The following is a 276,760-nucleotide window of genomic DNA, read 5'->3' on the forward strand; positions in this document are numbered from 1 at the left end:
TACCTAGAGTAATGCCTTCCAACCATGCATCTACGGGAGGCAATGTGGTTCCCAGGGGCATGCTGCAATGTCTCCAGGGGGGAGAGGCGCTGAGGCATTGGGTGGATAGAGGGTGGGGAAGCTGCTAAACATCCCACCGCACACCACACTGCACAGCCCCCACAGCAGAGTTTTCTGAAAACATCAGTAGTGCTGAGAAACCCTGGAAAAGTGTCCCTAAGTGTCCCTTCCTGCCCTGAAATTTCGGAGGACTTCTAGAGGGACTTTTGGTCTGGACATGGCTGGAGGACCAGTCCCCACCCTCACTGGGAGCCCTAGAGAAGAGTGGGCCAGAGCAGGGAGGGGGGTGGTATCTCTGCCTATAACCAGTGCCCCAGGTGAGTCTAATGAAAGCCATGTTAGCCCTAGCTGTTTTGGCCCAGTGGATAGAGCATGGGCCTGAGGACTGAAGGGTCCTGGGTTCGATTCTGCTCAAGGGCACATGCCTGGGTTGCGGCCCGAGGTGTGCAGGAGGCAGTCAGCCGATCAATGATTCTCTTTCATTGTTGATGTTTCTATCTCTCTCTCTCCCTCTCTCTTCCTCTCTGAAATCAATAAAAACATATTTTTTTTAGAAAAACAAGCAAACGGGTTAGAGCAGGGTTCCCAAGTCCCTGACCATCAGAATTCCCTGGAGGCTTTCTTAGCAAGGTTTGGGGTGGGGTCCAATAATCTGGGAGGTTTTTTGTTCAAGTTCCAAAGGTAATTGTAATGAAACCATCTTAAAAAGTTACATCAACTTTGGGGGGATATCTGTGGGAGTTACCTGGGCACTCATTCATTCATTTATTCATATACATGGTGCTAGGATTAAAGAGATGCCTAGACATAGATTTGATAAGAAAAGGGATCTATTAGCAATTTGTTAACAATTCATCTGCCTGTGACAAAAGCAGAACAAAATTCTTTGAGAGAACTGAGGAGGGAAGGACCCATTGTGCCTGAGAACTTCTTGGAGGAGGCTGACTTAATCCTCACTGGAGGCTATTTTTTCCTTTTTTTTTTTTTTTTTTTTAAATGAGAGGGGAAAGGAGGGAGGGAGGAAGGGGGACAGACAGAGAGAAACCTTGATGTGAGGGAGACACATCCATTAGTTGCCTCCCAAATGTGTCCTGACCTGGGCTGGGATTGAATCTGCAACCCAGGCATGTGCCCTTGAGAGAGAATTGAACCCAAGACCCTTTGGTGTAGAGGCCAATGCTCCAACCACTGAGCACACTGGCCGGGGCAAGGAAGAAGCTGACTTTTGAATTGGGTCTTAAAGGATGAAGATGAAGCAGCAGGGAGGAAATCCTGCATTCTTGACCGCAGACTCAGAAGGGGGGCCCTCGGCGGAGGATACACAGCAGGCCCAAAGGAGACTGGAGGAAACTCGCTCTCTCTTGACCCAACATTTGATGCAGCAGCATTATAGTTCCACTCTGTTTTCAAGCAAACCTGAAACTGGGCAATACAAGCAATATGAACAGTCTCCTTTGTCCAAAATTTGCAGGTTCTACTTTATATCTATTTCGATGAGAAAATCAGTCTTGAGTTTTGTGAGTCTGACTGAGGAGAAGTTTCAGGAATACACCTCTCACATAAAAACTGGCCTGCCGGGAATGGAGCACCTACGGCCTGCACTCACCTGTGCTCTGGGTTAGAGAGGCTCAGGCCCAGGCCACCCTGGAGGAGCTCACAGCCAGGTGCACATCCCCTGTCCCCTCCCTCCCTGTGGCAACCTTCCATCTGAGCCAGGCTGGTGGAAGGGCGCGCAGAGGAAGAGGCCCCGAGTCTAGCCGGGGCCAGACCAGGAGGGCAGTGGATTGCCCCGGGATCTACACCGGCATTTAAAAAACTTTTAAACATTTATTGATTTTATTTTGAGAAAGATCGACTTTGTTGTTCCACTCATTTATGCATTCATTGGTTGATTCTTGTAGGTGCCCTACCTGGGGATCGAACCCGAAACCTTGGCATACTGGGATGATGCGCTAACCAACTGAGCTACTGAGCCAGGGCTCTAGGCCTACGTTGTAAATGTTGTAATGTACCCCACGAATCACAGAAGGACGCCTCAAGAAGTCGAATTAAAGAGTCACGTTTATTGCAATCCGGGACTATGAGGGGGCATCTTGCTTTCCCGAATCTCATAGTGATAAGATGGTGGCAAAGCCAGACTTACATAGGCAAAGATCACAAAGGTATTGATTACATCTCATGGTTTGGAATGAGGAACCTGGTTTGCAAAAAAAACAGTTTACAGAAGCAGAAACAGCATGTTATCTAAATTAAAGTTTAGAGCCCTGGCCAGTTTGGCTCAGTGGATAGAGTGTCAGCCTGCGGACTGAAGGGTCCCAGGTTCGATTCTGGTCAAGGGCATGTACTTTGGTTGCGGGCACATTCCCAGTGGGGGGCGTGCAGGAGGCAGCTAATTGATGTTTCTCTCTCATCGATGTTTCTAACTCTCTATCCCTCTCCTTTCCTCTCTCCAAAAAATTAATAAAATATATTTTAAAAAATAATAATAATAAATAAATTACAGTTTTGGGTAAACACATTATCTAGAGCCCTTGGGTAACCTGGGTTAAACTTAGGCATGTTATCTAAACTACAGTTTTGGGTCTAGAGCCCTCTGACCTTGGGATAACGGTGCTGTCCTTCCCAGGTAAAGGAAAATGTGCTTTCTAAGACCAGTATGACCACAACCCATGGGATATTCACATTACAATCAATAAGGCATTTAGTTGATTGGGATGATTTATACAATTCAGAAAATCAAAGTAACTTTTCTATTGTTAAACAAAGCAAATGGGTACAGAAGCCAAACCGCAGGGTTAGAGTTAAACCACAGTTTCTACCTGAGATGGTTGCTACCGTACCTCATAAGGAGTTGCATTGAAGGGGCGTTGCAGTGGCCTGCGCTGGAGGCCACAGTTGCGCCTTCCCTTCCCACTGCACCGCAGCACCATGCTCTCATCCTCTGAGCGTGACTCTCGGTCCTGAACTCATCATAAATATTTACTGAGCTCCAAGTGTGCAGCGCTGGACCATATCTGAGAACAGATAGGCGAGAATCCCTGCCCTCTGGATCTTGCATTCTTGTAGGAGGAGACAAATCACAAGCAAAATAAACAGTCAATTTACACAGTGTAGCAGAGGATGCTTGGTGCACTGGAGGAAAATATAGCAGAGAAGGGGAATGCTGGGGTGTGTGTGGACACACATGCTTAGGTTAGAAGATGTTAAAAGGTCGTCGGGGAAGGTCTCACTGAGAATAGGACATTGGAGGCTTTCTTTGAAATCTCGCATTTACGTGTGTACGTTGCAGGAGTATTTTATTTTGCCAGCCAGATTATAACGCCCCAGGGGCAGAAACCGTCTCGATTATCTCTAGCATTACCCTCGGGGCCTAGCACAGAGTTGGGCCCCTTATGGGTATTCAAAAATGCTTCCTGAATGAATGCATGGAAAGGAAAAGAATACATTGACAGAAATGGAATGAATAAATGAAAAAGGATCCTGCCGTCCACTCATCTTGAGCAGGGCAGCTGGCCCAGATGTTATAGAATCTTTGCTGCCCTGACTCACCCAGGGACCCTACTTCTTGTGGCGGGAAGAAAAGGCTGTGACTTGGCAAGGGGAGAGCCTGGGAGGGGTGGGCATGGATCCGCTGGCAGGGAGGGTGAGGTGGGATGGGTGGAGTGAGGTGGGGCAGGGGGTGGAGAGGAGATGGAAGAGCTGGAAGAACAGGAGGGGAGAAAACAAAAGATCAATAAGAACAGTCGGGGGTGACAGCAGCCAGCCAGGGAGCGCTCCTCCCTTGATTAGAATTCATGAACTCCCCTCTTACATTAAGTCTTTATATGACACCTGGCCTTTAATGCAAAGCTGGCTGCGAACATTAAAAATTAAAAGCCGAAGGTAGGCTACATCCATCTCGGATGGCGCAGCTCCCCTCCTATCTGAGGTCTGCACAAAGCTATTACACATTGATAAATTATTTTGGGTAATAGCCGAGATATTACATTGTTTCTGAGTGAAGGTAAAATCTCTCCCTGACACGGGCATTTATCAGGAGTGCCTTCCACCTTATTTATTATGGGCCAGGTGAGCATGGGGCTGTGGCTGCTGGGGTGTGGGGTGCAGGGCTGGGCCTCTATCCCCTTCCCCACCCCCCCTCCTTCTCCAGTCACTCCCTTGATGGGCTTGTGACAAGTTAATTCTTAAGTAAAGATATGCAATTCCCTTACAAAGCGGGAGGGGCTCCTGGGGAAGAGGGAAGTTCGGTTATTGAGCAATTACAGACAGAGCCCCTGAACCCATCTGAGTCCCACCTGGTAGATCTGAACCCAGGTCTGTGCCCATCCCCAACCTGCGCACCTCACCTGGGATGAAATCCTCTCAGCTAGTGCCCACCTCCCTCTCGCCACCCCCCATGCCCTCCCCACCCGGTCCACAAGCTGGCAGCCAATCAGAATTGCTGAATGTTCTGCAAAGGGAGGAGGGTTTGGAGGTGTTTACCATGCTGGCTTCTCCCAGCACCACACACACACACACACACACACACACACACACACACACACCCCGAAAGCAGAGAGTCTAGGTTAGAAACTGCTTCGGAGTCCCAAGCCTCCTGCTCTGCTTCCCCCTCCCTGTCCAACCTCAACACCCTCCTGGAAACCAGTCAATAATGTCCTCTGTGCTGACAGTTCAAGGAAAAGACAGCCTTTGGAGCCTGGTTTTCTGAGTCTCTATTTTCTCAATTGTAGTAGGGACATCGTAACATACCGCCAGCCTCTAGGGGTCCCTGGAATAAAGGGTCACATCTGGGATGGCTGGGCATCTGTGTAGAGCCTCATGGGTGGGGGGTGTGAGGGTGTAGGCTGACTGACCCACATGCACGGATGCAATGCCACGGTATGCATGGGGGCAACGCCATGGGGAGGAACAGCCCAAGGGGCCACTTTGGCTTGGGGTTCTTGGGGGGCATTGCGCCACAACCCCTTTTGGAAGAAGCATTTCCTACAGAAATGTTTCCCGAGTGCCCTCTATTTTGTAGGCACTGTGCTAAGTGCAGACTGGATGTGAATGAACGTAACAGACCAGGTCCTGCTCCCCGGCTGCTCACATCTGGTGGAATTGGCCCTCGGTCCCTAGAGGAGAGAAGCAGATGCTGGATGGCTTTGTCCCCAGGGGTAGGCTAGCTCACTGACCTCCCATCCCTGGCTCTGTGCCAGCTCCAACTCCCATCCAGTTTGGCACAGAACCCGTGGTCAGTAACTGTCTTGGACTGGAGGGATGGCCGACTGGAGTGAGGAATATAGAGTCACAGGCGGACAGATGTGGTCTTTGAGTCTCACTGGACCCCAGGGATAGTCAGTCCTTCTTTCTCGCCAACAGAGGCTACCAGCTCAGCTCAGGGGACCTTCCCATCCCTGAGCCCCAGGCAGGCAAGAGGACCCGCAGCAAAGGGAAAGTGCCCATTGTGCCTGGATGTGAGCTGGGCACTGTCATCCTCCCCGCTGTCAGCAGAGCCAGAGTGACTGTGCGCTTCCTGGAATTTCTGCGTAAGGACCAGACATCCATGGGACCCACCGAACGGCAGGAAGAGGGAAGGTTATGGTATGAGGGGCTCACACTCGCTCTGGCCCAGCTTCCCTGGGCCTGCAGGACAGGCGGGTGCTGGGGGAGGCCTGGATGAAGTTTGTCATTGCAGTTGCACTCTGCAAGCCCATGGCACCTCTTCGTCTCCACCTCTCTGGCCAGCCCCCGTGAACTTGGACAGAACCATCTGACTGCCTCTAAGTCCTGTTTCAGCCTGCCTGCTGTCTTCCCAGGCATCTGGTTCCATTCTCTGCCAGTCAGGACCAGCCCCCCTCTCCCCTGCATCCAACCCAGCTCCCTGAAGCCCAGGAAGGACGCCTGGACGCTGACGATGGATGAGCTTGGGCATCTCCAAGAGGACAGGCACCTGTTTGGCCACGTTGAGAATTCAGTTGTGGGGCCAACCCAGCTCCTTCTTGGTGGCCATTTTCTTAAGGGGAGGAAGAAGCTCGCATCTAAAATCTCCACCTCTACTGAAGGCTGGCTGTTTTCTCTTCTTCCCCAGGAAGTTGAACAATCAACTTCGATGCCACCGGCTGGGCTGGGAGGCGTCGCCGTTTACTGCTGAGAGTGGGTCTACTCCACACGCGTGGGGGCGCAGAATAGAGGCTGACGCTCTAAAACATGGATTGTGTGAACCAGCGTGAAAGGAAAAGCCTTGTGAGATTAGTTCAATGGCAGAGCGATACGTAATAATAATAACAAGAACACAAGCAGCTAACACCACATATGCCAGGCACCGTGATAAGCACTTTGTGTTTAGTCTCCTTTAGTCTCCACAAACCCCCCAGGAAGTCTGTTACAGAGGCTCAGAGACATCAACCGTGAGGAGCAGAAATAGGATTTGACCCTGAAACTGACTCTAGACCACAGGCTCTTAACTGACCCATTGCAAAGCATCTTCCAGACTGGCCTCTCCACCTTCTTATTTCTTTTTTTTTTTTTTTTTTTTATTTTATTGATTTTTCACAGAGAAGAAGGGAGAGAGATAGTTAGAACCGTCGATGAGAGAGAAACATTGATCAGCCACCTCCTGCACATCTCCCACTGGGGATGTGCCCGCAACCCAGGTACATGCCCTTGACCGGAATCGAACCCGGGACCCTTCAGTCCGCAGGCCGACGCTCCATCCACTGAGCCAAACCGGTTTTGGCACACCTTCTTATTTCTACATGAGAAAAGCCGAGGCCCAGAATGGGAGCCCATTGCCGAGAATTCGTGGCAGAGCTGGAACTGGATTCTAAGTGTGCTAAGTCCAGACTCAAAGCTTTTCTCTACTGCACCACACTGTCCACTAGGAACAGGGCTCTCCCGTCCTCTCCCGGGCCCTCCAAGGCTGAGGGAGATCATAAAGGCAGAGAGGGAGTCAGAGTCGGGAGAGCTGGGGGTCAGCCATGACCAGACATTGCCAAACTAACCAACAGGCTTAGGCCTGCATCCCGGGGAGCTCTACGAAGCTAGTTTTAAAAGTGGAAGTCCGAGTGAGAAGCCAAAAGAGCAGCTGGGGGTACGGAGTATGCAGCTACCTGTGTCGGGATTCAAGAAATCCGTGAAGACGGCGGCCCTGGGATCTGGGGACACTGAAACAGGAGCCGGCAGAACCAGGCATCTGCTGAGGCAGGGAGCGTCCCAACAGCCTGAGACAGAGCCACCAAAGGGATGTGAGAAAGTGCCGGCAACAGGCAAAGGCAGAGAGATCTAGTGGCGAGAAGAAGGTGAGTGTCCTGATTACCAACAGGAGATAAAGCAGCAGCCAAGTGCAAGGGGTGGCAGGCAGCGACAGGAAGTGAAGAGCCCAGTCACTGTTGCATGACCAGCTGGGGTGTCTGCAGCAACCTGACCCTGACCCTGACCGAGAGCCACGCGGCTGGGGCCTGGCGGGCTTCTTGGGGAAAGAAAATGATGCCAACAGCATCTTAGAAGGTTTTATTCTGAGCCTCAGATAATTGTTTTCTCTTTGTTATTTTTACAAGTAACTGCTATAAACACTTAACTTGTTTTCGTCTTTTTTTTTTTTTTTGTAAGATTGTATTTTGGGAATGGAAATTTATGTTGAGACTAGACCACATGGGAACTTGACTTTTTGTGGGATGTATTTCTAGTCAAGAAACATTTTGTGAAAAATAATAAAAGGATGTAATTCTTGTATACCTACCTCCACCTGTGCCTAGAACATCTCCCCTTTCTGCACAATATCATTTTAGAATTTATTTCTTAAATGTTGGTAGAGGGGTACACAGTACCGGGCATTGATTATCTTGACTTTGCCTCTCCTTAGGGCATGCTAGGGTCCCCAAAGGCATTTCCATCTCCCAAGGGAGCGCTGCAGGCAGGCAGAAAAGGTGCTCTCTACCTCACACCTTTCAGGATGCATAGACCAGTCTAGTCTTCAAAGAGACTTCCCACATCAGATCCCAGGAATTGCAATCATTCAGGATGCATAAGCAGGCCGGTCTTGCATCTAAAGTCTAAGCTAATTCCGCACATTCCTAATCTTTGCAATATTTCAAGCTGCCGCACATTGGACGGGGCTATTTACAGTGAATGTGGCTGGGGGTAGGAGGGGAGAGAGGTAAAGAGGAGGGGTGATGAGTTCTTACAGACCCAGTGCCTCTGCACCCAGAACCTGGTAAGGGGCAGTGGTCAGAGGGAAACAGAGGGAGAGAAAGATATCAAGTGTAGTAATCAGAATGAAAAATGGAGCCGCAGTTACTTTAAACAAGAGCTAATTCATCACAAGAACGCGTGGATAAGTAGCTGAGTTTCAGGCGTTCAGTAAGTTCCCCGTTCTGCTCCAAAAATTATTCCACCCCTGTCTGCACGCTCCCATAAATCATCCCTTCTTCACATCAGCTCCGATTACCAATTACTCCTGCCTGTAACACGCTTTCCGTGCCCAACACCATCTGATGGGGCCCTGCCTTTTAATTTTACAAATGCCTTTTTTCTCCACGTTTGCTTCTTTCTCCTCCAGTCTCTCCCCTCCCCCAGCCTTTCATTCTCTCCCTCTTTTATTTGCATAAAGCCCCTCTGACTCCCCCAGACCTCTACCAACCTGGCCATCTGTAGTGGTCCCTGGGGAAGGGGAGGGAAAAGCCACCTGGGGTAGTGACCGCACCTGGAAGTGGACTTGCCCCAACAGGCATCCATTCCCAGCCTGCTTCTTGGTCTGCAGACCTGGATGGAGTTTGAGTCTAGAGTTCTGACAACCTGTTGGAAAGGGCTATTGATGGCTCTTGAGAGGAGAGCTTTGCGTTCCCTCCACCCCTTGCATGATGACAAGTCATTGCAAATACAGTCATGAGTGGCATAACAGTGTTCTGGTCAACAACGCACCTCATAGACCAGTGGTCGGCAAACCGCGGCTCGCGAGCCACATGCAGCTCTTTGGCCCCTTGAGTGTGGCTCTTCCACAAAATACCACGTGCAGGCACACACGTATAGTGTGATTGAAACTTCGTGGCCCATGCGCAGAAGTCAGTTTTCGGAAAGGAGATAGACAAAACAAGTATACAAGACGAGTGTGGATGGGAGAGTTAGAAGGGGTCGACCTCAGCGAATGTACCTCAATCAGATTGAGGACGTTTTTAGCAAAGGCCAGCTTAGGAGTACCCTAATTAAGTTAATAACAATGTACCTACCTATATAGTTTAAGTTTAAAAAATTTGGCTCTCAAAAGAAATTTCAATCGTTGTACTGTTGATATTTGGCTCTGTTGACTAATGAGTTTGCCGACCGCTGTCATAGAGGTTGTTGCTATATCACCCAGCCTAGGTGTGTAGTAGCTGTATGATGCTCGCTCAACAGCCAGATCGCCTAACGACACATATCCCAGTCGTTAAGCAGCAATGACTGTGTTTAGCGCAATATTTATTGGCCGCTGGCTGTGTTCGCTGCACAGAGGTGAGGGTCTCTGCAGGGTCTAAGAAGACCAGTGGTCGGCAAACCGCGGCTCGCGAGCCACATGTGGCTCTTTGGCCCCTTGAATGTGGCTCTTCCACAAAATACCACTTGCAGGAGCACGTACAGTGCAATTGAAACTTCGTGGCCCATGCGCAGAAGTCGGTTTTCGGAAAGGAGATAGACGAAACAAGTATATAAGACGAGTGTGGATGGGAGAGTTGGAAGGGGTCGACCTCAGCGAATGTACCTCAATCAGATTGAGGATGTTTTTAGCAAAGGCCAGCTTAGGAGTACCCTAATTAAGTTAATAACAATGTACCTACCTATATAGTTTAAGGTTAAAAAATTTGGCTCTCAAAAGAAATTTCAATCGTTGCCTTCCAGCCCAGCTTCTGCTCTGGACAGAATCGCCCAAAGCTGTGTGTCCCGAACTTCACTCATTACTGTATCACTTGCACAGTGTTTGCCACATGTGAGTGCTTATGGGTACTATCTTTTCCTTAAGTCAACTTCAAATTGGTTTACCTTTCAGAACTTAACTTTGTCCTAAGCAAAACTTCAGGAACTCGTGTGTTTGAAGTGATCGTTATATGCTTCCCAATGCCTGTGAGAATAAGGGCTGAGCTACTGTGCCAACGGACTTCATCGTATACCACGCAGCACCGAGGCTCGCCTAGCACACTTGGGCTAAAGCATCCTCTCTCCTGTACATTCAGAGACGTGGTGTGATGCTGACGTGGGACCACGGCACAGAAGTCAGAGAATATGGATCTCCGAGGACTTCACTGCCCATGCCAGCCCACCTCCTGAGACTGATTCCGGAGGTTTGGGACACAGCCCAGAAGTCAGGAGCTGGACTCTCGACCCTGCTTTGAGAAAGCCTGGTCTAGCCTGTGCCTCAAACCTAAGTTGCTTTATGACCTTAGGAAAATCGCCTATTTCTCTGTCTCTGAATTGTTTAAATGTTGCTACCTCATGGAGATCAGAGAAAGTTGAAACTTGATGAGCTAATTATGGGATGGATTTTAAAAGCCCTGTTCAAGTGGGTCTGGTTTGCTTCCTTTACCCTCTTTTTTTATTTTATTTTTTTAAAAATATATTTTAGTGATTTTTTACAGAGAGGAAGGGAGAAGGATAGAGAGTTAGAAACATTGATGAGAGAGAAACATCGATCAGCTGCCTCCTGCACACTCCCTACTGGGTATATGTCCGCAACCAAGGTACATGCCCTTGACCGGAATCAAACCTGGGACCCTTGAGTCCAAAAGCCAATGCTCTATCCACTGAGCCAAACCGGTTATGGCCTCTTTATTTTATTTTATAAATATATTTTTATTGATTTCAGAGGGGAAGGGAGAGGGAGAGAGAGAGAGATAGAAACATCAATGATGTGAATCATTGATTGGCTGCCTTCTGCACACCCCCTACTGGGGATCGAGCCCACAACCCCGGCATGTGCCCTTGACTAGAATCGAACCTGGGACCCTTCAGTCCACAGGCCAACTCTCTATCCACTGAGCCAAACCGGCTAGGGCTCCTTTACCCTCTTCGCAGGGACAGGAACTCCGTCCCACCTGCCAGTTGGCTTTTGCTTGCTGGCCTTGCATCACCATAAGCCATCTGTTTTGATCGGATTTGAAACTACAGATTCCTATAGGTTCGAAAACCCCCAAAGTGGGTTTCCAGCCAGTTTCATGATGGTCATTTAAATACAATTGTGTATGGGGTGTGGCTATATCAAAAGTCACCCAGAAGCCCAGGGTGGGGCAAGGGTGCTGCAGGCAGAGTATTTACGGAGCAACATTTACGGAGGTCCTTCCTGTCAGGCCCAGACCTGCACTTGCACAATCCTGAGAGTGAGGGCCTCCTTAAATGCTGCCCCTGCCCGTTCCTGTTTGCCTCCCTCCAGGCCTGGCTCTGTAGAAGCCAGTGTCATGTCTAAATCCTTGCAAGGCAGGGCGAAGTCAAGAGAAAGAACCAAAAGTTAACCGAACATCCAAGGGGGAAAGGTACTATACCAGGTGTGTCCACACACGTCAGATCCTCTAGTTTCACAGACGCCACAGTGGAGACATCATTAATTTCATTTTACACCCGAGGACGGCCAGGCCTAGCGAGGTTAGGGAACCTGCCCGACGAAAAGAAGGGAAGGAAGGGACTGGTCCATCTGGAATCTGAGCTCAGGACCACCCATGTTCTTTCTATGGAAGTGACTTTCTCTTTCTCAACGAGTGTTAGTTGAAATGGAATTGACTCCACCTCACAGATGAGGCCAGCAAGACCCAGAGCCCTCATGTTTTCTCTGCACTTACTAGTAGAAACCATGCATTGCCCAAAGGACTTCAGATCACTCGTATTCATGTAGAGCCCTCACTTCCATCCCCCCATCCAACATGGCCGGGGAGGCGTCCGCTCTGACACAGCAGAGAATGGCAGGCCTTCTTCTGGGGATCTTAGAAGCCAGTGGGGAGACAAAATGAGCTAGCGGTCACGAATGAGACTGAGGTAAGTAAAGAAAGGAGTGCCTCGTGTATAATCAAGGGGAGAGTCACTTATATCAGAACGTTTAGGCTAAAGAGGATTGCCAAAATTTCATAGAATTTAGCTCTGAACTTCCCTGGTAAATATGGCAACTACTTCTAATCAATAAAAAGCCCGCCCCCCCCTTAAAAAAAACAACACACAAATAAACTCTTAAACTCTAAACATAATTTGTTGCTGAGAATCTTTTTAAGAGAGGCCCTGACAGCAGCAGAGCCAAGAATAATATTATAGTAGTAACAATAAAAATAAGAGCTACCACCCTGGCCGGTGTGGCTCAGTTGGTTGGAGTGTCATCCTGTACATTGAAAGGTTCAGGCTCCATCCCCATCATGGCGCATACTGAAAGGCAACTGATAGATGCTTCCCTCACTTCTATGTTTCTCTCTCTCTCTCTCTCTCTCTCTCTCTCTCTCTCTCTCTCTCTCTCCCTCATCCTCCCCCATCCTCCCCCTCTCTTAAAATCAATAAACATCTCCTCTGGTGAGAATTAAAAATAATAATAGCTACCATTTACTAAGTAGGCACTTTCAAATGGTACTTAACCCAGTCCTCACAACGATGAGGCAAGTATTATTATAACCCTCCCTTTTCAGAGTGGAAAACCGAGACATCAGGCAACTTGGTCACAATCCCGCAGTCCAAAGGGCGGGTCTGATCGGGAGCAGATTTCCCTACGTGGCTTCCGCCCCTCGGCTGCTCCATCTATAAGACCACAGCTGCTGGCCACAGGGCGAAGTCACCTCTCACTACTGAAGGGACATTAAATAAGTGACACAGACGTTCAAGTTAATTAACTACCTTGCCCTCTGCCCTTTCATTTCATAATCGACCCTGTTGATCTGAGGCCAAATTTCCTAATGTTTCCTATTTTATTAAAGTCCTCTCTTCCTGCGTGAACAAGGGGTAGGGGTGGTGACACAGCGGAGAGAGACAGAGTATCTGGTGCCATCGGCATGATTGGGTGAGATGAGGGAGACTGTCTAGAGCAGAGGTTCTCAAAGTGTGGTCCAGCAGCAGCAGCTGGGACAGTGGTTCTCAACCTTCCTAATGCCGCGACCCTTTAATACAGTTCCTCATGTTGTGGTGACCCCCAACCATAGAATTATTTTCACTGCTACTTCATAACTGTAATTTTGCTACTGTTATGAGTCGTAATGTAAATATCTGATATGCAGGATGTATTTTCATTGTTACAAATGGAACATAATTAAAGCATAGTGATTAATCACAAAAACAATAGGTAATTATATATGTGTTTTCCGATGGTCTTAGGCAACCCCTGTGAAAGGGTCGTTCGACCCCCAAAGGGGTCACGACCCACAGGTTGAGAACCACTGAGCTGGGAGCTTATTATCTAACTAGAGGCCCAGTGCTCCGGTGGGGGTCCCCCAGCCTGGCTTGTGCTCTCTTGCAATCTGGGACCCCTTGGGGGATGTCAGACTGCTGCTTTGGGCCCGATTCCTGCAAGCCAGGCCAAGGGACCCCACCAGTGCATGAATCCATGTACTGAGCCTCTAGTATGCATATACTAGTAAGATCTTTGGTTAATCTCTTCCTGCCCTCCCCCCTCCCCTCTTCCCTCGGAGATTCATCAGGCTGTTCCATGTTTCCATGCCTGTGCATTGAGCATCTGCCCCTTGGTGGTCAGTGTGCATCATAGCTACCGGTCGAACAGTCCTATGGTCAAATGGTCCAATGGTCCAACGGTCACTTAGGATTTTATATGTATAGATAAGTAATTATCTAATAATGTAATGCTTGGGCCTCATCCCAGATCTACTGAATTGGAAACTGGGGTGGGCCCAGCAGTTTGAGTGATTCTGACACCCACCAAGCCTTGGGGACCATGGTTTAAGTCAGTAGTTTCTGAATATGGGTGCGCATTGTGTCACCTGGGAAGCTGTAAGAATGCCTGGGTCCTACCCAGAGAGATTCTGATTTGATGGGTCAGGAGACTGAGTCCTTCATACGAGACCACGTACTAGGGAAAGAGTCAGACCGCTGACATCTTCCCAGTGCTTAGTGGGAGGAGGGAGAGCAGCGAAATATTAGGTGACACTTGTCACACACTCTTTTGCCCCCTTCTGTCAATTCCCAGGTCTGATGTCTAAGCTCAGGCTCTCATCACTTCTTGAATGACTTGTTCAATAGCCTTTATAGGTATCATCTCCCTAGTTCACTGCAAGCCTGGATTTATTCTACCGGCTTTACATGTATTAACTCAATCCTTACAGTTTTCCTTGAGGCATAGGTACTGTTATTATGCCTATATTATAGATGAGGAAACTGAGGCACAGAGAGATTAAATAACTTGCCTAGGATTTCAGACCTGGGCAAAGCAGAGATTCAAATTAGACTGTCTAGCTTTGGAGCTTAATTTTTCTTTTTTTAAAGAAAGATATTTTTTTTAAATATATTTTTATTGATTTCAGGCAGGAAGGGAGAGGGGAGAGAGGTAGGAACATTAATTATGGGAGAGAATCATTGATTGGCTGCCTCCTGTACGCCCCCTACTGGGGATCGAGCCCACAACCTGGGCATGTGCCCTGACCAGGAACTGAACTGTGACCTCCTGGTCCATAGGTCGATGCTGAACCACTGAGCCACGCCAGCCGAGTGGAGCTTAATTTTTAACCACTCTACCAAACCTCCTTCAACCAGCCTTTCATTTTCACCACAGGCAACTTCCTGCAACATGCTTGGAATGGGGTATGGCAGTCACTGAGAGCTGTCCACCTGGCATCTAGTCTCCATTTCTTCCTGGCTTCACTTAGGACTGCAACTTATCCCATTAAAAATACCCATTTCCCCAGACTCCTTTGCAGCTAGAGTGACCTGTTTCTGAGTAACGAGAAATAAACTACAGGATAGGGCTCCAGGAAGACTGTCTGTACCTGAAAGACTTCCAACAAGAGTCAGCTGGCGGGTAATGTGGGGATAAGGACACATATGTAATAACTTAATAAAAAATTTAAAAAAGAAAAAAAAAGAGTCAGCTGGCACACGCCTTTACCCTTGCTTTCTCCTCCGTCTTTATGCCTGGAGCATGGAAGAGGACCATGTAATAGTATTCAGGTCTGTAACCATCCCCTCTTCAAACAGGCTCAATGCTATAAACAGAAAAGTTGCTCAGAAAATAATGAATTCCATGAAAACACCCCCAAAGCATAGTGTTTCCTGAGCGCATGCTATGTGCCAGGACCTAGTCGGCTTGCACCGTCTCGCTGAGTCCCACCAGGAGGTTTCAGCGTAGGCTCCATCATCGTCCTCCCACAGACGAGGAAACTGAGGCACAAAGAGTTGAAGTGACACCATGCCACTGAGCAGTGGTGCGGGCAGGACTTGAACCAGAGCCCACACATTTCCCCTGGCATCTACCTGCCTGTCAAGTGCCAACTCCAGTCCTGTCAGGTCAGGGATAAAGAAATACTAGCAAGAAAGGCAGATCCATTCCTGAATGGCTCGGTGAGTGAATTTAATCAGGGTCCTTAAGTGGCTGAGAAATGAACTACCTGTTAAAACCTAAGAAAAATAAAGTTAGGAAATGGGTGCAATTAGGAAGTCCTAATAAAAAACAGGTAAACGGTCACTTAGAAAAATTAAATGCCGGGGAGATACATAAATCAGGGGGGCCGGCCGCATCGAACTGAACGGTCTGGCCAGAATTAGCTAATGAACTTCAGGAACTCTTGACATCTACTTTCAAAAAGTGAGGGTGAACCGCGGGAGATGGCGTAGGGAGAATACAACAGCAACGTGGGACTAAACTTGAAAAACAGGAAGAAACCGATTCCAGCAATTTCCCCCCAGGGCAGCCACACGTTCCGTTTTGTAGGCAAGCCACAGAACAAATTTTATGATGAAAAATTTACGATAAATTTTACGAGTAGAAAATCCAGTAAGCAGCTGGAGGGCAACAGGGGCCTGAGCCATAAACCGAACTGGCAGGTTTACGCAGAAGTCATGCTGGGAAGCCGTCAGGCTTTTTTATTCTGACTAATTTGTAATATTAGTGGGAAGAGGGTCCACTGAAGATTTAGTGCTTTTTGATTTTCAGAAAAGCCTTTGATTCAGTGTCTCATGAAACCTGACTGGCAAAATTAATTTAAATGGGCATGGACAGGGACCATCCAGGGATGGGGCGCCGCTGCAAAGCTATAAACAAAGGTGTGATGAATGAGAGCCACAAACTGGAGGGGCGAGGGGGCGGGCCTGGGCCGCGGTGCTCAAGGGTGAATTGAGCGGAAGCGGGTGCCTGATCACACTGATGGGCTCCATGAAGGTGAGGCTAATGACTGATCAATTAAATCTGCATGTATAATGTAACCAGAGTGACACGGACAAGGGAGGGTAGGAAACCTGGGAGACATAAAAAGGACAGAATTACTCCCAGGGAGCAGTGTGCCCTGTGTGGCAGGTGCCTGAGAGCTGAAGAACCCAGGTCCACCTGGCAGGAGAAAGCTGAGTGCAGGTAAGTGTCTAGCAAAATCCTCCAGGGACAGGACATACACAGGTAGTCACAGCTGGAAGGGGGTGCAAGGAACAGAAAACCTGCCTTAAGCAAGGAAGCAACTTATCTCACATAGGGGCATTCCGGAGGTAGGGTTCACTTCAGGAACAGAATGACCAGGGGTGTGGCTTCACTGCTCTGCCATTTACTGGCTCCGCCCTCTCCCCCTTGTTAGCGTTGTCCTCTGGCTGGCTTTTTTCAAGACTGCAAGATGGATGTAATGGGATGAACGGTGGCTCCACAAAATATCCAGGCCCCGGGAACTGTGAATAGGATCTTATCTGGAAAAGGGGTCTTTCGATGTAATTAAGTTAAGGATCTTGAGATCACCCTGGACTGGCTCTGGGGGCCCTAAAGCCAATGACAAGCATCCTTACACGGATCGTAAGAGGAGACATAGAGGAGAAGGCCATGCGAAGACAGAGGCAGAGGTAGGAACCATGAGGCCTCAAGCCCAGGGGTCCCTGGAGCCCCCAGGAGCTGGAAGGAGCAGGGAAGGGTTCTCTCTCGAGCCTGCAGGGACAGCAGAGCCCTGACAACACCTTGTTGGACTGTGGGCCTCCACACTGTCAGAGAATAGATACCTGTTCTTTTAAGCGGCCCGTCTGTGGTGATGGGTTACCGAAGTCTCAGGAAACGGACACAGTGCCTGTTAGGGAGCTGCGTGCTTCCTTGCTCTCCAGCAGATCAGCTTTGCATGGCTCCCTGGTGAGAGTGAAGAAGTTGCTTTCCCATCAGCCCCAAGTGAGCCTCTCTTCACATCCCATTGGCTAACATTAGTCCAGCCTTCCCTGTCCCGGAACCAGTCCTGGGCAAGGCAGCTGAGACCATACTGCATGGCTTCCACTCATCACCTAGGTGACAACCACTGGCTACCTTCTAGGTCAGGGGTGGGGAACCTTTTTTCTATCAAGGGCCATTTGGATATTAATATCATCATTTGACGGCCATAAAAAATTATCAACTTAAAAATTAGCCTGCTCTATTTGGTCAAACATTTAATTACCTCGCCCCTAATACCTTGGCAGGGCCAGACCAAAGGATTTCTTGGGCCTTCTAGGCCCTGCAGGCTAGACATTCCCCAGCCCTGTTCTAGATAGTGGAGCCTTACAGCCTGGATCTCCTGGGAGGGTGAGCTGGGGCAGAGATGACCAGCCTCCATGATGAACATGAAACATGAGTGAGAAAGGACCCTTTCCTCTGTACCACTGCAGTCTGGGGCTGTATGTTACTGAGACCTACCTGACTAATACAGATGGGAAGATCATTGACGTCATTTGGAAGGACTGGCAGGATTTTGACAGGAAGATATAGTCCAGACAGGCCGAATGCATGAGCAGGAGATGCAGGGACAGTGTGTTCAGGGCAGTGGCTGCGAATGAGGAAACAAATGCTAAAAAAGAAGAGTAGGGTCCAGTCAGGGAGGGACAAAGGCTCCCCTGTACAGAATTGGGATGTAAGGAAGAGGAATACAGGTGACAAGATAAATTTAGAAAGCTCCTGCCTAAATCCAAGCAAGAATGATGAGGACCTGACCCAAAGAGGAACAATGAAAAGAATGACCGTAGTAGCAGTACTAGTAAGTGATAGTATAGCTACCCTTTATTAAAGCCTCATATGAGCCGGGGACTGTGCTGAGTGCTCTATCTTCATATCCTGTGGAAAGTAGAGTTAGGGCTAAGTCAGAAGGGCCAATGAAGGTCCAACACAGGTTAGCACCAAAAAGGCAGCCCAGTGCCCTGGCCTGGAGCACCTCTACTTTGCCTTCGTAGCACTCCCCTGCAAGCCCTGCCCTGCAGAGGAGAGTTGCCCTGAACTCTGCTGAGCATGTTCTCTAGGCTTGTGACCCACTGGGGAGGAGGTGGGCCTGGGGGACAGCAGGCCCATGGCTCCAGGATCACAATCCAGGGAGGTCAGCCCTGACCAGAGGTGATCATGAAGGGTATGCTTCTCTCTCAAGGGGGCTGAAGAGCCTGTCATGGTTTTGTGTACAGAGCCACCTTGAAGTGGCAGACCTGGTGAGATAGCATGGGAAGCTCCTAGGTGTCCTTCAGAGACCATTATTTCCATTGGGGTAGGAATGTATGGTTCCAATGAGAGGCACAAAGTTATAAGCCAGTGGTTCTCAACCTTGACTGGACATTAGAATCACCTGGGAGTCTTTTTAAAATCCTGATTACTGGGCCTCATCCTCCGGAAATTCTGTTTCTTTGTTACTAATGTTGTGGCCCCATCCCATAACAAAAAAACAGAATTTCCAGAGGATGAGGCCCAGAAATCAGGATTTTAAAAAGATTCCCAGGTGATTCTAATGTGCAGCCAAGGTTGAGCACCACTGTTATAAGCCAACTAAGGGCTTTATTGGTTCATGTTACTGAGAGGTCCATGAGTAGGTATGGCTTCAGGCTGCATTAGAGTCTGGGTGCTTTCGGGATGTCAGGAATCTAAGGATAACCTGATAAAACCAAAGGTGTCATCTGTGGGGCGCAGCTACAGTGTTTTGGACAGGTTCGAGCCTTGGACTGAGGAGACACAGTCCTCTCATTGCCACATGCAAGTCCCAGCTTGGAGGGCAGAGCCCTCCCAGCACAATTATAGCCAACAGCTATAGTTGTAAGCTTGAACCTGTGGTCCAAACACATGGCCCCCACGTGCCTGAGTGCTGTGAGTTTGATAGAGTTCAGGTGCATGTAGTTGAGTAGGCTTGAAACCCACGAGAATGTTGTAAACATCTTGATCAGACCCTTATTTTGCCTCGTGGCATCTGCTATAAAATAAAGACACGGCTTGTGGGTGCTGGTGCTGTCCATCAGAGGGTCAGCGTCCCACTGAGACCCAGCTTTCATTCTCTTATCTGTCTTTTCTAAGCCTTTCATCGCCCCCACTCAGGGTCACTGAACCAGGCTGAGCTGGCATGGCACATAAGGCGCCCTGGAGCTGAGTATGCCATGGCCGTGCCGGCTCGCCACAGTCATCCCTCCCAAAAGATTCATACTAATAAAGGATGATGCTAGAGCCAAACAAGTACACCACTAATGGTAGAGTTTCAGGCTCCACGAGAATTGTTCACAGGGGAGAGATTCTTGGGAATCACGGCAACCCAGTCACAAGGCAGGCAGGACAAATGTCTCACGGAGTCTCTAAAAGTGTCCACGTATTGATTTTGTAGTCACTTGATTGAGCATCTCTGCTCTATCTGTGCCCTCTTATAGCTGCACAAGGCAACGTTCCCACATGCCCCAGAAAACAGGGTCTTTCTTGGTAACGGCTGCACCTCTGGGCACTCATGGAAGAAAACTGTGCCCCACCCTCAAACCTAAACAGCCCGGTCAGTTCTCCAACGTTGGTATTCAGAGTACAGACCACCTCAGAGAAAAGAAACACCCCCTAGTCGTCTTGTGTGCCTGTGGGTGTTGTTGTGGAGATCAGTGAACGTGGCTCCATGGCCAGACTGTCTGAGCGTGAATCCTGGCTCAGGCGCTTCCCAAGTTTATGATCTCGTGCCTTTGCCTTTTTATCTGTAAAAAGCAGATAGCAGTACCTACCTCTTGGACTGTTTTGTGGATTAAATGAATGGAAACATACAAAGTGCTTAAAACTGGCACATGGGTATTCAGTAGATGCTAGCTATTTTGATTATTAATGAGTGAACATGTGAAAGTGTCCCCCAAAAGCATCATTAGACTAGAAGAGAGCTGCTATTCGCAGGAAGGGGGTCCCATGAGGGTTTCTTAAGACGTGAGTTGTTTTCATTCCTGCACCATCAACATCTCGTCAGTTGACTGCAATGAAAGATCATTTCATTGCAGTTTTCCTGTCCAGCTGTGGCTGAGAGACACAGGCTGTGGAGTGCATGTCTCGTGTAGAGAAGTTTTAGATCTGCTTAAATCTCACTGTTCAACGGAAAGAGGGTGGGCAGCCTCCTCTAGATCAGCTGGGTCATTAGGCAGAAAACAGGGCAACTGCTCCCTCACCTCCAAGAACTCAGTAAGAGGAAACGGCCCTGGGCGGAGGTCAGGACCTAGGTTAACAACTCGATCAGACACGTTTCCAGGTCTCCTCCCCTGAGAGTCTGGAAGATGAGCACGGAGGCCGCCTACCTGCCCAGGATTCAGCCGGTGACACTGCTGGGACTACCACCCTTCCTGACCCTACGCATCCTCCTGAATCCTGCTTGGCCTGTGTCCTTCCATGGCAGAAGAAGGATCTCACTGACCCTCATGAGGTAGGTACTATTTTATCTCTTTTCTAGAGTTAAAGAAGCGAAAGCACAAAGAGGTTGAGTAACTTGCCCGAGGTCACACAGCGATTAAGTAGACCAGTCGGGCTGCAAACCCAGGTCTGTTCACCGGATTCCAGAGCCTCTGCCCTGAACTACTGCTAACCACGGCCAAGGGAGATCATCAGTGGCTCCCTCTCGGCCTTCAGAGGTCTGTGCCAGAGCAGGCAGGACATGTGCAGCCTCATTGAGATGCCTAACTCTCGGCTCTTCTGATTCTGCCTTCCCATCGATTGCTGTGGCACACAGTGTCCTGGGAGAGCGGAGCTCCAAGGTTCCTGAGTTTTGTTAATGAGAGAAGAGACCTAGAGGTGGCTCAGAGCATTAGCAGTTGGTTGACCCAGAGATGGTGGTGATGCCATGGAGGAGGGAATCAAAGGCAGAACGGGGAGGCCGAGCAAGAGAAGCAAACTTCCCACCAATTCTCAGTTTGCCAAAGACAGGCTCTCGCTGTCTGGCAACTTCTTTCCCAGGTCCCCTTCCAGCCGCCCCAGCCCCCAGCCCCTGATCAGGATGCAGCATCACAATGGGCTGTTTTTAATCCTTGCTGGATCTCTTTTATTTTTTTCCTCCTTTGCTGGGCTTCCTGGGCTGTAATTTTTCCCTCTGTGTCATCCATCACAGACACAACGTGGCTTGTGCAAATTAAAATGCACCTCAGAATAATAAAAAAGGGGCCTTCCTCCCCCCCCCCCTTTCCTTCCCAGCAGCAACTCAACACAAAACATTCTTCTCTGGCCAAGAGCAGGAGCATTAACCCAGTGTGTGCCATCAGCAGGCCCATATCGTCCACAAAGCCACGTGTGCCCTGTGAGCAGGGCCGGGGCGGCTGGAGAATGGCAGAGAAATGAGCCTGGGCCTCTCGACTTGACCTTGTGCTGATCCGTGCCAGACACTGCTCATGCCTTGGCTCTTCAGTCCTCTCTGCACCCTCATGGGGCAGGCACTATTATTGTCTTCATTCTACAAATGCAGAACCTGAGTGGGGGGTAAGTGACTTGCCCAGCTAGTTGGTGCCTGAGCTGGGATTTGAACACGCTGTAACTTTAAAGTCTACCTTTGCTACTCAAAGTGTGGTGACGGACCAGTAGCATCATGGGCATCACCTGGGAGCTTGTTGGGCCGACAGAAGCAGAGCAAGATGCCCAGGTGATTCGTGTGCACATTAAAGTTTAAGAAACGCTGCTCTTAACCACCACCTATAGCACTCTCTCCTGCTCGCCAGTTTGGTGTCCCTACCCTGACCTGCCGAAAAGGGCCTTTTCTGGGGGTGGGTTAGGAGCTCCAGCAGACTCAGCTCAAGCATCTGCTTCATGAAGCCCCGCCCAGGAGGGTCTGACCAGGCCTTCTTGCCTGGGCCTATTTCTGTCACAGCCAGTGTGACAAATCAGTATAATTGCACTTATTTACCTATGTGCCTGCTTCACCTCTCCACAGCTCCTTAAGGCTGGAGTTGTGCCTTATTTTGTTCTGTCCCTGCAGTGCCAGTACAGTGCCTGGCACCTAACCAGAGGCTGAGACTGAGACACAATGTGCCTGTATCTAATGCTCCCCAAAACTAACTCTCTCTCTCTCTCTCTCTCTCTCTCTCTCTCTCTCCCTCTCCTTTTTCTAATTATGAAAGGTATATAGTAGTTCTCTGGGAAGATGGAATAGACATACATTTCCCTATTAATTCCACTAAGTATAACTAGAGACCCTGGATATTACATATGAAACATAATATATATATATATATATATATATATATATATATATATATATATATATATATATTAAAAAGGTGGAGAGAAGAAGGCAGGCCAAGTAGGAATGTCGAGACCCCCAACATGACATAACAATGAGTTCAGCATGTTTTCTTTTGGCTTTATCCCCCAGCCTTGAAGCTGAAGCAGTCAGCAACCTGTAAATATCAATAAGCACAGATTTGATTTGATTTGATTTTACATTATTAATCCTCACCCAAGGATATTTTTCCATTGATTTTTAGAGAGAGTGGAGGGAGAGAGACAGAGAGAGAGGAACATCGATGTGAGAGTGACACATCGATTGGTTGCTTCCCACACAGGCAACCGAGGCATGTGCCCCCCAACCGAAATCGAACCCAGGCCCCTTCAGTCCATGGGCCGACACTCTATCCACTGAACCAAACCAGCCAGGGCAATAAGCACAGATTTTAAAAATCCCAAAGTAATAGGGTTTTGACATATGAATTTGGGTGTGGGGGACACAAACATTCAGTCCATAACAGCAACTATATACCATCTATAAGAAATTCACTTACATACTGTAACAATATAGGGAGTTAGAAGTAAAAAGATGGAAAAAGTATGTTTTGCAAACACCAATCTGGAGAAAACAGAAGTGTCTATATTCATGTAAGATCAAGTAATTTCAAAGCAAAGTAAATTGCCAGATACAAAGAGATACATTACATCGTGATTAAAGGGTCAATCCATCAAGAAGACATAACAATCCTAAATGTGTATGCACCAAACAATAAAGCTGTAACGTATATAAAGCCAAGGCTGATGAAACTGAAAGGAGGAACAGGGAAATCCATAATTATGGTCGGAGACTTCAATGCCCCTCTCTCAATAATTAATAGAACTAAACAGAAAGCCAACAAGAATATAGAAGAACTCAACACCATAAACCAACAGAATATAATCAATATTTATGGAACACTCCACTCACAAAGCAGAATACACATTCTTTTCAAGTGCCTATGGAACAGATGCCAAGACAGATCATATCCCCGGCCATAAAATAAATCTCAACAAACTGAAAAGAGTTGGAAACATCCAGAGGGTGTGATCTGACAAAAGTGAAATCAAACTAAAAATCAATAACAGAAACAGAAAATCTCCAACTATTTGAAAACAAAATAATACATTTCTATATAACCCATGGGTCAAAGGAGAAAGTCTTAAGGGAAACAAAAATAAATGAAATTGGAAAAATGAAAGTAGAGCATATTAACATTTGTGGTTTATAGTTAAAGATATGTTGAAAGGGAAATCTGTAGCATTAAATGCTTATACTAGAAAAGAGGAAAAGTCTTAAAACAGTACTCTAAGTTCTCACCTCAAGATTTTAGAAAAATTAAATTAAAAGAAATGCAAAGCACATAGAAGAAATAAGAAATCAGTGAAATTAATAACAGAAAAAAATTTAAATCAATGGGAAAAATAGTTGGTTCTTTGAAAAATATCAATAAAATAGACAAATCTCTAGCAAGACTGACAAAGTAAAAAAGAGAAAATGCAAATTACCAATATCAGGTATGAAACAGGATAGGACTATAGATGCTGCAAATATCAAAAGAATACTAGTAAGAGAACATTACAAACAATCCTACATACAGAATTTGACAACGTAGATTAAATGAACCCATTCCTCAAAAAAAAAAAAAACACCAATTAACACAACTCACCCAATAAAAAATAAGTAATTTGAATAGCTCTATGTCTTTTGAGGAAATTAAATTTGTAACTTTAAAATTCCTCAAATGGAAATCTCCAGGCCCAAATAGTTTAATTGGAGAATTCCACCAAATGTTTAAGAAAGAACTAGCACCAATTCTATAGTAATCAAAACTATAGAATTGGCAGATGAATAGACATTTAGATCAATAGAACAGAATAATGACAAAACAAACAGAAATAGACCTCCCACAAATATGCCCAACCGTAATTCCCCATTGTTATGTAACCTAACATGTTCCAGGCTTCAAGGATTAGGACATGAATTACTATTCTGCCTACCACAAATATATCTAAAGAAAAAAAAAGTTTTAAAATAAGGGCAAGGAACATGGATATAAAGAACAACAAAAAGACGGAAATAAAACAAATGGAACATATAGAAATGGGAAACAATAAAGTCTCAATAGGAGGATTAAACAGAAAATTAGACACAACTGGAGAGAAAAATACTAATAATATGAAAAATGGATTAAAATATTTTCCAGAATTTAGTTCAGAGACAAATACATGGAAAATATGAAAGCGATGTTAAAGAAGCATGGTAGATAGAGTGAGATCTTTTTTAAAAAAGCCTAATTGGAGTCCCAAAAGAAGAAGAATAGAGAAGAACCAATATTTGAAGAGATTATTCCTTAGTATTTCCCAGAGTTGTTGATAGGCGTCAGTACTCATATCCTAAATGGCCAACAAACACCAAGTATAATAACTTAAAAGAAATTCACTCCAAATACATCACAGAAAAATGACAAAACATCAAAGAAAAAGAGAGTTTTAAAACAGCCCAAGAGAAAAGACAGATCACTTAAAAACCAATAGCAACAAAACCCTCCCAAAAAACAAAAGGGCAATTGGGTGATGGCTCACTTATCAATAGTAATAACAGAAACTAGAAGACAGTAATGGTATTATCTTAATTTGAATATGCCAGCCTCAAATCTATACCCAGCAAAAGTTATCTTTTAAGTTCTAAAGGTTAGTAATACATGAATAAAGACTGAGTTTAGCCTGGCTGGCATGGCTCAGTGGCTGAGCACCGACCTATGAAGCAGGAGGTCATGGTTCCATTCCTGGTCAGGGCACATGCCCAGGTTGTGGGCTTGATCCCCAGTAGGAGGTGTGCAGGAGGCAGCTGATCAATGATTCTCTCTCATCATTGATGTTTCTATATCTTTCTCTCTTTCCCTTCCTCTCTGAAAAAAAAAAAAAAATATATATATATATATTAGAGGCCTGGTGCACGACATTCATGCACTGCAGGGGGGGCTGTCCCTCAGCCTGGCCTGTGCCCTATCGCAGTCCAGGACCCCTCGGGGGATGTAAGCCGGCAGTCAGACATCCCCCAAGGGGTCCTTAGCACTGCCGTGGAGGTGGGAGAGGCTCCCGCCACAGCCACTGTGCTTGCCACCTGTGAGTCCAGCATCTAGCTGAATGGTGCCCCCCCCCCCATGGGAGTGCACTGACCACCAGGGAGCAGCTCCTGCATTGAACATCTGCCCACTGGTGGTCAGTGCACATCATAGCAACCATTCATTCCACCATTTGGTTGATTTGCATATTAGCCTTTTATTATATAGGATTCCTATTAATATTTTATTAAGTGCCTACTATATGCTAGGTACTCTATATGAACCATCACAGTCTGATGAGGTAAGTATGGTAATTCTAATTTTACATATAGAAAACTGAGGCTCAAAGAGGCTAAGAGACTTGTCCAGATCCTTCTGATCCCAGAGTTCCTGCTTTTCACCCTACACCAAGGAGATGCATCTTACAGATTGACAGTGGACTTTCTAGGATTCTTCTGTTTCAAAGCTAGATTCAGGATGGATATTTTGAACACAGAAGGCTACCTATTTGAGGAGAGGGAGTTTCACACTCCCAGGTCTCAAGAGTTTACCACTTCCACCCAGCAAATCTGGGTAAGACTGTGCAAACAAGAGGTCAGAGCTTGGGAGGAAGAGCTTTCTATGTGTGATGATGTCCATGTGATGCTGGGGGGGGGGGGGGGCGGTTGGTTCTGAGAAGTACAGTCAAGTTTTCTTCTTTTCTCTCCTAACCACCTTGCAGGTCCTATATTCTCTAGCTTGGACAGTCCTTCCATGGTAGTTATTATATCATTTACATTTCATGGTTGTCATGGAAACTAAGTGAGCAAATATCCAGCAGAGCTCCCCACAATGTGTGTACCCCATCGAGATTATCCTCTTCCTCTCTATCCTGTCCCATCCCCATTGGCAACATTTGATACCATGTTCTGCAACTGGCACTGAGAATCCAGTGACAAAATGGCAAGATGGGATGACCATCATGGTCATCATCCAGCCAGCATCTTCCAAGTTCCAAGTGGAAGGAATAAAATTAAGCAAAACAAACAAAAAACCATAAAGAAGCCAATGTGTAGCTTTTCTGCAGGAGTGGAGAAAAAGGAGGTGGGGGAAAGAGGGGAAGAGAAGTGGAAATCACCATTATTCTTAATCATTACATGGCGCATTAGAATAATATGACTATTCGGTGGCATTCTAATTAGGCGTAATGAAGAGTAATGGGTGTGAGACAAGGCCTGGAACATATATAGTTTTATATAATGTATGTACTTTCCCCCTGGCATGGAAGCATAGGACCCCATATCAGCACCCCAGGGCTTGGAGGCTAGAACAAGATGCAACCTGGGCCTGCTGGTGTCCAACCAGAACTCCTGACAGGTATGGTTGATAGGATTGGTATCTGGAGGATCAGGTTTACTCAGTGTATTAAAGAACAGATAGCCTTTGGCAGGTGAGGGGTGGGGACAGGCAGAGGGACATTCTGTGAGCTGTGACTGGTATGGACTCTTATTGTGGAAAGCAATCTGGGAGTTGCTGAGGTTATGTGACCCACCTGCTCAGGCTGGGAAGCATCATTCAGGTTACAGGTGTACCCATGCCTTGGCATGGGCCTGAGGAATCACTTGGTATGAAATGCAAAGGACATTGATGTATATGCCATGCTCTCAGGGGGATCCCCAGTTGCTCAGGAAGCAGGCAATGAAGCTCAACCAGGTCATTTCCTATTTATTAAAAATCTCCCCAGCTGGGAGGCAGCTTCACTGACAAGTAGATCTGTGTCATCTACAGTCACTTTCTGATCCTGGATTCAGGATTCTAACAGGAAATCATCAAGGTCATGAAGTGTAAGCACCAGACATTGGCCCTGAAGAAAAGGGGATTTTATTGGAGCCACAATGGAGAGGTTGCAGAATTAAGGAGGAGATGGACACTTCAGCACAGGAAGGGCAGGAGCCTGGGAAGCTAGGTCGTGGAACCACCGCAGGTCCCTTCCAGAGCTGCCATCCTGTAATTTGTCCCAGAGTCTGATTGGCCAAACTCAGACCCTGGCCCCTCCCCTCATTGAGGAGGGCAATATAATTGGAGCCTCACCCGGACCACGTGGAAAGGAAAGAGAGAAGAGGGGTGCTGTTATCCTAGAGAAAGGGATGGTAAGCTTGAGAGAACCAGGTGTCCACTACTGAGTGGCACAAGGAATAGCAGAATGAGAAAATGGGATGGTAACAGAGTTCATGTATTCCACCCAACAAGTTCGGGATTAGGAAATCAAGACCCAGAGAGGTTCATTAACTTGCTTGGGGTCCCTAGCTCTTCTGTGGCAAATTGGGGTCCCCAATCCAGACAGGGTCCCTGAGTCTCAGGCAGGGCTTCTTCCACCTCACAGCTATCCACGGGCAAAGGAAGACAATGTGCGCAGGTAAGTCTGTGGGATCTTCCCATCACCCCCCATTTGCTTATTCTTAGAGCATCTTTACTTTGGTATTTTATGGAACAGGATGAAGCTCCTAAAATAGTGGTTCTCAACCTGTGGGTCGCGATCCCTTTGGCAGTCGCCGAACAACCCTTTCACAGGTGCGCCTAAGACCATCCTGCATATCAGATATTTACATTATGATTCATAACAGTAGCAACATTACAGTTATGAAGCAGCAACGAAAAATAATTTTATGGTTGGGTCACCACATAAGGAACTGTATTTAAAGGGCAGAAGGTTGAGAACCACTGTCCTAAAAGAAGGTGGGGGGGGGGGGGGGTGGGAGGGGAATCCTCACAACACAAATGGGAGCCAACACCATCTGGCTGACCCCAGATATGAAAGGGACCTGAGGGTCACAGGAGGCCACTAGGAGGGGGACAGTGAGGAGAACAGCTGGCTCAGGTTGACTTGCCTCCCTCTCACCAACCCCGGGATACACATCTCCCCCCAGTCTCAGAAGACACCCCAGGGAAGATGGATTGGGCTGTTGACTCTGAGCAGAAGGGGACTGAGAGCACATGCCTCTTCTGAAAGCAAGGCACTGCCTGGCGCCCCATCTTGGAGTGTGCAGGCTTCATTGCTCTGACAGCATGAAGGATGCTTGGTTTTGTTCCCAGCACTGTTATCATTTATCATCCTCTTGTAGGAGTTGGCACCCTCCTGTTCCCCCTTCTTCTCACTCTCCCAACCTCCACCTCCTATCCAACTTCCCCATCCTGTCTGTCCTCCTGCCACTGAGGGGAGCCCTCTTGTATTTACCCCAGATGAAACTCTCCCACATTGGTTTCCAGCACCCCCAGAGACACCCCTATTGAATGACACATTTGCTGAGCAAGTCCTCAGCAGAGTAATGTGCTTGGGACTTTGGATGGTAAAACATAAGTAAGGCAAGTCCCTGACTTCAAGGACCTTGTATTCTAGCAAGGAAATAACTACAAAGTCCTAGCCAGCAAAACACTTGCTCAGAGAGCAAGGTAGGAGCAGCTCACGTTTGGAAAATCAGAGAAAGGCAGCGCTGATGGTCTTTGAAAGAACAGAGGCGGTTAGGTGTCGGATGATGGAAGATAGAAGGTTTGGATAAATAGTGAGTGGTGAGGGAGACAATGAGAACCTCAAATATCTTAGGTGGGGCGGGGGTGGGGAGGGGCCAAGAACACTAAGAAAGAGATGAAGTCATCGCTGGAAGAGAAGCCATCATATTTAAGCTGGTTTAAAGATGAAAAGAAGAGGAGCCAATGGGATGGGAAGGTTGAAGGTAGAAGAGAGAGGAAATACTTGCTGGACAAAGGCACTAAGGGGGCTGGTGAGGCAGTCAAGGCGGGGAAGGTCTGGCTGTGGAGGGAAGTCAGACATCTCATTTCAAGAACAAAGGAAAGGAAGAAATGGGTGACTATGGGGGCGAACTTGGTGATAAAAGGAGGCTGTGCTGGCTTCATCTTCTTAGTGAGTCAGGAGGTGAGGTCACCTGCTAAAGATTGGAATTGGCTTGGGACCTTAAGAATACTGGAATTTGGAATATCCATTGAGGACAAAATAAAGGTATAAATTAAAATATAAAATAAAATTTCTGAGACATAAAAGAGCTGTCTAACATGAAGGCCCTGCTGAGATTCAGTTTCACCCCAGGACCTTTGCCCATGTCAGTTCCTCTACTTGCAGGGTTAGCATTTTCTCATCTTTCAGAACTTGGCTTAAATGTCGCTTCTTCAGAGTGGCTCTCCCCAGAAATCCCAGCGACAGTAGGTTCCCTCTCCATTCCATGACTCTCCATCTCAGCTTCTTTATTCCTCACACTTCTAATTACTTTATTAGTTGCTTCCTTTAAAAAAAATATCTGTCTAGCCCAGCCAGTGTGGCTCAGTGGTTGGGTGTTGACCTATGAACCAGGAGTTCATGGTTCAATTCCTCGTCAGGGCACATGCCCAGGTTGTGAGCTTGACACTGGCACATGCAGGATGCAGCCAATCAATGATTCTGTCTTATCATTAATGTTTCTATCTCTCTCTCCCACTTCCTTCCTCTCTGAAATCAATAAAAATATATATTAAAAAATACTAATAAATAAAATAAAAAAATAAAATAAATCTGTCTAAACCAACTAATACGTAAGCTCCAGGGGACCAAAGACCACACCTGTCTTTTTTACTTTTTAAATTTTTATTTATTTTTTTCTTTAAAAAAAAATTGTTGAGAGTATTACAGATGTTCCCCTTTCCCTGCCCCAGTGCCCCCCTCCACCTAGTTCCCACCCCACCCCAGGCCTCCACCCCACTACTGTCTGTGTCCATAAGTAAGATCTTTGGTTAATCTCTTCCCCCTTCCCCCCCCCCCCCATCCCCTTCCCTCTGAGATTCATCAGTCTGTTTCATGTCTCCATGCCTCTGATTCTATTTTATTCACCAGTTTATTTTGTTCATTAGATTTTTATTTTGATTTTTAGATTCAATTGTTGATAGACATGTATTTGTTGCCATATTTTGTTCATATTTTTAATTTCTTCTTCTTCTCCTTCTCCTTCCCCTTCTTCTTCTTTTCTTCCCCTTCCCCTTCCCCTTCCCCTTCCCTTTCCCCTTCCCCTTCCCATTCCCCTTCCCCTTCCCCTTCCCCTTCCTCTTCTTAAAGAATACCCTTCAACATTTCATGTAATACTGGTTTGGTGCTGATGAACTCTTTTAGCTTTTTCTTTTTTGTGAAGCTCTTTATCTGACCCTCAATTCTAAATGAGAGCTTTTCTGGGTAGAGTAATCTTGGTTGTAGGTTTACTTTTCATCACTTTTCTTGCCACTCCCTTCTAGCCTGCATAGTTTCTGTTGAGAAATCAGCTGACAGTTGTATGGGTACTCCCTTGTAGGTAACGGACTGTTTTTCTCTTGCTGCTTTTAAGATTCTCTCTTTGTCTTTTGCTCTTGGAATTTTAATTATGATGTGTCTTGGTGTGGTCTTCTTTGGGTTCCTCTTGTTTGGGACTCTCTGTGCTTCCTGGATGTGTAAGTCTAGTTCTTTCACCAGGTAGGGGAAGTTTTCTGTCATTATTTCTTCAAATAGGTTTTCAATATTTTGCTGTCTTCACTTCCTTCTGGCACCCCCATAATTCAAATTTTGGTATGTTTGAAGTTATCCCAGAGGCTTCTTATGCTCCCTTCATGTTTTTTATTCTTTTTTCTTTTTGCTCTTCTGTTTGGGTGTTTTTTGCTTCCTCATATTCCAAATCGTTGATTTTGATTCTTGGAAACTTCTACTTTACTGTTGAATCTGTGAAATTATTCTTTATTTTAGTTAGTGTATGCTTAATTTCTGACTGGTCCTTTTTCATGTCTTTGACATTCTCACTAAGGTCCTTGAAAGTCTCACTAAGTCCCTTGAAGCTCTTATGAAGATCCTTGAGTAACTTAATAACCATGGTTTTGAACTCTGTATTGAGTAGTTTGCTTGGTTCCATTTCTTTCATTTGTGATACTTCTTTGACTCTGCATTTTGGCTGCTTCCCTGTGTTTGTTTCTATCTATTAGATAGAGCTCTATGTATCCTGGAATTAGTAGAGTAGCCTTGTGTAGTAGGTGTACAGTAGGGCCCCATGGCTCTGCCTCCTCAGTCACCTGAGCTGGGCACTCTAGGTGCACCCCTGTGTGGGCTGTGTGCACAGTCTTGTAGTTGAGCCTTGATTGCTGTTGGTATCTCTGGGAGGAATTGACCTCCAGGTCAACTGGCTGTAAGGACCAGCTGCAACTACAGTGGGAGAGCTGCTGTTCAGGAAACACCCTATGGAGCAGGACTTGCTTCAGTGGGGCTTTGGAACTCACTGAGTCTGCCTCTTGAGTGTGTTGCTTGTGTATGTGTAGAGGTAATCGGCTGTGGTCTGAAGCTCCCAGTGCACTGGCTGTAGGGCCTCCAAGGAGGTGCAGAGTCAGCCACTGCCTGGGGCACCCAGCAGGAGCTATTTGTATTGGGCTTGGAGGTGCCCAGGCAAGGCCCAGCTGTGAAGCAAGGAAGGCTGGTGCTAGTACGGGGTCTTGGGCCTTTTATTGATAGGTTTGTGGCACACTGACACCAGCTACAGCTTGTTTGAGAGATTTTAGCAAAGCCTGAAGCCTGAGCCAGGACAGGCCATTCATATAGAAAAGTAGCTGCAAAAAGGTTGGGTGGGGTTGCAAATTGGATGGGGTGGGGTCTCAGGGAATCTCCAGGGCAGAACAAACAGTATGAGCCACAGTGATATGGCTGCCAGTCAGCCCTATAACAGGGGAGGTTCCAGCACAGGAACAGTGACTCCTGCAAGCACCCCCATCCAGGAGAAAGCTGCCCTGAGCTCCTGCCCTGATGCCAGACAATCCAGTTCCTCCCCATATGTGTTTGGGTCCCCTAGAGACGCTGCCTGGCACTGGAGCTCAGAGGAAGCAGGACCTTATAAGTTCATGCACTGGCCCTTTAAAAGGAAAACCTGAGTCTCCAGCAGCCTTTGTGTCTCTCAGCCATGATCCCCGCTGGTTTTTATAGCCTGTAGTTTCTGGGACTTCTAGTCCCAGATCTGGGACCCTGGGTTGGGGGACTGGTATGGGGCTGGGACCGCTTGCTCCTCACAGGCATCCTCCACAGAGATGATCTCCCTCCTGATTATAAAAAACAGCACACATGGGTGTTGGGCCAGCCCAGTCCATGCCTCCACCCCTCCTACCAGTCTTTCTTCTTTACTTCTCTAGTTGTAGGACTTCCATTCAGCCAGCTTTCAGGCGATTCTGAATAATGGTTGTTCTGTATTTTAGTTTGTAATTCTTTAAAAAATATTTTATTTTATTTTATTGATTTCAGAAAGGAAGGGAAAGGGAGAGCTAGAAACATCAATGATGAGAGAGAATCATTGATCGGCTACCTCCTACATGCCCCCACTGGGATTGAGCCCACAACCCAGGCATATGCCCCCGACCAGAATCCAATCTGGGACCGAGGAAAGGCTGACACTCTATCCACCTAGCCAAACAGGCCAGGGAGTTGTAATTTTGATGTGGTTGTGGGAGGCCACAAGTACAGGCATTTACCTATGCTGCCATTTGGTTCTGCTCCACACCTGTCTTGTTTATAGCTGTATTCTATGACTAGCCATGTGTCAGACACATAGCAGTAACTCAACAGATACTGGACGAGTACAGGAATGAATTTTGAAGAATGTGTGTTTGTAGTGGAGCTAAGAGCCAGGCTGAGTAGTTTTCCCAGGTTAAGGATTACAGAGGCTAAGACTGAATTGGGAGTGGGAGAATTTATTGGTGGTGGAAGGTAGGGGGTGACCTGTGAAAGGTAAGGAAGGAAGCAAAATCGTGGCCCAGAGGCAAAGCTAGGATAGAGGTGGGGTGGGTAAACCTGAAAGGAAGGCAGAGGTGGGCTCAATCCACAACAAAGTGATTAGATGCAAAAAAAAAAAAAAAAAAGGAATGGACTGCCCAGAGTGTAAAATTACCAGATTTAGCAAATAAGATTACAGGACACCAGTTAACTTTGAATTTCAAATAAATAACAAATAACTCCATGCAATATTTGGCACATGCATATACTAATTATTCCTTGTTTATCTGATACTCAAATTTAACTGGGCATCTTGGATTTTATCTGGAAATCCTACTAGGATGTTAAGTTCTTGTCACTGAAGGTATACAGGTTGAGTCTGGAACACCACCCTGAGGGCTATGGTATGGTGACTGACTGAAGTATCAGATGGAGGGCTTCAGTTTAAGAGCCCCACCCCACCTCCAACCAGGCTTTTTTGTTGTTGTTTTTGTTAATCCTCACCTGAGGATTTTTTCCATTGGTTTTTAGAGAGTGGAAAGGAGAAGGAGATACAGAACAGAGGGAAACATCAATGTGAGAGAGGCACATTGAATGGTTACCTCCTGCACACACCCAAACCAGGGCCAAAGAACATGCAACCAAGGTATGTGCCCTTGACTGGAATCGAACCTGGGACCCTTTAGTCTGTGGGTTGATGCTCTATTCACTGAGCCAAACTGGCTAGGGCCCAACCAGGCTTTCAGTTTCCCACTTCCCTGGGGCAGAGGGTTCAGGCAAGGGGCATCCTGCCTGCTCCCCAGAAGGATTTAATTCACTGTCCTGAGCCAACAGCATGGGTTCCTTGTTTAGAGCTCTGTCCCTCAGTGGCCTGCAGCCGAATCCCAGAGCAGCTAGCCTGGGGGTGGTGGTGCCGGGAGCTGAGCTCAGCCCTACCTGGCACAGATGTGGACCCAACAACCCAACCCCCCAGGGCTGGGCTCCCTCCCCCACCCCCTTATCAAGCCCCTCTCCTGGGTGGCGAGCTGTCACCACCCAAGCGCTGTTCCCTTGGCCTGCCATCACACACACACTCGATTAGGGGGATCCGAGTGACTTACAGGGGCTGCTCTTCCCCGGGGTCGGCATTTGCATAGGGTGATGGATGCTGAGATGTCATCTAAACACATCTGCACTTTGCATTTTAAACAAAGCAATTTCCAGAGGAACCTGGGGGAGCTTTGTCTCCTTTCAGGAGCATTTCCTCAGAGTCAAATCCTCTCTCCTTTTGGCACTTCCCCCCACATCTGTGCCCATTCCTCTTCACTGGCCTCCTGCTCACTCCCCACCCCCACCCCACCACCATGGTAGGGACCCCAGTTCAGCCAGGGCCAGGCAGGGGCCAGCCCGCCCCTCCCCATGCTCACGCTGCAGGAGACCTTGGCTGGAGAGAAAGGTTAGCCAGAACCTGCCCCTGTGAGACATGGTTTGAGGGACACGGAAAACCTGCTTCAGACATCCCTGCCCCTCCCCTCCCCCGCCCCCGATACAAGCCAAGGGTCCCCTAGAGACATAGGATTCGCCCAAGCTCTGACCTCTGATGCCATAGAGCTGAGACTTTCCTCTTCATGAGTCTAAGAACCTGCCCCCAAGGGACCTCTAAGATGGTAATAAAAATGTCACCATAATATTGGCTTATAACGTGAGGCTGATGCTTTTTTCTCTCCAAAGACAAGTGGGAAGGAATGAGGTAGGCAGTCCCTGGAATTTGGTTCCCAGGAATGTGGTCTGAAGGCCAGGTGTGTCATCCCAGCTCAGTTACTTACAAGAGGCATGACTTGGGTTCAAGTCACTTCACCACCAAACCAGCCTAGCCAGCCCTAGCTTAGTGGATAGAGCATTGGCCTGCAAACGGAAGGATCCCAGGTCTGATTCTGGTCAAGGGCACATGCCTGGGTTGCAGGCTCCATCCCCAGTAGGGGGCATGCAGGAAGTCAATCTCTCTCATTATTGATGTTTCTGTTTCCCTCTCCCTTCCTCTCTGAAGTCAATAAAAATCCTATATAATCCTATATCATAAAAGGCTAATATGCAAATTTTCCCTCGAGTTCAACCCGGAGTTGGACGTGGGGCAGGGGGGTGGGGGGGCATGGCTGGCCAACCACCCATGGCCTCTCCCCGCAGCTGACCTGCCCAATTGGGCCGGCCAGACCCCACCTGTGCACAAATTTGTGCACCGGCCTCTAGTATATTTTAAAAAACAAAGCTGGCCTAGTGATATCCCCTCCAGAGGCCCCATTGCGATAGTGTGTGTCAACTGCACTCTCACATGCTGTCCGTGTTCCCTCCTCCTTCTGTGCAGCTGGAAATGTTGTGAGCTGCCCTGGATGACAACAAGCTGCCCCTGGGAGGGGTGAGGGCAGACGTCTGTGGCTGGGGTGGCACCTGGGAGGCCATGTGGTTCTTTGCCGTGGGAGTAGGGTGGGGAAAGGAATGGACATTGTTAAGTGCCTGCTATGTGTCTGGCCCTGCAGCTGGCTAGTCAGAACTGTGGCATGGCAGATAAGAGACTTTAATTGAATTCCTACAGATGTGGACTCTGTGACCTTAAGCAAGTTGATTAACCTTTCTGAGCTTTAGTCTTCCATAAAATGAAGGCAGTAGCATTTACATGAAACATACATTGTGAGGAATGAATGGGATAATGTGGGTAAAAGGTCTAGGGTGTAGCTAGCAGCCCATGGAGAGATCCTGGGTGTGGTCAGCTTCATTGTGCAGGTGGGGAGGAAGGCGTCTGGCCCTTGGCCCCACCACTGGTGAGGCCAGAGCAGGGGTTTCTGAGCCTCGGCCAGGCTGGATCCAAAGCTCGTGCCTCACCTTGGTAGCCCATCCACAGAGGACTGAAACTTGACCCACTGTGTCTAAGTGCGAGAGGCAGATCTGACCATGTCCCTCCCCTGCTTAAAGCTCTGCCAGGGTTTCCCACCTGTCCTAGGATAGGCAACCATGTCCTCCCCAAGGCTGACCAAACCCTGTGCCATCTGGCCTCTCTGCTTTCCAGCCTCCTTGTCCTCCCCTCCGCCACCAACCAGCCAGGCAGATGGTCTTCTTCCAGCTTCTCGAGCAAGCCCAGAGCACACCAGCCTCGCTCTCTCTCCCTCTCTATTCCTCAGGAGCTCTCTCTCTGCCTGAGATGCCGCCCCCAGCCTCACCTGGCCTCTCCCCTCCTCTAGGTCGCAGCCTCCACCTGCTTCCCCAGGATGGTTTCCTAGTACAACCTTCCCACCCCAAGGCCAGACTGGTTCCCTTTCCACACTCCCCTATGCTGCTGAAAGTCTCCTGTTTCAGATGCCCTCGTAAACTGCTATCTTCTCTGCTCAGCTGGGAGCCGCCACCAGGCCCCCCAATCTAGCCCCGTACCAGGTGATGAATGAGAGTCGAGAGGGACTGGTGTCAGGCAGGAAAACGAGGAATGAGGCACGTGAGCACACCCTGGGAAGAAAAGATCTGCTTTTCTGGGTGTTTTCTGAAATAAGACTCAACTGCCCGCCTTTGAGGCTAGAGGTGGGTGCGTCCTGGGTCTGTGAAACTATATACTGTCCTTTGCACAACAAAGTGTCAGGCCAGGTAAGGGACAGCTGTCTGGGAATCCAGGTGGTGGCTGTTCTTTGGGGGCAACGTGAATTTGCCACAGAGGCAAAATGAAATGTCTGAGGTGGTGAGATTTGCTCCACTACCCCCACCCCACACCCTTCACTAGAGAAAGATTTGTTTACTGGATCAGCTTCTGAATCTAGCTTGTGTGGAAAGATGGAAAGAAGAGAAGAGGCTGAGCTGATCTAGATCAGTGGTTGCCAACCTTTCGTACCTCACGGACCACCAGTTGGCAACCACTGACCTAGCTAACAAAGGGCTGAATCCGGCCGCCCACGGAGGCTGAGTTAGGGAGAGCTGGGGGCATGTGGAGATGCCCAAGGGGTTTTCAGGAGCAGCTGCTGCGAGGGAGAGAGGTTGTGAAGAAAGAGGTTTCTGATGAAGTTTGGCTGCGCATTAATAACTGAACATCCCACCGGTGATGTTGACAATGCTCAGGGTAAAGACTTGACCACTTTAGTTCTTTTGTGGTTTGCTGGACCGTTTCTTTGGATTGAGTGGCTAGGCAATGAACGTGGCCTCGCGGCTCTCGTAGGGGCCCGCATTGAGTGAGAGGCTTTGAACATGGGACCAGGGTGCAAGCGCAATCAGGTGGCCTCACCATTAACGCTGAAAGTCTACAAAGCAGTAGACCTGGATCAGACTTCTCCACTTGCAGCCCTGAGGTTGCTGCTGAACACACTTGACTGCCCAGAGAATTGAGGCTGAGCTGGTCCTCTCACAGCCTCTCCTGGCATCAGCCTGAGACCCAAGAGCTGTGCCGTCCAGGAAACAGCAGCCCAAAGATAAGGTGAAGAAATCTCCAATAGGCCGTTCCTTATTTATTAGATTCCAGATACACGGGACCAGGACTGGAGAATCCTAGGGGGTTGCATGTACAGGGGCGTCTTGGGGATAACACATACAGAGGAAATACCACAGGTGCTGATGCGATGAGGGATGCCATTTAAAAAATATATACATCTTAAGCCATTCCAGCCACATTAGCATTATTAGAAAATAAAATCATCTTTCCACATAGTGCTTTTCTTTGGTGCTGTCCCCTGGGCATGGGCCCCTCCGCTTGTCACAGGTTTGTCTCCACTTTCCCAGGCTCCCCCCTCCCCACCTCTCCCATCTGCACAGGGGGAGGGAAGAGTGGCCTGCGTGCAGATTCAGCTCCTCTGAGGCCTTGCCATGGCCTCCCAGCCCACACCCCACTCTGGCTTTGAGACCCTCCCCCTGGGAAAGAACTGGTTTCCTGTATGCATAACCTGGGGCCACCATCCAGGGTCACGCGTGATAAAACCAGCCAGAGGCTTCAGAAAGGGTGGGGACACAGGGACCAAACAAAACCCAGCCAGTACCACCTTCTCCATGGTTGGATTTTTCCACTTTATTTCTTATGTCGACCTGAATCATTAAAGTACAACTGAGAAGGGCCATGTCCGCTTTACAGGGTTCCCGGAACAGCAGGTTTGGGGTAAACTTGAATTCTGTCCTGTTTGGGGGGCTGGGTGTCCCTAACCTCTCCTCAACGCACCCCCCCCCCCCCTCTAAGGCAGGGCCACCCTCTTCCCAGGGAGGTCTCAGTGCTGCGAGGCTTCCCACCTAGAAGCTGGCCCCAAATGTTCTGGGAAGGCCCGTGGCTCCATCAGGTGCACGCAGGGCCGTCCCACTGAGCGGACTTCCGTTGCCCTAACAGTTAAACTGTTAAAAGCATCAGCAGCAGCACCTGACTGACACCCAGGGCCACCACCCCTCTCTGCTGGGAAGGGGCCTCGAGGGAGCTGCTCCGGGCACAGAACACTGCCCACTCCAAGCCAGTGGTGGTGCCCTTAGAGGCTTTTCCCAGGAGAGGACTGCAGGTGCCAGTGGGACACAAGCCCTGCCAGGCTGGCAGCGCGGTCGTCACGCTGGAGCAGGAAGTGATGCCCCATAGAGGTGGGAGCCCAGGTGAGGAGATGCACCCTCTGGCCTGCCTCCTCCAGCACTCGGCACAGTGAGGGGCACGTTCTCGCACCCGGAGTTCTCCAGTTCAGACCTCAGGGCACGGCCACTAACGGTTAAGTTAAACGTGGGCTTTGGTCCCCATTCCTTGATGCTGAGGTGTCTGTGTGTCCATCCAGACCAGGGACGGTGGGGACCCACACAGAGCTAGGGACGGAGTGTAATCCAATGCTGACTGTCTAGTGGCGGTGGCCTTGGGTTCCCCACAGCCACAGGGGAGGGGAGCACGTCCCTGGTCTGAGTCCCTGGGAACCCTTCACCTCTCCTTCAGGAGGGAGGACGGCAGCCAGCCCTCCTGCCTGGGAAACTGGTCCGTGTGGAGATGGAGGGGACCAGCAACCGCAGTTCCCGGTTTGCTTTAGAAAGACCACGAAGGTGTGGAAGAGGGCGCCTGGCCTCCTGGGGTCCTAGCGACGGGTGGGTGGGGTCTGCCTGCCTCTCCAGGTGACCGGAGGTTGGGTGTGGATTCCCCAGAAAAGTGTCCCAGGTGGGGCGGCTCTGATGCCTGCGTCACAAGGCAGTCACAAGGCCGGGACGGGCATCGTCCATCCTCGGGGCCCCTAAGCTGCCCTCAGCCACCTGTCACACCAGACGGGGCGGTCAGAGCCGTCCGCCCCCCTTGGCTACAACGGACTTTCGCGGCCACTCGGGGGGCAGGCTGTCCCCATTTTCCCGGACGGAGGGATGTCCCGGGACACGGACTTTCAGTGCTAAAACCAGGGACATCCTGGGCAAGCTGGGGTGCTTGGTCACCCCTCACAGCAGCGTGGGGCTGCGTGGTTCCGCCGGAGAGCTGGGCCCTCCCAGTGACCACACCTGCTTAGAGGGCGGCCGGAGCCACCTCCACCCCATGGCACCCATTCTCCCAGCCCTTTGGAATGCAGGGAGGGGTGTCCTGGGAGCCACTACCCCAGAACCAGGACAATCAGAGGCTGGTGACCTCCACTGAGCTCCCCGTCTTCAGGTTTCCCATCCTGCTTCTCTCTGCTTCGGGGTTTTCTGTGCTCAGCAAACATTGGTTTGGGCCTCTCTCCATCCTGCCCGGGTCCTACCAGGACTGCCAGCCTAGACTCGGGGTGCCCAGGGTGTCCTGGGACGGGGCCAGGGCCCTGCACATCCCCCACGTCCCACAGACCACCAGCTCTGGACTGCCCTGAAGGTTGACAGAGGGACGGTAAAGGCAAAGAGAAAGGGGGGCCTGGGAGCTCTTCTGTGAGCTAACACTGTTCCAGCCGTGGGCCCCACCTTGGCTGCTGAAGCAGGGTCTCAGTGAGCTCTGAGGTGGGGGCGGGGAGCAGCAGGGGGTTCCTGGGGGAGAAGAGATAGGCAGGTTCAGGGAGACAGGGCACCGAGGGCCCAGGAAAATGCATGAGTCTAGCAGCTGCTCTCCTGACAGTGAGTCCCTGCTGGGAGCTGGGTGTGTGCGGAGCTGAGGGGATGTGTGGAGGGAGGGGCCTGCTGGCCTGTGGAAGGTCTAGGGCCCCTTGAGGGACCTCTGGAACCCCAGAGTAGGCAGGGCCTCCCAGGACAAGCACCTGCCCTCTGAGAAAGGAACAGCTCCAGGTGGTACCCACGTGAGTGTGCCAGAGTCCTGGGTGCCAGCGCTGCCCACCAGGCCAGGGGTGGGGGAGGGTGGAAATGTCTGAGCTGCCTCTGGGTGGTTTGGTGGGGAGAGGGCCCCTCCTCAGTGGTCTCCAGTCTCAGCACTGCCCATGGAGGAGGAAAAACATACCAAAGAAAAAGCCAGTTACAGATGAGCCCCACGCCCTGCCCTCCCATCCCCGTTCCCCGCCCCCCAACACCAATGCCTCTGCACGCAGCCGGGAGGCACGTAGCCCCTTCTTCTGGGACTGCTCGTGGCCATGACACGGGCTTGCAGGTCGAGGCTGGTGGCTGAGGAGGTCTCTGCATCCGGCCGGCCGTTTGTCTGTCCACAGGCAGGAGTCCGTCCGAGTGCCGGGCCGTCAGACCTTGGCCTCCAGCATCTCCAGGAAGAGTTTGTGCATGGGCACCTTGCCCTGCAGTTTGACGCTGTAGAAGTGCTGCACGGCCTTGGCGGCCGTCTGCCGCAGCAGGGGCAGCGTCAGCAGCAGCTGGCCCGTCCTCCGCGGCTCCGCGTGGCGCTGGCTCAGCTCGTAGTCCTGCAGGGCCTCGTGCAGCAGGTCCTGCAGCTTCTGGACCGCCTCCAGGTCCTCAATGTACATGGAATCTGTGGGCACAAGGGAGAGCGTCAGGGGCCCTGGGTGGAGAGCGCCGCCATGGGCGGGGGGAGGGGGGGCACCGCAGGACCCTGGGCTCTGCTTTGGAGCCACCCAAGTCCTCATTTTAGGGAGAGGAAAACCAAGGCTCAGAGAGGCTGGGCTGCCAGTCGGAGGTCACAGAGGCCAATGGCAGAGCTAGGGTTGGGTCCAGCGAGAGATCCTATCTATGCAGGACATTTTGAGAGACAGAAGCGGAGACCCTGAAGGGCTTGAACCTGAACAGACCTATAACTGCCCTGAGGAGCCGGGGGGACTCTGGAGCCAGACTGGTGGCGGTGGCACCCTGTGTCCCTCACTTGCTACCTGTGTGACTTTAGGCAAGTTATTTAACTTCTCAGTGCCCCATTTTCTTCATTTGTGAAATGAGATAATAGCCATACCTACCTCAAGAGGTTAAATATGTTAATACAAGTCAAGGGTTTAAAACAGTACAAAGTAAGTGCCCAGCTAGTGGTATCACCATCACCACCACCACCACCACCACCACCATCATCATCATCGCTACCATCACACCATCATCACAGCCACCATCTCACAACCACCATCACCATCACCACCATTACAACCATCACCATCACCATCATCATGAACACCACCACCATCATCATCGCTACCATCACACCATCATCACAAGCGCCATCATTACCATCACCACCACCACCATCATCATCACTACCATCATCACAACCACCATCATCATCACCAGCACTACCACCATCATCATCATCACCACCACCACCACCATCATCACAACCACCATCATCACCACCACCACCATCACTATCATCACAACCACCACCACCATCATCACCTCTATCACCATCATTATCATTACCACCATCATCATAACCACTGCCATCAACACCACCACTACCATCACACCATCACCACTATTACCACTACCACCATCAGCACCATCACTTCTGCTGATGCTGATGCCAGACACTAGCTCAAGCCTTCAGTGCAATCGCTAACCTTACAAAATGCTGATTACAGAACACAGACATAGAAGAAGAGGCTAAGCTGTCGGGGTGCCCTGTGGCAGCGAACATGGTGGGTACTGAGAATCATGGCTGGACACATGAGGCACGGTGATGAAGGTAGCTGCTGGAAGGCGCCCTTGCAATCTAAAACCCTGGGGAATGTTTTGGTCTCAGGACATGAATTGGGGGTTCAAACAAAATTTACCTAAATCTCAGAGCAGGAGGTGCCTGCTGATAGTTGGGTTACAGTCAGGTCTGAGCTGAAGCAAAGGAAATCTAAAACCCATTCCCTGACCGCAGGGAAAATAACAGCCTTCTTCTGAGGTTCCTTCAAGACCCCGAGCTGCCACCCTGAACTGCAGCCCAGCGCCTGCCAAAGGTGGGAGGGGAAGGGAGCATGTGGATCAGTGAGCTTGAAGCTCTGAGGGGTATCCAGGAGGACTGGGCAAGTTTCCTGAACTACTCAAAGGAGCGGGGCAATTCCCTTGCATGTTGGGTTGGTTTGGATACCAGAATACCAAGGGCAGCTGCACCAGCCAGTGGACACCAATGACCACCCCTGGTCCACACTCAGCCTGTGCCTTCAAGGGCCCTGCCTCTTTCTCTTGGGAGGATAGCAGTAGGATGAGCTAGACAAGACTCTGGAGTCTTAGATGCTGCGTGGCTTTGGCCAAGTTACTTCGGCTCTCGGAGACCGTTTCCTGGTCTGTAAAATGGAGCACTTAAGAGTGCATACCTCACAGAGTGGTGCTGAGGGTTAAAGGAAATAGCACGTTACCAGGCACTTAGTGAGCACCTAGAGCAGTGATGGCGAACCTTTGGAGCTCGGCGTGTCAGCATTTTCAAAAACCCTAACTTAACTCTGGTGCCGTGCCACATATAGAAATGTTTTGATATTTGCAACCATAGTAAAACAAAGACTTATAGTTTTGATATTTATTTTATATATTTAAATGCCATTTAACAAAGAAAAATCAACCAAAAAAATGAGTTCGCGTGTCACCTCTGACACGGGTGTCATAGGTTCGCCATCACTGACCTAGTACATGATACTATTCTCACTATTAGAGGCCCAGTGCACAAGATTCGTGCACTCGAGGGGTTCCTCAACCAGGCCTGCACCCGCTTGCAGGCCATGAGCCCGCGTTGAGCGTCTGCCCCCTGGTGGTCAGTGTGCATCATAGTGACCTGTCGTTCTGGTTTTTCCGCTGTTCGGTCAATTTGCATGTTAGCCTTTTATTAGATAGGATGGTGAGGACCCAAACGGGATGAGTGCCCTAGCAGAGCTGGATGTTACTGGCCCCAGACCCAAGGCCCCGCCACACTTTCTGCTCCTTGATACCAAGGCGGTGAGGGCTCCTTTGCCAGTTGCAGAGGCAGCAGGGCTCCCTTCCTACTCGCCCAGCTGTTTACAGAGTGTGCACTTCAGATGCGCTAGGCCCTGTCGGCTGGGACCTGGCCATCCAGACCCTCTGCCTCTGCCAGCTTCCCCTCCCCTCCCCCACCTCCCCAAGGAGGCCAAAATTGGCAGCTGCCTTCGACCAAAAATGAAATAAAATAACATTGCAGGATTAATTTCTTTGCAATCCATCAGCACGTCTGTATCGATGGCATTGATAAACTGTTAATTACAAAATCAATGGCGATGATTTTTTTCCTGCTGTCAGGGAGGCTTGGAAGGCCAGCACACGGGGTGAACATCGGCCAGCAGGCTCCCAAGGGACCATGGTTTGGGGCTCAGCCTGTCTTTGATGTGCTTCGCCCTCCTGCCTAGTGTCAGCCCTCTGAGCCACTGAGGGGCCTTGTCCCATCCACTCCACCTGAGCAGTGGCTCCCACAGTGGCCCTTGGGGCTGCCACTAGGATGACCTCCCGCCCCTGTCCTTCCTCCAGCTAACACACTGTGCAGCCTGGGTGACTTGCATACCTTGCGGCTGGGGACAGGCCACTTCCTCTTCCCCTCTATCTTTCATGGCTCCCAATCCCTTCACAGCTGGGGGCCTCTATGACCCCAAACTGCTCTTCTAGCCTAACCCCCCAAAAGCCCTGTTCTTTCCCCGTTTCTGCCTGCAGCTGATTGCTCCACTGTGCAGCCAGGGCCTTGAGCATCACCAACTCCTTCTCTTCCGCCTCAGGCTTCCTGTCCCTGCACAGAAGTGGCAGGGTAGCCCAGTAGATGTCACTGGGGCAAGAAGTCCAGGCTCCTGGAACTTCGTCTCACATGACCCAGAGTGTATATAGGCTAAGCTGGGTGCTAGCGGAAGCTTCCAATGGGCTCATGTCACCAAACCTCAGGTGGTGTGTGCATATCCGTGTGAGCGTATGTATATATTTGTGTGTGTGTGCGTGCATGAATATCTGTAAGCGTGGGTGCATGTCTGTGTGTGTTGAGATCAAGGCGAGAGCCACTGGTCAGGCTACAGAGCCTCCTGACAGTCCTTGCAGCGTGGTGTTGAGTGGGGGCGGGGGGCATGAAGGTGACAGTTGAGTGGCCTCCCCCCTTTACTCCCTCCTCCCAGCTGGGATAAGCTTGAGCTCAGGTCTGCTATGAAGTGGTCAGGAGACTCCAAATCGCCCTCCAAGGCCTGCCAGCCTGGCTGTCTCACTGTGGTGGCACTGTGCCCTCTGATTTCACTGTGTCCCCTCCCTGTGCCCACCACACTCCCAGCCCCCCCGCAGCGCTGCTTAAGAGGCTGCGCTGAGCAGGCGAGCACAGGGGATGGTGAGGGAGGTACCGCTACTCGGTAGGACATGGGATGAAGGAGATCTGTCCTTGCACATTTGTCAAAACCTCTAGACCTGTACAAGGCAGAGCAAAGACCCTGATGGCAACTATGGACTTTAGTTAATAATAACATAAATATTGGCTCATTCATTGTAACAAATGAGCACACCCATGCAAGATGTTCCTAATAGGGGGGACTGTACAGGGGTATCACCTGCTCATCCTGTCAATCTAAAGCTACTAAAAACCCCAACAGCACTGTCATTCTCCAACAAAACACGCAATACAACAGGGGAATCTTATGGCATAAATGGTCTCTACAGAAGCTTGCAAATTTTAAATTATTATTTTCTATGGGTTTACTAATAAAAGGGATTTGAACTAAGAAAAAAAAATGCTTCCCTCTTTGGATTAGGTCAGGTTCCCTAGAAGCAGGGGCTGAGGCAGGGGTTCAGACGCATGGGGTTCATAGTGGGCATGCTTTCAGGAGAAAGGAAAGGAGGGGGAGAGGGAGGGGGAGGGGACAGGGCAGGGGCCTGCAAGGTAAGGACTCGGCCTCGGCTTAGCCTGACCCGACCCTGACAGGAGTTCAGCCTTTGGTTCCCCCGTGTGGGCCCACCGTTGGCCGAAGGTGCCAAGGGGTGGGTGGGGTAGGTACCCCTCCCGGCAAGGCAGGTGAGGGTGAGTCTCTGGCGAAGGGGGGGACTGTGAGCTATCAGCAGCAAAACTCAGCAGCTGGGCCCGCACCCAGGGACCCAGGGGAGGAGGTCAGATGGGGCATCAGCAGTGTCCTCTGTGTTCTCTATGGAGCCATTTGTGAGGGGGACCCACTGACCCAGTTAGCCAGGGACTGAGGTTTCCTGGGATGTGGGACTCTCAGGAGAAGCACCACAATATCAAGCAAACCAGCTGGTTGCTCTGTTTGTACTGTCTCCGTCTGAGCCAGCTCTCCCTCTTCCGCATGCTAGTAACGCTCTGTGCCCTCTAATATTAATAATAATGGTAATAATTAATATTTATTGAACATTTCCTCCAGGCCAGGCACTAGGCTAAGTGCTTTATCTTCCGTCAATCATTTCATACACAAGTGCTTGGAGGAGGCACTGGGATACCCCCGGACACTCAAGGACAGAGCTAGGAAGATTGCCAACTTGCCCAAGGTCACTCTGCTACCAAAGAGCAGAGCTAGAGCCCTAGCTGGTTTGGCTCAGTGGATAGAGCGTCAGCCTGCGGATTGAAGGGTCCTGGGTTCGATTCTGGTCAAGGGCACATGCCTGGATTTCGGGCTAGATCCCCAGTAAGGGGCATGCAGGAGGCAGCCAATCGATTCTATCTCATCATTGATGTTTCTATCTCCCTCTCCCTTTCTGAAATCAATAAAAATATATTTAAAAAAGAAATCATTAAAAAAAAAGGAGCAGAGCTAGAATTTGAACTTGGGTCCATCCGACCCAGACTTGAGCAGTTAACTCGTTAACTGTGCCATCCTGCCGCAGAACGACACGTGCGCATGCTGACACTGTCTAGGACAGGGGCCTTGCCTTTCCCTTCCTTCTGCGTCCGGCATGGTGCCCTGCACAGGTGGACGCCAAGTGCAGACACAGACTAGAATACGTTTAAGCTCATTCCCCTGTGTCAGCCCTTTTCCCCAGGAGCTGGTGGGAGTGAAGAAATGGAACGAGGCCTCCTTTGAACACCAGACTAAACAACTCCGTTGGGAAGTTTTTTTCTCTCTTGGACCCGAGCAATTTGATTGAGAGATTCAAAGAATGGGCATGAGCTCAGGTTGGTTTTGGAATCATAGGACCTTGGTTGGACTCCTAGCTCTGTGTGACCCTGGGCAATTGGCTTCACCTTTCTGGGCCTGTTTCCACATCCGTAAAATGGGGTTAAAATAAGAACTTTGCTCCTTGGGTTGTTTGTAAGCATGAAATAAGTTCACAGCTAATTTTATTTAACAGGTTGAGCACTTATTATGGGCCAGGTATTTTGTCAATATAATTTTAATTACATACAAATAAATCATTTCCACAGTCTTGTGGGGTAGGGACTGCTTACTGTTCCCATTTTACTGATGAACAGGTAGAGGCACAGCGTAAAACAGCCAGCCCAAGTGAAAGAAGCAAGATTTGACTCTGGGTCACCTGGCTCTGAAATCTGTGTCCTTGACCAGTGTGCTGGCCTGGAGGTCACGGGCCCAGCATAGTGGCCTGCAAATCAGGGCTCAGGAAGAGCTCGGCCAATGCTGGCCTTTGTCGCCACCCTTTGAACCCCAGACCTCCCCTTGCACTGGTACAATCTTTGGGGACAAGGGCCTCCAGTATCTTCACCTCATCCCCCTCACAGGCCTCAGAGGGGTGCTCCCCAGGCCCGAGAAGACGTCCCACACTCACGGTTACCTGAGTTGGCCAGGGCCAGGGCCTTGAGCGTGACAAACTCCTCCTTCTCCACCTTGAGCTTCTTGTACCTGCGCACGAGCTGCAGGATGGCCCGGTAGAGCTCCAGCAGCCCCGCCAGGCGGGAGTGCTCCTCGTCCATGACGTAGTCCTCAGCGTACGCCAGCTTGTCGTCATAGGGCAGCGAGCGGTACACGATGCCCAAGATGAGGATCTCCATCCAGGCGCTCTGCAGCAGGCTCATCTGGTCCCCCAGGGAGAGGTTCGAGAAGCCTGCGAGAGGGGAGAGGGCACAAGGAGGGCAGCCGCGGTCAGGCGGGCGGGCCAGGGCCTCCCTGAGGCTGGCTGGAGGGCCGGAGGGGGCGGGGGTCCAGGTACCTTGGGATCCTGCCCTTCCCCGTACCTTTGGGACTCAGCGTCATTTTGTTGGTGAATGAGTCAGACATGGATTTCATGGAAAAGACTTTACCTAAGGAGCTCAGTCAACGCTGACACTTGTTATTATCATCATTGTTGCTAGTTCCATGGTATTTTTCAAATGTCTTGAGAGGCTTTTTGATTAATGAAATGCATTTGTAATTTAAGGAGTTGCTGGATTCATAGAATTAGGAGGTGGCAGGACAGGATCCCCTCCAGTCTGGGCAGTTTCCAGGCTCCCCAGTCTGCTCGAGCCCCGGAAGGCTTCAAAGTGCTGAAGTGGTGCCTGCCCCTCAGTGCAGAGTCCCAGCTGCGCAGGACCCAGCTGCTCCTGGCCAGTGACCTTGGTGACCTCCAGCCTGGGGCTACAAAATGCTCAGGGGCCCCCAGGGTCAGGGGGCACTTTGTCACAGGGCAGCCTGTCTTCCCAGGGGTCAGAACCCCGCTGCCCAGGCCATTACTCTGCATTTAACGATGACGCAGCAGTCCTGTATCCTGTGAGCCTGGGCATAGGGATGGCTCCAGAACTGTGCCCCTGTCTTGTCCAATGTGTTCTCAAGATTGCCTGGGCTTGCATCCCGACTCTCCATTTACTAGCTGTAGGCTGTCCTTGGGAAAGCTGTGCAGCTTCTCCACGCCTCAGTCTCCTTGTCTGTGAAATGGGTGTAACAGTAGTGCCCGCTTAAGAGCGTCGCTGTGAGGTCTAAGTGAGCCAATGGTTACAGAACTCACAGCACAGTTGCGGAGCTCTTACTATTACTATTAATAATGAGATGAAATTCTTCATCAGCAAAATGAGAATAATGTACTGGAATTACATTATATGTGCTTAACTGTGCAAGGTCAATGACCATCTTGATACACAAGCCAGAGAGGTAGGAAGAAAGGAGGGAGGGAGGGAGGAAGAGAGGAAACTGATTTTCAAACAGCTGGTCACTAAACACAGTGGTAACTTCAGTGACTGGTTCCAACACGGAGCATGCCAGATGTGCTGAAAAGAGGAACAGTATCCACAAAGCCACTTGCACCAGGTGTCGTGGCAACAGAAAGTCAGGGGCTCCGGGGTAATGTGCTTGTGTGGGACTCATCACTTCATCTGCAGACCTAGAACCTGACCCAGCCTGGATGCGCGGGCTGTGAGGACGAGGATGGTGAGTGGAAGCACTGAGCATCGCCCCGCACACAGTGGGTGCTCAGCAAACCTGAGCTGGCGGTAGTGATGGCTGCTATGCTATGGTTGTTGCTATGCTACTGGCATGTTGTTAGCATGCTATTGGCATGACTCTCTTCTCCCATTGGACTGGAGACCTGGGGTGGCCCCAAGCTTCTGGATTGATCCCTCACTCTAGGCTTCCATGGTGTCTGTCCCACCCTCCTCTGCTGCCTTCTGTCTCTAAAAAAACACTGTCCTCCCTCTTTTCCAACCTGTCCATGTGTGTTCCTCTATAGGGTGCACCCTTGGGTCTGGAGCCCCCTTACCTGGCAGGCTGCCCCTGTGAGCACCCTCTTAGTCTATCATCGCGGTTCCCAGGCCCGATCTGCACAGCCCAGGCCCTGGATGAGCACCTGACTGCTGGCATCCGGCGTGACCGACAAAAGAGCCGGATCAATTACCCTGATGACTCGGGCGAGCCTGGATTGACGCGCCTTCTCAGGGGACGGGCTGCAGCACAGAGGGTCAGGGGCGTGTGTGTTGTCCAGATCCCGGGGTGGGAGCCGGTGTGTGGCTCCCCGTGGTGGCGGGGAGAGCCGGGAGGTAATAAAAGATAGATGGAAATGGACATCCAATTTCCCTTATCGGGCTTCTGAGCAAGAGAGGCCTTGGGCGACATTAATTAACAGATACCAATCAGCCAGCCCATGGGGGTGTGTGTATGTAGGGAAGCGGGGACGGCGCTGGGGTGGGGGCATCTGAAAGCAGACAGAATGGGAGGAAAGAGGTAGGAGGTAGATGGGGAGAAATTAATAGACAGTTGAATTGGAAGGTGGCACAGGGGGAGGGTGAGGAAAAGGAGAAAAGCCCCCTGTGAGGCTAATCACGCAGGTGCGATCACTAGAAGAACGTGAATAGCATGCTTCTGCCCCTTCATTCATCCAACGAGCATTTATTGAACACCTACTAAGTGCCAGGCCCTAGGGACAGGATGGCCAGCTCAAACCGGAACTGGTACTGGCTCAGCCTTCAAGAGCTCGCAGTGAAGAGGGAAGGACACGCCAAGTACCGCATGTCACCATATAAGAAGAGCTATGAGGAGATGGGGGGCTATGAGAACACACAATGGGGGTGTGGCCCAAGCGAGAGCCTGGGAGGCTTCCTGGAAGAGGAGACTTTGGGGCTGAGCCCCGAAGGTGACCAGGAGCTCTGACAGCACACACCTCAGTGTCTGTGTGCCCCGTGCCCTGAGCTTCCTGTTATCTTCCCACCCCCACTGCCAAGCTCCCATCCTGATGCCAAGAAGGTGCCCAACAAATGTTCAAGTCGGAGGAGAGAACGGACAAATGCCACTGGGCCTTGACTCCCAGATGATAAGAAATTGTGCCCAAAGGACTGGGTCAGCCCCTCCTCGCCCTTCAGAGTGAGTGTGGATGTAGCTGCCTTTGAGTCAGACAGGCCTGCCCTGTGGGGAGAGAGGCCGAGGCTGGGGAGGGAGGGAGACAGCTCCTGGGAGAGTTGTGTGCCACCATCGGAGTATATGCCCCGAGGCCCGTGCCCAGACCGCCCTGCTCGTCTGATCTGATCTGAGTGGACTCCGCCCCTGACTTCTCCCTTCCTCCATGAGCGTCTTCAAAAGGAGCTGGGAATAGCTTTGAAAACCCAAATGCCAAGTGCCAGGCACGCACACAGGCTTTGGCGCAAGGAAGGGGGAAATAGTTGACCTTTTCTAATGTTTGAGAAAAGAAACACTAGGAGGGAAAATGAGAAATAAAAGCTGTTACCTCGAAGAGGAAGGAGGAGGGGATAGGGATCGAGACGGGAGTTCTGTGAATACATTGTTGCCTATTTGGGGCTTCTGAACCTGTCCATGTTTAAGGTGTCCAAGGATAGAATTAAACCAAGTGCAGAATGAAAGGCACGCGCCCTCCAACCCAGCGATTCCACGGCTGGGAATTCCTCCCAGAGAGAAAAGCACCAGCTACACGTGCAGAGGTGTCTGCTGGCTCCGTCTGAAATGGCCCAGAGCAGGAAACAACCCAGATGTGACCCATGTAATACATATAATTATTATACAAATGCCCATATTAGTTTTAAAAAAAAATGGTGCACTAGAAGAATGAGGTAGAATGTGTGTGGATGTGGAAGATACTCAGGAGCGTAAGGGAGGGAGTAAGGGTGAAGGGCAGAGACCAGGGCCGGGCCCTGTATTAAAATCCCGGCTTTGCTGACCACTGGCTGTCTAGCTCTCTGTGTCGCAGTTCCTTCATTAGTAAAGCAGGAATAAGAACAGCCCTGACCTCAGGGGGTTGTTTGAATTAAATGATCTTAGGTGCGGAACATTTAGAGCACTCTTAGCACATGGCAGGTGCTATACTACTGTATATAATTAAATGGAAGAAGCAGGTACAGCAAGTTATAGTATGATCCACGGAGGGGAGGAGAACACGTGTGAGTGAGCACATACACACACACACACCCGCGAGCGCGCAGTGGGTGGGTGTTCGGGTACAGGAAACTCCCAGAGGGATGCATTTGGAACTCCACCCCTCTGTCACATCCACAACTTTGCCAGAAGCACATATTCCTTCTTTTACTTAAACTCAAACAAAGGGTCTGAGCCATTCCTCCCTGCCCTTCAGCGAAGCACCTCCACTTCTGCTTTTCTGCCTGGGCTCCTCTGCTCCTCCATCAAGTAATTAGCAATTCTGGGGCTCAGGGGGCCGCTGGAGAGGCTGGGCGTGGCCGTGCCCCAGGAGTGCAGCCGTCCCTGTGCCTGGCTGACCCGGAGGGCACTGGTCCCTTCGGGTTCTGCCCCAGCCGGCTGCCCCTGGGCCCGCCCTCCTGGGGTCTCCCACCTTGAGCTCTGCCGCCCACAGAAAGTTGCTTTATCTGCACCAACTGATCTAATAACAACGTCAGGCTCTCCACCACCCCCCACCCCCCAGTGACTTGACAGCAGGAGCTCCTAGAATTTAAAAAAAAAAGAGAGAGAGAGAGCACATAATTTGTGGCAAGTGGAGTTCATAATCTGTTAATTTATTATCGTTTCTGTCGACCTGGAGGGCCATTAGCAGAGGTAATAAAGGGAGATGTAATTATAGGCTCTGAGGCCACTCCAGACACAGCTGCTGTCACTCGGCAGCCCATATTTCATCGGCCGCCGGCATTCTGCTCTCAGTGCGGCCAGACGGTGGCTACCTGGGAGCAGAGCCGCTGAGGGGCCCTCTGTGGGGACGCCTCTGGGGTCCCCTGCAAAGGCCACCACGTGTCAGCCGGCAGGGCCGTGGGGGCTCCCCAGGGGCTGGCAGGAGAAAGTTCCGGCTGGGGCAGCCTGGAGGCTGCCTGAACTGGGAGAACCAGCTAATCACACCTGGAGGCTGCAATTCGTCAAGTGGTGCCCACGGGCTGTGAAAGGCCAGGGCTCTGGTTCCAACCTCTTGCTCACAGGGAATAAGAAGTGGACACTCTGAAGGCTCGGGCTTGTCCCCTGGGCAGCCCAGCACCTGGAAAATCAGCATCTGGGGGAGGGAGACTTCGGCCTGACTCACACAAAAGAGCGGCTGTTACTCTGAGCAAATCCCAATCAGGCATGAGTTCCCCAGGGCTCACCCTGTGTGTTCAACGCCCTGGTAATTGGAGGGGGGGGGGGGTTGCTGGGAATGAGTTTGTGCTGAAACGAGCCTTCCTCTGGCTAAGCGGGTCGCTCGGTGCTGCTGCTGCGTGAGCACCAGCTTCTGTGCTGAGACCGTTCACAGCATCTCATGCCCTTGGGGACTTTTCCTCCGTGGCCTCTGCCCAATCAAGTCTGAAGGCCTAACTTTGGTTCAGTGGCTAGAGCTTTGGCCTATAGACTGAAGGGTTCTGGGCTCGATTCCAGTTAAGGGCATGTACCTTGGTTGCAGGCTCCTCCCCAGCCCAGGCCCTGTTTGGGGCTCATGCAGGAGGCAAACCAATGGATGTGAGGAAAGGGAAAGGGAAAGGGAAAGGGAAAGGGAAAGGGAAAGGGAAAGGGAAAGGGAAAGGGAAAGGGAAAGGGAAAGGGAAAGGGAAAGGGAAAGGGAAAGGGAAAGGGAAAGGGAAAGGGAAAGGGAAAGGGAAAGGGAAAGGGAAAGGGAAAGGGAAAGGGAAAGGGAAAGGGAAAGGGAAAGGGAAAGGGAAAGGGAAAGGGAAAGGGAAAGGGAGAAAGAAGGAAGGAAGGAAGGAAGGAAGGAAGGAAGGAAGGAAGGAAGGAAGGAAGGAAGGAAGGAAGGAAGGAAACCAAAAAGAGAGCAAGCCTAGTAGGAAGGATGCAGGCCCGAGCCCACCTGGGTCATGTCTGCTCCTGTCCATTTTGATTCCTGGAGAGGCCGGACTGGCTCCTTACTCAGGAATAGAGCGTTGAAGAGGAGCCGGAGCCTCTGTCCTTACAAAGGGAACCACATCTCATGCCTCGGTATCCTCTAGCCTCCGGCCCAGAGCCCAGCACCCACAGGGTGCTTCCTAGCTGCCTTTGCATGCATTTATTGAGCACTGACTGTATGTAGTAAGATCTCTTGCTAGGAGTTGTGGCTGATACCAAGAATTAGATTAATTTCTGTCCCAAGGATCTCATTTGGGAATAAGATGGATAATTTTTGTTGTTTGTTTTGTTAGTCCTCATCCAATGACATTTTTCTATTGATTCTTTAGAGAGAGTGGAAGGGAGGGAGGGGGAGAGAGAGAGGGAGAGAGAGAAAAAATTGATGTAAGAGAGACACATCATTGGCTGCCTCCTGCACGTGCCCTGACTGGGATTGAGCCTGCAACCAAGGTGCACACCCTTGACCATAATCAAGCCTGGGACCCTTCAGTCGATGGGCCAAAGGATGCAGATCTTTAAATGTATCAGGCACTTGATGTGTCATCGCCCTTAATATGAGGTTTACATGCAGTGGCAGGAGCTCTATTAATTAATTTTACCTTACTAGTAAACACTAGAAGGTCAGGCCCAAATAATTCAGCATGCAGATTTATGCAAAATAGGCAAATTAGTGTTTGAGGCAGACAAGTGAGCACCTGTGTTTATTTTATTTTTTAATCAAAAAGAATTCAGCTGTGGACAAAGAGAAATGATGATGCAAATGGGGGCTTTTAACATTATCTGCAATAATGTGCTAGCAACGATGGTCATGATCTCTGCTGTGTGTGGGCTTGGGCCAAGTGTGCCCTATCCTCCTAGCACCTGGGAAAGGGGCTCTATTCTGGGTCCCAGTTCCCAGGAGAGGAGACTGATGAAAGAAAGGAAGGAAAGAAGGAAGGAAGGGAGGAAGGGAGGGAGGGAGGGAGGGAGGGAGGTGCCCAGAAAGGGCAGCTTGGGATCAGAACCCAGGTCTGTATCCCCAGGAACCATTCTGCTCTGCCCACTGCCCTGTTGGTTGGGCACAAACAGGAGACAGCGCTGGGATGATAGGATGGACGGGGAGAAATGGGTGCAGGGGAGAAATGGGTGCAGGGGAGAGGGTGCTTCTTAGCTCTACCCTACCCTCTGGGAGGTGGTGCAGGGCTGGGTGGTAGGAGAGGGAAGCAATGGACCGGAGGACCACCAGGAGCCACTCCTGAGCCATCGCTTGGGTACTGTATCTGCTCAACCCCGAAGAGGAGTGAGTGATGGGGAGGGGTGCAGGGGAGCTGTGCCCGATTTGGCCCTGGGTTAGTGGAGCAATCCAGGCTGAGGTGTCTTAAGCAGTGGCCTGACCCCACATCTGTGCTGAACCAGCACAGGACAGATTCAAAACCACTGAGTGTGTAATCCCAAGAGGCTGAGCTCCTTAGTGAGGGCGCTCCAGTCCAGATCCCCAGCGAGCCCACCCCTGAGTCAAAATATCTCGGGCCACAGGGAGTTCCAAAGTGGGGATTGTAGGCATCTGCTGGCTAAATGGCACCAGCATCCCCTCTGAGCCACACAGCTCCCCACCATCCCCTGCCTGCGGGAGGGACCTCCCTGTAAGCTGTGCGCACGACTCTCATGAAGACCTTTTCACTCGCCCCACCAACTGTGGGCCTGGGTGGGCCTCGGCATCTCAAGGCCAGGACACCTTTGCTACATCAGCATGTAAGCGTGTTCATCACTCAGAGCTCGTGACAAGCAAACAGAAAAAGGACCTGCAGACAAGATGAGGGGCCCCGTGCCACATGGCGAGCGAGGATCCAAGTCCAGGAGAGCCAGCGCCAGAGGACAATAGGCTGTCCCCACCGCACGACGAGCGAGTGTGTTAGAACCTTAAAGGGATACACTGCACAGACTTCAGCAAGGTCCCCACCGTGTAGGTCATACAAAACATGTGGGTGCCAGTGTCTACAGAAACAAAATAAAAAACCAGCCCCCACCATTTATCCAGAGCAAGGAAAGCTGAACAAGGGGTCAGGGGCCGCACGCAATGAAGAAAAGTCTGTATCGTCTAAAGCATGTCCGTTACATATACTTCCCAGGCCAGAAATGATCGCAAAATCAAAGAACCCAGACAAGGAGACAGGCCTCCCTGCTGGCAACAGTGAGCATGCAGCTGACGTTAGCATGTGCCTCGTGTGCACGCGTATGGCCACATGTCAGCCTCACGGCGCAGCCCATGTGGGAGATAAGTCCCTTGGAGAGGCGGGTTGAGCCGCCCAGGGTTACTCAGCTAGAAAGCTGCAGGCCCAGAATTTGACTCCCCATCTGATTCCCAAGCCATGTTCTTAGCCGTTCCACTCCACTAGCCCCTCACGGAGCTAGAGAGCGGATCCTCTCCTGCCTTGTTTTCCAGCATGTTTCCAATAAGGTCTACAAGGATTCAAAGAACTTGCCCTTTGAATATCACCCCTTGTAGATGCAATCATAACCCCTTTATAATGATAACCAGTTCTGAGGAGCCCCCAGAGGTTTAGGGACATTACGGGACCCTCCGAACACAGGCTCACCTCCACTCCCACAGGGAGAGACAAAGAAACCAGAGGCAAACAGGCTTGCCAAGGTGTCACTGGGCTCCTGAGGCCGGCTGTGGGGAGAGCGGCCGGGGCCCCTGCATGCACTCTCTCCCTGCCCCGATGTGACTCACCTGGGATGTGCTTGGCCCAGCCGATGATGACCACAAGTTCTTGGTCCGCCAGGTCACAGAGAGTGGTCAGGGCCTTGATGTCGCCCTCAGGCATGCCAGGGGGAGGCCTGGCATAGAGCTTGTTTGGCTCAGCCACCAGCAGGTAGGAGACGATCTTGGTCACTGCAGAGACCAAAGGAGGGAAGTAAATGGCTGGCACAAGGAACGGGGCCGGGGTGGAGGCCGGGAGGGGTCGGGAAGACAAGTCAGGTATGAGGAGCCCGGGAAGGTCAAACATGGCTGTAATCGTCCCTCCCTTCCTGACTCCACAGGGCTGCTGGCCGTGGTGACTCCGGTTGCTGAGCAAGAGCCTCCAAGGGAAGTTGCCTGGTTAGTTCTCCCAAGAAAAGCCCGCTGCGTGTGGGCGGCTAGAGGGGCATGTTCTGGATGCTGGAGCCCAGGCCCCTCAGGACCACGCTGCATTCGGAGCCACGTTCTGGGGCACCCCATGGGGAAAGGCCTTCTGAATACGGTCTCATTCTGAAGCACCTGGCACCACTGTCAGGCACTGATGCCTCCTCCCCCAGATCACAGTGTCCCATAACCCAGCACTGGGAAGGTGGTATGTCCCTGAGGGATGTCAGATGTGCCAGTACAGATGCTGGCAGAAGGGGCATGGACGGCCCTGGCACTCACATGGCTTTTTAGCAGGTGGGGAAATCTGTAAGCTCAGGTACGGGCTGTTCTCCGCGTCCAGCCGTCGCTTGTATTTCTGGCGGCCTCCACGCACTCGGTCAAGACGCACACCTGTTGGGAGGAAGGGCAGGAAGGCTCAGGAGTTGTTCGACATCACCAGGGCTGTCAGCGCTGACTGGGATTCCAGCCCTGGCTGAGTCCTTCAGGGCCACAACCTGATGGCCTCTGACAGCTGCTGATGGCCAGCCTCAGGCCAGGTGGCTGGACAATCCCGAAACAATTTTCTACAGTAATGGCCCGTTCCAGTTGCCCGGGCCCGGTCCTGCCTCTACGGATTCAGCATCCTCTTGAAATCCATCCCAAGCAACCTGCAGCTCCTGAGTGTTTCTGTTTCTGAAAGGGAACAAGCAACAACAGCTCCTCCTCGTGCTGGGAAGGAAGACGGGCCGTTTCAGGCCTGCTGTGAATCGGGGGAGGGGTGAGTCAGCTTGCCAAGCGAGGGAAGGGGTACCCGACACTGGCAAGTGCCTCAGAAGAGTTCAAATAAGGATTTTCAAATTTTTCACCTAGACAGCATCGGGGTGGACCCCCCCTGCCGATGTCAATTTCCGGATCCCACCCTCAGAGACTCTAGGCCAGAGGTCTCGAGTCGGTCATCTATACAAAGTCTCCGCAGGATGCGGACGCAGGCGGCCCCGGCCACATCTGGGAAATCCATGCCTAGAGATGTCTCAGCAGCAGCTGCAGAAGCAGCGCGGCCGCTCACACTGACACGCATTTCCAGGAGGGAGGCCCCGTCCCGGAGAGATCCGTATTGTTACTGGGTCCCTGGTTTTCAGAAGAAACCCGCCCCTCCCCCTGCTCCTGCTGTCTAGACAGACACGTTGTACCATCTGACACCCTCAGAAGCAAGCAGAGTGGGCAGGCCTGGAGAGGGCACCTCATCCAAGGGCACACAGCTGACTGGCCACCCCCTGCGTGGCCTGACCCAAAAGGATGGATGGTACCCACCACGTCAGCTCCAAAGTGGAAGCGAACACAGAAAACAGAAGGGCGGGCCTTTCCTGACCATGAAATGGGCCTTGACTAAAACACGTGAGAAGTCGGGGCCAGAGTCCTGAGAGGAAGAGAGCTCAGCGGCCGCCCCCGCTCTGATTTGACCCCCTAAGTTCAACTTTCCGTTCTTTCCCCAAAGGTCAAGCTCCACCCTCCCAGAGCCCCAGTCAGTCCAGATCTTCAGAGCCCTGCCCTCCCCCAGTACATCCTCCACGGGTCCTGGCTCCTTCCATCCTCCCAGCTTGCAGTGCCCGCAGGTCCTATCAGCCCAGGCCTCCCCTGGAATGGGGGGGGGGGGGGGGGGCGGGAGAGGAGAGAAGAGGAAGGCAGGAATAATCCCAATTGAACAGAATGGAAGCTTAGATCCCCTTCAAGCTGGGGGTGGTTTTCTGGCTGTTTCATGTACAGGATGTACAGGAGAGGAAGTTTCCCAGAGCAGAACAACTGAGAGTAAAATTACTGTTTACCTAGCGGGCAGGGGCCACCTCTTTAAATGCCCTAAAGGAACTTCCAGGAAGGAGTGCCCATCCCATGTGCTTCCAGTTAAGGGCTCTGAACACATCCACCTCCTGGAGGGCGAGGAGGCTGCCTTGAGCTCATCAAGCCTAGCAGACTGCCCCAGGAGACCTGTCTTTTTTTTTGGGGGGGGGGGGCATGCAGTCACTGCTCAGGATGTTCATCAGTTGCCTCCTTTTCACCCTATAGCCGGGAGACTCAGCATCCCACCCTGCTTCCTGTACAAAGGCAACCCCCCTATTGTGGGTCTAGTTGGGGGGCCTGAGCCCACCCCCACTGTGAGTATCAAAGTGGTCCTCTGGGGGTGGAAGCGTGGATGGTGACACAGGCAGAGCCAATTGGCTTTGAATCAGGATCAAGTGACACAAAGAAGAGGGGGCAGGGGTGTGGGCAGCCCTGGGCCAGACCCTCCCGGTCACTGCGTCCCCTGCGCCTGGGCTCTCCGGGCTCCTCGGCTGGTTCTGGGTGTGGTCCTTGAGCCTCCTGATAGGCTCCCAATGAGCTCCCCTTTTGCTTCAGGGGCCACAGTGGGTTGCAACTGACCACCTCTGTTGGGGGTCCCCCGGGAGCAGAGACAAGGATGCACGGCACGGAGCCCCCTCGCACACAGTGGGCTTCATAGGTCCAGGCTGAGCCGGCTCTGGTGGCCAGAGAAAGCCCCGGGCAGAGCTGCAGCCCCAAGGTGGCAGGTCAGCGCACCAGCAAGCGTAGATGGCTGAGTACATGTGGGGGAGCCACCAAGGGCTGCCTGCCTTCAAAGTGCGGTGCAGGGCCAGCAGCATCAGCAGCATCCAGGAGCTCCTTAGAAATGCAAAAATCTCAGGCCTGGCCCCCAAGGAGTCAGAGTCAGCATTTTAACAAGGTGATTCGCAGCACGCGAGAGTTTGGGAAGTGCCGCACTCCAGCAGCCTAGCAGGTCTGCTGTCAATCAACTCCCGTCCATCCGTCCCTGGGACCTTGGAGGGCCAGCTGAATCCTATCTGGCACGAAACCTAAACACCTGTGCTGCTACGACTTTGGCCCACATTCGCGCCCCCCCCCCCCCGCCCCCCAAGCCCCTTCGGAGAGGGCAGAAGGAGCAGGCGCACACACACAGGAAGGATGGTTCTTCCCTTGAAGGTTTTTGGGGAAAGTCCTCTGTCTGGCAGTTCTCCTGGCCCCATCCTGTGACACAGCCACACAGTAGCCCCCTGCCTACTACACCCAGGGGGAGTCAACCCTCCACCAGCGTGGCTTTCCCTCGGAGAGCTGGCAAGACCAAGAGTGAAAATGCCTCACTTCATTCATGAAGGACGCGAGGACACCCATTTCCTGGGCACCTACTATGTGCCAGGGTCTGACATGGAGTCCAGGAGGAGCCCTTCCCCACATCACCGACTTTCTCTCTTTGAAGGTCGTCTGACGAGCTCTCCCCTCCCACCCAGCCCGCCTGGCCCCAGGCAGCTGTCAACAAGGATGGAAACTTCTCAACAAAAAGTAAAAAGAGGTGCCGTAACCGGTTTGGCTCAGTGGATGGAGCGTCGGCCTGCGGACTGAAAGGTCCCAGGTTCGATTCCGGTCAAGGGCATGTACCTTGGTTGCGGGCACATCCCCAGTAGGAGGTGTGCAGGAGGCAGCTGATCGATGTTTCTCTCTCATCGATGTTTCTAACTCTCTGTCTCTCTCCCTTCCTCTCTGTCAAAAATCAATGGAATATATTTAAAAAAAAAAAAAAGTAAAAAGAGGGACCTATCCCTTAGCAAGACAGGGAGAGCAGCAGTCGCCACCTCTGTCGCTGCCTCCACCTGGAATGTTTTCTGTCCTGATACAGGACCTGACCCTTAGTGAGTGTTCAAGAAAGTCTTGATGAATACAGAAATGGAGGTGCCTCCTTCCCCCCCCCCCAACCCCACCCAGGCCGGGAGCATCTTCCAGGAATCCAAAACAAACTGGGCCTCCCCCTACCAACTAGGTGCCCCTTATGCCCAGAGAGACTCGATCCTACTGCAGGGTCTGCCATGGTACCCCATATGCAGTGGGTGCTTAAGAAATTGTAACTATTACCATCATCCTCATTTTTCTCCCCCAGCACTGTGTACATTAACAGTGATAATGTGAACAGCCTAATTGACAAAGGACTTTCTGTAGGTATTGCCCTACTCAATTCACAGCATACAAAGCTGGTGCTATTATCCCTATTTTATCCCCCCCGCACCCCCCGGCTTTTCTCCCCCAGTGAGATTTAGTAGTTTTCCTAATAAAAAAGCCAGCATCCAAGCTCTCTGCCATTCCAGGTATGACCTCCCAGGGCACGAAAGTGTAAACTCTCCTTTAAATTTTCTCCTCCAGATCTTTATAGCACAGTGGTCAATGGCTTCAATCAATACATGTATCAATTATCAGGTCATTTTGTTGTGTTTTTTTAAAGTTGTTTTAGATTACGCATAAACCGACCTGTGGTGTGAGATGTGTTTACGCCCCTCGCTTCCCGCCTGCTTTCCCTGTAATCGCCTCAGCCCAGGGGACCCAATGATCAAGGTCCCAGGCCCGTCTGCCCCTTACGGGTCATGCAGCCTCGGTTCCCTCATCACGTACAGGGGAGGAGGCGATAGTAACGCCAACTCCACTCACCGAACGTGGCTTTTGTGACGATCAGCTCGGCAAGTTGGGAAGTGGTTCCAGCAGGCAGGTGAGGCTGTCACCCAGCGCCCTGTGCCTCAGCATTCACCTGGCACTTCTCCTGCCCCCTCCTGCTTGCTTCCCTCCAGTCCCATCAGCTCTTCAATTCAATGGGCTCTCAGAGCACAGGGCCCTGGTCTGCCCCATTTGCTGAGCACCCTGCCCCCACACCTGCGCCACAGGCAGGGTTTGCTAACGATCGTTTCCAGTAGAAGGGTCCTGTGGCAGAAGCATGTGCTTCTCAACCCAGGGACTCCTTCCCAGAGGCGGGGACTGGGCAGAAGGGCACCACTTAAGGGAAGTGCCCTTATCCCTCCTGCCCACACTATTCCCAAAGGCAATTCACACCCCGACTGTCTGAAGGCCTGGTTCAAGCATTCTCTCTCCTGACACTCTTCCTGGGCTCCCTTTGCTCATCCTCTCTTACAGTAACAACTCCACAATACACCGCACACCCCTCTCCCTGGGGGACTGTGGGCACCTCCTGGGCAAGGACTTTCGTTCGTCTTTGTTGCCCGATCCAGTGTCCGAGTAACATGGTGTGCCCCTGAAACCGCGAGGGCTACGCCCTCCATCTTGCCCCAAATCCTCCATTTTTGGGCAGCAGCCATGTGCTCAGCAAGGAGCTTCTTCCCGGAAGCCCAAGCCTCTGCTAGCCACACCTAGGATTTCTTTAAATTAACCAATGATAATCAAGGGAAATGCGCGCCATAGACACAACCACATCCTGTGTAATAAGACACCGACTTGCGCCTGGCCAATCGGCAGGGCCCACAGTCCTCTCTCCTCCCCTTACTCCAACCCCCTATAAAACCCCTCTACCCACAAAGCTCGTTCTCTCTGCCACTTGCCGCTGCATTGGTAAGGAGGGTAGAGGAGCCAAGCCTGGGCTTGAATAAAGACTCTTATGCTTTTGCATCGGACACGGCTGGCTCCCTGTTGTGGTTTCTTGGGGATCCTGAAATCTGGGCATAACACCCCGCTGAAATGAAGCCGTCCAGACTTAGGGAGCAGAAGAATCTCAGAGTCTGATCTTTTCTCCAGTTTCCATTTGTCCCTCCAGAAATCCACTCCTTCAAGACAGGCCAGGCCATTCATTCCTTAGGAAATGTCCTCCTTGTATTGAGCTACATTCTGTCTGAATCAGTTCCTACCCTTCACCCCATCCAATAAGATGATACCCTTCCACAGGCAACCCTTTATGGACTTGAACTTCCTTGGGCACCCTCCTTCCATGGCCAAGCACTCTTTATTTTCTATATTTGCACAGTGTTTTCAGGCCAATCCCCTCCCTGCCTTCTATGCATTTGTCTTTATTGACGCGATCTGCTCTGCACTGAGAAGGGTCAGCTTCACAAGCGCACAGAGGTCTGAATTCCTCTGCATTCGACCTAAACGGATATTGCTCAATGGTGCTTAGACTTTTATCGGCCAGTGTGTTTTTATATATATACTAGTGGCCCGGTGCACGAAATTCATGCACGGGGGGTGGGGGGTGTCCCTCAGCCCGGCCTGCACCCTCTCCAATCTGGGACCCCGCAGGGGATGTCCGACTGCTGGATTAGGCAATCCAGGACCGCTGGCTCCTAACCACTCTGCCTGCCAGCCTGATTGCCCCCAACTGCCCCCCCTTCCAACCTGATCACCCTTAACTGGCCCTCTCCTGCCAGCCTGATAGCGCCTAACCACCTCTGTCTCAGCCCCGCCACCATGGCTTTGTCCGGAAAGTCTCCTGGTCTAATTAGCATATTACCCTTTTATTAGTATAAACAAGAAGCCCTTCCTCAAGAGGTATGGACTGGGTTTTCCTCCCGAGAGCAAGATGTCGGATCATGAAACCTTGAGAAGTGGATCACCCAGTTCTCACAGTTGGGTCTGGCAGACATCACTAGCTGTCTACCCCATTTTCATTCCATTCCCCCCTCTTCCACACGAACAGAACCAGGGTTCTGTTTGTGAAGACAATGTGCCCTAGTCAGTCCCAACCATCCTGTTACCCACTTTCCCAGGTAACAAGGGCTAGTCACATGACCTGTTTCTGGCCAATGGGATAGAGGGAAATTCCACGGTGGGGGCTTTCCAAGAATGTTTTGCCTTTCTGATAAAAGAGTCACACGAGCTGACGTAGCTACTGTTGCCTTTCTCCTACCCTGACCTGGAAGGTGAAGCCCAGAGCTGTGACCACCACCTTGCAACCGAGAGGCAGCCATGTGAGGACAGCAAAGAGCCTGAAGAAAGAGCCGGAGCACTTGATGCTGTGTCTGAGCAGCCTGTGCAATGCAGCAACTGCCCGACTCCACACTTCCTTTTAGAGGGGAAATCAATCTCATTCATCAGTGCTTAAGCCACTCGCAGTCAAGTTCTCGCAACTCGCAGCGGAGAGCAATTTCCACCGACACGATGGGCAATGACTTTTAAATTAGGATTTGAAGTCTTACAAATACCAAACTGAAAAAAAAAGGAGACGTGAGCTTGAAATGGGAGTTGTCTTATTGTTTGTGTCCTTATATTTAACAAAATAGGCTCAGGGAGCAGATCAAAATACTAATTAATTCACAATTCCTGCCTGGGGTTATTGGATTGATTGTATCATCTTATTGGTACTTTCTGAATTTAAACAAGCATTAATAATACTCATGTGTAGAGTGTACCAGATCTCCAAGTACTGTAATAAACATGTCCTTGGTTTTAACCACTGCTCAACACAGTTTAAGCCAATGGTTCTCAACCTTCTGGTCCTTTAAATACAGTTCCTCATGTTGTGACCCAACCATAAAATTATGTTCATTGCTACTTCATAGCTGTAATGTTGCTACTGTTATGAATCGTAATGTAAATATCTGATATGCGGGATGGTCTTAGGCGACCCCTGTGAAAGGGTCATTCGACTGCCAAAGGGGTCGCGACCCACAGGTTGAGAACCACTGGTTTAACCTCTTCACATATGCAGGCCAAAATTTAAGTTTGTAAGCGCCATGAACACAAAAAAAGGTGATAATCACTAAATACATGCACCTGTGCAGACCGACTCCTTTCATTGAGCCTAAAACCAGATAAAGAATTGTCCCCCTTCTTGGCAACAGGATGACCCCCCCTAAATCTTGTGGACACAAGTATAAGCAGAAGTTCACGTCTACTGACCAGCTGCTACCAGGTACAGCTTGTGCTCTGAGCATCGTATGGGTTTCACTTAGGAATCGCAGCCATCCTATGAGGGAGCCGCTATTACTATCCCATTTTACATATGGGAAAGTGAGGCTAAGAGGGGAGGAGTAACTTGAAGAGGCCACAAAGGTAGGACCTGAGTCTGACTCCAGAGCCCAGGCTCTACCCTCTCTGGCACCCGGGATCTCTCAACGGGCCAAGAGCCTTCATGTTAGAAGACAAGCAGGAGAGAGACCCTGCCAGGACCACGTCGCACAGCTCCGGGGCACCATTCGCCTAGAACTCAGTCTGAATGGCACCCCCAGAGATGCCACAGAGCACGTGGAAGCCTGTGTGGCCTCAGCTGAGGACAGCCTCCCTCTTCGCTGGTGGGCCGATCCTGCCCAGAGGCCGTACCACAGCGTATAATCCACAGAAGGCCCCACTGTGGCCTCCACGCTGTCAGAGGCAGAGACAGCCCCCGAGCAGCTTTCTGTGCTGCGGGGTAGGCTGCGTTTCCTTTGCTCCTCCGGTTCCACACTCTCCTCTCCCCTGCCCTGCTGTCTCCTGGGATCCCCTGTCCCCTGGCTTCCTACCAGGTGTGCTTCCTGGAGGCGCCACAGGAGACGAGGGATTGGGGACCTTGGGGTGTTTATTCCCGACTCCCAACATTTCTGCCCCTTTCTGTTGGGCCAGGGTGTGGCCAAGACTTTGACCTCTAAATGCAGCCCCAGTTCTCACATCTGCTCCGGCCCAACCCTGACCAAGACAGCGGGGAGGTAGGATGGGCTTGGTCACCCTGGCAAGGAACAGGGGGAAGACAAGGTGAACAGAAAGAGTAACCTAGTCCATGCTGAGATGCTCCATCATCACACCTGGATGCAAGAGCCCAGGGGACCTTCCTGACTACAGCTTCCTATGCCTACCTGGTGAGAGCAGCAACTTTACTTTGTGGAGGCCTCTGGAACAGAAGAAAAAAGCACTAGGCTCAGGGTCAGCCCTGACTCTGCCCCTTACTACTTCTTCACTTCTCTGTGCCTCAATTTCTGTACCTGTAAAATGGGGCTAATAATGGTACTTACCTTGTAGGATTGTTGTGAAGATTGAGTTAATACATGTAAGGCATGGAAAATATTATATATAGATGGCACATAGGAAGTGCTAAGTGTTAGCCACTATTATTAATATTAAAAATACTTCACCCTTAAAAATGTCCTATATCTTGACTGATATAGTCAAGGCAATTGTCTGCTGAGATATTGTCCTATAGTTTTACAAAATGTTACCACTGGAGAAACTGGGTAATGAGCACATGGGATCTCCTGTATTATTTCTTATAACTGCATGTGAATCTACAACAGTCTCAAAATAAAAAGGTTAATTAAGAAATTGTAACTACTCCTTGTGGAAATATAAAACGATGTTGCTGTTGTGAAAAACAGCTTAGTGGTTCTTCAAAAAGCTAAACAGAATTATCATATGACCAAGTATTTCCACTCCTAGGTATACTATATGCAAAAGAATTGAAATCAGGAATTCAGATACTGGCACATCAATGTTCATTGCAGCATTATTCACAACTAGAGGCCCAGTGCACGGATTCCTTGGCCTGGCCTGTGGGGATCGGGCCGAAACTGGCTCTCCGACATCCCCTGAGGGGTCCCGGATTGTGAGAGGGCGGTTCTTGGGTGATGCACCCCGGAATCGGGCTCCCTCCTCTCTGGGTGCCGGGTGCAGGTGAAGCAGATTTGGGGCTGACAGTGCCCAAGCAGCAACCTAACCCACAGCCGATTCTGCGAGGAAACGGGCTCCCTCCTCTACTGGTTGGAGCATCTGCCCCCTGGTGGTCATTGTGCATCATAGCTACCAGGAAAATGGTCTAACCGTCAGTTAGGCTTTTATATATATACTAGAGGCCCAATGCACGACATTCGTGCACGAGGCAGGGGTCCATCAGCCCAGCCTTTGCCCTGTCGCAGTCTGGGACCCTTCAGGGGATGTCCGACTGCTGGCTTAGGCCCACGGACATCCCCTGAGGGTCCTTTACTGCTGCTGCTGCGGAGGCCACCACCGCTGCACTCACCAGCCATGAGCCCAGCTTCCAGCTGAGTGGAGCTCCCCCTGTGGGAGCACACTGGCCACCAGGGGGCAGCTCCTGTGTTGAGTGTCTGCCCCACTGGTGGTCAGTGTGCATCATAGTGGCCAGTCATTCTGCTGTTCAGTCTATTTGCATATTAGCCTTTTATTATATAGGATAGAAGATAGCCAAAAGGTGAGGCAACCCAATTATCTATTGACAGATGAAGGGATAAACAAAATGTGGCACTATACTCAGTCATAAAAAGGAATAAAATCTGATACATGCTACGACATGGATGGACTTGGAAAACATACTAAGTGAAATAAGCCAGACACAAAATGAGAGGTACTGGATGATTTCACTCATAAGAATACCTAGAACAGACTGGAAGTAGATTGAAGGTTGCCAGGGATTGGAGGGCAGGAAGGATGGGAGTTATTGTTTAATGAGTAGTTTCTGTTTGGGATGATGAAAAGGTTTTGGAAATAGTAGTGATGGTTGCAAAACACTGTGAATGTACTTCATGTCATTAAATTGTACATTTAAGAATGGGTTTTAAAGTGGGAATCATTATATATTTTTCCATAATTAAAAAACATTAATACTGTAATATACCTAAAAACCATTGATTTGCATCCTTTAAATGGGTGAATTTTATCTCAATAAAGCTGGTAAAAGGTTTTTTATATGTTTCACCTTTCTCAGGTTAGAGGAATTAAATAACATAAAATGTGTGAAACATGGCAAAGTGCTTGGTACACAGTAGGCACTTCATAGTACTTGCTTTCCTTTCATCTGCTATTGAAGGCGGTAGAGTCTGGCCTGAACTACCCGCTTTCCTCCTGGGAAGAGGGAGAAACACACCTCCTTCGCTATAACTGCCACGGGCCGGATGCATTAAACGAAAGCCCGGAAGAAACTGAGGTTCAGAGAGGGTGTGCCAGGGCACACAGCTCCAACACAGCGCTCTCCTGAATATGCACCCAGGGCAGAGGGCAGAGGCCCCACCCTTGGCTGCAGTCCTGAGGCCCCCAACGCCCCCCCCTACCCCCCCAGGCTCATCACTTGGCTGCTGTCTCCATGTCTGCAGTATCCAATCTCACTCCCCAGCTTAGGGCACAGGCAACATCAAAGAAGCTGCAGGCCCCCTTGGGAGGAGGGGAGCGGGGCTCCCCAAACCTCTCTGCAGCCCATGCCCCACCTGCTGACCTCTCCAACCCACTGCAGGCATGTCAGGGTGCCCAGAGCGCCCAGGGCTGGTGGCTGCCACATCCTGGATCGGATGTCCACTTGCTGACTGATAACATCGGGCTTCTGACTATTTTCTTAATGGAAGAAAAATAATTCCCAATTCTCCACCCCCACCCCGACCCTCCACCTTTCTTCTCCGTTTCCCTCCCTCAGCTGGACCAGAGCCCAGTCTTTCGGAAGTAAAAATAGCCGAGTGTGCAGGGCGGCAGCTGCGGGGGGCAGTTTAAATTTCTTTCATTTATACCCAGGCACTAAAAATAACCGGCAGAGCTCTGAAAAGCGTGGCCCTGCACCTGGCCCCGAGCCCGTCCCGGGCGCTGCCCCTGTCATGTTTCTCTCCCAGACGGAAAGGCTCAGACAAGGCCTTGGAGCCCGTGTCCTTCCCGGCCTCCTCTGCGGAGCTGCTGTCCACACGTAAGGGCGGGATCGCTCCTGACATGCAAAGTTTTTGTGGTCAAGACCCTTCTCCTCCCCTTACCCAGGAACCTCACTCGCTTCCCTCAAATCCAATGCCCTTGGCATATTAACGATGAAGCAGATTCATGGACATGCAGTGAAATGCTTCACAGTTAACAGAGCTATTTCCATATCTCCTTTGATCTGTGGAACAGTGGGAAAGGAGGTAGAAGACATTAGCATTTTCCCACGTGAAAAGTGAGGCTCAGAAAGATCAGGCGACTTGCTCATGGTCACACAACCAGGAAGTGTCAGAGGGAGGAGCTGAGCCTTCATCTCCAGTCCCACCTCCCTAGCCCTGAACTTGAGAGCTACGCCGACTCGGAGGACTCACCCTGTGTCAGCGGCTCTGGGGTGATGTCCAGGAATGGGTCATTTTTCAAAGCTCCTCTAATAATTCTGACCATCTGCCAGGTCTGGGGAGCACTGCATCAACCACCCCCCCTTTTTTTCAGTACTTTTACCTGACCCATGTTCTTCCCAAGGGTCTTAGCGGTTCACTCTTTACCTCTATGTCCTACCAACACACAGATGACCATCTCCAGGAAGAGGAGAAAACCACCCAAGGGTGATGTGGGTACCCTGGGCTCCTGCGGGCCCAGAGGCTGTGGATATGCCGGTGGGCGCCTGAGCAGAATGCCCTAACCACTCACTCACATCCCCTGCATATGTGGGACTGCCTCCAGCCTGTCCTGTGGGGATTTCTGGGTGACAGGTGAGCTCACCTTGCGGCCTTGGAAAGGACGGCTGTTGGAGGCTGCCTCTCACCCCGGTGCCATATCATCATAGTGAAGAGTGTCTCACATGGGACTCAATGAAAGCCAAGAGGTGGAGAAGCACGCATGCCACCTAATATCCCCAGGCGGTGCCAGCTGCTCCAGGGTGGGTACAATGGTACTGAGGGATGAGCCTCTGGCCTCCTGCCTATTAGGAAAGTGTCCATCTGGTGCTGCTCTCTCCTGGGGATCCTTCTCTCCCAGGGGATCATTTCCCCAAGGACATTTGCAGCTATGGCTGCATTCCCCGCTACCAGGGAGTCCCCAAACTATCCACCCTCCAAGGAAAAATTACTTCAGCCCAACCTCCCCTTCCTTTCCCGTCTTTCTTCCCTTTTGAGGAAGTCCTATGGGCTCTGCTACTGGTCAAGCCCTCCACTTGAGTTGAAATGGGCTTCTTAGGAGGAACTCTTACATAACCCAGGAGACTAGATTCCACCCAGGTTTGTTATTTACTAACTGTGTGGCCTTGGGCAAATCGCTTAAATTCAGATGCACCAGATCAGACATGGCAAATAGCTCTCGGCAATGCCACTGCCCTCCCTTTCCCAGTCTGTGGCAGACATTGCTAATCAATCATGGCACTCTTGCCTACTGATCCCAGACACTGCCTAAGAAGCCTGCCTAAGAAGCCTTTCAATCATGCACTCTAGGCAGCCACACCCCACCCTAGAGGAGAGAGTCCAACTAAAGGCATTTTGCCATCCTGGGGTCCCGATGATTCCTCAGGTCCTTTCTATTTCTAAAAGTCTGATTCTGCAACATCAGCTCTCAATCTGGCTTCAGGAACCTCTCAGTTCTGCGAAGCTCTTAAATTGTCAGCAAAATTTTATGTGCTGGTACTTGCATATGTCTTATGATAGAGTTTCACTGGATTTTCAAAAGGATTTGTGAGTTCCTAAATCAAGAACAATTGTGTAAGAGGCTGTCAGAGTGACCAAGAATACAAACAAAAGAATAAATAAGATCATTTCAGACTGGGAGAAATTCACAGGCAGTACATCGTGGGATACAATAGAAATGAAGTGGGAAGAATAGCCCTTCTGAGGAGGCATTTACATTGAGGAGCCAGGCTGGGGAGAGCATTCCAGGCAGAGGAAACAGCCCGAGGATCCTACCTGTCATGCTTGAGAATCACAAGGAAGCTGGTGAGGCTGCCACAGAGTGAGTAGAAGTGAGGGGCAGGAGAGGAACGGTGCAAGATGGCACTGAAGAGGTGGGGAGGCGCTAGACTGAGCAGGGTCTTGAAGACCAGAGTCAAGTGCTTAGATTTTATTCAAAGGGCAATAGAACGTCCCTGAATAATGTAAAGCAAAGCGACAGAATCATATTAGGGTTTTAAAAGCCACTCTAGCTGCTGTGGGAGTCAGATGAATGGGACCAAGGGCGGAATCAGAAGTCCAGTTTGGAAACTTGCTTCCCTGGACCAGAGTCAGGGTCATAGGAAGCTAAGAAGGCAGATCTGAAATGCATTTTGGACATTGACTCAGAGGGGGATCGTCACACTGTTATTCAGGCCAAAACCTATGGGTGGCTACGAGGTTTTGCTTGAGCGATGGTCATACAGAGATGCCATTCCAGAAATGGGGAAGCCTGGAATAGTGGAGGGAGGGGTGAGGGAAATCTAGAGTTCCTCTCTAGATGTGTTGCATCTTTGATGCCTTGTAAGGGATCCAAGTGGAGATACCAGTAGGACAGTTAGATTCTGGAGTCTTAAATGCGGGGAAGGAGCTGGAACTGGAGGTTAAGATTGAGGGTCATCTGCACCTAGTCTCAGATCTAGATGAGATCACCTGCAGGGTGTAAGAGAGGAAGAGGGCCTGGTTCCACATCCAGAATAACACCAAAATATACAGGTCAAGAGGAAAGAGGAGGAGCTTGCTAAGACGACTAAAAAGCATGGTCAGAGAGGTAAGGCAAGCACGGTGTCAGAAAAGCAAAGAGAAAAAGGGCCAAGGAGGGCTGGAAAATTGTGTGAAATCCTATTGCTGAGAGGCTGAGTGAGCAGAAACCAGGTTCGGCAACTCAGGGGCTGTGGAGGGCAGGTTCTGCGTGGTCAGGAATGAAGCCCACCGGAGCAAACTGAAGGTGACCAGCTCACCGTACTCAAAACTCAACTCCAGCAGGACCAACGACCCAAGTGGGGAAGGCAGATTAAGGAAACATCTCTAAAAGCAGGTTAGGAAAATATTTTTTAAATGACATAAACATGCAAGCCATAAAGGAAAAGATAGATAAATTCCATTTAATAAAATTACTAATTTCTGTTCATTATGGGACTCCATAAAGAGAAAGAGGCGACAAGTGAGATTTTTACAAAACTAACAACTGAAAAAGGTCTAACAAAGTGACCAGAATATATAAAGATTTCTACAACCATTAATAAACAAACAAACAGAAACCAGAAAAATAGGGAAAGGCTTGGACAAGCCCCTCACAGAAAAGGAATCCCAAGTGGCTAATAAAACATGTAAAATATGCTTACCTCATAGTCGAGAAAATATATATCAAAGCAGTAAGAAGACACCGCTTTACACTCACCAGCTAAAATGTAAAAGGGGTGAGTATAGGGAGCAACTAAAACATCTGAATGCACATGGTAAATCAGGACAACAAATCAAAAATAGTTTAACGTCATCTCTTACAGCTGCAGATGTGCACATCTGGCCCTTCCTCAGCCAGGCCTGTAAGTCCTTACATATGTGCAACGGGAAGCATGGGCACAACACTATTTGTAATAGCAAAAGCTCTGAATTCCAAACGTCCATCAACAGCAGAAAGTTAAATAAACCCCACTAAATTCATGCTCTGTGAGCCAAACCCAGCCCTCTGCCTATTTTAACAGAACGCAGTCCCATTCGTTCCTTTACATATTATCTGTGGCTGCATCCACATTACCACGTCAGAGTTAAGTAGTCAAGACAGAGACCTCTTGGCCCAAAAGCCTAAAATATTTACTATCGGGTCGGTATGAAAACAAATGAATTACAGCACCATGCAACAAGAAGCATTCACTTCAGAAATATTGGCTAAAATAAAAAACAACCATGAGAGATATAGATATGTGATGACACTATAAAGATAGTCAAGGGGAAAACAATGCAAAAGTGGGATAATGGTTACCTCTGAGGGTAACGGAAATGAGGAAGAACACAGAGAACCTCAAAAGCAAAGGTAATTGTCTTTTTCTTACTCTAGATCAGGGCTGGGCAAACTTTTTGACTCGAGGGCCACAATGGGTTCTTAAACTGGAACGGAGGGCCGGAACAAAAGCATGGATGGAGTGTTTGTGTGAACTAACATAAATTCAAAGTAAACATCATTACATAAAAGGGTACGGTCTTTTTTTTTTTTTTAGTTTTATTCATTTCAAACGGGCCGGATTCGGCCCGCGGGCCGTAGTTTGCCCACGGCTGCTCTAGATGGAAGGCATCAATATTCTTCATCCGTCATGTATGTTTTTGGCAAATAACAATGCTTGTCCTCTAAAATGTTATTCCGCCCTGACCGGTTTGGCTCAGTGGATAGAGCGTTGGCCTGGGGACTGAAGGGTCCAGGTTCGATTCCAGTCAAGGGCATGTACCTTGGTTGCGGGCACATCCCCAGTAAGGGGTATGCAGAAGGCAGCTGATCGACGTTTCTAACTCTCTGTCCCTCTCCCTTCCTCTCTGTAAAAAATCAATAAAATATATAAAAATAAATAAATAAATAAATAAATAAATAAATAAATAAATTAAATAAATAAATAAAATGTTATTCCCCCTTTCATATCAAGAATTTTAACTGGGCACATCGTATCCCAGCTAATGCCTGCAATTCCCAGAATTCCTTGCAGAGCAGTATGGCCATGTGACCAGGTTCTCCAATGGACTGTGAATGAAAGGGCCATGTGCCAGTCTGGGTCCTGCCCTTCAAATGATCTGGCTCTCAAGGAGATGGAGGACTGGGTACACACATGGAAGCCACTTGCTAAGGATGGCCCAGCTGCCAATCAATCCTGGAAAGCCTCTGACTGTTGACTGTTACATGAGAGATGAGAGAGAACTAAACTTTTATCATGTTACGTTTCTGGTTTTTTAGTTGTTTGTTTTGGTTTTTGAGGGAGGAAAGGAGTGCCTCTCTCTCTCTCTCTCTCTCTCTTTTTAATACAGGAGCCTAGCCTTACCCTAACGAATATAACGCAGTACTATAAATATTTTTCTGGATCTACTCAGTGTTTACTTTGTAAGGAAGTTTTTAAAAAAGTGGATGGAGTAAGGAAGCAGATATAGTAAATCTGACAACTCCTTTGGGCAAGTTTTGTTGAGAAGGGAGCAGAGTAATGGAGCAGTAGCTAGATGGAGATGAAGACCGAAAATACAGTTGTGCATTTTAATTTTGTTTTCAAAATAGGAGAACCGAAGTATATTAGTGAGTGCGCTGATGGAAATGAGCCACTCGTGAGCGAGGCAGGGTGTGACAGGGCTCAAAGCAGAAAACTGCTCTAGGAGTGAAGTCCTCGCTAAAAAAGAAGGGTTTGGAGCACAGGTGGTAGACAGGCTTCTGATAGGAGCAGAGCTGGCTCTAACGAGAGTGAATGCAGAAAAGAAGCAGGTTGGTTTGTGGATTCAATCGAAGAAGGGTAAGAAATTCCCCCACGTGACTGTTTCTATTTTTCCTCCCCCCAGGAAAATGTGAAGGAAGGTCATCATTCAAGGAGTGGGGAGAAAGGCTGTGAGAGAGACAACAGTGCCTTCTGGATCACAAAGGAAAACCAACTTTATGACAGGATGAAGGGTACCTATCTCAAATCAATGACCAACACCCTGCCTTGTGGTACAACTCTAGGGGCTGTCCTTGTAAAGTGGGAGCAAGATGAAAATGGCCATTATTATTCCCTTTTTACAGAGGAGGAGAGGGAGGCTTAACGAGTCATAAGTAAATTGCCCAAGGAGCTGATAAGTGGTGATGCTGGGGTTTACTGGGTCTGTATGGCCCCTAATCCTGTTACCCAGTGCTTGAAGCACAGAGAGCCTGACTGAGCAGTAATAAGGACGCAGCAGATACGATCATCCCCTGCACTCCTTTCCATCCACGCTTTCCTGGCCAGAGGTCACAGGTCATCGTGCCTGAGTGGCCCAGAGGCTTCAGGCCACGTGGGATGATCTTGTGAGCCATCAGACATACGTGTGGGTGCACGCATGTGTGCATGTGTGTGTGTCTGTGTGTGCGCGTAGGATGGAAAGTGGTCGGGGGATACAAACATATATCCGAGTTCTCCGGCTCCAGTCCAAAGCTATTCTCTGAAATGCAGGAGAGGCGGTTTGTTTCAGAACACGAATGCATTTTGGAAAAGAAACAGAATTTTTAAAGGTAAGCCATCTCTCATCTTCTTTCTTCATTCAAAGGGCCAGAAAGGTGGTATTTCTGGCATGGGCTAGAGGCAGAATACTCTATAAATACAAAGCCATTAAATCCCATGCAGCAGGAACCTGATCGGGGCCTCCTTTTAATTTCCTGACATGAGCTGGCCACTAACCCAATTACCCAGAATCCCCGGAGGAGCCCTCCGCCTTCCAGCAAGCACAAAGGGTGAGAGCACATTGCATCGATGTCAGCCTAGCTTTCACTGAAATCAAATATCTTTTAGAAAACACTTGGGGAAAGGCAGGCAGGGGCTGACGGGAGGAGGAAATGGAGTGGGACCGGGAGGCTGGTGGCTGTAGGGAGAAGGGAGGTGAGGAGAAGTTTGCAGAGACAAGCTGTCTAGGGAGGGTTGCTGAAAGCCCAGAGCGGTACTAAGGACTTGGGGGGCCCTGTGAAATGCCACTAATATTTTTCCAAGTTCTACTGGCTTGGAGGCTGTCAGGCCACACCCTGGCCAGGCTGCAAAGCCTGCCTGTGGGGGAGAGCCTCACTGGCTTCCCAGGGGAACCCGTCACCCTGATTTTAGACCCCAGACAGGAGGCCAACCCAAGACAGATGCCTCCTCTCAGAGTCCCCCAGCCAATCCACGCAATGGGAGGGCCGCTAAAACGTTGAGTGCAAACGAAACTATCTTTGAGTCAAATACTATTACAACACACCCAGAAAGCTGACATCTTAAAGCAATCCCACAGTGCATTTCACCAAGGAGTTGTCCATGTGGTCCCCACCTTGACTTGCCGATGGAGAGCCAGATTCTTTTTCTTTTAATTCTCCCCTAAGGATATTTTTCCATTGATTTTTAGCGAGAGGAGAAAGACAGAGAGAGAGAGAGGGAAAGACAGAGAGAAATATCGATGTGAGAGAAACACATAGATTGGTTGCCTCCTGCATGAGCCCCGACCAGGACCTGGGCTGGGGAGGAGCCTGCAACCAAGGTAGGTGCTCTTGACCAGACTCAAACCCGGGACCCTTTGGTCCGCAGGACAATGCTTAGTCTAGGCACTGAGCCAAACTGGTTAGGGTTGGAGAGCCGGTTTCAACATCGCTGCACTACAGGTGAAGAAATGGAGGCCTGGGAGCATGAGAATAATACGAAGAGCAAGAATACCCAGAGCCAGGAGGAGGACACAGCACCAACTCCTAACCCGGCGAGAGTCTGTATTCAATTCTTTATAAAGAGAATAATCCCCCCCCCCCCACACACACACACACACAAAAATACAGATGTTTATATCCTGGGTTTGCTTAAAGGAAGACCGAACCATGGACATCACCCACATTCCACCGTCATGGATTCCAGGGCCAACAGCAGGTAGAGGCTGAGCCAGCGGAAGCCATGCCTGACCTCTCCCAGCAGCTACTGGACCCCAGATCATCGGCAGCCTCTCGGGTTATGCTACTTAAGAAAGGGAACCTGCTGCCCAGCCAGAGTGGCTCAATGGGTTGAGCGTGGTCCTGTGCACCAAAGGGTTGCTGGTTCCATTAGACTCCCAGCCAGGGCACATGCAGGTTCCATTCCTGGTGGGGGCACATGTGGGGCAGACAGCTGGTCAATGTTTCTCACATCAATGCCTCTCTCTCTCTCTCTCTAAGCATGTCCTCAGGTGAGGATTTTAAAAAAGAAAGGGCCATGCTCAGTGGTGGAATGTCAACCTATGAGCCAGGAGGCCACAGTTCGATTCCTGGTCAGGGTACATGCCTGGATTGCAGGCTCGATCCCCAATAGGGGGCATGCAGAAGGCAGCCAATCAATGCTTCTCTATCATTGATGTTTCCATCTCTCTCCTCCCTTCCTCTCTGAAATCAATAAAAATATATTTTAAAATAAATTAAAATTAAAAAAGAAAGGGAACCCTGTAAAAGGCATCTGAGCTGCAGCATAGAGGAGGGGAACAGGGTTCAGATGTGTAGGTGAGATGGGGGGGGGAGGCTGGCATCCACACCTCCTCTTCCCCAGCCCCTTCCCCCAAGACCCAGGACCCCAGCCCCACACCACCCCCATGCCTGAGGCCCACTGTGGGATCTTAGAGAGGGAGCAGCCCCGGGGAGGGCTGGCGCTCGCCTTTCAGTCAGGTCAGGGCCAGAGGGAAACAGGAGGAGGCAGGGGGCCGGTGCTGGTCCGGGGGGGGGGGGGGGGGGGGGTCTGAGCTCCTGCACAGGAGGCGAGGCGGGACACCCAAACAAAAGCAGGAGCAGGGCAGCTGCCAAGAGTCCCTGCCTGGCAAGGACGCCGGCTCCTCCGCACGGCACACACCTCCGGAGGGGCCGGTCCCCGCGGAGCTGCAGATCCCAGGGTCTCGCCAAGGCTCTGCACTGCGAGGCGGGACAGAAAGGAAACGGAGGCGCTCGGCTTTGTTCACACGGGGAGCCTTTGTGGCATCTTTCCCCGTTGGGCTTAGAACTGCCAGCGCTGGGGAAGCGGTGGGGAGGGCAGTGTTCTGGTGGCCGCCCTTCCTCCTCCAGGCAGAGCTCCTGGAAGGGCCTCTCCGGGCTGGACCCCAGACGGTTGACCTCTGCACACCTGCCCGCTCCTGCCAACAGCCTGCAATGCCCCGGCTGCCGCCTCTGTGCCCTGTTCCGAGTCCTACATACCTACGTCCTGGACCAACCACAGGGCTATTTACCGGGGTGGGGGTGGGGGGGATTGGTCCAATACAGCGCATTTTTAATCTAGAAAGAGGGCTGTTTCTCCACTTGATCCCCCAGTGAAGTCCTGGCTGGCCGTCTCCATCTCAGAGGGGTTAAAAGAAGCGAGTAAAGAGGACGGCAGTTAAAAGGCCTCGTGCTACGTAGACACAGGGCTAGTGGAGGAACTGTTTCAAGAGCTTCTGTCTTACAGGTGAAGGCCCAGGCTGAGCTGAGGTGTGGAGGGGGCACCGGGATGGAAAACAGGGAGGGGCCTCTTATTTCCACAACACAAGCCCATCCAAGCCACCTACCGGCAAAGCATCTTCCATTCATCTTCCATTCGGGTCCTCTTCCCCTGAGGGGGCCTGGAGGGCAGCATGGGAGGGGTGCCCCTGGGGCTCTTAAAGGCTGGGCTGGTTCCAGAGACCCTCCTGGGGAGGGAGTGCATTCCAGTCCTGCCCTCCCTTCTCCCTCCCATCCCCTCCCCTTCCCCTTTCATCAGCCCACACCTCTCTTCCTGCCCTTCCCGCTTCGGGAAGGATCCCAGGGCCCAAAATCATAAAAGCTGGCCTGTAAGGGTTTTCACTGGCTCCCCTTGAAAGCCAGGGAAGGAGAGAAACACACACACACTGCCCATCCCCAACAGTGGTACCCACAACAGTCATCAATCTGAGCCGATCGACAGGGAAGGTGATGAGACCTGGACCAGTGCTGTCTGTCCAAATAACGAGAACCACGTGTCCCCTTACAAGTCCTAGCAGCCCCACTGAAGCAGGCAACAAGAAGGTGACGTTCACATCCTAATATGCTTGTTTAACCCAGCGTACGCAGAATTTATCACCCCAACGTGCGCTCGTGATTTAAACATTATTACTACGCTTTTTTTTCTTTCTTTTTGCTTGTGTCCAAGACCTGACACTGAGAGCCACCATCAGGCTGTCAGTGTGGTGGCAGGGGGGCTGCTGTAGCCCTGGAATGGAACCCGTTAGCCACAGCACGGCCAACAGGTCCCGGACAGTGCTTATTACTACGCCATTTTACCCTCCTCTTCTCACCCACATAATCTTTGAAATCAGGCGTGTGCTTTACACTCAGAGCCCACGGCTCACCGTGCACGCTGGATGGCACAGCTCCAGAGAAAGAGGGGCGAAGGGAAGGGAAAGGGGGGTGAAGTGAGAGGACGGGGAGGAGGGGACGGGAAGGGGAAAGGATCCTCGAGGTGACAGCCATGTCCTGCCCGCCGGCGGGGAAGCAGAGGCTGTCCCTTTGCAGGTGACGCGAGCCTTAAAGTCACCCCGAGCCTTAATGTTGTGATCTCTGCACCCCCACACTCCATGGGCTCCTGGGAGCTGAAACAGCATCTCAAGCCTGCCTCTCCCAGGGGCCTTCTGCAGAGTGGCCAAGCCAGTTCCCCAGGCCCATCTCAGAGCAGAAGAGAGAGGGAGAGAGAGAAACATCAATGATGAGAGAAAACCATTGATTGGCTGCCTCCCGCAGACAGCCCCCACTTCCGCCCCACTGGGGACTGAGCCCATAACCCAGACGTGTGCCCCAATCGGGAATCAAACCGAGACCTCCTAGCTCATAGGTCGATGCTCAACCATTGAGCCAGGTCGGCCCCTGCCCCTTTCCCCGTCTCCTTTAGGAGTGGAGAGTGAGGCGGGGGCTGGAGGCTGTGAGCTTGCTTACAGGTTGTGTGTGAGAGGGAGGATGGGCACTCCAGGGGGCAGGTCTTAACTGGGGATGCACAGAGGGACTTCTAGGGTCTGGGGACCCCGGAACCGTGTGCATATGTGCTGGCCTAAGGCCATCCCCAGCTTGCGGGTACCCTGAGACGCCCAGGGAGAAGGGCCGGACCCCGGCCCGGGTGAGCCTCGCGGGCGGGCCTCTTACCTTCCTTCAGCATCCCCACTTTGAGGCATTTCATGAAGCGGCAGGCCTGGCAGGACTTCCGCCTCCGCTTGGTGATCTCACACTCGTTGGTGGCCGGGCAGCTGTACTCGATGTTCCCTGTAAGCAGACAGACAGCGTTGCCAGGTGCCCTGCTGGGCCCCCACCCACCGGCCAGAGACTGGACAGGGATTAACCGGCCAGACCTACACCACCCACCACGCCGAGGTTCCCACAGGGCAGTGGTTCTCAAAGAAGGTGCTCTGAGGTACTTGCCAAAATGTGTCCAACTCTCTTACATATGGAGACTCCAGTTCCCGAGTCTGGGTGGGCCCGGCACCCACTGGGCTGGGACATCAGAACTCCCTGCGGGGGTGTCCTCAGGCCTCAGTGTACCTCCGTCTCCGCAGTGGCATGTGGGAGTCATTTACTATCGGATTTTCTGAGAGCACGCACGAGCCAGGTTCCACCACCCACAGAGTGCTTGGAAGTGATGAAAGGATTGAGTCCCAGCGACAAAGTGCCTGACTGGGTGCCGAGTACTCAGTGGCTTGGTGAGCGCTCTTAGCCCCATTCTGAGGTGAGGAAACTGAGGCTCAAAGAGGTTGGATTTGCCCAGGGTAGCTTAAGATTGATCTCTCTCTCTCTCTCTCTCTCCCCCCCCCCCCACCTTTCCCATCCCATTTCCTGCAGGGGGCAGTGCTGGGGATGAGAGAGGACAGGAAGGGAAGGAATTAAGATTCCATGTGCCCTTCCTCTACTGCCTAAACCTTATCCATTTCTTAGGTCACTCCGGCTTCTTGGGAAATAATTTCAATATTTGATAAGATGGTAAAATTTAAAAGATAAACCCTATACTTAAACTAATTTACCCAAGTCTACCCAGGCTTAGCAGCTCTGTAGAATCTGGCCCCCACCCACCCCTGTCTCCAGCCTCAATACCCCGCTGCTCTGCCCAGTTACCAGTTCCTGGAACGCAGTGATCCAGGCGCACACGTGTGTGTGTGTGTGTGTGTGTGTGTGTGTGTGTGTGTGAGAGAGAGAGAGAGAGAGAGAGAGAGAGAGAGAGAGAGAGAGAGAGGTTCCTAACTTTATTTATTTATTTTTGTTCCTTTCAATTTGTTTTATGGGCCCAGCGGCTGACTGCCAGAGAAGCCAGGCTGGTGGCCTTGTAATTTCTGTAAGTGCCTCCTCGATAAAGTGATGAGATTAATTCATTGGAATTCCTGTGGTCTCTTGAGGGCAGTCTAGGAGAGCTCCAGAGCAGGGAGAGGTCTCTCTCTCTCTCTCTCTCTCTCTCTCTCTCTCTCTCTCTCTCTCCCTCTCCTCTCTCTCTCTCTCACACACACACACATACACATGCACATCATCATCATCATCATCATCATCATCATCATCATCGCCACCCCCCACCCAAGCTCAGGTTTGGGGTGGGCTCTCATAGGACAGGGTCACGGTCAATGGCATAAATTCAGGGTTCTCCCAACGGACTTATATGCATACATATAAGCATAACTAATGGATACAGACAGCAGGGGCATGTGCTGGGGGGTAGGAGTGACCGGCGAGAGGTCAGTGGGTAAAAGGAAACTTATGTAATACTTTCAACAATAAAGAAATCAAAACCAAACAAACAAAATTCAGGGTTCTAACTTGGAAGTGTGCCCACTATAGACATGCAGACTCCACTGCAGGCAGGCAAGTCACGTAACCTCTCTGGGCCCCAGTTTCCTCATCTGTTAAATGGGCACAGGTTCCCATCTCATAAAATTGTGCAGATTCGTTGACAGAAGCACGTAAAGGGCTCCATGACGTCTGCACACGGTCAAGCACGCATTCAAGGTTACCAGGCTATTTTACATCCAGGCAGGGCTGCCAGGGCGCACACAGGCAGGAAAGTGGGTAAGTCTTTTCCCTGTGTCACCTGAAGCGAGCCACCATTCTGACACCTGAGAACATGAAGTTGTGCCTCCCACAGCCAGACCTCAGAGCTGATGCCCTGTGTGCCTGTGGGAGGGAGGCAGGAACGCCCAGAACCTGACCTGGATTTCTGTGACCTTGAGGCAGAGGGGAAATCGCCACCGTCAACTCTCTTTGATCCTGGGCCTCAGGAGAAGGAACGCCAGGCCAGGGCCGTCCCCCAGCAGCTTCTGACCTTGAACAAGGGCAGGGAGCAGCGGTCCTCTCCTGGGGCTCAGGGATGGAGCTGTTGAGCTTAGGTAAATGGCTGTCGGGGACTGCGGGCTTGGGGAGGGCCTAACCCCAGAGCCTGAATGGCCACACTTTAAGCTGCTGGCGTGAGCAGGCTGGGCTGGCAGGCCTTGGTTCCACTCCCTTCTCCATCTCCCTCCTGGAGGCCAGAGACTATCTCTTCCCCTCTGTGTGGTCCACTGTCCTCAGCTCTCCTCCCTCCCCTCCCCCTTCCCCAGTGGCCGCATGATCTCATTCCTGCCACGGGCTTCGCCTATCCAGGAGCTGGTGAGGATGGGCAGCCAGTCTCCCTGCCTGTGCTTCACACCCCTACCCATCTACCTGCTGCTACTTCCATCTGCAAGTCCCTTGGGCTCCTCACACTGCACCCATCCTCATCCAGCAAGTTCCTCTTGCTCTGCTCCTTGTCTTAGCAAGGGGCCACTGGCCACCCCATCACCCAGGTCAGACACTGAGGCGGCATCCTGGCTATTTCTAAGAGCCTTTTTATCCCCCTCCCCTGATATTCCCTCCCTCCCTCCCCTCTACCTTGGCTAGTTTCAACGCTCAGCATCTCTTGCCTCACCTCCTCATGTGCTAGCCTCCTCCGTCTCCATCTCCCTTTCCACCTGCCTACCGGGGCACAGTAATAACTTTCCTGTGCAGGATCCGTCGAGGGACCTCTGGTTCTTCATGGCTCACTGAAACTGTCTGCGGGCCTCCCGCAAAGCCCACTACAGGGCAGAACCTGAGTGAGAACTGTCACCGAAGAATGGAGGACGCAGAAACCAAAGTCGCTAAGGAGGGGGATCCAGATAAGAACTAAGGCCCAGTCGGCGTGGCTCAATGGTTGAGCGTCAACCTATGAACTGGGAGGTCCCGGTTCAATTCCCAGTCAGGGCACATGCCCAGGTTGAGGGCTCGATCCCCCGTGCAGGGAGTGCAGGAGGCAGCCGATCAATGATTCTCTCTCAACATTGATGTTTCTATCTCTCTCTCCCTCTCCTTTCCTCTCTGAAATCAATAAAAATATTTAAAAATAAAAAAAAGAAGAAGAACTAAGCCCTTTGTCCTGTAGAACCTCAGAAAGCCTCAGATGTTGAAGACTCAAGACTCAGCAGCGACGTCCTGGTGCATGGGACAATGCTCAACCAGCTGAGCCACACCGGCCAGGCGAAAGATCATGTTTAAATGGCTAACTCTGGATCATGGAGGGGGAGAGAGAATGGCTAGTTATTTTTCATTATCGAATTGACACTTCCATTTACTTCTTAAACTTGTGTGCATGTCCCACTGCTCATTGTGTCAAGACTGACATCTAACCCCCAGGGCAGAGCCTAGCAGGCCCTTTGTGAACTGGCCACCTCTGACCAGTCCACCCTGATCTCCCCCTTCATAGGCTCCCAGTTTGGAGGCTCCAGGAAACCACATGGAGCCTCCCAGCCCTCGTCCCTCCCTCTATCTGGAACTCCTCCTGGCAAACTCTTCTCCATCCTTGCAGCCTCAGGCCACACACTTCACTCTTCCCAGATAAGCTCACCTGCCCCTACGGCCTCATCCATCACCCACCCCCACCCCCACCACCCCCCAAGCACACCTCAAACAACTAACTAGCTTAGTGCCACACAGTCAGGGTTTCGCTTGTTGCCCTCCCTTCTGAACTGTGTGCTCATTGGAGATAGAGGTCACTAGGTCTTTCCTGTTTGTATCCCAAGTACAGTGCCCGACACCTGTTGATCAAAGCAAACGAACTGAAAGCAAAAACCGCACCCACAGAACCCTAGAATACAAAGGTGACCTCCCAGGTGCCAAAGGCCACCCCTTGCCCTCGGTCCTCCCTGTCCTGGTCCCTCCTGAAGCCGCGGACACCCCTCACACCTCTTCAAACCCACTCCTCTCTTAGACCCCACCTCCCTTCTCCCTGCGGGGTCTTGCAACATCTCTGACCGCCTCTCTATCACATCGAATCCAAGATGCTTTGAGTGATAAGACTGCAGCATTGTTTTATGTATCACTGAGAAAGAAATAAAAAAACCTGCCAATCAAACCAGGACTGTGCTTCCTTGCCACTGGCATTTTCATTTCTGATTAAAAGAGCTCTTTGAGATTTAGATACAAGTTTGATCATATAGCATTCTTGTATATACATGAAAGAGAAAATAGGGGAAAGAGAATCATTTTGTTGTTGTTGTTAATCCTCACCGGAGGACATTTTTTCCCATTGATTTTCAGAGAGAGAGGAAGGAAGAGAGGGAGGGGGAGAGAAAGAGAAAGAGACATCAGTGTGAGAGAGACACATTGATTGATTGCCTCCCTTGAATGCCCCAACTGGGCCAGGGATGGAACCTGCAACCCATGTAGATGCCCTTGACTGGGAATCAAACCTGAAACCCTTCAGTGCATGGACAGACGCTCTAACCACTGAGCACACCGGCCAGGGCTCTCCAGAATCATTTTTTATCAAAGCCATCCTTTTCCTGTTTTCCTGCGGAATCGTCCTCTCTGCTAACGGGGGAGCTATGCTTCCTAAATGTGTCCATGGCTGTCCAGGGTTTCCTGTCAGGTCACTGGCTCCTTCCTGCCAGCTTTAATGCGCATGTGAGGGCAGTGACAGCCACACAGCTGCACCTGGTGGACAGTGCACAGCCGACTCAGAGATGTTACGTGGAGAGAATGTGCATCTTAGGACTGATGAAATCTCTAGGTGGGACATAAAACTGAAACTTGTGCACACAAACAGCCGTGGGGGGGGGGGGTGCCAGAGGGAGGGGGGTCCTAATAGAAGGTGACAGGAAAAGATCTGACTTTGGGTGGTGGGCACATGTACACATATAGATCTTGTAACATAGAAACCTACCTGAAACCTACATGTTCATGTTGACCAGTGTCAACCCAATAAATTTAATTAAAAACAAACAAAGAACTGATGAAATCTCATACTTCTCAGTCTCCTTCAAGGCTCCTACACCCCCCCTCTCCTCCCCTTCCTCTCACAGGGCCCCTCCTCCTACCCCACCCCTTTCCCCCATCTTCTAAACAGCTTTCCCACAATAAGCTCTCCAGGAGGGCGTGTTACCCCCCTCCCCCCCTCAGATTCACCAAGTCTGGGAGGAGCCAGAAATTTGCATTTCTAAGAGGGTCCCGGGTGAAGCCTGGGGACCGGGCTCTGAGAACCACAGCCCTGGAAGAGCACATTTTCCAACTCTCCAGGGTAAGTCCTGTGAACTGATCAAACTCAGCACGTGCCCAGCTTTATCCGTGGCCCCAGCCCCTTCCTCCCTGCCTGACCCCTTCCACCAGCAAAAGCTCTCTTTCTGGGTTTCTTTCCCTGAGGGCCTCACTATCTCCTCAGGAGCCGAGACTAGTAATCTAGGAGCCAGTGTTCTTTTTATCCTGACTCCACCGCCAAAAGTCTCTCGAGCCTGCCCGCTCCTTTAACCTTCGGCCGCTGTCCCGCGTGGGGCCTTTCTAAGTGGACTGAACCACATCTCTTCGCTGGACAGTTAAATCGCCTCCTCACAGGTCTCCCTGCCCCCAGGCTCCCCCAAATCCAGACCATCTTGCTAAAAGGAGATTTGGGCCCGGCCGGTGTGGCCCAATGGTTGAGTGTGAACCAGGAGGTCACCGGTTCAATTCCTGGTCAGGGTCGGGGTACATGCTGGGTGGGTTGCGGGCTTGATCCTCGGTAAGGGGCGTGCAGGAGGCAGCCCATCATTGGTGTTTCTCTTTCTCTCTCCCTCTCCCTTCCTCTCTCTCTAAAAGAAATCAATAAAAGAACGTTTGTTGTTTGTTTTTTTAAAAAAAGGAGATTTGGTTCATTCCCTACTCAAAAACCTTCAGTGGCTTCCTGTTGCCAAGCACAAATAACAAAAACAATTACTATTCGTTTAATGGTTATCATATGCCAGGCACGAAGCTAAACATTTTACAAGTGTGTCTCACTTGACTTCTGCAATAACATTCCAGGAGCAGGAACTATTCATTAGTCCCATTAACCCCATTTTCTTGACAAGGACATCAAGGCACAGAGAAACTAAGGAACTCGCCCAAGTTAACACAACTAAGAGACTGTAAGGCTGGGATTCTGAGTCAGGTGAAGTGACCCACACATTGAAATATTACTCTACTAGAGGCCCGGTGCACAAAATTCGTGCAAGAGTAGGCCTTCCTTCCCCCAGCTGCCGGCACCGGCTTCCCTCTGGCACCCGGACCCGGGCTTCCCTCGAAGCCCAGGGGCTTTGTCCAGAAGGACATCCGGTCTAATTAGCATATTATGCTTTTATTATTATAGATACTCTTCCTAATATTATCGGAGAAACGTAGGCTCTTTCTCCGTTGCTAGTGGGAATGGGGTTCTTGGGGTGCTGCCGGGAGCCGGTCCATGCTTGCTGTTTCAAGGGACCTGGCATATATGGCATACTGTTCTTAATATGTTTGCTCACCTTCTTGGCACTATGTGTTTTAACCAAGGTCTCTGAGAAAGGTTGTTTCCCCAGGTAGGGATTTTCCCCTGAAGTTAGGGAGGGAATAAAACCCCTCAACTAAGTACCAGGCGGGTAATTAATCCCTTTAACTACGAACAATCATGCTTAAACTACATAATCTTTTCTCCCTGGAATGGAGATAAGAAACGCCCTAACCTTTGTAATAGAGATTGATAGGATTGAATCAACTGGTATAAATACAGTTGTAACAAGACAGAAACTCTCAGAACTTAGAATAGAATCAAGAAGACAGAACCTACTCGGAGCCTAGAGACAGAGCCTAGCGGGAGAACATGGCAAGGGATCCTGGACTGAACCTGACTACAGAGATTGGCAGGAGAACCTGACTGGAACCTGGACACTGAACCTGACTGGAGAGCCTGGACAGAACCTGGCTGGAGAACCTAGCGAGGGAACATGGCTACAGAACCTCGCTGGAGATCCGAAGCAGAACCTCTCTGGAGATCCGGGCTAGAGATCCTGGCTAGGTTGCTGATCAACTGAACGCTGCCTCTGTGTCATTCCTTCTTCGCCGACTCCGTCCACACCTTTGGGGACCCCTGGACCAGCTGGGGCTGGACCCCGGCAGGGTGCCACTGGAATAAGCATTTCCAGAGGCCCCATGGGGGGATGAGTGGTTTTCATTGAGTGGAATTATATCTTGGGGTTTCCCAAGTCCCATTTCCCTTAATCCAGTCCTGGCAGAGGTGCAGCTGGGGAGTTAGCAGAGCTAAAAGCAAGGCCAGAGTTTCTGTTTCATGGTGGACTGGGTCTGGGGGAGCATCAGGCTAGCTATGGTCCATTAGTGCACTGTGTGAGGGGTCCGCATGGCCGTGAGCCATGTGGGCGAATGCGTGCTGACTCCCACAGGCCAGGAGTCAAGCACAAGCAAGTAAGAGCAAGAGAGAGAACCCCTTTGTTTAGGAGATGAAATACATTAAATCGTCCTGTACTTGTAGTGGCCATGCCTACGCTGGGCCAATGACCTGCTCCCAGGTGTCACTGACAGAAAGCACCTTCCCTATTTTACTCAGACTTTACTGGGCCTGTCTATAATATTTTGCCTCCCCTTTGCTCCTTTTCTGTTAAGACCAGGGGTCCTCAGACTACGTCCCACGGGCCACATGCGGGCCGCCGAAAACATTTATCCGGCCCGCCGGGTGTTTTTGCCGCCGCTGCCTGTCCTGCTTAGCAGCCGACTCGTCCCGGGCCCGCAGTGCGCATGTGTGGAATGTCTGAGAGACAGTGAACTGGCCCCCTGTTTAAAAAGTTTGAGGACCTCTGGTTAAGACGGATCACGAGAATTCTCATGTTTACGTATTACACAGTGTTTTACCAAGTATCATATTTTAAAAAGATACTAGCTGGTAAGAACATGTAATAAATAACTCCAAAATGCAATGGGTGTTTAATTTTAAGGCGTGCCTTTAACATTTATGTAAAACATTTTTCGTACTCGTTCAATAGAAACTTACCTGGCCACTGGGTAAAGCTAGCAATAAAACTACTGGTCTACAGTGTGCTAATCAATAGCCTGGTTACTGCAATAGTAGCACTAACAGAGCCTAGGAAGCCTTTCAAAATCCAGCCGGCACTGCTTTCCCAGCCCAGCATCCACTTCCTGTGCCCCCACTCCCTTAGCCAAGCATGCTCACCTCCGCTGGGCCCTGCTCTGGCTGTTCTTTTGGCTACACAGGCTCACCTTTCACTCCTGCTTCAAGGGCCCTTCCTCTGGGAAGCCCTCCGGGCCCTCTCTGACCTCTGTGTCTCCCTGACTTGCATGTGGCTGTGTCTCTGAAAAGAGGAATTGTGACTTGTTCTTCCTCTCATTCCTTCAGGGCCCTCCAGACAGCACCCAGAGTTTGTGGGTTCATTCATTCTCTTTGTACAGATGAGGAAACTGAGGCCAGAGGACCCTAATCTTTGCCCAAGGTCACCAGCTGGTGAGTGGTACCCACTCCCAACTTTCACCCACTCCTGGCTTTGTCTCTGCTATACCCCCCACCCCCCACTGTCTTGTGTCCCCTGAGGTCCTCCAGCCTTATCCTCCAGGACAAAAGGCCTGGAGGTGGTCCAAGGCAGAATAACCCATCAATCATCGCCCTGCCCCTCTCCACCGGGAGTTTCCTTCCAAGCCTGCGTCTGGGCCCCAGGTGAACAGAGGCAGCAGGGTGCCAGGGCCTCTGTCTCACCAGCTCCTCCTCTCTAAGTCACAGACCCAGGAGCTGCTCCGGGGGCCTCCCGGTGACCTGCAAGGTTGGCCACATGCCCTGGGAACCTGAGGAAGGGTACAGGGTGGCCTTATGCTCTGACAGCCCCTGCGGCCCTGCACCCAGTGTTCATTTATTCATCACCTGCTGTCATTCCACCTGGAGGAAATCCAGGTGTGGCACTCACATGGCCTGCTCCATGCTGCCCTCAGTCAGGCCGGCCGCACGGGCCTTCCTTCTGGTCCTGACACGCACTGCTGTTTCCTCAGCCTGAGCGCTGGTCCCAGGATTCTTTCATGCACCCCCCGCCCCCCACCTTGAAAGTCACTTCCTTAGCACGGCTGCCCTACATCTCTGGCTATAGGAGACCCCCTCTCTCAATCACCTTTCGTCTCTTTGGCTTTTCTCCTTTGAAATACTTATCTCAGTCTGTCTTTGTGCTTCTTCATTTGTTAACATGTTTACTGTCTGCCTTCCTCGCTAGAGCCCCAGCCCACGAAGGCCATTGCTCCATCTCAGCTCCCAGAACACCGGCTGGGATGGAACCTCTGCCACATAAGCTCAGGTGTGAGGCGGTAGCTTTCCCCACACCTTGGCCTTTAGAAAAGAAAGTTGCTTAACACTCCGGTCTTTAGGGGGCTCATATTATAGGTGCTATGCAACCACTTTGTATTGAACAGCCCCCATTTGAGAAGACCGCAATGGGTGCCAGTCACCCACGTGAATCAGTAACAAAGGGCGTAAGGAAATTTTACACAAACTCAGTCCTGAGAATATGATCTCACAATTGCAGATGGTAAGTATCAAAAGCAGTACAGACCTTGACTGTGGAAATCGTGACTGTAAACTGACACGGAATAAAAAAGAACTACGTATGGCTCAACGTAAAATGGCAGGGATAGCACCCCATGCCAGCTCATAAGACCTCGAGTAACTGAAACGGGAGTGAAGAGAGCCCGCTCTAAAAGACTGGTCCAAAAGTAGCCCGAGAGAAGGCCACGGCACCGCCATCAAAGATTCGTGTGGGAAGTCGGAAGAGCCTGGCTTTACAGCGCGAGTAGAAGGGGTCTAACGATGGCGGTGGACTTTCGACTCTCGGCTCGGAGGAGGCTCAGGTACAGCTTTCTGAGGTCATCCTGAATTTGGGTTCAGCCGACACCAGCTGCCTCCACCTCCCTGCTGCTTGAAGTTCAACCCTCACGAAATCAAAGTCGTATACCTGAGGTGCACCGGTGGGGTAGTGGGTGCCCCGTCTGCCCTGACCCCCAAGATCGGCCCCCTGAGCCTGTCTCTAAAAAGGGTGGGTGATGACATCGCCCAAGCAACCTGTGATTGGAAAGGTCTGAGGATTACAGTGAAACTGACCATTCAGAACAGACAGGCCCAGATGGAGGTAGTGCCTTCTGCCTCTGCCCTCATCAAAGCCCTCAAGAGGCAGGAAGAAGCGAAAACACATTAAGCGCAGCGGAACTACCACTTGACCAGATTGCCAGTATCGCCCGACAGATGCGGCGCCGATCTACAGCTAGAGAGCTCGCTGGAACCATTGCGGAGACCCTGAGGACGGCCCGGTCTGCGGGCTGCAATGTCGATGGCCGCCGCCTCGTGACATCATAGATGGCATCAACAGTGGTGCAGTGGGATGTCCGGCTAGTTAGGAACCGTAAGGAAAATGTTTCAATTAAAGATCATTTGACAACCAGAAAAGGAGAAAAATGGCGGTGAAGCCCGCAGAAGAAAGACCCAGTGAGGACACAGTAAGAAAGCGGCCGTCTACAAGCCAGGAAGAGAGGCCTCCTGCCCTGGGAACTTGATCTTGAACTTACAGCCTCCAGGACTGTGAAAATATAAATGTCTATTGTTTAGATAAACAATAAAAATGTGAGTAGAAAAAGTTTTCCAAAAAATATATTGTTTTATACAATGTGACTTAAAATATGCAACACAACAGAGGTTCCCATATTGGGATGCATAGACGTTTGACTATTTTATCTAGATCCCTAAAAGTTTATATATACAAACAGGCCAAACTTCCTTGGCGTGTCCTCATTGGGAAAATGGGGGGTCACTTTGGGGATCACCTTCTACTCAGACACGCGGAGAATTTCCTCTGTGCCAGGGGCTGTGGGTAGGTGTGGGGCTCAGTGAAAAATCAAGGTATGTATTAAGGTTGTTCCTTAAAAGCATGCAACCTTCTTGGGCACTTGGACAAGAAACTGCAATAACCGTACAGTGTGGTATCGCTGGGGTGCTAGGAGATTCCAGGAGCAGCCAGTAGGGGCGCTACACGTGTCAAATGAGCGAAGGAAGTCCAAGAAGGCTTCCTGGAGGAAATGCCAGCTAACTTGAGATCTAATGGACAAAAGTAAGGACTGAAGGTTGGGACAGGGAGCAAAGAGAAGACTGGAAGACTATGTGCAAAGTCTAAGGCCGCAAGGTCAGCGTGGGGCAATCCCAAAGGGGATCCTCTGTCATGTGCTGGAGCTTTGATTTCACCCAAACAAGACAGAAGAGTGCCGTGTTCGGAAAGGTCTCTCTGGCAGCACTGAAGGTAACAGACTGCGAGGGGATGGGCCTGGCAGCTGAGAGAGCATTCCAGAAACCGTGGCAGCTGGTGGTGGCCTGGGCAGAAGCAGGGGGCGATGGAGAGAAGCTGTTGGGTTGGAAAGGTGGGGGGTGGGAGGGGAATTACAGGGAGCAGGAAGCAAAGTCAAAGAAAAGACCCATGTCTGGCTTAAACACTGGAAGAGTGAATGGGTGATGAACTGGGAACACAAGGAGAAACATTTGATGGCAGAGACACAACTTCTGATTAGGACCTGCTGCGTTTGGGGTGCTCTGGGACACCCTATGGAAATGTTCATTGGATGCTAAAGGAGCTGGAACTCAGGGAGAAGTTGAGGGCAAGAGCTGCGGGGTTGGGAGTCATCCTGATTCCAGAGGCAGTTGAATCCGTGGGCAGGAGGAGAGATTAGGTGCATCAGCAGAGACTTATAAGGTGGGACAAGAAGTGAGGGGAGGAAAAAAAAAAGAAGTGAGGGGAGGAAGCGATGGGGGATACTGGAAACTGAAGGTTGAGGGGAAATATATTTTTTAACTGGAGATACTAGATGCATTGAAATGCTAATGGACAGAAAGAGAAAGTAGAGTGCAAAAATAAAGAGAGAGGAGATAATGGGTAGGAGGGTTCTCTGGGAAGAAGGGAGGAGACAGATTCAAACCTGGAAGGGTTGAGGCCTGAGGCCGGGAGGAGCCAGCTTCCAGCAGTGCCTGGGCAGCTATAAAAAACTATGCAAATAATGAATGAAAGACGCGCAGATGTGGGAGTGTATAGGTTTGGTGGCAACCAGCTGAGCAGTTCCCCTCTGAGGCTTCTGGTTTCTCCAGGAGCTGGAGGCAAGGTCGTTGCTGAGAATGAGAGACTGACAGGGTCCAAGGAAGTAGGGCTTAGAAAGGACCCCGTGTGGCTCCTCCATGTTCCCCTCCTCACGTCCGCACGCATTACAGAGGCTTTCATTACTGTGGGGTCGGTCTCACAGGCCAGATCTGGCTGGCCAGCCCTAACCCTGACACAGTCCTCCATACGTCAGTCCCTCCTCCCAGCACATTCTGTAACATTCTGTAACCCTTCCATGCCGCAGTCCCTCACCCTAGCACACCAGCCACAGGCAGGGGCTCCACCTCCAGGGGCAGACTCCCATCGCTCAATGCAGGAACCGGAGACAGCAGCACACTCCAGTCCAAGGAGAAGCTGAGGGGCCTGGCCAGCAAGCTCACCCTGAGCAGAAGGCCTGCTGGGAACTGACCACCTGACAGGTCAGACCACTGGGATGTTTGATCACAGCAGGCTGCCCGCCCCCCCCCCTTTCCCCAGGGGAGGTGCCTCAGCCAGGTCTGCCTGAGTCTATGCCCCCAGGGCTGATCAATCCTTTTGATGGGCACTTACCCCTCCCCCAGTCATCCAATCAGGTGGAGGGTTGGCTCCTTTGGAGACATTGGGTTCCTTCGGGAGGGTGCCCTTTTTGTCCCTCTCAGAGCTCATCTACTGTGGGTGAGTGTCACCACAACCCCCAGCAGTGACAAGAAACTCCTTTTCATAGCAAAGAATCCGGCAGGGAAAGTTGTAATAAACACTTCACAGGCACTACTAGGCACTGCCTCTAAGCCCCCTGAGGGCGTGGGGGACTGCATCTCCCGGGTTCAATGCTATGGTGCAAGGGAGTGCACATTTTATCTGGAAAGGGCCAGATAGTAAATGATTTAGGCTCTGTGGCCTGAAGGTCTACCTCACAACTACTCAATGCAGCTTATTGGATCATCAAAGACTATTTGTAAATAAACAGGTGTGGCTGATCCCATAAACTTGATTTACAAAAGCAGGTGATCAGCCTGCAGGCTGTATTTTGCCCACCTTTCCCACCCACCCCTACTTCCACCCCCGCCCCCTCCCCCCCCAACCTCCCCCCCCCCCCCCCCCCGCAGTGCTAGCTCAACCAGGCACACAGTCAGTGTGTAGAGAAGGCATGACTGAGGACTACCTCCCTAAATCTATCATGATAGCCCTACTTGTGCAAAATTTCTTTCCATATTAGTTAACCACTGTATTGAGCAGACTAAAGAACCACTGTATTGAGCAGACTAAAGTTACCTACAAGGGAGCTGGCGGGTGTGAGCCAGCAAGATTTTCAGAGCCTTCCCAGCGTTCGGAGTATTTGTAAATAGATCATTCTTTGACAAGATGTTGAGCTTTTTAAAATATCCTTCTTGATTGGGTGGTTGCTTAGGGAACTGCCTAGGGCTATGTCTGCAGACGTAGATGCTCTAAGCTGGAGGGCAGGCATCACTGCTCTCTGCTTCCCCTGCAGTCCCATTCTCAAAGGGGGGACTCAATTAACGCCCGCTCCTTACAGGCCCTCTTCCCCCTCTTTTATACTTTTCTTAGTTTTTCCACAACCATTATGTTTAAAAACAACAAAATCAGAACCTTGGTTAGAACAGAGGCAAAGAGTTGAGAAAAGAGCCAGAGCGGCCCATCAGCCCTTGCGTTTACTTCTCCCTGTTCTAGATGGAAACCTGTTTCTGGTTATAAACATGAAACTCTCCTCGTGAGAAAGAGAGGAGAGCAGTTCGGTTCTGATTGCACTCAAAGGCTGCTGTTTGTCTTCGACTTCTCGGAAGAGATCGCTATCCTGTTCCCGGGAACAAATAATTAAGACTGTTTGCGAATCCCTCCTGTGGACTCCTGAGATTTGCTAAGGACGTTCCCAGCACCGTCCTCTGCTGAGTGTGACAGGGTTCCTGAGTCCGCACCAGCCTCTGCCCGCAGGACATCGGGCCCAGGAGCCAGCTCAGTTGGGAACATCATAGAGAAGAAAATGCAATTGTCTCCTAAAAAGCAACTTTTCAAACACTGACCTCAAAGAGTCAGTCGTATCAAGATCACTTCCCGATTTGGGAAGAAAAGAAAATGCTAGTTCAGTAACTTAAAATGGTTTCAACACCTCATGTTTGTTTGTCAAATATCAGTTGGTATTGATTAGCAATCAGACTGGAGGTTTTCAACCCTGGCTGAGGCCGGAGACTTAGAACCACCACCCAAGGCTTTTCAAATCTGGAGATGCCAGGGCCCCTCCCCAGACTTGGGGGTACAGAGCTGGCAGGGAGCAGATGCATTCATTCACCTTGCTGGAGGCTGGCACAAGGCCTGATAGGAAAGTGCTCCCAGTCAATATTTGCTGAAAGAAATTGTATCATGGCTCCTTCTGGGGAAAGTTCAGGGAACCAAAGTCGGGAGTTTTCACAAAATTTACCTTTTTAGTGTTTTACTCTTTTGCACTGTTTGAATTTTACCATATTCATTTTTTTAAAGAGTTCCTCTTATTAAAAAAAAATACATGCTATCTAAGACTAAAATAGATAAGTTAAATCCTGTTAAGTCAAAGTAATTATAGTTTAAATACATGTAACTATCAAAGCTTGCTCTGTGAGGTAAAACAAATTAATATCTCTGCTGTCACAGTACTATATGTCTTAAGTGATACTGTAAAAGTGAAAATAATCATCGTAAACATTTATTTTGTGCTTACTAGGTGCCCGTGCACAATCTAAGTCAGTGGTTCTCAACCTTCTAGCCCTTTAAATACAGGTCTTCATGTTGTGACCCAACCATAAAATTATTTTCGTTGCTACTTCAGAACTGTAATGTTGCTACTGTTATGAATCGTCATGTAAATATCTGATATGCAGGATGGTCTTAGGAGACCCCAGTGAAAGGGTCATTCGACCGCCAAAGGGGTCGCGACCCACAGGTTGAGAACCACTGATCTAAGTGCTTGATATACATTAACTCACTTAATCCTCTTTTATCAGCTCTCTGTGAGGTCGGGATAATCTCCTCTCGCTGAGGGTGAGAGAGAAACTGAGGCCCAAAGCATTCAGCCGTAAGGTAGTGAATGGAGGGGTCTGACCCAGGAGCCCAGGTGGCTAGCCACTGCACCACACAGTCTCAACTCATCTGCAGAGTTGGAAACATGACCAGTCTTAATGCCCTCGATTGGTTTAATAAATAGATTGTCATCTGAAGAGATCTCAACAAATAGATACTTGTTGCATGAATAAACGGAGACTCATCCCAGGGAAGGCCGGCCTGCCTCTTCCAAAGGGGAAGTGGGGGGAAGGGCTCCCTCGCCCTGGACGAGGGATCTGGGCCAGGGACAGGACAGGCCCCGGTTTTCCCCAGTCTGCGTCCAGTGCCTGTCCCAGGGGCCTGTGATCAGCCCATCAATGACCTGCGGCGCGGGGCTCTGTGTCCATCCTGCCGCCAGCACTAGAACAGGGCTCAGAAGTTACCGGGCAGGATGGATGGAGCAACTCCGCTACCCACGGCCTGGTGCCGTAAGTCTCAGCTCCCGCATGCCCCGCCGTCTCTCTCCTGGGCCTTGAACCTGATAACAGCCCATCATCGCCCCCAGTGCAACTAGGGATCATTGTGCAGAGGGCACCCACCCACCAGGGCTCTCGCACACCTTGCTCCAGGACCCCTGGAAAGAGGCAGCCTCCCCCACAGCCACTGGGCCTGACTCAGAGGATATGCAGATGCACCGAAAAAGCCGAGCCTAACTCCTTAGTCAACAGCGCCAAATATCAACAGTACAGCGATTGAAATTTCTTTTAAGAGCCAAATTTTTTAAACTTACACTATATAGGTAGGTACATTGTTATTCACTTAATTAGGGTACGCCTAAGGCTTAGGAAGAGCCACACTCAAGGGGCCAAAGAGCCGCATGTGGCTCGGGGGCCGCAGTTTGCCGACCAGGCCACGCTGGGACCCAGACAGGGGCACAGCTCCTTGCTCGGTCAGCCTGAGCCTTTCACATGGAAACAGTCATTTCACTTGTGTAATTAAAAAAAAAAGAAACCCTTATATTTCAAGAGGCCTGCAACTGTAAATAGTGCTATTTCCCCCCCAAATCAGCTTTTTGAGGGGCACACATTGGACACTGATCCCCATCCCAGTGAAAGCACACCCGTGGTGAGACACTGTGTGGGGTTTGGGGGGTTCTGGGGCACCATCTGGGGGTGCACGCCATTTCAACAACAGTCCCGGAGTGAGAGTCCTTACCCAGACGCGTAGCATGCGGAAACCCGAAAGACAGAAAAGAACGCCCCCAAACCTCTGCTCCCAGCACCCAGACCTGACCTGGGGGGCGGATCCCCAGGTTTCCCGCTGGGCCGCAGGCCGGGCCCCCTCCCGCCCCGCCCGCGCCCCACGCACCTTGGATGGTCCTCTTGAAGAAGGCCTTGCAGGCCTCGCAGGAGGCCACGCCGTAGTGGTAGCCGGAGGCAATGTCCCCGCACACGAGGCACAGGCGCTTGGGGATGGCGTTCAGCATGAACTCGCACTTGATGGCCGGGTCCTCCATGATGGCGCTGCCACAGTCCTCGTAGCTCTTGCGACACGAGGTGCCCCCCAGCCCGGAGCCGACGAACATGGGCGGCGAGTCCAGACCGTTGGCTTGGGGGCCCAGGGCCAGGCCAAAGCCGCCGCTGGCGTCCGAGGAGCCGCTGGGGCTGTGGTGGCTCAGGGCATCGATGCCCGAGGACGGGCTGGACGGCTCCGTCTTGATGAAGGAGCCGCAGCTGGAGCTCAGGTGCCGGTCGTCCGCGGACATTCTGCTCAGCAGCCTGCGGACAGAGGCGGGAGTCAGACGTGCGGAGGGGAGGCCGAGGTGCGACACGGCCCCAGGAATGAGCTCCCTCCGGGCAGGCACCGTGGGTGGGGCGGCTGGGCGGGGCTCTACGCTGAGGCTCCAGGGAGGTAAAATCGGAGAAGGCCGATTGGACCCGGAACCACACAGCCGGGAGCAAGTCTCCATCATGACACTCCCAACCCCTAGACCTTCTGAAAAAACGGTTTAATCAATCAGCTTCAGGTTAGGCACCCAGTCCTTGGCAAATTGCTGGCTTGAGGGTGACCAAAAAAGGTAACAACTTGGCTAAAATAGTTGGCCAGCCTTAGCCGGTTTGGCTCAGTGGATAGAGCGTCGGCCTGGGGACTGGAAGGTCCCAGGTTCGATTCCGGACAAGGGCATGTACCTGGGTTGCGGGCACATCCCCAGTAGGGGGTGTGCAGGAGGCGGCTGATCGATATTTCTCTCTCATCGATGTTTCTAACTCTCTCTCTCCCTTCCTCTCTGTAAAAAATCAATAAAATATATTTTTTAAAAAATAATAAAATAAAATATTTGGCCAAACTTTCTGCACAAGAATAAAACATGGTGGCTACACTTGAAAGTCTGGGCGTGCCAGGCCCCGGACCAGACACCCCCTTGGTAACCCATCTTGCCCGATCCCACTGGTGCTTCAAGTAAGTCCAAGCTCGGAGCTTCCCCTGCCCACCACCATCACCGGGATTGGAACCAGACCCCCGGCCGGGCCAAGAGGCAGGGCTTGTGGCAAAGGTCCCAGCTAGACTGGCTGCCCTCTGGGCTTTGCCACTGGCCCAGGGCACATGGGAGGGTGGCTCCAGGCCCCTCTCCCATTGCCCTGCCTGGCACCCCAGCAGGCAGGCTGCCGCCCAGCCCTTCCCCCCTGGGGACTGCGCTTCCATCAGGCGGCAGAAGAGAACCTTCCAGCCCCAGCTCCGTGCACCCTCAGCTGTTTTTAACTTTAAATTTCAACCCTTAAGTGCCCCTGCCTCACCAGGGAGTCAGGGGAGCATTATCAACGTGACAGGAACATTAGGAAGCGCCCAGCTTCCCGTAAGGAAAGCCCCTCCTCTGAGACCCTGCTGGGGGATGAGCACCCTGCTGGGGGGTGAGGGGCCGGCAGGTGTGACCCTCCTGTAGCCCAGCTCCCAGGATGAGAGGAGGGGCCTCTGAATGGGCTGGAAAAGCTCGCAGCAGGGAGATGGCGTGCATTTAGGGAAGCTCAGCTGCAGCCCATGCTCAGGCCCTCTGGGCCAGGCAGGATCTGGAATCAGGAGGCTGGCAGGGTCCAGCTGGCCCTGGCCCGGCCTGGCCATGTGGAGGTCAAGAGGAGGCCAAGGCTGATGCCTGAGGAGCAGGTGGCAGGGAAGAGGGAGAGGTCCTGGAGATGGAAAAGGGCTGGAGAGGTCAGCAGTACAGCCTGTGAGTGGCAAGATGGCTCCAGGTTGGGAGGGAGGGTCTCAGTGCTGGAGGGCCCACGGTGGAGGGGGTGGGGGGGTGGCAGCCACAGTCCTACTTCCAGTGTTGCTCAGAGGGAGCCCCTATTTTCTGAGCAGCCTACTGGGAAAGGGCTGTTACCACCTGGGGAAGGGGCCGCCTTCTCACCCCACGAAGCCCACACCCACATCACCAAATGCAATCTCGCAACGGGGAGGGGCCTTCATGGTCCCGACACACTAATGAGTTCTTAGTTAACACACCTGCCGAGGGGCTGTCCCAGGCATCTACACTTGAAGATGTCTGGAGATAGGGAATCCATTGCCCTAGAGACAGTTCTAAACAGAAATTGGGCACTGCAGGTACAAAAATAAAAGGTTCCTACTCTTAAGAGCTTTATTATTTAGGGGACTGCAGTGTTTGAAAACAGAGGCTCCCTGGTTTATTCCAAATAAACATTGAGTCCTCAAGTCCTTGGAGACCCTCTCCTACAGGCCCGGTTTCCCTTACATGGGCAGAGGGTGCCCCCGCTGAGGGTCTCCTCTGGGCCCTTTAGACACCTCTGGCTGGTGCCCTGGGCTCCCCACAGCCGCCTGCTTCCCCTCCACCAGCAGCGGGTCCCGATTTGTCCTCAGGAAACACCGTCAGCCTGGCAGGGTGTATAACAGGCAGAAAACCTGCCCGAGCCAACACAAGTGCGCCTTTGGGTCCTTCCCACCAGGCCCTTGCACGGGGCAGACAGGGAGAGCTGACAGGTGCCCTTTCCTTGGTAACCCCCTCCTGCCCACCGCTGTAGGCTCTGCCATTCACGGGAACATCCCGGGCCCACCTTACAAACCCTGCTAGTGAGGCAGCTCCCAGCCCAGCCCTCCACCCGCCCTCCCCTGGAGGCCCAGAGATCCAGGAGATACACTTGACATAAACAGTAATTATGGCAACTACTACTTAGTGAGCATGAATTATGTGCCACCTGCTTCAGATCTGTCCCGGGGATGTACAAGAGCATGTGCCTGGGGGAAGATGGAGAGCCCTGGCTGCTCCCAGTGGACAGTAGCCATAGTATCCCCCCTCTCATCCCCCAGCCTCCGGGCTCAGACAGCCCTGAAGGGGACCCGGGGCTGGCAGTCCCCTAAGCCTTGGTTTCCCCTCCTGACCCTCTCTTTCTTTTTTTAATGTTTTGTTTTTGTTTGCTTTTGTTTTTATTGATTTCAGAAAGGAAGGAAAGGTGGAGAGACAGAGAGAGAGAGAGAGAGAGAAACATCAATAACGAGAGAGAATAATTGATCGACTGCCTCCTGCATGCCCTCCACTGGGGATCGAGACTGCAACCCCGCCCCCCCCCCCCAGCCCCCCGGCATGTGCCCTGACCGGAAATCAAACCATGACCTCCTGGTTCATAGGTCAACACACAACCACTGAGCCACACCAGGCAGGCTAACAATTTCATTCTTTCAATGTTCTCATATTTGTGATCATTATTTTGGCTTCACTTAGAATGTCTTTCCAGAGACAGTCAACCTGTATTTCAGGCACCTACTGTGTGCTAAGTACTAGCCAGAAAATGGGAACAGGATAAGCACACTCCTCGACCTCAGACACTCTCACAGACACAAATGTGCAGAGCTCCAGGAAGGACAGGGTGGATACAACACTGATTGGGGTGGGGGTGCCTGCTGCACCCCACCAGTCTTGCTCCATTCATTCAGATCTGACCACCGAAACCTTCTCCACACAAGACCAAATGTTCCAGAGCGAATGTGTGTGTGCAAAATCACCCCAGTTGAGAACCACTGACTTAGAAGAGGGAGGAAGAGGGTACAGGAACTGAGGGCTGGGCATATGGATGGTGCGGTTTCAGGGTACAGGGGAGTGATGTCAGAAATGGTGGGTGTGGGAGAACCAGAGAGGTCTGAGTGCGGTGGCTTCCAGCCGGTGGAGGCTGAGGTTTGGTAGGAAAAAGAGCAAGAGAAAGGGAAGGAAGGGGGCTGGGCCAGGGAAGACTTCAGGGGTGGGGCCTGCTGGCAGGCCCAGAAGGGTATGGCTGCAGGAAGTGTAGCCTCAGGACACGGGGGAGGTGGCTGACACTCGCCCTGGGGAGGGGAGTCATGTTGGGTCTGTCATCTGCGGTTGGCTGAGACCCACTTCCCAGCTGGGTCGATGGCTATTGACTCCATGAGCAGGGGACAGATGCCGCATCTCAGCAGCCTCTGAAAGAGCAGCGGTCCCTGGTCGAAGCCCCTCCAGGCATCGCTTTCCCTGTGATCCATCTCAGAACAGGACAGAGCCCTGGCCTCGATTCCACCGCCTCTGATAGGACAGGGCCTCCTCCCACCCCACCCAGCCCTGCCCTGGCCCTGGCCCTCCTCATGCCAGTGCGGGGCCCTGGACCCAGAGCGGCCTGAGCTCCAGGGGTGCCTGAGCTGACTGGGGGGCTCTCTGCCTCTGCTGGACAGCAACATGGGTTGAAGGTTTTCCTAATGCAGAGACCTCAGACTCTTGGAAGACCTGAGTGAAACCCAAACTGCTGAGATAGTCTCCCAGGTTCTCTAGAGGAAGAGACATCCCAGGCTGTCACCACGAGACAGTCATGAACTTTAAGCTGTCATCCAGGCATCTAGCCTCTCGAGGTGCCTGCTGGTGGGCAGACAGCAGGAGAGAAGCTTCTGGAGAAAAGAGGGATGACCAGCCCGTGCCTGGCCTGTCTCCTCTAAGGGGTGGTGTCCACCCACCACACGCAGAAACCTGGGCCCCGTGCAGAGGGGCCCTCAGAGCCCTCTGTTTCGCTGGGGCTGCCCCTCTAAGAACTGCAACAAGCAGCTGAGTTCCTTACCGGTTATGAGCCTGCACTGTGGCATCAAACCAGCCAGTTCTATATGACATGGTAGCTGTTCCCTTTGAGTAAACAGGTCACCCTCAGGGCCCCCATCTGTAAAACGGGCTCAAACACAACACCTCCTTCATGGGGTTGTTCTGGGTGAGCACGAACTAATGCAGGCAAAACATATGGAGCGAGCTGGTGAAAGGGCGAGGACTACGCCCTCCACCTTGCCCCGGGGTAAGGGCTATGCCCTCCATCTTACTTTGGCCATGTGCTCGGCAAGGCTTCTTCCCGGAAGCCACGCCTCTGCTAGCCACACCCAGGACTTCTTTAAACTAACCAATGACAATCAAGGGAAGTCGCCATAGATATGACCACATCCTGTGTAACAAGACACTGACTTGCGCCTGGCCAATCGGCAGGGCCCACAGTCCTTTCTCCTCCCCTTACCCCAACCCCCTATAAAACCTCTCTCCACACAGAGTTTTCTCTCTCGGCCACTGGGCTTACTGTTGCACCGGTGAGTGTGGTTGGGGAGCCAAACTAGTTCGAAATGAAGGACTCTTTGCTTTTGCATCGGACTCGCTGGCTCCCTGGTGGGCTTTTTGGGAACCTTGAAATCTGGGCACAACACTGGCACCCAGCAAGCACTCAGAGGGCATTGGCTGCTATTGTGGTTCCCCAGGGAACCCCTTCCAGAAAACCCAGCACCTGTGGCCAAACCCAGCAAAGCTCTTCCCTCAACCAAGTCCCCAGATCTAGAAGAGCTATTTCCATAAGGACTTGCCATTTGCCGGGGGGGGAAAGTGGTTGGTTAGGCAAATTAAGAGGATAAATGAGCCCAGCCAGTGTGGCTCAGTGGTTGAGCATCGAACCATGAACCAGGAGGTCAAGGTTCGATTCCCATTCAGGGCACATGCCCAGGTTGTGGGCTTGATCTCCAGTATGGAGTGTGCAGAAGGCAGCTGATGGATGATTCTCTCTCCTCACTGATGTTTCCAACGGACTTTCGCCCTGAGGAGTCTGAATCGCCTATTGTAATTAAGCGGGTTTTGTCACTACCGTGTGGTTGAAATCTTGCACGTGTATCTTGCAATAGTAGACCCATTTCTCTGGACAGACACACCAGCACAGCTGGAGTCCTGAACCTAAGTTCTCAGAGAATCTCCTGCCTGCCCTGGTGACTTTCAGATGAGGGGCTAAAGCCCCGAGAAGTTGTGACTCGCCCAAAGCTGCTAACTAGAGAGCCAGGTTGGTTGGGGGTCAGAGACACAGGTGAGCTGCCCTGGAGAATGAGCTGACTCGGGCGGCCCACCTGCCCGCCTCCATCGCCACCTCTCGTGGTGGTTCTGTATTACCTGGTCTCCTCAGTCAGACTTTCCCTGACACTCTCTTTCTCTTTTCCTCTTGGGAGCCCCTCTGGGACCTAGGGCTGCAAAACGACCCAATAGCAAACTGGCTTCCCTGACAACCTGCCTCCCCCCATGCGCTGGAGCTCAGGCAAAAATCTGTAATTAAGCATCTTGTCGTTAGAAGGATTAGTCAAAACCAGGCCGATCCCGGACAACTGATTGAAATCTCGTTCCACACAAATTACGGCATGGAAAATAATGATGGGTAATTAGTGCCTTCCAATCGGGGCTTTTTATCCATGATTTTCCAGGCTGCATCCATCACAATGAGAAGAGAGAGGCTCTGCAAAAGGAGATGAGATGACTGGACGTGGAGTGCCTGCCTCGGGAGAGCGGGCGGGCCCACGATGGACGGCCACAGCGGGCTCAGACCCTGGCTCCGTGCAAATCAGAAGCGCCTCCCCACCCCCTACCCCCTGGGGAGACCTTGGTCCTCTCAGTACCTTTATGCAGGACCCAAAAGGACTTGGTGGCCCTCACTTTAGCCCACTCGACCGACTCTGGGCTCTGACCACCAGAGGGTATGTTCGGAGGAAGGACAGCATCACACGCTCAGAATATGCCCCAAACACACGCCCAGCATTCTTTCTTTCGGTAGCTATTGGAGAGCTGACATCTGTGAATTTATCTTAACTCTTCCTGACTCTGTTCTTAAGCTCACCCTATACCAAGTACTGATATGGCATGAGAAGCTCACCTACTGTCATTGATCCGATTCGGCAGTTTCCACATGGCATGTAATCCTCACAGTAGCTGTGGTGCTGGGCCTTGGAGCTTAGTGGTTGCAGCTGGACTGACTGAGTTTGAATTCCAGTTCTGACCCTTACAAGTTATTGAACCTTTTGTGCCTCAGTTTCCTTATCTGTAAAATGGGGGTGATAGTTACCATATTCATCTCATAGGGTAATTCGTGAGTTAATACAGAAAAGAGCTTGGAACAGTGCTTGGCATACAGGAAGCGCTCAATAAATAAATGTTAGCAGTTAGCAGTTCCTAGCACCCCTTTTTTGGTAATGAGGAGATGGCTTCCATTCAGTCTCTAAAAACTCAATCATATAGCAAGCAAGACTGTCTTATTCCCTCTCCTTCCATCATTCATCCATCCGTGCATCTACCTAGCTGCCCATTTAACCATACATTTGCATGCCTCTTTGCATGCTGGGACTTCCATCGAGAAAGTCCCTTTTCGGACAAAGAGACTCCTCATTCAGGCACTATATTAGAACCAACTATTAGAATTAGCTAGCCCCTCTCCTAGGAAATGAAATCCTACTCCGGCATTCATTCTCTCTCTCTCCCCCCCCCCCCCAGTCCCTCCCCCCCCCCCTCTCTCTCTCTCTCACACACACACACCCACACACACAGCTCCTACAGGAATTGCCACATCTTTATTCTTTCAGATCTCCACCCCACTGGCCCAGCTGATTGACCAGGGGTGTGCACCAGACCCAAGCAGGGCCATTGAATCTCTCCCAGGATATCTGAGGTGTCAGGTCTGCCTCTCTAGGGACAGAGCAGTAAGTTGGACAGCTCAAGCGTGACCAAGGTCATACTTCACACCAATGTGCAGCGAGGGAGAAGAACGTGGAAGCTGGCAGCAGAGACGGGCTGGCCAGGAGCAGAGCCCTGGGAGCAGGCCTTACGCACTGTTGGCAATTGCTCACAGCACCTCTGCTCAGGTGAGTGAAAAGAGCCTCATTCCCTGACTCCATGGCTCACACAAGGGGGTCCTGACACGTAACAGAAGAGCCACTCACACACCATCTCATTCATGTATGCCCTCCCTTCCTCCCTCCTCCTTTCATTGCCAGTTCTTGAATATCTGCTGTGTGGCAGACACTATGTCAGCCCTATGGACAGGTGCCTGCCCTCAAGGAGTGACAATTCCATATTTCATCGACTCTAAGCTATACTATTTTTTCACATTTTAACATCTTGATAATTAGAATGTATCTTGAATCAAAAGCATGCCATAGTTTGATTTAATTTGTGATTTCAAAAATAATAGTATCTTTAGCAATAGATGACATCATAGATTCAATGAAATATGAAAAGTATAGATGGGACTGTTATGAGTTCACCAAAAGCAATTTCATTTTCTTCCTAGATATTAGAAATACTACATTTCCCAGTTTCCCTTTCTGTTAGCCCTGGCCAATGGAATGTGGGCCAAGTGCTATAAGCCACGCCCCCTTTCTGGCTCATAAAAATCTCCAATGGCACTCACTCCTGCACCCTATTCCCCATCTCCTTCTCTTTCTCCATTCTGCAGGCCACACAGGATCTGGGCAAAGGCTCCAGCTCCAAGGCCCTGGGGGATGGCAAAGCCACAAATTGGAAGGAGCCTGGATCCCTGAACACCCTCACCAGAATGTTGAGTGGTCAAGATGTAAACTTCTGCTGGGTTAAGCCACTGAAATACAGGGGTTGTGTGCAATAATAGCTAGTGGTACCCAAACCACCGAAGTGTGTAGATTCAGTTAGTGAGGAGTGCTAAGGAGGGGACAGATGACAGGTGAAGGAGTGTCCAGAGAAGGCCTGAGGTGCGCCTGCAGAAAGAGAGGGAGGGAGGCACATGGGGAAAGTGCTGTGTGGGGGGGACAGCTGAGACAAGGGGAGGCAGGCAGCGCCCTCTTCCAGCCAGAGGCACTTAGACCAAAGGGCTTCTGGTGTGTCCCCGTGACCACTGGCCGCCTGCCTTTGGAGAAGTCCCCAGCAAGAGGGAGATCACTAATTCAGGAGGCAGCTTTTCCATCGTTAGACCACTCAGATGGTCTTACAAAAAAATGCTCTTGTCAAGACCCCAAATATTTCTTCCCTCTGGAGCTTCCGGTATAATTTACACCACTCTCCCCCTCAGGACCTACAGAACAATTCTGAGCCCCCTAGATTGGTGAGGGTGTCTTCCTGCTCCCTAGTGAGCCCTCTCCGCACCAGGATCAACATGTTCCCTCCTTCAGGAAGAATCCATCTGTTCTGTCTGTTCCGCCTAAAGAAGAGCTTAAGAACGAGAACAGCTCTTCAGGAGAGTTCTGACCAGCCCAGAGCAGGACGGTGCCCACACCTCCCTCATCTTGAACACTATACTTCTGTTGATGCAACCCGAGATGGAATCAGTGTTTAAGACCCTTGGCTCACACTGTCAATTCCACTCTGCTCCTTGTGTGATCACACCCCGGAGTCTCTTTCATGTGTGCTGTTGGTGGGTCTTATTGCCGCTTCCCCACGTGTGTTCCCACCTCCTGGCCATGGCAGTGGCCCTGACTGTGTGGCCTTATGCACAGAAGAGATGACACAGGAAGCTTGAGGCTCCCAACATCCATTTCTCTTCCTGACTCAATTTTCCAGTCTTTGTGCTAAAGGGCAGATGACCAAGAATCATAACTCGGTGGACAAGGTGGGAGCCTGGCACTGCAGCCACCTGGGAACCCGCTTCTGACCTCTGTGATGCTGATGGCAGTGTGAGGAGAAAGGCCTTCCTCTATGCTGGGCACAGTTCGATGTGCATTCAGTCACTGATTCCTTGCAACAACCTGTTGAAGTAGGTACGTCAACATTTTCCCCATTTTGCAGATTAGGAAACTGAGGCTCAGAGGGGCTAACTATCTTGGCAGGGGTCACACAGCCGGAAGGTCTGCAGTGGTTTACAAAGCAAAGAGAACTGAGTCACAACACTCCTTCTGCTCAAAACAGCCTGGGGCTTCCCATCACGCTCCCAGAAATCAGGAATCCTTATCTCAGCTGGGGAGGCCCCTGGGGTCTGGCCCCACCACCTCTGTGATGCTATCCTCTGCCCGCCCCCCTCCAACCTCCCCCCTGATTGCTCTGTGCCAGCCACACTGGCCTCAGGGCTGTTTCTTAACATCATGCTTTCACCTCTGTATATGAGATGTGGGCAGGGCCATGTTCGCTTTCCTTCCCACTGTTCTTCATGGTCTGGACCCTTCCAGGCACCCAATAGGTGCTCAGTAAATACTTGAACACATGAATGAGGAGGCCTGAAATTGGGTGGGATATGAGTCCCCAAGACCAACACCTGCCCAGGATGTGACAGTCACGGAGTGAGCCACAGGACAGGGCCCGCGTCAGAGCAAGGGTCAGCCAGTGCCGGAGGAGCAGCGCCCAGAGGCCGAGTCCCACATCCCCACCGAAGGACCTAAAGGATCCACCTCGCCTTCTGTTCCCACTGAATCCGGCTAATCCTGCTGGGAAGACTTTACAAAAGATGTAGGGGGTTTTCTTTCTGCTGTGCCCTTTTTTTTAAGCACCCAAAACCATGCAATGTGTTTGGAAGCAATTTCTAGAGGCTAGAGTCTGAGGACCCACTTATCAAAAAAAAAAAAAAAAATACAAAACAAACAAACGAAAAAACACCTGGTTTCAAAATGTTAAAAAAGATACTTGAACACAAGAATCAATGTGATTTATGAAAACCTGTGAAAAGTGAGGTTGGAAAAACAGAGCCAGAACCCCGCCTCGGTATAAGTGAGAAGGGTGCACCGCTGCGCCCTGCTCTCTAGAATCAGGACAGAAGAGGGGCCAGGCACGCTGCCTGCTCACTAACTCCACCTTCTGGGCCCAGACCACTGGGTTTGAATCCCATCCTTGTCACTCACCGGTTGTACAACCAGTTGCTTCACCTCTCCCCACCTCAGTGTCTCCATCTGCAAAGTGTGTGAAGTGGCCCAACCTCACAGAGCTTTTCTGAGGATTGGATGACACAACAAATGTGAAGCCCCCACAGCGCAGCTGCTCACAGGAAGTACTCAATAAACACGAGCTGTTAACCATGACTCCTCAGCGCTCCGGGGTGCCGGTGCCGGTCCGTCCAGCCACAGCAAGGAGGGCCTGACAATTTGGGTCTGAGCCTCCTCCATAAGCTGGCTGTGAGAAGACAATGTGGAAAAGGAGAAGCAGAGGTGTGTGTTTCGGGGTGGGGTGTGTGTGTGTGTGTGTGGGGGGGGAGCAGTCCCTGGGGCTGTGGGGGCAGGCACTGGTTCACCAGGCTTGCCCCAGGAAGAGCTGTCACTTATCACAGCTGACTTCCCCAGATGGAGCATTTTGAATATTGATCTGATAAATAAACAGCCTGCTGGCTCGATCAAAATGTTATTTTGCATTTCAATTACTGCTCACTAATGCAGCCTTCATCCCACCAAGATGCTGCTGGCAATGACACCAGCCCTGCCCCAGGATGGGGAGGCAGAGCATCCCCGGAAAGACAGCTGCTCCCAGGGCGATGGGGGAGGAGGAGGAGTGGAGAACGGAGGGAGGGGGGGCCTTGTGGCTGCAGGTAGGCCGGACTGGGCACACCTAACCCAGCCAGTGGCCCCTGGGACCTCGGATCAGGCCTCGGGGAGCCCACTGGTTTGCTGAGTGGCCTTGGGCGTATCACCACACTCCCCTGCATCTCAGCTGCTGCATTGCTGAGCTGGACCCAAGAACAACCACCCTCCTTCGCTGGGCTGTGGTCAAGACACCATGAGAAAACAGACATGGAAGCCCTTGGGAGGAAAAAAAGAATGAATGCTGCTGTATTATTTAATGGAATAAGACCATGAAACGTCCCTTCTTGTTAAGCACTTAACTATGTGCTTTACACAGATAAGCTTTTTTGTTGTTGTTGTTAATCCTCACCCAAGGGTATTTTTCTATTAATTCTTTGTTTAGAGAGAGTGGAAGGGAGGGGGAGACAGAGAGAAACATTGATGTGAGAGAGACACATGGATTGGTTGCCTCTTATTGGCCCTGCCAAGTGGAATCCCTTGACCAAAATCCCAGGACTCTTCAGTCCGTGGGCCGACGTTTTATCCGCTGAGCCAAGCCAGCTAGGGCCATATCAGCTTTTTGAATATTCATGAAAACTCTGGGTTTTCAGTCCTGCTTTACAGATGGGAAAATCCACTGAGGCTCAAGGATGTTGCGTGTCATGGGTCACACAGTGTCTCTGGTACGTTAAAGTGTAAAGTTTTAAACTCCACTGTGACACCCATGTCTGGGGGTTCAGCCGCTCTGACTCACCCCCCTCCCCCTCCAAGCTAAGATCAAGAACTGATGATTCTGGCTCAGCCAGCATGGCTCAGTGGTTGAGCGATGACCAATGAACCAGGAGATCATGGTTAGATTCCCGGTCAGGGCAAATGCCTGGGTTACAGGCTCAATCCCCTAACCAATATGGCTTCTGGCCCACCTCTGAGGCTGTGTGTCCTTGAGAAAGTCACTCACCCTATCTGGTCTCAGCCATTCTACTTCCCTCTATGGAAATGGAGTCAGCCCTTAGCCATGTACCAGAGCGGCCTGAAGACACATGACACAGGAGGTGACATGGTGGAAGGAAATGGGACTGCTGGTCCCCAGGTTAACCTGGGAAGCTGGACACCAGTCACAAGCTTTGAGCTCATGCTGGTTTCACAGGTAACTCAAGGGTTAAAAATGAAATCACCTAAAGAAAAAAAAAATCACATTACAAAATGAAACACTCCCTGTAATACAATGACCTGCAATCAATATGACGTGTACAGACTGGGAATCCATAACCCCCAGTCTCCCACCCTGAGGTGCCTTTCCAGCCAAATGCCAGTCCTCCTGCCCCACACGACACCCCCTTCAACCCCCCCGTCCAGGATCAGGGGAGCAGGGCTTCCCCACCCACGTCCACCCAGAGCCGCTGCCCCATCTACCGGCCAGCTCAGGCCGGGCTACGCCGGGAGGAGAGCCACCCAACCCTAGGCTCTCCCAGTCCAGTTTCAAGTCTTGGCTTCTGCCCCTTTTTTCCTCCACGACCGTCAGCAGGTTCTTGACCATCTCTGGGCCTCAGTTTCTTCATCTCTATAACAGTGATAACCCATCTTGCTACCTTGCGGAGTTACTGCAAGGATCAAATTAGGATATTATTTTTCAAAAGCTTTGCAAAGTGTCAGCCTCCTGTGCCATTGTCACACCTTCCTCATCGGCACTCACTCTGGCATTCACAACCCTGGCTCCTGGGGGAGGGGAGGGAGAACAAGGTCTTCAGGGCGATTGGTCCCACCGATCCCAGTGGGTGGCCACTCACAAATGAAACCAAAAGGGAGCCCTGGGTTGATGAGCACTCATAGGTCTGTCCAGTTAAACCAAGGTGAGCAGTCTCCCGCCAAGGTCAGAGTGGAGGGACTGAGGATGGAAGGTATCTCATTCAATGTCCCTTCGTGGGCTAGAAACAGAATCAGGGTTTCCAACGCTTGAGTTCTCAGCTTAATCATGTACCACAGTAATGAGAGGCTAGCGAGTGCGGGACACAGACAGCAGCATACGAAACTGTTTGCACCATCTTTGCAATTTTTCTGTAAATGCAAAACTAATAAGAAGTTGGGTTTTGTTTTGTTTCTGAAACTGGAAACCATTTTAAAGCCCCAGCTTTGCTTCTTGAATTGAAGGTGAAGAGCCACGTGACTATGTGCCGCCTCCTCAGGGGCACCTACTCTCTGACCTCCCGCTCCTCCGTCAGGTCAGAGGCCCCAGCAAGCCTTGCTCTGCCTCGGCTCTGCTCCTTTGCACACACGGGCGCACTGCCTGGAAGGCTCCTCTCTCCACCTGCAGTTACCACGAGGCCTTACTGGTCTGGAGCCGCACAGGTGACCAAACACTTCGAATCAGGTCTCTCACTCCTATCGATTCAGCCTAACACAGCTCATCAGAAGCAGCAGCCACATGCTTGAAATGTGACCTTCAAACTCACACGTGTTCACACGCCCATGAGCGCACCAATGCCGCTGAAGACAAACTTAATGTTGGATTATAATGCCAAATCCACTGGGTTGAATTGTGGCATTGTTGAAACACTGGGGATTGGAAGAAAATGGAAAAACACATTGGCAATAAGAGTCCCTTCAGTGGTTTGCAAAGACATTTGCAACCAGCTCTGGCTACCTTTCCCACTTTACCTTCTGCCCTTTCCCCCGTGTTCCAGGCAAATATGCCAAGAGCATCACTACCCCAGGGCCCTTGCACTGGCTGCATATGTACACAATATAAAAAGAGTATGTATGGAAATATGAAAAGAGAAGTGATCGTTGGGGATGTAGCTGAACTTTTAAAAAAGTTTTCTCAAATTATTTAATACTGGAGGGGGGGGTCCCTCAGCCTGGCCTGCCCCCTCTCACAGTCCGGGAGCCCTCAGGGGCAGGAGGCGACCCGGCGATCAGGGGAAGGCGATGCCCCCATAATACCTCTGCTGCTGCCACTGCCGGCAGCGCAAGCCTCGGCTGGCCCTGGTTACCTGAGGCTCAGGTGGCCCAGGGCGGCTGGGCAGCCACCATCCGAGGCATCCCTGCACCTCAAGCTGGCCCTGGGAGGCTGGCAGCCACCATCCTAGGCTTGCCTGTGCCTTGAGCCAGCCCCGGGCGGCTGGGGGGCTGAGGGGACTGGGGGACTCTGGAGGCAGGCACGTGGCAGGGCTGAGGGGACTGGGCACTGCCATCTTGTGGCTGTGAGTGCCGCCATCTTTGAGGGTAGGACAGTCAATTAGCATATTCCCTCCTTATTGGCTGTGGGTGCCACCATCTTTGTGATGGCGTGAGGGTCAATTAGCATATTCCCTCTTTATTAGATAGGATTGTAACTTGGTATGAACCTGTATAGGGAGATGTGCTTGCATATCGTTCAGACCTCATTTCAACATCTGCCTCTCCCACTCAGCCTCTCCAAGCTGCAAGTGTTTCTTCTGTAAAATTGATACCACATTCCCCTCTTCAGAGGGCTGCTGTGAGGATGAAAGAGAAAACAGTAGAAAGTGCTTAGCGCAGTACTTGGCATGCAGGGAGGGGCCTCCATAACGGTCCCTTCCCCCATCACAGTCTGTTCAGTTTTGTACAGTTTGTTTTTGTTTTGAACTAAACCCAAATGTCACTCCCTCTACAAGTTTCCAGAGTTAGGGTCCCCGCTGTACTTAGGACACAGGAAACCTATAATCCCTAGACCTTGTCTGCTTGTCAGCCTCCTCCCCACTAACTCCAAGAAGGCAGGGTTCTTATCTCACTCACATCTGGTCCTACAAAACCTGGCTAAGTGCTGGGCACAGCACGGGCTCTCAGTGATGCTGAACGAATGAATGATTCACAAACCAGGGCGGGCAGGGGAGCTTAGGTGAAGAGTTTTCATAGAATTTTAGGGCTGGAAGAGATCAGAAGGTTCATTTAGTTCAACCCCCTTTTTACAGATGAAGACCTCAGGCTCATAGAGAAGCAGGAACTGGCCCCAGGTCACTCAGCCCACACCTGGCTATACCACTGCCCCTCTGAACGGGAGGCCTGGACCCCAGCCAGCAGCCCCAGGCTCGCTGGGGGAGGCACAGGCAGGGGGAGGAGAGGGTTACAGAGCATCTCCTTCCAATCAGCGATTGTGCTAATCAATCAACTCAATTAAATCTAGAATGCTTAAAAACAAGTAATAAACAAAACAGCAGCAGAAGCTAATGACTAATAATCAAGTGAAATTGGATTATTACTGTGCTGACTGGTTGGGGTGGGTAGTGAAAAAGTTCACTGGAGCGAGGGAAGAGAGGCAAACAGCCAGCTCAGCAACCTGGGGGTCTAAGAGGGGACACTAGGGGCCTGGGAGGGGACACTGGGGGGCTGGGAGGACCGATGGGGGCAGTTCCAGGGCCCTCAAAAAACCCCACTACCAAACACAAAACTATGTGCAGGCACGGTTCTAAGTGTGACACACGGATTAACTCATTTCGTCTTCACAGCAACCCTAAGAGATCAGAGAACTCTAATGATCCCATTTTACAAACGGGGAAACTGAGGGCAAACACATTTGGCCCCACAGCTCGGGTACAGCCAAGATTTATTTGGACTCCTGTCGTCTAACACCAGGATTTTGCCCTTAAAGGACATGCCATTTGCTGCATGGGAGGTGGGGTGCTTGTGTGCCTGGGAAGAAAGCACATTTATCTCCTGTAAAAGCAGTTATTACTCATTTGTTTATTTAATTTCATGTACCACACAATTACTGAGTTCTACACAACAGGGGCTTGGCCTGTAAGCTCAGCAGCTCATGGCAGATACAAACTAGTGGTAATCACAACTAGTGAAAACATTAGAAAGTGCTTAGCGCAGTAGTTGGCATGCAGGGAGGGGCCTCCGTCATGGTCCCTTCCCCCATCACAGTCCGTTCAGTTTTGTACAGTTTGTTTTTGTTTTGAACTAAACCCAAATGTCACTCCCTCTACAACTTTCCAGAGTTAGGGTCCCCACTGTACTTAGGACACAGGAAACCTATAATCCCTAGACCTTGTCTGCTTGTCAGCCTCCTCCCCACTAACTCCAAGAAGGCAGGGTTCTTATCTCACTCACTCACCTCCAAGGGCACCAGGCCATTTGTGCACCAAGTGTGGCCAAACGTATGATGATGAGTCACACAGGCATATTCACGGGAGCTCCTGAAGCAGAGAGAAGGGGTGTCTAACCCTCCTTGGGAGAAGGGGATCATGGAAGGCTTCCTGGAGGAGGAGTCATCTGGGCTGTCTTGAGGGACAAGTAAGGTGTTCACCAGGCCAGGGAGCAGGTGTGGAATGGTGTTCCAGGCAGCCAGGACCAGCATGCACGAAGCACAGAGGTGGCCAACAGCATACACATCCAGGGAAGTGCAGTACCTGGGGACTTCTGGGACTAGAGGTGTGTGGCAGCGGGCGGAGCCAGGACTAGGTCAGGTGAGGGCATGGCAGGAGACCCAGTGAAGAGGTGGGCCAGGAGCAGTTCCTGAAAATCCTTGGGTGCTAAATGTAAGGGTTTGGAACTGGAACCCCAGTGATCCTGGGGCCTGAGAGGGGCTGGCTGCAGCACACTGGCACAGGCTGGGCAGTCCGTCCCACCTGGCGCATAAAGGCCCTGCAGTCAGAGCCGCGGCCACAGCCTTAGATCTGCAGGGCAGAGGGTTACACGCAGCGTTCACTGTGCGGGTAACGCTGGGACTGGGCAGGGAGCCGCTTTTCACTGTCCCCGACAAGGAAACTGAGGCCCCAAGAGGAAAACGACCATCACACAGCTGGCTTAGAACTCCATCAGTCCATTTCCCAGTCCTGCCCTCCCCCCTTTCCCAACCACCTTTCTTTGCAATACAAATGTACGAGCAAAGCTAGCTATTTAAAGGAACCCTGCAACTAATCCTTGAGTAAACGGAAAATCTTTAAGCAAAGCTAATAATCGCCCATAATCCAGCTGTTACATAATTCTGGGTTTTACGTACAGTACTGGGGCTGAGGGATTCTGGTCCTTACAAAACCTTCCTTGTGGGGAGAGGATGGGTTTGGGATAAAGAACTGTTGAAAAGGTGTAGCTTGTATGGGGCGGGTGGGGGGGCACGCTAAGTCCTGGATAGGAGGGCTGAAGGAGAAGGGAAGGAGGTCCCCAGATCTGCAGCCCGTGACCTGAAGGAGGCTCTGCGCAAGGACGCCTGGGAAGTTTCCGTTCCGCTTTGAGTACACTTAGGTATAAGTAGACAAAGCGATAGCATGTGAATGGGCCCGAGGAAAGAGCTGGACAAGTAAAACTCCAGGTGCCTTTGTTCAGCTTTGAGCAGTTCCCTCTCTTTTCAGGGAGAGCACAGGATTCTGTGGAAAGACCCCGGGGGTTCAAGCCAGACCAGGGACAATTTGGGTCCTGAGCTGGCCACCCACCCACTGGCACCGAACCAAGCTGAACCGCAATTTCTCCGTCTCTGGAAAGGGACACCCAGGCTTCCCCGTGGGTTTCTTGGAGGGACGAGGAAAGCTGTGCATGGATGGGAATGGAAGATGGTGCAAAGATACAAGTGACAGGAAACTTGGTGGCAGTGGTTACTCTGGGGAGGGTCTGGGGGATCAAGGCTTAGGGGAGAAAGAAAGGATAACATACCGTCATTGCCTACACTCTGGTACTGTGTGGCTTTTATTATACGTGGGAATAGCACTTGTTTTGAGACTGAAAAATGAACTATGGGCACTCGGTAAGTGACAGGTGATACAATAACACGTCCCCTTAAAAGTGCTTCATTCTCGAAGACTGGGTAAAACCATCGGAAGTGCACACCGTTGGTGACCTAGGGTACAGCTTACACCCAGAATCTATGCAGAAAGCACCCCTTCTTCATTCCTCTGCCTTCCCACCATCTCCTGGCCCCACCCCACCCACCCCCAAACTCACTCCCCAAAGGAGCCCCCTCTGCTTGTTTGGCTAATGTATTCGCAAACCAAATTAGAGGCCCTGGCTCCCTGGGAGGTCCCCAGGCCTTTGGTAGACACAGGGAATGAGATACCATCTAGTGTTCAAATCGGATTAGGTCCCACCCCCACCCCCACCCCCCATGCAAAAGCCCACTTTCTAATCAGTTTTACAAAGGGCCCTCTGCAGATATGCACTAATGGTATTGAGCTGAGATCTCTAAACCAAGTCCGCAAGAAGCCTGCAGAGATAAAGCGCACACACTGGATTAAAGAGGAAGCCTGTCGCCACAGTGTCCTTCTCAGAGAGAGGAGTGAGTGCAGGCGGAGTGCCCACGACAGACAAATGCCATCCCCACCTCAGGGACACCAGCCTCACCTCTCCGTCCCCTTTCCAGCTGAGCCCCCACCCAACTCCTTCCCCTGAACTTTCCTTGTCATTTAACCTCACTGCACCAGAGGCCCAATAAGTGATCCAGGGACTCGATTGTTATTCTTTCTCCTCTAATCCTTAGTCCCCTAGACGGACTCCCCAAAGTAACCCAGTTTTTTTTGTGACTCCTGTCATCTTTTCACAGATTTTCCACGTGCATTTGTACACGGCTTACTTAATCCCTCCCAGAGACCTGCAAGGGAAGCCTGGGTGTCCCATTTTACAGATGGAGCAGCTGAGGCTCAGATGGGTTAAGTGCCAGCTGGGGGGAGGTTTAACACCCAACTCTGCCACTGCTACCTGCCTGGCCTGGAGCATGAACGTCACCTCTCTGGGCCTCAGGCTATGCAACTGTCAGATGGGAGTGACAGCAACAGGACTCATCTCAAAGGGTTAATGAGATGGTGTATGGACTGTGCTCAGAGCATTGCCTGGCTAGAACCAAGGGCTCAGTAAACATCAGTCCTTACTTACTGCTCTTCTCTTCTCTACCCTGCCACTCACACCAAATGTTTGTCAGACGGCCAATATCTGATGACGTCACACCTTTTCTCTGGAATGCCTTCCCCTCCTCCTTATGAAGAAGCCTGGCCAGGCTCGCTCTCCTTGATGCTCCCCCAGCACTTGCTCTCTGGACAGATTGATGGAGCACCCGGGGGTCTCGTTGCTCTCTGTGCTGCTTGTGCTTTGGGCATCATTTACCAGGTAAGTCCCGTGAGGACCGGGACTGTCCTATCCATGTTTGTGCCCTCATAGAAGGTGCCTGATCATTCTTTGTGGAATGAACAAAAGAAAGAATCAATGAGGAGGACCAGATAACCCTAGGCAAGGGCTAGCCTGGATTTTTGCACTTCTGGGGGGCCAAGGCCTGATGGCCCCTCCAACCTGCCTGGTGACTCGGGGTCCCAAGCCTGCTCTGAGCTGTAAGTGACTGCAGCCTGGTGCCCTGTCCTCGAAGACTGTGCTGGTGTGTGTGTGACCTACACACCGTGGGCTGCTTGGTATCGTCAGAGGGCTGGGTAGCCAGGACCCATGGTCCAGCGTCCACAGTCACCTCCCCCAGGGGCCGCGCCAGAGGAATTGACAGGCAGCTTGGCACGAGCAGAGCAGGCCGGGAGGATCTGTCCCGTTTGGGGGAAGTAGCCGCCTCCATCATGTTGGGCTCACTGGCTTCGGGCTGCCCAGCCTCCAATACCAGCACCTCTGTGCCCTGTTCCAAGGTCATCAGGGGCGGTACCCCTGCCGCCTGGAGGCACCCAGACCCACTCCTGCCCCATCGATGCTCAGCAACAAGGGCTTCAGGCTTGTGATCCAGGCTGCATGGCCCTGCAGGACCCGACGTGTGCACTGAGCAGCCTGCGTGGCCCGAAGCTCCCAAACCCTCTGATCTAATGAAAAGAAATGGGAAACTAGAACTTCGGGGGTGCCAGGACCAGAGTCAGCTCCATGCAGGCTCGGGGGCCCTCAAACACGGAGAGGGGCAGCCCCCAACCCCCTCCCTTTCACCAACTTTGGGACCACGGGCCCCTGGGTCACACTGCATTCCAGCTGAGACAGCCCGTGGGCCCTAGGTTTCTGTCCTACCTGCCACACGAAGCGAAAATCACTAGTTCTCGTGGGGGTTTCTCTCAGCACAGACTGGGGACCAGCAGCATCAGTGCCACCAGAGGGTTCGTTAGGTGCAGATGCCCAGGCTCTGCCCCAGACCTGCCGGGGTCAACCTGCTCTGCAATATGCCGATGGGAGATTGAGAGCCGCGGTTCTGCGAGGCATGTAGTGAACATCGGGAAAGCCCTTTGCAAGCAGAAAATGTGTCCTGACTCCTGGGCCACCGGCATGTTGGTTTATCATTTGAGAGCTTGTTTGGAGGTTCTAGCAGGGGAGTGCAGCTACTCTATACCCTTGACTGAAGACCAGTCCTCTCCTCGGGGGGGAAGGTCGTCCTCTTCGACCGAGCGCGCAGCTTCGGGAGGGACGCACATGGATCGGTGAGGGAGGAGGGGGACACCCGCCTAGCCAGCCAGATCAGCCGAATCAACCCTGGCGACCAATGGGGTGACAGATGTCGCAGCCAGATCGCCCTCACATCCATATCATTTGAAATATGTGTCTCTTCTCACCTGATCCTCCCAACAGCCTGTGGAGGCAGGTGTGTAAAGGTCCATTCACTCATTTATGGAGCCAGCAATTGTTTACCTCGTGGAGTCCCTGGGTGCCAGGCACTGTCCGAGGTGCTGGAGACGGTGTGAACAGAACACAATCCCAGCCCCCAGGAAGCGGGTCCAGACAGACCACAGGCAATTAGAGAAACTAGTACCAGACAGGACACTCCCTACTTCACATGTTTATCTACAAACATTAAAAAAAAATCAAAATAAAAAATGTTAACGTTCAATTAAATGTCCACAAAGCATAACGTGTCACCTTGGTTCGTTTCGGGTGTGTTCATAAACATTTCACACATCTGAACATAACATAGATTAGATTTTCTTAGTAGAAATTTCTGAGTTGCCTTGATGATTTCTAAGAAATCAGAGCCTATTTTAAACTCAATCAGTTATTTGCATACAAAAGATTCCAAATAATTTTCACAACAAAAGTTGTATGAATGGGGCGTATAATCTATATGCTCTGATACAGACTTGTGAAGATCTTAGGACAGGCTTGGCTGGGGCCTGCATGGCTCCAGGCTGAGCTGTGCAAGCAAAAGCAGGGGCAGCGGCTCCAAACCAGGCTCAGCGCCCAGTGGCCCGGGATCAGGGCTCCTGGAGCTCGGGCAGGAAGTGGCAATGCAGCCCCAGAGTCAGGGCTGCGGGCAGAGTGAGGAGCCTGCCCAGCAAGGTTCATCTGTGAGACAGGACACAGCCACTCTGCCCCCCTCCACCCGCACTCCCGGAAGGGGCCAGCCCCTGCAGCGGCCACTCCATCTATCACAGGCGAAGGGCCCGCCTCCTGAACAGCTGCTCCCCAGGCAGGTATGGAGCACGGGGAAGAATAAGGTGCCCGCTGAAGGGCAGGGCTGGGCCTGAGCACAGGCAAGAGGGAATCGAAGTGTATGTGTGTGTGTTGGGGGGAGGGGGGGTCCCTGCCAAGGCCACACAGTGACACAGAGGGCAGCCTTGGCAGAGGACATTCCTAGGGGTGGCTTACCGACCTGACAACAGCAGGTGCTTGAAGATTCTGGGCTCTATTTCCCTCTCTGATCTGTTTGGGCACATTTACCGATGCCTCACGCCCAGGCTCACTGGGGAAAGCCGCCAGGCACACTCTACCGTCTTCTGATCACACCCAGGGACTCAGAGTCCAAGGAGAAACTCCCCAACTACCTCCCAAGGAAAACTAGAGGGCGGTTCATCGTACCCTCCGGGCACTGGGCCCTCTTCAAGAACTATTAATATTATTAGGATTCAAAGATATGTGTCCGATTACTACACCTCATTTATCATCTCTGGGTTAGTGACTAACTTGGCCAACAAACAAGCTCATAAGCTTGGTTTCAAATGACTTTGTCTCTCAGGGGGGAAAAAAGTCAAAATCATCATTAAGGATATTCAAGCGGCTGGGCTGGAGCCAGAGATGAGATGACTGAGCGCAGTGCTAAGAAGGGAGCGGAGGGGATACCGAGCATGAGCAGGAGGAGGGTGAGGAGGGACAGAGGACGGAGGGGAGAGGGAGAGGGAGAGGGAGGTGAAGGAGGCTGGACAAGCGAACTGCAGTTCCCAGGGCCTCTGCTGAAAGGGTGCAGTTCATATGCAGGAGTAAAATCCAGGGCACGTACTAAGAGATCGTACCTCGTAGTCTGTCCACTCATTCCTTTACCCATAACATTTATCGGGTACTTCAATGCTCTGGACACTGTCTGACAGTGACAATAACGCCCTCCTTGACCCTCTGGCAGTTTTTATTCTAATGGGAGAGACAGATGATTAACAAGGATATTATATCAAATCATAACATCATGTATCATTTCATATCATATCATCCTATATAATAAAAGCCCAGCGACCATAACAGCAGAACAACCAGAATGATCGTTTGACCAGTCACTATGAGGTGCACTGACCACCTCTCAGTCCTTTTCCCCGGCCAGCAGGTTCCCATCACCCGGTGGTGAACAGTGACTCGGGGGGTGGGTGGCAGAGATGCGGGCAGTGCCAGGCCAAGGCCCCCGCCTTACCAGTCGCCCCACACACAGAGGGAAACCCACAGCAGGGGCGGGGCCGTGAGCGGGTGGGACTGGCTGACCTCTGGGCCCTTCCCCCCAGCCATCAGGCTCTGATCTCCCGATGGCAAGCTGGGAACCTAGGTGGGTGGCAGTGGGGGGCATTGCTGGTGCCAGCAGCCAGGGAAGATGGCCCTGATCACAGGCCAGGCCCAGGGACCATACCTGTGCACGAATTTTGTGCGCCGGGCCTCTAGTGAAATATAATAGTTGAAAAGTGTGATGCAGGAATGCATTTTGGGTGGTACGTATGTACACACACGTATGCAGACCCATTGCTCATAGATACCTGTGTGGCAGGGGCTGGGCCCTGACAAGCACTGGCGGCCGGAGACAGACACAGTTGCCCATGTGCACTTCCTCTGTGGAACAGCCTCGTGCAAAATAGGACGCAGCACCTCGCTCACTTAGCGGACAGGCCGACAGCATGCCAGATATCTGAGAGCACCTCGACTTCTCCAAGTCACAGCCATTATTGGACCCAAGTTCTCTCCCTCTGAGCAGGGTCTTGCTGCCTGTTATCACCTCCTTCCGTCTGGTGCTCTCAGGGACCACCTCCGAGGGCACCAGGCCATTTGTGCACCAAGTGAGATGCAGAGCTGGGCAGGGCCTGTCTGTCACCAGCAAGGGGGATGATGGCCCAGGACATCCTAAACCAGTGATGGCGAAACTATGACACGCGTGTCAGAGGTGACACGCGAACTCATTTTTTGGGTTGATTTTTCTTTGTTGAATGGCATTTAAATATATAAAATAAATATCAAAAATATAAGTCTTTGTTTTACTATGATTGCAAATATCAAAAAATTTCTATTTGGGACACGGCACCTGAGTTAAGTTAGGGTTTTTCAAAATGGTGACACGCCGAGCTCAAAAGGTTCGCCATCACTGTCCTAAACCAATGTCCTTTTTTTGCCTTTCCCTCTGGAATGTGAGCACATTTAACAAACATACAAAGTCTGTCTCCCCTCACTGGCTTCCTCCCATCCCCTAATCTCTCTGATTTTCTCTTTCCCCATCAAAAGGCATCTTGTCAGGTAAGGGCTTTCAGATAAACTGTTCGACTTCCAACTACACGCCTGGTGTGGCCTCTGCTTCCTTCGCTCCTGAAGGTTTCCCAGCCACACCGTGGGCATCAGGGGGGTGGCGTGATCACAGGCCTGGGTTCGAATCCTCTTCCCACCTGCTAGAAGGTCATGGAAACTCTCTGTGCCTATTTCTGGACCTGCAAAATGAGACACCAGTTCCCAACTCAAAGGGTGGTTGGAGAGATTAAGAAAGATCATGCATATAAAGAGCTCGGCACCCAACAAGCCAGCACTCCTTGAGTAAGCGCCAGTAAACACAGCCCAACAGAACTCTCAGAAAGTTCTCCAGTCCTTTCACTTTGGGATGCAGTCTGACCGTGACAGCGTGTGGAGGCTCCCACATGCACAACGGTGCCAATCAAGGACGGCCGCCTTCTCTGGCCAGCACGGCACAGCAGACAGCAGGGAGGAGGGGCCCGAAAAGCCAACGTCAAGTATTTTCAGGGATGGAGGTTATGCCAGAGGAAGTTCTGAGGACCAGTGAGGTCTCAGTTGTTGTCTCCTGGTCCATAGAATCCAGTTCCATAGGATTTTCACAAGTATCTTGCCCCTTCTCCCCTTCCTTTGCCAAAACAAAACAAAAAACCCCACAAGTACCATTGTCAAAACATAAGGAAAACACTTGGGTGAACGAGTCAAATGAGATTTAACATTTAAAGCAGATTGCCCTTCCTAATGTGGGTGGGCCTCATCCAATCAGTTGAAGGCCTATTACCCTTTCCCAAGTAACAGAGGATTTCTCCTGCCTGACTGCTTTCACACTGGGACATCAGCTTCCTCCTGCCTTTGGACTCAGACTGAAACATCAGCTCTTCCTGGGTCTCCAGCCTGCTGGCCTTTGGACTGGAACTACACTACGCTACTGGCTCTCCTGGTTCTCAGGCCTTTGGACTAGCTATCTCACCCTGTAGATCTTAGGGCTTGCCTACAGTCATAATTGCATGCGTCAATTCATTAAAATATATAAAAATATTTTACATAAATAGTTATAAATATTTTAATATCCCGGCAGTGAGAGCCCTAAAACTGGGCACTTAATTCCCCTTTTCTTGTATTTTCATCCCCTGGCATTTTGCTTCTGAGAGAACATCTGGAGAAACCATTTATATACATATATATAAACTAGAGGCCTGGTGCATGAGATTTGTGCACTCGGGGCCAGGGGGAGGGGGGGATGGGTCCCTCAGCCAGGCCTGCGCCCTCTCACCTTCCGGAGGCCCTCGGGGGACATCCTCAGTGCTACCGCAGAGTCGAGAGAGGATCCCACCACCACTGTGCTCACCAGCCGTGAGCCCGGCTCCTGCATTGAGTGTCTGGCCCCTGGTGGTCAGTGCACATCATAGCGACTGGCCGTTCCGCTGTTTGCTCAATTTGCATATTAGCCTTTTATTATATAGGATATGTGTGGAGATGAGGGGTACACACACACACACCCCTTATTTGTCCTGTTTCTCTGGAGAACCCTGACTAACGCAACCACCGAAAGCTTCTTTCTCCACAAGGGCATCTTGCAGTCATTAAATTCCATAGTCTTCAAGGAATGTTGCAGTTGAGGGTCAGAATCTAAGGGACCAGGGCCTCTGCTCTGGGGCTACCCGCAGCCTAAACCCGGGGTGCCCTCTGAAGAATATATCACTGTGGTCCCCATTCATCACCATCTCTTGAATCCAAAGTCTCCAGGCTGAAAAGACCGGGAGGGGATTAGGGAGGCCCGCTCTTCCATGAATGGCACTCCCCAGTCTGTTTCAGACTTCCCCTTTTTGCTCCCGTCTTTGACACAAGCAGTTCAGTGCTTTCCTCCGCTCCATCCTCCCACGTGAACGCCCAGGGCTGAGCTGGCCTCAGCAGCGGCCTGGCCCTGAACCGCCTTCACGACAAAGGGTGACAGGAGCCTTTCTTCTCAGACACATGCAACTCCCTGCAGGAGGCAGGCCTCAGAGCTGACAGGGAGGGTGAGCACCATGGCTCTCTGAGGTGCTCAAGCAGAGAAAAATCTCCTATGTCTGCGACTTCGAACCGGCTGCCCTATGAGGAGCACAAGGCGCACAGGTCCATGGACAAGGAGACAAGCCAGACTCCCAGGAGCCTCCCAGTGAACCCCTGTCTCCCGTGTCTGCACTCGCTGTCCTCAGGCCCCCTACAGAGCCTGCCCAGCGGGAGGACACCTGGTTTCTGGTTCCTGGTTCTCCAATCCATGGGCTAAACCCCATTCCGCCAAGTTTGGGAACCAATACAAGTTGGACTATATTGTCAAGTGAGAGCCATAAAGGAAAAAGAATCCGGTATCATCGTCATTTCACAAAAGCAAAGCCACTTTCATACCCCCATGAGGACGGCCACAGCCTCAGAATACAGCACAGCCTTGCACTGATGTGAGCGCGTTGGGAAAGCTCGCGGGGCGGCTCTGACTTTCCCCGTTTTGTTCTCATCTCTAACAGTCTGCAGACCAGCACTGAGTCCATCTGCCGCCATTCAGAGTTCTCCGGCCCCATGCGCTACTGTCTCCCCAAATTACATTCCTGCTCGTTTTCTTTTTCTTTTTTTAATCATCACCCAAGGATATGGTTTTGTTTTGGGTGTTGTTGTTTTATTAATTGATTTTAGAGAGAGAGAGGATGAGAGAGAGAAAGAAACATCAATGTGAGAAAGAAACCTCAGTCTGTTGCCTCCCGTATGTACCCTGACTGGGAATCGAACCTGCATCTTTTTGGTATACAGGACAATGTTCCAGCCCACTGGGCTACCCGGCCAGGGCTTGTCTTGGCTTTTTTTTGTTGTTGTTTTTTTGTTTACAGAGAGGAAGGGAGAGGGATAGAGAGTTAGAAACATCGATGAGAGAAAAAAATCGATCAGCTGCCTCCTGCACACCCCCCACTGGGGATGTGCCCGCAACCAAGGTACATGCCCTTGACCGGAATCAAACATGGGACCCTTCAGTCCGCAGGCTGATGCTCTATCCACTGAGCCAAACCGGTTAGGGCATTGGCTATTTTCTTATTCAAAACGTATTCTATAGTTCTACCTTTCCCAGAATGGTCTCTTCAGAATTCTCTCAGAAGCAAAATGCCAGGGGATGACAACTCAAAAAAAGGGGGATTAAGTGCCCACTTTCAAGGCTCCCACTGCCAGGCTAATTCTCAGATGATGTACCAGGGATGGGGATGGGGGTGCGGGGGGTCCTCGTCTCCTTTGCCTCTAGCTAGATTGGAGAGCTGGGCTCGTCTGGCTTCCCAGCCAAAGCAGTGTGCGTTCTGTGGGGCAGCTTTCAGGTTTGGCTGGCAAGACGAGGAAGTTGTAGGCATCTTATTCTGCAAGGGGCCTGCCACAATTACCCACGCCCCCCTTGGATGCCTGCAGAGCCCCCCTCCGAGTTTGCACCAAGAAGCGGTGGCAGCTGGTCGGGAGCAGCAGGTGCGATTGTGAAGTCAGGAGACCAACTGTGACCAACTGATCTGTATCCTCCCTGGGGAGCGCTGTCGCCGTCAGCGTGGTCACCTTGGCATCTCCTCCTGCTCCCCGCGCCGCTGTCTTCGGTCAGAGCACTTGGGAGTTCCTCTTGGGAACTGCCTTAAGGCCAGATTACCCGAGAAACAGAGTCCCATCCTCACTTTTCTCTGTCATCAAAAATCGCTTGGCTCAGCTTTGTCACCCAGCTCACTCCCTACACTTGCCTCCAAACGACCTTGGCTGCATTACAGATTAAATCCACCCCAAAGAAAGAAGATTCGCGACCAGTGGGCATATTCAGAGATGAGGTGGACTCTGACGGCCTACGAGGAGGAGTGAGGGATGGAGGTGTGGCTAGAACCGGCCTCTCGGGAGCCAGATCTCACCACTGCTGGAGACTCGACCCTCACATGGAACCCAACGAGCTGGTGCTGTTATTCCCATTCTGCAGCTGAGAAAATGGAGGCTCAGAGGCTAAGTGACTTGTCTAAGATCACGCATCTACCAAAGGGGCTACTCCAGGGCCTCGGACTCCACCCCAGGGAGCTTCCGGTCGGATTGGTCAAAGCACCCCATCTATTCAAATGAGGAAGTGTGCACTGATTGGAGAAAACACCCAGGCAGCCAACAAATCACCGGTCCCCGCTCCTTGCATGCAGCCACAGGGCCATTTCCTCCCGAAGGATCGGCGTCTGCTGTGTGGGCCCCTCGATATATAAAGAAGGCAGCCGGGGACCCAGAGGCGCCTGGTGGTAACTTCGTCCCCAGCCTCTGACTTCAAGACACTCTCGGCTTCAGGTGTCCACCTGGAAAATGAGGATTAAAATAATCCCTGCCCACCTGTGCCCCTGCGCCCTGCCCGTTCCCCGTCCATCCCTCAACAAGACAGCGGAGGCTGAACTGTGTAACATGCGGGGGGCGGTGGTGACACTGAGCTTAGGAGTCAGATAGGCCCTCGTTTGAATCGGACTCCACTGTCCACTAGCTGCACGACCGCACAGCCTCTCTGGGCCTCAGTTTCCACATTTGGACAACCAAGGGCAGGAGGGCCTCTGCCTCCGCGGGAACCTCAAGTGAGGACGCGATGAGCATGTGGCTCTGGTGCCTGATGCGATGCTGCCACCGATGGGCCAACCCCAATGAATGCCCCTGCCCCCTTTTCGCCCAGGGGGTGGTTCCAAACCCCCCCATGCGCCCCCTCCCCAACTCACTGGGCCTACCGGGGCAGGAAGCAGCAGAGCAGGGACCACCCAGTTTCTTGGCTGCCTCTGAGCCCTGATGGCATAAATAAAGGAAAACCAAACAATTTCCAACAAAGAGAGGAATGAATACAGGGGGGATCGTTTGTCACCCACAGGGGGTCCAGCACAGTGGACTCTGGGCGTGGACTTGGGTTCAAATCCTGGCTTTGCCTCTCATTAGCTGTGTGACTTTGGGGATGCTCCTCACCGTCTCTGGGGCCCCATCTTCTCATTTGTAAAAGGAGGAAAATACATGTGGCTACGCTGCAGTACAACGGAGATTCAGAGACAAAAAGAAACTAGGCAAAAGCAGTGTGTGCCTGGCACAGAGAAAACACGTACATGTATGTCTTAGGGTTAGGGAACCGGTTTGCTAACAAGCGCAGGCCGGCTCAGGAGGCACTGGCCTCTACTGGAAAAATAAGCAGGATGATGTAGAAATAAAAGTGAGAAGATGTCCCATGGGGCCTCGCTCAGGCCCACCCTCTGCTCCCCACCGATATAAAATGAAGATATATATTCCAAAGGGGGATATTCCGACAGAGTGTTCAAACTCCTGCCCATTGATGTATCCTCTAGAACAGTGGTTCTCAACCTTCCTAATGCCGCGACCCTTTAATACAGTTCCTCATGTTGTGGTGACCCCCAACCATAAAATTATTTTCGTTGCTACTTCATAACTGTAATTTTGCTACTGTTATTGAATTGTAATGTAAATATCTGATATGCAGGATGTATTTAGGCAACCCCTGTGAAGGGTCGTTTGACCCCCAAAGGGGTCGCGACCCACAGGTTGAGAACCGCTGCTCTAGAACATTCCAAACAGGTCCCCTTGCCGCTTGCATGCCTCTAGCGACGGAGGACTCACTGCTCAGAATGAAGTCCACTTCTGAGTACTAAGTGTCCAGGTTCATCAAAGACTCTCTCGTCGACACAAACTGACGTTACACCAAATAATTCTATTTTGGAATCACTCTGAAGCCAGCAACCTCGCCTTCTTAAAGAAAATGCCGATCTGAGAGTAAAGCCAAGATTCCCAGGGCCAAGGTCAAACCATGCACATTTGCTGACACCCCAGATCGGGTCCCTGGCGCGCTGGCTGGTTTGCGTGGGAGGAGCCAGACTGCAGGGGAGGAAATGCAGAGCCAGGGCGTTCTGCTGCCTGGCCTGGCCCTGCAGGCCTGTCCGGGGCAGGGAGAGGGTCCTGCCCTTGGCGTGGTCCCGGGTCGCCCTCTACAAGCCCCCTTCCCAGGCCTCCTAGGACGGAAGGCCCCAGGTCCCACAGGCAGCCTCTGGGAGCACGAGTCTACCTGTGACCTTGAATCCGAAGGCCCTGCCAAAGGAATAACAATGAGACCTGTCAGCAGACACAGCTCTCTTTGATGTGTCCCGACCTGGGGAATGGGTGTCAGAGACACACAGAAAGCCAGATGGTGTTTTCCAGGGTCCCGGTCCACCGTGGAGAGAAGCCCAGGACCCCTCTTCATGTCCTTCCCCGAGTCAGCCTGTGCCAGGGCGGCCGGGGCGGGAGCACGAGAGGCCGGGAGACACAAGATTAATGGCTTCCGAGGCAGGGGGCAGCCGCCCACTCGTCCAGTCACGATCCTCCAGCGACTCCCTCGGCCTGGCTCCGTGAGGCGTGAAGTGTAGAAAGGAGCTGGTGAGAGGCCCACCCGGGGCCAAGCCTGGCTGGGCTGCCGCGTCCACTGTCAGCTCCGCCACCGGGAGCCCAGCCTGCGGGCTGAGCGCCCACCTGGCCTGTCTTTGTCGGGGCTGCTGGCAGAGGTCCCCTGGGCTGGTGAGAAGAGCACGGGGCGGGCGGGGGCGGGGGGGGGAGGTGGGGGCGGGGGGAGGCGGGCAAGGACAGACCCTGTTTCTAGAAGTTGGTCTGTCTGCACACTGGCTTCTAGGTTTGTAGAAGGGCCCTTTTTAACGTTGAGGTGTTTTTTCTTAGGAGGTTTTGCGAGTTTGCTTTCCTGTTTTGACTTCCTTAACTTTTCATGGAAAATGGGCTTCATTACAGAATACTGTACATACTTGCATACGATCAAAGGGTAACATCAGCGGTAACAATCTCTCCCAATCCCAGGAATTTAAAGCAGATTCCCCGGAGGTGACTCAAATGACAGCCTTTGTGTTACCTCCCAGAAGTTTCCAAAGCTAATGCCCAGCAACGGAAACTTAAAACCCACGAATGCGATTTTACTTCATACAGGGTGGGGCAAAAGTCAGTTTACAGTTGTGAGTACACAGAACACGAAGTTTATTCTTGAATTGTTATTGATTAATTGTTGTATTATTTTATTTTCCATACAAACAGCGGTAAGCCTACTTTTGCCCACCCAGTTTTTCCCACTTAACTCTCAGCTGCCTGTATTTTGGTACCAGTCTCCATGGGCCTGTGAGGGTCTCCTTTTAATGCCACAATATTTCTTGATCCCCTGTACCATGATCTCAGTACCTTTATTCTCCATTAGCTGGAAAAAACACAATAAGCTCACAGTTCAGTAATACTTTAAAATGAATTTGCAGATGGCCACAGCAACCTCTACAGAGAATGCTCAGGGCACGGCTGACTCCATGAAATCCTGACAATACCCCTGGATGAGCCTTTAACAAGTGTTACTTTATTGAATCCTCCTGTAACCTTAAAGGGAAGGATTATCATTTCAATTTTTCAGAGAGGTCAGCGTGACACAGGGAGGTTAGGTGTCTTGCCCAAGGTTGCACAGCAAAGGTGGAAGGCAGAGTTGCCAGGTGAATTCAGACCTATCTGACTTCAAAGGTCCCACCTTCTCCACGACATCACACCGGGGTTGCCTGTTCCTGCACGTCCATCTAATGTGAGTCCTGAGTCAGAAAGGACCCTCTCCTTCACCAAGGAGCCCTTCCTTAGCCTTGGCAGCTGGGCCAGCTGCTCTTGTGGACACAGAAACACTGAGGCTGATCAGACCAGGGATGGCCGGCAAGGTGCTGACCTTGGACATGGGCTGCAGTTAGCCAGGATGCTGCCTGGAAGTGCCCACAGGGCTGGCAGCGGGGCCAGGCGTGCCTATTTTCATGCCAGCCGTGGGGCGAGGCACCAGGAAGGCCAGTGTGAGCCAGGCAGAGTATGTGGTCTTTAGCGTCATGTGGCTTGTTTCTTCCATCGTCTCTTCCACATGCCCACGGGAAGAGGAGCTTCTTACTGTGTCTCTCCTTTCGTCACCAAGAACAGAGAACAGCTAAAGAGATGGCCTGGGGATGTCCTGGCTGGTGTGGCTCAGTTGGTTGAGCGTTGTCCCATACAGAGAGGTCACAGGTTCAATTCCCTACCAGGGCATATGCCCAGGTTTCGGGCTGGATCCCCCACTAGGGGGCATGCAGGGGGCAGCCAATGGATGCTTCATTCTCATTGATGTTTCTCTCTCTCTCCCTCTCCCTTCGTCTCTCTCTAAAATCAATAAAAACACGTATATGTATACACACACACACACACACACACACACACACACACACACATATATGAGATGGCTGTGGGAGAGAAGCATGAAGGGCCAAGGGCCTGCATTGAGGGGCAACAGCAGGGAAACCCGGGTGGAGGAGGCCACCTTGCCAGGAAGATCCGCTTACCTTGCATCCTACCAATTTCATCTATTGAAACCCTTTCAATTCTTTATTTTTATTTATTTTTTAAAATATATTTTTATTAATTTCAGAGAGGGAAATAAAAACATCAATGATGAGATAGAATAATTGATCGCCTGCCTCCTACACGCCCCCTACTGGGGATCAAGCCTGCAACCCAGGCACGTGCCCTAATTGGAATCAAACGGTGACCTCCTGGTTCATAGGTCGACACTCAACCACTGAGCCATGATGGATGGGCTGATTTATTTTTTTTAATTGGGACTGTTTGCGTCAGTCTGTCCAGACCTCTGGTTCTGTCTGGCTCCTGCAGTCTCCCTGGCTGTACTACTCGGCCCTGAGGCTCACGGTCAGGTCCTTCAGAGCACAAGGCCATGGGGCCTACCTGAAGCTGAGGGCAGGTAGAATTTACATTCGGAAAGACAGGCAGTGTGGGACCAAGCGCTGGCCGGGTGAAGAGGCTGGAGCCTGGGCTTAGCTCTGCACCTGAGCTCCAGGACTGTAGACACTTCCTCTGCTCAGGGCCTCAGTTCTCCCATTTGTGAAATGAGCGCTCAGGAGCTGGTGAGCCTCTCGGGTCTCCCCCAGCCCCCACGCATCCTGCCTTCTCCCGCTGGGAAGTAGGAAGTCCCGCAGACTAGCCATGCAGGGCCCTCAGTGGGGGTTCATAGTAGGCATTCAGCAGATGTTATCCATGATTACTGTTGTCACCAGCAACAGAAGAGAAAAATACAGTGACAAGCCTAGGATGACAGAGGCAGACGTGCAGGGCTAGTCTGATGGAGAGGAAGCAAAGAGCTGCAGAATCGGAGAGAAACTGATTGAGCCTGGAGTGGTCACGTCCACCTGTTAAGGGCACGGTCTCTGGTCTCATCTGGGCGGCCAGGAGCTGAGATTACAGCATAAACGGAACCCGAAGCGTTGCCCCTGAGAAGACTGCAGCGATGGAGACCTCGCCTGCACGCCCCGAGCACCCAGGCTCCCCTGCCGCGGTGGAGAGGCCTCTGATTCAGATCCTGCAGGTGCTGCTGTCGGGGGGCACCTGCTGCTGGCCCAGCCCCCGCTGGGGAACACTGCAGACTCACTCACATGCAGCCCACACCTGGCCACACCCTCGCACGGGCACTCCCCGTGGGCCCACCTCCTGGCCCGACCTCCGCTCTCCCTGTGGGCATGGCTTGGCTGTCAGGGGTCCCTGTTTTCTTGGACTGCTCTGATCCCACCTAACTTTTCTTTTTTAAATATATTTTTATTGATTTCAGAGAGGAAGGGAGAGGGAGAGAGAGATAGAAACATCAATGATGAGAGAGAACCATTGATCTGCTGCCTCTTGCATGCCTCCCATTGGGGATTGAGCCCACAACCCGGGCATGTGCTCTTGACCGGAATCGAACCTGGGACCCGTCAGTCCGCAGGCTGATGCTCTACCCACTGAGCCAAACCAGCTAGGGCCCACCTAACTTTTTTCTTTGCAATAAAGACATTTCACGCAACGCCGAAATGGCATACAATGTGAAAATGTTTAGATAACCACATTTACAGGCCTCCAAAAAATAATCCATTGCCAGACTACGTGTAACTGTTTTTATTGCTGTTACCACAGGGAAGTGCCTGGCAGAGTGAGGGCTCAGGAGGTTTCGAGGGATGGAGGGGATGAGTAAGGCTGATGGCCACGGGCACACAGGGAGGCGTCTGATGGAGCCACGTTAGAGGCACTGCCCAGGGCGATGAGAGCCTTGGGGTGGGGGCGTGCCTATCGCTAGGGAGGGCAGGTCAGAGCCCCAAGTCAAGCCTACGGGGGCTCCCCCTGGGACTGCTGGGCTGGGCAGTGTGGAGCTGGGCATGGGGGGAGCTCAGGGAACCCAGGGGAGATAAAGCTTCAAACCCTAAGCCGGTCTGCTAGGCACTGGCCACAGCCCCTCCAACGTGCCCCTGCTGGCCGGGCCCCCACTTTCCCCACACCCACACCCACACCCCACCTGCCACCTGAGTCTGGGAACACGGGGTCCCCGCCTGCCTCTGCTCCGTGGGCATCCTGAGCCAGCAGCAGCAGCAGGAGCGGGAACAGAGTCGTGGGAGCCGCTAAGACTGCAGCGAGTCTTCCGGATGAAGACTTACAAAGCTTCAGGCTGCAGGGATGGTGCTGGGCAAACAAACACAGTGGCTTCAGAGAACCAGGGCACATTCAGCCAGGGCTGCTCCAGTGTCGGAGTTGGGGCCTGACCCTCAGCCCCCCTCTAGGCCCTGAGCCCCTTGCTGCCACGGATATCATGATGTGAACTAGAAAAACTAAATTCAGACCTCACTCCCCCTCAACCAGCCTCTCTTGGTCAGTCAACCTGTGCATCTGTGCAGGCAGCCCACGGGCAGGCAGCCCACGGGCAGGGAAGCCCACGGGCAGGTCAACCCAGTGCACACATTTTCTCAAAATGTACCCAAGTGTCCCCCCCTCATATTTACTGAAGGCTCTTCCAGACCCAGCCTGTGCTGCAGCTTCACAACGAACCAGACCCAGGCCCTGGAGCGGCTCAGGGTAAAGGAACGACTCTCATGGAAAGGTAGGAGGGATGGTTTGCCTCCTCCTTGGCAAGGCCATGTCCAAGGGCATTTCTCTACAGACCAGGGATTCAAAGGACGAAATGAGGCCCCAGCGCTGAGATTCAATCCCGGGTTGTAAAGCCGACCTAGCCAGTCCCTGGTGTCTGCAGGCTTGCAGTTCGCTTAGCACCCGAAGGGGCTGGGCTGGGCGGGACTGTGTGTAACTACTAAGCTGGGCCTCCTGATGCCAAAGGTCTGAGCCCGAAGCAATCTCCAGTGACCTGTGCGAACTCCCTGCCAGTGCAAAGACCTCTCCAGGTTGGCTGGGAACTGGGGAACCTGCTGAGGGAGAGCCCGGAGAGCCCTAGCATGTTCTGGCAACTCCCTGGTCTAGGCTCTCCTACGGCATCCCCCGCCACTGCAGCTCAGCCCATGCAACCCCAGCTCAAGCTATTGATAGCATGTACGCTAACTTGGGAACGGTCTGGAATATTCCTCATCTCCCAAAGGCAGAGGAGACCTGGCTTTTGTGCACACGGCTTCACCCCTCGCCCTCGGGCCCCCTCTCCGCCCCAGCATTTTCAGGGAAAGGAGCTGCATGGCCTGAGGGATCCCCCTTAGCCACCTACAGAGCCTCCCTTCACCCTGAAGCTTGGCTATTCTTAGCACCTGCTCTGACCCCAGGTGGGGTCAGGCCTCACGTGCTCAGCCAGGTAGGCTGCTGCTGTGGGCCCCATGCCTCACAGGGCCTGAGGCACAATCCTCCCCGGCCTGGAGGACTGAGCATACCTCCCCGCCTCTCCCCTTGGAAAACTAGGGTTTCGTGCTTCCTGCTTTGAGCCACTACAGTTAAACCAAGAGTCCGGCAGGGAAAAGCAGTAACCTTACACCTTAGGCATAAACCTCATATTCCACCTGGGAAGGTCATTTGTTCTGATAGAATTTGGATAGGGACATGCCTGGAGCCACGAGGAAGAAATCCGAAAAAGAGCCAAACCAGCCTCTGCTTTAAGCTCTTTGTGTGGATCAATGGTTAATCTCTTTTATTTCTTTTATTTTTTATTGTTGATAGTATTATCAGCCTACCTCCCTTCCCTCCTCCCAGCCCCTATCTCCCCTCCCTAGATCTTCACTACCCCATTGCCCGTGTCCATGGGCTATGCATATATCAGTTCTGTGGTTTATCTCTTCCATCCCCGCCCGCCCACACTGAGGTGTGTCCCTCTGTTCCATACCTCCCTGCTTCAGGTCTTACTTTGCTGGTCAATTCATTTTGTTCCTTTGGCTCCACACATAAGTGAGGTCAGGTGGTATTTGTCTTTCTCAGTTTGGCTTATTTCACTGAGCATAGTATTTTCCAGGTCCACCCATAATTGGTTAATCGTTGTAACAACCAGGGGGTCACTGCCGATGGGAATCTGAGGCACAGAGTTTAAGTCACTCATCCAGGGTCACTGCGCTGGGATGTCTCACAGCCAGGCAGTGGGGTGGGGGTAAAGGTTTACCGACCAGCTGGGAGAGGGGGACCGATGGAAGCATTCGCCGATCTCCGTGGGGTAGATACTCCCATCGTGGCCAGTTCCAGCTACCACGGTGACATCACTGCCATTGTGCACTGTGAAGCCACGGGCCCCTAACAAACCATCATATAGCATTTCCACCAGGCAGACACGTGAGATGCAAACTGACTTCAAGAATGTAAAGCGAAAGGTGGTAAAATATTGGGAAGTCATGAGTTTTGAGTACTTATTATCATTGCTTTTACTAGTAATACAATCTATTTACTTGTAAGCATATATAATTTCATTTTTAATGTTTGTATTTAACCATCAGCTCACAAAATTCCTGAAAATTTAACAATCTGTTCTTCCCAAGCCAGTCTGAGCTGGTTGGTTCCAGCACATCACTGGGGCCAGGCTTTATACTCAGTCCTAACCACTACCCTATACTGCCCCCAGAAGGATGAGGACGCCACCTAGCCAGCAGTTTTGCCCCTGTCAATCAACAAGGCAACAGACTCTGCAGAACCAGGTCCCTCCTGGACACTTTTTCCATGGCTTTGATCTCCCTCTTTGCCCTTGGAATTCCCCTTTAACTACTTCCTGTCTCCCTAGGTTAACTCCATTAATATGCATTAAGCATCTTCTCTGTGCTACGTGCTGTTCTAGGCACTGGGGACACAGATGAGTTTATATTCGCGGGGTTCACAATCTGGTGAGAAAAGATAAGCACATATTCAAGTCCAACAGATTGTAACCAGTTAAGGGGATGGGCCAGATTGTAGCTGCAAAGACAGAGAGATCATTTCCCCTCTGGAGGTGTCAGGGATGGCTTCACTCATATGTGAGAAGGGTTTTAAAGGATAAATAGGAGTTTGCTAGGCAGACTCCAGGTCAGCAATAGTACAAAAAGAAAGGAATAGGTCTGAGGTGTATACTTAGATAAAAGTTGCCCAGATTAAGGAGGTGATTGGACAATGAAGAGAGAGAAGAAGAAGATACCCTCCATGTCTTGGCTGGCGTCCCTGCATCAAAGGAGGGAGAGATAAAGGAAGACATGGGAGAAGCAGGGCTGGAGAGCGATGCTGCAATTCCATGTTGCACGTGCTGGTGTGAGGCATCCCGACTCGTCACCAGAGTGAGACACTGAGATTCAGACATAGGGGTCATTGAGAGCAGGTGGTGAGAGAATAAGGAGAGGGCATGGGATGGGAGAAAGCACAGGCTGGGAAGAGAGGGCTTCCGCCTCCAAATACGTTTATGACAGGCTGGAGGGAGGCACGGAGCAGGGCAGAGCATCAGGGGAGGACGATGTCAGGAAGTCCGAACCTTCCCCTGTGCAACCACACAGGCTGAGGGGGAGGAGAGGCCCAGCACACTGTGGCAATTCTTCCATCTGCCATTTCAGAAAGGAGACATGGGCCCAATTTTCCCTCCCACCTCTGCACTAAACTTCACCTATGTGTCCAAGCCACACAGCTAAGAAGGGGTGTTCTGAGAGCGGAGTTAGCTGAAATTCTAGACACAACGCGTGACATTTCACGTGGTGGCTAGGAGAGCAGGCTGGCAGCCAGACTAGACTGGCCCTGAGCAAATCCCCGCTGTGTGACCTTGGGCGAGTGCCTTAATGTCTCTGTACCTCAGTTTCCTCACCTGTCAAATGGGTATGGTAATAGGACCTACTTCATGGGATCGTTGTGAGGAAGGAATAAGTTAATACATGAACTGTTCTTAGGACAAAGCCCGGCACATAGTAAGTGCTCAATAAATGTGCTCATACTATCACTATGATTACAACTGCCCGCCTCTGACACTACAGAATCTAAATGCAAGCACCGGGCTCTGAAAATATTGCTGGCCGCGCTGCTTCTACAAATCCAGCAGCTGGATGGCTTTCCCCCCCGATGGAATGAGGCCTGAGCACTTTCCAGCCTGGAGGTCAGACAAGCCATGGAGACTGAGTAAGTGGTGAATGAGAGAGAGAGGGGGGGAGAGAGAGAGAGAGAGAAGGAGACTCTGAAAGGCGGTTCCCAAACCAGACCTGCTTTCTGGAGCAGGAGTCGTGCATCCACTCCTCCAGGATCCTGCGTTTCTGCAGGCTCACCCGCTGGGGCCCTCCACACTCCTTCTCACCCTGGGAAGGCTCCGTAGCGGCCCATGAGGTGTAGTGCCACCGAAGGCCTGTAGGGGGCTCTAGAGCTCTTCCATTCCCCGTACTTGGGCCTGTGAACGTACCACGCTTAAAACAATGGTGTGCTTACCCAGGCTGTGTGACTTTGCCGCTCAAAGAGGCAGTGAGGAGAAGCTGGGGTTTGCTGGTGCCCTATTAGTGAGCCCCAGTTCACCCACGCTCCCAACTGGCTGTTTCAGATTTAGCCCCTTGTCCTCCCTACCCCACCGTCTATCACTGATCGGGGCAGTGTCTCCACAGCCACCCAGGGGATGCCGCCAAAGGGTCAGCCTCCTGTCCTTGGGCAGGAAGGCAGGCAGAGGCCACGGCTTGGCTTCCAGGGTGCAGCAAGGGTAGCTTCCGATTGCTGGGGTCTCAGGTTCTAGCAGTCCAGCCCCCAGCCTGCTCGTTAGGGAAACATCACACAGAGACAGGTCCCTGAAAAGGGCTGGCTTACCCTGCTCCTCTCTAAGTCAAAACTCCACAGCTCTGGGTCCTGGGCGCGGAGACCGCATTCGGCAGACTTACTTACCTGATTGCAATGCTATTGATGTGTCTGGGTGACAGACATCACTAGTACCCACTAACTTCTAAGGACACGCTCAACCGAACAAGTTAATATTGGCAAAAAGTTAAAGATTGTCATTTAAAAAAAAAAATTAAAAACACTAAACACGTAATCATTATTTTGGCCTTCAAACACAGAAAAAATAAGGGAACTGTGTTTCTTAATCAAAACAACTTAAAAAAAACACACACCCATGGGTAGGATTGTCAGATTTAGCAAATATTGCCTGGGACATGCTTATACTAAAAAAATTAGTCATAGTTTACCTAAAATCCAAACTTAACTGGGTGCCCGATATTTTATTGGGCAACTCTGCCCACAGGACTGAGGATATAGGGATTCCTTCAGAGGAAATTTCCTATTCACACCCCCCATCCCTGTCCCAAATCATAATTCCTTCTCTAATCCCGTGTTACCTATGGAAACCCAGGCTACATAGATCGCATTAAACAAAGTAATCAGTCCAAGCACCCCGATCTTACTGCTGAGAACGCTCATTGTGAGGTTATGTCAAAGGAAGGAAAAGGAACTTCCAAAAGGTAACATCCAGAAATTAGTAAGAACGTGGAACGCTCAGTGTACGTACGCCCACTGCGTGCTGGCACTTGTGAATGAACAGCGTTTACTCTTCACAACAACCCTGAGAGGTAGATACCATTAGTGGGAACAAAAAAGAATAGCTACAGGTCTTGTTTCTGTAGCTCTTGCAAAGGCACCTACATTTCCGGTCAATTACTTCCCAGGGAAAGAAAGAGGAAGGAAACCAAGACAGATTCCATCCCATCAACAAACGGGCTTATTCCTGATGCAACCCCAGGTCTGCGTGCTATTTGGTCCTGTGCCCCTTCCACAGGAAACTGTCCTAATTTCAATAAACCATCACTGGCGTAGGGTACGGGATTGTCGGGGAGAGGCAGGTGGGAAACCCATTACAGTCTTCGGTAAGTTGGCCTCCCAACTGAGGGGGGGCGGGGGTGTTACCCCCGGGATGATAAACAGCTCATTTGCTGTGAATAAAGGCACGCTCAAGCCATCCCACCACTCGGGGACAATGACATGCAGATTCCAAATGTTCTCTGAAAGAAAAAAACACCCTTTCTCCTAATCCTTCTTAAACTCAACAAGACTGATTGGTTTTTATTATTCATGAATTAATTTTTTACTCGGGGTCCAACAAGGGAATTGAAGCTATCACATTTCTCACCGATTGAGGGGGGGAAAGCAGATCTCCCTCGACCTGAGCAGCACGGCCACTCTGGCTGGGATCCTTGGGGGCAGGCTGTTTTGTTTGTTAAATCAGTTAATAATCAATTAAAAGCCCGAAGCTTTGGGTTGTTGTTGTTTTTTTTTAGAGAAAAAAAATTTTTTTAAATAAGAACATAAGTAAAAAAATTAAAGTAGAAAAAAAAGACAGACAGCTGAGGGACGCTGGTATGTTAGGTGCCTCCTTTATGCTGGGCTGGTGTGTGTATAAGGCTGCCTCCTACTTTCAAGGCACATACAAAAAAAGGGGGGGGGGTAGGTGAGGAATGAGAGGAAATAACAAAGGCAGCTCCGATTTCAAAAGTAATGCCCAGATGAGCAGTCGGCATGGGAGCAGGTCTGGGTCTGGAAGTCAGCATGAGGAGTCACAGGAGGGGTCACGGGGCCCAGAGGGTCGGCTCCCTGCTGCCCTCCCTCTAACCTCTGCCTCCAGGGGGCAGGCGGGGGTACCCAGGAGCAGGGAGCAACAGCCTCAGAGAAGCTGGATGGCCAAGAAGGCAACCAAGGGTGGCGAGGTGACTTTGCCTCTCTCTTCGCACAGTTCTTTTCCCAGCTATTCACATGCGCCAAGTCATAGCCTCCCCCCACCCCGCTCCGTCCTCTGTGTGCCTTTGGTCTGCAAACCACTCCTGAGAGCGCAGCCAGAGGAACCAAGGAACTCGGGGAGATCTAGAGGCAGAGCATGGGCCTCAGACCTGACGCAGCATCCTTCTGCAAGACACATTTCTTCCCCCCCTGACTCAAAGGCAACACACCCAGCATTTCTCAGGGTGGGGCATGTGGCTGACACCCATTTGTCCACTATCTCAGAGGCCAGGCAGTTTCGGCTCCTGGATGGCTTTAGGCATGCATGGTTATGTTTGCAGGAAAACATTTATGTTCGGGGGGAAAGCCACAGCAACCTTCATCCCGTTACCATGAGAAACTGGTTATGAGAACTGCTCTGTGCTTTTGGGGAAGAAAAAGCTGCAAGCTGTTATTACTGTTCTCATAATTATTACAACCATCGCATTATTGCTATGATTTCTGGAAAAGCGGTGTTCTTTCTGCCAAAGCGTGTTCAGCTTGATTGCCTAGGTAGACAATGTCAACACGCCCAAGAGACAAATGACAAGGACTGAGGCGAAGAGGAAAGGGTGAACAGCGCGCTCTGCATGTGTGCTGAAGGGATGTTTCGCCATCAGAAGGGAAGGTTTCCTGCCGATCGATCAGGAAGGCAAAAACAAAAGGACACGCCAGCTCGGTTACTCTGCATGGCCAAGGTCCCAAACAAGAGCTCCAAGTGCCAGGAAGTGAGAGGAGAGGAGAGATTTAAATATTGCCTTTGAATAAAGTTTCGTGCTTCCTGACAGCCTCACCCACACCGCCTTTCTCAGATAACAGGCCCAGCAAACCTGGCATCTGCCTGTGACCAGGAGGCCTTTGCCTCCCTGTTTCCACCAGTGCACGTGAGCCGACCCCTGACAGTGCGTCGGACACTGAAGGCTGCAGCAGGACAGGCTGGCCACCGAGGGCACACTGCTCTGGGACTTCACCCCATAATCCTGCGCAGCCCCTCAAAACAGCTCCAACACACCCACACGCTCACACAGGCACATGCACACGCACACGTTCAGGTAGACACCACCCCCCCAGACCCACACACCCTATCTTCCTTCCTCCAAAACAGAAAATCAAAGAGGGATAAAAGGACAAGGGCAAACTGGAGCAACGTGGAATACAAATAGAGGGGGAAATAAGTAAGGACAAAGGAAAATGTTAAGTTGTAAGACATGAGAGAAATCTCATCTAAAACATCACCCTTTACACCCCCCACCTTCCCGTAGCATTTCCTTACAACTGTATTTCCTTGTGCTTTGCCCTTCAGAAACCAAGAAAACACGAAAAGGCCAGCGATGCTCAAAAAACATTTTCTAGGTATCTTTAAAAAAAAAAAAATACACACCAGGTAAAAAAAAAATACCAAAACTATAAATATAATAAAATCCAAAAAAATTAACAAGATGAATAAAACAAAAACCTAACTTATAAATTCAAGGGAATTCAAGCAATTTTTTTTAAAAAGAGCGCCAAGTGAAAATAACACCTGGGCTGGGGTTTTGAAACTCCTCGTTTCCTAGGTGAAAGGCTTGCCTCTCATTGGCACTTTGCATCCGTACAGCTTTAAATCCGTACAGTCTTTCCCAAACACCGATGTCCCGGGTGAGGCTGGCTGCTGCTGTGATTGGCAGGAGAGGACCCTGATATCGTTTTAAATGAAAATTGATCACATTTAAAACCAGAAGATAAAAACAGAACCTTGTCGGAGTTTGTTTAACTGCCTATTGACCTCTGGATGAAATGACATTGAAAAATAAAATAACGTTGTTCAGAAAACCATTCCCAGAAAAGGTTCAATCCCAGAGATGCAGAACAACGGTATTGAATAGAATATTTTAAAATCCTAAGGAAGAGAGAGAGAGAGAGCACTTCTCTGGGACTAAAATGTGTATAGGTTAAAAAGATGGGGGAAAATTATGTCTCTAATCCCCAGGAAAACTTTTGTTTAGGGTTTATTTTAATCCGAGTTCATACACATTTGAATTTAAGCCATTCAACCAAGAGGGGTGTTTTTCTGCCTTGTCCAATTCCGTACTGAAAGTTCCACAGGCAGGTTAACTAGCATGATTTTCCTCGATTTAAGAAAACATTTGACCCTTTCAGCTATAGATGATCAATGGCCACATCCAGGGATAGGAGGGGAAGCCAGGAACCCGGACCAGAACTGCCCAAATGCTCCTGTGAGTGTGGCCAGGGCTGCCCCCTCACGTTCTCTGGGCTCTGCCCAGCCCTGCCAGGCCAGCACACTGGAGAGGCTCTTACTGGTGAGAAAGACCGAAGTCGGCTGCAGGGACAGCCTGCCCCCAGCTCCCTCAGTGCTCCCTCTCACACCGTGGAAAAACCCCAGGCTCCACAGCTCCCACTGGAATGTGGCCACAGCCTGACCTCTGCCAGGCCCAGGTGCCGCAGGAGCAGGGGCTGCGCTTCAATAGCAAAGCCCCTTGCCCCCTCTTTCTCCCATCCTGAAGGGGAACAGTCCGTAACACACACACACACACACACACACACACACACACACACACACACACCTTCAGGTAGGAATTCTCCCAGGAATGGATGCAGCTTTTCATGTTTCGGGGTTCAGAGAAATCCCCTCCAACAGGGGTGTTGACAGCAATAAGAAAGGGCTTGACACTCCCTTAAGACACTGCTTATACTTATAAATAAAGGGGCTGCAGGCTCCTTTCTAGTCTAATCCTGATCAGCACAGAAAGATGCTCTGGACAGGCCGGTACAAGTGCACTCACAGGAGAGGCGAGACCACGTGTCTCCGTGGCTCCCCACTTGTCCGGGTGGTTGGCTGGGGGCTCTCTGCTCCCAGGGACAAATGGAGCCACTGCTCTCCTATGGCTGAGCCCCTCCCTGAGTGGCACCCCCGGGCTGTCCAGCTCTGCAGAACCCAGGAGCCAGCAGGCAGTCCCTTCCCCTGCCCGCTGAGCCTCAGGAGTGCTCGCTGGAAGTTAAGATGTGTCCCCTCTCGAGCCTGCCTTTCTCCAAGAAAGCCCCCAGGGCTACAGACCAGCACGGGCCCAAAGTCACATCCTTGCAGCGTGCCATGCGGGGGAAGAGAGGGAGGAAATGCCCAGAGCAGCCTGCACACAGGGTCACACTGTTACGAGAGGCGAGGGTCACTTGTCCAGTGGCCCAGGGAAGAAATAACTCACCTCTCCCAGACGCTGCCCTGACATCCCCTCTGAGGACGGGGGCTGGCCCTGCCACTGGTTACCAGGACAGCTCTGCCATTATCAGTGAAAGGTCAGTGGCCGCACCAGAGGCAGGAGGCAGGCTGGCCCGGTGAGAGTCAATCTGCCCGGCCAGCCATCGCAGGGTCACCGTGATGTGCTGGGAAGTTGAGCATCCCGTCCCCCAGAGCTGGTCTGCTAATTACATTTGCAATTATAACTACCACCACCACCCTGCCCAGGGGCCAGGCCACACCAGCCACGGGGACACCGGGACCTGAGAAAGCCCATGGGCCCCATCTCTGAAGAATGACCACACTCATGCTCCTGGCGGTCTGGGGCTGAGAAAGGGGACCTCACCAGAGAGAAGCCCCGTCAGGGGTCACCGGCCCTTACGGTCTTTGATTTATCCTTCGAAATCAGCAAAAGGCCTCAAGGGCAAACAGGCAGGATGTGGACTCAGACTCGTCTGGTTCCAGCCCATCCCCAAGATCCTGGCACGGTCTGTGGACCCTCTACTTGAAGCCCCTTCCTGGGCCCACGTACCCGCTAAGAACTAAGTGCCTGTGGAGGACATCGGAGGCTGAGCACTAAGCCGGGCTAGGGTCCCTACGGGAACATTCGGGCAAGAGTCACCAGCTTCTAAGACAGAGGCTCCCAGCAGAGCCAGAGGGAGTTCGGGCTGGTTCTGGGCAGAACTCCTGGTTGGTCAGGCTGGGCCAGCACTTGGAGGCCTCACTTTCCGGAGAGGTGGAAAGAGCCCCAGGAGGGCCCACAGGTGTGGGAAGGCATCAGCATGGGGTGTTCAGGGTGTGGTCGGAGTTCACTCTGAAGGAATAGCTTGTGGTCTAAGTATTTGCTATCCCTTCCCCTTAAATTAGAACCACAAACAATTTGAATCATGTTGAGGATGTCCTAGAGCCATGGTCAGCAAACCACGGCTCGTGAGCCACACGCGGCTCTTTGGCCCCTTGAGTGTGGCTCTTCCACAAAATACCACGGGCGGGCGCGCACGTACAGTGCGATTGAAACTTCGTGGCCCATGCGCAGAAGTTGGTATTTTGTGGAAGATCCGGTATTTTGTAGAAGAGCCACAGTCAAGGGGCCAAAGAGCCGCAAGTGGCTCACGAGTCGTGGTTTGCCGAGCCGCAGTTTGCAGACCACTATAGAGCATTTGGGAAGACAAGTTCCAGAGAAGGGCACTGTAGAACCATCAAAAGCATCTGTTTCTTGTCCCTTTGTCTTCAAATTCTCTCTCCTTTTGCATCCTGCCCATTCACACACCAATGCCATCGCCAGCCCCCATGCACACACGTTCTCAATGTCTCTCTCTCACCCTTCCCTTTGGCCTGCTAGACTTGCACAGATCCCTCCAGTTCCAAGCGCTCCAAAGAAACAAGGCATTTTGCAAAGGACTGAGGAGGGAGACACACTTCTTCAATGAGTTTACATTATCTTGAAAAGCCATTTGGACCCAGCCAGCGTGGCTCAGTGGATGAGCATCGACCTGTGAACCAGGAGGTCATGGTTCAATTCCCGATCAAGGCACATGCCCGGGTTGCGGGCTCGATCCCCAGTGTGGGGCGTGAAGCAGGCAGCCGATAAGTGATTCTCTCTTATCATTGATGTTTCTATCTCTCTCTCCCTCTCCCTTCCTCTCTGAAAGCAATAAAAATATATTTTAAAAAACCAATTATGAGGAACATGAGTCCAGACAAAGATACAAGGCCCCCCTGAGCTAGGGCCAGGGGCACTCTGAGACAGAGACGGCGGGCTGTGACATGAATTCTCTATCACAGCCACTTCCCTCGCAGTGCTTTCCTCGAAAAGTCCCCTCTGTCCCTCTCTCTCGGACTAAATGGGATACTTAATTGTGGGACAGGTTGCTTCTATAAATATGTATGTATGTTTATGAAACATCTTTTCATGTATCCCAATCACTGGTAAAATAGAGGACTGTTTCTGAAATGAAGGGGACTGGGGAAATAATAAGCCCCGGGAGGAAATTTCCAGTTGATGTCAGGCTCTCACTGAGCTGGAAAGGGCCTTCCCGGGACTGGGCCTTCCCCACTGACCTCCTGTTTCCTCCCAGTTTATCGCCCTTGGGCCCGAACAAGTCCGGCCCCCGATCACCCATCCTCTTCCACGGCAGCCTGCATTTCTAGAAGGGTGGCAGGCACATAGGTTTATTTCCTAGAGCCCGTCCCTTGGAAAACCAAGGCTCATGTCCTCACTGTGATTTATTTTTAAATGTACCATTAAAAATTAATTTCCCCCTTTGTTTTTCTCTGGGTCACTGATTCTGAATTACCATGTGGCATTTTTCCTATGTGTGAAGCCACATATTTTACCGTCAGGACAATTCTTTGTTTCTTTAATAGCAACAAAGTGGTCACTGGCAGGCGCCCCCCCCCCCCCCGCCCCGCGCTCCCCCAGTTTTTATGCCGAGGGTCTCCAGCCGGGTGGTTCACGGATACATTTATACACAGGCACACGCAGGCCGGCACGCTCACTCCCACTCCAGCTGATTATATATGTACATAAAATATTGATTAGAAATGGTAATGGAGTCACCTACAGGATTGGCTACAGGAAAATGAAAATGAAAGATAGAAAGGTATGAAGGTGTGTGTGTGTGTGTGTGTGTGTGTGTGTGTGTGTGTGTGTGTGAGGGCGGGGGGGATGTCTCACCTGGGAAAGTGAGAATAACACTAAAGCATTGAAAAATGCTCTCTGAATGTTAGCAGGTGAGGAGGGCTGAACCGTGGTCCCTGTGCCCCTGGGTTTTCTCAAGTCCAGGAATGTTGATTAAGCCACATGGGTAGAAACTGTGTGTACAGAGCACATGCACCCACTCATGTATATGTTCCCGGAGAAACATCAGCACTGAAACGGATGGGTTCGTCCTACTGTCCTTCCAACCAACCACAAAATGCTACCAAGGGCTCTAAAGCTACTTGTCATGAAGCACGAGGGGGTCGAAGTCAGAAAGCTGCCTCCCCTACCCCAGCCTCTGCCCCCCAGGCTGGCCCTTGGGGATTTTGCACCTGAACTACAGCAGACCTAAACCTCGCCAGGAGGCACGCCTCTGTGCATGGGGCCAGCTCACCCATGTGCCGGGCACCGCACAGGGTTGCTTCGTTCCTCAGGGGCAACAGCGGGCATATTTATGGTTTTCCTGTGCCTCGTGGAGTGAGAAGCTAATTCTTTGCAAAGAAACCAGGAAGGGTAGGGAGTCCAAACCACAGTCAGACTCACTCCATCAACGACTCCCACATCAACCCTCCCAGACACCCAGGACCTCGGCTGCCTCTCTCCCCTTTGCTGCTTCCCTGACGTTCCCTCTGTGCCCATATTTCTCCTCAAACTCAAGCCGGGGTGGCCGTCAACTCAATGAATTGCTCCGCTGCTAAACCCTCCATCTCCCCTCTCCTTGCTTTCTGAACACAGTCACAGGACATATTTCCCCCATTCGAATGTTCATATTTACCGTCTATGACTTGAGCCAGGGACGCATACCTAGATAGCTCCGGCTCACCTAAAGAAGTCACCTCTGGAGCCAGGGAGCCTAAATAATTTAAACATCAAATATTTGTCGCACTTGGTAGTGTTATGTGAGAAAACGCCCCACAAGCATCCAACATGGTTCTTGGCCTCACCTGCCCACCCGAGGTTTCTTTCACGGTCCCACTAGCTTTGAGGAGGGAGCATCTTAGGGCACTACCCCCCACCCCCCCTCACCCCCACCCCCTGCCACCAGCCACACAAGCTGGGATCATCGGTGTAACCTATACACAGAATGAAGAGCACTTTTCAAGCCGGTGAAATCCGAATCCATTACAATGAAGGGTTCCCCTCTTCTACCAACCCACGCACCACCTTCTGACTCTCTTGTCTAAATTCTAGCGGCACCAAAAAGGAACCACCCGCCCCCCCCGCCCCCCTCCCCCCGCAAGAAACTCCTAAAACTACAACCGAAAAGGTTAGCGAAAAGGTTAGCGTGGAGGCGGGAGCAGTCGGTCTGGACAGGGGCTGCTGCTGGGAAGTTGCCTCGGCTCTCTCGCGCGCGCGGTCCACCCGGCGTGGAGGTGGTCTGCGCAGCGAGGGGCAGTTGAACACTCCCAGGAACCCCACGTTCGCTATCCAGAGTCTTTATTTTAGGGTTGTACTGGGTCTTGGGAGGAGGGGTACAGAAATGAAAGGATGGTGGAGCGAGCAGTGACTCTGGTAGTTTAGTTCGCTTCCGGAAAAAAGGGGAAGAAAAGCACGAAGTTGAGCAAGTGCGCGAAAACCTTGAGTTTTCATTTTATTATTATTTTTTAAGCATTCCGAGGGACCACTCGGGCTCCCGCACCCAGATGCCTGGGCACCTGCCCGGAAGCGGAGGGACACGGAGCGCCAGAGAGGAGACCGGGCAGGGACCCGGGCAGGTGGCCCTGGAGGGAAACTGCCGGGGCCAGAGCCTGGCCCCGCGGAGCCCAGGGTCGGATGCTCTGGTCGGCCCCGCGCCGTTCAGGGGGATCAGTTCTCCACTTTCCCACTCTGCGCGCGCGCGCGTGCGCGGCGCGCTGCCCAAGCCCGGGACCCGCGGCTCCTGCGGGTCCAGTTCCGTAGCCCCGCGCCGCCACCTACGCCCAGGCTGCTTGGACTCCCCCCACCCCCCCAGGTTCCTTCCGGATGAGTGCAAAGCCGCCGGGGCACGGAAATCGCGCCCGTCTGTTCCGTCGGGCGCAGCCTCCTCCAGAGCCTGGAACCAACTTTGCCGGTGCCGCAGCGCCGGGCCGTGTCCCGACTCCTGGCTGGTGCGGGCTTCCCTCGCAGGGCGTGCGGGGCGCAGTGCGTCCCTGCCCGGCCGTGCCGTCCGCACCCCTGGGGAGCCTGGACTGCGGGCACCGCGCGGCGTGCGCGCCCTCGGGGCTCCCCACTCGGACCGCAGGGCGAGGCGGCGCTGCCCGCCCGCTGTTTCCAAACCCGCGCACCACCTACGATTTCGCTCCCTTGCCCACCATTTTTGGCCCCCAGGATGGAAATAAATGTTCAAGCCAAAGGGAGGCTTTCTCAGACAGGACGAGACGTCTTTGCGACTGTCCCGCACCTGTTCTGGGCTTGCTCCTGCCCATGCCACAGACGCTCAAATATTTTCTCTCCAGGAGAGGAAGAAAGAGCGAGTGAGAAACTGCTGCTCTAAAAGTCAGAGTGTGCAAAGGGGGTACAGGAAAAGTTAGGTGCAGGAAGGAAACGCAGGAAGTGCGCGGCTTTCCCCCTCCGACACTCCCCAAGTGCACCGGGGTCCCGGTCGCTTCAAGAACGCCGAGAAGAACTGCGACACCCGGGACGGACACAGCCCCACCGGCAGCAGGACAGACCGACCGACCGACCGACCCACGGAGGAGCCGAGCACCTACTGGTTGTGGTAGCCGAGGGGGTCCGGGATGCAGAGTTCTGACACGTCCATCAGGCCCGGCTTAGCATTCCCAATTGGTAGAGAAAGACCGCGGGGAAATCACGCGGAAGAGCGAGTGAAGGGCACTGGCGAGGTGCGAGTCCGGCCGGGCACCGGGAGCTGGAGGCGGCAGGGCGGGAGGAAGCGCCGCGGCGGGGCGAGGGGGAGGCGGGGAGCGGGGCGCGCACAGCTCGGCGCGCCGGCTCCTGCACACACTCCGGGCGGGCAGAGGGGACAGGGCGCCGTGGAGGAGGCTCGGGCGCGGGAGACTTGGAGCCCACTAACCCTACTGTAGCTTTAAGGCCGGGAGACTGATGTATGGTTTGGCTCCCATTGGCTATCTCTCAGGGGCTGGACTTAAAGTGACAGAATCAAGCTGGGGTGGGGGGATGGGGGAGCCAGAGAGACTTCAATGGAATCGGGCGCTCCAGCGAGGTCCCCACGTCCTGAGGAGCAGGAGGACCGGGCAGGGGAGCCACAAAGCCTGCCCTCTCACCGTTACAGAAAAAACAATTGTTGTCCAACTGGCTCGTGGGACTGGGGGGTTGAAAGATTTGCTGCCTGTATACCCTTCAACCTCCGTCCTATCTTTTTAACTGGCGGGTCTAGCAGACTCACCTCTCAGCCTTTTGGAATGGGTCTGTTTTCCAGATTAAAAATGAGTCACATGTCTCCACTCTCCACCAAGGAGAAGCAACCAGCGCCCTGGACATCTGCAGCCTCAAACCCTGTGTGTGGTGTGCAGAAGTGCAAAGGGTCAGGCCAGCAGGTGAGGCGCAGCGAGAGAGAGAGAGAGCAGAAGAGAAACAATTCCCTGCCCAGCGCCCCTCACCTGGGCCATTTGGTTCTGAACCGCTTTCATATGGCTCCGTACCCAGGGTGTGCATCTATAAAATGCTCTCTAGATGCATAAAACGACGCTCTCGTCATTGGCAACTCTCAGAAATGTACCCAGGACACAGGCACAGGCAAATAAATTCCAGTCCGCTTAGGAAAATACAATAGTGGTTAACGCAACCAATCTCCCTGCCACAGCCACGTCGAGGCACACAGACAGACACTTGAACGTACACACCTGAATCCCCAGCTACGAACACACCTGCATTCCTGTCTGCTGCTCCCTCCATGAACCCGAATGTTATGGGCTGCTACTGAACCAAAAGCCAGCTGCGAGCCATGCCCCAATTCTTCTTCTGGGGCTTGTCATCTTTTGAGATGTGCCAGCCACAGAGATAATAATCAATTTGATGATTCAAATGAGTGTGGGGAGGGAGGTAGGCGTAGAATTATTTAAGAGGGGAAGAAAAGCCCTCAGGAGAGACCACCACCTTTTTCTCCTCGATTCTACAGAAGACAATGAGCAGTGGGGGGGGGGGGATTTTATCATCAAAATAACGTCTAAATGGAGTGTAACTCCAGGCAGTGTTCAGGCACTTCAGGAATAAAAGCAGGAGGGTTGTGAGAAACCCCAGGAGGGGCCAGCCGCTGGGAGGGGCTGGGGTCTGGGCAGCGAGGCTGCAGATGATTCTTGACTTGGATAAATGAAAGCGCGCAGGCTGGGACGCCGCTGAGATTTTTCATAAGTGCTGAAGTGGAGGAACGCGGGATTCTCCGCATAGGGGCTCCGGCAGGTATCTCGGCGAGAGATGGATGAAGATGTCTGCTCTGTCAGCAGAGCCCCAGCAGCCCCGGGCCTTTTGTTTTTTTGTTTTAACCGCATAAGGACTTGGTGACTTGAGAGAAGGAAAGGTGCAGAGACACTTTCCTTGAGCTTCTACACAGCCACCCTATCTCGCCAAGACCTCAGTGCTGGTTTCTCTGCATCCTGCCTGGCTCCGGAAGTCCCTTCTCCAAGCACACAGCAGCCAGGGAGCGCTTTGTAAATGCATGTCCGAGGTGCCCTTGTCACCATTCAGAAAGAGGCCCCATCATTCCCGTGGCCTACAAGGAAGGCCCCACACCACAGGCTCCTGCGGGTCCCTAGGCACCCCTCCTCGGCCCAGGCCACGCTCCCCTCGGTCCTTGCGTCTGCCACCTAGCACACCCCACCTTCCGGACCACACCAGAACCTTCTGCTAGCCACTTTGCTTTGGGTAGTTGACCAGTTTGCAATTACATATATGTATATTGGTATGAGCAATCACACACACACACACACACACACACACACACACACACACACACACACACTAGATTGTAAGCTCTGTGAAGGCAAGGACCATGTCTCTTTTGGTTCACTGGGAATCTCCTGCACTTAGAAGTTGCTTGATAAAGTTTTTGTTCATGAATTTGTAAACTGTAGCCGCCTGGGGTGGGGTGCCAGAGCCTGCTGGCCCAGAAGGGGGTGAAGCCCTGGCAGGTTGCATGGGATCAGCTGACTCTGCTTTGTGAGGGTGCACTGTGTTCAACTGGAGACAGAACACTCAGTGGAGCATGAAAAGAAAACTTCACAGCCTAGAGCCGGGGATGCAAAGCCACTGGCGGCAAACGAGGGACATGAGGAGGCCTGCGTTGGTTAGGAAGCCAGCCTGGCGCCTGCACACAGCACTGTCTGTCTCGCCTCGCTCCTGGGCACTAGCTGATTGTCCTCCCCGGAAGGAGGTCCTTGAGACCCTGTCCTCAGACTGCCCCCCTCCGAGTGCCCATCCAGCCGCCTCAGCCTCGGGGTGAGTTTTGTCTCCTTTGCCTCCCTGGCAAGTGTGAACCTGCAGACCCTGCTACAGGAGAGATGAGGGAGGACCTGCCGGCAGGGACACCCTGGGAATCCCATCCAGCCTGACAGGCCCAGGCCACCATGGCCAAGTTACACACTGTTCACGGGGCCAGCCCACTCTGTCTACAGCCAGCTCATGGTGGGGGAGGGGGGGCAGGACTTCTCCCCAGATCCAGGGTCCTTTTCCACATAGCTGGAGAGGCAGTGGGGCGTGGGGGAGGGGGAGGGGAGTGCAGAGGACTCCTGGATTGGTGTGACCTTGCTAAAGTCATCTCTTCTCCAGAAAACCAAGATGGCACAGGGGGTGGAGTGAGACAGGCAGGGCTCTTGGATTCCTTCAAACCTGAAGTTCACTCAACCAATCAACCATCACTTCATACCTCCACTGCTCGCCAAGAGCAGGGGCTATGTGTAATCCACCTCTCACCAAAAGCTCTAGGCCACCCCTTCACTGACCTATGTCCCAACACTGGCACCCCCAACCAGGCAAGCCAGCCAAAAGGAAATGGGACAAAAGGTACTAGACACAGTAATTGCAGAGCTCGTAAGGCAGTGGTTCTCAACCTGTGGGTCGCGACCCCATTGGGGGTCGAACGACCCTTTCACAGGGGTCACCTAAGACCATCGGAAAACACATATATAATTACATATTGTTTTTGTGATTAATCACTATGCTTTAATTATGTTCAATTTGTAACAATGAAAATACATCTTGCCTATCAGATATTTACATTATGATTCATAACAGTAGCAAAATTACAGTTATGAAGTAGCAACGAAAATAATTTTATGGTTGGGGGTCACCACAACATGAGGAACTATATTAAAGGGTCGCGGCATTAGGAAGGTTGAGAACCACTGGTGTAAGGGGACCGCAGCTCATTTTGTTTTCGTGACAAACCCCCTTAAATAGATATGTGTTACATTCACAGAATCTTACAGGTAAGAAGGCTCAGGGATCATTTAGAACCGTCATCAGAATTTATCATTAAGGAAGTTTGTGAATTTCGCTGTGTGGTGAAGTGACCTACCCAAGGTCACACAGTGAGTAACTAGCAAAGCATGCCATCTGTGGACTTTTACTTATCCAGCTCCGGAATCTTTGTACACAAGTCTCCTCACTTTCTCTCCTCTCTCCTCCCCCAAGTTCAAGCTCTTTCCTAGGGAATCGGAAGCCAAACCAGAAAAGTGCCACTGGCAACACACACCAGGGCTTCTGTGCCCACACCCTGCCCCAGGTGGTTTCCTGGGGGGTGGTTCCTGGAGGCAGATGCTAGAAAAACATCCCAGATGCAGTCCTGCCCACTCTGTTCCCCAAACCTGTGTTTCTCTGGGTACGACAACTTCCAACTAAATGATGGGTTGTGGGACACAGGTCCACGCTACTCACCCCACTTTCCCATCCCAGTCTGGCTAAGTCCTTAGAATGGGCCATCCCCTTGCCTGCACCTGGATCTCAAGGGTCACCCAAGTGGCCTTGCTGGGATCCAAGCAGCGGACCTCAGCAAGCACCCCTTGCCACAGGAGGTGAAAACCCCACCGCTCTCAGAGTCTGGTCTTGGTGTGCATCTCCCCGCTCTTGAGGCAGCCTCCCTGGCACCAGTCATTTCTGCACACATAAGGCAGCAGCAAGCAGGTCATCTTGGGTTCTTGAATCCCCTCCTTATGTGATGCCTATAATAAGAGGCAATTTTTTTCTCACTTTTCAATCCAGACAACTTAGTAGGAGCTGGTGGACTCAACGTGGGCCCCAGGAGCCCAGAGGACTTGACGGCTTCCCCCTTAAAAGGTAGGACCCACCGGGAAGTTTCGAAGACTCTACCGCATGTCCCCAAGTCCAGGCAAGGTGGACACTCACTGACTTGTTACGCCATCCCGGACCCTCAACCTCACCCGTCTTCCCTGAACCCAAGTGTCCAGTTGAGAATGATGCCTTGGAAACACCCAAGGTGCTCAGCCACTTCTTACCACCAGGAAGGAGAGGAGCCTCCGTGGAACCCACCGTCGGAATCACACTCCAGGCTTGTTTCTCTCCCGCCCCGGGGTCAGCGCTGGGGGAGGCGGGTCCATTGACAGTCCATGAGGGTAAGGAGGGCCTGGCCTGGACAGCAGGCCTAACCCGCGCATCCCCGGGCACAGTGCCGATCAGGCCGGGGCGCCATGGGCTCCAGCCTAGGGAGAACGTCGCTGGCCCCACACATCTGCGGTCCCCCTCACTCTTGTCTCGCCTACTTGAATCGGGGGTGCGGAGTTATATCCCCGAGTGGTGGTCAGCAGACTGGCAGCCCATTGGCTGGCACGCATCCCAAGGATCATAATTAACTGATAACACTAATACAATGTGAGTTTGTGCTCCCATAATAGTCTCCTGCTGACAGATAAATGCTGCGGAAACAGGATGGCTTTTCCTGGCGCTGTAATGGGCCATTATTGGGGCAAGAAGGCTCATGTCCTATCAGCACTGCCACCATGACACCAAAGACAAAATGTGAAGGGGGCACCGTCTTGAGTGGAGAAATGCTTGGGTTCCGCCCCACCATCACCGGCATCCCTTTCGTTGCCTGAAAGCCCTACCAGGAATCTTGGAATGAGTTCCAGACATTTCAAAGATCCGTTATGACTTTTTTCTGAGTCTCAAAATCCTATTCTCATCAACATGGCTGAATAGTATATATCGAAGCACTCTGTTTGCCAGAAAGACCCCTTCCTTCCAGCAGTGTGCAAGGGGGCCACTGCCGACCAGGCAGGAGGGGGTCAGGCACGCGACACCTGTCTCTCAATAGAAACAAAGACCTTTCTCCCTCCCAATCACCAGGAGGATAGAAGCACATTAAGACACGATAGCTTTGCCCCTGCCAGATTTCTGGGTGGGGGGTGGGGGTGGGGGAGGCAAGAAGAGAAGAAGTGTAAAGAGGGAGGAGGAAGTGGAAGGAGGGGACGAGAAAGGAGCACTGTGCCTTGATAGTACCTGGTACTCAAGAGGCATCGAACAACTGGCTATTGACTAAATGAGTGATCTGTCTGATTAAATATTTTCCATGAGAGCGGATTATGGTTTTCTTTCCTTATAACAAAGAAATTTGACCTTATTTTTATCCTGTGTCACATATAATTAATCTATTATCCAATTTCTTATGACTTTTGCATCCACTGAAGAATAAAACAAAGTTGGTTTCAAGTAGCCATACAATTTGTTTCTCGGGTCTCATCATCAGTAAAAGGAAAACCTCTCTTTGATGGAAAAACAACTGTGAAAATCTCATGGTCAACACTGGCCACAGAATTAACGGTTTGCTTCGCAAACTCACAGATTAGGCCTCCGTGTACATCTCTGTTCTCAAGGATAATTATCTCAGCGAACCCTCAAAATACATGAAACGTTTGAAAAATGAATTCAAAGGGACCACACACGTGTAAGGTGTTGCTATTGAGTGGGAACAAAGGAACATGGTGGCGGAGTCTATCTCCCTGGCATCAATGACGTGAGATTCAAAACTGGGAACATTCAGACGTGCCTTCATTTCCTAATGGCTCGATGAAGGTAGACCTTCTTATTTCATTCTTTTTCAGAATAAAATGCTTTTTTTTGTTTTGCTCTAATAAAATGGTTTATGGAGAAGAAAAAACAACAGCAAATGCTTTTAGGTTTTAGGAACAATCAAATGTGGTTTGTAAACTGTAAAGTGCTGTCCCTACATAACACGTGATCAAGGTGATACCTTTTGACTGTGTTCCTCCAGGAGCAAACTGCTGGCCAAGCGCTACCTTCACAATGGATATCCCAGCACAACCAGCCCCGCCGGTGAACTGCCCACTGCTCGGACGACGTGATTGGGAACGGTCAGTACCAGTTCCAGATGCAGTCTGGGGCTCTGTCGCAGGGCCGTCCCTCACATCTTTATTCTTCACAATCAATTGGGAGCCTGAAGCTTCAGGAAGATTCCTGACTTAGAAGGTTTTGCCTTTCCTAGAAGGACGAGACAAGGCAAGAAGGAAAACCGCAGAACCCAAGAGAGCTTAGAAAAAATGGGGGGAAGGCAGTCAATGACACAAGATTTAATATGGATAAACACCGGTAATACACTTGTCAGCAATGACCCTAGAAGGAGCGGACGGTAGCAGAGCTGGTGGGAGAGCAGCGATGCAGAGAGACATCTGGGGTCAGAACAGATAGCACATTAAGCATGGGCCTCCAGCTCAATGGCATGATAAACACTGCTTTGGGGTAATTCTACAAAACCCAGCCGAGCAAGGAGCGGCAATAATTCCTCTTTACTCTCCCTTACAAAAGGCACAGATGGAATTTTATGCTCAGCCCGAGGAGCTTGCTTCCAACGCAGACTGGCAGGGTGAGGAGGAGAGGTCTTGAAGAGGTGGAGACGGTGCCTGAGCCCCGCCAGGAGAGGGACAACGTGGAGCAAGGTGGGATGGGTTGTCCCTGCACATGGATGGGTAAGTACTTGGGTCCCAGCACTGCGTCACACACACAGTAGGTCTCGTCTCAAGTTCCTGCGACTGCCTCCCTTTTCTGTCTCTTATTCAGCGCCCCATTCAGGCCACCTCCACTTCCAGTGCATGGGTCTGGCTTACCGAGGGCCCAGATGATGTACCCCAGACGTGAAGGAGGGTAGCTCCCCAAACTCCTCCTTTTCTGCCCTCTGTGTACTGTTCTGCGGTGATTTTTTTTTTTTTAAAGAAACCTTCCAGAAAAGACACACATGCCAAAGCCACCTGCAAGTGTCTTTGGGGCTGATGGGAAGTGGTGGCCAGCACCACAGCATATCATGTCAGACTGCTTGGCATCTGTCCTCACCTCAACCCCCGTTTTTCTCACCCTCTACTCCCTGGCCTTACACCTCCCAAATGAAGTGTCAGCATTTTCCACGCCTGCCTCAGCTCTCCATTCTAGGGGACCAGGGCTAATGTACAGGCTGAATGAGCAAACAACGAAGGTCTGCTGACTTGCTCTCACTTGAAACTTTTATTATTTACTACCCTTTCCCTTGGTTAGGGGAGGCGAGCATAATGAGGACAGTGATTGATGGGTTACTATGGTGGTCACTGCATGAGTCACAGACTTGCTGTTTTACAAAGGCCCACTTGGACCCCACCTTACGCCCCCCCCGCCCCCCACCGCCACTCACCCATCCACTCGGACACTCTGATTCTATCATCAAGAAGTTCAGCCCAATGGTGACATCTGAAGCCAGCTGATGGGATCATCTGGCCCAGTATCCCTTCTCCACTCTTCTTTTTCCTTCACCCAACATACCCAGAAGGCCAAGCGCATACAACGGACTCTTGAACAACAAGGGTCTAAACTACACAGGTCCACTTATGCCTGGATTTTTCCCTCAATAAATACTGTGAATCCATTTTTTCTTCCTTGTGATTTTTCTTAATAACATTATCTTTTCTCCAGCTTACTTTATTGTAACAATATAGTATGTAATACATATAACATACAAAATACATGCTAATCCACTATGTTATTGGTAAGGCTTCCTGTCAACAGCAGGCTATTAATGGTAAAGTTTTGGGGAGCCAGACGTTGTATGTGGATTTCTGACTGCGAAGGGTCGTTCACGGGTCACCTGTACTGTATCCTCCCTTTTCCCTGTTTTTTCCCCACACCCACACCACCCAACAGTAACTCTAGGCTGCTTTTGGGCTTACGACCCAGGAGAGTCCAGTGGCCTCAGGAGTAGAAGTCAACGGCCTCACACAGCAGACATCTAAGCAGCAAGTAGTTTCAGCTTTCTGGTCTACCATCCTTGGCACATCGGCTGTCTCCTCCAGCTTGTCCCCCGTGATTGAAGGATGGCTCTCAGGGCCTAGGCACCACTGCCTCCCCCAGCTGTGCCCAAATCCAGGAAGGGGGTGTATGCAGATGTGCATTTATGTCGGGGGAAATATTGATCCTTAGGACTCTAGTTTGTTTATCATTTGTTTGTTTTGATTTGATTTTAGTTGAGAGGAAATTCTTCCCCAGAATTTCCCCCTCCCCATTCAAGCAGGCTTATCCTCACATCTTCTTGGCCAGAATCCAGTCACATACTCAGTCCAAACCAATCACTGTCGAGGAGAAATGGATCACCATGATTGGTTTAAAATATGTTTACTCCCCAAAGCTGGGGAGAGGCTCCCTGTTCTTAAGTGCACCAATGTTCAATGGCAAACAAATTCGCTTCTGTTCGAGTGGAGGTGGGAACGGCTGTGCGTCAGCACCCCACAGTGTCTGCCACACCTGGTGGTGGGCCATTGGCAGGGCGGTGACTACAGGACACCATGGATGCCAACAACAAGAGGGCCATTGTCTGCACAGACAAAAACCAACAGCAAAACTTAAAGTCCGGCTGCTTTTTGTTGTCACCTTGCTCCAGCAAGTCCAAACAATGTCAGTGATGAACTATCCTCCCCATGAAAATCTCTCATTGCTCTAAGTTCTACCCAATTGTTGCAGTTGCTGTTGAGTTTTAACAATATATATAAGCTTCAAATTAGCATGTTTGTATTACCTAAATTTGAATACAAATAGAATTCCACATGGAAGTAACAAAGTCAGACACACACACACTTAACTACATTAAGCCACACTTAGTGACACAGTATTTCATGAGTAAATTCCTAAGGGCCCAGGACCATTCAGGCTCATTTAAGACGCAGTGTGTGTCTCTGTCCCTGGTACTATATATCCTTGCGTTGAGATGGTGGGTTCAAAACCAGAGAGAGCTGCCAGGCTGGTGTTGCCCAATGGTTGACTGTCAACCCATGAATCAGGAGGTCATGGTTCCATTACTGGTCAGCGCACATGCCCAGGTTGTGGGCTCGATCCCCAGCAGGGGGCATGCAGGAGGCAGCCAATGGATTTTTTTTAAAAATATATTTTATTGATTTTTTTACAGAGAGGAAGGGAGAGGGATAGGGAGTTAGAAACATCGATGAGAGAGAAACATCGATCATCTGCCTCCTGCACACTCCCTACTGGGTATGTGCCCGCAACCAAGGTACATGCCCTTGACCGGAATTGAACATGGGACCCTTGAGTCTGCAGGCCGACGCTCTATCCACTGAGCCAAACCAGTTAGGGCAGCCAATGGATTTTGATGTTTCGCTCTCATTGAGATTTCTATCTCTCCCTCTTCCTTTCTCTCTCTCTAAAAAAATCAATAAAAACTTATTTTTAAAAAATAAGAAAAAAGTAACAGTGAGAGCACAGTGACTCCAGAGACAGAGAAAGAACCTGACGTGCTCCAGTCATGCTCTTGTATGTGGCCCTTGGAGTGTCTATTTGCATTTAAATTTTAAAACTATGGCACAGGGTAGAACTGTGAGATGTGATATTATAAGTTCAAATATTAGTTCCTACATAACAAATCCTATTGAACTTGAATATATGTTAGCATAGACATTTACTCTTCATTTCAAATTGTTTATGGTTTTTAAGTTAATCAACAAATCAGGAAAATAATTTTAATTATTTTCATCGTTAATTATGATCATTATTAATTATGGCATGATTATTACTAAGTATAATTTCGTTGTACAGAGGAGGGCAGATCCAGGTGTCAAATACTCAAGTTTTTCCCATCTTCCCTCCTCTTTCCCAGTTGTTCTTTTTATCTTCCCACCCCGAGCTGGGCTAGTGGTCCCCAAAACCAGAAAGGTGAGTGTCCATATTCCCCTAAGATATATTTTTAAAGATATCTTTTTATTGATTTCAGAGACAGGAAGGGAGAGGGAGAGGGAGAGAGAGAAACATTAATGATGAGAGAGAATCATCCATTGGCTGCCTCCTGAAGGCCCCCTACTGGGGATGGAGCCCACACCCCTGACCAGGAATCAAACCGTGACCTCCTGGTTCATGGGTCGATGTTCAACCTCTGAGCCACACCAGCGGGCATCCCCTAAGATTTTTTTTTATTATTTCTTAAAGTATTACAAAGAGTATTACACATGTCTCCTCCCCCCCCCCAACATTCCCCCAGCCTCCCCCACCCTCCAGTGTCTTGTGTCCATTGATTATTCTCATATGCATGCATACAAGTCCTTCGGTTGATCTCCTACCCCCCCCCCAAGCCTCCCCAGGCTTCCCACTGTAGTTTGACAGTCTGCTCAATGATGCTCTGACTCTGTATCTATTTTTGTTCATCAGTCTATAATGGTCCTTATTATCCATAAATGAGTGAGTTCATGTGGTATTTTTCTCAGCTTCCCAGGGGCCGTCTCAGTCTCACAGGGGCCATCTCAGCCTCACAGGGGCCGTCCCAGCCTCACAGGGGCCGTCCCAGCCTCACTGGGGCCGTCCCAGCCTCACAGGGGCCATCCCAGCCTCACCGGGGCCATCTCAACCTCACCGGGGCCATTTCAGTCCCCTAAGATATTTTTAAGGGAACTCATCTCCAGACAGATCAGTAGTAACCAGTCTAACCCTAAAAGTGTCCAAAAATCCCCTTAGCACCTTTATCATATCTCCCTTTAATTGAATAATTCTACCCTTTTCCAAATGCCATCAATAAAGACAGAAACTCTATTTCTTATTCATAACATGGTTAATTCTCTGTTTTCATTTTCTCTTCTTTTTGCACTGTTCATTGGAGAACACTACCTCTAGTGTGACTCTTCAGACTCAATGACGAGGGTGGAGAGGGGTGGGGAGGACATACCACTTCCTGAGCACCCACTCTGGGCTGGGCACCCACACTGCTCTGCCAGTTAGCCCTGGCACAGGGTAGTCAAGCCCAGCCTCCATCTGAGGTGGCTATGATCACCTTCATTTTATCTATTAAGGAGAAAATGGAAGCAGTGAGGGTAAGTGGCCCAAGGCCAGAAGACAACCTGAAACTTAACCCCACTTCTAGCTTGCCCCAAATCCCTGTCCATTCCACTATGTCACGTTAACGGAGTCCACACCACACTACATCTTGTGACTAAGGACGAGGCTCTTGTGGGCTAGTGTGGGAACCTTACTTAGCATCACAGGGAGCTGGGAAAATAAGAGCTCAGGTACAAGCAACTGATTTATAAGAGGACTTTAGGAACACAGCCCCTGGGAAGTCAGCAAGAACCAAACCTATCCCCACTGTACATGCATTTAGCAAGACATGTTCATTCCTAATAGAGAAGTCCTTTAAAATCAGAATGAGGTGTGCTCGCAGCACGAAAGGGAGAAAATGAGAAAAGGAGCGTGACGTTGGGGAAGAAACTGACTGACTTCATGGAATGATGCCAAGGGGTAAATTTTAACTTTCTGTGACTTGGAGAAGGTGAAGGGCAACCGGAAGAAGAAGGAGGAGGCGATGAAAAGGAAGATGATCTACTGCCAAGCAAAATGTCCCCATTAGGGCCAATTTGCTTGGTTGGAGCAGGTTCCAATGGGCTGCAGTTCTGAGACCAGCTGGGTGTGTGTGAATGGTTTCTGTAAACACACCCAGGAGATTAGGAGGTCCCTCTGCAGATAGAGTGAATTCCTTAATAAAATAAGGAGGGCCCATTACTTCATAGTCTTTCTCCTTCTAGTTTGAAAGGCCACCACAAGACCAAATACGTGTGTGTGTGTGTGTGTGTTTCCCCCTATTTCTTCCAACATCAACCAATGCACATTTCCCTTTGTTCCTTGGGTCCTAGCTTACCTACCCATTCAACTAAGGAGATTCACTTCCAGCTTCAATATCAGAGGATGGGCTAGAAGAAGGATCTCTATAGAGACTTAGTTCCTTAACACTCTTCAATGGCAGCCAACCAGGTGGTGCACAGGAGACAGACTCTCTCACAATGATTTTTACCTATGGGATTGCAAAAGCATAATTTTAAAGCAATGATTTCCAATTTTTTTAAGAGTCTTCAGATAGAACTGCACCTAGAACCCTGGTATATAAAGCAGCAAAAAAGTAGCTCTCCTGGTTTAGACAAGTGGGTCCCACTCTCAGTCCTTCCCTCCCACCCCCAGGGAGGCCCCAAGCCACCTCTATAGAACCCTAGGTCCTCTGGGAGCACACTTTGAAAATCAAAATGGTATCTCTAAAAATCAATGTTCTCTAAATAGCATCGAATCAATCAACCAATAAAAATAAAATAAGCAGCATCGCTACTATCAATCAGACCCATGCCTAGAACAGCACCCCCTTTGGAGGCCTGGGGGCCATGCTAGAGGAGGCCATGGTTAAAAGGTAGCAACCTGCCCAAACATCATGCTTTTTGTATCACTGTCCTTTGCCTTTCAGAATGAGGCCAACCCCATTTCTTAGTAGGTGGCTGGCCTTGCAGCATACTTATGAGCGAGGACCAAATTCATTATCAGGGATAGTGTAGCTTGGTGGCGCTCAACCAGCATCATGCTGTACAGGTAGATTTCAAATCAGGTATGAAGTCAGTTACTAGGAATGTTAATATTGGTAAAGTACCAACATTTGCAAGCACAATACTCTTCCTCATTTAGTACTTAATCATGTCACTTTCATTTACTTGCATGGGATTGCTTTCTTGAGTGGAGCATAAGGGGTGAAGATACGTCTACTGCTTTGTGAATTACAAGCAACACTCTGGGTGCTGATGGGAGCGTGTCTCCAGGTAAATGTTTCCTGCTGTATGTATCTGGGGGAAGCAGTTGACAGGTATTGGCTTGGGAGTCTGGCAGACTTCAGTTCAAATCCTCACTCTGCCCTTCATTAGCTATGATACAGGGATAGTATGTAACCCCCCTAGCCATGTTTTCTCAAGTTTAAAAATGTTTTGTTGCAGGATAGTGTGTATAAAGCACTTGGCATAGTGCCTGGCACATGGTAGGTGGTCAACAGACACCAGTTTCGCTCCATCCTTCCCTAAATGGAGGTCCTGACCTCCACTCTAGCCTGCCTCTCACGGTGATCTTCTCCTCTATAGCATATCCATCATCTGTATTACACTCAGCTCCCCAGAGGAGAGAGCAACTGAGGCATGTAGTCAGTGGCTGACTTTATTCACTGTGACAGCTCTATTCACAGGCTCCCCTCTCTGCCCCATCTCATTTCCAGATCCCTGAGGACCTGGAGCAGCATCTTCTCAGCTGTAATTGGAGCACGGTTCCTCAGAGCCTCCCACCCTCTGCCCACCTCACCATGAGCTCCTCAAACACAGCCCACGTGTTGAATGCCTGGCCCACCGTGGTGAGCTGTAGACTCTCATTCAGTATCAGGGTCAAGACCACCATCAGGACCACCCATTAGAGATGCTCTCAAGTCCTCGCTTGAGTCAAACATGAAATCTTATGCCAACCCAACACCTCATGGGGATCTGCGTCCTTCAGCGGGGATTCAGAGAACTGCATTCTTGCAGCCTCTGGGACTTATTCCCCCTTAGAAGTCCTCTCTTCTACACACCTGGTAATAGCACCAGATGTTGCCCAGACAACCCTCAGAAGTGTATGTATTAACTAGAGGCCTGGTGCACGAAATTCATGCACTTGGGGGAGGGTGTTCCTCAGCCTGGCTTGAGCCCTCTTGCAATCTGGGAGCCCTGGGGATGTCTGACTGATAGCTTAGTGGGCTGAAGCTGTCAGTCAGACATCCTTAGCATTGCCACGGAGGCAGGAGAGGCTCCCACCACTTCCGCTGTGCTCGCCAGCCCTGAGCCCAGCTTCTGGCTGAGCGGCACTCCCCTTGTGGGAGCACACTGACCACTAGGGGGCAGCTCCTGCGTTGGGTGTCTGCCCCCTGGTTGTCAGCGCACATCATAGTGACTGGTCATTCCACCATTCGGTCATTTGCATATTAGCCTTTTATTATGTAGGATTACTCCCATCTCTTAATCTTGAGGGGAAAAGTCATCAGTATGTAAAAATCCAAATGCTGGCCATTTCTCCTCCAAGGGACCTTTTGGAGGTAATGAAGGGACTGGGCTATTTAACTTCCCACAGCTGAACCTGCCTCACCCCCCTGCTGGGACAGAGAGGGAGCTGCCTACCTTGAGGTCTCCCTCATGCCCCAGCCGCCCATCTCAAGGGACCGCTCAATGCAGCCACCTTGAATGGGCCCAGGCAGAGAGGCATGTGAGCCCCTGGCCCCACCTATGTGGCCACTGGGCAGCCAAGTCACCTGGGGTGGGCTGGGGCCATTTCCAATGCAGGATGGTCGAGTGTAATGAAGACACGGGGATGGCTTCTCAAGTGGTTCTTCATGAGTCCATGACCAACAGTGCGAGAGAGCTCCCTCGCCAACATCTGCAGGAGGAAGCAGGTGGCAGCACCTCCCAAGGGGAAGCCCTATGTGTGTAAGGTGAGTTGCCATCTCAAAGTCCTTCTTCAATGTTATCTCATGAATCTTCTTAGTTCACAATCAGAGGCAGAGCAATACCTTCCACCTGGCAGGTGGGAAACAGTCAACCCACCCTCTGTGTGACACTCGCGGGCCCTTCTTGGTGGGGGGTTTGTGCGAGGAAAAGATACTGAAGATTAACAGCATGTTCTTGGAGTTCAGGGTGGAGCAACCCAAAAAGTAGGCAGGTGCTTCCAGATCGGAGACCAGGATCAGAGCAATCCACAGTGCATCTTTATCACCTGTTCAGTCTTTTTAAACTCAACGCAGCTACTACAAAGAGCCCGTAATAAGGTAATCTGCAAAGCAGTCAATTTCAACTTGGTGGGGCACCCCACCTAATATAATGACATATGCTAAAGGGAGACAGGCAGCCCGCTCCCCACATTTCCCCCTCTGCCCACAGGAAAGGCAGGAGGAGTTCATCTGATTGGTTAGTGCCTAGGACATTTTCTGGGCCACATTCTCCTAGTGGCAGGACCTTCCCAGGACTCTCTCTTGCCCACTTAACCTTCAGGGCTTCCAGCTTCTCCTTACAGACAAAGCCAGTTTGTTCCCGCTCTCTCTCCCTTCTCCCAGTTCCTCTGTCTGTAACCGAGCTGGTCAGGGTCTGCTCCAGAGAGCCCTGGGCCTTGGGTCATGGGGAGGGAGGAGGGAGCAAGAGTGAAACGCAAGCACCTGCAGGAGGAAACCCAGTGCTGCCCACAGGAGCCCTACCAAGGTCCATGAATGTGTGGGTGGGCTGCACAGGACAGGACTGCCTCCCTCACACACCAGGCTGGACACAGAGCAGAGCAAACTGACAGCGCAACAGGGATGCAGGCTGCGGGCACGCGCTCTCATCCTGCCACTCACAGCTCGTGAGGGAAGAAGAGCGGCCGCTGGGATGAGCAGTCCCAGCCAGAGGCCTCCGAGCACTGAGGCAGCACCCTCAGGGACTAAAACTAGACCCCTGGCCACCTGACTTTAGATACTTATTTCCCTTTTCTATTATATTCTGCAGAAAAGTCAGGATTAAGAAGCAGTGGTGCCTGTGACGCTGCTCTGTGGAACCCACTTTGAAAACCATTGGGGGCCTTGGGGACTTTAGTGAACTGCATTTCCTTCACTCCCAGAGGTCCCCGAAAACAAGGGCCATGTTGCCTTGCTTTCTGGATCTCTCCCCACACTCTGTTTTCTCCCCCTTCCTTCTCAGGCCTGCCTTCCCCAAGCATCTCTCCCTGCCATCTCTTCCCTGGTTTGTCCATGGCATCTCTCCTCCACCGGCCACTTCTGCAGGTGGTTCCCAGAGCAGGGGATGCGTGCCCATCGCCTCTGCCTGGGCAGGGCCTCAGGCTCTGGACCTGGGCTTCCATCCTGCTCCTCCCTGTGTAAGGTACAGGGCTTTGGGCGGTGCGACTTAACTCTCTGGGCCATGGGGATAATGGTCGCAGTGACCTCAGAGGATGGCTCTGAACTGCGACAAGGGTATAATAAAGCTTTGGCACAGTGCCTGGCCCAGAATTATTGCTCAATAGGTGTTTCCTGGTTTTTCACCCCTAAAATGTCACTCACTTGTGTTTAAAGAAACAATGCCAAGAGTTTTTAAAAAATCTATTTTATTGATTTTTTACAGAGAGGAAGGGCGAGAGATAGAGAGTTAGAAATATCGATCAGCTGCCTCCTGCACATCGTCTACTAGGGATGTGCCCGCAACCAAGGTACATACATGCCCTTGACCGGAATCAAACCTGGGACCTTCCAGTCCTCAGGCCAACACTCTATCCACCGAGCCAAACCGGTTTCGGCAAGAGTTTTAATTTGTATATTGCTCATCCTTGAATGATTTTGTCTCTGTGTCCCTCTCACACCAGACCTGTTTTGGTTTTACAAATGGAAGAATATGCCTCAATATTCATCAGCAATGGTCCTCCCTTACATCATGCTTGGAATTCCAGAGGGTTATTTTAGGGCAATGGTTCTCAAAGTGGGTCCCGCAGACCAGCAGCACAGGCATCACTCTGGAACAAGTTAGAAATGCTGAGTTTAGCCCTGGCCAGTGTGGCTCAGTTGGTTGGGCATTGTCCATGCACTGAAAGATTGCCTGTTTAATTCCTGGTCAGGACACATACCCAGGTTTCGGCTTGATCCCCGGTGGGGGCGGGGGTGTGTGCAGGAGGCAGCCAATCAATGTTCTGCTCTCAAATAGATGTTTCTCTCCCTTCCCCTCTCTCTCAAAATCAATAAACTATTCTTTAAAAAGAAGAAGAAATGCTGAGTCTCGGGCCCCCGCCAGCCCTGGGTGAGGGTCAGCAATCTGTGACCAGTCAAGGCGCCCAGAAGATTTGGATGCATCTCAGGCTTGGAAACAAAATTTAAAGGTTTCACACACAGTAACTGGTATTGTTTCTTAAGTCTACCTTCTTGCAGCCCATGTCTTCAGCTTCAAACAATCCCAGAGCAAAGAACTTTTTAAAATAGTCATTACTAATCTTTCATAAGAGGACATTTTAGGAAAAATAAACCCTCACTAATGGTGCATTCTGCACTTCATCGAGCATCTGATTAAACATGGGGGACCACCCTTTCGCTTTCAATATCTTCCTTTTCTTTTTCAAGTTTTCATGGAAGTAAGAGACATATAGGAACAGCTAAGTGGACAGTTCCCTAGATATTCACAGAATAAACGCAGTTATGTACCCGGCACCCAGACTAAGACATGGAACTTGGTCCCCCTTTCGATCACTACTCTTATCCCCATTCATTTATTATTTTTTTTAAATTGTGGGAATATTTTAAACGAGGAAAATTATTTTAAAAAAGGAAAGTTGCCGCCCTAATCACTTACACCAAAAGTATTTCAACTTTGCTCATTCCCTTCTGCACACCTATTGTATGTAGTTTTGTACGTTCTGTAGTTATAATGTGTGCATGTTCCTTGCTATTGCATACTCCTCCAAAGCATCAGTTAAAATGACCCACTTCGTACCATCACAGCATCGTGTCCATCAACTTCACCAGGCCCCATACTGAGGCTGCTTCTAACTTTCACTTCTGCAATGAACTTCTTTGGACCTCATGCTTCCTTCTTTTCCAGAATGATTCCTGTAGAATCAGCTCTCAGAAGTGAAATTACTGTCAAAGGCCCTGGCATTTTTGTGGGGCTCTTTATTATTTGTACTGTTTTTTGAAACGCAAACCCCATCTCATTTGGGTAATACTTTGTGCACTTCTGAGCTCCTCCCAGCACCTTAGAATTCTGAACATAGACTCTTCTCTCCCACCCTCCTTCGAACTCAGGAAAACGCTTTTGGTAACATTGGGTGGGAGTGGAGAATGCTGATGACTGACCCTCGCCCCTGACCCCATTAGGAAGGCAGCAGCTTGACCCCAACAACAGGCAGGAGCCTGGACGGCCCTCCCCCCAGGCGGGGGTGGTTCCAGGAGAGCGTAAACCTTTCCTAGGGTCGCCACAGGAAGCTCCCTGTAGCCATCAAAGGCCCAGCAAGGGATGGTGGGTGCCATGCAGTGAGAGAGCATAAGGTTGGACAAGAAAGTAAGATTGGGTTAAACCCACAGAAAGAGTCCAGCCTCCCTGAGCAATCATGGGCCCGGGAGCTGATGGAGCCCCACAGGAGTGATTACTGACTCATGTGCTGCTCCTTCCTGTTCCCAGGGACTCCTCTTCTCCTTGAAAGTTCGGTGGCGCCAAGAGGGGAGGATGAGTCTGGAGGGAGCTCAGAGCTGGGAGGCCTGAGTAGAGAGTGCTCCCTCCCCTGGGCCATGTGAGGTGGGCAGGCCCACTCAGCCATGGGCCAGAAAGGCAGGCTGGGACTAGAGCAAATCAGGCTGTGGGGTTCAAATGAAAATGTTTGCTCTGTCATCCTGGAGACAGCGTGACAGTAGACAGCACAGGTTCCAGAGCTAAATTCTCTGTATCCTTAGGTGTAAAATGTGGGAAACATAGTTCCTAGCCCATAGGGTTATTGTGAGGATTAAATGAGTTAATATGAGAAAACACCCAGGCACAACCAATAAACCTACCTCTGCACACACAGGGGAGCCATGATTTGGCTGGAAGACAGCCAGGGGAGAAAGGTCAAAAAGTGTCTGCTCCTCACCTCACCCATCAACACAAGTGCCCATCAAGAAATCCTCGCCGTGGCCCTAGCTGGTTTTCCTCAGTGGATAGAGCGTCAGCCTGTGGACTGAAGGGTCTCAAATTCGATTCCGGTAAAGGGCACATGCCCGGGTTGTGGGCTCGATCCTCAGTAGGGATCCTCAGTGCAGGAGGCAGCCAATCAATGGTTCTTTCTCATTACTGATGTTTCTATCTCTCCCCTCTCCCTTCCTCTCTGAAATTAATAAAAATATATTTTAAAAAAAGAAAGAAAAGAAATCCTAGTCTTGGCCAGTGTGGCTCACTTGGTTGGGCATCATCCCATGCACTGAAAGGTTGCTGGTTTGTTCTGATCAGGGCACATGCGCGGGTTTTGGCCTCCATCCCTGGTAGGGGGTGTGCAGGAGGTAGCTGACCAATGTTTCACTCACACATCAATGTTTCTCTCTCTCTTTTTTCCTTCCTCTCTCTCTAAAAATCAATAAGAAATCTAGCCCTGGCCCCTATTCTTCCATCCACTCATTCATCCATCCACTATGGTGAAGGTGGGAAGGGGCTCTGTAATGGGGGAAGTCAATGGCAGCCATGCCGCACCTTTGACCTGCACCTTCTCTTCAAGGAGCATCCACTATGGGGGGAGAAACAGGACCGGCCTGGGAAATCCATGCTCCAACCCATGCTGACGGACCCACGCTGACGGAGTGCTCAGTGCCGTGGCTCGGGGGGTCGGTGGAGTGCAGTTGGGGTGGAGCAGAGGAGACTTGCCGCTTGGGCCAGAAGAGGCGTGGCCAGGCTCGGACTGGGCTTGGAAAGTTGGAATGACTGACGGGGTGGGCACTGGGAGTGAGGCAAGCATTTCCGTCACTGAAGGGAGAGGGGGCGGGTGAGAATGTGTCAGGGCCCTTGACAGGCATACACTCGGCCTTACAGACCCCCAGCTATCCCTGCGGAGCAGTACCCCAGTCACTGGTAACTGTCCTCAATTCCTCCAGCCCCTGCTCAGGGCTCCACTGTCTCTGTCCATGTGGTCCCTGCTGCAGGCTGCAAAGAAGGCTGCCTACAAAGGAGACACATCAGGGAGGAAGTTGTACTCAAAGGAGGGGAATATTTTTAAAAAGTTGATCTCAAATTCTCTCCTGTACAGATAAAACCTAGGGCCTTCCTACACAGACCCCCACCCCCAGGTAAGTCTCTGGCCTGAGAAGCTGAACACAGAGCGAGGGACCGAGGTCAGAACATCGATTCGGTTCACTCTGCGGAGTTGGCGGAATCCCTTGTTGCTGTGACCTCGGCATTTCCATCTCTAACGTGGGATGAATGTACTCCCCCCCCCCCCCTTCAGGCGGTAATGGTGGGACATGTCCTTGGGAAAAGGTGGCCACTGTCTGAGCCTGGCTCCATCCAGGGGGCACTGCTGTGTGCCTGGCACTGTGCTCGGCAGCAGGGAAAGCAGGACTCTACAGGCTAGCAGCAGAGGCAGACGAGTGACACAGGTGACAGGCGCATGGAGAGGTGGTGGGACGTGGGAGGCGGGGAGAACTCACAGAGTTTGCCAAGCAGATGCCCTGGTGTGAGGAAGAGTATTCTAGATGGAGAGGTCAGGGTACCCATGCAAGGGCATGGGGCTGGGTCAACTACACAGAATCAGTAGGGGGTTTAGTAAGACACAGTGGACGTGACATCAGCTTGGAGCCAGACTCCAAACCCCCGCTCTGTGCCATCTGCCATAGTCACTCACTTCTCCGAGCTCAGTTTCCTCATAGGCGCTCTGCTCCTGGATGAAATGAGCGATACACACAGAGCCCTTAGAACTGTGCCTGGCCCGGGCTGAGTCTAATAAAAGTCAGAGGTGCTGCTGCTGAATCCTGACATTGAAATGCCAAAATAGACAGGGTGGGAACTCTAATCCCGGGCCTTAGGGGTTGGAAATGACTGTGAACCCAAGGTATCCAGGGTGAACCTTCAAACAGGGTGAACCAATGTGCAGAGTTAGCCCCTTTCGGCAGCCAGCGGTTTCAACCTCATACGGAGAGGAAAGTAGTGGGGTGAGGGCACGCAAAACAGCGCCCCTTGGCTCTGCTCCCCGCTTTTGTCCAGGACAGGAGAGCAGACCCTGACACCTCTCCTCCCTGCTCTCCAGGCCAGGTGGACTCCGGAGCGCTCCAGGAGAGCGGCGCGCGAGGGAAGCTGCGGGGAGCAGAACAGCTTCTCTCTAAACCCCCAAGGGTAGAACGGCACAGCCACGAGTGCCTGGGAATGGGGAGTGTCAGAGCAGCAGCAGTTCCCACTAGGTGAGCCTCCACTCGCCAGCTGTGAGCAGAGGGGCCTCCTGCGGCCGATCTCAGGCCGAGCGCCACCAGAGGGCGCTCTGGATCTCAGAGTGCGCGCGCTGGCCGGGCGCGGGTGGACAGGGCGCTGAGGCGTGTGGGCGCGGGCGCGGGTGGGCTGGGGAGCGCCGGCCTGTGTGCTGGCGGCCACCGAAAGAAAGGAGAGAGAGCCTGCGTTCCCGGAAGTCAGCCGAGAACTGGAGGCCTAGCTTTTCCAATGATCTAGCCCGGAGCCATTAGGGCAGAGCACTTAGAAGAGTGGTACTAATCATACTAAACGCACATATTTCTCACTCTGTGCCAGACACTGTAACCCGATCCTCACGCACTGCAACCCCAGGAGATAGATGCTATGATTGCCTCACTTTATAGCGGGAGAAACTGAGCCTCGGTGTGCCACAGGCCTACAGCTGGCGAGGGCCACCGCTGGGATCCAGATCCCCAGAGACCGCCCGGAGCCTGTGCCCTTATTTTTTTTTTTTTTTTTTTTTTTTATTGCTTAAAGTATTACAAAGGGTATTACATATGTATCCATTTTATCCCCCCGCCCTAGACAGTCCCCTAGCCTCCCCTATCACCCAGTGTCTTATGTCCATTGGTTATGCTTATATGCATGCATACAAGTCCTTTAGTTGATCTCTTACCCCCCTACCTCCTGCCCCCCAACCCTCCCCGGCCTTCCCGCTGCAGCTCGACAATCCGTTTGAGGCAGCTCTGCCTCTGTATCTATTATTGTTCAAAAGTTTATAATGGTCTCTATTGTCCACGAATGAGTGAGATCATGTGGTATTTTTCCTTTATTGACTGGCTTATTTCACTTAGCATAATGCTCTCCAGTTCCATCCATGACGTTGCAAATGGTAAGAGTTCCTTCCTTTTTATAGCAGCATAGTATTCCATCGTGTAGATGTACCACAGTTTTCTAATCCATTCATCTACTGATGGGCACTTAGGCTGTTTCCAGATCTTAGCTATGGTGAATTGTGCTGCTATGAACATAGGGGTGCATATATCCTTTCTGATTGGTGTTTCTGGTTTCTTGGGATATATTCCTAGAAGTGGGATCACAGGGTCAAATGGGAGTTCCATTTTCAGTTTTTTAAGGAAACTCCATACTGTCTTCCATAGTGGCTGCACCAGTCTGCATTCCCACCAGCAGTGCACAAGTGTTCCTTTTTCTCCACATCCTCTCCAGCACTTATCGTTTGTTGATTTGTTGATGATAGCCAGTCTGACAGGTGTGAGATGGTACCTCATTGCTGTTTTGATTTGCATCTCTCGGATGATTAGTGACTTTGAGCATGTTTTCATATGTCTCTTGGCTTTCTGAATGTCCTCTTTTGAAAGGTGTCTATTTAGGTCCTTTGCCCATTTTTTGATTGGATTGTTTATCTTTCTTTTGTTAAGTTGTATGAGTTCCCTATAAATTTTGGAGATTAGGCCCTTATCAGATATGTCATTGGCAAATATGTTTTCCCACACAGTGGGTTTTCTCGTTGTTTTGTTGATGGTTTCTTTTGCTGTGCAGAAGCTTTTTATTTTGATGTAGTCCCATTTGTTCATTTTTTCTTTAGTTTCAAGTGCCCTAGGAGCTGTATCAGTGAAGAAATTGCTTCGGCATATGTCTGAGATTTTCTTGCCTTTGGATTCTTCTAGAATTTTTATGGTATCCTGTCGTACATTTAAGTCCTTTATCCATTTTGAGTTTATTTTTGTGTATGGTGTAAGTTGGTGGTCTAGTTTCATTTTCTTGCATATATCTGTCCAATTTTCCCAACACCATTTATTGAAGAGACTATCTTGGCTCCACTGTATGTTCTTGCCTCCTTTGTCAAATATTAATTGAGCATATTGGTTCGGGCCGATTTCTGGGCTCTCTATTCTATTCCATTGATCTATATGCCTATTCTTGTGCCAGTACCAGGCAGTTTTGAGAACAGTGGCTTTGTAATACAACTTGATATCTGGTATTGAGATCCCACCTACTTTGTTCTTTTTCAGGATTGCTGCAGCTATTCGGGGTCTTTTTTTATTCCAGATGAATTTTTGGAAAGTTCGTTCTAGATCTCTGAAGTATGCTGTTGGTACTTTAATGGGAAGTGCGTTGAATTTATAGATTGTTTTGGGTAGTATGGACATTTTGATGATGTTGATTCTACCAATCCATGAACACGGTATGTTCTTCCATCTGTTTATGTCTTCCTCTATGTCTTTTTTCAACGTCCTGTAGTTTTCTGAGTAGAGGTCTTTTACCTCTTTAGTTAAGTTTATTCCTAGGTAGCTTAGTTTTTTCGGTGCAATGGTAAACGGGATTGTTTTTATAATCTCTCTTTCTGAAAGTTCACTATTGGTGTATAGAAATGCCTCAGATTTCTTGGGGTTAATTTTGTATCCTGCTACATTGCCAAATTCATGTATTAAGTCTAGTAGCTTTTTGATGGACTCTCTAGGGTTTTGTATGTATAATATCATGTCGTCTGCAAATAAGGACAGTTTTACTTCCTCTTTTCCAATTTGGATGCCTTTTATTTCTTCTTCTTGCCGAATTGCAATGGCTAACACTTCCAGTACTATGTTGAACAGGAGTGGTGAGAGGGGGCATCCCTGTCTTGTTCCTGTTCTTAGGGGAAATGGTGTTAGTTTTTGTCCGTTGAGTATGATGTTGGCTGTGGGCCTGTCATATATGGCTTTTATTATGTTGAGGTATGATCCTTCTACTCCCACCTTGCTGAGAGTTTTTATCAAAAATGGGTGTTGAATTTTGTCAAATGCTTTTTCTGCATCAATTGATATGACCATGTGGTTTTTTTCTTTCAATTTGTTTATGTGATGTATCACGTTTATTGATTTGCGGATATTGTACCATCCTTGCATCCCTGGGATAAATCCTACTTGGTCATGGTGTATGATCTTTCTGATGTACTGCTGGATCCGATTTGCTAAGATTTTGTTGAGGATTTTGGCATCTATGTTCATGAGGGATATTGGCCTGTAATTCTCTTTCATTGTGTTGTCTTTACCTGGTTTTGGTATTAGGGTGATGCTGGCTTCATAGAATGAGCTTGGAAGTGTTCCTTCCTCTTGAATTTTTTGTAGTAGTCTGAGGAGGATAGGTTTTAGTTCTTCCTTGAATGTTTGGTAAAACTCCCCTGTGAAGCCGTCTGGTCCTGGGCTTTTGTTTGATGGAAGCTTTTTGATGACTGCTTCAATTTCTTCCATAGTTATTGGCCTGTTGAGATTTTTAGATTCTTCCTGATTGAGTTTTGGAATGCTGTATTTTTCTAGGAATTTGTCCATTTCCTCCAGGTTGTCTAGTTTGTTGGAGTAAAGCTGTCCATAGTATTTTTTAACAATCATTTGTATTTCTGTGGGGTCTGTTGTTATTTCGCCTCTATCGTTTCTGATTTTATTTATTTGGGTCCTCTCTCTCTGCTTCTTGGTGAGTCTGGCTAGAGGTTTATCAATCTTGTTTATCCTTTCAAAGAACCAGCTCTTGGTTTCATTGATTTTCTGTATTGTTTTTTTGGTCTCTATGTCATTTATTTCTGCTCTAATCTTTATTATCTCCTTCCTTCTGCTCACTCTGGGGTTTTCTTGTTGCTCTCTTTCTAATTCTTTGAGTTGTAGAGTTAGATGATTTACTACCATTTTTTCTTGTTTTTTGAGATAGGCCTGTAGAGCTATAAACTTCCCTCTCAGGACTGCTTTCAATGTGTCCCATAGGTTTTGGATTGTTGTGTTTTCATTGTCATTAGTTTCCAGGATGTTTTTAATTTCTTCTTTGATCTCATTGGTAACCCAATCAATATTTAATAGCATGCTATTCAGCTTCCAGGTGTTTGAGTATTTTGGGTTGTTTTTATTGTAGTTTATTTCTAATATTATGCCATCGTGGTCTGCGAAGACGCTTTTTATGATTTCAATCTTCTTGAATTTGGGGATACTTTGCTTGTGACCCAATATGTGGTCTATTTTTGAATATGTCCCATGAGCACCTGAGAAGAACGTATATTCTCTGGCTTTGGGGTGAAGTGTTCTGAAGATGTCTATTAAGTCCATCTGATCTAGTGAGTCATTTAGGATTGCTGTATCTTTGCTGATTGTTTGTCTATAGGACTTATCCAGTGCTGTCAATGGTGTATTAAAGTCCCCTACTATGATTGTATTGTTGTCGATCTCTCCTTTGATATTTTCCAGGAGTTTTTTTATGAATTTGGGTGCTCCTACATTGGGTGCATATATGTTTACCAGGGTTATATCTTCTTGTTGTATTGATCCCTTTAGTATTATGAAGTGGCCTTCCTTATCTCTTGTTAAGGCCTTCACTTTGAGGTCTATTTTGTCCGATATAAGTATTGCTACCCCAGCTTTCTTTTCCTTTCCATTTGCCTGAAAGATATTTTTCCATCCTTTCACTTTCAGTCTGTGTGAGTCCCTTCTAATGAGGTGGGTTTCTTGTAGACAGCAGATGTATGGGTCATGTTTTTTTATCCATTCAGCCACTCGATGTCTTTTGGTTGGAGCATTTAGTCCATTTACGTTTAAAGTTATTATTGAAAGGTACTTGTTTGTAGCCATTTCTTTTTGTGTGTGTGTGTGGCTGTTTTCTTTCTGAGCTTTTTATTTCTTCTTTTTATACCAGTCCCTTTAGCATTCCTTGCATTGCTGGCTTGGTGGTGACAAACTCCCTTAGTCTTTTTTTGTCTGTGAAGCTTCTTATTTCCCCTTCAAGTTTGAATGATAGCCTTGCTGGATAGAGTATTCTTGGATTCAGTCCTTTGCTTTGCATCACTTTGTAAATTTCAGTCCATTCTTTTCTGGCCTGATGTGTTTCTGTTGAGAAGTCATTTGACAATCTAATGGGAGATCCCTTGTATGTAACTTTCCGTCTCTCTCTTGCAGCCTGTAAGATTCTCTCTTTGTCTTGAACATTTGCCATGGTGATTATGATGTGTCTTGGTGTGGGTCTTTTCGGGTTCACCTTGTTTGGGACTCTCTGGGCTTGTGTGACTTTTTTCTTCCCCACCTCAGGAAAGTTTTCTGATATTATTTCTTCGAGTAGGTTTTCTAATCCTTGTTCATCTTTCTGTTGTTCTGGTACTCCTATTATTCGTATGTTGTTTCGTTTCATGTTGTCCCAAAGTTCCCTTAGGCTCTCCTCCTGTCTTTTAATTTTTTTCTCCAATTGCAGTACATTTTGGGTGTGTTTTGCTTCCTTGTCTTCTAATTCACTTATTCGGTCCTCCGCTTCTCCTAGTCTACTGTTGATACTTTCAATGGAGTTTTTCATTGCAGCTATATCACTCTTCATTTCTTCTTGGGTCTTACTTAGGTTGTTGATTTTTTCATCTGTTTCTTCTAGCTTCTTCCATATGTTATCGATTTTTTCATCTGTTTCTTCTAGCTTCTTCCATATGTTATCGATTTTTTCATCTGTTTCTTCTTGCTTCTTGAAGAGGTTGTCGATTTTTTCCTCCATCCGGTTTATGCACTCTAGGATCCTTATTCTGAATTCTTTATCTGTCATGTTGCATGCCTCTGTATTACTTAGCTGCTTTTCTGGAGAGTCCTCCTTCTCTTTCCTTTGGGGGTTTCTTTGTCTACCCATGTTTGATCTCACTGACATATCTAGATGTTGAGTTGTTCAGTGGTTGCTCCCTTGGTGGCAGTGACTCCTTGGTCTGTGGTTGCTCTTCGGGCGGTTGTGGTAGCAGCTGCTCTTCAGTTGGCAGCAGCTCCTCTGGTGGGTGCTGTTCACAGCTGTGGTGGCTCTTCCGGCTGGTGGGGCGAGGTTTCACGTACAGCTGCTGTTCCTCAGCAGAGGATGAGGTGCTCAGGAGGTTGCTGTTGCTTGGATCTGCTTACCAGGGGAGTTCTGCTCTTCCCGGCTGTAAACCCTCTCACCAGCTGAGCAATTTCGCCAATTCGGTGTGAGTGTTACTAGCTTCAGCTGCTCGTTCCATTTGCTCCGGGACACGACCTGGGACACGTCTGCCTATATCGCCGCCATCTTGGTTGCCTGTGCCCTTATAATGATCTCTCTCTAGCGATCCCTTCTTCTCCTCCCACCTGAGGTCCGTCACTTTCTCACTAGCAGCTCAGCCCCTCCCTGCAGCAGAGAAGGTGTGGGCCACATTTCCCCTGGCAGCTTGGCATCTCTTCAGCTGCCAAACGCAACAACCACACCATGGCCTCCCACAGACCCTGCTGTAATTAACATTTACTGAACACCTACTGTGTGCCAGGAATTAACTCATTCATGCATTGACACAGGTTCTCATGCAACGCTCCCAATACTGTGTGAATTACGTGTGCTCGCTCTAATTTCCATTTTACATACAAGGCACGCAAGTCAGAGAGGTCCGTGGTTCTAAGTCACAGTTAAAACCTGATACCCTCTGGAGGTCCCACCACCATCTCCGTCCATTCATTCATTCATTCATTTCTCAAACTTTCACTGAGCACCTACTCTGTGCCAGGCGCTGGCTGGGTGCTGGGGACTCAGCAGTCCACAGGACAGATAAAAACCCTTGCTTTCTCGGAGTTTACGTTCTTCATCAGCTACGGGGAGTCCCCCGTGACATCACCCCAGTTCTTATTTCTAGATGGCTTAGGAGATGAGGCCATGCGGACTGAACAGAAAGGAAAACGAGCTTTCTGCATGTGGTGCCATATGTGAGATAATGTTCCTGACCCTGATGGTTGTTATGGGTAGAATTGTGTCCCCCAACGTGATATTTAAAATCCTAACCCTCCAGTGCCTGTGAATGTGGCCTCGTTTGGGAATATGGTCTTTGCAGATGTAATCAAGTAAAGATGAGGTCGTACTCAAGTTGGGTGGCCCCTAATGGGACATGACTCATGCCTTTAGACAAGACACACACACACACACACACACACACACACACTTACACTCACACACACACACTCACACACACACACTCACACACTCACACACTTACACACACACACTCACACACACACTCACACACACTCACACTCATACACACACACACTCACACTCACACACACACTCACTCACACACTCATGCACACACTCATACACACACACTCACACACACTCACACACACTCAAACTCACACACACACACACACTCATACACTCACACACACTCACTCACACAAGGCAGAGACTGAGTATGCACCTGTAAGCCACGGAGCTCCAAGGGCTGCCCGCCACCTCCAGAAGATACCAAGAGGCAAGAGGAGATTCTCTCCTACAGGTTCCAGAGCAAGCATGGTCCTGCTAACACCTAGATCCTACACTTCCAGGCTCCAGAACTGAGACAACACATTTCTGTGTTTTCAAGCCACCCAGGGCCCTACTGCTGCTAGGAAGCTCCTCTAATGGTATTAGCTTTAATTTTGTTCCCACGAATGGGGATGAACCTCGCTCATCCACCAGTGTTTTTCTCCTTCCACCTCCCAGTGGTCAAGGTCAGGGTCAGGGTCAGGGGTATTACCGTGGCCACGCACTGGTACGAAGCTCACTGGCCACAACTGAGCCATGGCCTCAGCCTCGCCGTCCTCTACCTGTCTGCACCAGCCCATGGCTCCCAGCCAGGATGCTAAAGGTGTATCCAGTTGGCAGAGGCAGGGCAGACAGCTGGCAGGTGTGCCCGGCCCCCACACCTCACCTGCCCGCCTTAACCCTGCCAGCCTCACTCGCTCGGCATTGCCAAAGCCCCATGGCGCTGATGTACTGCTTGTTGATTCCTGGAGAGGGGAGGGGCAAAGGGAGAGGCCAAGTCATACTAGTCCAACCAGCTGTGTCCAGGTGGCCTACGACAGTGGCAGACAGAGGCGATCAGGGCCGTGGGGAGTCACTCAACAATCACTCCACAAAGTGCCAAGATACAGCTGTCAGCCTGCCTGCTCATCTGAGGGCTCCTGCACATCTGAGGGCTCCGGTTCGGGAGGCTGACACCGATTCACTCAGCTTAGGAGATGCTGCTTGGGAAATGCACCAAGTGCCAAATCTGAACACTGGACTGACCTAGTCCCTCATTGTGGAGCCGCAGAGGCGAATGGACCTAGTGGCTTCTACTCTCTGGGAGGCTGGGCCTCAGCAGTGCTCGCTTCCCATCTCCTGGGCAGCTGGCAAGCCTCCCGTAGCCCTCAGCTCGCTGCATTATTCTGGGCACACGGGCTTTGCTATGCAGATGCCCTGTTTCTGCAGAAGGCGGCAAACTTTGGGAGGGAGAGGCTGTTCTGAATCCTCTTGTCTAGCACAGCACCTTCCACAACCAAAGGCGGCTGGCGCATGGCCTGCCCGACCCCAGGCCCAGCTGGCTTGATGGGGACATGCTTTAGAAGTAGAGGCTCCTTCTGGATTGTCTGCCCAGCTTATGAGGGAGGGAAAGGGTCAGAGACTCCAGGTAGACGTCCTAGCTGGGACTGGAGACAGCCCTTGGCTGGAGCCAACCCTGGGATTGAGAAATCAGAGCAGGTTGGTGGGTGGCATCAGCGTGTGGAGGAGAAAAGAAACCGGGACATCACTCACTGAGAGAACGTTTGTCTTCCCCATGAGGAGGTGCCTGAGAAAGGAAGACAGGATAGAGAATAGTACTGTTCTCACCAAGCTTGCCCGGCCTTCCCTAGACCCACCCAGGGGCATGAATCCTCCCTCCCTCCATTTTTTCCTTCCTTCCTTCTGTATGTACTCATCATTTAACAAGCCTTTAAGTGGCATGACTCTGAGCCAGGTATTGTTCTAGGTGCTAGGACAGACCCAGCAGTGAGAACACAGGCAATAATCCTGCCTTTGTAGAATCTACCTTCTAGTGGATGCCCTTTTAACAGCTCACTTGTTTCCACTCTTCTCTGGCCTCTGACCTAGCTCTTGGTAGCTAAGATGGCCTCCAGTTGGAGAGTCTAAATCTCATTATTTCTGGGAAGCTATCAATGAAGTGCCTACAGGGTGTCGGGCCCCATGCCAGGCTCTGGGCGTCCTGGGCGCCCATCACGAGGCCACACTTGATGGGTGAAGAGCAATCTAAGAGATTTACCTTCCCTGCCAGACCAGTCCACCTCACTGGACACAGAAGCCACAGGAAGGAAACTTGGTTATTTGTGGATACTGTGTACAGAACCCAAAGGAAAGTGGAAACAGCCCATATGAAGCCAATGTGTTGAGCTGGTTGGGGAGCACTGAGGCCTCCCCCTCCCTCCCTACTTCCACCTCTGTGCCCAGACCCAGACCACCCCTTTCATGCCCACGGCCTCCTTTGCGCCCTTTGGAGCCCAGCAGACCGCAGAGGGGAGCCCAGGCCCGCACTGGAGCCATCTCCCCTGCAGCAGCCCTGCACCCCTCCCGGACTCCAGCTGCCCGCCAGCCCTCGCCGCCTTAATTAACTCAGCCCGGATGCGCTGACTCACTCGTGGGCTCCCTGACCCGCCTGGTCGCAGAGGGCACCTCCTCAGACACGATTACATTTGAGGATGAAGGTCTTCCTCTGGGCGCAGAACAAGCAGTGAGCGCATTTCTGGGAGAGGGGCGGGGGCTGTTTGGAGATGACGCATAGCACAGGCCTTGAGGTTAGCGGTGCCCCAAAGGGCGAGTGTCTCACTCCAACCTTCTGTCTGGCGGGCCTCATTGCTCAGCGGAAGTCTTCTTCTTGGGGGAAGGACGGAAATGCGTCTACCTTCCCAGATAAAGGGGCTGGTACATGCTTCAACATGGGGTGTACCAGGCCCTGGAAAAAGCACCTATGCTTAGCCCTGGCCGGTTTGGCTCAGTGCTTGGAGCACTGACCCGCAAACGAAAGGATCGCAGGTTCAATTCCCGGTCAAGGGCATGTACCTGGGTTGCAGGTTTGATCCCCGGCCTCAGTCCAGTTGGGGCATGTGCAGGAGGTAACCAACCCCCCCCCCCCTCTCTCTCTCTTCTCTCCCTCCCTCACTTCTTCCCTTCCTCTCTCTCTAAAAAGTCAGTGGGAAAAATATCCTTGAGTGAGCATTAACAAAACGAAACAAAAAGTAATAGCGTCAAGACACAGAAGAAATGAAATATGATCCTTCATCCTCAGCTTGGGGGAAGCAGCAAAGCCTGCAGGCTCCACGCCATCCCCGTGGGACAGGAATTCCTCACCCCATTCCAGGGATCCAGAAATCAAGGTTGGAGACACGAAGCGACCTGCTTTCCCAGGAACCACACTGCCTTTAACAACGAAATTAGTCAAAATGACTCTGAGTTCTAGCACCGGCGACTGGGCAACACCCAGAAAAAATGGGAGCCCCAGTCCCCTTTCCCGACTTGGGTCTTGAAGACGCAAGGAGAGGAAAGTGAGAATCAGGCTGCCGTGGCTGTGAGAGAACAGCATCCAGGAGGAAAGGGCCTGTTGTTGTCCAAGGCCCGCCCCCTGCATGCCTCTGGGAGCAGCAGGGTCACGCCCCAGACACCCACCCTGGGGCTGGGTCCACCCGCTCCTGAGGGTGGAAAAGGTCACAGGTGTTCCCTCTGCTGGGAGCCGGCATCTCTGTTTAAATTGAATTTCAGGGATGATTTCCCCAGGTGTGTGCCATCTCGAAGGGGTTGTTACTGAGGATACTGGACAAGAGAAATTCCATGGGAAATGTGGCCCATAATATGTTTAAAATGCACTCAAACACTTTTCTTATGAAGCTGGTAGGGACATATCTATCCATCCATCCCTCATCCATCCATCCACCTAACCATTCAGACACTTCCTGTCCCATTATCAGGTGCAGGGAGAACAGTCAAGCAGACCTGCATGGCGCATGCCCTCAGAGGCTCCCTGTCCGACGTGCATGCTGCCAGTGATAGACGTTCTATAACAAAAGGCAAAAATCTATTGAGCTCCACATCGACCCCCGCCAGCCCTGAGCAAGATGATCAGGGTTTGAGCTCCATGAGGAGGGTAAATGTCCATCCTCACAGTCCCTGCCAGGCCAGGAGAAAGGGATGAAGGGGTGCCGCCTTGGCGATTGGATTGGCTGGTGGCCTGGTAGGGAGTAGAGGCTCCTGAGTAGTTGGCTTGGAGTCTTTAACCTCAAAGTGGGCCCTAATGAAGATGCCCTGGAACTCGGGGCTGGACAGAGTTGAATTTGAGTCCTGGCTTCATCACTTAATAGCTGTGCAACTTTGGACGAATTTCTAAACCCCTCTGAGCCTTGGGTTCTTTATATGCAAAATGGAGCCATGCCCCACTGGAAGAGTTCTGAGCAGATTAGTGAGTTGGCTCAGTATCTAGGATTCTCTCTCTCTCTCTCTCTCTTTCACACACACACACACACACACACACACACACACACACACACACACACACTAATGCTGTATCACCTCATTTTACAGATGAGAAAATTAGAACTCAGGGGCTATGGAACCAACCCAGGGTTGCACGGGTAGTAAGAGGCCTTGCTGGGATTTGAGCCACATCTCTCTGGTCCCAGAGCCCATGCACAATATTAACATTTTCCACCATCTACATGCATAGGCCCAGACTGACAGCATGCTGGTGTATAGGGTCTGACTCTCCCTAAAGCCCACAGAGAGTCATCCCAACCTGGATAAAAAAAAGTAAAGTCTGAATGAAACAATCTCCCTACAGAGTGAGGCTGCTGTCCCAGGGACCAGACCCCTTGCTGGCTCCCAAGAGCCAGGGCCGGGAGGGGGTGGGGGCACTTCCCTCCCTGCCCCTCCCAGGCAGCCCAGCTCTGCAGGCAGGATGTGCACAAGCACGGGCCTGGGGGCGATGTTATTCACAGTCGCTGGCCAACAGTAAATAAGACAGTGGGGCTTGATTCATGAGGTCTGACAGGAAATCTATAGCATGTGGTGCCTATAATCTGTACGCTACGGCGTGGCAAAAGGAAAGAACAACAGTCCAATTACGAAGTCCTGGTTGATTCTGGGCACACTCCTCAGAGCTGGCGGGGCCTGGGCTCAGCCTGGCTGGGACAGCCTGTCGGGAGCAGCCGGGGCAGACACCCCCAGGGCCTGGCATGTGGACAGCAGGCCCCAGAGGCAGCAGCCCAGCCCAGGGGTGTGGGCGGAGTGGGGCTGCCAGGGAAATGAGGAGTGGCGTGTGGGCTGGTCTTCCCAGCACCTAGGGCCTTGCCTGGTCTGTCTGTCCAACTTCTCCTTGGACCACCCTCCCCCTCACTGGGCTCCTCTGACAGCTAAACGACCCCCGGCTTTTGCAATTGCTGTGCCTCTACTCGGGCCGGTCTTGGCCGGAGTCGGTCATTCTCACGCTTCAGGCCTGAGGTCAGAAGTGCTGAGGGGCCTTTCCTGAGCACCCTGCCTAGAAGATCCCTCTGCCTCCCCGGCCGCCGCCTCCCCCGGCCGCCGCCTCTCCACCACTCTGTTCGTCTTCCTCATCACCACTTATTCCACTTCGTTATGATCCCATTCTTTGTTTCCTGCCCATCTCCCCGCTAGTTCCTAAGTGCCACCAGAGCTGGAGCTCGGCCGCCTCATTCACTGCTGGGATTCCAGGACCTGGCGCCATGCCTGGCACAAGTAGGTGCTCCACAAGTATTATCTCAGTGAATGGATGAATGAGTGGATGAGTGAGTGAGTGAATGAATGAATGAATGAATGAAGAATCCAGGCAGTTACTATTTGTCGAGGTCTTACTCTGTGCCAGGAAGTATGCTAAGTGGTGGCCATCCTACAATTCTGTGGCAGGAATGATACTATTTCCCTTCCTCGGACAAGAAAATCAAAGCTCAATGCACCGAATTCAAGCCAGAACGCTGGCCCCATAGCCCATGTACTTAACACCGGTCTGCTCTGCACGAGTCTCTTCACCTGCCTCAGTTTCCTCATCTCGATCGATGGAGATCATGCCATCCCCTGCCTCTCAGGTTGGCCGGCCCCTGGGGAGGGATGCACGTGGAACATGTCACGTGTCGGGAGGAGGAATGCCTTTCCGGGTCGGCAGCAGTCCCTGGTCTTGCAAAGGCCCCGGAGCTTGCTAGGCTTTGCCTACAGGCTTGCTTAGGGCTCTCACCAAGTTCCCCGCCGACCTGCCACCTTTGCTCCTGATGCTCCTTGCTCCCTGCTAGAAGGAATGCCACCTCTTCAGAAAGGTGTGATATCTAGAGAGACAGAGGACAGATGGTAGCTCACACCTGAGGCCTCCGGGAGCTGTGGCCCACGCTGCCCGTCCCTTCCTGTGAACTCTCACTGCGCCACCAGGGAGCCTCCCAATGCTCTCCATTAGGGTCTTGTGTTGGCTCCGTCTCCCCATGTATGTCCCGGTGTCTCTAGGGTTGGACCGTGTCTCTCCCTTCTGTAGCCCTCGTCACCACCTCCCCCACCTGTCCTCCACGCCCCAACCAGCCTGGCCTATGAAACTCCACCCTGGGTCCCCTCAGACCAAGTCCGAGGTCGGCCTCCCACACCATCGTTCTCCCACAGGGTTTTTGCTGGGAGAACGGGCAGGCTGGGGTGCCGAAATGCCTCACGGGATTCTCACCCAAGGACATTCTCAGACATCCCGAGCCTGCGGTGCCCGTCTCATTCCGTCTTCAGTGTTCTCACTTCCCCGTCCGAGTAGTTTTAAAAAATACCCACTTGACTCCCAGGACTAGGCTCCGAGAGACAGCGGGTGGGTTTACGTACCTGTCTGAGCAGAAACTAAGATCTCTGTTCAGCAAGGTTACATAATAAATCACATAATTCATAAAGAACTAGCAGGCCTGTTTGCCCACGCCACCTCCAGAAACCCAGGGCCCATTCCTTCCAAGGCCTGAGACGCTGGCAGCCAGAAGCATGGATGCTGTCAAGCCAGCTCTCTCTTGAGGGAGAAATGCTGGTCCCCAGGGCCTGGGAACAAGGGCTCTGGTGGCGTCGGGAGGGACCAGACAGGTCTCGGGGGACAGGAGGCCACGGGGAGTGATCACAGGATCCGGTTATTGGAGGGGCAGCTGAAGGGGTGTGAATTTGGGGTATTTCTGAAAGAGGCCAAATGTGGTGGCTGGGCCGGACAGCAGGACACAGGCCCCGCTGGAGAACCAGTGAGCAAAGAGCTGGATGGTGTCTGGACAGGGTGAGCCCCGCAGGCTTCTCTTCTGAGAAACGTCAGGTCTCGGGACTGGAAGGAGGAGCGCGGGGCGGGGGGGGGGGGGGGAGACCCAGTCCTGGAGGGAGCAAGGAGAAGGGGCTCCCCGGGACAGCAGCCGGAGCACGTGGATTGGGGGGGGGGGGCAATGCTGTTTTGATTAGCCCGGGTGTAGCCTGGGCCCGGTCTGGTTATTTCTCCAGCCCTGAGAGGGAGGATGATCACACCCATTCTGCTCAGGAGGAAACTGAGGCTCAGAGAGGATGACGATTAATCCAAGTCATGACAGAGCTCCATCGGTCCAACCCAGGTCCAGTGCCCACACTCATGGTATTTCTGTCACCCGCAAGCCAGCGAACCCCACCCCAAAACAGAATTTGCAGCTCCACGCCCTGCTCACCACCCCCAGATGCGGCGTCCCTGAGATCTGCCAACACTGCCGAGCAGAGGAGTCACCCGGGAAAGTCAGGAGCCTTCGCCGTTAGCCTTTGATGATCTAAACCGTCCCCACTCCCTAAATAAAGCTGCTCACCAGAGGGACGGGCAGGCGGGAAGGGCAGGGAAGAAAAACGCACGCACACTTGCTCACACCTCGGTCCAATCCACGGCCACAGCTATCCTCCCAGGAGGTGTGACGGTCCCCAGTTAGCAGCGAAGGCGACTGAGCCCAGAGAGGTTATGCCACCCATCCAAGGTCTCAGCCTGGTTGGCATGGAGCCAGGGAGCCAAGCCATAGGATTCAAACCTAGAACTTGCTGGTTCTTTTCTTTAAAATATATTTTTATTGATTTCAGAGAGGAAGGGATGCGGGGAGAGAGAGATAGAAACATCAATGATCAGAGAGAACCATTGATCAGCTGCCTCCGCATGCCTCATACTTGAGATTGAGCCCACAATCTGGGCACATGCCTTGACCAGGAATCGAAATTGTGACCTCCTGGTCCATAGGTCGACACTCAACCACTGAGCCATGCCAGCCGGGCCATGGTTCTTTCTACCATAGCATTAAAACACAGAGCAAAAATTAAATTCAGAGCTAAAGAGTGTGTCAGGAGCACAGTGGGGTGCGGGGGAGAAGGGAGCAGGGAACCCTTACCCCTGTCCATCTACTGACCCAGCCACTCCCGAGCCTCCTCCCGCACGCACTCTGAGGCTATTATCTGAGGCCACGTCGCTGCCCCTGGGTAGCAGGGCCTGAGTGATTCCTTCCAGGGCGTCAGGGAAGGACACTCCTTGGGTGAGCGGCCACTCTCACTGTCCTTTCCCCCCACCTGCCCCTCCGTTGTTATCTGTCAGGCACAGTAATTAGAGATGTGGCACGCTTGATAAAGATTGCCGCCCGCCCCAAGATGGAACTGCCCTCTCGGACGTGTCTAATTAAAGTCCTGATTGATAAGACGGAGAATCCCACCCGGATGGATGTGTGTCGGCCTCTCCCCTCCTCCGAGCACCCAGCCTCTTCATTATGGTGGCGAGGGAGAGAGATATAAAGGACCCCAGGAAATGCTCCTACGAACCAATCAATATGTGCTTTTGTGCGACATGATGGGGCACAAGGCACAGCCGTTGGAACCATTCCTGGGGCCACGGAGGCAGCTGCACAGCTGGAAGGGCCCTGGCCTCGGGCTGGCCAGGCCGGCCGCTCCTCCACTCCTGCCTGGTTCTGATCAGGGGATGCTCGGCCGGCGAGCCCGAGGACCGGCGGGATTTCCCACCCAGCCCGCTTCCTCCCAACAGCAAATGACAGGATTCCAGCTGGGCCTGCCTGCAATGTGTACGCCGCACATCCTTAAGCAGCCGGAGGTTGGGTGGGCATGAACGTGTACATTTGAGGGGTGCCTGGAAGCCACAAGTCATAACAGAGCTCCATCGGTCCAACCCACGAGGTGCAGGTGGAAGGGAAGAGGGGAAACATTTGTGGCCACTAATCAGGGGCCAGCACTTTGCTAAGTGCTTTAATCATTGCATCTCGTCCTCACAAGTCTCTCAAGGCAGGTACCGTAGTTACCCCCATGTTAGAGGCGGGGGAGGGGGGCGGGGGTGAGATGTGGGGAAGTGAGGTCACTAGTCAAGGTCACAGAGCTGCAAGCTGCGGCTGGATGCCAGCGTCCATGCTGAGACCACGAAGCTGCAGCTCGGAGGAGAGCCACCGCGCCCAGCACACTGCACCGTCCCAGGGGACACAGAGGTTACGTAAAAGAATTTTTAAGGACCTAGAAAGACGCATAAAAAATTCATGACACTCATCTCTGTGGAGGTGTTGGGACATCAGCTGAGGGACGGGCACAGACGAGCCTTTAACTTACCCGAAATGGCAATTCTATTACTAAGATATGAAGTATACATCACAACATGTTACCAATTGTCAATTTTGGGTGGTAGATACAGACTACATTCTGTAGTATTTTCTTTAAAATACTGTCTTCTTTAAAAAAGGAAAAACACCTGCTCCCCAAAGGAGAACAGTCTACGCTCTTCTCTCCTAAAGGCGGGGGAATATGTGTGATCTTATAAACACGCTGCCATTTCCCTCCCAGCTCTGCCAAGGACAGCCGCCTGCCTGGGCGGCGATGCGCCCTCTGGCTACGGAGCAGCAGGTACCTGGAAGGAGCCACCACTGACAGGAACAGGTGACTTTGGTGGTCGGACCAATACCTCATCGCGGCTCGCCTAGCGGGTGGGGCTGATACAAAGGCGCCCGCTGGGGACAGAGAGGCTGGTCAGTGGCAGCCAGCACTGTCCCCCTCCAGCAGCCAGGCCTGTGGGGTGCCCTGCTCGCGCCCACCCCAGGCCGCAGCCAGGACCAGGGCTTGGTGGAAAGACACACACCTGCCCCATTGCATAAATAGAAGTGATTTGATTCGCTTTCTCCAACGGGCGATAAGATCCTGACAAACCCTCTTTAATGCGTTTCTGGAGCAGGATGAAATTGTTCCACTCAGAGAGCGGCCCCCCCGGGAGTCGCCTTGAAGCTCCTTTCGCGAGAGGTAAAAATATGCCAATCATTAATGAGGGGAGAACTGCGGGGACTTTCATACCATCAGAAAGAGGCGCCTCGGGCGGCTGGGGAATAGCCGCCCTTAGATCAGAGAGCGCGGCTGGCGGCAGGAAGGAGGGGACACCGCGAGCACAGAGAGCAGACGCCGCAGGCTCCACGGGGCAGGACGGGCAGGACGGCCGGAGCCTGGTGGCCTGAGTCCCGGGGGCCCCTGTGTCACCTTAGGGACTCCTTCCCCAGGCGGAAGCAGAAGCAGAAGCAGAAACGGAGATGGGTCGGCGCTAGGCTGGGTTCACTGACGTGTCCTCAGTACAGGCCCCCTAGAACCATGACCAGGACCCCGGAAGTTCCTAGAAAAGCCCGGGATGGACTGCGGCCTCCTTCCTAGGGCAGCCGTGGGAACGAGAGCTCTGCCAAGCCCTGTTCCCAGACGCCCTTGGTCAAAGGAGAGGACAGAAATGTCCACTTCTGTGCCTTCTTCCTACCCGCTAGTGGTTTCCACACACCCTCCGGCCCGCTTGGGAAAGCCAGGGCCGCTCAGGGACCCCGACTTCATGGTGAAAGCCCTCTGCTTCCGCCCAGGTAGATGCCAAATCGCCTTCCTCGGGCACTGGGACCGGGAGCCTCGCCCAGGCTGTGCTGCGAGAAGACCGGGCCACCTGCCCCCCGCCTCGTCTCACTTCCACGGTGGGCTGTCTTGCTCAGGACTGAACCCTGCACCAGAACATGCTACTGCACATGCTGGAATGAATGAGTGGATGAAGAGCGAGGAGAGCCCCGGGGCAGGCTCCTCCTGCTGACCAGCGGAGCCAGGGCAGCTACAGTCACTACCAAGCCATCAGGGCTGGCCTCGCCCCCCTCCCACCCCTTCCCTGGGCCCCCTGGATTGAAGCATGGGCTGCTAGCATCCTGGAGCCTCAGGGGAAAGACAATGGGAAGGAAGCCGGAGGTGCCAACTCTGAAGAGGGTGACATAGGGCAAGGAGGGCAGGGAGCAGCGGGCCTGAGAGGCCAGGAATAAGGGTCCTTAGAGTCAAAGGACAGCTGAAAGCAGGCACAGACTCAGGGGTCAGGAGCTGCTCCTGGGCCTTCCTGCCCCTTCCTGTCAGCCGCCCGGTCTCTATAAACCCGTGTAAAACAATGCGGCTGCGGACAGCCTGGGCCAGGAGAGCCGCTCAACCAAGGCTTGGACTTGAGCCCTTGGGTGTTCCTTCCCACCCCTGGGCCTGGGCTCCCTTGGCTGAGACATGAGGGGGTGCAGGAGAGGACCTCTGAGGCCCCCGGGGCTGCCGTTCCGTGATTCCTGCAGGGTGTGGTGCACAGCTTGGACATACCCAGCAATGGCGCCCTGTTAACTAACAGGCAGCGAATTTCTGCAGACGGGGTACAGATGCTCTTCCTGGCCCGTTTTCTACATGAGAGGAGGCAGCCACCGGATAACAGTGTGGTATAGGGCCCAGTTTATCTCCCATCTCTGTGCAACCGCAGGCAAGTGAGTTAACCTCTCTGTGTCTGATTTTCCTCTTGGATGAAATGAGTTGAATAAAAATACCTAGTCCATGGGGTTGTTGTGAAGATTAAATGATTGTATTACCTGTATTGGCAAAGTGCTTAGCAGCTAAGTGCTTAGTCCATAAGGAGCAACTAATAAATGCTGGTGGTCGCTATTATTAATTTATTGCACTTGAGATGGGAGCTAGCCAAATCGGGACTGGGACTTCCTGGTGGTAAAAGATCCAACCTGGGAACCAGCTTCACAAGCATAAAGCAAGGGCCCTGGCTGGTGTTGCTCAGCAGTGGTTCTCAACCTTCCTAATGCCACGACCCTTTAATACAGTTCCTCATGTTGTGGTGACCCCCAACCATAAAATTATTTTTGTTGTTACTTCATAACTGCAATTTTGCTACTGTTACGAATCATAATGTAAATATCTGATATGCAGATGTATTTTCAGGGGTCATGACCCACCGGTTGAGAACCGCTGGACCTGTTAGAGCATCAGCCCACACACTGAAGGGTCATGGGTTCGATTCCCAGTCCAGGGCAAGTACCTGGGTTGCAGGTTCAATCCCTGGCCTTGGTTGGGGTGCATACAAGAGGCAACCAATTGATGTGTCTCTCTCAAATTGATGTTTCTCTCTCTTTCACCTCCTCCCTCCCTCCCTTTCACTCTCTCTAAAAATCAATGGGAAAAAATATCCTCAGGTAAGGATTAACAAAACAAACAAACAAACAAAAATGCCATAAAGCAAGGGAGAAGAAGGTGGCACAGTTAGGGAATTAGTTAATTCTGAACCAACCAGCCAGCAAACACTTATGGAGTGCCTGCTGTGTACAAGACACAAGGGCGGATATAAAAGAAGCATGGGGTGCCTGTTGGTTTGTTGCATCTTCCCCACCTAGCTGTAAACACTATGAAGGCAGAGACTGTGTCTGTGTTCTTTGCCATGTAGCTACATACCCAGCACAGTGCCTGGCACACAGTAGGTCCTCATAAATATCGGTGGAATAAATAGCACGTACACATTAAAGTATACTGGCCCCTGTGCCCCTACAGCTTTTACACACGCCCTTTCCACATAGTGAGAAGGTTTATGAGCTGACTGTTGGCCTTCCCCTCTGGGCTGAGCCAGCAGGCATAGCACTTGGGGGTACTGGGTGCTCAGAGAGCCGGTGGGTGGACAGAAGGATGGTTAGAGGGCAGCAGAATCACCAGGGGAGTGAGTCAGACATGGGAAATGTGGGTGAAAGGAGACAGGGAGATTGGGGGAAGGGGATCATTCTTGTGGCTGATAGTCAGGAAAGGAGACAGGATTCAGGCGGGGCCCTCACAGGTATCAGGAAGAGTAAGGAGATCACCGCAGGCTGGCTCCGTGCAAAGCTGGTTACCAAACCAAGTGGGCCAAGACCAGCAGCCTGCAGAAGGTGCTCTAACAGGGAACTCAGGTGTCGCCTCCATCAGAAAGGGGCCAGCCAGCCACCAGGTACCACCAAGGGGAGGTCAGCCCCGATGGCACCTGGCCAGCTCTGGTGTGCCCAACCCCAAGCCTGACAGGGGCTCAGGAAAGAATGACTCCAGGCCTTGGAGAATGGGCAGGTAGATTCCTCAGCAGCCTCCACACCCACATCACCCCAGAAATTCTTTTTTCAAAAAATATATGTATTGATTTCAGAGAAGAAGGGGGTGGGAGAGCAAGATAGAAATATCAATGGTGAGAACCATTGATTGGCTGTTTCCTGCACACCCCCCATTGGGGACCGAGCCCACAATCCCGGCATGTGCCCTGACCAGGAATCAAACCCTGGATTATAGGTCGATGCTCAACCACTGAGCCACACCGGCAGGGGAAAATTCTTTATCTCTGCTGCGGACCAGCCAGACCTCAGGGAGATGGTCAGGTCTCCACTACACCAGCTTCTCCCAGGCCCAGCCAATGGGTGCCGAAGGGTTTCTGTTTCCCGCAACCCAGTAGCCCCCTTCTGGAAGGGGTCACAGCGCAGAGAGAACGACTTGCATGGCCAGAGGCTGGGCCCATAGCTAGACCCTCTCTGAAGTTGGGAGCAATCTTGGCACCAGAATGGGGAAGGCCTCCTGGGCTGGCAAGCCAGCGCCTCCTCCCCCTCCAAGTAGATCCTGGAGGGGGGCAGCCAGCAGGGGCTGCCTTGCTGCAAATGACTCCCTTTGTCATTCTGTTTTGTTATGATTAAAAATGCATGTCGCAGGCGAGGCCCTGGAGTGGAACCCGGTCGAAAATTGAATCATTAATATTCCCCCTCCAGCTGATGCCCTGGCGCTTCCCAGGCGGCTGTGAATGGGAGGAATGCAACAGTTTTGGAATCAGAACAGGAGAGGGAAGACTGAGGGGTACATCAGGCCCCCCCACCCAGGCTCCTGCCCCATCGCTGGAGATGGGAACAGAGGTCAGGCACAGTCTCCACCCCTAGACTCCCCTCTGGTTTCTGAGGCTCTGCTCCTGGAGCAGAAAAGGAGCCCCAGCTCTTCAAGGCTGGACGTGATGGTCGCTGCCCCGCTGGCCGCCTCGGCTGCCCCTCACACCTGCCCCAGTCCCAGCCTCCCCGTCCTTCCCTCAGCTCTGTTTTCTGCCTTGACTGACCTTCCTTCAGAGATTTATCATTCTCTTCCCAATTCTTCCTATTAATGACGCACATTTAGATAGCACTTCCTGCCTGCCAGGCACGGCTCTATTTAGCTGTTTGTTTATGAGCTTATTTAATTCTCATAGCAACTCCAAGGGGGAGGTTCTGTTACTACCCCATTTTACAGATGAAGACGCTGAGGCCCAGAGAGGTTCTGCAACTTGCCCAGGATCACACCGCTAGTAAGTGGCCCAGAGTTTGCGCTCTTAACCTTGCCACCTGCGGTGTCCGATAGATAGCACAGCCACTGGCCGCTGGCTGCACGTGGCTATGGAGCACCTGAAGTTTGGCCCGTCTGACCCGAGAAGTGCTGTCAGTCTAAAGGGACACCAGAGTTCAAAGATTTAGTACAAGAAACAGAACGTAAAAGAACCCAGTGATAACTTTTTATATTGATTACATGTTGCAATGCCAGTGCTTTGGTAATAATAAAATGTATTATTAAAATTAAGTTTACCTGCTTCCTTTGACTTTTTAAAAATGTGGCTACAGGGAAATTTAAAATGACCCAACGGGCTCCCATGTGGGGTGTGTATTATGTTCCCACTGGACAGCACTGCTCTAGCCCACACAGACCCGGCTGAGCTCTCTCCCAGCCACTCAGACGGAGCTAAAGTGTCCCCTCCCGTCAGAGAGGCCGCCTCAATCCTCCTCTCGTTCACTTGTGCAGCACCGGATTCCCCCACCAGGCACATAACAGGTGCTTCATAATGACAGGCTGTTGTAGAACGATCTGTACATGGGGAGGGGGGCGGGGGGGGCAGGCAGGGAAGGGGAGGGCTGGCTTTGGTTTTTCTGACTCTTAAGCTAGGGTGAGAGGCATTGACCAAAGCCACAATGCCCCACGGAAATGGCCTTTGAGAGGGCCAGGGCCACTCCCAGTCAGCACAGCCAGGGCTGCGCCCTCCTCTTGCCCCCAACACAGAGACAGGAGCCAGCCGCAGGAACTCCCCACCCGAACCACACGCACAGGAGCAGGGCTGAGAGGGAAAGAAAGCCATAAACAAAACACTATCATTTCCACATGTAATGGGCGGGTCTCTCCAAGTCAGGCCCTGGGCAGGAGGACAAGCTTCTGCATGGCATACCCCGCCCCGCCCCCCCCCTCCGGCACCCCCTCCCTTCAAACGGAGAACCTTAGAGGGTCCCAGTTCAGCGTCCCCCATCCCACTTCACAGATGAGGAGAGGAGCAGGGCGAAGAAGGAGCAGTGGAGCTCTGATACCCCTCCCAGACCCGCTCCAGGCCCCCTCCCCTCATGTCTTTCAGAGCAGGAACTAGCCGGTAGGAGCCTTCACTACCAGCCAGCGCTGTGCGTGCACCGCACTCATTGAGCTCATGTGAGGTGGCACTCATGGCCCTCATTTAACAGACAGACAGAGACAAGTTATCGGGTGGAGCCAGAATTTGGTTCCAGGTCTTCTGATTCTAGGACCCACAACCCTAACCACGGTGGTCACCACCGCGCACCAAGGCCAAGGGGACGCGTCGGAGCCGAGACAGCCTGCGCGGTCAGACAGGGGCTGGTCAGCTGTCCATCTCAGGCAAGTACTGCGTGGGGGTGGGGGCCTGAGATTGCAGCTGTGGGAGGGATGGAGTCTGGGGAATGAGCCCTTTCCCTCTGGCCCCCGGGGAGGTCCCTGCTCTGGTCCAGGCCATTTCTCTAGAGTCCGGTCTGGGCAAGGCCTGCTGACACGGGAAGGGCAGGTCAAGGCCATCTGCAGGACCTCGGGCAGGCGCCACTCTTGCTAGTGATTTGGAGGCACAGAGATGAAGACCGAGTCGCCGACCAGGCCCTCCACAGCCACCTCACCCTGCGTTCCCAGGATCTCCCAGATCTCAGCACACCCCGCACCCACCCCATCCCACAAGCCTCCTCTCGCCCCCTCCCAGGATTCACCCTGTGCCTTTGCCATGCTGTTTCCCCACAGGGGACACCCACCCTTCCTGTCTCTATGCCTGTGTTTCATTCTGGGCAGTGGCTCAGGTGGAGTCCCAAACCCTTCACAGAGCTCCCTGAGGACCCAGCCCCCGGCTGCCAGGGAGCGTTCTCCCACCTCTTTCCCAGGAGGCCCCGCTCACTGTGGGAGAAATGGCTCAGGGAGTGTGCCAGGACAGAGCAGGGGCAGCCCGCCAGCAGCTACATCAGCCTTATTTTAGGGGCACACTCCACCCCTACTCAGCCTTATTTTAGGGGCACACTCAGCCTCTGTAGTCCCTGCAGGTTTGGAGGGGCCTTTGAGTCGTCACCCATATCACTGCGCCAACAAAAGCATAAGGTGTAGCTCTTTGGGGCATTCTAACTGGCACCCCTCTGCCACTGTGCCCAGGCGGGATGACAGTCAAGGCCCAGGAGTTCCTGCGACTGGAGCCCTTGGGAAGACAGAGCCTGGCCCCAGGGACCCCACCACAGAGCCCTGACCCCAAGACTGCTGGTCCTCCTCAGCCCCCCCCCCCCCCGGCCCCGGCGGGTAATGGAGCACATGCTTTCCAGAGCCCAGGGTCCCCGTTAGGAACCAGGGCTGCTCCCGGCACATGGGAGTCTGGGCTCCTCGCAGCTCAGGTGGCAGCGGCAGGGGCTGGCCAGGCTGTCTCTCACCACGGTGGGAAGTGGGTACAGAGCCAGTGGTGGAAGGGGAGGCGCACGGGCGTCATTCATTCGCTCTTTTTTCCCACCCTTTTGCCCCAGACCCTAACCCCACCCCACTCTCAGCCCCCCCTGTCCCCTCCCCCTCCTCTCCTTCCCGCCCCCACCCCCATCTCCCCAAGGACAAGCAAAGTTATTACAATAACGAATTAGCCAGCCGCGTACTGCCGCCACTGGCGAAGACAATTATCCCCGCCGCACCTCCCTAGCCGCGGCTGGCTCCCTCATAAAGACAGGCTTTTGGGGCCGCTTGTGCTTTGATTGGAAATGAAGAGATTGCTAATTAGGGAACACCTGCTGGGACCGGGGCTGCAGGAACCGAGGCAGGACCGAGGAGGGGCCATTCAAGGCAGGGCTGTGTGCCTCTGCCCTCGCGCCCTGGTCCGTGTGCCCACTGGGTTGGGGGGAGACCAGAGGGAGGAAAGAGAGCTGGCGCCACATGAGCACCCCAGTGATTTCATCCGACTCCCTGTCACCCCCGTCTCGAAGCCATAAACAAAACCCAGACATTTTATGGAGCTTTTCACCTTTTACAGGATGCTAATTTGTTTATGGGCAGCTGTAATTCTGCTTGTCTTTGTACAGGGCAGTGCCGGGCTGGCCACGTTCGGTGGTTGTGCTGTGCACAGCTGTTTCCAGCGGAGCCACCAGCACTGGGGCACACACAGCCTCCACCTCCCTGCGGGGGGACAGGGATGGGGAGTTCACACAGAGGTGACCTGAGGGCACCAGGACCGCCCAGTGGCAGTGACAGTCAGGGACATGAGGGCAAAGGGGAATTAAACCTGAGATTGACTCCATTACTTATTCTTGGGCCCATAACCACTCCCTTTTCTTCACTCCTTCCTGGGCCCTGGGAAAACAAGCTCATGGGTGGTCTGTGTCCCAAAATGAATAGCCAATTTCTATGCTGGAGTTGATGGGGCTTGGTGACCAGGGATGTTTCCTAAATACTGCGGTAAAACACTGTTCAAGGAGCCCCTCCCTCCCTCTTCCAGCCTCAGACCACGCTGAGTGCTCACTCCCCTCACCACCTGGCTTTTCAGTCATTGCTCCTGTCTGAACTGGACTCACAAAAGTGTCTGAGCAACTATGTGTGCACCGAGGAACACACACACACACACACACACACACACACACACACACACTTTAGGGCATTCTTTTGAATATTTGCCCACCAATCCTGACTCGGATCTCAGCCCTGGTGGGAGGACAGGTCTATAACTGTAACTCCGGGCGACTATGGAAGGGGCCCCAGAGGACATGCGCGGACCAGGACAGGAGGTGACTTCCGTCGCCAGAGGAGGTGCGAAGGAGAGAATGGGGTGATCTGGCAGATGTGTAAATGTGTGTGTGTGTGTGTGTGTGTGTGTGTGTGTGAGCCCACACACAGGAGTGTGACCCAGGCCGGCCTTGGTCGGGAGATGGAGTTTCAGCCTGCTTGGAGCAGGGGACTGGAGGGCAGAGAGGGAGTAGAGGGGAGTGTGGAGCACAGGAGATGTGCCAGGGGTCCCGGGGGGCCCTGGCCATGGAGGAAGGGTCGCATTTGCACACACACCTTTGAAGGCTGCCTGCTGCCCTTGTGCACGGTCTGCGGGGAGGGTATTGTCCAGAGTCGCCCAGAAGATGCTGATCCTGGAGCTTGACTTAGGGGATTCAAGTGGCTTCCCGTCCAGCACACCTCACCCCTGGGCCAACTCCAGATGCTTCCTCTCTCCCCTCCGCCTTCTACACTTTAGGTTTCTAAAACACACGAGTTCATTTGCCCACAGAACAGAGCCTTTGCTAAAATGCACAGAAAGTATCCCAGCAACCCCAGGTCACTTCAGGAGGTGCTCACTGGGCTGAGCGCTCTTACCACTGGCCTGTTTTCCCACCTATAGAATGGGGAGTATCCCTTACTTGTTTGGGGTTTTCTGCAGCCTTGACAGTCCACAATCCCACTGAGCGTTGCACGGTGTTGCGATGCAGTGTAAGAAGTGGTTAAAAGTATAGGTGTTCCCAGAAATAGACCCTCACATATATGGTCAAATGATTTTCCACAAGGGCACCAAGATCATTCAATGGGGGAGAAGAGTCTTTTGACAAATGGGATTGGGAAAACTGGATACATTCACATGTAAAAACATGAAGTTGGACTCATATCTAACATTATATACAAAATCAAAATGGATCATAGACCTAAATGTAACCCATAAAACTATAAAACTCTTAGAAGAAAATATAAGGCAAAACTTTATGACATGAGATCTGGCAATGGTTTCTTGACTATGACATCAACGGTATAGAATAGATGATGAGAAACAAAAAGAGGCAAATTGGACTTCATAAGAATTAAAACTTCTGTGCACCAAAGGACATTATCAACAGAGGGAAAAGGCAGCCTACGGAATAGAGAAACTGTTTGCAAGTTCTACGTCTGATAAGGCATTAATATCCAAAATACATGGATAACTCTTAAAACTCAACAACACAACACAACAAACAACCCAATTAAAAAATGGGCAAAATACAGGAACAGATATTTCTCCAAAAAAGATACATGAATGGCCAACAAGCACATGAAAAGATGCTCAACATCACTAATCATTAGGGAAATGCAACTCAAAACCACAGCGAGATACCACTTCACATCCTTTAGGATGGCTACTATAAAAACAAAAAACAGAACAGAGATAAATGTTGGCGAGGATGTGGAAAAATTAGAACCTGTGTTCTCTGTTGGTGGGAATGTAATATGGTACAGCCACTTTGGAATACAGCATGGCATTTTCTCAAAAAATTAAAAATAAAATGACCACATGATCCAGCAATTCCATTCCTGTGCTTATATCCAAAAGAATTGAAAGCAGGATCTCAAAGAGATATTTATATACACGCATCATAGCAACATTACTCACAGTAGCTAAAATGTGGAAGCAAACCACGTGTCCACTGGCAGGTGAATAAATAAGCAGACTGTGTTCTAAACATACATGCAGTGGCATGAGGAAAGTTCTGACACATGCTACGACATGGGTAAAACTTGAGGACCTTATGCTCGTGAAATAAGCCAACCAGAAGAGGACAAACACTGCATGAGTCCACTCAACTGAGGTACTTAGAGCAGTCAAATCCATGGAGACAGTAGAAGCATGATTTCCAGGGGCTGAGGGGAGGTGGGGTGGGATGCAGTGTTTAATGGCTAGAGCAGGGGTGGGCAAACTTTTTGACTCGAGGGCCACAATGGGTTCTTAAACTGGACCGGAGGGCCGGAACAAAAGCATGGATGGAGTGTTTGTGTGAACTAATATAAATTCAAAGTAAACATCATTACATAAAAGGGTACGGTCTTTTTTTTTTTTTTTTTTAGTTTTATTCATTTCAAACGGGCTGGATCCGGCCCGCGGGCCGTAGTTTGCCCACGGCTGGGCTAGAGTATCAAATGATGAGAACAGAGTGCCAAGCATGGTGCCTGCTTCGCAGCGTGTGCTCAATAAGGGGACTCCTCCTCCCTCTCCCCCTCCTGCTCCTCCTGCCTCTCCTCCCCTCATCGGCAGCACCACAAGCTGTATCCTTCTCCCTGGAGTCAGGTTAGGAAGCCCAAACCTCACTTAGGGTCAGTATCCTTTCACTATAATTTAACAAGTGTCTCTATTTTCAGAGCCACCTGTACGATTTCCCCCTTGGACTGATGTGAGAAGAGCGATCCTCCAGGGAGTGCCCAGACCATGGCCCGGGTGGGACAAGCAGGCAGCCATGGATGCAAGAGGCACAGGGCCTCTCGGTCGAGAAGGCTTTGGCAAGTGCTGGCACAGGCCAGGCAATGTGAGCCTCTGGTACTGAAGGACAGCGGGCCCTCCGCCCGGCAGCCCGGATGGGCCCCGAGAGAGACAGAAACACAGGCCCCTGAGGGGCTGAAGGCACAGCTGTGAGGTCAACCAGTCCAGACCTGGGCTCCCCCAGCGCAGGCAGCTGCCAAAAGCTGGGGATGGGTCCCGGAGGCTGGGCTGGTGCTGGGCCCAGGCATGGCGGCTCCAGCAGATGGTGGCCTGTGCACCCCAGAGCCCTCCTTACACCCAGGGAAGCGAACGTGCCAGGCGCTGGGAAAAGCTGCTGGCAGGAAGGTGCTTCCTTCCCTCCCCTGTGCCCCCCGCCCCCCCCCCCCCTATGGCACAGAAGAGAGGAAAGCAGCGTGGCCTATAAATGTGTTGTGGGGTCTTGAACGTCGAGGAGGCGTGGAGAGTCATGGGGCCTCAAACAGCTTACGAAGCAAACCTCAGTTCTATTCTCTTCCCAGGGCGATAATCACATTCTTAAGTCAGCAAGGTTTTAGACCAGACTAACATTGTCAGTACCAGAACGCCCTCCACTGCGCCGAGTTTGTGTCCAGGAAAACCCTACTCTTGTCCTTGAGTGGTGGCCACCTTGACAGCAGGAGAGCAGAGCTCCCAGCCCACCCCGAGCTCACACTTCCAACGGCCTCATCTCATCCTCACAGCCGCCTCCCGAGGCTGGATTTGATCATCCCCTTTGCACGTGTGAGGAAACAGAGTGCAAAGAGGCAGATTAACTGTCCTGCGGCCATAAAGCAAAGAGCAGCAGAGCCAGAATTCGAAGCCAGGTTTGCCCTGCTCCAAAGTCGGGACTTGGGCCATCCCCTGTGCTGACATCGGGACACCACTGGGTCTTAAAGTTTCTTCTTTGTTTCGACAGGGCAGGCAGAGCACAGAGAGGGTGCCGGGGACACACTAGTGAGGGGCGTTCTGAGTGGCCGCATGAGGACGTGCCAAGCAGCTTGCACGCAGAGTGTGAACGCACATGTCCGTGAGCGTGGACATGAAGAGGCGTGTGCTCTGGGCACATGGAGACCTCGTGGGAAATTGCAATGGATGTCGGCGATGCAGAATGGAGTTCTTCACTCTTGGGCGTTATATCACTAGGGCGACCTCAGGGAGGAGGCAACTTAACTTCAAGATGTGGTTGGGTATAGGGCTGGGCGAGGAAGCATGGTGGATGCATGACAAGTGGATGGAGGAGAGGAGGGGATTGAGTAGGGCAGAGGAGCTCACACAGGGAGAGGCATCAAGGCCCTGGGGACTGGGATGAGCTGGGCAACCTGGACCCACTGGGCTAGCATGCCTTCAGGGACCTGACCCTAGCGTTTTCAGAATCGGGCGCCAAGCCCTACTGCTTTAGTTTTTTTAAATATATTTTTTAATTGATTTCAGAGAGAGGAAGGAAGAGGGAGAGAGGGAAAGAAACATCAATAATGAGAGAGAATTATTCATCAGCTGCCGCCTCTATGCCCTCTACTGGGGATCAAGCCCACAACCCAGGCATGTGCCCTGACTGGGAATTGAACCATGACCTCCTGGTTCATAGGTCGATGCTCAACCACTGAGACACACTGGCGGGGCCCTACTGGTTTAGTTTTGAGATGTGGACCATAGAGGTGACCAGGCTTGAGTTCTTTGGTAAAGTCATCTTTACCATTTTGCAGGTCCCCAATGCTCTCGGTTAGGCTGATGTGGGAGCCCATGTTCCTTCAGCTGAAAATTGGAGATCCAAGTCCTTCATGTTTGCTGTGGCCATCAGATGCAGTAATTTACTGAGCCTGGCCCCGCACCCTAAGCTCGGTCCTGCAGCACTCGGTCCCTCCCCCAAATACTTGCCATCCTCACACACATCCCCATCCTTTTTCTTGAGGCAGCCAGACAGGCTAAACCATGTACAGGCATGCAGGGACCCGTCCTTCCTCACACCTCCTCCAACTAATTTCAAACTCCAAAAAAGCAAGAACTGGTTTTCTGTATTTTCTCCACACAGAGCCAGGCCAGTGGCCACTTATAATAAACTAGAGGCCCGGTGCACAAAATTCGTGCACTATGGTGGTTGGGGGGGGTGTCCTTCAGCCGGGCCTGCGCCCTCTCACAGTCTGGGAGTCCTCAGGGGATGTCTGACAGACGGCATAGGCCCACAGGCCTAAGCCGGCAGTCGGACATCCTTAGCACTACCGCAGAGGCATGAGAGGCTCCTGCCACCACCATTGTGCTCGCCGGCCATTAGCCCGGCTTCTGGCTGAGCAGCATTTCCACAGGCACTGACCACCAGGGGGCATCTTCTGCGTTGAGCGTCTGCCCCCTGGTTATCCGTGCCTGTCGTAGTGACCGGTCATCCTGCCGTTGGGTCAATTTGCACATCAGCCTTTTATTCTATAGGATGCTGCTTGGGAATAGGTGATGCCTCATACCCCATCCTGGCTTTGGCAGAAGGCAAATCGAAGGCCAGAAGGAGGCTCTTAATTCCATCAAAGGGGCCCGGAGGGAAGCCCCTCTGCAGGAGAGGAGGAGGCTGTGTCTTGCTCCGTCTTCAGCTCCCTCAGAGTGAAAGCCAGAGGCGTGAGCGACTCTCTCCCTCTGGCTCTGGTGAGCTTAACCCAGCAGGGAAGGGCATGACACAGCGATGGACACTGGCATCTTCAGGGCCCTGTCTTTGTAACCAGCCACCCCGGGTCCTGGTGCTCCAATGGCTCTCCCCTGGGCTGGCACATCCTGGGGAGTGATGGGAGCTCCCTGCCAAGTTCCAGGCGACCCATGGAGAGGGAGAGACAGGCCCACACGTGGGCCCTGCCTCACCATCTCTCTGCCACAGATGCTGCAGGTGCTCTGCTCAGACCCCCCCCCCCCCCCCCGCCCCACTGTGCGCACACCCCCAGCTGCTAAAGGCTGCAGCCTTCTCGGGGAATTGCTCTTGACCACTGGGAGCCGCCGTGGTCCAGAAGGGCCTGGAGTGGACTCTCTCACCTCAGGACAGTTCTCAGACAATGAGTGGCTGACATGGGGGCCAACACACCTGCATTCTTGCCTCAAGTTGGGACAACTTTATGGTGGAGTTTATGCTCCAGAGCCCCACTGGGACCAGGCTGAAGCTAGAGCTCAGCAGAGTCCATGTCCTTACCTGGCTCCCTCCCCCACCCTCTCCTTCCTTGCTCTCCTCCAGCTTCCTCCAGACAGCACTCCTCCAGTACCTCTCTTGCCAAGAACTGGGGTTCAGGCTCTACTTCCAGGGATACTGGCTAAAGACACTCTCCTCCCCGACCTCTCGGGAGTCTTCCCCAAAGAGCCAGGGTGACAGACACATGAAAGTGGAACAGCCAACCACCACCTCGCAGAGGCATGTGCACGCCCATCGGGGGAATCCAAGGCACACCGATGCCAGCCCCAGTATCAGTGGGGAGACGGGGAACCTCCAGCTTCTGATCCACAGAGGCCTGGAGTAGGAGAGCGAGCACTTGTTCTCCTCCACGCCACCCCACTCTGGGAGCCATTGCCTGGGCCAGCGTGCTCCTGCATCTGCCCTGACCCCTGCCCTGACCCCTGTCCTGGCCCCTGCCCTGACCCCTACTCCGTGCAGCTGGGGACCCAGTGGCTCCGCCTCCGCAGGCACAACCACAGTCACACCAAACAAGCTCCTCTCTCCCTCACCCCCGGCAGGAGCACTTCTGTATTCTCCCTGAAAGAGGGACGCAGAGGACTGGAGACCACAGGAGCCTCCAAGTAGGTGGGAGACAAAGTCCCCAAGGAAAGCAGGTACTCCAGAGGCAGGAAACTTCCCCGTTGAGCTGTCAATCATCTAACAGATGTTCAGTGTGACGCTGAGGCTTAGGGGATGGGAAAGCGCTAAACAGTGGGAATCCTATCAGTGACTATCAAGTATCCACAAGCATTTCCCGGCCAAGGGCAGGTGAGGCCGCCAAACCTTCCCCCGCCCCCCCCTCCCCCCTGCCCCCGCTGCCCTCAACCACTGCACTCAGGAGGCAGACTGCTGGCTGCAAAGGCCCTGTAAGAGAAAGGGAAGCCAGAGGAAAGGCAGAAACCTGATGAACCTGTACCCGCTGAAGGTCATGAACAGGGAGATACACACTTAGCCCTGACCAGTCAGCACATGCTGAGCTCCATGCAAGGTGGGGAGAGAGTATAACTCTCCCGGGATGGTGATTGGCATCCTGAGAGCCAGGGTTTGTGGATCAAGAGGAGATAGGGCCACAGGAGACCGGGAGAGGCTGTGGCATTGGCGAGAGCCCCTTGTCCCAGCCTCACTGTCTCAATAAGAAAACTGCGGTGGATTACGCCTGGCACAGCCCACACAGGAGCAAAGGACATACAACGTCCAGTGAGATATTGGGGTGATATTGGTGGCAAAGTAGGGGGGGGGGATGGAGCACAAGTGTCAAGTTAATACAGCAGATGATGCTCTCAGAACACAAAGTCAGGAAGGATGACGTGTGGAAAGAGTGTGGTGGGAAAAAGACAACACAGGAAATGAAAAGGGATGCCAACATGGCCTATGGATGGATGGAGGTAGGAAAGGCCATGGGGGGAGCAGGGAAGGTGCAGTCATATCAAGGCAGGAGCCAACAGGACCACGTGTTCTGCAAGAGGAACCCACGTCACGGTGGCTTTTCAAATCTACCCACTGTAGCCACAGATGGGGTGTACATTTTACCAACAGCGTTTCCAGCTCCTTTGGAGGGATTTTAGAGATTGACTTGCAGCGGTTCTCAACCGGTGGGTCGCAACCCCTGAAAATACATCCTGCATATCAGATATTTACATTACGATTCATAACAGTAGCAACATTACAGTTATGAATTAGCAATGAAAATAATTTTATGGTTGGGGGTCACCACAACATGAGGAACTGTATTAAAGGGTTGCAGCATTAGGAAGGTTGAGAACCATTGGAAAGCAAAGACTGTGAATAGTTGCAAAGGAGAGCTTAAGTGTGATTATCAGGGGTCTCGCTGGACAGAGCACCTAGGGTGTCATGTTTACGAAGGTGCAGGGACTTGGGGGATCAAAGCTATGAGTTGCCGCATCTCCCGTATGGGTCTGTTTAAGGGAACACCTGACACTTTTCAGAGATTAGCAAAAATGTTTTCACATTTTGAAAACATAGGACCAAGTTCAATGTAAAGGGTACAAAAGGGTATTGGTGTAGCTTTTGGTGGTTGCCGGCTTGCACTGAGCCCTGTGCTATATTGTAGAAGGTAACAACAGATCACACTACTTACTCCCTGGGTGGCCTGAAGCAAGAACCCTGACCCCAGTGCCTCTGTCCCCGCTTCTGTAAAATGGGACTAATAACAGCACTGACGTCTTTCAGCCATTGCCAAGGCCAAAGACAAACTGTGCAAAGTTTCCAAACACAGCAGGCCCTCGATAAATGCCTCTTTCCTATCCTGCACCCAGAAGGAGCTGCAGGGGTGCACACATGAGCGAGTCGAGCAGCCAGCAGGCACTGGGCAACAGTGTGAGGAAGCAGGGAAGGAACGTCCAAGGGAATGTCCTGGTTAGACACCAGGTGACACGAAGCACAGTTAACATGCGGTGGCACTGTCATCAGGGACAAAAAGGGGAACCCCTCACAACACGGTGCCCAAGAGAGACACCACGGGCCTTTTAAGGCTTTACATTCTAGTGTGGTTCGGCTGCAATGTGAAAACTGCTGGTGAAAGAAAATATGAGGTTTTGGGGGAGAGAGAACAAAGCATGTCCCCAGGCTCAGTATGGAAATGGCAGAGACCCAAGCCCCCCTGAACTGAGCAAGTCCAATTGTAAGAACTGCTCTTCTGGGAAATTCTGGTGCAGGACTAGGCAAGGCCTGAGATCAAGGGTCCAACATATAAAGGAATCACTTTATCCGTTTTGTGAAATGGCAAAGGCAGCCGTGAGAAGGGGCATGAGGGATCAAGGGAGGTAGACTTCAGGACGTATGGGAGAATATTTTAGAAATAAGTTAGGCACAGTGAAAAGAATTGCCACCTAACGATTAATGATAAAATCAAGGCCATTTAGTCAAAAATAACAAAAAAATCTTTACCAGGAAGCACATAGGGACCCAGAAAATGGATAAGGGATACTTTGTGCTCTGAGGGCTCTTTATTTAGCAAGTCTGCAAATGCAGTATTTTTAAATTAATAGGGTCTGATGGAGAGAGGGGAACAAGGAACAGAAATAGACAGCACAATGGTCATGCCGAGAAGGAGGCGTGGCCGCTGGGAGATAATGTCATTCCTCGAAGGTGTTTTCAGTGGGTTTGTTTCAGGCAGCTCAACGCACATACTATCGCGAGGAGATTTTCCAGTTCACACCATGGAGGCGCCACCCACCACCCCCAACCAGGGAGGGAGGACACAGAGGGTTAAACTCAAGCCAGGCCTGCAGCATGTCCAGAAGCAGCAGGAGGGTGGCCTTTACCCGTGTCCACTTCTTTTACTGGTACAACCAAAGGCAGGCCGTGTCCAGCCATTGTGCTGAGTACGGGGGCCCCCAGGCCCACCCACAGAGCCTTAATTCTGGAGGGGAAACCATCAAGCTCACAGTTGTGGTACAGGACGACCACTGCCTGGGAGGAAGCTCAGGGCTGGACCCAGAGGAGCACTTGGAGGCCATCTAGCCTTGACAGGCAAAGAAACAGAGGCAGGGAGACGTGAAGTGCCTTGGACAGTCATCGGGCGGTAGCAGAGCTGGAACTAGAGCTGGGGGCTTCAGGAAGCTCAGCTAAAGGCTTGCTCAATACACTGCCATAAAAACTCATTTTATTTCCCTACAGTGTCCAACTACATCAGTAGAGTGTCAGACTCCAAGGTAACAATTCTGATTTTTTAGCCAATAGATTCCACAGATTTCATTCTAATTCAGCCCCATGCCTTGCCCCTGCCCCCATCCTCCACCTTCAATAATTAGGCAAATTCATCCCCAAAAGTAAGTGGGGAAGCAAGCAAGTGAGGAGCCCGAGGAAGCCAAAGTAAACACGTGCACTTGGCAGGAGGGGGCCCAGAATACTCTAATAAGCGCGACTCCTCCTCTCCGGAAGCTGGTCTTTCTCATTTCCGTACACACCTTACATCGGATCCCTAGGCGATGAGTGGCATCTTCTGCATGTTTTAGATCCCGTCTCTAGAATTTTTCTGAACACCCTTCGTGTATCAATGCTGCTGGCTGTCCTAATCCACCAAGACTGCTTGCTCCTTAGAGCAACTTGGCTTTGCTTTGAAACGTCTGTGGCTAAGGGCAGAGATCTGGGTGAAGATTTTGGAAGAGAAAAATGCCACCGTCATATTTCTGTTGCCCACGAGTAAAGCCTGAACTTGTAGGGACTGGTAGCCACCTCTGGATCTTTCCCCGTTGGGGCTAAAGTGGTGGTTGGGTCCCTCTGGCTTCCAAAGGAGCCACAGCAGAGGAGCATCTGAAGGCAGAATTAAGTCATTACAGGAGGGTGTGCTCAATGGAGTGCCCTGGAGTAAACAGTAATTACACTTTCCTTCAAGATCACTCTCAGCCCAAGCCAGGGAGCGAGGAGAGCCATGGCTGGCTGGCCACAATACCCTTCCGTGCTCATGTGCCCACAGATACGCAGGCTGGTCACAAGTCTGGGTTTGGAATTTGCCCCCTAAGAGTTGAGGTCGCTGCTACAAGTTCCTTGAAGTATACAAATCACCCCCTACCCCCACCCCGAGGCATTAGAAATGGTCCCTACCTATTCCCATTCTTCTTTCATTGCTAAGTGCTCCCTGATATGCACCATCAAGTATGTGGAGAACATGCAATCCCTGCTTAGTTAGCTTAGTTACACTCCACAAAGAGGAGCAATTGGCCCTTTGCAGAAAATACACTCCAGTGACTCCACAACTTAGGGACACACAAGACAGCCCATTTAAACCATTTCCAACCTTTCCGCCCGGCCTGGGATTTCAGCAGCCAGGCTGTGGAGAGCAGATTTCCATGAGAGGGGAAAGGCTCGGCCAGATCACCCCAAACCCAGGCAGGCACAGGGGGATGCTCACTAGGTTTGGGGATATGGAAGTGCAGGGACCATGGAGGACCAGGGTATGTCTTTAAATCACCTCTAGAGCAGCACCTTCTGCCATATTTGTAAGCTGCCCCGGGGGACTGTGGGAGGAATGTAGGGACTTTAAAGTCTCCTCCCTCCTGGCCTTTTTGGCATGGGGTCCTAGAAAACACAACAGCCACATCATCGTCATCACCACCACCATCATCAACAGCAATGGCGTCTAGAGTTTATTGTCTAGCAGGCACTGTTCAAGGGCCTGGACATGGGTCTCCTTGAACCTGCACAACAACTCAGGAGGAAGGAGCTCAGCACACCCATTAGACAGATGAGGAAACTGAGGGTGGGAAACTTGCCCAAGGTCACAGCTAATACAAGGTGGACATGGAGAGGTCCGGGATCATGGCTGTGAAGCCCACATAGTCACCACCCAAACTACTTCATGGAAACCACAGGAAAGGAAAGTTTGTGCTCTGATTCTTATTTTAGCCCCATGACAATCTCATGTTACTCATGAGAGCAGGTTCGATCTCCTTTGTGGGCGAAGAAATGAAGGTGCGGAGAGGTTAAGGGCTTGCTGAGGTCACCCTGTTGGGAAACTGTCTTCTCCAATCCCACCCATGCTCCTTTCTTTAGAGCAGGGGTGGGGAACGTCGGGTCCATGGGCCCTATAAGACCCGAGAAATCATTTGGTCTGGCCCTGCAAGGCATTAGGGGTGAGTTAATGAAATGTCTGACCAAATAGAGCAGGCTAATTCTTAAGCTGATAATTTTGTATGGGCCGAGAATGATGTTATCGAGATCCAAATGGCCCTTGGCCGAAGAAGGGTTCCCCACCCCTGATCTAGAGGCTGCCAAAGGGCTCTGAGCAAACCCAGAGCAGCGGCACCCTGGCCTGGGGCTGCTCCCGCCGGGTAGAAGCCCGATGTGACCTCTGGGGTGGCAGATTGTAGGAGGAGAATATTAGGACACGGAGGTATGAAACAGTGGTCTCTACGAATCAAAAATGAAATGAAAAGGCAGAGTTTATAGATTTGGTTTTGAACAAAAAGTTCTGACCGGTTTTCTGCTCACCGCCCAGGTGTACCTACAAACAGGGAGAGATGAGGAGAGAGAACAAGCCGAGGAAAGTGATAGGTCATAGGGACTGATGGTACAGGCATGAAGCCCAAGGCCTCGGACTAGAGGGGCACAGGCTGCTGACCTGTGGCTACTGCCTATGTCAGGAATACAGCGTACCAGGTCCATATTGAACAAGTTCTAAAATGTAAACTCTCTGAGCTGGAGGGTCCAAGAGATTGCTCCCAAGCCCTCATGTTATGATCAAGGGAACTGAGGCCCCGGAAGTATGTGTGCCTCAACCGCCACTGATCTGAGGTACCTGTCCCTCCATCCCCGGAGCCACAGATGAAAGCAGCCCTCCACATCGGGCCTCCCTTCAGGGGACTTTGTCTTTCAACTTTTTATTTCACAATAATTCTAGATTCACGGGAGCCACAAATAAAACGGATAGGGAGGCCCTGTGCACCTCCATCTGGACTCTCCCAGCTGACTGCTCCGCACACAGTCCTCACATAACCGCAGATATACGGTTCTATGAGGTGGTAGGTCTCTTCTCGAGACTGGCTTAGGAGGGAACAGTCCATGACATTTCTTTCTCAGATGTTTCCTACCCCCCCTGGCTGCCATGAACCCTAACACACACACACACACACACACACACACACACACGGCCCAATCAGCAATAATTTCACTCCTGAATATTGCTAGAAAGATCACCAAGCCAAGCTAATCAATGGCCTCAGCCAGCCACCGGCCCCAAGAGATACCCAGACTTTTCACTGCTGTCCTTTAACCCTCAGCAGCCTGAGTTCCTATCCCTGCCTTCCAGAAGAGAGAGAAACACTGTCTGGGAAGAAGCCAGTGCCCAGATAACGTTTCTATCTTGCTGCCGTTCAAAATCCTTGTCTGTGCTAATGGGAACAGACACTTCAGAAGGAAGGTCCCCTCTTCTGTGTGCCCCCGGGACCAGCGGGTGAAGCAACAGGAAGAGCAGGGGCCCTACAGGGGGGCACAGCAGAGGAGGCAGGTACAGCCCGAAAGGGGCCAGGGGAGAGCGTGGCAGATGAGGGAAATGGTCACAGTTTAGCGATTAAGTTGGACATCGACTTAGACAAAGCTTTTTGCTGAACAGAATAAGATTCCTGGGAAGGTGTGTGCACATCTGAAGGAAGGACACACCTCGCTTTTCTTTTTTTGGACCGAGGGAAATGGGAGCAGGAGGGGCAGAGAGGGGCAAGTTGAGTAGGGGTACCTCCAGCTCTAGAAGGGGGAGCACAGCAGGGAGGGAGGAGAACACTCCCATCCCTGCCTCAGCCAGGACGTGAGTGGCTTACAGGTGGGGAAAGGACAGACGGGTTTGCGGCCTCGCAGCCCAGCGTCCCTACACAGAGACTCAGGGGGCGAGGGACTGGGACTGGGGCAGCCCCGGGGAGGACGCCTCTCAGGAACTCCCGTGGGGCCCGCCTGGCCCTTGGATTAGTTTGTCAAGCGACCATGTTGAGAGAGAGGAGGACGGAGCTGTCACCTGCTGGCTTCACGGCCAGGGCTGGCCTGGCTCTCTGGGGCAGAGCCCACACCGCCCTCTGAGCACAGGGTGCAGGGAGTGCGGAGGGAGCCGGAGACCCAGCAACAAAACTGCTCGTGGGATGGGAGCCAGAGCAGAGTAAGTCAGGCTTCCTTCCCTGACTTGGGGCTGCTAACCAAACCCTCTGCTTTCCCAAAGGGGGCGAAAAGCCCCAAGTTCTCTACAGGTTGGGGAGGGGGCTGCCGCGTATGCTTTGATCTCTGGCTTCTGAATGGCATCGCCATGGGAGCTGAAGCTGGAAGTCTGGCTGACACTGGACTCTGCTGGTCAACATTTAGGGAAAACAGCCTGTCGTGGGCAGAAGGCGTGTGTCCTCCCAAAGTCCCTGTGCGGAAGCCCTAATCCCCGCATGGTGTTTGGGGCAAGGCCTTTGGGGAGCAATTAAGCTTAGATGAGGTCATGAAGGAGGACCCCCGTGATGGGATCAGTGTCCTCCTAAGAAGAGGAGGAGGCCAGCGCTGAGCTCCCTCCAGGTGAGGACACACAGAGGGGCCTCGCCAGGACCCCCCATGCCGGCCCCGGATCCTGGGCCTGCCTCGGACCTGTGAGAGGATAAGGCTGTTGTTTGTCACCTAGTCTATGGTACTGCATCACAGCAGCCTGAGCTCAGTCACAGCCCCTCAGTGGGAGGCGTAGGGACCTGCTGTCAGTGGTGTGACAGAGTGACTGCTGTGTGCTGAGCAAATGAGGGTGCTAGCACACTGGGCAAAGGGCCAACACGTCGCATGCACTTACTCTTCCCAAAAACCCATAAGGAAGGTTCTAGAAGCCCCCCCTCCCCCCCACCCCCCCCCCACCCCCGGTAGCAGATGGGAAAAGCGAAACCTTTTGGGGGTCAGGACCTCCAGTCTCACAGCTGAGAGAAAGCGGTGCTGGACTCAGTCCTGGTGTGTGACTCTGCGTGATCACCACAGCTCTGTGCGCCCCTGAGGGGCACCGGTTAGGGCAGGAGGGCAGGAACGGCCAGCCATGGTCTGGGCTTACAGTGGGGACGGAAATGTTGTCTGTGTTCTTGTTCAGCGGCTGGTGCAATAAGGGAGACCCTCCTTGGTGGGGGAGATCAGCCAGGGGCTCCGAGAAGAGGGAGATGCCAGCCACGTGAGAAAGGATGCCCAGGACAGTTGCATAGACATGAGTGTGGCCTTGGCACAAGAAAGGGCAAATGCAAGAGGACTCACAGGCCACTCACAGGCCAATGAGACATGGGGAGGAAGATCCGTGCCTGGTCCTCAGGAAACAAAAAGCCAGAGGACCTGGGAGAGAGAAAGCCAGCAGCTGGGCCTCCCCAGCCTCCTGGAGCAGGAAGAAGGCCCCAGTGAAAGGGCCCAAAATGGCTCACTCAGTGGGTGGCAGGAACAAGGACCCGTGTCCACAGAGCATTCAAAATCCTCCTGCAGGGGACGCCTGCCCATCCTTTCCAAGCTGGAGAAGCCAGCAACACCCCAGGAGGCCCAGGGCAGTCTGCACAGCCATGTGGCTGGACTCAGCCCTATCCTCTCCTGTACCCCCAGAGAACCAGGGGGAGAGCAGCCAGAGCACATCAGAGAACTCAGACTCCTGACCTCCACTTTGCCGTGACTTTGCTTGACCTTGGCCAAGTCACTCCTCGCCCTCTCTGGCCGGAGATCCGGGAGCTCTCCACCTGCTTTCTCCTGGGCACAGTGAGCCAGATGGGCTTTGAAGTCCTTGTGGGCACAGAGCCCCGAGCAGAGGGAGCAGGGGACCCAGACCGAGCACAGAGCCAAGGGAGAGGAGGGCCTGTGGAGATGTGAGTTTGCTATCGCAGGGGAAGACCGCCCTCGGCACTTCACGGGGCAGGACAGAGTGGGGACATCCTCTCCCCCTCCACCAGGCAGCAGGGGGGACGCTCCAGCTGCTGGTAAATTGAGCCATACTCCTGCCTCCCTGTTCTCACCTCCGGCCGAAGGAGGAGAATTGATCTGGGGAGTTGCAGGCACACGGCCCCTCCAGGCCCCTGGTGAACCGAGGACCCCAGTCTGCTGCCGGGGACTTTTCTCTGAGCACGTCGGCGGCTGCCGCTGGCTGCAGAGCGTCTGCCACAGTTTCCATTTTCGCTTTGTGAACCGATTCCCCTCTCGCCCCACCTTCCACTTTGCCCAAGTTGCACAGCAGCCTGAAAATGCTGATGGCTTAACTGGTTTAATTTTTTCCCCAGCAGCCCTGAGGGGTTTTAACTCTTTCCACCAGCAGAAACCCTGCTTTTGGAGTTGAATGTTTAAACTCTCACTGGGAGACTCATAAATATTCGGAGTCACTCTCTCCCTCTCTGTTTGATTAGGAAATGAGCCTTTAACTCAATGTAATCCCCAAGCCATTAACAAAAAAGCCCTCAACAGCTTCACTATTAGAATTTCACTCCTAACCCGCTGAGGATTGAATTAGATTAACATAACTACCCACAATCTGAGTTTATTTTCTGTGCCAGATAGAAATGTGTTTTTCAGGGAGAAGGGGGAGGGAAGGGGGTGGGAGGGAGAGAGAGCAGGAGGATAATGAAATGTAAAAATAGAGATAAGAACAAGATGGACAGATACACTGCAGAAGTAAGGTGATGGGGAGGAAGAGCTGGGCAGGGTCTTTGGTTGAAAAGTCCTGCCAGCTGCCATTTTTTGTTGAGGGGGCATTTGGAGAGACCCCAGTTTATGTAAAATTGTTTGAATTAGGGGAGCGCTTTCCAGTATTTGCAGTTCCTTCTTCCTGGAGATTGGTGGTCCTCTGCACCTGAGCCTGCTGTATTCCAAACACCTGTTCATGGGCCCCACTGTCCCCAGTTTGGGAGGAGGCTGGGGCTGGGCATCCATGTGCTCAGGGGGAGGGAGGGGGACACATAAATGACAGCACGTGTACACAGGCAACCGTGCGCTGACATTCGGAGACATAAACAATAAGGATGGAATGGGTGAGATTGCGCAGAAGTCACAGACAGCCCCATGACCAATTGCATTTAAAAAATCAGTTTGGAAAAAAGATGAGTTTGATGGGAGCTCAATCCACATAAAATTAATCGTTGTTGAAGCAGAAAGTAAGTAATCAGAGGCTGCCTTATGCAAATATCTTGAAGTTTTCCCCAATTGCATCTCTAGCACGAATCCCAAAAGGGAAAACCCACATCCTGAAATGAGGATGAGAGCCAGGCCCCCCATCACACTGCCAAACAAGCCCCCAGCCCACCCGAACGCACCCACAGGTCGCCGAGCGAAGGAGCAGTTCTCGCCTAAATGTCCCAACAAATATTCTTCCCTCTCAACGTGAATGCTGGTGAGAACTGGGAACTTGCTCAGAAATACAGGCGTCTCTCCCGCTGCAGGTCAGCTGGGGCCTGTAGGCTCCGGTGTGCCAGTGGAGGGGTGAGGAGATGGTCTGTTCTTGTGTTAAAAGGTTAAAACGTGCCACACTTTCTCTAAAAGGCCATTGAGATCTGAAAGTCCTAGGGTAGCTCCATTCTGCAAACAGCTGACTGCTGTGATTTCTGAACGCAATGTCTCAATCACTCGAAGCACTTGAGCTTTAATTAACAATAACCCACCAAATCCCACTTCAGCATTATTGTGGGAACCTTAGCAGGATCTGTTTGGCAAAACAGAGTCCCTGCAAGAGAGAAGCAGGAGTACTGCATGTATAACATGCTCAACTCCTGCTTATGTTTTCCTTCATTTCTTGGATTCTACTTACCAGGCTAGGTTTTAAATAGTGCCATTCCCTCCCCCCTCAACAAACTCCTTACTCTGAGTGTCTCCACCCATGAACGCGGGCTCACTACCTGGACATGCAAAGTTGACCTTCTAATTTCTTACTCCTTCCTGATACCCATGCTCCCTTCCCATAGAAGAGATGAATGGATTGAAGACAACAAGAGGCCAAAATAAAATGCCGGTGAACGTAAAGAACCCAGAGAAGGAAAGTTAAAGTTCCTAAAGGTCAAAACTGAGATCAAATTGCCTCTAAACAGACCTGTGTGTCCACAGTTACTTCCCTTTCATCAAGTTAGATTTGCTGATAAAACTATCTTCTCTTTAATCAAAGGCAATCCAGACATATCTGCTTTGTTTACTGCTTTTAAATTGTTGGAGAGATTTCTCTGTTAGGGCATTGTTTTCCCAAACAAACCGAGACGTAGTCCTTAGCGATGCAGTGTATGTAGGGTGAGCATTGTACCAGGAAATAGAAACCCAGGCATTAGTAGACTTGTAAAAGAAAGAGGTACGTTTTTAAAGTTGTACATAATATACATTAGACATCGGATTTTTCCCCTAAAAATTTAGGGTTATTATTTCTTTGTAAGTAATATACAGCTAACCTCCCCAAGGGCAGGATTTTTACTCAATACTGTGCATTCTCCAGAAACTCAAGTCCCCAGGGGCCCACAGGAAGCCTGCGATGTGTTAGCCGTGCGGGCCACTGGACAATGTCTGGGGACGGCCATCTCCGGGAGCCGCCAGTGCGCTCACACAGCCTGCACCCCGACCGTCTGAAACAAGCACGGCTTTGACAAGAGCCGTGATATTAGTTTCTTCCTTGGGAAGGATGCGGAGCGATGCCTCAGCAACACGGCACACCTGGCTGCATCCTTTCAGAGCCTCTTCCTCCCCCAGCCCCCACTCAAGTTCCCCTTTCAGGGGGAAGGAAAGACACCAACTGAGCGAGCCGAGGAACGCCCGGGAGGCCAGACAAATCGTCAATCAGCTCCCCTCTGGACTTCTCAAAGCAAAGCCACTGCACGGAGCAGAAAACAAGAGAGTCCTTTTCCTGGGAGGCACCGCAGCAAAGCTGGCCGCGGGGACTGTGGAGACTCCCGCACCCTGGGAGTCCCAGGCGGAGCCCAGACCTGCCGGGAGCCCTCCATCGTCACCTGTCCTGTGTAACCTTCCCAGCTCGCCGACGCCTGAGCTGCCAGCAAATAAAAGTTTTCACGCCGGGAGACATACCCACCCTCTGAGCCGCATGTAAACTTTCCCTTGCCCTTTTGATTTACTCCCTTCTTCTCGGCCAAAACAAACACCACTAACAGGGAACCTACTGATTCCAAACGAGTGTGAGAAGCCGGCCCACCAGCCATTCCCGGTCCCTCTGACCTCCCCGTGACGGCCTGGGACCCGCAACGCGTTCCCCTCGGCCGCCCAGGGATGCTGCACCGGCCGAAAAGCGGGAGGAAGGAGCAGGCACGGGAGATATTTTTATCCATTTCCAAAAGAGAGAGGGGTGTGTGCGGGAGGGGGTGCGGGGGAGGAGAGGAGGGTACGGCAGGTTCAGGGCACGCGGGGAGAAGTTGGGTACTTACATGCTCGGGCCCGGAGGACGGGGTGGGCGGAATGTCTGCCCCTCAGGTGCTTCCAGTTGCTGATGACTCGCTGCTCAGCTCCTCCAGCACCAGCTGACAGTCCCCTGTCTGTGTCTCTTTGTGACTAAGGACACAGTACTCCCAACCTATAAATAGATCCCGACTCCGTGATTGATATAACAGGCAGCTGACAAAAAAAAAAAAAAAATTCCCACAACCATAACCAGGTCTTAAACAAAACAGCCAAAGGCTCTAGACTTTCAACTCCGCCAAGCCCCATGCAGACCACACGCTGGAAAGGGGGAGGAAAATGTAGAATAAAAGGGGGGAGGGCCTGGGGAAAAGTATGGGAGTCGGTTATTGCTCCAGCGGTGGAACAGTCGCTTGGGGTCACCGGAGAACCCATGACCGATGGTGGACAGAGAGCTCCGGGGAGGAGCCGGACGGAGGTCCTGACCCCGGGGTGGAGAGGCCCCAGATCCTGAGCCCCTGGCTCTGCAGGGCCAGAGTCAAAGTCCTGACTTGGGAGCATTCGTCAGCACAAGTGCTTTCCACGAAAGTTTCCGAAGGGGGAGCAGACAGAGCCTTCCTAGCTCAGGGGCCTGGCAGGCTTCTCAGAGGACCTGCCAAAGGGCTGAGGATAGGAGTGGGGATGCAGTCAGGAGTCACCTGTGCCTGGGGAGGCAGGTCCAGTGGTTCCCGCCTCAGCACATAGTGGGTTGTTTTTTTTTTTTAAAGGACAGGGGATGACATTCATGTCAGAAGAATTGCCCAGGATTGAAAGGCCTTGGGGGTGTTGGTGTCTCTACTTTTCCCAAAAGCTTTTCTATGAGACTGAATTGCCTGGGAAAGTTTCTTCCTGGGGGAAGGAGCCCCGGTCTTCGGGATCCTGGAAGGTCTCTAAGAAGCACTGCTCGCCCCCATTTCTGCAAAGGTGGGGCAGCTGCCCTGGGGCAGGCCAGCCCAACTCTGAAAGCTGAGCCACAGGCAAAGCTTCCAGAAGATGGAAGAGTCGAGGAGAAAGGGCAGAAGTCTGGGCTGTCCAACAACTAGCTAGGTGAGCTCCTGCTCGCCCCGGGCCTCCCCGCCTGCCATCAGAGACCTACCTGCACTGAACACACCAGGGCCACCTGCCTTGATGATCTGGTGACGAGTGCCCACGGGTTTAGGTGGAATTTCAGGTGACGCTCCCCCTTCTAGAGGGGTTGTGGGACCAGCCCCGTGCGGATGTGGTAAGGGATGGGTACTTTACAATCCATAAAACTTCCTGCTCTCCGATGTTTAAGAAGTAAAAGTTGAACTTCTTCTTCCTATTAGATCTAATTCTTTACTCTCCAGGCTAACAGAAGAAGGAGCAGTAGCCAAGCTGTTGAAGTCAAAGCCGTTTAATATGTAGAACCGAGAGCATTCCTTCGAGTACCCTGCCGTTGGAATACAATCTCCAAGAGAGAAAGCCCACGTGTGTCTTACCATTACATCCCCAGTGCTACCATGTTACCTGAGACACGGTCAGACTCTCCTGAGTATGGACTGACTGATGGAATGAATGAATGAATGAGTGAGTGAGTGAGTGAATGAATGAGTGACGCCTAAGACACCCATCATTTGAGTCACTCCTGTCTAGAGTCTTATTCCCGCTGATCTATATTCTGAGAGGTGGAGAATTGGGAGTGAGACCAGGCAGATATAGTCTGACCGACCCATCATGTATCCATAGCCTCACTGTGAGCCGCTGTGCTCTGGGTGCCAGGCCAGTGTCCTCTGTCAGGCCTGAGCGCACACAGGTTGCTCGGTGAGTTTAGTTGCTAGGAAGGTGGGCAACCCTGTCGAGAGGGCTCCAGGCTTCCTGTGCTGGTGGCTGCAGCTGTAACCCCTCTGGCACATGCTCGCTGTTCACTGCCAGGCTCCTTTTCAGGGCAAAACTGCTCTTCTCAGGCAAACTGAGGACGTCCCTTCATTATTTGCTTTCTTTTAAAATTCTCCAGCTGTGCACACTGGGGTCCTCCCTGGCCCTCCCTGATCTCACCAGAAGTCATGCCTACCAGGTCAGTGTCGTATCTAGTAAGAGCGCTGGGTAACCAGGTGAGCCGAGCCACTCCTTCCAGAGGCATCCTCCTTGACAGCCCTGTGGGACCATGACAGGGTTTTCACCTCCAGGCCGATCTCTCAATCACTCACAGTCTCGGGCCAGCTCTCCCGGCTGAGCCAAGCCTTGGTGTCTGTGGCCCTTTACTTTCAGGAGGCCCTGGAGAGCTTCCCCTTCTCGCCATAAGCCTCTCCGACTTCAAGGGCCAGGCCCCCTAGGCTCCCAGGGCAGAGGCACACCCTGACGTTAAAGCGCGGACGCTGATTTAGGACATCGGGTTGGGATCGAGCCTCTTCCCTTAGTATTGGGGAGTGGGTGGAAGCCCTCAGCTTCTCTGTGCTTCAGTTTCCCTGTCTGCAACATGGGGATTCTACCTCCCTAGATGGGCAGGATGACAAATGACACAAGGCAAGGAGACGCTTAGAAGAGCCCCTGGTAGCATGACCAGCCCCAGGCATGCAGCCTGTGTCATTCCGGAGGCGGCCCCTGCCTAGCTTAGCCTCATTACCTGAACTTGCTTTGATTCCTCCCCAAAAGCTTGAGGTAGTCCTGGCAGGGCAAGCACCTGACGGTAGGAAGTGCTCTGGCCTGCAGAGTCTAGCCAGAGGTCAGAGGTCAGGGAGAGAACACTGTGTAGGAACTTTTGAGGTTTTGGTGTGTGAGCCCAGGGGCAGGTGAGGCAAGGACAGGGGTGCCCAGGGGACCCTGAATCTCTCCTCCAACTGCCTAAAGGGATTTTTAAAAAGTGACAAAAGTATTGCTGCAACCCCAATTATTTAACCTTTTATTCCCTGAGTTTATGAACTCGATCTCCTCCTTCAAATTCCTTGAGTTGAAATCTCAGGGACTTCTTGAGTTTTCTGTACTACCTTTTTTGTTTTTTAGCATGCAATATATACTGTTTCTTATTATTATAAAACTAGAGGCCCGATGCACAAAATCCATGCAAGAGTAGGCCTTCCTTTCCCCGGCTGCCAGCACCGGCTTCCTCTGGCACCCAGGACCTGGGCTTCCCTCGCAGCCCTGGCTTCGTCCGGAAGGTCGTCCGGAAGGATGTCTGGTCTAATTAGCATATTATACTTTTACTATTATAGATACACATACTACCAAATTCCCCATTTTAACCATTTTACAGTGTACAATTCAGTGGCATTTAATACACTCACAGTATTATGTAACCATCCCCACCATTTAGTTCCAGAACATTTTCATCCCCCAAGGAGAAGCTTTACCCACTAAGCAGTCACTTCCTACTTCTCCTCCCCAGCCCCCCGCAACCACTAATCTGCTTTCTGTCTCTGTGGGTATGCCTGGCCTGGACATTTCTTTCTTTCTTTTTTTAAATATATTTTATTGATTTTTTACAGAGAGGAAGGGAGAGGGATAGAGAGTTAGAAACATCGATGAGAGAGAAACATTGATCAGCTGCCTCCTGCATACCCCTTACTGGGGATGTGCCCTCAACCAAGGTACATGCTCTTGACCAGAATTGAACCTGGGACCCTTCAGTCCGCAGGCCGACGCTCTATCCACTGAGCCAAACTGGTCAGGGCTGGCCTGGATATTTCATGTAAAGGGAACCAATCTGTGGCCTGGCCTCCTCCTAACCTTTAACCCTGTGTGTCTGTCCTATAGAAACAAGGACCCTGACCATTGTGCAGCCTTTGTTTTCTGAGGTTCACCTGCCCCTCATTTGTTGGGCCCACCTCTATGCTTGCCCCCGTATCTTGGGGTAAGCCCCTGGCCTAAACATTCGATGACTATTTGTGGATTCACATGGGACATCCTTGCAGCCAACCCAAGGGGAGGGTAATTCTTCCCCTGTATTCGTTCCCATGCTACCAAGACCTGGGGCTTACGACAGAAATGTGTTGCCTCCCAGCTCCGGAAGCCAGGCGGCCAGATCAAGGTGTGGGCAGAGTTGGTTCCTTCCCAGGGCGTGGGGGCGGATCAGCTCTGGCCTCCCTCCTGGGAGCTGCTGACTTGCTAGGGAATCTGCTGTCCCTTGGCCTGTAGTGGCACAGCCCTGATCTCTGCCTTCTGCTCACCTGGCGGTCCAGTCCTCCTGTGTGCATGTCGGTCTCTGTGTCCAAAATTCCCTCTGGACACAGTCAGACTGTGTCCCATTAGAGACCCATCCTAATGACCTCTTCTTAAATTGATCATTTGCAAAGACCCTGATTCTGAATAAGGTCACTTCACAGGTACGGGGAGTTAGGACTTCAACATCGGAGTGTTCATTCCCTTTCTACAGAGGAAGCAACGGAAACGTCATGAGTTCTGCACTCGGCATGAGACAGAGCTGAGTACAAGTGCCTGTCACCAGGGAAAAGACAGGGACAGAGGAAGGTGAGGCCCTGACAGCCCCTCTCCATGCCGTGGGGACGCTGGCTCCCGTCCTGGCTCAGTGCCACTGGACTCCATTTGGCTTGCTCCAGCGTCATTAGTCCCCACACATCAAGGTGACTTTATACTGTTTACAAGGGCCACTGAAGGTACAGTCCTCCCTGCCCCCGCCCGCTTATCAACTCATTTAACTTTCAGAGCTCCCTAACAGCCTGCAGCCGGGAGGGGTGGGCAGGGACCCCGCAGCCCAGGAACGGCCTGCCTTCGTTTTATCTGCAGAGAAAAATCTATCTGCTTGGGAATAGACCTAAATACAACACATCGGCGCAGCCAGGCCATTAATCATCTTCCACCAGGACGCAGGACACCAGGGAGCAGCCATCATGGGCACTGGCTCTGCATAGGAGGGCCAGGTGGAGCCAGGGACACTGCCCACTCTTCTGTCTGGAGGGCGTTCTCCAGCGATGGGGGTAACATGGCTCGAGGCTGGTGACATCTTGCAAGGGAGGAGGGGCGGGAGGGGCAGCCTGACCCCATCCTAGGTGGTCAGGCCTGAAAGGAGGTGCTCCACTGAAGCAAATACCCCCACTCTCTCCACCACCACCGGATACGAAGCACCTCCTGCCCAGGAACAGTTTGCCAGGGACCAGCCAGGCCCAGCAATTTGACACATGCCCACAACCCCCTTGGGGCACCCCATACTCTTCTTAGAGCAGCGGTTCTCAACCTGTGAGTCGCAACCCCTTTGGGGGCTGAACGACCCTTTCACAGGGGTCGCCTAAGACCATCGGAAAACACATATACAATTACATATTGTTTTTGTGGTTAATCACTATGCTTTAATTATGTTCAATTTGTAACAATGAAATTGGGGGTCACCACAACATGAGGAACTGTATTAAAGGGTCGCGGCGTTAGGAAGGTTGAGAACCACTGTCTTAGAGGAAGGGGAGGTGCCAGTATAGGGGAATAACAGGAGACCTGAGGCATAGCCAAGTCAGTAAACCAAAGCCCCGCCCCCAGGCCCCCAGGTCAGATTTTTTGCCATTCCTTTCCCCCAAGGGATTGACCCTACCTGCTGCCCAACCAGCCTGCACAGCATCCCATAAACAAGCCGTCCTTGCTGCGTGCATGCCTAGCTCTACTGCCTTTCCACTCTCTCGTACTTAATTTCCATTCATTCTTTGCCGTCCAGCCCAAGTGGGATGTCCTACCTGTCCACTCCCTGCCCGCCGAGGTCCTGGCCGCAGGCCTCCCCACCCACCAGCGTGCGTTGTCGTGTCCCCACCACACCCCCCTTTGCCTTGAGTTGTGTGCTGTCTTCTCAGGTGCATTGGCCTCATGCTACCAACAAAGCAGTAAGGATGGCAATAAGTCACCAGGGACTGAGCACCTACTGTGTGCCAGGGTCTGTGTAAAACACCTGATCTACGTTGCCTTCTTTAATCCTTACAACTGCTCCAGTGGACAGGGATGACTTCCCCCCACCCACCATCCAGGAAACACAGTCAGAGGGAAACGACTTACCCAAGGTCACACGGCAGGTAATTGGTGGACTCAGGATTGGACTCACATCTGCCTCACTTGACAGCCTGTGCTCCCAGCGACCGTTTAACTTCCTCTGCTGTGGCCCCCTCCCTGCGTGGCTCTCTAGGTTCCATGGGATAAAATCCAAGTCCTTTGCCTGGCTCTAAGCTGTACTGAATAATCTGCCCTAGCCTATAGCTCTCGCCATGTCCGGCCGCACGGAACTTTTCCCTCTGGAGCATTGCATTCCCTTTCATGCCTCTGCCTGGAACATACCATCCGGCCTTCCAAGCCCAGCTCCAATGTCACCTCCTGGGGATGTCCTCCCTGCACCAGCCACACCTTCCTCGATTCCTACAGGACTGCGTGCCTCAATGTGCCACAGCACTCATCACACAGCATTGGAAATGTTTGTTCACACACTGGTCTCCCACCCTGGCCTGCAGCTCCTAGAGGGGGAGGACTTGCTTTTTCATGTGTATATCATCCTCCAACCCACTACCTGCCAATGCCTAGCCCAGATCCTAGCATTTACTAGGGGACCAATAAATGTTTGTTGAATAAACAAACAAGGTCAGTATAATTTGATTGAGAAATAAATGGTCCACAGGGCTGCTGGCTGACATGCCTTAACTCATCTGACCTTCACAGCAACCCTATGACCTTCACAGCAACCATTCTCATCCCCATTTTACAGATGAGGAAACTGAGGCAGAGGGAGGTCCTATAATAGTCTGACCTGGAAAGAGGCAGAGCTGGGATGTGAACCAAGACAGTCCCACTCCAGACAGACACTTCCCCCCACAAGCTGCAGATGGACAAAGACAAGAAAGTGTTTATGAATTGCTGTCCCTGGGAGGAACTAAGCAGCCCTCCGTCTCTGCCAGTCTTTTTTTTTTCTTTAATATATTTTTAAATTGATTTCAAAGAGAAAGAAAGAGGGAGAGAGAAATAGACACATCAATGATAAGAGAGAATCATTGCTCAGTTGCCTCCTGCACATCCCCACTGGGGACCGAGGTCTCAACCTGAGCACGTGCCCTGACCAAGAATCAAACTGTGACCTCTTGGTTCATAGGTCATAGGTCAACACTCAACCACTGAGCCATGCTGGCCAGGCATCTCTGCTAGCCTTTTTATAAGGGTCCTGCTATCTGTCCTTCTGCTGGCCAACTCCAGGATCCAAATTATCCAAATTTTTCTAATTCGGCTTCCCTCCTAGCGGACACCCACAGGGTAGGGTAAGAAATGGGTCCCCTTTGCCTCCATGAGGACTACAAGAAGCTTTTATATATATATATATATATATTCGTATATAATAAAACCCTAATATGCAAATCAACCAAATGGTGGAATGACTGGTCTCTATGAACTGACCACCAGGGGGCACATGCTCAACATAGGAACTGCTCCCTAGTGGTCAGTGCATTCCCACAGGGGGAGCGCTGCTCAGCCAGAAACTGGGCTCACGGCTGGCAAGTGCAGCGGCAGTGGCCAGAGCCTCTGTGGCAGCACTAAGGAGCAGTGAGCCGAGCGGTAGGGAGCAGTAAGCACGTGGGCAGTAAGGAGCGAGGAGTCCTGGGCTGCCAGAGGGCACAGGCCAGGCTGAGGGGACCCCACCCCCTCAAATGCGTGCACTGGGCCTCTAGTATATACACTGAGTGGCCAGATTATTATGACCACCTGATGTTTGTAGGCAAATTAGCTATAATTTCGCGCTGAAGTTGCTAGAGGGCCAGACCATTATAAACAGGGAAGCAGGTTGTTTACCATGACAGTAGAAATGATTTTTTTTCTGAAGATATGGGTGAACAACGTGATTTAACAGCCTTTGAACCTGAGATATATATTATTATGAGTGGCCAGATTATTATGACCACCCCATCAGTACTTCGTTGGACCACCTTTTGCCTTCAATCCTGCGGCGATTCTTCTTGGCATTGACTCCACAAGATGTTGAAAGGTGATGCGAGGAATCTGACACCATGCCTGATGAATAGCACTGTCCAGTTCTGTGCGATTTGATGGTTGTGGAACCAGCTGCCTGATGGCTCTTTTAACTTCGTCCCACAAATGCTCAATTGGATTGAGATCTGGTGATTGTGGGGGCCACCTAAGCAAGGTAAAGTCTCCCTCATATTCTTGAAACCACTCCTGCACAATATGAGCACCGTGGCATGGCCCATTGTTTTGTTGGAAGGAGCCATCTCCATTAAGATACACCATCAACATGATAGGATGAACCTGATCAGCAACGATACTTAGGTATGTTGTGCTATTCAGACGTCATTCCACAGGAATTAAAGGGCCCAAATCATGCCAGGAAAACATGCCCCAAACCATAACACTGCCCCCACCAGCTTGAAGGGTTGTACTCATGCATGTGGGGTGCATGCTTTCATGCTGTTGCTGCCAAATTCTCACTCTGCCATCTGCATGATGCAACTGGAAATGTGATTCATCAGACCACATGACTTTTTTCCAATGCTCGACTGTCCAATCCTTGTGCTCCTGTGCGAATTGGAGATGTTTTATCTTGGTAACTGCAGACAGCAAAGGTGTTCGAACAGGCCTTCGGCTTCCATACCCATACGGTGATGCAGTGTACGGCTAATTTGCCTACAAACATCAGGTGGTCATAATAATCTGGCCACTCAGTGTATATATTTATTGATTTCAGAGAGAAATAGAGAGGGAAAGAGAGTTAGGCGAGAGAATCATTGATTGGCTGCCTCCTGTACGCCCCCAACTGGGGATTGAGCCCGCAACCAGGGCTTGTGCCCTTGACCAGAATCGAACCTGGGACCCTTGAGTCCACAGGCCGAGGCTCTATCCACTGAGCCAAACCAGCTAGGGCTACATGAAGCTTTCTTAATAAATAACTGGGAACTCCACAATCTTTCCCTGTAGATTGCTTGGTATTTGCCTTCAGTAGGTTCAGAAGTAATTAAATTACCACGTAACCAGCCTGCAAATCTCAGGGAAAGACCTGAACTAAAGTCACGTCTTACTAATTCATACAAATGAGGGGAGGGATGGGGAAAAACCAGAAGAACTGTGGCTTTCCTTTGAAAAGAAACACATTTTTTACACTTCAAGTACTTATAGTAAATCACACTGAACATTAATAGCAGCCAAATGGAGTTCTTGCTGAGTTTGTGTGAATGAATAAATAAAATGAAGTTTAATTAGCATATTGCCTGTATACAAATATCTCCTATTAATACTCTTTTGAGAGCTTGTTGTTTGAAGGTTAAACATTTAGTCATTCGTCCAACAGGCATCCTGGAGAATCATTGTTGAGAATCTACAATGTGCTACTATGTGCTCTGTGCTGGAAGCCGAAGACAATGAGATGAACCTTGGAAGAGTCTATATATGCAAGCAAATAAACTGCGATACAACATGCCAAGATTTATTAGAATCATATAAGCAATGTACTGAGCAACAGCAATCCACGGAACAACTGGATCTCCCTAAGAGTAGGTAAAAGAAGGTTTCACTGGCAAGGTGATATTTGAGCTGGGTTTTGAAGGATGAGTAGGAGTCTGCCAGGAAAGAAAAGGCGAAAGGCAAGGGTGGACCAGAGGCCCAGCGATGATGCTCCAAGGCATCATTCATATGAGCAATAGCTCATCTGACACCAATTGTGAGTTGTTGGAGTAGAAGTTTTCAAATAGATGATCAAATGCAGGAAACTATATTTTAAATATAGGAACACTTTTAATACAGAAAAGTACGAAAGGTAATGAATACCCAAGTCCTTGCCACTACAATGAACAAAGGTTAACTTTATGTCATTAGCTACAGGGCTTTTTTCTTTTTAAGAAACAAAATTTGCCGAAACCAGTTTGGCTCAGTGGATAGAGCGCCAGCCTGCGGACTGTAAGGTCCCAGGTTCGATTCCGGTCAAGGGCATGTACCTGGGTTGCGGGCACATCCCCAGTAGGAGATGTGCAGAAGGCAGCTAATCGATGTTTCTCTCTCATCGATGTTTCTAACTCTCTATCTCTCTCCCTTCCTCTCTGTAAAAAATCAATAAAATATATTTTTAAAAAAAAGAAACAAAATTTTACCTTAAGACATTGATACTGCTCATCACGTGTCCTATCACCTCCTCTGAGGCCCTCCCCTCACCACCCTCTCCAGGCAGACCCCTCCCCTTTCCTCTGTCAGGGGCCTCTGCTACTTCCCTTATAGCATCTCCCACAGTTTGAGGTCAGCTTATGGATTTGTGGATTTGGCTCCCATGTAAGGTCCTCTCCATAAAACAGATATCTGGAATGTCTTATCTACCAGGGGACCCTCTGTGCCAGGCATATGTTAGGTGCTCAACAAATATCTGTAGAAGAAAGACAGGAAAGGAAGGAAGTCGAAAAGAGAGGGGGTAGCAGGGAGGGAGGGAGAGCTTATAGGTTGGTGTGAACTCTTTTAGAGACAGAAACAGTCTTCAGACGAAGGGACCTTCGCAGGAGAAGGGACAGCGATTCAGTTTAATTCCACAAGTACTCGTGGAGCACCTCCACTGGACACGGCTCTGTGGGGGGCACAGGACAGGCCTGCCCCAAGGATCTACCCTCCAGGAACACCCAGTGCGCCCAGGAGCTGGCCCCCGGGTGGGGATGGTTTGGGGCATGTCTGGCGGATTTGAGGAGTTTAGCCAGGGACAAGGGTGTCAAAGCCTTTGTCAGTCAACCTGGAGCAGAAGTGGCTGGGCTCTGGCAGGTCTGCAGTGGGACTGCAGCTGCACGCTGTAACCAAGGAGACAGAGCAAGGTGAAAGTGTTACAGGCAAATAAAAGAAATTGACATTCAGGAAAGGTGACAAGTTACACATTAAACCATGGAATGGGAGAGGGCCGGACCTCCCCCATAGCGTATCCCCAAAGACTTGACTTTATGTTCACACTGAAGAAAGTCTCTCCCTCTCAAGACATTATTAGCATTTCCCTTCCTGGTACTTGCAGGCATGAGGCTTTGGGTGGAGGTATGAGGACTTGGTAGCAAGTGACATAGAAGGAGGGGCCAACCCCTCTTCCCTGACCTTCCCTGCCCAGCCCAAGGGAAGGGCAGTTAGTACCAGGGAAGGTGGCCCCTTCAGAAATGGAGGAAGCAGGTTCCTTCTCCTGGCCCCCTGGCCTCTGGTTCAGGTCTTTCCCAGGAACTGCAGTAATAATACAGAAGCTCTGCCAACATGATGAACAAACCTGAACTAATTGATGTATGTTGGAGAGTTCATCCAACAACTTCAGAACACTTTTTAAATGTACACAGTAGCCCTGGCTGGTGTGGCTCAGTTGGTTGAGTGTCCTCCCATGCACCTAGAGGTCACTGGTTCCATTCCCAGTAAGGACGCATGCCCAGGTTGCAAGCTTGATCCCCAGTAGGGGCTGTGCAGGAGATGACCAATAGATGTTTCTCTCTCATTGATGTTTCTCTCTCTCTCTCTCCCCCTCTCTCTCCCCTTCTCTCTTCTCTCTCTAAAATCAATAAAAAAGAAAAAAGATAAAAATATGCACAAATAATCTCTAACAAAATTGACCTTAAGCTAAGCTTATAAAAACAACTCTCAGCAATTCTAAGAGACTAAAATAAATCAGAATATTTTTTCTGATCACAGAGTAATTAAGGATGATATTATTAACGCAAGGATAACCAGATAATCCCCAAATGTTTGGGAATTAAGTAAAAATATTCTAAAAAACCACTAAGTAAAAGAAGAAATTGCAATAAAAATTAGAAAATATTCCTAACTGAATTATAATAAAAATGTGATATATAAAAACTATGAAGTTAATTTAAAACCATGTTTAGAAGAAAATTTATACCGTTAGTTAATTATTTACACCCTTAATTCATTACTATAAAACAAGAAAAGCTGGAGGCAAATGACCTAAGCATTCATCTCAAGAATTAAAAAATTGCCTGGCTGATATAGCTCAGTGGTTGAGTGTCGACCTATGAACCAGGAGGTCATGGTGGGATTCCCGGTCAGGGCACATGCCCAGGTTGCAGGCTCAATCCCTAGAAGGGGGTGTGCAGGAGAAAACTGATCCATGATTCTCTTTCATCATTGATGTTTCTCTCTCTCCCTCTCCCTTATTCTCTGAAATCAATAACTATATGTATATATTTTTTAATTAAAAATCAACAGTGAATTAAGTCCTAAGAAAGAAGCAGAGGCAGGAAATAATAGAGATTAGAGCAGAAATTATTTAAATAGAAAAGAAACATATATAAGCCAAAAATTGGTTCTTGGAAAAGACTAATAAACTATTAAACCCTTAGCAAGATTCACACAGACACACAAAAGGAATAAGAAGGGGAACATTATTACAAATACTACAGACTTTAAAAAGATAAGAGAACATTATAACAACTTTGTACAGATATAGTAGAAATTTAAATGAAATAGACAAATTCCCTTAAAAATAAAACTTAGAACTGATAATAGAAAATCTGAAGTTCTCTTTATATATTAAAGAATTTTAAATCTGTAGTTTCCAGGCCCAAATGGCTTCAGAGATAAAGATTCACCAGAAAATATCCAAATGGCCAATAAGTATTTACAAAGGTGCTCAGTATCAGTTATTATCAGGACATACAAATTAACCACAATCGGATACTATTCCACATCTACCAGAATGGCTACAATTATAATTCATCAAGCTATATACATATGATTTGTGTATATTTTGTATGTAGATTTCAAAAAAAGAAACTTCAAAAATAGCTGCACATTATTCTCCATTTGTTATTTTTATCAAATACATTGAGATAAAATGTATATGCAACAAAATGCACCCATTCTAAGATTATAGTTTGATGAGCCCATCTAGGGGTTAGGAAATAGGGCCTTTGAGCTAAATCCAGCCACACCCATTTGTTTACACATTATGTATATCTGGTTTCATATTATAGTGGCAAAATTGAGTAGAGACCATATGATTCTCAGAGATAAAAATACTTATTATCTGTGTTCTTTATAGAAAAAACAGTCTGCTGACCTCTAACTACCACCACGATCAAGATATAAAATACTTCCACTATTCCCCCAAAGCTTCTTCCTACCTCTTTGCCCACCCCAACCCTGGCCCCAGACAACCATCGATCTGCTTTCTGATGCTCTCCGTTCATTTTGCCTTTCCTGAATTTCATACGAATGGAATCATAGAGTATGTACTTTTCTGTGTCTGACTTGATTCATTTTTCATAAGGTTTTCAAGATTCATCCATGTTGTTGTATGTATCCGTAGTTCTTTGTATTGCTGAGTAGTATTCCACTCTATTATTATATCATAATTTATTCTCTGGTTGATGGACATTTTGGGTTGTTTTTACAAATAGTCATTGCATGAACATATGTTTTCATTATCTTGAGTAAATAATTAAAAGTTGAATCTTGGGTTGTATAGGAAATGAATGTTTAACTTTATAACAAACTAGCAAACAATTTTCCAAAGTGGATGACCATTTTGCATTCCCACCAGTAGTGCATTAGAGTTCCAATTAGTCCAATTCCTCATCAATACTTGATATTGGTGATCTTTTTAATTTTAGCTATTTTAATGATCATGAGATAGTGTTTTCTTGTATTTTACTTTGCATTTTTCTGATAATTAATGACATGCCTCCTTCCATGTACTTCTTGCCCATTTGTGTGTCTTCTTTTACCTGTTCAAATCTTTTGACAATTTTTACATTCGGTTATTTGTCTTATTATTGAGCTGTAAGATCTCTTTATGTATTCTTAGTACAAGTTGTGTGTGTGCCTGTGTGTGTGTGTGTGCGCATGTTAGCTTAATGGTGTCTGCATTAGTTTCCTATTCCTGCTGTAGCTAATTATCATAAACTTAGTGATTCCAAACAATACAAATTTATTATTTTACAGTTCTGGAGATCAGAAGTCAATTTCATTGAGTTAAAATGATGCTGGCAGGGCAGCATTCCTTCTGGAGGCTCTAGAGAACAATATATTTTCTTGCCTCTTCTAGTTTCTAGAGGCTGCGTGTCAACCTCTGCTTCCATCATCACATCTCGCTTATTCCTGCCTCATTCTTTAAAGGACCCGTTATGACTACATTAGGCCCAGTGGATACTCCAAGAAATCATCCCTCTCTCAAGATCCTTAATTTAATTACAGCTGCAAAGTGTCTGTTACCATGTAACATATTCACAAGTTCCAGGGTTAGGACATGGACAACTTGGGGAAGCCATCATTCAATCTACCACAGTGTCTTTCAATGAGCAAAAGTTGATGTCTGTATTTGTCAGGGATCTCCAGAGAAACAGAACCAATAGGATTAGATGGATAGATAGATAGATAGATAGATAGATAGATAGATAGATAGATAGATATGTAAATACATCATTGAATAGTTAGATAGATCTTCTTTACACATAGAGGATATTTTAAGATATAAAGAGATTTATTATAAGGAATTGGCTGACATGATTATAAAAGGCTAACTAGTCTCAGACATGCAGGGTGAGTTGGCAAGCCAGAGATCTAGAAGAGCCAATGGCATAGTTCCTGTCTGAAAGTTGGCCAGTTTGAGACCCAGAAAGAGCTGATGTTTCAGTTCAAGTCCAAAAGCAAGAAAAATCTAGTGTCCCAATTCAAAGGCAATGGAGCAGGAGGAATCCTCTCTTACTCACGGGAGTGTCAGCCTCTTTGTGGTAGTTGAAACTGCTTGGATGAAGCCCATCCACATTAGGGAGGGCAACCTGCTTCCTCAGTCTTCTGATGTAAATGTTAATCTCATCCCAAAAATCCTCGTAGAAACACGCAGAATAATATTTGACCAACTATCTGGGCATCCAAATGTTTGGGTCTGCATTTGAACTCTCCATACTATTCCATTCATCGATATGACTGTTCTTATTCCAATACTTTAGTGCTGTAGTTTTATATCTGATAGTATAAATTTTCCAACTTTTTCTTTTTCAAAATTGTCTTTATTTATTATGAGGCCTTTGCATTTCCATGTACATTTTAGAATATGTCTGTCAATTTCTATTTTTAAAAAGCCTTCTGGCATTTTCATTGAAATTGCATTAAGTCCATCGATCAATTTGAGGAAAATTGGCATCTTTAATTTGAGTTCTTTTTAAAAGTAATATTCTAACTGTTAATAATCTGGGGATCCTCATTGTTGATGATATTCATAACAAATGATAATAAAAATATAGTTATTGAACTCAGCCTGTATAGGCACTTTCTGTATATTACCTCACTTAATAATCCCACAATCAAAATGAGATAGGTATTATTATTCACATTTTTAAAATTTCTAGATGAGGACTGAGGTTCTGAGAGGTAAAGTCCCTTTCCTGAAGTTACCATATTAATATACCTTTCCCAGAGTTAGGATTTGAACCTATGGCTTCCTGACTCCCAAATCGATCCCTTTTCTTCAAAAACATTCTGGCTGTTTCACATTATATTCCTCGCTCCCTGTCTCCTCCTGTTCTGACTTTGGATGCCCCCTCATTGACTCTCCCTCATTAACATTCATTAAGCACCTACTATGTGTGCCTAGTGCTGGTCTCGGTGACTTCTGCACCTCGTCAGAGAGATTCACACTCATGCACTGGCATGGAGACATGTGCCTTTCCCACAGAATGCCCCAGGCCTGGGTTGAGGTTCTGCCACCGTCAACCGCACCATGAAGGCAGGGGCAGCCGAGGGGCGCGCCCAGGCTCAGCTCCCCTGCCTGGTTGCCCGTTGTAGAAGAGGGGTCATATTTCCACCTCTGGGTGAATGATTTGATCCTTTTCTCTGACTCTCAATAAATAAGCAAACTTGCACAAACCAGTCAAGACACACCGCAGAGCCCCGTCTCTAACTGTGGGAAGCCAGCACTGCTATTTTTAGGTAACCCACTTGCTCTGCTACCTCACCCCTCTGTGGATAGATTCTGTGTGCTCACACAGGACTAGCTCCGAGGAAGCAGGTTTTCCAGACACTCTTTCATTCCCAGCCACTCTGATGGATTCCCCATCCACCCCTGGCGTGCCCAGGCCCAGGTGCTCAGGTCTGGGCCTGGCTATCAAAGGCCAGAGATCAATAGCAGTAGCATCTGACCCCCCCAGTCTCCATCTGCTGCAGTAGCAATGCCTTCTGTACAAAGTCTCCACTCATTTAATGTTACGAAGGAACTTGGCTAAATGGCATCTTGGGGACACTGTCATCTTTCTGTCGTACTCAGCAGGAAATACTTAGACACCCCAACACTACAGAGGGGTGCCTGGTGCCACATAAAACATTAGGGAAACATTTAGAGGCAGACTGGCTATGAGCCACACAGTCTTTCAGACATTTGCTCCTTCGTTCAGCCAACATTCACAGCATACTCATCACCAGGTGCCTGGTACAAGACTAAGTGCAGGGGACACTTAGTATTTAAGACGTAGTCGTTGGCATCAAGAAACTCACAAGCTGACGCACGGGTTACAAATAGCCACTTGACAGCAGCAGGAGGAATGCAAAAAGGAGAGCTTTGAGGAAAGAAAGGGAGCAATAGCAATGAAGAGCAGGGCTCGCCAGGCAGGAGGCTCGCCTAGAGAGCAGAGGGCCCTGTGGTCCAGCCCTGCTCACAGGAAAGGGCGGAAGGAGGAGGATGGGCCAGCCCATGAGAAGCAACGGCCACGGGCCACTGCTCAGCAGCTGCTTCACAGCCCAGTCGACAGTGAGGACAGAGCGTGAGGGAGTAGGCAGACTCCACGTGGGCATATCTAGACGGCTCGGTGGTCTCCAATGGAATGCATTCTCGAACCCTCCTCTGGGGGGGGGGTCTCTAAGGAACTATGGGCGGGCCTCCAAGGCTCAGACCTCGGGAAAAACGGTGGGCCCCTCCTGCAGTGTAATATAGGTCCCTGCTTGGGACACGCTGGAGAATATGCCTTGAGAACTTTAGGGCAGAATTAGGCAACTTAGGCAAAGGAACACAAAAGAAGAGAATATATGTTGCCGCATGTGCACCATCCATTGAGTAGTGGTTAGGGTAGGCAGGGTGGAATCAGGCCAACCGTGGGTTCAAAGCTTAGCCTCACCAACTCTTACTTGCTGTGTGACTGTGGTTAGGTTATAAAACATCTCTGAGCCCCGATTTCCTTATCTATAGAAAGGGGCTAAAATACCTTTCCCACAGCTGTGGGAATCAATGAGGCAAATGCAGAGCTCGGACTTACCAGTGACTGTCCGTCCTGTGCATGTTTTCAGAGCGTTTGTAGAAAGCTGTGAAATGCAAGCACCCGCGCAGGTCTCAGCCCTGGGGTGTCTGCTAACCAGCACGTTGCTGCTCTCCTGCCATCTCTTCTTTGGGCTTTGGACCGGGTTCTCCTTCCTCATTCCAGCCAGTAATTTTCTAAAACGAGCAGAGAGGATCCTGGCCTGTGTCTCTATCTCAGCCTCTGTTCCTCTCCCCCGCCTCCCCCCTTTATTTTGGCCCAGGAACGTGCCCCCAGCATGTCAACAGCAGTGGGAAGTAACCTAATTAGTAGTTATTTGATAGACTGCCCACCCTCACGTCCCACTGGCAATCCAGCAGCCTTTTTCTGCAGACAGAAAAATATTTCCTTGCTAATTAATCTGAGCACAGGGATTTGAGTTTGGACCAAGGCAGGGAAATCCATCTCCATGAGTCTTGTTCAATTGCATCTGTTTCTCCCGCAATCATTTCCTTCCCTCTGACTCCCCCTGCTCCAACCCACCCCTCTCGCATCTCATCTACCTTTATTAAGGCTGGTTACCCTGATGACTTCCCCGCACGCCCCCGGTGGCCCGACTCATGAAGAGGCTGCTCTCCGAGGACTTGCTTGGGGCTCATTTTCCTCCAGCACCAGGTGCTTCCCAGGGATGGGAGAGTTCACGTCCCTCGGGTCGGGGTGGAGAAGACACCAATGGCCCTGTCTGCTCTGCTCCCAGGCCCCACCAGAATAGCACACACCTCACTGCGGTGCCCCCTGCCCCCTCAATCCACACTCCCAAACAAATACAGACATCTCACTGTCGGTGTTAAATAAGGTTCAGCTTCTGTCCCTGGGCCCTGCCCTGGTCCTCTGTAGAATCGTCTATTTGCATCCAAAGAGGTTCCTAAGAAAGGGGCAACTGTACACATCATCTTACATGCTTTTCGTAGCTTCGGCCTGGGCCTGCTTATGTCTCCAGGGCACACGCTGACATGGGCAGTGGGAAGGGGACTTGGGTGTTGATGGGAGTCCATGAAGGGAAAGACGGTCATTCACAATAAGGTGGTGATGATCTCATTTCTGCTGGATGAGCCCAGAACAATGGAAAGAAAGCTGTTTTTGCCTGATATTAACTTATTAGACAAACATGAAGATTTCACGTGTGTGTGTGTGTGTGTGTGTGTGTGTGTGTGTAATGAGTTGTAAAGTAGTAGATGACTTATTATTTTCGTCTTCCCAGCATACCCCTTTCCTGGCATCTTCAACCCAATTTGGCTTTGGGGAGCTGTCCCATGCCCACTTCTTGCAGCCTTGGTGGTACTGTCAATCATGTGACTCAAACTAGGCCAATCGAATGCTCTGTGGGTGGTGAGTCTTGAACCAGGTGCCCAAAGGCTGAAAATAGCCAAGCATTCCCAGATCTTTAGTGCCCTGGCCCTTGGCCCCTCTGAGGGTTGGCCCTATGCATCCTTGGGCTATACTCCAGTTTTGTTTAAGTGAGCTCATTCAGTCTCTCCTGCTTACAACCAGACAACTATGGAGCTGGTGCAGGTGCCCTGGACAGTCTAACTCTTCCCTCTTGCCTCCTAGGATTGTGTTGGTAGGAATTTTCCGTATTCAGGGTTGGACAATTTTAGAATGAAATTACAATATAGGTTCATGGTCTGCTTTCCTTATCTTGTCCCTGAGTCTCTTCCTTCTTAGACTGTTTCCCAGAAACTTCTCCACATCCCTTGAGAACCACTACTAACACTGCTGGGGCTCTCTTTGGCTCCATCTCTCCTGTCTCCATGCAATGTCCCTGGTCCGAGCCCATCATCCTGGAATCACAGACCAGGCCTGACCAGATGGTCAGGATGCAGTTGAGTCCACCCATGTGGGATCTACCCAAGGTGGGAGGGGAAAGGTTCTCTGAGCCCCAAGGGGGATGTGGGTCCTTCTGGATGGAGCTAAATCAGTGCAACGTTGAGGGAGACCAGCTGATTCAGCCACTGGCCCGTTAAACTAGGCACATACATAACTCCCCAAAAGGTATTCATTTAGTGGGCTAATACAGTAGAAATCCAACTTGAAATGGTAATGTTTTTTCAGTTATCAAGGCATCTTTGCCTCAGAGGGTTCTTTCCTATGATTAGTACCAGCATCTGTTTTCTCTCTTACTACTATAGGTCCCTCCAATAACATAAATGCACTACCCTGCCCTAACCGGTTTGGCTCGGTGGGTAGAGCGTCAGCCTGCCCACGGACGGAAAGGTCCCAGGTTCGATTCTGGCCAAGGGCATGTACCTTGGTTGCGGGCACATCCCCAGTAGGAAGTGTGCAGGAGGCAGCTGATCGATGTTCCTCTCTCATTGATGTTTCTAACTCTCTATCCCTCTCCCTTCCGCTCTGTGAAAAATCAATAAAATATATTTTTAAAAAAATCAATGAACTACCCTGTCCTTAACACTGGTTTTCTTTGTTAAGGGGTTGAATGACTTTAGAATGAAATTACAGGGCGGATCTCTAGATTCCACTAAATTCTAAACTTTCCAGTCTCCCTCCAAGGCTTTGCCAATTCTTCCAGAGCTGAAGGAAGTCATTCATTACGAAAAAGGAAGGACGTCTCAATGACAAGGCTGTGCTGTCCCTACCTCCAGGAGAGAAATGGCAGAATCTCACTGTCGCCGATAAATCCAGATGGGCTCGGTTCGTTCCCAATGTTAGTGAGGTAAAGTCCGGATCATTTTCTTGTTGTAGACAAAGTCCTCCCACATGAGGCTGCCTTGGCTTAGAAGCATTTCTTGGGGGCACACATGGATTGCTCTCTGCTGTTCTGGGCCCAAGGCTTCCTCATGACACCACCTTTCTTACAAAAGGAGGGTTCTTTCCTTGCCTACCAGGTAACTAACAAATAAAGCTCCTCTAGACCTAAAGAACATATCTTCCTCACCTTTCTCTTAGACCAGGTTAAATGAATCCTATGGGAGATGAGACATTGTCCAGACGGCATTTGCAAATCTCTTTTCACCTGGACATTACTTAAACTCAGCCTGAATCCATGTGCAAAGTGACCACCTGAGAAAGCCATCTAAGCTCGCTTGCCCATCTCAGATATGACTTAACCACCTGAGTGGCTCAGTCCCAGAAGGCTCCTCAGGTGCCATGAAGCAAAGCAGTCAAGTACAGGCTCTAGAGTCCAACGGCCTAGGTCCAAATCCGGGCCTGGCTAGGCCTGTTGTATGGGTTATCTATTGCTGCGTAACAAATTATCCCCAAACTCAGCAGCTTAGAACACTCGTATTCCCTCATAGTTCCTGTGGGTGTGGGAACTGCCTAGCTGGGTCCTCTGGCTCAGCATCTCTCCCAGGCTACAATCAAGGTGTCTGACCAGGTGTTGCAGTCACCTCAAGGCCTCACAGGGGAATGGCTCATCTCCAAACTCACTCACATGGTTGCTGGCAGGTTTTGGTTCCACGTGGGCTGTGACCAGAGGCCAGCCTCAGTCCCGGGAGGCTTCTCCGTAGGGCAGCTGACACATGGCAGCTTGCTCCATCAGAGCAAGTGACCTGAGAAGAGGTAGGAAGAGAGAGTGTGAGCAAGACAGACGTCACAGTCTTCTGTAATCTAATCTCCAAAGTGGCAGCCCATCACTTTTGTTATATTCTGTTCATAAGAAGCAGCTCACTGGGCCCAGCCACACCCCTGGGTATACATGGTGTGAATACCAAAGGGAGAGATCAGTGAGAGAATCTTAGAGGCTGCCTATGACACTAGTCATTTGAATTTGGAAACCTATCCCACCTCTCGGTGCCTCGGTTTCCTCATCTGTAAAATGGGCATGCTAACACTTAATAACACGTAACCACTGGGGATATTGTGTGGATTAAATATATGCTTGTAGGTAAAGAACCTAAAACAGTGCCTGGGAAGAGCATGTGTTCAGTGTTGACAGTTATAAGTAGTAGAGGACACGAGAAACAACAGAGAATGGTTTTGAGATCCTCACACACACACTAACTAGGTACCTGCCTGCTTTGCTGCTGCTGCAGACGATGTTCCAGTACCACAGGGGTAGGGGTGGGGGGATGAGAAGGCCGCAGGGAGACAGGTCATCAGGAGGAGCACTGCCAAGGGTGGGAGAGGAACCTAACAAGCCGAGCTGCTCCTGGAGCCCAGGTCTTAGTCTCCTAAAGGGGTTCAGGTTTATCTCCTCTGTGGCATCCACATATCTGAGCCTTTCCTATGTACCAGGAACTGTGCAAAGGGCCCTATGTGCATTATTTCATTTCATCTCCACAACATGCCTGTAAGTAGGTACCATTACTACACCCAATTTACAGGTTGTGCACGCTCCTATGGAAAGGATTGTAAATTGGGGATTTGGGGATTGAAAATTGAAGCTCAGAGAGGCTAAGAAACTTGCCTGGGGTCACACAGCTCTGACATGGCAGAGTGCGAAATCAAATCGAGACCAGTCTGATTTAGTACCTGCTGTGCTAACAGGCAGGGGCTGGCAGAGAACACACTCACAGCATCTGTATTCTCTCACACGCTGACTCCCACTCCGGCCTCCCAGTGTGACCAGCAGGTTCTCTGAGCTCTCCAGATCTGCGAGTGCCATTACCCAGCCTCCCCTCACTCATCCCTACAACCCAAATGCCCCTCTTAATACGGTCACTCCGCTCCACCTGACTCAGCCTCCTCGGCCCTCAGACCGCCCCCGTCTTGATAGCAAACTCTCATTGTTATTAGAAGCCATTCTGCGCCTTGCATTGCTCACAGCTGGCACAATCTGACTCCACATGCCTCCCAAAGTCACGTTCCTCCTCCACCCTCATAGTGACCCTCGTTCTTCACATTATTTCATAATCAGGGGTCTGGCCTTGCTGACCCCTAATTCTTCAAAAAACCACTGAGACCCTCCCTTCCACCTCCCTAACATCTAGAGCCCGTACCACGCCAAAGAGATGCCCACTGCCCCGGCAGGCAGCCCTCCCGGGCAGAGGAGAATTGTCTCTGCCCCGTCACCAAGATGGAAGAGAAGGTGAGGGGCGCAGAGGAGGGACAAGAGAGTGATGGAGACTGCGGCGGAGAGGCGAGGGAAGAGAGTGTGCTCCAGGGGGGCTATAAATTCCCTTCTAATTCCAAATAATTCCGATTACACGGATGAGTAGTTTTCAATCAGGAAGATAATCTTGGAGATGGATGGCAGGATAATTGTTCGTAGCGCCGACGTAAATATTGTGTCGTTTCTATTAATCTCTGCGAATCCGCTGTCAGAGATGTCACTCATTCATCACAACAAATTAAAAATAAAATTTTAAGAGAGAAAGTCACGCCTGGGGGTGGGGTGGAAGAGCCTGGAGTTGCTGCGGGAACGGTGACGGAGAGGGGGAGGAGCAGTCAGCAAGCTGTTGCCAGAAATAAATTTGGTTTACCTATTTAATATACTTATTTATGAAAGCAAATGGTAACGAGGGCTGTAGATCTCTATTAACCTCCCTGTGGGCTGTGTGTACTTGTGAGCAGGTGCGTGCACATGCACCGAGGGCCGCCCTGCTGACACTGCCCTGCAGCGAGACAGGCCTTCCGGCCCATCTGGACCTGGGCACTCACATCCCAGAGGCAGGTCACCTGTGTTCACCCAGCCAGCAAAGGGTAACGGGGCGGGGGGGGGGGGGGGGACGGAAACTGGGCAGTGAGATCCCCTCACCGTAGCAAAGATCTGCCTCGGAGAGAAGCAGTATTTGGACCCAAGCGGGTGTTCCTGAAAATGGCTGGTGATTTTGTGCAACACAGTGGTTATGAGGGTTGCAATGAGCTGACATAGGTGAAGTCCCAGGCACAACAATGCCCAAGTAGTATTAGCACCTTCCCAGCCCCTGCTCCATGAGGCTGACCTTTCTCCAGGAACCGAGACCCTCATGCTTGCTCTGCACCTCATGCTAGCCCTCCACCACATCATCACCCGCCATAGAACCTATAATGTGTGCTTCTTGGCATCTGTACCCCTCCGAAAACTTAGTCATCCTGCATCCTTCTGGAACCCCATCTTGCCCCCATGGCTAGTATCAGGTGCCAGTGTGGCTTACAGCAGCGATGCCTGCAACTCGGTGATGCTGGGGCTGTAGATCAAAATTTCAACTCTCCCCAACAGCATCCTCCAATCAGCCCTGCTCTCCACTGTGGTCATTACTATTCTCACTTTTCTCAGGCACATTTCACTCAGCTATGCTAACAGTCCTTAATCTGGAGAATAAATCTGGAAGGCAGCGGGCAGCTCTCCCAGAACTCCGAAGGTGTCTCTTCAGGTGAGTCTGCATTTTTCAGAACAATGAGTGATTATTTTTGCAAATACCAAAGTGGAAAAGGCTGAGGCATTGTGCCCTGCTCTGTGTGAGGGCCTTTGTTCCTCCATCAACCTGAGAAAGGACTTGGCTTAATGGGGTGCTACATGTTTAAGGCTTGGCTTTCCAAGTGATGAGGACTCCTGGCAAGAAAATAGACCATCTTCCATTCCTCAAAACTGACCTAAGTAGTGGATTTGTCACTTTGTTGGCTGTCTACCATTTAATCCCCTTTCCTGTTACTATCCCAATATGGGGAATCCACATTGGGTGTCTTCCTGGAGGTAGGGAGCACCCCCTCATCATTATGGGACATCTTGGGGAAGGGGATGACAGTTTGGGAAAGAGGGTGCCTGTCCATCATATGGAGGATCTAGAATGGGGTGACATGTTGAGGGTAGAGAAGACCTGCCCATCATTGAAGAAGCTGGAATTCAGTCCTGAGTCTTCTGGTCCATACCGAACAGTGAACAAGAACGTCAGTCCAAATTGGCCAATCAGACACTCTCTCCCTGGAGCAAGGGAGACAAGGATGTGGGACATTTGGAGGCATATCTATCTCAGCAGCCACAGTCGGGTACAGGCCACTCAGTTCCTGCTCAAGAGGCTTTAGCTAAAGTTTCTACTGCTCAGTCCTCAAAACAACCCCTTGGTTCTTGACACTCCCAAGCCTGTCTCTCATGCCTCTTAACAAGTTTGTGAGCCCTCTGGCCCATTAACAAATTCCCATTTATTTATTTATTTATTTATTTTAAATATATTTTTATTGACTTCAGAGAGGAAGCAAGAGGGAGAGATATAAACATCAATGATGAAAGAGAATCATTGATCAGCCTGCCTCCTGCTCGCCCCACACTGGGGGTCGAGCTTGCAACCCAGGCATGTGCCCCGACCAGGAATCAAATCATGACCTCCTGGTTCATAGGGCAAAGCTCAACCACTGAGCCACACCAACCAGGCAGCAAATTCCCTTTTATTCATAAGACAGTCAGAGTCCATTTCTGTTGCTTCTTACCAATATCCTGCCTGATACAATCTAAACTAATAAAAGAGAAACATGCAAATTGGCGTCACTCTGCTATGTCCACCAGCCAATCAGAGCGACTATGCAAATCAACCCAACAAAGATGGTGGTTAATTTGCATATGCGGGCGCAGAGCAAAGACCGAAGGCTCCAGCTGGAGTGAAGACTAAAGACTGAAGACTGAAGGGGCTTGGCTTCTCCGCTGCGGCCAGACCAAAGGCCTGGGTCCCGGGTTTCGGAGGAAAACCGGTGCCGGCAGCCAGGGGAAGGAAGGCCTATTGCATGAATCTTCGTGCAACGGGCTTCTAGTTGAATTATAATAGCTACCATTTACTGAGTACTTTACGTATGTGGAATATTGTACATCTTATGGTATTACTATACCTGCATTAGTATGAGTTACAAAAAGACACCTCTTTGGGGTGAACAGAAAACTGGAAAAGTTTCACAAATTACAAAAGATGCCCCTTCGTCCATGCTGACACAGCCCCACGTGGAGACCTGGGGCTCGGCAGCAGGGCATGCACTGGGTCCCTCTGGGCATGAGCAACCTGCACTGTCGTCCCTGGCAGCCTTGGTGTAATTCCTATAACTACTCTTCAAGATAGTTTTCAACAGCTCATAGGAAACCAAGGCTCAGAAACATTAAGTAGTGTGCTCATGTCCCTCCGCTGGAACGTGGCAGAGCCAGGAGACAGACCAAATCCTCCTGACTCCAACGCTTGCCAATTACACAAGCCCGCCTTCCTGTAGCAAGAGCGGCACCCTCGTGGAGACAGGCTGCTGGAGTTAGAGAACTAAGAACGGACAGGGAATGAAGCTAAGGAAAGTCAGTTTGAGGGTGAGAGCCAGCCCTTCTGGTCCCTGGCACTGTGCTGACCAAAGCCTGCAGGCATCTGTTTGGGGCTGTCTGATCAGGATCAGAGTGGGGGTTGGATACTGATCCCCTGTACCCACTAAAGTTTATCATGGAACACAGCAAAGCCGTGAGCAAATGAGACTCCTCCCTGCTGCTTCTCTTTCTGACGGAAGCCAGAGTGAAGGAATCTAAAATACGACCTCCCTAGGACCTAGCAATGCCACTCCTAGATATCTACCCAAGAAAAATAAAAACACTTCTATAAAAAGACTTTGTCACAAATGTTCATAGCAGTTTTCTTCACAATAGCCCCAAACCAGAGACAAACCAATGTCCACCAGTTAGAACTGGATCAACCCATTGAGGTATATGCATACAACAGAATACTATTTGTCAATGAAAAGGAACAGGATTGATACACACAACAAATTAGATAAATCTCATAAACATTAGGTGAATAGCCAGACATGGAAGATGACATGGTGCATGAGTTCAGTTTATGAAATCCAGACCTGACCAAACTAACCTATAGTGTCAGAAGTCAGAAAACTGGTTGTCTAGGGTGGGGTGAGGGTGGGGGATTGACCGGAAAGGAGCACAAAGGGACTTCCAAGAGCAATGGAACTGTTCTGTCTTTTGTTTTAGGGTAGCAGTTTCATAGTTGTATACATTGTCATAGTCCCTGGAACTGAACTCCAGATCAGTGCATTTTATCATATAAATTACTAGAGACCTGGTGCACAAAATTTGTGGGGGTCTGGGTAGGCCTCTCTGAGCCCGGCCTATGCCCTCTTGCCCGGCCTATGCCCTCTTGCAGTCTGGGACCCCTCGGAGAATGTCCACCTGCTGGCTTAGGCCCGCTCCCTGGGGGATCGGGCCCAAGCTGGCTGTCAGACATCCCTGTGGCAGCCCAGCAGCCCTCGGGGGATGTCCACGCACCAGCAGGGAGCAGACCTAAGCTGCAGTCGGACATCCTTAGCGCTGCTGAGGAGGTGGGAGAGGCTCCTGCCACCACCGCTGTGCTGGCAGCCATCAGCCTGGCTTGTGGCTGAGCAGAGCTCCCCCTGTGGGAGCACACTGACCACTAGGGGACAGCTCCTGCATTGAGCACCTTCCCCCTGGTGGTCAGTGTGTGTCATAGTGACCAGTAATTCCCAGTCGTTCTGCTGTTAGGGCCAGTTTACATATTACCCTTTTATTATATAGGATAGAGGCCTGGTGCACAGGAGGGGGCCAGCTGGTTTGCCCTGAAGGGTGCCCTGGATCAGGGTGGGGGTCCCGCTGGGGTGCCTGGCCAGCCTGGGTGAGGGGCTGATGGCTGTTTTCAGGCTGGTCAAGCCCCCCAGTGGGGACCCTCACCCCATGGGGGTTTGGCCAGCCTGGGTGAGGGGCTGATGGCTGTTTTCAGGCTGGTCAAGCCCCCCAGTGGGGACCCTCACCCCATGGGGGTTTGGCCAGCCTGGGTGAGGGGCTGATGGCTGTTTTTAGGCTGGCCACAGCCCCTTCAGGGTAGGGGTTCCTGCTGGGGTGCCTGGCCAGCTGGGTGAGAGGCTGAGGGCCGTTTTCAGGCTGACCAAGCCCCCCCTCCCGCCCCCCCTACAACCGAAGCTCCCAGCCTTTCCTTTCTTTGTTTTTGTTTTTTTATTTGCTCCAGCTCCGTGGCCATGGCGACTGGAAGCAGGTATCAGGGGTTTATTTACCTTCTATAATTGAAACTTTGTTGCCTTGAGAGGAGGCAGCAGCCAGCCAGGAAGCTTGGCTTCTTCCATCTCCAGGGCAATCAAGCCTCCTGCTTGCTCCAGCTCTGTGGCTGCCGGCCGCAATCTTCGTTGGGTTAATTTGCATATAGTTGCTCTAATTGGCTGGTGGACGTGGCTTAAGGTGTAGCAAAGGTACAGTCAATTTGCATGTTTGTCTAGTATTAGGTAAGATACCTGAATTGTTTTTTTTTATTTTTTAATATATTTTTTATTGACTAAGATATTACATATGTGTCCTTATCCCCACATTATCCCCTACCCCCCCCCCCCGCTCATGCCGTCACGCCCCCATTGTCTGTGTCCATTGGTTAGGCCTATATGCTTGCATATAAGTCCTTTGGTTGATCTCTCCCCCTTACCCCCACCCTCCCCTACCTTCCCTCCAAGGCCCGACAGTCCAAAAATGTCAATTAAAAGAAAAAAAAATCAAGGCCAACCCCGCTGGTGTGGTTCAGTGGTTAAGCACCAACCTATGAACCAGGAGGTCACAGTTTGATTCCTGGTCAGGGCACATGCGTGATTGCGAGCTTGATCCCCAGTTGGGGGGTGGGGGAGGGGGAGGTGGAAGGGGGAAGGGGGAGATGCAGGAAGCAGCCAATCAATGATTCTCTCTTATCATTGATGTTTCTATCTCCTCTCTCTCCCACTTCCTTCCTTTCTGAAATCAATAAAAATATATTTTAAAAATACATAAAAAAAATTTTTTAAAAAAATCAAGGCCAGATGCTGCTCTTCTCTGGGGTTTAGAATGCCCGGTGCCACCCCCCCCCCCAGGTGCATGCAGCTGCCTCACTGCTCCCCGCCCTCAGGCAAGCCCTTTCATCCTCCACCTCCAGCCTTATCACCCTTCCTTGGGCTGGTGATGGAATGATCTCTGCAGGCTTCTAGCTGGGGAGAAAAAGACTAAAGACACCTCTCAACATCCAGGGAACTCCTTGGTGTTGGTTACAATTGTTCCATTTAAGTCTCCCATCCCCACGTGCTGACAGACCAAATGCCCTCAGACGTGGCCGGGGGCAGCCTGTGAGGGAGAGGCCTGTAGCTGGGTCTTCTGGTGCAGGGCGTCCCTCTGGGGAAGAGAAGGACCCACTTGTCTCACCCTACACTGAAGAAGGCAGCTGAAATCCCCACTGCTTACAGAGAGGCGCTTGATGAACTTAAAGGAGGGAGGAGAAAGCTCCTTTTCCCTGAGGGGCCTCGTGGATGAACACACACTTCGAGGCAGAGACCTGGGTTCAAGTCCTAGCTATGCCACCTATCAGGTGGGTGCCTGGGAGCAGGTGACAGCTTCTCCGAGCTGGGGATCCTACCTGTAGAGTCTAACATCCACACTCCCCCTGAGCCAACCACACATGTGCACAGGTGACATGTATGTGCATGAACAGGCAGTCCTCACCTTTCTTTGTGCCTCAGGCTGTGTCCCCTCCTCAGAGAGGCCTACCCAGACCCCCACAAACTAAGTTAAATGCCCCCTCCCATGTTCACGCTCAAGCACACTTATTGAGCTACTATTATATATTCATCTGGGCTCATTTACCTCATGTCTCCCTTGCTCCTGAGGCTACTTGTCCCATGAAGGCGGAGACCACGTCTGCTCTCTTTACCCACTATGTTCAGGAAACACGTAACACAGCGTTAGCGTTCAGTAAGTATGTGTGAGTGGACAAATTCACCCCCAGAGTAAAAACGGTTTGAAGCTTTAGCTCCCCAGAATCTGGAAGGTGAAGACACCTGGTGTGTAGCTACATATTGCTAAAAATATGAGATGTTTCTGCATGAAGACACGTGTTCATAGAGTTTATCATTAAGGTGAAACCCACTCAACTTTATTCCTAGTTGGGATCTGGTAAAAGCATTCTTTTTCATTCAAACAGCCTACATCTGTGTCACGTGCCCCTAACAGACCATATGCCGTTTCACTTTTAAAAGTTCAATAAATCATTTGTGATATCTTTAATGGAGAGTAAATTGAATTAATACTATCAACTTTTCTTCTTTATGCAGTTCACATTTTCAACATGTACTTTAAAGTAGTTCAAGGTCTGCAAAATCCAGTGTTTCAAATGGTCTGGGGTTTCAGGGTTAATTTCCGTATTAATTTAAGCTGTAAACATGATTAGGAAGTAAATCTTCTGCCAAAAAGTATATACAGTAAATGCATTTTGAAATCAAAGGTGCTTTCAGGATTATCAGTGGATATAGATTTCCATGGCAAAGGAGCCCTCAGTTAATACCGGGGAATGTAAAATTGCTCCATTTCTACTACATTTCTATGGAAGTCAGCTTTTGAAGTTCCCTGCCACCCTATTAATTAGCAACTTCCCGTTCTTAAAAATTTTCCTTGTGACTCACTTCTTCTGAGAAGCCTATTCTAAGCCGTCTTCAAGGAAAACAAACTTAGATGTAACACTGCCTGCCTGCCCATGACCTGCCCCCAAAGGACACTGTAACTCTGGGTTGAGTGCGCAGGAATATTCTGAACAAGGAGCCAGCTCACCTCTGCTCACCAGGGTCTTTGTTCTGGGCTAGGCATCCCCTATCTAACTTGGCCTCTTAACCTCAAGTCACCAATGCCTGGCATTTTATTTCTGAGAACACTGGGTAGATGATCTCAGCTCTATGACCCCCCCAAGCTCTGTATAATCTACCAGCTCTATCATCTATCCCCATTTTACACATAAAGAAACTGAAGCTCAGAGAGGTTAAACAACTTACCCAAGGTCACACAGCAACTAAGTGGAAGAGCCAGGCAGACCACCTCCAGGCTGCCCTCTTAATCACACTACTCTACAGCAATGAGCTGAGCAATCTCTGAATTTAATGTTCTAGAGCAGTGGTTCTCAACCTTCCTAATGCCGCGACCCTTTAATACAGTTCCTCATGTTGTGGTGACCCCCAACCATTAAATTGTTTTCGTTGCTACTTCATAACTGTAATTTTGCTACTGTTATGAATCATAATGTAAACATCTGATATGCAGGATGTATTTAGGCGAACCCTGTGAAAGGGTCGTTCGACCCCCAAAGGGCTCACGACCCACAGGTTGAGAACCACTGTTCTAGAGGGTACACGTCTGAAAAGGTGTCTGCAAAGAAGAGGAATAAACGAAGCCTCTGAAGGAGGCGGGCAGACCTGCGCTCACTCATCCAGCAAAACCCAGGTCTTGGAGCGGAGGAATGGGAGACGGGGGCAGTACCCCGGGAGAGCCATCTGTGTCCAGGCCAAGCAGGGGAAGTAAATTGCACCTGCTCCATCCACCAACCTGCTATCTGTATGTCCTTCCCAGTGCTCTCTTCCCCACCCCCGTCTCCCCAACTTCCTTGTTGGCATACTCTGTTCCCAGCCCTGAGCCTTACCTGTTCCCACCTCAGCACCCGAGGCTTAACGCACCTTGCAGCATGTCCAACGTGCAACCAACTATAATCAACCTCTACCTCCTACCATCTATTGAGCCTCTATGATTTCTTACAGCTGTGCCAGTTGTTGAGGCAGCTGGAAGCTAAGTTCCTGCCCAGAAGAAGTTGAAGGAGATAGCGAGGGAAAGGATGTAGGTTTGGAGTCAGAGAGATCAATGCTTAAATCTAGTTCTCAGCTTACCAGCTATTTGATTTACCTTCCCTGAGCCTCCATTTCTTTATTGTGAAAATGAGAATAATAAAATCTACCTTTTGGGGGTTAATGTTTAGATCAAAATAAGATGAATAGGAAAGTAGCTGGAATGGATATTCCTATGCATCCTGCCCCCTTTTTCTGTAACAGTGCTTGGTTTCTCTATAGGGAACACTCTTGCCCTATGTGGTTTGATTGTCTAGCTCAGGGGTGGGCAAACTTTTTGACTCGAGGGCCACAATGGGTTCTTAAACTGGACCGGAGGGCCGGAACAAAAGCATGGATGGAGTGTTTGTGTGAACTAATATAAATTCAAAGTAAACATCATTACATAAAAGGGTACGGTCTTTTTTTTTTTTTAGTTTTATTCATTTCAAACAGGCCGATTCTGGCCCACGGGCCGTAGTTTGCCCACGGCTGGTCTAGCTCTATCTTTTGTCTGGGGTGTGGATGGTATAGGCCAGTGGTAGACAAACTCATTAGTCAACAGAGCCAAATATCAACAGTACAATGATTGAAATTTCTTTTGAGAGCCAAATTTTTAAAACTTAAACTATATAGGTAGGTACATTGTTATTAACTTAATTAGATACTCCTAAGGCTTAGGAAGAGCCACACTCAAGGGGCCAACGAGCCGCATGTGGCTCGCGAGCCACAGTTTGCCGACCACGGGTACAGGCCAAAGTCAGGCAAATTAGAATCTTTAATTCGTGATCAGTTCAGAGAGGGACACATGCCCAAGTCTGGGTCAGTGTGAATTGTCTGCGGGACTTGACCTGGTGCCAATGAGATCGAAGTTTTCTTTTTCCCAGAGTTGCCAAGCTGGTAGAATACAAATTATAAGATCAGAGCTAACACAGCCATTTCCCCACAATGGAAGGGAAGCCTGCTTGAGAGAGATTTCAACACGGTAGAAAATAGAGATGAGGGAGGGAAAGTGTAGGGTTCTAGACAACTGGGTACCTGAACTTCAACTTTTCAGATACTGGATGTGATCAATTCTCTTTGGCTTTATCCACTTTGAGTTGGCTACTGTTATGGGCTGAAATGTGTCTCCCCCGCCCCCCAAATTCATGTGTTAAAGCCCTAACCCCCAATACCTCAGAATGTGACTGGATTTTGGAGTTAAGGACTTTTAAAGAGGTAATAAAGTTAAAATGGGGCTATCAGGGTGGACCCTAATCCAATATGACTGGTGTACTTATCAGATGAGAAAAATGGACACACAGAGAGATACCGTAGCACGTGCAAGCAAAGGACACACATGGAGACGGCCATCTGCAACCCAAGGAGAGAGGCCTCCAAAGAACCTGTTGACACCTTGATCTTAGACTTCCTGTCTCCAGACTGTAAGAAAATTAACTTCTGCGTTTTAAGCCACCAATCTGTGGTATTTTGTTGTGGCAGCTGTGATGGTTAATGCTATGTGCCAACTTGACTGGGATTCCTAGGTAGCTGGTAAAACAGTATTTCTGGGTGTGCCTATGAGGGTGTTTCTGGAAGAGATGAACATCTGATTCAGTTAACTGAGTAAAGAGATCCACACTCACCAGCATGGGCGGGCATCTCCAATCTATTGGAATAGAACAAAAAGGTAGAGAGAGGGCAAATTCTCTCTTTCCTCCTGAGCTGGGACACTGTCATCTCCTGTTTGTCAGACAGTGGAGCTCCTGGTTCTTGGGCCTTCGGAATCCAGGACTTACGCCTTTGACCTTGGACTGGAAATTATACCTTCAGCTCTCTCTGGTTCTCAAACCTTGGGACTTGGATTGAATTGTACACTAACATTCCTGGTTCTCCAGCTTGCAGATGGCAGAATGTGGGACCTCTCAGCCTCCATAATAACATAAGCCAATTCCTACAGTAAATCTCCTCTTACCTATTAGAACCCTAATGAATACAGCAGCCCTCGCTAACTATTGCAGCTCCCATAAGAATCTGGACTGATACAGCTTTCCTTTCTTGCAATCTACGAGGAGAACCATAAATGGCAACTTTGCAAACCTGGATATGCAACAGCAAGAGTTTCAGAGATGGCCTGTTGAGATTTTTAGATTCTACCTGATTGAGTTTTGGAATGTTGTATTTTTCTAGGAATTTGTCCATTTCCTCCAGGTTGTCTAGTTTGTTGGAGTAGAGCTGTCCATAGTATTTTTTAACAATCATTTGTATTTCTGTGGGGTCTGTCGTTTCTGATTTTGTTTATTTGGGTCCTCTCTCTTTGCTTCTTGGTGACCCTGTGATTCCACTTCTAGGAATATATCCCAAGAAACCAGAAACACCAATCAGAAAGGATATATGCACCCCTATGTTCATAGCAGCACAATTCACCATAGCTAAGATCTGGAAACAGCCTAAGTGCCCATCAGTAGATGAATGGATTAGAAAACTGTGGTACATCTACACGATAGAATACTATGCTGCTCTAAAAAGGAAGGAACTCTTACCATTTGCAACGTCATGGATGGAACTGGAGAGCATTATGCTAAGTGAAATAAGCCAGTCAATGAAGGAAAAATACCACATGATCTCACTCATTCATGGATAATAGAGACCATTATAAACTTTTGAACAATAATAGATACAGAGGCAGAGCTGCCTCAAACAGATTGTCAAACTGTAGCGGGAAGGCCGGGGAGGGTTGGGGGGCAGGAGGTAGGGGGGTAAGAGATCAACTAAAGGACTTGTATGCATGCATATAAGCATAACCAATGGACATAAGACACTGGGGGATAGGGGAGGCTAGGGGACTGTCTAGGGCGGGGGGATAAAATGGACACATATGTAATACCCTTTGTAATACTTTAAGCAATAAATTAAAAAAAAAGAAAAGAAAATCTGGTTTTCTTGGGCTTTAAAGAATCCTTGGAATAGGATCAAGAAGAAGATAAAGGCATGTAAGTAGAAGGAACAACTCAGCTGGGAGTAGCATGATATGCACAGGAGTTAAGATAATGAAGTACACTAACCAGAGAGTAGTTGGGAGAGAAAAGGAGGACTAGGTATTTAGGGGCTAGATTATAGGGAGTCTTAAAGAACAAACTCAGGAGTTTGGAATGTATGTTGTAAATGACAAGAATTCATCTTTGGTCTTGGGGTACAGGTGCAGCAGCTTGAAGGTGGTATTTGAGGAAGCTGAGGTACCTGCAGGGACAGGGAGCAACCAGAGTCAGAGAAGCCATCTCAGAAATATGTTGCTGGAGGGGGTGGGGGATAGAAGGGTAAGGATTGAGAGGAGACTGAGGGGATTTGCTGGGGTGCTGGTAATGTCTGGCAATGAATGCACAGAAGTTTGTTTTACAATAACTTATTGTACTTTACACTTTACATTTTGTGCAATTTTCTGTATATGTGCTATACTTTACAATTTTTTTAAGGTAATGTTTCATATTACCAACAAACTCACAGTCAAGTTGGGGAAGCAGAAACATAACAGGCATTTACAACACAGAGAAATGTGATGACAAGCCAGACTGCCTGGCTTTCCCTCCCAGTTCTGCCACAGCCTAGTCATGTGATGACATGTGGCTTAAACTCTCTTGGCCTTTTCCTCTTGTATAACATGGGAATGATAACCATACCTGCCTCATGGGGTGGTTGTGAGAACTGAATGAGTAAGCAGAGGTAACACAGCTACATTATACCTTATATATGTATGTGATTGATCAATATTTTTGTTAGCTATTGCTATCATCACTACTAATACCAGCTCCACCAGTACCACTACTACTAGTAACACAGGAGCTCAAAGAGGGACACAAACCCATCCATAGGCAGTAGAGTTTCCTGCATCTGTTCTGTCTGTTCTTGACCACTCTCCAGCCAACTAGTGTACCCTAGCAGGTGGAAAAAGAAGGCCTTGGGTTACTTTCCCTGACCCTACCCCAGGGTCCTGAAATCAGCCATAGCAATCAACTCTCAACCTCATTTTGCTCAGAAACAGGCAAAGGGACACTAGAGCCACAACTAATGCCCTGGTTATCATGCCCATGCCTGTACACAGTAGGTGCTTAATACATGCTTATTGAATCACTGTAAAATAAGAGCTGAGAATAAATGAGAAAGTGGGTAAGTGAGGAGAGCAAACTGCAAAGCAGGCAGGAAACCACATGTACCAATGACTGAACGGAAACTGGGGTACCAGTTGTCCTTTTGCCACCTCGTTTTCTCTCCTCGTGGCCTGAATCTTTGTTCTTCCCTGACCCTCATCCTGCTCAGACCTACTGTTCACCCAGACTAGAGGTCACGCCATGATCTGCTGAGCCACCTCCTGCTCAGATGGCAATGTGAGGGGGTCGCTATTTATCTTTGTTACTGCTGCAAGTGTCCGGGGAGGGAAAAAAACAGCTTCAAAGATCACGTCTGTTGGGATAACCTATTGATTTGTGTCACATTTCTCCCAATCCCCATTTTATTGTTGTTCAAGACGGGGTCAGGGTAGGTCAAAAATAACTCTTTCCAATGGAGGCAACAGACTGAGGAATTCTAACAGGAATTCTAAATTCTCTAAAAGCATGGGCCAGGGAAGTAATGGAAGATGGAGGTAGCCCACTGCCAAATTGGAGATTTTGGGGAGGGAGGGTCAGAATGAAGTGTGTGACATACAAGCTTAGGGAGAAAAGAAAAAGATAAGTAGAAAGATAGACTGGATTACAACTTAGGCTCAACACCCAGAATGAGCTTTTAGAAGATTTTTAAAAATCAGTTTTTCATACTTGCCAAACCACTTTGCTGAATATAGTTTAAGAGTTGGGCAACTATTCTATGAGCAATAAACAGGAAGGACTTCATATTTATGAATACCATATCATCTTCTGAATACTCATCTATAGCAGGGTCAGCAAACTACAACCAAATCCAACCACTGGCTGTTTTTATAAATAAAGTTTTATTGAAACACAGTCGTGCCCATTTGTGTATGTACTGTTGCTACAACAGTGGAGTCAAGTAGTGGCCTCAGGGATTGTAAGGCCTGCAAAGCCTTAAATATTTACTATCTGGCTGGTTGCAAATAAAAATCTATAGGTCCTTAGTTAATTGTCACATCTGCATTTTACACAAGGAAATTTAAATCAACAGAGTTAAATAACTTGCTCAGGATCAGATTCCAGGATGGTGCTGGAATTTGAATACAGATCTGCCTGATATAAAAAGAAAATGTCTCCTAGATATGTCCTACTTTCCAAAGGAGAAGAGTTTATGTTCACTCTTAATAATGCTATTAAGTCAAATATCTATACAAATTATATCTATGGAAGTCAAATTTGGCCCAAGGATTGTTCACACCCTGTTGTTTCACTAGAATGTCATTCAGCTGAGTAGTTGTGATGTCAATGAAGATACCAGCTTAGGTTGAGGAATCTTTTTGTTATACTGAGATTTCGGGAGATGCCATTTGTCATTGAGTTAACATACAGCCCATTCCATCTAGATAGCTCCGACTTCCTCCTTAGTCTTGACCAACACTAACCAGTTGGGTGGGGGACAAATATGAACCCTCTCTTACAAGAGGCTAAGTAGAGGCATGAAAGAGCAATGACAAGGCACAATCAATAGAGATTTAGGGATAAAACCCAAGTTTTCTGTGAGTTTGTCTTTCATCTCCACTCCCTTCCCTGGCTGTAGTCACTCCCTCAGGCACTGGGCACCGCTGATAATATTTAGGATGAGAGAGGTGGGAAATCATAGAACTATCCTGAACTCAGTGCTTTCCAATGACTCTCTGATTCTCTGTATAACCCAGAGAGCAAAAATACTCATTGTGGCCAGAATGGAACCAAGAAATACGCTGTTTGATTTGAGGAGAAAATAGTTACTAAATTAGGGGAGGCAAATACAGAGGGGTTCACAAACATGACATTACATCAGTGCCTTGAGAGAGATTGTTTAAGGATAACTAGAGCAGGAACAACTCACACAATGGGATTCTTTTGCATAGCTGCTCGTTCCAAAGGACTCCCGTGGAAGCCCCGGGCCCAGGTGCTCTGTGACTGTCATCATGGAGCCCTTTGCACCATGCTGTGAGCACTTGACAGCACATGATCATAGAACTTGCAAAGAATGGTGTGGGAATTAAAGGGGGACAGCAAAGGCAAAGGAAGAACAACCATAGGGGTATTTCACTGGATGTTGTGGAATATAACCCACCGGTGCAAGTGGTGGCCACTCCCCATCACTGCCAACATGAATTCTGAAGCAAAATAGCTTCAGGAATTTGACTTCGTTCAGAGTGATCCTGGGGTCCCCCAGAGACACTAACCTAAGCTATTTTGGAGCAGGGGGATGCCACAGCCCCTCCTTCAGCTGTACCAGACTTCTTGCCTTTCTCTCACAATTTGATCCTTTCCTCAAATGATCCTATAACCAGGCTTCTTTTCACCACCTTGCTAGCGTGAGGGCATGGACCATGCGACCTTGTAGTCACTCTGTTCTTGCCACACAGCTGCCCTACACAGAGTGGCACCTCTGCCCTATTTAATTACCGAGCTGGGAAAACCAGAAACACAAAGCCCAGGAAAGCGACAAACACCCAAGGAAAGACACGAAGGATAGAACAATAAAACCACCACCCAAAAATTTCAGTTAGCTCTCTTTCTTACTTTGTTCCTTCAAACTTTCCACTTTAAAGGGAAATGAGAAACAAACAAACCAAATACACACTAAAAGTGGGAAATGATATGGGTCTCCAATATCAAACCTAAGCCTGCTTTCCCTCCCCCGCAAGACAACCTTTTCCAAGGGAAGAAATTAACCCCATTAATCTTTAAATGCTGCTGGGCGCACACTCAGGTCAGCCGCAGCTCGGGTCCCAGGCGGAGGCACCTCAGGAGTTAACCAGGGGTATTTACTCACAGGTTAAAGAGGCAAGCTCCTGAGTGAACACTGCTCAGGAGATGCTGAGCGTGAGCTAACAAGATGCTCTCTCTAGCGGCATTCTGGGTGATTACCCCCGAGCACCCAACCATACCAAAATCAATAAACAATTTCAGCGCAGCCCAGGGAACTTTGCCACACTTAATAAAAGTCTCAAGCTGCAGTTATGGCTTCATTTCACCTTAACGTCTTCTTTAACTGTCCCTTCTTTTCAAGATCAATTAGAGGGACATGCAAAGAGAATAAAGAAATATGCACGTGCAGGCGCACACACCAACACATACACAGTAAGCAAACAAGGTCAAAACTAGTTATGGGTGCAGTGGGCTCTCCCCTCAGCACTCATCTTCTCCACTATAAGATGAGCAACAGTGAATAAGTCTAGGGATGGAGTTGGGGAGAGCGGAATTGGGTTTCAAGGGGAACAGAGAGGGAGCGAGGTAAGGAATTGGCCCCATATTTCCTAAGAACATATAACAAATCCCAAAATGAAAGGCATCTCTACTCTGCTTATAGATTTTCAAGGATCTCTTCCACTCTGAAAATCAGCCATGATATTTTGTTTTTGACTATTCACTTACTCCCCAGAATATCTGTTTAAGAATGGATAGAGAGAGGATTTGAAGATGGCGGCATAGGTAAACGCCTGTACTCACTACCTCCCACCACCACATCAAAATTACAACTAAAATACACAACAACCATCATCCAGAACCGCTGGAAAGCTGGCTGAATGGAATTCTGACAACTAGAGAAGTAAAGAAGAAATAACACTGAGACTGGTAGGAGGTGCTGAAGTGAAGGTGCGGAACAGGAACAGGCTGGGATGGCACCCACATGTGCCGCTTTTTTAATCGGGAGGGAGATTGTCTCTGTGGAAGCTGCCTGGAGAAGCAAGGGGTCCAAGCCCCTCACCAGACCCTCAGCCCAGGGTCCCAGGGTTGGGAAAAGAAGTCCCTAAGGGCATAAGAACTATAGATTAAAGTTCATATGACTATTCAAAAGGAGCACATTCCTCATTCCTGTTCTCAGCCACTTAGTTGAGGAATTAAATAAATATATGTATTTATATACACTTACATAAACACATTTACAAATATGTATTACACAAATAATAGCACAGTATTCACACTGCTCTGCACTTCCTTTTTTCTATTAACAATATATCTCAGATAATTACATATTGCTATGATGAGCTTCCTCCTAATACTCAATGTTCACTATTTCACTGTATGGATATACATAATTTATTTAACCAGTCTCCACTGATAGACATATAGGTTGTTCCCCATCCTTTGCTGCCATTAATAACCCCGACCATCTGTCATTTTGAAAAAGCGTGCCAGCATTTTGAAAAACCCTAACTTAACTCTGGTGCAGTGTCACATATAGAAATTTTTTGATATTTGCAACCATAGTAAAACAAAGATTGATATTTTTGATATTTATTTTATATATTTAAATGCCATTTAACAAAGAAAAATCAACCAAAAAATGAGTTTGCGTGTCACCTTTGACACGCGTGTCATAGGTTCGCCATCACTGATCTAGACATTGCCATCCTCTACTCCAATCTCTGTCTTCTTTCTCCAGCTCCAAACACTCTCACTCCCACTTGCCATTCCCAATAGACTCACACACCTCACCAAGTGCATCAAGCTTTGGGTGGCTCCGAACATTTGGAAGGGTAGAAGAAAGGGTAAAATAATTATAGCAAAGTCCACATTTCTCCCTGGCAGTACAGAAAGTGACTCTATATACAAGTCCCATTCATAGGGACAGAAAGAATAGTTGTGAAGTATTTGACAATTTCTAATGCAGTTACAACTGGAATACTAAAAACTGGAGTTTGGAAGTACATTCTTTAGCAGGTTAGAGTGAAAAATAAAGACATACCAACCACAGAAATATAGCAGACTTTCTAAATTTGTCTATGTTTGTTCAAGACCAAACTAAGTATAACGACAAGTCAATCACACAGCTGCCCAAGCACTAGGCATTTCCTCAGGTTCCTGTGCCCTTCTGCTGCTCAGTAGGTGTGACGGATTCATGGCATCTGGTTAGCACATTAGGCAGGAAATGGTAAACCTACTGGTAGCTCACACAAGATAAACCACAGGTATACCTACCTTCCTAAAACTCAATCAATAAGCACTCTTGTAAAAATATTCCACAAAATGAAGAGAAAAACCACAGGTTCCGGTGGAAAACACAACTACAAAGATGTGTGTTCATGTGCCTTCCTCATGCCTCTATCCTATTTAATATTTTCATGGTGAGCACAGAGAGGGAAGCTGATGTCTAATTCTGTCTTTTGATGTCCTACAGGAGCTCAGGATGTGCAACCATCTCTATAAGCAACCTTCACAAGCACACTCGTTTAAAAAATAATCAACTGGGACTCTGGTTAGACTAATGCGGCGCTATTGAGGACTAAGAAAGGCAAAGTAGAGATTAATGCAAAATATATTAGGTAGCTAAAAAGGAGAGGCAATTGGGCACCAGGGTATCGGAAGACCTCCTTTATTCTGAGAAATACATAAGACTTGTAGGACAACAAACCTTCAAGTGGGGTTCAAATGGTATAATTCACCAGACTCAAAAATGACAAGATCTGATCTTTGTCTGTTTTCTGATCTCTGTAGGGGTTCTGTATATCACATAGAGCTTTGAAATATATATATTTGGAACCAAGCAACACACATAGAAACTGACTTCAGCTATAAATCAATTCCAGGCATACTGATTGCCCTGTAAGGAAATTACCTGACAATTAAGTGTATATATAAGCCATAAGCGGCAACTGAAAAATCTCCCTATAGCAAAAGAGAAGACTAGGAACAACCAAACAATGTATGGACCGGGCTTCTCCTGACCAAGGCCACCCCCAGCACCCACACTCATCGCCACCCTCGCATACATGGCAACTGATCGTCTCACACTCCAGTCTCAGCCAGACTCACCTGACAACTGACACTCCGGGTCCTGCAGAGCCGAGGCTAGTACTGCACATGGTTGCTCCTTCAGGGCATGTGTTTTACTCATCCCACATCATCCACGTCCTGCAGAAAGATTTAAATACCTGCACGAAAAGGATTAGGGCTCCATTCCTATAGACCAGTGATGGCGAACCTTTTGAGCTCGGCGTGTCAGCATTTTGAAAAACCCTAACTTAACTCTGGTGCCGTGTCACATATAGAAATTTTTTGATATTTGCAACCATAGTATAAAAAAGATTTATATTTTTGATATTTATTTTATATATTTAAATGCCATTTAACAAAGAAAAATCAACCAAAAAAATGAATTCGCATGTCACCTCTGACACGGGTGTCATGCCATCACTGCTATAGACTCTAGTGGTGTAGGTAGGATTGTGACTCTCGATGGGTCTGTCCCACTGCTGGGCTGTGTGGGGTCCCCTGTTGGGCCAGGAACTTGCATAAATCCTTTCTTGGTTCTTCAGGGCAAGTACAAAGATATATATATATATATATATATATATATATATATATATATATATATATATATATATATATTCATATATTTCACAGAGAGGAAAGGAAAGAAGATAGAAAGAGAAGACATGTCCATGGTGAAAGAATCATCAATCATAAGAGCCCCCCACTGGGGATCAGGGGGTCAAGCCCACAGCCTGGGCATGCACCCTGACTGGAAACTTGTTGATGTGACCTCCTGGTTCATGGGTTGATGCCCAACCACTGAGCACACCGGCTGGACACGAAGACCTTTTTTTCTTTCACGTGACTAAGGGGTTCTCACTAGTAACCTCCTAAGAAGGTTATTAAAGATGACTGAAGTTTCATATTCATAAACTTATATTAGCACATTCCCAGGGTTCACCGAGGACTTCTCGTCCTGGGTCTGCGAAGCCATCTGGCATCTGCGCAGCCCTCGGCCGCACCGCAGAGCAGCTCCTGAGCACGCTAGCTCGCACCGAGGCAGGGTCCCGCAGCTTTAACCGCAACCATTTATTGTCATTGTGCCACTGGTCGCCAGTGTTGCCTTGAGTCAGTCGGGGTTTTCAAGACTTGCCATTCTTTCATTGAAATTATTAGTTACAAGTTGGCTTCAAAAATACCAACTTGGTTTGTTATGAATCCTATAGTATTTCCTGATGCATATGTGTAGGTCTACTCGGAGTCTGTCATTTTTCTAATTACTTGAATTAAGCACCTATATTTTTGCCATTTAAATGTGAATCATCCATACTCCTTATGGTAATATATTGATGAACTTCCCCTCCACACACACAGTTCTGTTGCAATCACTGAGTTCTTTTTTTCATCAGAAACTGAGAACAGATAGCTGGTTAGGCAAAGTCATGGACACTTTCCATAGGTACATAGAGTTCCTGGGTAGTCACAGTTTAATATAGAGATTTAACATCAATGGTGAATTATATTTTCTTAGTGACATTAAATTTTTTTCATGAGACCAATCAAGATTTAAGCAAATTGCAATACATATTTTAGAGTTGTCCTGTGGTTAAAAAACAAACAAACAAACAAAAACCCAATACTGTAATGTTTCCATTTATAGAAAATCTGAGAGTTGTTCCCAGTTTTAGGAGACAGGTCACAGAGAGCTGTGTTAACATTAGTTTGCAAACCAAGTCCTTTCTAAAGGTTGAATGAAAAAAAAAAGCATTTAGGAAAAGGTGGTTTGTTGAAAACAAAAATAATTCTAAGAAAATCAATACCGCATCTAAGAGCCATGGCCTGGCAGCATTTTACTGGACTCCTCACACACAGAAAACCTTGTCCCTCTTCTCCAAGCAACCTAACAGGGTCATTCTCCCCCCATTCCACCATGAAAGAAAGACAACCCCTTTCTTCATTAATAGCCCTTTCTCACCCCTTCCATTTTGTCAGCTACTGTGAGAGAGAAGTTGTAATAACTTCCAGAATTCTGACCAAGGGCAATTGAAATATACCTATGGATGAGTCCACTGCTAATCAAAATTTCAGATGGGAATGGGGGTCCCAGCCATCCCTGACTGACCACACCTTTTGTAATCCTAGCAAAACATGTCTACTGTTAATTTGTTAGGATTGTGGCTATACTTAATTTTATTATATACAAAGTAGAGTCCCAGTGCACGGATTAGTGCACTGGTGGGGTCCCTCAGCCTGGCCCGTGGGGATCGAGCCGAAACCCGCTCTCTGACATCCCCTGAGGGGTCCCAGATTGTGAGAGGGTGCAGTCCTGGCCAAGGGGCTCCACCGGTGCACAATCAGGGCTGGGGAGGGACCACAGGAGGGCTCCAGGGCATGTCCGGCCCATCTCGACCAGTCCTGATCGGCTGGATTCCAGCAGCAAGCTAACCTACCAGTTGGAGTGTCTGCCCCCTGGTGGTCAGTGTGTGTCATAGCTATCGGTCAAACAGCTGAATGGTTGCTTGGGCTTTTATATATATATATCGATTGGAGATATATATGTACACACATGTGTATGTGTGTATATGTTTATATGTATGTGTGTGTGGAGAGAGAGAGAGAGAGAATTACATAATGACTAGAGGCCTGGTGCACAAAATTTGTGCATGGGTAGGGTCACTAGGCCTGGCCAGCATCAGGGCTGACTGAGGCCTCCCTTCTCCATCTGCTAGCTGCTGGCCGGGGCCTTCCTTCATTCCATGCTGCCCGCTGGTGGTCAGAGCACATCATAGCAAGTGGTCAAACTCCCGAGGGGACAATTTGCATATTAGCCTTTATTATATAGGATTATTCAAGTACCCATTATGTACAAAGTAGGTTCTTTGAAAGGAGAAAAACAAGAGGGTAAAGAATGTATGTAAACAGTGCTACAAATATGAATAAATATAAACTAAGCACACATACTAGCATTTATTCTTTGACCCATCCATCTAGGCTCTAGGTATATGCATATATATTTACCAAAAGAATGTATAAGAATGTTCATAGCAACCTTCTTTGTAATAGCTCCAAACTAGAAAAAACCTAGATGTTCATCAATAGTAAAATGAATACATAAATTGTGGTCTATTTATGTTATCTCACAAAGAGAATGAATAAACTACTGATACATATCTATTGAGATGACCATGTGATTTTTATCTTTCATTCTGTTAATGTGGTATATCACATTGCTTGATTTGCACATGTTAAACCAACTCTATATGCATATGTTAAATCCCACTTGGTCATGGTGTATAATCTTTTTGATGTGTTGTTAAATTTGGTTCGATAGTATCTTATTGAGGATTTTTGAATCATTGGTTCATTAGAGATATTGGTCCATAGTTTTCTTCTGGTATTTTTGTCTGCCTTTCATATCAGAGTGATGTTGGCTTCATAAAATAAGTTTAAAAGTATTCCCTCCATTCCTATTTTTAGCAGGGTCTAAGCAGAAATGATATTAATTCTTCTTTGAATGTTTGGTAGAATTCACCCATGAAGCCATCTGGCTTTTCTTTGGAGGTGTTTGATTACTACTTCAATCTTCTTATTTATTACTAGAGGCCAATTGCAGGAAGATTCCTGCAAGAATAGGGCTTCCTGTAGCCTGAGCGAAGCAGAGAAGGGAGAGAAATCCGCCGAGGCAGGCTTCCCTCCCGCCTCCTCCACCCCGCTTGCTTCCCTCCCGCCTCCGCCGCCCCGCTTGCTTCTCCGCAGCTTCGCTCTCTTCTGCAGTGCTTGGCTTCCTTCTACATTGTCTTCAGTCTTCATTCCGTGCCTGCATATGCAAATTAACCACCTTCTTTGTTTGATTGATTTGCATACTCATCTGATTGGCTAGTGGGCATAGCGGAGTGACACCAATTTGCATGTTTCTCTTTTATTAGTGTAGATTGGTCTGTTCATGATTTCTATTTCTTCTTGATTCCATCTTGATACATTGTTGTTTTTTTCCCCAGGAGTTTATTTCTTCTAGGTTACCCAATTTGTTGATATATAATTGTTTATAATAGTTCCCATCCCTGATGATCCCCTCTATTTCTAAGGCATTCATTGTAATGTCTCCCCTTTAGTTTTTACTTTTATTTGAGTGTTCTCTCTCTCTCTCTCTCTCTCTCTCTCTCTCTCTCTCTCTCTCTCTCTCTTTTTAGTCTAGCTAAGGATTTGTCGAGTTTATTTTTTCAAAAATAACATCTCTCAGTTTTGTTGACTTGTTTCTATTTTCTAGTTTCGGTTTGATTTATTTCTGCTTTAATTTTTATTATTTCCTTCCTTCTGCTTACTTTGGGTTTAGTTTGTTCTTCTTTATCTAGTTCCTTGAAGTGTGAAGTTTGGTTATTTGAAATATTTCTTCTCTTTTAATGTGGGTGTTTCCCACTATAAACTTCCCTTTTAGTACTGCTTTTGCTGCATCCCATAAAATTTGTAAGTTGTGTTTTTGTTTGTCTCAAGATATTTTTTAAATTCTCTTTTGTTTGACCAGTGGCTGTTCATGAGTGTGTGATGTAGTTTCCATGTATCTGTGAATTTTCCTACTTTCTTGCTCTTATTGATTTCTTGTTTCATTCATTGTGGCCAGAAAATATACTTGGTATGACTACAATCTTCTTAGATTTGTTTTGTGACATAATGTGATCTACCCTGGAGATTGTTCTGTCTGCACTTGAGAAGAATGTGTAGCCTTCTGCTGTTGGATGAAAAGTTCTGTATATGTTTCTTAGATTCATTTGATCTACAGTATTGGTCAAATCTATTGTTTCTTTCTTGATTTTCTGTGTGGGTACTCTATCCATTATTGAAAGTAGGGTGTTGAAGTCTTCTGCTATTATTGCATTGTCATTAATTTCTCCTTCCAGATTTGCCGACAGTTGTATATACACATAGGTGCTCTGTTGTTGGTGTACATCACGTACAGTTGTTATACCTTCCTGTTGAATTGATCCTTTAATCAGTATGGAATGACCTTCTTTGTCTTTAGAGACAGAGTTGTACTTAGTCTACTTTGTCTATTATATGTATAGCCACTCCTGCTTTCTTTTGGTTACCATTTGCATGGAATATCTTTTCTATACCTTCATTTTCAGCCTATGTGCCTTTGAATCTAAGATGAGTTTCTTATAAATGGTATAAAATTGGATTCTTATTCAATCAGCCACTCTGTATCTTTTAATTGGTGAGTTTAAGCCACTTACATTTAAAGTAATTATTAGTAGGGAAGGATTTACCGTTGCCTTTTTCAAAATTATTTCTGTTTATCTTCTGGTTATTTTGCTCCTCTTTTTCTTTCTTGCTATCTCCCTTTCAAAACAAGGACATGTTGTTGTTTTGTTTGTTGGTTGGTTTTGCATTTGATTCCTTTTTCTTTTGTGTAATTTCAATAGATTTTTTTGTGGTTAAAAGTGAACTTTTTAGGTATTTTTCTGTATGTATGTCTTACTTTGATAAGCATATAATCCCTGACTTCCAGATTATAACAGGATACAAGAGAAAAATGAGCACAGGGGTACTTTTAATATGTCTTAAGTGTCACCAGGTTTTTGTGTTAAGACATCTTTAGTTGTAAGTAATAACAAAACCAACTTAACTGGTTTAATCTAGAATAACAAAAAAAGGACTTCACATACCATGAAGTCCAGAGGTAGGGCAATAACAAGACTGGTTAATTCATGATCTGGAAAAATTCAAAAAGGACCCTGGTTCTGCCCATCTTTGGCTCGTCCGTCCTTGGGCTAGCTTCCCTTGCATGTATAGGGCTACCATGACTCCAGAAATCATACCTGCACAGATTATGTTCAGCAGAACTGTTCCTTCCATAATATCTTTTGAAAATAAGCCTTTCCCAGAATGCAGACATTTCCTCATAATTCATTGGCCAAAACTATACCACATGACCACTCCTGCACCAATCACTGCCAAGGGGCTTAGAGCCACTGTGGATGGCTTCGACTAATCAGGATTTGGCCCTGGTTAAAATGAGGAATGACCACCCAAACCTAACCAGGGCTCTGCCAGCAGGAACAAAGGAAAAGACTACTGGTAGGCAACAAACAGGTGGGTTTGGCTGAAGAGGGGCACATCTGGTTGAGAGACTCAAAAATAATTCCATGAAGAAGGCAACTTTGGAGACAGGACCTAAAGGATGCAAGAATTTTTACAGACAGAGATGAGTGCTGTGAAATAAGTTCAGCCTGGTGGGCAAAGGTATAAAACCTGAGGGGTGTTTGGGGCACAGCAAATAGTTCAGTTGGGTCTGCGTAGGGAAGATGTGGGAAATGAGACAGGAGGGTCTTGATCACCTGAGCAGTGAGCACTTAGTTTGAGGTAATAAAGTTTCCTAGGAGGAATGTGACGGAATTAGTTCCAGCAGAGGTAGTATAAGGGTTACCCTATTCCTTTTCTATTACTGGGCAACGAAGTATCCCAAAACTTAGTGCCTCAAAACAACAAACTTTTATGATCTCACAGTTTCTGTGGCTCAAGAATTTGGCAGCAGCTTACCGGGGTGGCTTGTCTCGTGGCCTCTCACACAGTCGCAGTGAAGATGTTTACTGGGGTTGCAGACATGCAAAGGTTTGATGGGCTGGAGGGGCCACATCCAAGGTGGCTCACTCGCCGGCTGTTGGCAGAGGCTTCAGTCCTTGCCATGTGGGCCCCTCCACAAGGCTGCGTAGCTGTCCCCACAACACACAGCCAGCTTCCCCCAGGTCCGGTGATCCCAGGAAGTGCGGGAGGACGAAGGGAGCTGCAATGCCTTCTGTGACCTACCTTCAGAAGTGATCAAGTTGCAGGAAAATATGACTTTTGACATATTCCATTAGAACAAGAGAGTCACTAAGTAGAGCCTGTACTCCGGGGTGGAAAATTAAACCCTGCCTCCTGAAGGGAGGAGCGTCAAAGAATGTGTGGACATAGTTTAAAACCACCTCCTGTGGTCCTGTTTCCATGCTCTCGACTTAACTGGTACCAGTAGCAGAACCACAGAGGATGTACCAGCAAAGGCAGCCGAGCAGCCCTAGGAATTCAAGGGGCTGTGTGACTAAGAGGTCTTATCCATATTTGTTCCCTGTCTTCCCTAATCCTTACTCTTTGGTTGGTGACAGTGGCCAGACTCTGGCCCAATGGATTCTGACTAGCAAGTGCTTTTAGTTTCAAATGACAGTGTTGGGAAAGGAGCCTTAATCTTTACTCAGCAAATTCGATCATTTAGACTGCTGTCTGCATTGACATACTTATATTTGCAACACATATGAATGACATTTATCTCTCCAATTTTCAACAGATTCTCAAAAATCTGAGCAGCACCACATGGTGTTTTGCCCAAATGAGAACTGTAGAAAACCCCAAAAGCATAGTATAGTATAGTATAGTATAGTATAGTATAGTATAGTATAGTGAAGTATAGTACAGTATAGTGAAGTATAGTATGTACAGTATAGCATAGTACAATACAGCATAGTATAGTACAAGATAGCATAGTATAGTATAATAAAGTACAGTACAGTATAGTATAGTGAAGTATAGTATAGTATAGTATAGTATAGTATAGTATAGTATAGTATAGTACGGTACATTACAGTACAGTATAGTATAGTATAGTATAGTATAGTATAGTATAGTATAGTATAGTGAGGTATAGTGAAGTACAGTATAGTGATGTAGAATATAGTACAGTGGGGCCTTGACTTACGAGTGTCCCGACTAACGAGTTTTTCGAGATACGAGCCGTCTCTCGGCCGATTTTTTGCTTTGAGTTGCGAGCTAAAATTCGGGTTATGAGACAGCTTCAGATACCCCACCGCTAGTTGGCGCAGCGAACGTCACAGTGAACGCCACAGCATCAGCCCAGCATCACGTGTCTCACTCGTTCACTTTTTGATTTGACATACGAGTAATTTGAGTTACAAGCTCCGTCATGGAATGAATTAAACTCGTAAGTCAAGGCCCCACTGTATAGCATAGAATGTGCAAGCTCACAAAGTGTAAATTTTTGCTTCCTTGTGACTCCAGTGTGAGCTGCTCTAAACCTTATCCACCCAGGGTTCTAGTTGGGGGTTCAAAATAAAGCCCAAAAAAAACAAAGTCTATTTTTGGCTATCCCAGGATGAAAAAATAAGATGGGAACTCTCAGATGGAACACAACTGGTTGCCCAACTTAGCATGGTCCAGGGGAGAGAGAAGGAAGCTCCTTTAGAACATTGGCTCTCAAAGTGTGATCACCAAACAGTACAGCACTACCTAGACACCTGTTAGAATGCAAATTCCAGGACCCGACCCAGACTTACTGAGTCAGACACTCTGGAGGAGGGCCCCAGCAATCTGTGTTTTAACAAGCCTTTTAGAAGATTCCAATAGATGCTTAAATTTGAGAGCCACTGCTTTAGAAATTTCCCACCCCTAGTTCACTGCATTTAATTTAATAATAACTTGGTGAAGTAGCTGGGCTGGATACCCATTTATTGTTGTTTTGCACAAACACGCAATCGCAGGAACATGCACAGAGACCAGGACACACACAGTGCAGGGACACAGATAACAGCTACAAAGTCAACAGCAGAGCCTAGGTTCCCTGATTCCAGAAAGTGGAAAATGTCTAGTGTTCTTTCAAGAAGAAGAAGAATACAGAGGAGGTGGGGTAGGAGGAGGAGAAAAAAAGTCATGTATTTTCAAACTTGATTTCATAGACATCAATTATTTCTAAAGACCATCACAAAATTCAAATACCAGTGATCTTCACAACAGCCTTAATAAGAAAGTTAAACATCTATGTATATAAAAGCCTAATTATGACGGAATGACTGGGACAACTGGTCGCTATGATGTGCACTGACCACCAGGGGGCAGGCGCTCAATGCAGGAGCTGCCCCCAGGCCGCAGGCTCTGATCGCTGAATGGGACCTGCAGGCCAACCTCCCGGCCCCTCCCTCTGGCCAACAGGCCCCCATCACCCAATTGGGGCCGGGTCCTGGGCTGGGACTAGGAATTGGGGATGGGTGGCAGCAGAAACGGTCCCTTTCCCAGGGGGGGCTGAGGGCCAGCTCCCTCCTTGGGGCTGGTGACCAACCTCCCGGGTACCTCGCCCCGGCTGGCAGGCCCCGATTGGCTTGCTGCCACCCCAGTAGCAGTTGGCCCCTCCCCATGGCCGGCAGGCCCTGATTGCCAGATCAGGCCCAGGCCCTGGACTGGGACGGGGAACTGAGGGTGGGTGGCGGCAATTAACCTCCCACGGCGCCCAGGAGGGGGGCTGCAACCTCTTGCCAGCTACCTGGGGGCAAGGGTGATGGGGACGGAGGTGCAGTGAGAATATGGGGTGTCCACCAAGCTCGCTATCACGCCCCCTGCTAGCCTCCCCCGGAAAGACAGGGCTCGTATGCTGGGAAAGCCCCCATGCTCAGGTGCTGGGCACCCACAAAGAGCCCGCCCTGCACCCGTGTGGCCTCTTCCAGGTGAGCCGGGCTGCAGCCGCCAGGACCACAGGGGACGGCGGGCTCCCTGTGGGTTCACACAGGAGCCAGTCTGCGAGGCTGGCCGCAGAGAGCACACTGCCCCCCTGGCTTCTGTGCAATGCCATCGGGCGGCCCAGAGGCCCACGCTTCCCCCCAGCCCGAGGTGTCCGGCCACACTCACCACATCTCTGTGTGGGACTCAGGCACCATGATTCAGACTGAGGGGGGCGCGTGGGGGCCCAGCAGCCCAGTTGCTGTCCAGGGCCCAGAAGTCAGCTGGGACCTTCCCTTTCACACTAGATGCTCGTGCTTCTATCACTGGCCAGGCCTAGGGAACACACCCATGCACGAATTTTGTGCACCAGGCCTCTAGTTTTAAATAAGTTTATATCCCATAAAACTCAGCATTTTTGAGAGTGTTGTTCACATCTTTAACGGCACAAACATCCTGCCAGAGTGTCTGGTAGCTCAGAACTTTCTCCCAAATAACTAGTTTGCTTTTATCTCGTAGACACGATGAAGGAATCGTTGATTATGTTTCCTTCTTCCGGAAAACTCAGAACCAAATTAGCAAGAACATCAATCATCCCTGGTGTGAGAGCCTCATGTGGCTGTCGAATTTTTCCTGCCTTTGTGTCCTCAGCCTGACGTTCTTCCCTAACCATCTACCTTGCCACATCATCCACATTTTGGTCAAGACATTTCAAATCCTTTTAGGAATGAAACTGGCAATAAGAAAATAAATGTAAAGGGGGAGGGGGAGGGGCGGTTCTAAGCAAACTGAAAATCTGGGAGGAGACGCAGAGTGTGACAGGGTCCTTCGGGCCTTCCGACCCCCCAGCCATGGTGGCGTGGGCACTGCTATCAGGATCACTTTCTGACCAGCAGAAGAGAAAAGAAGGAAAGAACAGCTGTTAGTAGCAGAAAAGCTCTTTGTGGAAGCTGTTTCAGGGGTTAAAAAAAAAAAAAGGTGGGTAGAAGTGGAAACTGAGGTCTAGCTTCTCCATCTTATGAGATGGACCTATTTCTGTCCTCTCAGTCTTCTCACTTTAAGAGTAAATCGGCTCCACACAGGATTGGCAAAGCTGATGCAGACCCCCCAGATCCCAAGCATTTCTCCCTTTGGGCATCACGCACCAGCTGCAGGTGTAGACCATCCTGATTCCACTCTGCTCAGTCCCCAGGGAGACAGGCCAATGGCTTCAGGACAAGGAAGTATAGACCAGTGGTCGGCAAACCGCGGCTCGCGAGCCACATGCGGCTCTTTGGCCCCTTGAGTGTGGCTCTTCCACAAAATACCACGTGCGAGCGCGCACGTACAGTGCGATTGAAACTTTGTGGCCCATGAGCAGAAGTCGGTTTTCGGAAAGGAGATAGACGAAACAAGTATACAAGACAAGTGTGGATGGGAGAGTTGGAAGGGGTCGACCTCAGTGAATGTACCTCAATCAGATTGAGGACGTTTTTTAGCAAAGACCAACTTAGGAGTACCTAATTAAGTTAATAACAATGTACCTACCTATATAGTTTAAGTTTAAAAAATTTGGCTCTCAAAAGAAATTTCAATCGTTGTACTGTTTGGCTCTGTTGACTAATGAGTTTGCTGACCACTGGTATAGACAATTAGGGGCATCTGGTTCCAGCCTAAAACTGAGAGAATGAACACTTACTGTTTGGATTTCCTATCTAATTTGGAACACGTCAAGGGTCTTTTCCTTGGAAGGACTTATTTCAGCCTCAGGCAGGCTGATTGGAAAGGAATCAGGAATCAGCCACCGAGCAGGGGCTGTTTGGAGCTGCCCTCCAGCAGTGCCTCCCGGACATTTCCATAAACAGCCCCATCAGGATGCAGCGTCAACCTTGACCAGTCACTTCTGAGCCCAGGTACATCCATAATGACACTTCTCCACCTTCCCCTGCCCCCAGCGTGACAGATGAGGGGCTTCCTGGAACAAGCCCCGAGCTTCGCTGGGGACCCGTCTCGCTCCACTGCAGGAAAAATATATATCCCTGAACAGCTGTGAGGAGTTCTTTCATCATTCATCGCAATCTTACCGCTAGTCCTCGCCTCCTCTTTGTACAGTAAAAAATGAAAACAGATTAAATGACATCTTCTGACAATGATTGTTTTTAAACACCAGGCTGGATGGGCTATGGGGGAGGGGGGGGGTGGTAGAGAGAACACTAAGAGAACAGAGGGTGTGTGGAGCCTGGGGCAAAGAGGAGACCTGCCCGGCAGAGGGGTCAGGCGAGGACGTTCCCCTGGGTGGCCCGTCGGCACGGTGACCACAGGGTCAGCTCAAGGCTGCCTGCTTATTTTTGTCAGAAGCAATTTATAACCATTCAGAAATGCTGGGGAAGCTGTGTAGAGAGGAGAAGGTAAGTTGTATCAAAGGCAGAGACAGTCACAGGATGGAGAAAGTGCAGGTGGACACCCACAGGCCATACGCTCTGTGTTGTCCACATTAGAGCAGAAGCCACCGTGTGCACTGAGAGGGTCCTTTAGGAGGGTTCTCAGGAGGGTGCTCACTGCTCCAGAAACGCACCCTAGGGTCAGTGCAGGCAGGCGGAGAGGAGATCACAGGGAAGGGGCGGGTGTGGGTGAGGCAGTGTTGGGGTGTGCCACAGCCGGCCAACCAACTCATCAGCACGGATGTGCCACCAAGCCACCTCCCAGGCAGCAGTAGTGGTGGTGGAGTTGGAACATCTGCTCAATGGCTGGAAGACACTCCACTGAAAGCTGTGTCTGACCAGCTCTTACCTGGTCTTCTTATGGATTCATTGAATCACTTCAACATCGGTTTAGTGAACACCCACTGTATTCATTTTCTATGCCACTTAATTGCCACAAACTTAGCAGCTTTAAACAACACACGTTTGCCACCTGTGTTATCGGTAGGTCCGAAGTCTGTATACAGGGTCGCCGAGTTCTCTGCTTAAGGGTCTCACCAGACTGCAATCGGGTGCTGGCTGGGGGTGGGGTCCCATCAGAGGCTCAGCAGAGAAAAAGATCTGCTTCCAGGATCCCTCGGATTGTTGGCAGCATTCATCTCCTTGTAGTTGCCAGATGGAGGGTTTCAGCTTTTTGCTGGAATCTACCCTCAGCTCCTAGAGACTGCCCACAGCTCCTTGCCACGGAGCCACATCCTCAATGCCATCAACAGTGAGGGCAAGAGCAAGAGTGAGAGAGGGGAGAGGGCCTGTAAATCACAGGACATACGTTAGATTAAAAGCTATGTCTACGAAACTCAATATCTAGACCTCATTTGGATCTGATTTATTTTTTAATGTCAAAGAAACTCCTGATAATTATGGAACAATTAGAAATTTGAACATCAACTGGATATCTGATGACATTAAGAAATTACTACACATTTGTAATATCTTATTCAATAAAGAAAAAAAAGGAAAAAAGAGAAAAAGAAATTACTGTTAATTTTGAAAGAAAGATCATTGTATTTGTGGATTTCTAATAGAGTCCTCAGCTTTTAGAAATGCATACTGAAATATTAAAGACAAAATTATCTGTTAGGAGATTTTCTTCAAAAAGCTATGGGAATGAGAGAAGGTGGTTGTGAGGCTGGTAGGATAGGCACATGGGAGTTCATCAAGCTCTTCTGTCAACTTCTGTGGTACTCAAAATCCTGCATAATAACAGCTTTAACAATAAACATATGTTATTAACCATAGAAATACAAATGAAAATATGTGATCCTACTTTGTGCCTATCAAACTGCCAGTAAGGGTGTGATAAAACAGATACTCTGATACACTGCTGGTGGGGTAGGGAGGGGTGGAGTATAAATTAGTACACTCTTTGGAAAGCATTTTGATATGTACATGAGTCTTGAAAATGTTCATATATATTCTTCGATACAGTAATTCCACTTCTGAGAATTTACCCTAAAAAAATAGCCCTCAAAATGAACAGAGCTTAGGCACAAAGATATTTGTTACAGGATGCGTAATAGAGGACTCATCTCACCCAAAGAGCAGTCAGCCTTTGCCCTCAGCTATAGGGAGGGGATCCCTAGGCTCCTGGAATGTCTTGCTGATAAGAGTGTCTTTGTTTATCTGGTGGCCTTGGCTACTGGACAGTCCAACACTGTGACTTATGATGGGGGCTTTGGCCCATGTGGCATCCACTCTATGTCTGCAGGGGCTGGAGACTTAAGATCAGCCACATGGGCAGTGTGAATCCATAAGAGGACAGTTGGGAGTTCCATGTCTGGAATTTTCCTGACCTCTGCCCCATGTCTCTCTTCCCTTGGCTGATTTTCATCTGTATCCGGTAACTGTAACAAATCACACCCACAAGTATAATAGCTACTCATGAGTTCCATGAGTCCTTCTAGTGATTATCAAAACTCAAGGTGACTTTGGGAACACCCAAACTTACAACTGATGTCACAGTTCACAAGACTAAAGAAAGGGTCTGGAATTGATACAGTGCTCAAAACATTTCCCCCAAAAAACACTTCTATTCTCATCGGCTTCTAGTCTTCAAAATCTTGACAGAGTGGACTGTGAATAAAAATTTTAATAAACAAGATGGGTTTTGGTTAAAGAGTATCAAGAGGTTGAAGCCAGCAATGAGTTTGAGTTACAAAAAGAGCCAATGGCAAGTCGAAAAAAGAAAAATAAAAGATGACACGGGCCACTGCATAGGTAGTGATTTTTATCAGAAAGAAGGCGGAACTTGAACACCCATAATTTGCTTCCATCTTTTCTGTCAAATAAAATCTTTTACCAAGACCTGGGTAGCATAAATGTCGATAAGGGAGAATTAAAGTCCAAGTAGAGAGATTATAAAAAGTGCACCTGTTCTCCAGCTTCTCTAATGAATTAAAGCTGCTCACCTCAATGAATCACTTCCCAGGAGGCTGATAACCCTTGCAAATGGGATTGCTAAATTATTGTCAGGAATCTTGGAGGCAACCAGGATAACAGAAGATCCTAGAAGATGAGGGTTGGAGCCTTTATAACAAACTGCAGTCTAGATAGAATGAATGACATTTCATTAAGCATTTTTTACACAAATTCTTGTTTGTGTTTTGCAACAAATATGGGTGGATCAAATGATGAGAGAATAAATACTAAATGGTAAAGCTCCATGATTCCAAGCCAGAGCCTTCGGTGAATAACCAAATCTAGGGGTTTAATCTAACGGGATTTAGCAGGATTGTGAATGGAAGAAATCAGGGGTTGGGGTTGGGAACCAAGTGGGAACTGGATCTAAGTGAAGGAGGTGGGAGCATATGGAGAGGATGCTACAAGAGAAGGCCACGAGCACCAGAAGACACACTTTGGCTCGTTTAAGATAACACTTTCTAAGAGTTGAGCTTTCTGACAATGGATGAGCAATATTAGGAGGCAGTCGTGTCCAGGCAACCACTGGTTTTACCAGAAAAATCGTAGCAAATTTGCACATCAGATGGGCAATAGACTGGACCACAGATATAAGTCCCTTTCAATTCTGACTTTCTGCGATTCTATCATGAAACAGTGAATGTATAACCTTGTTTTGACTGCAAGCACAGCATCCATTATACTAGTATTAGGGAACATCAATCCATTACATAACCCAGAAATTAAAGTTCAGGAAAGCCACTCCTAAGCTGCCAGGTCTGATAGTTAGCCAAGCTCCTGACATAAGAGTTCAGAAAAGTCTTGTTTCTCTGCCCACGGAGAGTTTGCAGTCACTTGGTGGTGGCTGCCGCCCTCTGGATGGAAGGCATGTCTGAGTCAGGGCCTGTGTCAGGAGGCAGATGGAAGCTGGCCACATGACCCCTGGTCCCACATCCATTCCACCAAATGGAGAGACATGACAAGCCTTTTATTTTCAGGACAGAGCGCCATTGATTATTCCCTGTTAATGCTTCCCTGTCGATCGCAGACAGGGACTAGAGGGAAATGGCAGGATGTGATATCCGGGTCCCCCAAAGGGAAAATCAATGTGATATAGTTTGTATTTCATCCTAGGATAACCTCTTTCTCTGAGCCCCAACCCACAGGCCCCTGTTTCTGTCTCCATCAACTCCCCCAGACACTGTCGTGTCCTTTCACGCCGAAGGACAGGGAGGGAGGGGAGAAGGAGCAGGCACCAGGCATTATTAAACTCCGCTTTCCTTTCCTTTGGGGAATTTACAGACACTTAAACAGGCTACAGGACGCACAGAAACTTCCTCAGCAAGTTCAGATCAGAAGGGAAGAGCCTACCAAGTCATCCAGAGAAACCCTTGTCTGACTTATTACAGATGCACCCAGCAGTCTGCTCATCTCAAAGGATGACCTTGGAAACCGACAACCTAGAAACTGCATGCCCCTGGCACAATGCTGGAAGTTACAAGTTCAGAGAGACAGGCAACGACGTGTAATGCGGGGAGGTGAGAGGGAAGAAGCAACCTTTCTGTGTACACACACACACACACACACACACACACACACACACACACATCAAACACCAAACGTGTTTATGTTCCTCTCTCCCCAAAAGGAACCTAACATTTGAAACAAAACACTGCGAATCTTGGATCTAACAGAAAGGGGAATTTTTGTTCCCTCTTGGGTTTCTGGGTGAAGAGAAAGCAACGCTACTTTATTGCCTTTTAAGTGGAGGTACAAACCACTAATCTCCTGATACCTGGAGCTACAGTACCCTTTTGGTTCCAGACAAGGCTTTTCATTAGCATTTAACCTCCTCAGTGTTACAGCCACTTGAACCCACAAAGTGGTGTAGCTTCTGGAAAGCTCCAGGATTCTCTATTTTCCACTGCTATCTCCCCTTTCTTGTAGGAGTTGCCCCAGGAGAAATAAAGATTTTTTTTCTCCACTTACCTTGCTCCCTGGGGCTAGGAATCGTAGACCAAGCCCTCTGCCTGGGAGAGGCTGGACATGGGCTTTGCAACTCTCACCCTCTGTAGAGTTCCTGTGGTGCAGACTGGAGTGGCCAGGCTTAGAAGACTGGTTTCTGCTTGTATTGAGCAACTCCGGTTTTATATACCTACACAATGTGGATGCCAGTTCCAGTAGACTCATAAGCAGTACTCTTTCCAATGTATTTCTAAACGTATAGGATTGCATCTGCGTTAAAACACGAGCTACCTTTTAAATATCTTAGTATACAAGCATGTGTCCTAGACCTGCAGTGAGGCTGTGGAACTTGAACATCCCAGCATGGTCTTGAGGCTGCCTCCATACACTTCCCTGCATTCATCTCTCCCCAGGGGATCTTCATGCCGTGGGCTCTACCCCCATCAGCTGGTCACAGTCACTTCTGCCCCCGAGTCCTTCTCCTCAGGCCTCTGGCACTGTCCCTTTGACTTCCCTGCCTCCCAAGCTCTTTTCTCTGTGCCACACTGGCCAGACAGGGGCTCAGGCACTCTGAGGTTGGGGGTAGGGATGCTAAAGACATCTATGGGCAGCTGCTTACTCTCACCAGGGAGGCCAATCATCCTCATCAGATGGATGCTGGCCAGAACACAGCAGGGTGGGAGGACCCCTCAGGCAGTCCAGGAAGGAGGGCCTCTGTCCAGGTCTTGAGATCGAAGGGGAGGTGGAGTCTGCCCTGGGCTCTCAGACATCAAACTACAATATGTGTGCTCTGCTTCTGGTCTCTATTCTGCCATTGGCCCGTTTGTCTATCTGCATCGATACCACATAGTTTTACAGCTTTATAAGCAGTCTTCCAGCTTTGGTGTTTGTGTTGCTTTTTCCAACACTATCTTCTCTATTCTTGGTCTTTAACAACTATATATATAAAACCCTAAGTGACCCTTCAACCAGTTGACTGTTTGACTTGTCGCTATGATGTGCACTGACCATCAGGGGGCCATCACTCAATGCAGGAGCTGCCCCCTGGTGGTCAGTGCGCTCCCACAGCGGGAGCACTGCTCAGCTGATGTGCGAGACTCCAGGCTCATGGCTGGCAAGCGCCGCTACAGCAGCACAAGCCTCTACCGCCTCCTCCGTGGCAGCAGGCGCAGAGGGGCCGGGATGAGCGGGAGCTGCACAGGCCTGGCCTCCTCCCCAGCCGCCTGCCACTTCACACAGTACTACATCCCCAAGGAGACCCAGATAGCAAGAGGGCACAGGCCAGGCTGAGAGACTCTACCAGTGCATGAATCTGTGCACCAGGCCTCGAGTTTTCATATACATTTTAGAATTAGCTTGTTAATTTCCAAAAAAAGAATCCATTGTGAATTTGAATGGGAAAGAACCAACATTTGAGCCTTTCAATTCACGAGTACAGTAAATCTTTCCATTTATTCAGGTCTTCTTTATTTTATTTCAAAGTAAATACTTCTTAAGTTTATTCCTAAGTATTTCATACTTTATATTTTCTGCTGCTTTTTAAAATGGATCCTTTCTTTCCTTATGCATGTAATTGGACATTGGACAAACTCTTGATTTCTGAAAATTAATTTTGTAGTCATCTAATTTATGAAATTCTTTTTTTGTTTGTATGTTTTTGGTAGTCCTCTTTAGTTTCTAGGTGAATGTTTTAATCATATCATTGGCAAATTATAATTTTATCCTCTCTTCCTTTCTAATTTCCATACCTTTAATTTCTTTCTCTTGTCTAATTGTTTTGTCCAAGACTTGCAGAATACTTTTAAGTATTGGTGATGATTAGTGAATATTTTTGTGTTATTCCTGACTTTAATGAAATCATTTCTCTAATTCTCAATTAAGTACAATGCTGGCTTTGGATTGAGATAACTATATTTTATTATATTAAGGAAACACCCAGGTAGTCGATATTAAATGATCCTCATGTTTCTGAAATAAGCCTCACTTAGTCATGGTGAATTACTCTTTTATCTGGAGCCAGACTGACTGGGTTCAAATCCTAGCACCATTATTTATTAGTTATTTGCGTTCAGGCAGAACACTTTACCTCTTTTTGACTCAGTTTTCTTATCTGTAAAATGGGAATGATAAGAATATCTACTTCATTTGGTTGTTGTGAAAATCCAGTAGCTATGGAGAGTTGAGCATCTTTTCATATGTTTCATAAGCATTTTTTTCTGTGAACTGTCTGTCCACATCTCTTCTCTATTTTTCTATAGGATCTTCTCCAGTTTTAGAAACTCTGTATAAATTAGGGATATTAACCTTTAATCTGTGAGCTAAAATATAAATATGTTTTCCCAGTCAGCACTTGTATTTTACTTTGCTCATGGAATATTTTGCAGGTAAGAGTTATTTTGTGTTGGTTTGTTTTTCAGTGTAGTTAAATATATCTCTGTTGTGTCTGGATTTTTAAGTCATATTTAGTCTGAAGGATTACATTATTGATCCTAATTTTTTACCCTTCACTGTATCCCTACCCTTTGCCATGTCAGTTTACAATCTCTTCCAGCAAATGGGTGGAGAATATTTCCTACTGGTCCAAGGGATTGAAAGACATGTGAGCAGAGCTGTCCCCCTGAGCTTAGTGGCATCATTATAACTAACCAGTGCCATCAGCAAAGCTCTCCTCACTCTCAGCTTACAGAGCAGGGGTTGCCTATAATATTTTAATATTTAAAATATTTAAATAAATATTTTAGGGTTTGCCACCAAATAAGTTCATGTCCTTTTCCTCTTCCTTCTTGTTTATTGAACCCTTAAAAAGTGAAAAGAACATTCTTACTTAGTCCCCATCAGCCCAAAAATAGGCCTCAGGCCAGATTGGGCCCCCAGGCCAGTACACTGAGGAATGCATCTTGTTTTTTCTAGTAATTTTATAGTTTACTGTTGTATAATTAATCTCTGATCAATATGAAAGTTATTCTGGGATGTAAAGGACAGATCCAATTTTCTTTTTCTAATGCATTTGGAAACTTAATAACGTGTAAACAAATGAGTCACTGAAAAAATATTAATGAATATTAGAAATATAGACTGTTAGAAATGAATATCAAAACCTTATCCCTTAACACTCTTGGAATTCAGCTAAAAGAAGAGTTAGAGGAAAATTCATGATCTGAAATGTTTAAATCAGAGAAGCAGAAAGGACTGAAATATGGGCTCCCGTTATCCCAACACCGTTCATTCTATAATCCATCTTTTCCCCTCTCTGACTTAAGACACCACCCGTACTGTATACTGAATTTTCATATGCAGTTGGGTTTATTTCTGAATTCCCTACTGTGTCCCATCAGTCATTCTGTCTGTTCATGTGCCAGTACCACGCTTGCGGTTTTAGAGGCTTTGTGTTGTAATACCCTCCTCCTCCCAAGTGCTTTTTTTCAGGAATGTTTTGGGGCTGGTCTTGCTCATTTGTTCTTCCAAATGAACTTTACAATCTATGTGTCTAGCCCCAGAAAGAGCGAGGCATTTCCTGTGTTTTGGGTGGATCACACAAACTCTTTCTACAAAGAAAATATAGTCCTAGGTTTTAAACTACTGACTAGATTTGTTTAATACAAGAGTACTCAAGCTACTTCTCCTGATTACATTTTGGTAAATTGTATCTTTCTAGAAATTTTTCCATTTTGTCTAAGCTTTCAAATTTATTGGCTAAAGTTGTTTGTAATATTACCTTATTAACTTTTAAATCTCTGCTGTATCTATAATTATATACCCACTTTTAGTCTCAATATTGTATATTTGTACCTTCTCTTTTTCTTAATTAATAATGTTAGAGTTTTGCCTATTTTATTTGTCTTAATGTTTTACTTTGTTGGTCTCTCAAGTATATGTTTATTTCCTATTTCATTAAATTCTGATCTTACCAAGATTATTTTATTACTTTTGCCTTCTCTGGGTTTATTCTGTTGTTCGTTTACTAACTATATAAGTAGAATGCTTCGCTCATAAAATTTCAGTCCTTTCTGCTTCTCTGATTTAAACATTTCAGATCATGAATTTTCCTCTAACTCTCCTTTTAGCTGCATTCCAAGAGTGTTAAAGGGATAAGGTTTTGATATTCATTTCTAATCATCTATATTTCTAATATTCATTTTTTTTTCAGTGATTCATTTGTTTACACGTTATTAAGTTTCCAAATGCATTAGAAAATCCTTTCTAAAAAAATAATTAACTTTTTAATTAATTAATCATGATCAAAGAAAGTGGTTTATGTGACTATAATCTTTCAAATGTACTAAGGTTTGCTTGAAGGCCTAAGTGTCACCTTTTGTAAATATTCAATCTGTGCTTCAGAATAATGTGTAACTTCAAATTTTGGGGAATGATTTCATGTCCTTTACAACAACCTTATTCATTGTGCTGTTTATTCTATATTCATAACAGTTCTTGTCCACTTGTCATATCAATGACTGAAAGATATTGAAACTTAGTTCTGTCAATTTTTGCTTAATGCATATTGAAGCTATATAATTAAGCTTTGTTGAGAATTAGGATATCTCCCTGGCAAATGGAACCATTTATCAATAATTGAAACAACATTTATTATTTTGTAGAGGTTATCTTTACTTTCTCTGACCTCTGTCTCTTATAGTTTTTCCGTCCTTTTACCTTTAATCTTTCTGTGACTTTAAGTTTTAGATGTGTCTTTTATAAATAGCATATAGCTGGGTTCTTAAAATCCAGTATTAAGGCTTTACTTTCAACTGGCAAGTTTAATTCATTTATGCTTATTACCAACATATTGTAATTCTTTTATGTTTTTTATACTTCTCACCTTTCTTATTTATTTTTTTCATTCATTTTTCACGCATATTAATTTAAATGTTATTCTCTATATCTATATTCATTCTTTTAGTGGCTACTCCAAATATTTTAACATGTCTACTTACCTAAAGTCCCAAATTAATAAGACTCTTGAGAGCTTGTTTGGAGGTTCTAGCAGGGGAGCGCAGCTACTCGTATACCCTTGACCGAAGACCGGTCCTCTCCTGGGGGGGGGGGGGGGGGGGGGACGCCGTCCTCTTCGACCGAGCGCGCAGCTTCGGGAGGGACGCACATGGATCGGTGAGGGAGGAGGGGGACACCCGCCTAGCCAGCCAGATCAGCCGAATCAACCCTGGCGATCAATGGGGTGACAGATGTCACAGCCAGATCGCCCTCACATCCTAATAAGACTCTTTACTTTCCTCTAGAACAGCGGTTCTCAACCTATGGGTCGCGACCCCTTTGGTGGTCGAACGATCCTTTCACAGGGGTCGCCTAAGACCATCCTGCATATCAGATATTTACATTACTATTCATAACAGTAGCAACATTACAGTTATGAAATACCAACAAAAATAATGTTATGGTTGGGTCACGACAGGAGGAACTGTATTTAAAGGGCCAGAAGGTTGAGAAACACTGCTCTAGAATAATAAATGGGCAGTAAGACACTTTAACTCTCATCACCCCCATTCAAAATTATATGTTTTTGTCGCCTGGTGTTTTGAAGTCTCTCTTTTATTTCTTAAAATATATTTAAATAGTTAGTTTATATTCTGTATTAATAGTATAGTATCTAAAGTGTTTGTGGGTCTGATTCTCCTATATGTTGTTTCTGTATTAATTATAAAGTTAATAATTATTTTCTTCTTTGGCCTATGGTTAATTGTGAACACTCATATTTTTTGTATTTTATCTGTGGGAGTTCTTTGATATCTAGATTATAAAAACCTGTTTGATTCTGCTAGTCATCCAGGGTTACTACTGACCTAGGTCATTAAGTTAAATTCCCATTTGCAGTGTTTTGGACCACACAAGTACAATAAACTTGAGCCTTATCTTGTAGAGATAAGGACAACTTGTTAAACACCTTTAGATGGAAAAAAAAAAAAAAACTTTTCCTCCACCCAGAGCCCAGGTCAACATAGTGTCCTTTCCTTACTATTATTCTGCTTGGGGGTTTTGTTTACTATTTACGCTGTTGCCATAAGTATAGCACTTGGAGGGTCCTTGCTTTTCAGGAGATCTCAGATTAAACTCCATGCGGGCTCTGCTTTACCGCCTATACCCGTCACAGTCATCATGACATGGGCTCAAGGGGACCAGGTCTCAGCAGACACTTTCTTGGTGAAATTTAAGGTTTGAGCTTTTGTATCACTTTTGACCTGTATAGATTCTTTCATTTTTTTGCCACTGCTTTGTACATTTAGAAAGTTGGGGGGTTTTTTACCCTCGAGGATCAATGACAAAACTAAACCCAAAAGTGAAAGAATTCAGTAAGGTAGCAGGATATAAAATTAGCATACAGATATCAATAGCCTTCGTATGTAAGAACCATAACCCAATAGAAGACACAATGGCAGAGAAAACCCCATTTACTAGCAACAAAGAAGATTAAATACTAGTACTTAGGTATAAACTTAAATGTGCAAAATCTAGATAAGAACATTTTAAAACAGTCCTTAAAAAGCACAAAAATAGACCGGAACAAGTGGAAATACATCCCCTGTTCTAGGATAAGATGACTCAGCAGTGTAAAGTTATCAGTTCTCCCTTAGCTAAGAAATGGAATACAGCCCTAGTTGGCTTGGCTCAGTGGTTGGAGCATTGGCCCATAGACTGAAGGGTCATGGATTTGATTCCAGTCAAGGGCACGTACCTCGGTTGCAGGCTCAATCCCTGGCCCCAGTTGGGGTACATGCAGGAGGTAGCCAATCAATGTGTCTCTCTCACATCAATGTTTCTCTCTGTATGTCATCTCTCCCTCTCCCTTCTACTCTGTCTAAAAAATCAATGGGGGAAAAAAAAATCCCCGAATGAGGATTAACAAAATAAATGTAATACAATCTCAATTAAATCATCAATAGACAAATTGATACTAAAGTTTACATGAAAAAACAAACATATAAAAATAGCCAGGATAGCCATAACTGGTTTGGCTCAGTGGATAGAGTGTCAGCCTGCGGACTCAAGGGTCCCAGGTTTGATTCCGGTCAAGGGCATGTACCTTGGTTGTGGGCACATCCCCAGTAGGAGGTGTGCAGGAGGCAGCTGATCAATGTTTTTCTCTCATCGATGTTTCTAAACTCTCTCTCTCCCTTCCTCTCTGTAAAAAATCAATAAAATATATATTTTTTAAAAATAGCCAGGATAATACCAAAAGAGAAAAATTATAAGGGTACTAGCTCTACCAGATTTGAAAACATACTATAAAGTTTCTATCATTAAAACAGTGTGGTACTGTTTACAAGTAACCAAACTAACCAGTGCAATAGTCCCACGTACACATGGATCCTGGATTGAATCCTTAACCAGAAAAAGATATCACTGGGAAAACTGGTGGAATTCAAATACAGTATGTACTTTCGTTAACAGGAATGTGTCTGTTTTTTCCAGGGTTTCAATCATTGTACCATAGCTATGTAAGCTGTTAACATTAGAAAGGGACGTAGGGAAAGGGACATAGGGCAAATCTCTGTATTATTTTTGCAACTTTCCTACAAGCCTAAAATTATTTCAAAGTAAAAGATTTTTTTAAGTGTTTTTAATCAGGCGCTCCAACGAATGTGGAGAGGAGGTTCTGAGTCACACTAATGTGGAATGCTGAAAAAAGGGCCATTAGTCACCACTGTTGGCCCAAAACACTTAATTGGTTCCATTTCATACAGTTTCAAAGGGTTTAGCTAACTTCAGTTACTTAGAGCATGGTATTCATGAATCCAAAATCATGGGATCAGAGCTTAGTGTAGGCCAAGCTGCATTGGATTTATGCTATGGACACTTTCTGCAGCCTTGAAATAGCAAAGATTACAAAAACCCCATCCTAAAAGGTGTGAAAGGATCAACACAAATTTACTGTCACTACTGAGAAACACAGCCCAAAATGCATAACTGGCCATTGATAGTAACAACTCCGTCACTGAAGAACAGTACTAGCAATTAGGACTATCACATTGTGCATTAAATTCTACCAAGATAAGGTGGTTCAAGGGGAATAACTTCAGGCTGGCCTTATGATAGAACACATAAGGGAGTCAGTCAGCTATGATGTGAACTGATATTTCCAATTCAGTTTAATCTACTCCTAAGCATGCCAGTAGCTCCTGCAAATAGGTGGACCTGGTTCTCTGTCTGAGAGAGATGATCAAGGAGATGCAGACCTGCTCACATCTCAGTCCCAGCTCTGCTTGCCCAGTGGGCCACTTGTAGTAGGGTTTCCATGACTGCACAGCAGAGGACACTGAAACAGCTCCAAACCAACAAGCAAGCTGGTCACACAGGCCCCTCCGCTTGGTCTCCTGCCCACCTCTCCCTGCTCCCTCCATATGCTTTATCTATCAGCCTTTCCAGACGCTTGAACAAACCATGTTCTTTACACTGGACAGTCTCCTTCTCTCTTCTTCACTTAACTCCTGCTTGTGCTTCAGGTTCAGTATTGTTTTAATCCTCCTCCTAATCAGTTTGAGTTAGAGTGACTTCCTTCTTGACAAAATACCCCAATATTCTTACCTCAACACTTATCACTTCACATTGTACTATTTGCTTTCCTTGTCTCTTCCCCAGAAGACCCTGAACTTCATGACATCAGGAATGCCTTTCCTGTTTGTAAACTCAGCAGCCAGCAGAGTGCTTGGCATAAAATGTGTTCCATACGCATCTACTGAATGAAGGCCAAGACTGTTAGAACAGCTATTTTGCCAGCAGTTCTATGGGTTGTTCAGGACAGTCCATTACTGCCATTAACAACTCAAAGCACATGTCCTCCTGGCTTATGGATCAATTTTGCCTTGGCACACAAAGGAAAATACATTTTTATTTCCATAGATTTGGGAGATTTTATTGGCTCTTGCTCTAGTCACTTTCAAAAACAAGACCAGATTGCTTTAAGAGGATGCCACAGGACTTGCCTATCTTCTTTCAATGCTGGAGGCACAGAGATGAGCCCATTCATGTTGCTTTGACAGAGAGATAGCCCATCAGCAGCAACAGATAAATGGAATAAAAGTATGTCATTAGATACACAGTTTATTTTAGACATGTACAACCACCAACAGTTCGTTTCTATTGTGAAAAGGGACAGCATAGGGTTAAAATGGAAACTCTAGCATCAAACAGTTTGCATCTTAGCATACAATGATTAGCTATGTGACTTTGAGCAAGTTAATCTAACTGTAAGCATACTTCACTGCTTTAAAAGGGATAAAAATATTTACCTTAGAGTTGTTGAGGATTAAGTGAGATTATTTAGGTGAAATTATATTAAGACATGTAATAATCCCTCGGTAAATACTTGTTGCTGTTATTGGCTCTGAAAAGGGTTCTACTGGTTTCAGGAGTGTGTAGAATATATCTAAGGAACCTCAGAATATTCTGCCTTGGAGCAGCCACCCTTCCCCAAGAGCACTCTGAGGAAGATGGGCTTAGTGAGCGCTTAATAAATGTTTTTTGAATCAGTGAATAGGGCACCTTTGTTATTCTTATCAGCTGTCCAGCATCTGAACTGCCCTCTTATATTTCATCCATCCCAGTGAAACATTCCAGATAACCTCATTCTCACTTCCTATAGCTAGGGCATAGGACATAACTGCTAATGAGATCCACCTATCCCCGATTTTAAATCAGAAACTAGTGATTCAAAGGAGCCAGGAACACACAGGGTCCCTTCTGGTGAGGGCGGGACCCCTACATGCAGTTCCAGAGGCAGCATGCTGTGATGGCAGTGAGGCAGAAAATCAAGTTCCCTTTATTAGTAGAGCTAATTAGTAGTACCTGAAACCCCAATAAAAAGTTCTCTGACAGTTTGGTTGGCGTGGCTCAGTGGTTGAGCATCAACCTATGAGCCAGGAGAGCACTGTTTGATTCCTGGTTGGGGCACATGCCCGGGTTGTGGGTTCAATCCCCAGTGTGGGGCAAGCAGGAGGCAGCCGATCAATGATTCTCTTTCATCATTGATGTTTCTATCTTTCTCTCTCTCTCCCTCTCTGAAATCAATAATATATATATATATATATATATATATTTTTTTTTTTTTTTA

The 276,760-nt window shown here is 49.9% G+C and overlaps 1 protein-coding gene, 1 non-coding gene and 1 pseudogene across 3 annotated transcripts; 1 reads left to right on the plus strand and 2 right to left on the minus strand.

Moving 5' to 3' along the window:
* Positions 1-37,858: 37,858 nt before the first annotated feature.
* ESRRB (estrogen related receptor beta) lies at positions 37,859-216,082 on the minus strand. 2 transcript variants are annotated; one of them, XM_059689620.1, is made up of 8 exons: positions 215,854-216,082; positions 209,895-210,040; positions 95,230-95,639; positions 78,575-78,691; positions 56,711-56,821; positions 56,036-56,197; positions 47,414-47,683; positions 37,859-41,255 (listed from the first exon to the last, which is right to left on the minus strand). In XM_059689620.1, coding segments are annotated over exons 2-8 (1,317 nt in total). In that variant the 5' UTR covers positions 209,897-210,040; positions 215,854-216,082; the 3' UTR covers positions 37,859-41,010. The 2 variants fall into 2 exon arrangements, with proteins under 2 accessions (XP_059545603.1, XP_059545593.1); XM_059689610.1 differs by lacking the exons at positions 209,895-210,040; positions 215,854-216,082 and adding an exon at positions 144,794-145,105.
* Positions 77,579-77,704, minus strand: LOC132224936 (small nucleolar RNA SNORA54). The gene has a single exon (XR_009450767.1). It is a non-coding gene; the product is annotated as a small nucleolar RNA SNORA54 (small nucleolar RNA).
* On the plus strand, positions 88,530-89,113 carry LOC132227685 (large ribosomal subunit protein uL11-like; annotated as a pseudogene).
* Positions 216,083-276,760: the final 60,678 nt, after the last annotated feature.

This window comes from Myotis daubentonii, chromosome 1 (genome assembly GCF_963259705.1).
Source record: "Myotis daubentonii chromosome 1, mMyoDau2.1, whole genome shotgun sequence".
Taxonomy (NCBI): Eukaryota; Metazoa; Chordata; class Mammalia; order Chiroptera; family Vespertilionidae; genus Myotis; species Myotis daubentonii.

Coding starts and splice junctions, on each gene's coding strand:
- ESRRB (XM_059689610.1), bottom strand. CDS start 144,843: ATGGACGTGTCAGAACTCTGCATCCCGGACCCCCTCGGCTACCACAAC. Junction 56,822..78,574: donor AGTGGGGATGCTGAAGGAAG/GTAAGAGGCCCG, acceptor TCCTCCCAACAG/GTGTGCGTCTTGACCGAGTG. Junction 41,256..47,413: donor CCTGGCCCTGGCCAACTCAG/GTAACCGTGAGT, acceptor TTGTGCCCACAG/ATTCCATGTACATTGAGGAC.